The 249,173-nt window shown below is 38.0% G+C and overlaps 1 protein-coding gene and 1 long non-coding RNA gene across 2 annotated transcripts; one reads left to right on the forward strand and one right to left on the reverse strand.

The window, feature by feature from the left end:
* The first annotated feature begins 93,953 nt into the window (after positions 1–93,953).
* On the forward strand, positions 93,954–203,123 carry SLC12A2 (solute carrier family 12 member 2). The gene is made up of 27 exons (XM_079918583.1): positions 93,954–94,832; positions 121,750–121,869; positions 123,094–123,169; positions 123,476–123,571; positions 138,178–138,317; positions 140,011–140,121; positions 140,695–140,803; positions 151,770–151,897; positions 151,995–152,079; positions 154,555–154,706; positions 160,077–160,184; positions 161,269–161,392; positions 162,439–162,540; positions 164,374–164,529; positions 165,124–165,223; positions 169,789–169,900; positions 171,358–171,498; positions 182,033–182,139; positions 184,172–184,251; positions 186,551–186,676; positions 189,487–189,534; positions 190,989–191,111; positions 192,606–192,717; positions 194,388–194,474; positions 195,755–195,890; positions 198,737–198,804; positions 200,042–203,123. The coding sequence occupies exons 1-27, from the start codon at positions 94,092–94,094 to the stop codon at positions 200,175–200,177; spliced, it is 3,624 nt and encodes a 1,207-aa protein (XP_079774709.1). The 5' UTR covers positions 93,954–94,091; the 3' UTR covers positions 200,178–203,123.
* On the reverse strand, positions 173,370–211,387 carry LOC307184808. The gene is made up of 3 exons (XR_013827832.1): positions 211,109–211,387; positions 210,681–210,884; positions 173,370–173,814 (listed from the first exon to the last, which is right to left on the reverse strand). It is a non-coding gene; the product is annotated as an uncharacterized lncRNA (long non-coding RNA).
* Between the last annotated feature and the right edge of the window lie 37,786 nt (positions 211,388–249,173).

Raw genomic sequence — 249,173 nt, forward strand, 5'->3', positions numbered from 1 at the left:
TTGTAATTTACATTATTTTCCAAGTAATCAATTCACAGAACAGCCAAGCGAGAGCCAAGTTATCTTGGAAAGGAGCCCCAAAATCTCCCCCACGTAGCAAGCTTACAAAAAGATCATCCTTTGTGGAATGCAAACAAAATGGCCTCCACCATTTATTAATGTTCACAAGAGTTATTATTATAAATCCAGACATTTTTATACTCTGTTGAATCTACTTATGCCACTTGAACAGGGTATCTGCCCACAAGTTACTCAGAAGTAACCTGAGGTACAGCACTATCTTCCAGGGCCTATCAAATATAACAGGGAGCACTTTGTCTTCTGAGCTACAAGGTTAGGCAAGATTTCCTCAGAATTCAGCCATGATAACCAATGACTGGTGCTTAGGCTAAGCCAGGATGCACATTTTTCTGAGTTATCACATTATCCAGTTTTAAAGAGAATGAAATATTGGCGTATCCCCAAGCCAAACCATTCTTCCAACTGCTATTTGTATAAAAGGACATTTTAAATAATAATGAAAAGGAATTCACCACGGTATCAAACATAATTTCAATTTTAATGTTATCATCTAATTTAAGGATCAAGTGTAATTTCACAGAAGGAACAGCAGATTTAGAAAGCTGGCTTTTTTCTTCAAAAAAGCAGACAGGAACTACATCTATTCATATTCATATATAAATATAGAAGACTTAGCTATGGGACTTTGTGAAATTAGTATAATATCCACTTTTGTCTGAAGACAAATTTTGACTTTTCTGTCAAGGTTTAAATGTTCGAACACTGTTGTCCATTGTGTTAGAATGCCCACCACAGACTAAATTTATGTTTCCTTTTCTTCTCTAGTGAAAGAAGTTTATAGTGGTCAAACACCCTAGTTTCCCTTGTTTATGACCAGAGTCTTGGTGTAATTAACAGTGACCTTTCAAAAATGTCCCAGTTTAGGAAACGAGTTAAACTATATAGTAATCTAGAAAAATGCCATAAAATCGCCTTTATATCACTGGAGATTGTGCCTTGCAGACAATGATCCTCTTCCCAACTAAAAGAGGAGTAGCTGTGAACGCCTTGAGATCACTCTGAAACCTTTAGGATAAAACACCTTTGAGTTTCCAAGGTATCCTCTGTCAGAACAGGGGTTGAGCAAATTTTCTTAGAATGAGGGAAATCAAACTCTTTGAGCCCAACTGAGAGAGAGGAGAGATAGTTTTGGGTCTGTAAATGGACCAGACCAGACCAACTCCGCAAACCTGAGGCCTACTGATGTCCTGAGAGGTGCCTGTGTGTGAGCCAGGTTTAGTGTTAAAAGGGTGATACTGGACTCCCTCCAAGGACACCTGTGACCTAGAACCACAGAGTCATCACAGGTGTGACAAACACCACCTCTCTTGGGAGCCAACTCCAGTAGTGACATCATGTGACAGCCAGAGGAAATGGGAGCCGATCAGACTCATTTCCTCTCCTTGCTTGGATAGGAGAGCCAGGCTCTTACCTCTCCCTGATCCCCAGTGTTCCTGGAGACCCAAAAGAGGCATATAAAGCAGATGGGAGGACAAGAGATTGTTCAAAGGGAAAGAAAGAAAGGTGGCCTTAATTTAACACCAAGTTTGCAGGGAACTCACCCAAGACAGACAAAAGGAATAAGGCCAAAAGGACAACAAGCAATTTTAGCTAACATTGAGAAGAATGTCTTGAAGGTCCACAGAATGTTTGTACCTGGAGTTGTTCAAGACCCAGAGCGCCTTGCAGTCAAATGGGCTCATGATCTACTTGGGTCCCAAAGCCGGGCAAAGACTAGGATCTTCCAGTTCTAAACAGCTCACTATATGTCAACTCTGGGCTTGATAACAAGAACACAGCGTGTTCTTCTCTTTGTCCAGAAAGAAACCCAAGCTGATGAAAAACTATTGAAGCTTTGCATTTTCAGGACATGGTTAATAGAGGTTAGAACTGTTTTCGGCACTGTCTGACACTGAGCAGCTTTTTCTACACAGAGGTATTATCAGAATGGCTTCCAGAAAAACTAAGACTCTGAAAGCTGAAAGCCAAAACTAACAGTGCCATTGAGAAGAAGTACCTCTCTTTTTCACCAGTTTTCATTCCAACGAGACCTCTTTAGAGACACCATTAAAGTCAATGAAGCTGAGTACTGAGAATGGATAAAAACCAAGAGCACTGGAAAATCTATGGAAAAGACACCTGTAAAGAAAATTGATAAGGACCAAGAAAGAAATGCAAGATAAAATTACATAGAAGGACAAGGAACATGCGAAGAACCTAAAAGGTACCCCAAACATGGCACACGCTTTGAAAAGACTACTGATATTAAACTATGATTTAAGGGGAATACTACTCAAAACAAAAGGATGGCCAAGAAATGGAAATGTGTTTACACTAGAAGAAAATAACGAGTGAGACTCTAAGAATAAGACCCTAAATGTAGAGCTAATTTTCCTTTTTCCTTTTAAGTACAAAGCCAGTGTTTATATAGCCCGATGTTTACATTTATAGATGTATGAAGTGTGAGGTGGCACATCTGATCACCCATATAAGCAGTCAGAGATCTGGTCAGTACACATAATGAATTCTCTGATCCCTAATTCAACAGCTCCACAAGATGGCACGTGGGAATTTTCCACTGCTTATAGACGGGCCCAGCCCTTTATTTCCATGAGAAGTAAATTCATTTCTTTACAAAGAGCTTGAGGCTTCAAAGGGAAAACTACAGACTGAATCTCATCTCTCATCTCAATGAAAGTTGAAAAGGGTTAGTTGCTGCCAATTATGAAACACTTCTATTGTTGGCTATTTGGTGGTTAGGTGTCATTTTTAAAAACTGGTTTCACTGATAATTATGGAGCCTAAGGTTTGTATTCTAACTTCTCTGAGATTTGGTCAGCAGTTTCCCAGATTTGAAACAGAAGTAGGTTCTTTGCAAAGCCATATTCTCAAGTCCTTATTCACTGTATCAAGTTCTGATTTTGGAGATCAAAAACTCAGTGAGGACATCATGATTGATCTAGTGAGTGAAATGGATCCCTTTAAGAATTGTTTTGAGTAACATTTAATATAGAATGAATCATTTCATTAATAGCCAGGCAAAAGAGCTTGTAGAATTTCACTCTACTCATCACCAACCCCCAAGCCTATGAACTGATTGGGTTGTTAAATACAGTTGTGAAATGTATTTGCCAGAACTAAACAAAATTAAGCCCATAAGACATGCTAAGCATCTGGTCAGGTATGAAAAAGTAACCCTTGTTCCATAGAACAGAAGACGAAAAGAATAATTGTGAACTAATCCAAGTAAACAGGACATACTGACATAATATATTTAAAATCAAACACAAGGATCTGGCAATCTGAATCAGGAAAGAAAACAAGGAAAACTTCCATCAGCCAGTACTCAAGAAGAGCTCCAGCCCTGATGGATGCATGCCAAAGAAAGCTGGGGGGGCCTCACTGGTGCGCAAATCTTCATTTCTATCTCTCACCTTTTTAAGGCTTCACTCTGTGACATGGGCAAGACGTTCATTCACCATATACGTATTAATGCACACACTGTACCAGGTCCCTAGCACACTGTATTCAATGCCTTTTTTGCCTTTATATAAACTGAAGAGCAATAAATACCTTGATTTAGCAAAATGGGTAGAAAGAATGCTTAATGAGACAAAATGACCCAGTTCTAACTTATGTTTGATTACTTACTAAATACATGACTACAACAAGCTAGATTCCTGGTTTTCTCATTTGTAAAAAATGGCTTTTAAACAACTGCTCCATGTGTGGCCAAATATAAGCCCTTATAAAATTATAAAATGCTAAATATTAGGCAAGTTGCTACTTCCTTCATCCAGAGAGGAGTTTGGGCTCTTAAATCCCAGAATAACAGATGTCAGAGAAAGTTTTGTTATAGAAAGAGATGGTTGGTAAATCCATCCTCCCCTCTGCTCTGCTGCCCCAAACAGGGACACTTGTAATACCTCCCCTGTCCCTGACAGTGATGGGCTCACAGTGCAAGCCAGGCCTGTTGTATCACATAAGATTCTGAGTCTGGAGCTGTGGTAGCCAGATCCCTATATGTGGGGAAAGCTGATCTGGGAGAATGAAGCCAACACTCTGCTTCTCTAGCAGAGATGAGAGACAGAGAATTCTGATGGAATGTGAAATAGTTCTGAAGACTTCTCAAGGCTTGTTTCTCATGTCTTCCTTCAGTATGAATACATTCCATTTTTGTGTAAGCTAATTTGGATTGGTTTCCATCAACAATGCAATGGCAGAGACACTCACTCACATTTTCTTCACTCCCTGTATCAATGCTAGCTATACAAACGCTTGGGGCTGGGAAAGTGGCCAGAACTCTTTCCTAAAGGAGATTCAAAGCCACAGTCTCTGACTTTGGTGGAGAAAGGATGAATGCTTATTTGTTCACTGGGTAGTGGTGGCAAGAGGGGAACGAGCCAGGGGTCCTCTGCCCTAGGTCTGAGCTCAGGCCCCCAAAGCTATGCCACCCTGACCTTTAAGCCACAGTTAAGGTATTAGAGGCATAAACAGGATATTAATCCTGGCACTGCCACCTACCAAATTTTTTACTTTGGGCCATTCAAACAGCCTTTCCAGGGCTGGTTTTCATTTATAAAATAAGGGTCTCACATTGCAAAGTGCTGTAATTATTGAAGGTCCACGAAAATTTACTTTATACTTAACAAAAATAAAAGTAACTATGAGAAATGACATGTGAAGGGTGGATGGGGGGAGATTTAGATGCAAATAACTGATTGAGACAATGTTTGTTTTCAGTAATCATATTTATGATAACAATAACTAAAACGTGCAGCATTACTATATGACAAGCACTGTTCTAAAGGCATTACGCACATTAAATCATTTAATCCTCACATCAACTCTATGAGATAGATACTCTTCTTATCCGCATTTTACAGCTGAAAAAGCCAAGGCACAAAGAAGTCAAGTAACTTGGCCAAAGCTACACAATTAGCAAGTCCAAAATAGGAACCTAACTCATGCAATTAGCGTTCAAAATCCAAGCTCTTACCAACTATGCTACACATCTGTTGTTCAGTGCACCTACTTCTCTACCTGGCACCAAGTAGAATTCAGTAAGTGCTTATTAAATGTTAGCAGATGAATAAAGCGACCTTTGTGAAGGCCCTGATAACAACCAAGTGATACATTTTTTCAAAGTCATGGAGGCGGTCTTGGAGGTACCTATCCAGGGGACAAGACAACATTTCTTGGGGACATTTTGCAGCCATACGCCTAAAAGCACACTCCTTTCCATCATGCTTTGCCTAGAATTCCTGGAGCATTATGTGCAAGGGCCAAGTAAGTTTTGTTAAAAGTAGGACAGGGCTTCCCTGGTGGTGCAGTGGTTGAGAGTCCGTCTGCCGATGCAGGGGACACAGGTTCGTGCCCCGATCTGGGAAGATCCCACGTGCCGCGGAGCGGCTAGGCCCGTGAGCCACGGCCGCTGAGCCTGCGCGTCCGGAGCCTGTGCTCCGCAACGGAAGAGTGAGAGGCCCGCGTACACCCCGGCAAAAAAAAAAAAAAAAAAAAAAGTAGGACAATCTTTGCATAATTGCCTTAGAAACTGAATTCTACTCAGCAGACCGACTTTTGACAAGTAGTCCTATTCCTCATGCCAATGGGTAAAAATCATAGGAAATAAACTGCTGCAGACAAAGAAGAGCAGAGAAGAAGATAGTCACCCAAAATCTTCATTTGTTTTCTTTCCCATTTGTTAAATGAAGACACTATTTCCTCTCTCATCAGGTACCTACCTAAAAACAGACCTTTAAATCATGGCTTTCTTAGCAGCCAGAGAGTTGGCCGGAATGACCTCTGTAACTAGAGTCTATAATTTGAACAATGTGTTTATAATAAGATTTATTAAAGAATGTGTATTAAGTAAATTGGAATTTAGATCAAAGTAAAATTTTGATGAATAACCTCACTATCTCTTTTGCCAAGAATCAGATTTTCCTCTATTAATATTTACTGTAAAGATTATGTTGCTAGAATCAACCTCAGTAGTTTAATATATCCACTCCCTCATTGAAATGTTGAAATCAAGTTTATTACTCCTGCCAGCAGAGCTTATCTAAGAAATGGAAAAGACCATTGTAATTATTATCTACTATGTGGTTTTACAAAACAGCCAGAGTCTAGCAGCTTGCGCTTTTATTGTCTAATGGCTTCAGAGATCTAAGGAATAAAATGGCTTAAAGGTTAATTCAAACTCAAATCATGACAACTGCTAAGGTTTGGAAAATTTGGATTATAAGGACTACCGATAGCTCTCATGTCTCAGAACAATAGCTATGGAAAAAACTATTAGATCACTGCGTCTACCGATCCCCCTGCCGGTTCTAAAATAGCAATTAGAGCCTCCCTTGCTCTGTGTTGCTTTGCTGGTGCAGAGGGACAGCTTTAACTCCTTGTGGTGTAGCCAGGTCAGCTGTGGATCTCAAACAGGACATTCTGGGACTCTTATTTTGCTGATCCTTCCCCCGTGTGGAAACATAGCCACAGAAGCAACCTCACCAAGCACTGAGAAGACAGGAACACTCTACACAGAGGACAGTTTGCAGAGCTCAGCCCGCAGAAAAGCCCTGTCTCCGTGAGCCCACATGTCTCTCTCTCCCATCGCACCAGGACACAGGTGCATGTCCTCACTTGTCAGACAACTTTTAAATTATTGCATAAGTTGTGAGACTGTTATGGATGTAACACTCTCTAGACGGAAATACAGCTTTTTTTAGAGGCTGGACTGGAGGTTTGAGGAAGCCCCTTATTGTGAAGATAATCCTTATGTCAAAAAGAGGTTGTGCGAGCCAGAAAATGGGGGTGTGGAGTGATTAAAAGGATTTCCCCTCACTCCTGCCCAGAGAACCAACTAATAGAAGCTGAATTGAAAAGGTGACTCCTTTCCGCCCCTTCTGACAGTTTGCACAGATAGGACTGATCCAGAGATGCTAGACTGGAATCAGTTTCTGCTCTTGGGCCCCAAACTAGTTGGCTTTGGAAGCATTCCATTCCAAATACTATGGCAGAAACCTATGGAGGATCTTTGGATTTTACTTCGAACTTGTAGATAGCTTTCGTTTTTTTTAAATTATTCAAGTATTTCTATAGTCCAGAATAGACTATAAACTCCTTGGGGCTTAGGCCACTCTTTCCCCTATGGAGCGACACACTTTATGGAACCGTGCCCATAGCTAGTACTGTAGCCAGCCTCTCAGGTGGCCCCCAGGGATCCCCGCCTGCTGGTATTCATACACTGGAACTGTTCTCTCGCACACTTCTCAAGTTGGTTTGTGTGAACAACAGAATATGGCAGGAGTAATAGAATGTCACTTCTGAGATTAGGTTATAGAAGTTTGTCTCATTTCTTTTCCCCTCTCTCTCTGTCTCATCACTCATCCTGGGGGAAAACGGTATCCTGTGTTTGAGCAGCCTTAAAGAGACGTTCCCATGACCTTGTGGTCAATCTACCAACAGCCAGTGAGGACCTGAGGTCCACCAGCCACCACGTGAGTGGGCTTGGAAGCAGACTCACTAACCCCAGTCGGGCCTTGACATGACTGTAGTATCAGCCAACAGCTTGGCAGCATCCTTATAAAAGCCTCTGAGTCAGAACCACCCATTTAAGCTGTGTCTGGATTCCAAAATAAATTGCTACATTTCACGGTAACTTTGTAACTCAGCAACAGATAACTACGACAACCACAGAGCCTATACCCCTTCTCATAATAGATGGTCTACAAAACTCTCTCAATACAGGCATGGGGGAGACAACAGGGGACATAAACAGCTGATGAAGAGTCCAATTAAGTTACAAATTTTTCTCAGTGGCCCTGATTTAAACATTTCTCTTCTGCTACCCATGGATCAAAATCATCTTCCTTGCCTCCTGGGGAAGACTACATGACTCTTTTCTAGGCTGACAACTAATTTCAGTTGAAGCTGAGCTGTGCTCATCTAGTTTGCTTTATACTGGTTCTCCTCCTGCCCAAGTTGCATGAGATGTCCTCACTGCATGTCCCTTTATTCATTCATTCAACACATATTAATGAGCATCACCATTCTAGGTGCTGGAGCTACAGCAGTGAACAAAACAAATAAGGTCCTGGCCTTAGAAGTTTACATCAGCATATGCTCCTGACAGGCTCTATTTGCCAAACTACAGAACTGTCTTGACCTTTTCTACTAGCTTCCTGGGTTGTGAATCCCCACACTAAGCTCTTGTTTTTAAGGACCCGGCACTAGACAGCTTTTACAATGGAAGCCTAAAAGTCATACTTCTTCTATAAGAGGCAACACTTTTAACAGCTCTTAACAATTACTGGTAGTCATTTAGCCCATAATTAAGACAACAGCATAAAGCAGAGTTATGGACACATTCAATGGAGATAGGAATTTGCCACACATAGCCTTCTTCCATCCCTCTAATGTGTATGTTCCATGGCGTTAAACAGTGTTCCCCATACCACAGAGTTTTAATAAATCATATTTTATCAACTGCTAGACATTCTGATATGACATTTCCTGCTTAACATCCAACTGGAACTGGGCCATGCACATTAGTAGGATACAACCAGTTCACATAAATAAAACTTGGATAGTAAATAGTAACTAAAATGCATACTTCATCATATTTCCAAGCCTCAGATGCTTTTTCCACCCACTTTGGCTCATCTTTATTCTAGCACAGACTCAGAGTTGGAGGAAAATTCATATCTCCTAGGTCACTGCAGCCAGAAAAATAAATATGTTGTCAAAACAATTATCACAAAACAGTATTTTCTGACTCTGCCCCCGTCAGCCTCAGTTCCTCCCACAAAATATGAAAATTCTCAATAAATGCTTCCTCGGGCTTCCCTGGTGGCGCAGTGGTTGAGAGTCCGCCTGCCGATGCAGGGGGCCCGGGTTCGTGCCCTGGTCCGGGAGGATCCCATGTGCCGCAGAGCGGCTGGGCCCGTGGGTCATGGCCGCTGAGGCTATACTCCGCAACGGGAGAGGCCACAACAGTGAGAGGCCCGCGTACCGCAGACAAAAAAAAAAAAAGAAATGCTTCCTCTGTGTTGCACAAGCCAGTCTTCATGGTGGCCTCTGGCTGGTGCTCCACTTCTCCTGTACTAGATATAGGCTGACATTCACCCCCAAAAGCAGCGGCCATCACCAGTGCCCACTAAGGGTACAATTCTCCCTACTGAGCGTGCAAACTCTGAGGCAAGGCCTCCGTGTCCTGAAGCTGCTAGGGCCCCTTCTGGCAAAGTTGCTAAAACTGTTACATAGGAACCAGGGATTAATCTGGGTATTAGGGATTAATTTGAGTATTAGGGATTAATTTGAGAGGGCCGCCACAGTGTCACCCCTTTTCTCTACTAAATAGGTCACCCTTTCTTTCTGGCAATGAAACTGCTCAGGAGACTAGCTAACACAGCACATCTCTACCTCCTCTTTGCAAATTTTTCAGACACTTTCACACGTGCCTGAATGCTGGGTGAACTTGGCTTAAGGGCCCTGATTGAAGAGTGTCCTAGGAAAACTCGTTTGGCAGCCAAATTAATCTGTGTACTTCCAAAACAGCAGTTATTTGTGAAAGTCACCAGAAAGCCTGGGAAGCCAAAGTCGGAAAAATTATACAGACCAAAAATTGAATTCATTCATTCATCCCATTTGAATTTATCCACAAAAAGTTATTTCCTGTCTTCAGTGCTTTCATCTCAGTCAGTAAATTTCCAATCAGAACCAAAGAGGTTTGTCACTTTTTTCAGTAGTTTAATTTTTATTAAGCTTTTGATATACATGATGACAAGTTCAGCCCATTATAAAGAGGAAAGAGGAAAACTTTGGTTTAGAGAAACTAGACTTTTTTAGTTTCAAGGCATGAAACTAGTTGGTGTTATGTTTAGCTTGATTTTAAAACAACAAAAAACAGGCCCTTTTCTATAATTGAGAGAGTAAAGAGGGTTTTTACCCAAGGAGTTAAGATTTAGACCTTAAGCTGCATTCATAGTTTTTTCTTTTATCCTGCTTATTCATTATTTTGGTGTGTTCTATTTATTTCCTTAAGGTTATATTTTATAAGAAAAATTTGTTTTTCATAAACAGTAACTTTTGAATTAGATATTCTTGAAGATAAGATGAGTTCATTAAGACAATTAGTTAAAGTGTATAACCCAGAGCTATGAAAAAGAAAATTCTGGGAATACATTCAAAATGAAGATGAACATGTACTTCAACTTGCCTAATAAAAAACAAACAAACAGAAAAATCGGAGATATAGAGTGGTACTATGACATACCACCAATGGAATAGACAGTTCTGCATTTTCCTTTCCAGTAGCTCATCAAAGGACCATCTGTAACCTGAATGCTATACTGACTTAAAATTTGGCTTCTTGAAAACTAGTCCTCCTTTTGGAGGAAAACAAACAAACAAACTAGTCCTTATAGACTTGGAACATTTTCTGAGTGATGAACATATATATTCATTATAGATAATGAAATAAATATATCCAGAAGTATCAAAAAATAGAAATAATAAATCTTGAAAAAGAATGGATAAAAAAATTGCAAAGTACTTACATCGATTATTCCTGCATGGGGAAAGGGTGATTTTTGTTTTCTTCTGTACATTTTTATCACTACATAATCCTCTATAATGAACAGAGTTTGCATTAGAGGGAAGTTTAAGAAGGAGGAGGAGGAAATGCTATGTTTGCCACTTGGCAATTCTACCTTTCCTTTGGTAGAATGCTGCAGTAACTGGCTTACTCCAAACTGGTTCACTTAAACACTACGTATTCAGGTGTTGATACTCTATGTGCCATGGGAGCATCTGGAATGGTACACACCTAGAGGCCAGGAATGACCATGCAGGCGGTTCTCTTGGTTTTGTAAACAAGTGCCACAAGCAATGGTTGGTTAGTGTCCTTTTTCATTAACGGAAGCTGATGGTCACCTTTAGAATGCACTGAGTAAGTGTGGCTTTAAGCCTGCCTCTCTTTAAGGAGAGAGGGCCACCATGCCAGGACGGGCCATGGTAAGAGGAGAGCAATATTCAAAGGCAGCAAATATCTTCTCCAGAACTTTGGACTTGATGGTGGGCTGTTTTGTAAATACAGATCCATATATTGCTTTTCAGAACACTTCCATTTTTATATTATAGTCCCTCTATGAGATATGGGTTCAGAATACAGCCACATGGTTCACTAGCCTTATTTCTCTGCCACCAAACAGAAAGGAAAAAATGGAGCCATCAAATGCTTGTGGGAAGAAAAAAAATCTTTATGTACAGGCATGCTCTATGTACGTAAGTAGCAGGATATCAGAGCAGAGAAAGTGTTATGTTATTTCAGTTGTATCCAGACATTAATGAAAGCCAATTTGCAATTAACATAAGAACCAGTGGTAACAAGCAATAAGAACTACATGTTCTTATTCTAAACATTTTTGCTACAAATTGCTGTTAAAACCTTCTCCCTGCATTTTCTCTTTGTCTTTTGACTGCATGGTGATGATATAAGGTTAACTGTGAAGTATCTGCGGAATGCTGCATGTTGTTTCATGCAAGCCATTCAGTAACTATGTCAGGTAACCACACAGGAAACCCTTTTAATTACAAGATGCAACAGCTTGCACTGCCCAGCTGCAGTCTCTCTGGTTAACCTTGAACTAAAGGTTCATTCCTAAATCTACCTTTTGTCCCAGGTTGTGCTCTGCCAGCTGCCAGGGCTGCACTGACCCTGGTCGGGTGGTCCTGCAGCTTAGGGTGCACAGGGATGCCCCTTCATCTCTCTGCGCTAGTACCAAGGGCTTGGCCGCTCCTTGGATCCACCAGGTTTTGGTTAGCGACACCCGGAAATTCCTATGAATCTCTATAAGGAAAGGAAAAATATAATTGCTGATGACTGACCCCCCACTGAGGAATAAACTACATAGAACTTCCTTAACATCTAACTTAAGCAAATAGAGGCATACATACATATATTCACTGTAAGTGATTTATAGCTTGGAATTACTCCCTTTTAGCATTTATTCTTATTTTTCCTCATCAGAGAATGGTGACTCATTTATTTATGTGTGGCTAAATATACCTGCTGCATTTAGCTGTGTGTAGCTAAGGATAATACAGCAGTTATGGTCTTCCTCGTGTCCCCTTTTGTTTCATCGTCTTGGTGACGTTATCTGCTGATATTTCCCTGTTTTTGTGCTGTTTCACTTCCTACCTTGGTATGTGTCAGAGTTGCTGTTTCCGTTAGCAAGGTTGACTTGCTAATTTGCAGTGGATATTCAGTATCTTTGATGGTAATTGCTCAAAATTCAATTTCCAAATACATGTAATGAATTGTATTTATAGCTCTAGCTATCGCTCTTCCTAATTTCTATGGATTAGATACTAGAACTCCTTTCCCAGGCGCTCTACAAGAGTACCTGCTTCCACGAATGACACCGCTCTCAGGTGCTCTGGCTTTCGACAGTGTGAGAAGGACTGACTTTCAGCTGGATGCTACCGTGAGGGAGAAACCAGATTCTATTGTGCAGAAGTGGATCCCCTTATTGAGTGCTTTCTCCAGCTACAGCTACTGGAGGCCTGGTGCATAACTATTTCCTGACCACATACATGTGGGCTATCACTATTACGCCTAAAAGAAACTTTAAAAATTTTTTTTCCATGGGGCTTGGGGGTATGAGCAGTGACAAACTTTAAGTGGAACTTTTAGATCAACATTAGAAAAGTTTTATTTTAACTGAAAATGGCATTCGAAAAGTTTATCAGGTTAAAATATTTCACTTTGGATAGAGACAAATTCGGTTTTTCTGGACTCCCGAAGTTTCCTTTTTTTTTTTTTTTTTTTTGTGGTACGTGGGCCTCTCGCTGTTGTGGCCTCTCCCGTTGCGGAGCACAGGTTCCGGACGCGCAGGCTCAGCGGCCATGGCTCACGGGCCCAGCCGCTCCGCAGCACGTGGGATCTTCCCGGACCGGGGCATTAACCCATGTCCCCTGCATCGGCAGGCGGACTGTCAACCACTGCGCCACCAGGGAAGCCCTCAATATTTGTTTTTATAAGCACTGATTGGCAGTGATATCCTGCCTCAGGATCCTGAGTTAAAAAGACATCCCAACATGCCTGTCCTGATCCACATCAACTTAGCACCAGCTCCTCCAAATGGGGCCCTTCTCCAAACTTTCTGTCTTGATCGGTACTCTCCAGCTGCCTCCAAAACGCCAGACCTCAACCTAGAGAATGTTTCTTGACTCTTATTCATAGGCACCCACATACATTATCAGGCAGCAAAATCCTGTATTATTAGAAGCATAAAGAGAGGAAAGATATATTCAATTTTTCAAATGGCTAGTGTACATTACATATTTAGTCATAAAACCACATGGATTTCTTTGTTTTGGCTGGAATTATTTTACGTCAGTATGGTTAGTTATTATCTCAGGATTATGAAAACATTCCACTGGCTTTTGATGCCATCAGAAGAATTTCTGAAACATGAATGTAGATCAGACTTAAATTTTAAATGTTCGTTATGTGACTGACCTTGGATATGGGTACCATGACAAAGACCTGCAACTGAAAGCAGTAAAATATTTTTAAATGTCTGCTCACTCGTTCAGGCTTCGTGCTTATTCACAACTGGGACAGTACTGGAATTTTGAGCCCTTGATGATTATGGACTGTCAGTTACAATCTGGATGTGTTACGGTGGGAAAAATAATGATCTCAGATAGAACACATTTCTCTTTGTTAAGTTTGCATCATAAACCGAATCTTTCAAATCATGGAATCACAGTTGGTAGAAGGACTGGGGATCACCAGTATAGCCAATCTGCAAAGGAGCTCTTATCCCCATCCCCCCACCCCATTCCAACTGCAATTGCCCTAGTTTACTTGGGCTTTTTTTTTTTTTGCCATACCACACAGCTTGCGGGATCTTAGTTCCCGGACTAGGGATTGAACCCATGCCTTTGGCAGTGAAAGCGTGGAGTCCTAACCACTGGACCGCCAGGAAATTCCCTCCTTGGGCTATTATAAAAGCTTCTAACTAGGCTTCCATCCTTTTGCCTCTCTTGATTATATACATTACCGCTCAATTAATCCTGATCAAAAATTTTTAATACATCTCTATTAACATCCTAAGTGCCAGGGTAAGGAATTTTGTACTTAACCCCTCTGAAATATAACTGCAACCTGCATGCTAAGCCTTAACTCTCACTACTGCCTAAAAAAAAAAAAAAAAAAAGGCCTGTGTCAGTCAAGATGTACTGCTTTTAACTATTAATCACAGCAGTTAGACATAAAGTTCTGGGTTGCTGACTCCATGGGTTCAAATCCTGACTCGCTGCTTATTAGGTCTGTGACTTTAAGCAAGCTCTTTAACCTCTGTGAAACTTCATGTCCTCATTGGCAAAAATGAGATAACTTTAAAAAGCTAGGTATCAATCATCATTATTATTCAAAGTGCCCTTCAGTTTCTTGCCTCTCAAGTTTGCCAATTCTCTTTCTGTGGGTTAAACACCCTCTGTTCTTTTTCAGTCTCTCTAGAGCAATGGTTCTTCAAGTGCTATATCTGAATAAGCAGTATGGGAATCACTGGAGAACTTAGAAATACAAATTTTCACGCCCCACCCCCGACCTACTGAATCAAAAATGTTGAGTGTGGGCCCAGCAATTTGTGTTTAACAAGCCCTCCAGGTGATCCTGATGCACTTTCAACTCTACGAATCAAGATCCATCTCAAATGCTACCACCTGTTTTTTCCTTATCTCTTCTCGGGTACCCGATCTCTTTCCCCATTCAAACCCTCAGAGCCAGAGGCCTTGGTACTATTCCTTAGCCTTCATTTTCTTTGCATTGTCTTAAACCATACATGTCTATTCACCTTATTTCACACCCCTGTCCCGCATTTACCCTTGCCAAATTATGAACTTTTTGCAAGAAGGAACTTTGCTTACTAATCATCAAATAGGAAGCGGGGCTTAAAAACTTTTCTTTCAAATATTGGTTTGACTACATTAAATCAAATTATCTTAGTACTCAAAGTCTAAGAGATTGAATAAAGAACTAGAAATACAGGGAACACTTTCTTTTCAATATCTATTAAGAAGTTCCATGCTGGAAAATATAGCCACAACATGGATTGAATGTTTCAAGTTCTTAATTAGAAACAGAGTTTCAGGATAGAGGGGTTAAAGTTCCATCCTTACAATGATCTCTTCATTCCTTGCTTCTGTAGTGTGAGCCATTTTTTTTAAAACATAATTTTCTAAATGCGTGATGATGGGTGGGGGAATATAATATCAGGGTTGAGGCAAAATGAATGTGCAAGGCTAATGTTTCTGTGCAAGTACTTTCTATTTTATCTGCCCACAAAATGTACATACAATGTTATTTATGTTTCCCATTTTCCTTAAGTAACTTTGAACTTGGAAATGAAACCAAGCTTAGCTTATTGAATTGCAAGTCCAGTAAAAACACATAATCTCTATTCTTTCTGAGCACATGGAGTTTGTCATATACAAAAGTAAAGAAAGAGTACTATTTATTAAAACATCATTCACTAATTAGTACCAATAAGCAGTTTTTTAAAGGAAGAAAGGAGGAACTAGTAGTTACCCAAGCTTTTCCAAATCATGTGTACAGTTGTATATAATATATATAAATTATATATATAATGTATATATATTAATGAGATCACTATGAACAAAAATGAACAAAATCATTTTTGGATTGATTGCAGGCTTGATATCCAACCGATAGCTGGGCCGTAGTTGAGCACAAGCCTAATGTTCAAGCAGTTTATAAGTTAATGTGACTTTCAAACGATGGAAAAGGAATCCATGTTATTGGTGGAAACAATTTCTTTTGATCTAGTACTTTGGCCGTACTATTTACTTTCCTTGAAGGCACCCTTACTTTCTCCACAACTTTAACAAAGTGATACACAACCTGAACTCATATGTAATCAAAAGCCAAGATATCACCCTGTGCCAACCATATCTATCAGATAATTGGGGTTTTCCCCGCTTTGGCAGTGACTCATGTGCTGCCGCTCTGTCGGATGTAAAGCACCAGCCTGTGCAACAAAATACAGGTAAATGTGATTAAAAGACTCTCCTGTCCTTTAAACTTTTTCACAACCCCTACTGTCTACTTTCTTCATTCATTATTTGAGAAAAAAACAATAGTCATGTGAATGACAGGATGCTAAAGTTGCCTGGCAGATAAAGTCCAAGCAATACAACTTCCAACAGGTACTTTCATTCTTCCCTGTTTCCCTCAGTTTAAAGATGACTTCTAGAAGGATCTAGAAAGAGATCTTGGCAAAATTCTGAGAGACACCTAAAAGGTTTTGGGAAAATTCTACTTGCTGTGGCTGGTTATGGAACAAGATGATAGCAGAGATTTCAGTGACGCACTACACATGAGTCACGGGATGAATAATCAGCACACAAAACTCTATTCACCTGCTAGTAAAAGCCAAACAAAAGAAATGATTCTAGAATCCTTACTTTCATGATAGGGAGAGTCAGTTTTCAAAAGAAAAGTGGAGGGGGGAGGAGCAGGTGTGGTCATAAAAATAAAAAGAAGAGTTTTATTTTGGAAAAGAGTACTAGAGAAGTGCAAGCTTTGTTGCAGAGAACTAAGAAGAAATACAGATTATAAAAGCCAGCAGGGATGAATCTTGGAAACATTATAAGAAGTGAAACAAGCCAGCCACAAATATTGTAGGATTTCAGTACGAGGGACCTAAAACTGGCATATTCGTAAAGACAGAAAGTAGATACATGTTACCAGGGCCTGGGAGGAGAGGAGAATGAAAAGTTATTGTTTAATGGGCATAGAGTTTGTTCGGGATGATGAAAAAGTTCTGAGAATGGACAGTGGTCATGGTAGCACAATATTATAAATGTACGTAAGGCCACTTAATTGTACACCTTAAACTCGTTAAAAGGGTTGACCTTGTTGTGTCTATTTTAGCACAGTAAAAAATATATATATGATGAAAACAAACAAGCAACCAAGAAGAGCAAGCAGGGAGACACGACACAGAAAGTAACTTATACAAAAATATCATGAGCCTGGAGAAAAGAAAAAAGAACTTTCAGAACTAGAAAAAAAGAAGGAATTAAGCTGGATTCTCATCTGCAAGAATTATATCACGCTTTTCAGAGAGGAAAAAGTCATAGGCGATCAAATAATAGGACAGAAAATCGGGTAAGACTGAGTAGCACCATTTCCGAGAGGGGAGGTGACCCAAAGTAGTACTGATTATACCGATATCTTGTCTATTTACAACACTTTTATTAAAGTCAATGTGTTCCTTAAACTACCATCCTTACTTGTGACAAGGAAGAACAGGAAGAAAGAGCCTGTCACTGATAAACAACTGGCTAGAGAGGAAGACAGACGCTTTATCAGAAAATCCAGGGATACTGGGTTGGAGCACAAAGGGTAAAATTATACTTAAGCCCAATAAAGAAAGGGGGAAAAATAAGAAATTAGAAAATCCGGCCCCATAAGGTTTGTCGAACACCCGAGATCCAGTGATTTGGTGATTCAGAGAAGATCTTTAGAAACATTATAAACATTCAGCATCGAGTAGTAAAAAATGATTGGTAAGCAAGCTCCAGGATTACAGAAAAGGATTCACTTTGTTAATAAATCATTTACTATAAAAGTACCTCTGGGGTGTATATTAAACAGCAGTTCTTCAACGGTGGCCGCCAGACCAGCAGCAACAGCATCTCCAGGGGAGTTGTTGGGAAGGCCAGTTTCTGGGCTCCAGAGCAGACCGACTGCATCAGAAACAGGGGGAGCTCGGCCAACAAGCCGTGTTTTAACACGCGCTCCAGGTGATGCTGATGCTCAAGTGTGAGAGCCAGCACCTCATGGAGGAATGGGAATAGAGGCCTGCAGGTGGTTAATGAGGCTAAATTGGCCAGAGGGAGAGCCACCGGCAAGCCTCTTGCTGGAGGCCGCTGCTCTGGAAAATGGGAAAAAAAGCACTGAAGACCCCATGGGAGGATTTTCGGAGTGAACTCACAACAGCTTGTCTGTCGCTAGTGGTAGTAAATCAGAGAGAAATCTGAGCAATGATTCTGCTTCTGCTAGTGAGACAGCACAAGGACTCTTCCTGCTTTCAGAATACCTGCAGGAACGCTCTCCTTTTCCTCTGCATGTCTCCTTATTGGGGATGTAGCTGCAATTTATTATGTAGATTTCTTCAAATATTTCAGAATGTGTAGTCATATCCCAACATTGCCAAGAAGCTTTTTAAGTGAGGCCCATCTGTTATGACTATCCAAATATTTCCTTTTTTTTTTTAAGATGTATTTATTTATTTAGGCTGTGCCTGGGCTTGTTTTCTTTTCACTTTAACAAAACAGCTTTATTGAGACTTAATTCGCGTACTATACAATTCACCCATTTAAAGTGTACAGTGGTTTTGTTTTTTTTTAACATCTTTATTGGAGTATAACTGCTTTACAATGGTGTGTTAGTTTCTGCTGTGTAACAAAGTGAATCAGCTATACATATATCCCCATATTTCCTCCCTCTTGCGTCTCCCTCCCACCCTCCCTATCCCACTCCTCTAGGTCACGAAGCACCGAGATGATCTCCCTGTCCTATGCTGCGCCTGGTCTTAAGATGGCACACGGGATCTTCATTGCAGCATGCAGGGATCTTTTAGTTATGGCATGCATGTGGGATCTAGTTCCCCAACCAGGGATCGAACCTGGCTGGGCCCGCTGCATTGGGAGCGCAGAGTCTTACCTACTGGACCACCAGGGAAGTCCCTATCCAAGTATTTCTGCAACATAGTAGTTCAGTTGGTGATTTAAGGAGGCTCATTAGATGTGGGTTGTTTTTTTTTGTTATCTTTGCTCTTTTTTTCTGTCATGGAATATCTGGACACAAGGACCATATAAAGCTAATAGTAAACCCCTCTGTCCATATTAGACTAAGGTTATGAAACCTCCTTAACCTATGTATATTCCTTTTATATCATCTTCAAGTTTAATAAATATTAGCATATTTCCTTTGTGTCAAAAGCATTCTCATTTTTCTCAAACTGTCCTGAGGGTCCAACTTAATTCCACATCCTTAAGGCTGTGACCTGTTCATCACTCTTGCTGCCTGCCTGCCCCCATCCCAGGTGTCTAGGCAGCACTCAGAAAAAAAAAGATCCAGTACTCTGTCTTGGTTCAAGGCCAGCTTCCCAAACCATCTGTGTCCGACCTGACTTTCCAACCTTCTGACCTGTGGTCTGGTCACTTCTCTAGAGCATCACAATAATGATTAGTGTGATGGTATTGGTATTACCAATATTGGTATTACTTCTTTGGTATGTAGGGGAGGAAAAAGTCTCTTCTACTCTCTCAGGGTCTCTGGCTAGGCCTAAGAATTAAACTGACAAAAGATAAATTAACAGGAGAAAAACATGCAGGTTTTATTAGAATTTTACAGGTAAATGGCGACCTTCACAAGAGAATGAAGACCTGAAGAAGTGACCAGAGCAGAAAGCTTTTATACCTTTTAGACAAAGAAATGATAAATTATAAGAAATAAGACAAAGAGGTTTGAAATAGAGGCAGCACATGGTGGGAAGTGAGGAGGAGATACCTGGAGGGGCAAAACTAGGAAGATAAGGTTATTTTAGTAAGTTTCTACAGACCCATTTCAGCACTGTTTCCAGTCTCTGGTATTAAGGATCAGAGACTTCTCTTGCTTGTACAGGAAGGCATCTTTCTCACTTTATGGCCTGTTTTTAGGTAGAAAAAGGTAGGTCAGAGAGCCCTTCCTCCATCTGCTGCTTCTCAAGTGCCTTCAGCTCAAAATAGTCAATATGCCAAAACAGCATATTTTGGGGTGGCATGTCCTGAAGCCCTTCAGGTACTAACCTCTTGCCATGATTTGCACTGGCCCTGGTCTATTTCTGGAGGTTTTTGATAACAATCGCACAGGACCTAGGAAACAGCCCATTTCTACCAGTCTTCCCAAAGAGAGCTGGACACCTGGAACCATTTTTAGAGTTTCACTATTTAAAAAAAAAAAAGGTGGTAAATGGAAGTTTTCCACAAATTTTTTTTTTTTTTTTTGGCTATCCCAGGTCTTAGTTGCGGCATGTGGGATCTTTTAGTTGGGGCATGCGGGATCTTTTAGTTGGGGCATGCGGGATCTAGTTCCCTGACCAGGGATCAAACCTGGGCCCCCTGCTATGGGAGCGCAGAGTCTTAACCACTGGACCACCAGGGAAGTCCCTTCCATGTAGTTTAAGTGATAATTCCTCCAAAAATGAAAACACAGATATTCATTCTATGCTGGTGCCTGTTGCTGGCTAAATTCTGAATGTAACCTACCAGCTACCCATCTGTGAATCTGCGATTATGGAATTTATTCCTAATGCTGAAGGCAGTGCACAGCACTCTAATTAGAACTTTTATTAAGGAATGAAGGATTGCTGAGCCAATGAAACTTAAAAGGGAGGAAACATAATTTCTAAAACTTTGATAGAAAAGGATATTATTTTTTAATGTCATAAAAATATGCATGACTCTTAGAGTCGGCGTTTCATGAAAATAATGTAGCCTAAATAGAAAGGATTAGATATGGTGAGCCAAATGGAAATTTTAATGCACTTCTTTCTCTTTCCTATTTTATTTTAGTTTGACCTCCTTAGATCCAGTGTTTGTGGAAGAACTAGTGGTTTTATGTGCAACAGCAATATTTTTATGTCCCCATTACTGAGCACAGGAGCCAATGCACTAGGTAGCTTTATGTATCACTAAAATGCCAAAGTTCATGAGTAGTTCAGTTCAGTAATAATAATAACAATAATAATAATAATGACAATATAATGCTAGGCTAAACCATAGTAACAAAAAAACCCAAATCACAGTGGATTAACACAATCAACTCTTATTTCATGTTCACACAACGTCCAAATACAGTCCAGAAGCTCTCCTGTGACTTCTCCTTTGATAGTGACTCAGGGATCCAGGATCCATGCATAGTGTAGCTACACCATCACCAAGGTTGCTGCTGCAGAGGTACAAGGAGATGCAGGAAATACACTGGCTTTTAACTGTCTTGGCCCATAAATGCCACTTTCCTCTCACATTTTATTGGCCAGAGCTAGTCACAACCTAACTGCAAGGGAGGCTGGGAAGAAGAGCACGAGAATATTTGGTGAGTCTTTCCTACAAGTAGTGATAATTTATTGATCAATGCCATCTGTATTCCAAGTACTGTGCTGGTTAACTTACATGCATTATCTCAGATGCTCAAAACAACCTTTTAGGATATGTGCTATTAATTTCAATTTATAGATGAGTAAACCAAGGCTCACAAAAATTAATTTTCATGTATTATCTCAGATGCTAGCAAAAACATTTGAAGATATTATTAACTCCATTTTACGATTGAGACTCATAAACAAATCTTTCAAAAGCCAAATGGCAGAAGTGGGATTTGAACTTTAGAATAGGTTCATCTTCTTGCTTCTCCACATGGTATGTGCCAAGTATAATGCTAGGCTCTGGGAATACCAGAAACAAAAGGAAAGGTGGGGAAGGGAAAGAAAGAGGTCCACTGCTATTCCCTGACAGCAGAACTGCCATCAGCACCATGCCTGGCGCCGCAATGGGGTGTTCACCCCTGGACCAGAGATATAAAGAACATTATTTCCAAAGGCAAAAATCCCAGCACGTGGTCAGAGTCAGGTTTTCTGTGAAGTTAATAGCATTTATGGTTCAGAATCCTCACTTTCATAGGCACCTTCCAAGGCCCTGGGAGGGACCCCAGCAATGTACTCAGAGAATATTACATTTGTATAAAATATGGAAAAGGTCTTGTAACAACAATTAGTTAAGACCAAGGTCTCTTTCTACTCCTATGGCCTGACTGTCACTTAAGTTCTCATGTTAGTGGTGACCTGCCTGTAGGCATGTTTAAGATCCAGTTAAATAGAAATTGAATAGGGTATACATTTACTTTGGCTTGAATGAGATATATTCCTATGATTCACAATTACTCCATTATAAATAAGTTATTGCCAACCATCCTGGTGTAAGGAATGGCTTCCAGGAATATCCCTAATGCCTACTATGCTGACTCACCAGACATCACAACACAAATGTGCGGAGCTAGAGGTAGTATTGTGACTTGAACGTCCTCTATGGCCCCCAGGAACAAACGTATATGGGTGAAAAAGGAAACCTGAGTCTTTGGAAAATTCCTCCAATCATCAGACTTGTAAAATTGTGAATAGAGGCTGTAGTTCCCGTAAATATCTAGTCAAAGTAAAAGTTCTCTTTCTGTCATGAATATACTCAATAATGCAGCATATACAATTATAAACACACCATATTTTTTCTTTTGATGGCAATTGCATGAAATAAAATATATTTATTACATTTCTGTGTTTGGAGGAATACTACAGACAGTGCATATGTGAGTGAAACTTTTAGAGGTTTCCCAAATTTGACAACAATCAATAATTTTCATGACCAATAATGGGTTGTGGAAATAAAAGAAACATTTATAAACTATCAATAATAATAAAAAAATTTTCAACCAACCATGCTAGTGAAAAGATTAATTTATGCTATTTCATCTACAGAAAATGATATACAATTTCAAATTGTTGGTATATGAAGAGGTAATCAAAGTGCATATACCCAAAAATATTGGGGAAAGGGCAGTTTAGTTTCAGATATTTAATTTGTGATATTTATCAGCTCTTTTAAATTTATTTTTGTGTGTAATTTCTTTTTCTATGTATAAATTTACCATCATACCTACTTTGTGTTCTTTTTCTTAGAGACTTCTCCAATTATATAAGCTTTAGGCCCTTCTATAGACTGAACGTGTCTTACCCCTCCCCCACCCAATTCGTATGTTGAAACCTAATCCCCAATTTGATGGTATTAGGCAGTTGGGTCTTCGGGAGGTGATTAGGTCATGAGGGTGGAGCCCTCATGAATGGAATTAGCCCCTCATAAAGAGACCTCAGAGAGCTCCCTTGCCCCTCCCACCATGTGAGGACACAATGACAAGACAGTTATCTATGAACCAGGAAGCCAGCCCTCTGCTGACACCTTGATCTTGCAATTCCCAGCCTCCAGAACTGTGAGAAATAAATTTCTGTTGTTTATAAGCCACCTAGTCTATGGTATTCTGCTGCAGCAGCCCAAACAAACTCAGACAAGCCCCCCAAAAAACCTGGATCCACCCTCACACTGGCATACATTAGCAGGTAAAATGTCCATATTACTGACCCAGCAGACCATCAACTGTTGTAACATTTGAAAAACATGAAAAAATAAAATAATAAAGGATCTAGATGACAATAAAGTGGTTAGTCTACATGCCAGCCATTTCAAAGCAAGTAAGTTTTTGATGTTTTAAATTATTCAACCCAGGAGATAAGTATTTAATCTGTAAAGACATGTGGATTTGAAATTCCACTGCCAAAGATAAAGAACAGTCTCTAAATTGTTACTTGTTATATCTCCATGCAGATTATATTTATCAATCATCGGTACTATTCAACTTTAAAGGACGCCTGTGGCTAAATTAGGCCAGGAAATAAAGGTCCTTGGATAAAAGTGGCCTTCATAGAACTAAGAAAGACGTCCTTCTAATCCACTCTACACAATTTAAAGTCTCTAGGGAGAATTAGAGTTTCTATCTGGCACAAAGTGAAGCCACCCTCTTGTTAGTGGATATAGGATACTTTTAATCACCAAGATACGCAAAGAAATTAGATAGCACCCAGGAAAAAAAAAAGGGAGAACTTAATGCTGATGATTTGAAGCTTAATAAATAATGTGAATGCTCAAGGTTAATAAATATCTGATTTTTTTTTTTTACAGCATTGTTATTACCATGAACATTTTCAAAAGTTCTGCTTGGAAAGCAAAAATAGGATTTCTCATATTGAATGTTTTTAATAGCATGAAGGGGAAAATGAGACTAAAATAAGACATTGTCCTTATCACTCTTTATCGGAATATCTCAAAACACATTACAGAAATTAACTTGGTAACCCTTAAGTTCTAGATAATTCTGAAATAATACATTAGCTGTTCATTAGCTGGGCAATCTGTGGCCTAGAGAGATGAAGTGATTGTTGAAGGTTAAGTAGTAAATCAAGTGCAAAAATAAAGATGGGGAGGAGGGGACTGGAAGCTAAAATCCTGAGCACAAATTCCTGGACTAATCCATTCCAGGAAGTTTCTTCCTAAAATACATATTCTGTTTCTTCTTAAGAAGACACTAAGGCCCTGTTTTCAATAAACTAATAAAATTCCAGAGAGGATTTAATGGTCACTCTGAGAGTCATTCAAAGGATCTAATTATATTCCAATCTTTCTAAACATGTGAACCACAGGTAATTTTGAAAAATTTGATTCACAGAAAATCCACAGAACAACAAATCAATGAAGAAAGTGTTTATGGTAGAAAATCCTTATTGGATGAAAATAGTCCTGTTCACACTTTGTACTTCCTCCAAATTCTATTTCACTCAAATTCTGGGAAACCAAAAGAGAAGCAAACAAAAAATATTGAAAATTAGATGGATGTAATCCTAGAATTTTTTTTTAATCAGGAAGGGATTTTATAGATCATCCAGTTAGCCTTCAATGTTCATGTTCTACAGACCCAAAAGTTTAAATGACATGTCTGAAATAGTCATTTAGTTAGAGGCAAAGTTAGGACCAGAAAACAAGTCTCCATTCCTACTACCACAGGACCATGATATATCCCAAACCTCTACCTTACTCACCTCCAGAAAAAGATATAGAAAAAAAAAATTTACAGTGGATGATCACATTAAAAAAAATAATAGTCCTAGGTTACATGAGCAGAATTTCTAAGAGAGCTTAATTTCTTAAATTGTTTTTAATCAAAGTAAAACTCATCTTCCCAAGAGACAGGTGAGAATGCTATTTTGCTTTTAAGATTAGGGCTGGTGTTAGCACAGAGGTGAAAGAGAAAACTATGTGAAGGAGGAAACTACACAGAACTATACACTCAGCAACCCCATTAAAGCCATATGCTGGATACAGAGGAAAAGGAAATGAAAAGCTTTGAAATGCAGCTGTCCCACTCCCTGCTATTTCCACTCAATCCCAACTATTTTTCCATCAGGATCCAACACATGTGCAGTGACACATGGAAACAGGGTGAGCTCATGAACCCAGGGGAACAGAGAGTCCAGCATTCCCAGAGCAGCACCCTGGAAGCACATGGCCACTCCTAACCTCCACCCCTATAGATGGTGGTGGAAGACCTAGCGATGGAAAAACTCACTTCACAGCAGAAGAGGAAAGCCAAAAGATAATTCAGACACCTGGTTGCTATTTACTAGTTATGCCAGCAGACAAAATCATTAGATCTAAAACTAATCTAGTTGGACAATATCTCTGTTTATTAAAATCAGAGCAAGGATCTCCTTTGGGACATTGGAAGATAGCGGTACCAAAAACTAGTAATCAATGAAGGCTCTACAAACATAGTGGAGTAAGTTGTTCTGTCCATGTTCCTTAGGTAGGTCTTATTTAGAAAACCTCTCAGCTGAACACAGGGCATGACAAAGCTCAATGTGGAGAATGGAAGGAAGGCTTCTATTTTTCCATCTTTTCTTCGTGTTTGTATGTTTCTGACACTGCGGTATTAACATTTTAAATTGAATCTATAAATAAGCACTATGATGAGAAGCTTCCCTTATTGGGAAGGCCAGGCTCAGTAGATGACCTTAAGTAAGACGATCAGCTGCTTTGTTTCCAGTAATCTGGTTTCGTGATATATCCTTCTCCTAGGTATTAAGGTCTGGTTTGAATTAACTGTACACTCAGCAACCCCAGAACTGCTCAGAGCTGTAAGAGTAACTGAAAGGACTTATTTTTAACTGGTGGCCCAAGAAGGCTTCCTTGTGGTTTGTGGCATACAGTTTATTTATTTAACTACTTACTCATTTGATGGGCATTCACTGACATCCCCCACACATATGCCAAGCACTGTGCTAGGTGTACGTATAAAACATGACCTAGTTTCAAGCCCTGTTTCTGCCAGGTATTTACAGTGGGTCATGATATTTAACCCCTCTGAGCCTCTGTTTCCTCATAGGTTTATTGTAAGAAATGAAAGAGATAATATATGTAAAGCTTAATAAATAGTGGTTTTAAAAATACAGCCTCTGCCTTTGAGTAGCTCAGTCTGAAAGTATGACATGTACATAAACAACTAAAATGTAATTTGATATTTGCTACAACAGAAGGTGTACGTACCAAGTAATCTGAGAATACAGAGAAAGGAGTGGCCAATTCTTTCTAGAGTGGGGACGGGGGATGTCATCAATGAAGTGTCAAAGAGCAGGTGACCCTGAAGTATGAGTATAGCACGGGAGGGAGAGACATTCAGAAAAGTTAAAATTGAATTCCCCAGGTCCCTGGAAAGTGAGAAACCCCTCCAGGTAGCAGCAGACGGGTTTACCCCTAAGGCTTGCGATGCTCCTGTTCTTAGAAGCTGGAAGTTGCTAAGGTGTTGGCCTTTTCCAACTTCACACCACACTGCATGGCCCTGATGCCATTTCTTCTCACTCCCACAAGCACAAACTGAGGGGCCTGACTCTCCCAAGGCAGCAGTTTGGGAAAAGGCTAGGGTAGATGGATCCAATCAGTAGATGGATCATAGAGGAAGCAGGGAGGAACTACTGGATAAACCTAGAGTTAAAAAAAATAATTCAAGTACACAGTACACTCAGGGTATGTAGGACTTAGTAAGCGTTCTGTTAGTAGAAAACATTTCCAGTCCCAAAATACTGGAGTGGCTATTTCTTCTAACACGTAAGAACAGTAATGTACAGTCACAAACTAGTAATTTATCACTAATGAAGCAATGACCTAGTATGGAGACGGCAGATAGAAGGTACCATTTTCCCCTCCCCAGCCCTGGGCAGACATTATTTATCAATCTTGGCATGCTTTCTCATTGAGCCTAGACACAACCTCAGAATCTTGGCTCTTATTGTCATGCCTGAACTAGTAGCTCTGTGGAGAACATGCTAAAAACAAACGACCATGAAAAACATGACATAGTGCCTACAGAAAGATCAGGGTTGCAGTCTCATTCATCTGATTAAGAGAGTCATGCAAACCCAAAGTTCAGCTCTAGATATTTACTGTAAATGGGGCTGAAACACTGTGTTGGATAATTGTGGATTGACTTACTCAGCATTAAGGCCAACTCCCTTCTAGCATCTAGAAGCTGCAAAGCTAAGAAATGACATCTGGTCCCTTTAAATTTACGGTTTCCGATTTTGATTCAGAAACACTCATAAAGAGAAAGGCAGGTCTGTGACAGATGCAGCATTGTCCTGTGGTTAGCAGAAGTGATGGGCGTCCTGACCCAGAGCCTTCTCCCTCCCTGGTGGAGGGAGACTGAAGCATCTCACACCAATGCCCAGGTCTGGAATGAGATTTGAAGAGTCATTACTGGAAGTTCAACCTGGAAGCTGTTTCTTCAGCTCCCTCCTCCACAATGATTTCACAAACTTCTTAATAGCCAAATATCTTTCTGCTTAAACAGGCTAGATTCTGTTGCCTACAACTGAACTCTGACTGATAAAGGCACGAAAAAACCTACCTTAAACCATATTTTCTGGAGGAAATATATTTAGCAAAAATAATTCTAACAGCATGAATGTTTTAGTTAAAGCTCATATTTCTATAGCATCAGCTAATAGCTCTGTGAAAATGAATTCAAAATCTGTATTTCTAACTCCAGCTTCTGACCCTGTCTGCATTCTCTTATCTCAGATTGCTTCCTGGACTTCCACTCTTGGATTTCCTGTCAGCACCAGGAAGTCCTATGTCAATAATTTCATTTTTCATCTTCTCTTTCATTATCCCGGCCACCTGAACTCCAAATTCCAGCATAATCTGACTTCCCCCTTTCTCCCTCACCAAACCCTGAAAATTCTTCCGCATAATCTCTCTTTTCCACCTCTTTCACTATCATCAGTCTAGTTCAGGCCTTCTTCAGCTCATGCTTGCCCTATTATATTATTCTATCTGGTTTCCCTACTGTCAGTATCCCCCCAACCCCCTTAGCCCTCAAATTTACCCTAGCCATGGCAACCCAATTAATACTACTAAAAATCATTCTCATCTTGATACTTCCCATTCAAACATTTCCAGACTTCCAATACTTTTAATATAAAATTCAGGGACTTCCCTGGTGGCACAGTGGTTAAGAATCCGCCTGCAAATGCAGGGGACACGGGTTCGAGGCCTGGTCCAGGAAGATCTCACATGCCACAGAGCAACTAAGCCTGTGCGCCACAACTACTGAAGCCTATGCACCTAGAGCCCGTGCTCCATAACAAGAGAAGCCACCGCAATGAGAAGCCTGCGCACCTCAACAAAGAGTAGCCCCTGCTCGCCGCAACTAGAGAAAGCCCGCACACAGCAACAAAGACCCAATGCAACCAAAAAAAATTCAAACAACTTAAGTTGGCACTCAAGGCTTTCACAGTCTGACTGCCAACTATCTACCCAAGGTTATTTCCCACTACTTCCCTCATTGAATCAATACTCCAGCCAACTACAGCCAAACTGGCCTCTTCACTTCATCTTCTTCTTAACACACTATTTTGAAAAAACCTGCCTAGTACACACATTTTCCCTTCTTGCAGTGCCCTTACTCTCTTCTCTGCATTTCATGTAATATTGAATGGAAAATCAAAATTCCTCCTCCATTGAAAGGGAAAAGTAGCGGGGAGGTGGACACAGACTCCAAAAGGTATCTGAATGACAAACAGGAGAAAATGTACTAAATTGAGAAAATAACATTTTAGATTATTTTTATTGTTTTAGTCAACTGACTATCAGACATAAATTTTATTTAGATTCTGGAAGAGCTGCAGCCTGGTGTTAATCTTGTGGCTCTCTGGGATTGAAAATACTGTTTGAATGGGCTGAGGCCATTAGATTTTTATCCACGTTGGATGAGAAATAGTACAGCTGACTTACAGAAATGACTTTCTGGTGAATGTAATAGTCACTAAGGCCGGACAAAACTTGGTTACCTTCAGCCTAGTGAAACATCCAGGCAGATGACTGGCTAGCTGAAACCCTCCATCACCACCATATGTTTTCTCTGTGACAATTTTAGGATCTGCAGCAGGAGTGCATTGTTCATTATACCTATCTCACCAGATGGACTTTACTTGTAGAGCAAGGAAACGCTTTTCTCTTCCTTCATCCTCTCTCCTATTCTGCAGTTTGCTTGCAGGAGCAGGTAAAAGGATCCCCTCCCAGATATGTAGCTCCTTTTTTTTTTTTTTGCAGTACGCAGGCCTCTCACTGTTGTGGCCTCTCCCGCCGCGGAGCACAGGCTCCGGACGCACAGGCTCAGCGGCCATGGCTCACGGGCCCAGCCGCTCCGCGGCATGTGGGGTCCTCCCGGACTGGGGCACGAACCCGCGTCCCCTGCATCAGCAGGCGGACTCTCAACCACTGCACCACCAACTTCTTAACACATCATCTCTACCCTCTTTCCTGCTGCCACTGCCCTTTTCCACTGTGGGCTATGGCATAGTACACTGAGTGAGGCATCTAATTTCACACTTGTTGATTATGATCTTAGGCTCACTTTGTTCACCTTGTTTGCTATCTATACCCATATGACACAAGGGATGGATGTCTAAGGCTCCAAGGGTTATTTCTGGTGCCCTGCCAATTGTCACTTGTCAAAACCTGAGAAGCTCCCACAATCTTCTTTCCATGTCAACCGGTGTTTCCCTAGAGGGCTGGGTGTTTCTCTTCATCTTCTCCCCATCTCCTTCATATTTAGCTCTAAGAGCTCTAGACCAGGCAAACGCCTGCTTCTCTGTTCTAACAAGATGTGCCCCAGCCGTAGCCAAAAGTCTACCTTCCTATTATTTGTAGCTATGATTTAGAGATTTAAATCCCATCCTCAGATCCCATCTTGGTGACTAGTCCTTACCTTTTAAATTCTCATCAGTCATCTAAAGTCACAGAACTTAATTGGAAAAAGGGAATGACAATTTTCCTATGTCTAAAGTCCATCAATTTATTTTCTAGAAACTTCTTGACAAAATAAGCTTCCAAACCCATTCATTTTCCAATAAATGGGCTCAATAACTCTTTTTAGACTTTCCATACCAACTGTTGTACTGGGGAAAGACAAGCCACATCAAATCTGCAGATTTGATACAATACAAAATTTGATACATACAAGAAATCACAATGTCCATTTTTCACTCAAAAGGTTGATTTTCACCTAATAGTTAAGGCCCTCCTGGATGAATCACAATTCTTCCCAGGTTAGTATGCCATTCTTTGTCCCATATTCTTTCCTTTTTTTTTTCCTCTCGTCCAAGTCACATTCTTCTACTCTTCTTTCTCAAGAGCCAGGTATTGGTTCACCATTATTCTCAGCAGTATGCATACTCCTTCTTTTCTAAATGGTCCAGATTGTTATACAGTTTTTGATATGAAGAGGCTCACACGTATCATCCTTACCTCTCCTTCAGGTAGATTTTTATATCTTCTTCCTCTTCTTATATTTCTCTACTTTTTATTCTCCTTACTCAGGTTTCAATTCTCTTCCATCTTACTAGAATCATATGTTGTCTGTTTTTCTCAATTCTCTCCAAAAACTTTGCAGCCAATATTTTTTTCATTCGCAAATTTCTGTCACACTCTGCTCAAGCCAGATTGCATTTAGTTCCTGTATATCTGGTTCTTCCCTCTGACAAGAACATAAACACATTCTCTAGTTTACCCTGAGCTCCATTCCTAGGAGCTAAGGAGCTCTAAGAAGTTCCAGGGTTGGAATCTGAAATGGAATCCTCATTCTTTGTGACTCCTCTCCACAACTGATTTGGTTGACAAAATGTTTAATCATGTATCTCCCTACCAAAGGAGCTGATAATTGCTCTGGAAATTACCCATGTACTTCATTCAACTACTTAGCCACATTTAAAGCTCAGGAGAGGGTGTCTTGGGCCCCTTTGGAAATGTAAAGCACTCCCATCTTGAAAATAGAATGATAAAACTTGGAGTCCATCATTCAGCAGGCCTAGAGAGGTAACCCCTGTTATAAGATCTCAGGGGGTTCTGTACCTTTCTTCACAGTTATCATCAGTTAGTTCAGTGATTAATTGCTTAATATCTGAATTCTTAACATTGACACCTACTATTACCATCCAATTTGCTACTTGTTACCCAAAATATGAATCACAGGCAATGGTTTCACAATCATCACACTGAGTATTCAGCAGTTTATGGAGAGCTAACATTTCAACTTGCAGCAAAGCGAACAAGAAGGACGATGCACTTGTAGGCATGTGCTCTGAACGCAGATGGGTGACAGGCCACAGGCACTGCAGAAAGCAAATGAAGGACCTTCTGCTTGGGCTACAGAGTCACTGCTAAAGATTATAAACTCCCTTGCTCATACCAGAACTTCCTGGGCAAGAGCCACAGGAGACATCTCAGTGGGAAAGGCTGCTTGGCTTCAACTCTAATAACCTGAACAAGATGCAGGGCCATTAGTCCCAGGCTGTGCCCTCCAGGGCAAGCTTTTGGTCACCTTGCAACAGGCGTGCTTTCCTCTAGTGGTCCAGAACAACCTCACACTCATTCCACCCTCCGTGATCCTCCATCCTCCAGGAAGAATCTAGTTTCTTTTCTCCTGCACCAAACTATAACATATTAAACACTTTTTCTCCTGACCATTTAGCAACTTTTTGCTCTTAGGTCATGGAAATTGGAATTAGAACAAGTAATGAAATGCCCTAGGACAAAAGAGAACTGAGTTCTAATCTTAATTTTGCCTTGAGCAAGTCACAGTTCTGGACCTGTTTCTTCAGCTGTTAAATCAGGAGGCCATATGCTTCAAGGTTCAGTTTGGTTTTATTTTTACTTAGGGTAGACCCTCTAGGACTGAGTCTTTCAAGCTGGGGGTCAGAATTTACTAGTGGGTCATAAAATTCATTTTTGTGATAGAATGGAATATATCAGAGTCCATTGAACAGAATAAGAGTATTGTTTATGCAACTTTTGTTGTGTCTTTGTGTGCATCTATGAGTTGGATGTCGAACATATTTCTTCTTGTGGATAAGAGTGAAAAAATTTTTTAATCTCTGCCCTACAGATACAGACAGAAATTAGATTAGTGGTTGCCTAGGGCTGAGGGTAGGAATGGGGGGTGACTGTAAAGGGACTGAAGACTTCTTTTTAAGGCGATGGAAATGTTCTAAAGTTAAGTTGTGGTGGTGGTTGTAGAACTCTGTGAATACATTAAATTAAATTACATGCTGAAAATGGGTGAATGTTAGTATTTAAATTATATCTAAATAAAGTTATTCAAAAATAAAACAGAACACTGCTCTAGAGGTACATGGATTTGCTTCAGGACACCAAAATTATATCATGAATTTTATCTTTCTAAGGAGAAGAAATGTAGCTTTTATCAGACTATTAAGTGATCCTAGACTCACAGAACTATTTGAACCAGTTGATCAAACTGTCAATCTCCTTCTAGTGCTAAAATTCTATAATTCTAAATCCTTAAAGTTCATTTTAACTTTAGTTCATTAAAATTACAGCGATAGGGAATTCCCTGGTGGTCCAGTGGTTAGGACTCTGCAGTTCCACTGCAGGGGGTGTGGGTTTGATCCCTCGTTGAGGGAACTAAGACCCCGCATGCCCCTCAGTGCAGCAAAAACAAACAAAATTACAGTGATAAAGTTTTGCCTCCAAAGCATTTCCAAGAGTCTATCTGTCCAATAATCTGGGTGAATGGGATTATATGTATTAAAATACTTTTAAAAATAAATTATTGTGCAAATTTGAAATATTATTAACAGCCTATCAAGAATTAAGTATTTTATTTTTATTAAATATTATTTATTTTATTATTAAATATTTTATAATATTTACCTGCATTTGGTCTATATCCACAGTGTTTTGGGTTTTTTTTGCGGTACGCAGGCCTCTCACTGTTGTGGTCTCTCCCGTTGCGGAGCACCGGCTCCGGACGCGCAGGCTCAGTGGCCATGGCTCACGGGCCCAGCCGCTCTGCGGCATGTGGGATCTTCCCGGACCGGGGCACGAACCTGTGTCCCCTGCATCAGCAGGCAGACTCTCAACCACTGTGCCACCAGGGAAGCCCCACAGTGTTTTTAATCATAGCTATATCTGCAATTCATATGCTAATTGAATATTGCAATGGTATTTGTACCTCCAATTTTTTTCTCTAATTGATCTATAATACCAAGGATGGTGAAGCTCACAGATCCTCCACAATCCTTTCACTAGTGTGCAGGCTCCTTGGTCCTGAAGTAAACCAGAATATATCACCCCAAAGTATGCCACTTCGGCATATTGACTATTGTCAATAGTCAATATTGACTGTTGGCACTTAAGAAATAGCAGGTGTAAGAAAGATACTCTGGCTCTCCTTTTCCTTCCTAAAAACAGGAGATAAAGGTGCCCTCCCTGCACCAGGAGGAAAGAAGACATTTTTATCAGCCCAGAGATGGCACCAGAGGAATCTGCAAACAAACCTTACTGTATCCACATATTTACCTTCCCCCAGTCTGTGTCCTTGGCAGCCTGCAACTACTTTCCTCTATCCTGTCGTTACTTTACAAATCTCTTGTTCCTGGTTGAAGATGCTATATAAGCTGGAATTCTAGGCCACCATTTTGAGTTACTTTTGGTTTAGGTCTCGCTCCTACGATGTGGGCTGTACACATCAATAAACTGTTTTTCTCTTGGTAATCCGTCTTTTTGTTAAAGAATCCCAGCTGAAAATCTAAGACGGGTAGAGGTAAAGTTTTGCCTCTCCTAAAGTACCAAAGATGAAGAGTCAAGAGACAAAAAGGGAAAAAAAAAGGTGGGGGATGGTTCCTGTATCTATGTAAAGAGAAAGGCAGACTGGGGATTTTTAAACAAAGTGGCAATATCAAGACAGGAAAAAGTATTTCTGGGTGATGTTGGATTCTTATGTACAGGCCATGAACTGTCAGCCAACTACACTTACTAGGTTGTGAGTTCCTTGATGGCAAAAGAACACTTCTAATTTATCTAATAATGTTTGAAATAGGGCTTTATACAGAGTAAGTATTTAGTGTTTGTTAAATTGCAATGTTTGTTAAAACGCACAGTGGTTGATAAAACTAAGGACTGGATGCAACCTAAGTGTCCATCAAGAAGGGACTGGTTTGGGCTTCCCTGGTGGCGCAGTGGTTGAGAGTCCGCCTGCCGATGCAGGGGACACGGGTTCGTGCCCCGGTCCGGGAAGATCCCACATGCCGCGGAGCGGCTGGGCCTGTGACCCATAGCCGCTGAGCTTGTGCGTCCGGAGCCTGTGCTCCGCAACGGGAGAGACCACAACAGTGAGAGGCCCGCATACCGCAAAAAAAAAAAAAAAAGAAGGGACTGGTTAAATAAATGGATACTTTCAAACTGTTATAATAGTGAAGTATGTTTACATAGACTGTTATAAAATTATCTCCAGAGTACAGTATTAAGTGAAAAAAGCAATATGTAGAATATCCTTATGAAGTCCAAGAAAATTAATCTCATCATGCCACTTACATTAAGAAGTTCATAGGAAAAATACCAAATGGACATCCTCTGGCATACAATATTTTGTGCCATACCCTTTTTGCAGTAGGCTAAAAATTTCCCCTAAATCATAAAACTCTAGGTTCTAATCTGGAAGAGTTAAACCAATTTTTGTAAACAGTGAAAATCTTTTTGTACTGTATTAAAATTCATCAATAAAATGGTGTTTATTTACATTAATTATAGTGGTGATTGCTTACGGCTGTGCCGGATAATATAGTCCAGGCTCAGGCTCTATTTTTAGACAACTGCTCTGAGGATCATTAGACACCTGTCCTATTTAGCAGCTGGAATAGTTAAGCATCATAGTGCTTTTAAAATAGCAGACAAGCCAACCACAAAGACATATTTTAAACAAGGGAGTTTTAGTATTGAAGATCATGATTTGAATTCTTTCAATGCTATCTTAATAAAAGTATTTTAAGCTCTAAGATATGATCCAAGCAAAGTCAGATGGATAAAAAGGTGGATTTGCCTGAAATCAAATGAAAATAAAAATTTCTTCCCCACCTCTCCACTTCTATACCTTGGTTTTAGTACCTAGAATCAAGTAAGAATGAACTTGGGTCCCATAAAATTCACATTACAATGGAGAAGGGAAATTTTTAATAACTCTAATATGCCAAGGTGTCTTTTAGGCTGAAAAGAATCTTCAGAGATCTAGTCTAACTTCAATACCCTTGTTTTACAGAACAGGAAACTGGGGCTCAGAATGTTAATGTGACGGTCCCAATGTGGATTCTAAAGACTGTCCAAAGAATCATGGTAAAAATGAGATTCAACATGACTTGTAATACTATATATAAAATAGGTAAACAGCAAGGACCTCCTCTATAAAACAGGGAAATATACTCAATATCACGTAATAATCTATAATGGAAAAGAATCTGAAAAAGAATATATATATATATATTTGGTATATATATATACCAAATTATATATATACCAATATATATATATACCTATATATATATACCAAATTATATATATATACCTATATATATATCAATATATATATATACCAATATATATATATACCAAATTATATATATACCAATATATATCTATCCATCTATATATATATATATATATATATATATTTGGTATATATATATATATATATACCAAATTACTGTGCTGTACACTCGAATCTAACACAACATTGTAAATTAACTATATTTCAATATAAAAAAACCATAATGTGACTTGTATTTCTCACCCAGTCCCAGGGTAAGTGAGCATGGTAATCCATCCTCATTTGATGGAGACTGGGTTACAAGTAGGTATGTAGCCCAGCATCAGTCAAACAAATATAAGGGAAATTTTCTATGGGGGATGGTTTCTGGAAGAGATTTATCTGTAATAAGAAGAAAAACAATGATGAGGACTACATTTTCTTCTGGCTGTGAATGCAATAGTTTCAAGATGCAATTCCTGGAGCTACAATAGCCATACTGAAACCTTCTATGACAAGCATTAGAATGAAAAGTCAACCCATTGAGGTTGAAAGGAAAGATGCAAAGAACGGTGGCTACCAATAGCATTGTTGAACTGCTGCACCCAAGTAGGGGTACTTACCTTTAGACTTCTTATTATCTGACATCATTAAATGTCCTTAATATTGAAATATTGATAAGCTGATAAACAAGTATTGTGCGACTTACAATCAAATGCAGTCCTGTCTTCTACAGGGCCATAAAAACCAAGTCTAGGTAATTGATTTATTTGTACTTGACTGTGAACCCTTAGAAAGCAGGGACTGTGACTTTTCTTTGAAACCACAGAAACCAGCAGAGTCTAGGAAAAAAAATAGGTCTCAGAATGTTTGCTGTCATGGGATTACAAATGGCACAGCCACTTTGGAAAATAGTTCTGGTAGTTTCTTATAAAGTTAAGCATAAGCTTACCATGTGATCCAGGATTTTCACTCCTAAGAATCTACCCAAGAAAGTGAAAACATATATTCACACAAAGATTTGTACACAGATGTTCATAGCAGTGTTATTCACAATAGCCCCCAACTGGAAACAACACAAATGTTCTTCAGCTGGCGAATGATTAAACAAAACGGTATATCCATATATGGAAGAGTATTCAGCGATAAAAAGGAATAAAATACTGATAAATGTTACAGTATAGATGAACCTCAAAAACATTTTCTTAGTGAAAGAAATCAGGCACAAAGGACTCTATATTGTGTGATTCAATTTGCATAAAATGTCCAGAATAGGCAAATTTATAAAGTCAAAATTGATCAGTGATTACCTGGGGCTGGAAGTAGGAATAGGGGTTGACTGCAAATAAGCACAAAGGAATTCTTTTTGGAGGGGTAGGTGATCGAAATGTTTTAGAACTGGATTGTGGGAAGGGTTACACAACTCTATAAATTTACTAAAAATCATTGAATTGTATACTTTCAATGGGAAAAATTTATGGTGTGTAAATTATACCCCAACAAAGCTGTTAAAAATAAAAATGTGTTGCATTATTGAAATAAATAAAAAATTTTATTGTTATTGAAATACATAAAATCACTCAGTCAAGGATTTGATGCAGGCAACTGTTTACTTAGTAGTGCATAAAGTACCCAGTAGTGCAGAAGGCATGAAGGTGCAAAGATGTTGCCTTCCAGTGGGTTAAGAGACATTGATGTGGCTGAAAAATTATAACAGTTCAGCCCAAAGTGAATGAAGCAGATAAAAGAGTACTAAAAGTTCAAAGCAAGAAATAATCATTGACAGCTGGATTTTAAGGAAGATACTCTGAAGATGCAGAACTTCAACCAGGCTTGGAAGAAAAAGAAGTATCTGGGGCAGAACAGGAAGCTGTTTACCATACTCTGGCAGCAGAAAAACAAATTAGGGAAGGGAAAACATACAATGTTAAATGTTACGTCCGGTGTTTTAGTTTGTGTTCAAAACGGGCTATTTACAGTTATTTAGGTTTCAAAGTAATATTCAAAAAAATTTTAACAATGTTTTCTTAAGCCTTTGAGATCAACATCCAAATCTTCCACTTAAAATTCTAATTGTTATATAAAACAGGAAAAACCATTTTCATATATTCCTTTATTAATGTTCAACTAACTTCTGTTGAACAGATTAAAATCACGTAAGAAGTTCTGTTTAAATACTTAGTTAATTACATTTTGTCTCACATTTTAAATTATACATTTAATAAATCTGAGTTTTGGTAAGCATTTCAAATGCCTGAACAGACACATTTACAGCCCAACAAGAAAGATCTCCCTCAGCTCCTACGTAACTCTTACAAATATAATAAATTATATCTACAAAAAATATGAATCACAATTGTCCTAGTGTCCTTAAATAGTACAAAACTGATGTTTTAAATTATTCCAATTTTATTATATTTTCCACTTAAGTCACATGTCTAAACCAAATACATATTTCAAATGGAAGTCACATGTGTAATCTCTCAGATTAGGTAACAAATACACACATTTTCCTAATGATTGTGTAAAATGTTCTTATATAAAGGTAAATTACCATGGGCTTGATTTATTTCATTGTATTCATATTTAACTTTAAAATCTTCCTGAATATCAAGACATTTAATTAATGGCGATTTATCACCTTAGGTAGAATGAAGTGATTAATTCAAAGTTCTAGGACTTTGATACAGTTACTCATAGCTCAGAAATTTAAGCCTAGAAAGTGGGACTTGAGATCTACATATCCATTATTTTGCTGAAACCACAAGTGGACTTACCATTTTTATATAAACTGTGTTAACGAGCCCATGCCATTCATGAAGTCAATTTTAATCCCCGAACTGGGATATCTCAAATTCTGTACCCTCATCCTGGTTGCAATTAACTTCCTTCATGCTTTGATTCTATTAATCGCTTTACTGCATCATGAGATGCTGCAAACTTTTCTATTCATTTAGTCCTGATTGGATCTTGCCTGCCTCTCATACTTTGTTCTGGCTCTAGACATGACCTATAATCTTTTTAATGACACAACTGGCTTTGCAGAGGATCTGGCCCACAGTGTCCTATGTCTTTTACCAGAAATCTCTTACCAAGGAAGAGGTGCTAAAGAAGGTCTGATATAGATGGCCAACAGGCACATGAAAAGATGCTCAACATTGCTAATTATTAGAGAAATGCAAGTCAAAACTACAATGACATATTACCTCACACAGGTCAGAATGGCCATCATCAAAAAGTTTACAAATAATAAATGCTGGAGAGGTTGTAGGGAAAAGGGAACCCTCCTACACTGTTGGTGGGAATGTAAATTGGTATAGCCACTGTGGAAAACAACATGGAAGTTCCTTAAAAAACTAAAAATAGAGCTACCATATGATCCAGCAATCCCACTCCTGGGCATATATCCAGAAAAGATGAAAACTCTAATTCGAAAAGATAAATGCACCCCAATGTTCATAGCAGCAGTATTTACAATAGCCAAGACATGGAAACAACCTAAGTGTCCACTGAAAGGTGAATGGATAAAGAAGATGTGGTACATATATATACACACATATATATATATATATACAATGAATGGATAAAGAATGGATGAATGGATAAAGAAGATGTGGTGTGTATATATATATATATACACACACACACATATACAATGGAATATTACTCAGCCATAAAAATGAATGAAATAATGCCATTTGCAACAACATGGATGGACCTAGAGATTATCATACTAAGTGAAGTAAGTCAGACAGAGAAAGACAAATATCATATGATATCATTTATATGTAGAATCTAAAATATGATACAGGGACTTCCCTGGAGGTTCCATGGTTAAGACTCCGCCCTTCCACTGCAGGGTGCACAGGTTCAATCCCTGATCAGGGAACTAAGATCCCGCATGGGTGCGGCCCAAAATATAAAAAATAAATTAATTAATTAATAAAACTAAATATGATACAAATGAACTTATTTACAAAACAGAAATAGACTCACAGACACAGAAAACAAACATATAGTTACCAAAGGGGAAAGGGGGAAGGGATAAATTAGGAATTTGGGGTTAACAGATATACACTACTATGTATAAAAGAGATAAATAACAAGGACTTACTGTATAGCACAGGGAACTATATTCAATATCTTGTAATAACCTATAATATAAAAGAATCTGAAAAAGAATATATATATATATATATATATATATATATATATATATATATAACTGAATCACTTTGCTGTACACCTGAAACATTGTAAATCAACTATACTTCAATTTTTTTTAAAAAAGGAGAAGAAGGTCTGTAAGGTCATGAAATTGAGGTCCAGGTCATGGAAAGCTCAAGGTGGAAGGTAATCTACAGTGTTGGAACAGTCAGAATAGAAGTCAGGCAGAGAGCAAGGTCAAGGGGGCCAAGGAAGACTTCACTGAGAGAAATGATAATAGCTGCCTACAGAGGATGCAGAGCTATGAGAATGTGGTCCTAAAGGAGAAATGACTCTATTCAAAGTCTCTGGAAAATTCATGACAGAAAATCTAGGGTAACGCCATGCCCACTTGTGGAAACTATGCGGTGAAGATGAAGATGTACAAGGTTACAGAGACTCAGAGATTTAGAATGAGCCTAAGGTTTACTAATGAAGATGTAAAAAGCATTAGGGTTGATGGCAAAGGTAAAGTGAAGAAAGAAACTTGATCCCAGAGGTCCAGCAATGGAGCAGCGAGAGCCCCATGGCAAAAAGTCCCAAGTTAACTAACATTCTGTACAATCCAAGGATCTAAGCAACCAGTCAGTTATCCCTTTGTTTCAAGTGATATCTGAAACATCAAAAATCCCAACTATAACAAAAACTGAGAAAGTACAGCTACTTTAGAGCTGGTGGTGATGTGGGTATTTGATCTATGGCAAGTTTAAAACTGGTTTTGTTGAAAATAAAATTATGGGAATGTTATAAAATGATATCCCTGTTCTTTTCTGCATTTACTAATCTCATCCATATTTAAATTTATATTCCAAAATTGGTCTGCCCTGTCTTTTATAAACTTACAAATGCTTCTGAATTAGGTGGCCTGTGTTTCAAAATGAAAAACTAAAATGCAGAGGTTAGGAAGCTTCTCATTTTCCATAGAATTCCTAGCAGAAAAGAAGAGGAACAACTATTGACACTCAACTTGTTTCCCTAATCGTTATATGGCATTATCACCCCATCCTTAATTCGAGTATATTTGTTAGAAATTTATCAGGAACGAGCAAAGACAAACTTAACCTGACCTTTGTCGAAAAATCAACTATATTTTTGGTGCAAATTTTAGTTCCAAATAGAGTTTCCATATTTAGCAAGTACAACTATGAAATACTTAGTTAAATTTGAAACACAGATAAACAACTGTTCTTTTGGTCTCATGTCACAAACATTCCATGGGACATAGTTATACTAAAAAGTCATCCATTGTTTATTTAAAATTCAAATTTAATTGGGTGTGCTGAATTTTACCTGGCAACACTAGTTCTAAAGTGAGTGGTTTAGCGACTTGAAATCAATGGGCCATGAAACAGGAGTATTTGACAAATACCACTAATAAAGGTAATAACCTAATCCAAGCTACTAATCTCCTTCCCTTCTCTACCCTTCACTCCTATCCCTGTAATACAGGTTTTTAAAAATATTTATTTATTTGTTATTTATTTATCTGGCTGCATCCGGTCTTAGTTGTGGCCCTCAGGATTTTTGTTTTGGCTCATGGGCTTCTCTCTAGCTGTGGCATGCAGGCTCAGTAGTTGTGGCATGCGGGATCTTAGTTCCCCAGCCAGGGATGGAACCCACGTCCCCTGCATTGGAAGGCAGATTCTTAACCACTGGACCACCAAGGAAGTCCCATCCCTGTAATATAGTTTAAATTTAATCCATATTTTTATACAGCCAATCAGAGACTCAAGTGAGTAGTAACTCTGAAAAGCAGCTTGTCTCTAACAGAAAATCAATCCTTTAACCAGTCAGAGAAGGCATTCTAGATGAAAATTCCTCATTTATTTACATCAATATTTTAGCTTATAAAATAACAATAGTTTATACATAGTTGTTACAACCTACTAAATCAGCTAAAACTTTGCCTGTTGTTTTTTCATTTTTTTAGTTTTGTTTGGTTTGGTTTGGTTTGGCCACACCGTGCAGCTTATGGGATCTTAGTTTCCCAGACCAGGGATTGAACCCTGGCCCTCAGCAGTGAAAGCACAGAGTCCTAACCACTGCACCGCCAGGGAATTCCCAAATTTTGCCTGTTTAATAACTGATTTACATGTCATATAAATGAAAATAAGTAACAGTAGATTACTGACTTCAGATTAATTGAAATTAAAGCACAAAATACTGAATTCATTATGTGTCAGTAATAAAAAATCATCCCCATTAAACGTAAGGTGTCAAATGCTTGAGAGTAAATGAAATTCCTGAAAGAAGGGCATGAAGAGAAGACAGAATGTTCATGATTATCAGTACAGACAGGGAGAGGAGAGGAATAAAAGCATTAGCAAATGAATGTCTACCAAGGTATGGTAGGCAGAATAATGAACTCCCTCCCCCAAATATGTCCATGCCCTAGTCCCCAGAATCGGTGAATATATTTCCTTACTTGGCAAAAGGGACTCTGCAGATGGGATTAAATTTAAGGATCTTGAAATGGGGAAATTTTCCTGGATTATTAGGTGGACACAAACTAATCACATGAGTCTTTAAAACTAGAGAACCTTTCCTTGCTGCACAGAACCAGAGAGATGGCAGCATGAGAAGGACTCAACACAGTTGCTGGCTTTGAAGATGGTGGAAGGGGCCAGGAGCCAAGGAATGCATGTAGTCCTGAGAAGCTAGAAATAGCAAGGAAATGGATTCTTCCTTAGAGTTGCCAGAGAGAAACTCAGCACTGTCAACACCTTTATTTTAGCGCAGTGAGACCGGTGTCTGGCTTAATAAATAAACATAAATTTATATTGTTTTAAACTACTACATTTGTGGTAATTTGTTAAGGCAGCTATAATACAAATTTAACACATAAGGCTTGACTCTTTCCACTTAAAACACGTATAGAATTCGAGATTAGGCAGTTCACAGGGATGGTCTCAGTGTATGGAACTCAGTGAAAACATAAAAGAATTTTCTCTTGATATCTGGATGCGGATTTGCATGCTGTCTCCCACTGATGATCACACCTTCTCCACTAATTTACAGAGTTCCCAAGCGTTGTCAAAATACCCCACTTTTTTGCTTTGGAATCTACCCATGTGGCTATGGTGACATATATTATTTTTAAGTCACAAAATAAAATTCAAAAAAGAGGGGTATTCCAACTAATATTTAAGTTCTGAAAGCAGAAAATAGTTCAAAATTTTATTTCCTAGGAAGACTTGCATTCTGTTAAACATATACCAGAAACTCACAACTTTAAATGATGTTTTAAAGAAAAGATTTCTATGTGGGTGTGAATAATGTCATTTAATATGTGAATAATAAAATTCTTAAATTTCTATTTTTTAGAAAATATTAACATTCTATCATAGAATTTGTTACAAAGGACCTTAAAGATAAAATAATCCATTATCATTCATTTATTAAGCAAATGCCTTTTTACCCATTTTCATGTGACATAAAAACGAACTGCCTTAACAAAATGAAGACAGAATTCTTAATTGGATGACAGTAGTATGAATAATTCAATAGAAGCAAGGAATTTTAGTACGGATGCATTGATGCACTTCTAAAGCTAGGAAAACCTTGTCTGTTGTCTGTAAAATTTCTCAGTTAAATTGGAGAAAACCCACTCAGCAATAGAATGAACATTGAGAACTTTAATCCCAGATGATGAATTGGTTAAAGAATTTGGTGGCAGGTTATTAAATAATTTTTATTCACTAGCAGAACACAGCTGCACTATGGCAAAAATCTATCTGACTTAAAATTGATGTATTTGCTAACAAAGAGAATGTAATTTACAAGCAAGTCTAGAAATTAGCAGGTTAACACCATATCTTTTCAACATCTACATTCTCTTCTTTATGGATGGATTCAGCACCGTTTTTAAGAAAAGCCCTCAAAATTTGACTTCTCTCCAGCTTCCTTGCCAAGAACAGATGAATGTAACATGACACTGTTTCTAACTATGAATGAATGCCACACACAAAACATGATATTTACCAATGGAAAGTATATACTTTTCAAATACATCCGGGAATTATATAAACAAAACACAGCCAGTCAGTGTTGATTCAGAGGGCATGCTTTTGAATAACGTTTTGTCTGCACTTTTGGCTTTTCTTGGCTTTTCTGCTCACCTAACTTTCCTTTCTTGTCTTCCTTTCTCAACATTACAAAGATTTTTAGTTTATTCTAGAGTACTCATCGTTGCCCAGCTTATAATTTCAAGCTAAGCATGACTCAGAATGCCCTTGATTTTTAACCTTCCACAGCCTTTGGTTACCTAAAGGTTACCTCTTTCCGATGTCCTTATCAGTCCGCTAACGTCAGGAAACGAATCCTACATTTTAATGATTTTCCTCAGAAAAGTGAAGACAACTGTTAGGTATTCAGTCTGAAGCACTTGTAGTTTGAATATAAACCAGGTGCTTCTTATATTTCAGTTCTTTTTTTCCTTATCTGTATTCATTCAGCAGCTGATGAAACTACTATATCTTCCAAATTATTTGGCATTTCTCCGCAGCATTGTAAAGTCACTATAAACCAGCTGAGAATTTTTAAAAGTGGCAATAAAAGTCCTGAGGTAAATTCAGTGAATTATAAGCTTTCCCATGCATAATTCTGATTTAGGTTAGCTCTTATTTGAAGGTCAAGGGGGAATCCATGTGAACCGATGATTTCATTCATGTGAAATCTGTAATAATTTGAAACTGCAGATGCTAACTAAATTTATTATACAACATAAACAAACAGCAACACCTTCCAAAGACAAAGGATGAATGCTCTGTGGCTAAAAGCAACCAAGAAAGAAAAGGTGTGGAAGATAGACAGACTGCACTGATCCCATGAGCCCCGGGATTTTGCATTCCCTTGAGATGTCTCAGTGCCTGGTCCACAGCTGGGGGAGGAAAGGTCAAAGTGAGCTGCACCAGTAATCAATAGTATGGAGGCAGAGTAGGTGGCCGAGAAGGGGAGGGGAAGAAGAGATTTAATAGTGGGAATAAGAAGAGGAGGGCGTTCTAAGAATATAAATTAATGGGTTCGGGATGAGAAAAGTAACACTCTGGGCTATGGGAATGGCTAATGCACAAACTGAATTACGATGAAATCCGGTTCATCCTTGGAATGCTTTTATTTCTATAGTTTCTGATAGTCTGAATAAAGATTCCAACAATTCCAAATTTCTTCTCCAAAAGTTTAAGCATCAGTTAATTTAGAAAATATACACTTAGAGTTTGAAAAAACAAAAAACAAAACAAAAAATATGATTTTAATAATAAATTTGCAGACTTGCTCATTATTTCATTTACTCCAAGTATAACTTGCAGTTGGAGGTCCTATATTTAAATGCTCATGAAGTATAAAATAATCATATATAATCCACTCATTTCAGAGAGAAAACATGGATAGTTAGTATTTTTTTTAAAATATCAATAAAGGATCTACTTCAAATTCCCATTAAAATTGCCCCATAAGTGCTATTATGGCTAAAGTTTATAGTTTTTAAAGCAAAAACCAGGAAAATTTACTTAAGTTGAGTATACCAGGTAAATAAATAGGTATTTTTAAACTTTTGTTCAAATCATGACTTTAGCATATTGTAATTTAGAGAAAAAATTTAGGGACCTTTTAGTCTAATTCCCTTCATGGTAGAGGTGAAGTAATGATGCCCACTAACACCCTGGGTACCCAAGTTCACACTGCACATCAAGATCCAACGCAAAAAGTGAATCTAGTTCTCTTAATTCCTGGTCTACCTTACTTTCCATTGTATCACACTTTACCAGAAAAAAATAATTTTAAAAAATAAATAGATACCATAATGCTAAGATATGGGCAGAATGTTCCATTGATAATGTTATGTTTCATCCTGGTCAATGTTCAGTATAAGTAGACTATAGTCAAAATTAAAGAGAAGATAGAAAAGAGGAAACATATACTGGTATAGTTACCGTATCTTGACAATGTATTTGTAAAACTTAGGGAAAAACTCTAGATATAAGTTGTATTTAAAGAAATATGGCTATTCTGGGAGATTTTTCAGGCAAAAAGAGAAAAATTAGGATCAGTTTTGCTGTTATTGTAGGAGTAGTAGAAGTAGCATAAATTCATCAATTACTCTTTTTTTCTTTTAGGGAAAAGAGATGACCAAGGGCCAAGAATTTGCATAGACCACCAAAAGGAAGCACAGATTGTCTCACATTTGTTTCTTTTCTCATGTCCCAGAGAATGAAGAATTGTTTAGGCATTTTTGTCCCCAGGGCATATATGACCACTAATACAGTGATGGTTGCCCTGTGGGTTTCAGACTTGATTAAAATGACTGGTAGAATAAATGTGTGTTATGGTTGATAGCCTTCTAAATTTGATAAAGAAAACTATAATTACAGCCAATCTTACCTGATGCTCTAAACAAAATAGTTACAATATGCAATGAGGATATCTTTGTCCTATTTATGACATGTAAAATGGCTTAGAAATTATAGTTTAACTGAATGCTTTGATATGATTAAATATATATTTACCTGACTACCTAAGGTATCCATGACAAAAATAAAAATGTAAGCTAATGGGGTTTTGTTTGTTTGTTTTAGTTTCCCTAAGAATTATTCACATCTGCAGTCAAATGTAGATTTTTCCAAGTAATGCCTATTAGACAGAAAAAAAGAATAAAGGATAAACTATACCTTTTTCTGAAAAGGGCTTCTATAATTTTAAATAGATGCAATAGGACTTACCTGGCGGTCCAGTGGTTAAGACTCCACACTGCCACTGTAGGGGGCATGGGTTCGATCCCTGGTCAGGGAACTAAGAATCCACATGCCACACTACGTGGCAAAAAAAAAAAAAAAAAAAAAAAAAAAAAAGAGATGCAATACTTAGGGGAATCATATAAGTCTATAGCAAAAAGAGACTTGGAAAAACTAGAAAACAAAATGCAGCTCTTTATCCTATTTCAAATATAAACAGAATTAAGATCTTCTACTTAGGTTTTTTTCACTTTTCATTACCTTTAGTATCTTTAAATTCTTCTCTAAATTTTTTTTTTATGGTGCAAATCTCTCTTCCCATGATTTGAGCCCAATTCTCATTTTCCACCTTCAACAGAGGTAGAACTATTGGTGGGGACTATAATATGTGATAACCTCCAATAGAAAAGTAATTACCAGCTCACAAACAAATGTTTTGTATTGTTAAGGATGGCTTATAAATATGTTGTTTCTATTGAAACTGTATGCTGGTGAAGGCTCTGGTCTGTTATTCTGATTACAGCCTGAGGTATAGTTCCTTCTCAGGGTCATTTGTACCTAATGACAAAGAACTCTCTTTCTTGTCACCTCTCACTATCCCTTTATCCAATGAGAGCAGGTGGGTGGTGGGATGAGGGTAATAGTGGTGTATTTCTCGCTCACATGAATGTCTATAGGCAGTCATACATAACTGCCTCTTAGATCCCATTGTCCAGAACTGAATTACCTGGCCATAACCAGCTGCAAGGGAGGGTAAGAAATGCAGCCTTGATTTGGGGCAGCCATGTACGCAGATAAATACCAGGGGCTTTATTAATAGAGAATAAGTGGAAAATGGATTTGAGGGAACAACTAACAGTCTCTTCCACACTCCACACCACACATTTTAACTTTGTATTAATAATCAAATGAGTTGTGCCTAGTTTCTGCCATAGGAATTTCTTTAATATCGGTTGGACCCTCAACCAAACTAACATTATTCATAGTTTTCAAGATACTCAAATGTACTTCTGCAGAGAAAATATAAATTGGAATCAAGGACAATACAGAAGAACAAACTCTCTAATCATCATGTTACCTAGAATTTACAATGAGATAAGCTTATTGCATATTTTAGAAGTGAAGAAAATAATTACATAGATTTCGCTCTGGGGAAATCTCTTATAAAAATTGATTTATTTTATGTATTAAGGGCTTGGCTCTGATCTTTTTTTCTAGTGACTTGCTGCAGTTCTTAAAATAATATTAAGTGTTACATTAAAGGGACAGGACTCAGCCACAAAACTTAGCTTTGTTTGGGAATTCTAAAACACGGCCAGTTTATTGTCATGCCAGAACATTTCAAGGTGCTTCACAAAAGATGTACAATTACTTATGAACTGTAATGCAATCTGTGGTCCCAAGATAAGGATTGAAAACAGAAGGAAACAAGTGAGTCATTACAACTATTGGCTTCTATTTTTGATAAGATTATAAAAGAATTGCCTGCTTTCAGTCTTAGCTGCTTCCTATGTGAATATGCACGAAGAATGTAGGTGTGGCATATAAAACAGAAGAAGCTATTTTCATAACATCTTGCACATACTTTTAAACTGAGTTCATTGAATGCTATCTAATCTTCAAAAAATTATATTACATTAAAAATTAAAAGAAAAATAAAAATTAAAAGAAAAAAGCAGATAGCTCTTCCTATCTTTGCTAAAATAAGGTTCGGATTTGGTGTCCTCCGAATTCCTACCTACTTGCATTCTACATAGTATTATTAACATTATCTGTATTAAATCTTTCAATATTTAAATGTTTTTCTTTTTCCTTTTTGGCCAGAACTATTGGATATACAATCACTAACAGTTCTAGGTTTCTGGGCTTTATGTAGGAGTTGGGGGAAAACTGGATAAGAAAGAATGTATTTTCTTCAAAACTATATGATTTTCTGACTTACTATAGCCTCAAGCAGAGTCACTCTCTGATCCCCATCTTTCTGATGGGTTCACAGTTTCATCACTGCCATTTTGACCTTCCTGGACTTTGTATACTTTTGGCTTAACTCTTTGTGTCTTTAATAAACATGCACAGAAACTTGAAGGAAGGCCTTGAAAAGATGACTAATCGTCAGAATGGTAAACACAAATCTGGAATTTCCAGTGAGGATGCCCTGTGATGAGTTTAATTTAATTTCAAACTAGGGAACTCTAGCAGCACCTAGCAGATATACCTGACAATGAGGGTTATAGAAATCACAAGTGCTATGCTAATGAATTTTTATCCTCAGCATTCAACACTTTTTCTTTAGTGGTAATAACAGTATCAATAGCTAGTGTTTATCAAGCATATACTAGGTATGGACAGTGTTGTATATATAGTATGCATTCTCTAATTAAATTCTTCTTCTAATAATTTAGAAGGTAGGAATCATTTTCTTTCCAGTCTAACTTTTAAGGTAACTGGACCACAAAGAGGTCAAGAATTTGCCCAAGGTCACACAGTTATGATGTGGCAGATGGGAGATACCTACCCAGGCAGTCTAACTCTAGAACCCATCCTCTTGATCTCCACACTAACCCGTCTTCCTCCTTTGTTCATGACATAAGTCATACTTTCAAAAAGACATTTCTCTTAAAAACAAAATTGAAGATGTCTTGGAACAATTTATGTTTTGTGGCTCATTTAGATAACATTTGGGTTGTTGCTTCCTGATCTGATAACTACTGTCTATTCTCCTTCCATCCATATGGCTATAATGGGAACACCAATTGACTCTGTCTTCTAGACCAAAATTTACTGATCCATGGGTGAACACCTGACTCAAGATGAGCCCCTGAGATCTTTTCCAGGATATATAGCGTTGGTTGAGGTTCCAGTTGTAGCCTGGTTGTCTTCTTGAATAGTGAACACATAAATGAGAAAGCTGGTAGCAACGGTCATTTTCTACCACATGGACCAGGTAAAGGAAAAAAACTGGTGTGCGAATGAAAAATAAAGCAAACCTTCACAGAAAAGCAGAGCTGACTTCCTGGTTTTACTGTAGTGGGTAGATTGCAAACCTGATTCCAATTCTTCACTCCCCTTCCTATATGTCCCTCCCTTCACAATATGACTTTACAGCTCTTCCCATCAACAGGCAGAGCTTAGTATCTCATCTCTTGAATCTGGGCTGGCCTTGTGACTTGGTGAAAGTCAGAGAGTGCCAGTTTCAAGCATAGATTACAAAAAGCCTTGCATGTTTACCCTTTTTCTCTTTGATCCATCCACTCCCTGAGAACACGCTTGGCTCACTTGCTGGAAGGATAAGGAGCATGACTATAGTGCCCTAACCAAGGTCATTTTAAGAAGCCAGTCCCTAAAGGATACACAAGCTGACCAAAGAGACATGAAGAAACCCAGATGAGATCATGCAAACCCAGTCTACCCAACCAACCCACAGACTCATGAAAAATAATAAATGATTATTATTATAAACCACTAAGTTTTTTACTGTTATTATACACCACTGAGTCTTTGTTTGCTGTACAGCATTAGCTAACTGATAGTTACCTACAGTGCTTCCACCCATGGTTTTGGAGGCCTAGACACTTCCCAGCACTGAGGTTCTATGGCTCACACTTATAATAAATTTTCCAATTTGTCTTGTTTCCTCACTTGAGTTTCTGTCATTTACAACTCAAAGAATTTTAACTAACTAGGGTTTGATGGGATCTGAGACTAGCAGGGACGACATCTTACTCTTACCCAGGGTCCCACGAGAGGTAACCAGATCTTGTGATAGGATGCCTCAAGGATACTAGGTAGGGGAGATACAGGGTTTGTTAATCAGTATCTAGTCAAGAAACCAAAACCCAAGTTAGATATTCCAGTTAGAGGAAATTTAATCCAATTGCTTATAAAAGCACTAAAAGAGAGAAAACAGGGAAGGAGGGAGGTGGAGGATGACAAGCAAGAAGGATGATACCCAAAGACTAGAAACTGCCAGTGTTCCTAGGCTGCGGTTCACAAGCCTATACCTGCCACTCTGCTGATAGTGAGTTCTGGATGTGTTTGTAAGGTGCCATCCCAATTGGGGATGGAACTTTGGCAACCCTGTCACTGTAGTCACTACCATCATTGCTGCCTGAGATACTGTCAGAAACTGGAAGCCACAGAATGATTATCTTTTCCTTACTTCCTGACTTCCAGTACCCTGCTAGTGCCTCCCATTAGCAGCCCCAATCAGAACCCTGCTGGCAAGGGACCCTGGGAAATGTAACTTGCAGACTTTCAGCTCTCTAGAGTATTAAAAGAGCAAAGAATACCAGCAGGAACAGAGCAGAAAGCAAACAGACAAATGACTGGTATAGGAGAGGTAGCAATACATTTTAAGAGGATTATCTTGGAGGGTTGTTAAGGATCCTCATGGTCACACTAAGGGTAAAAGAAGCTGAGGTACTGCCACACAAGGCCTTGGAGAACTGGACAAGCAACATGTTCACACTGCTTAGTGTCGAAGACCAGGGGTTTACTCCTAGATGGGTGGGCTGCACAATGTACCTGGGACTCTGGCAGAATCCTATAGCAGGGGAAAAGAAGTCTGAAAAAACGATCGACATTGAATTTTCCCTCAACACGGTAAAAGAGAAATCAAGATTCAATTTTATTTGGGAAAGAAAAGAATGTGACATTTCTTACAACCAGAGCATTCAAGCCAGAGTCATACACCCTCTAGAATGGTGGAGTTCCAAGAGACATCAGCATTCCATAACAGGATGGATAAGGAAACTGAATGACATGCTCAAGGATCGCACAGTTGTTACAGGGCAAGGCGCACTGACTCCTGAGCTAATCTTTCCACCGGATCATGCTGCTGCCACCATTACACAACAGTGAGCTAGAAATAGATGTACCATGATATCCACGGTGAAGGCTTCAATGTATTTGTGGCCAGGTTTCTACTTTTATTTTGTTGGTTGTGATATTGGCAGTATTTTTTCTAAATTATATAACTAATATATGACTATATTCTCATTGCAACCATTTGAAAGTATACATATGCCTGAAGCGTGAATATGAAACCCCCTTTGCCACTCACACCCATAGTTAAGACCCTCCTCAGAGGAACTGGCGTACGAGCTGAGATTACTAATCAAGGAACAAGGACCTTGAACTCATATCTGTACTGAAACCTGGCCAACTGAAACCTGGATGGAGATGAAAACCTTACAAAACTGTCAATACAGTGAGCTGCTTTTTATGGTTTGTTTGTTTTGCAGTATTGAATCTACTTTTAGGGCAGATTGCTTCTTTGATCTGATAATCCTGAATAGGCCATTTAGTTATGTAAGTATTAAGCTGATCCCTCATTCGAATAGAAGGTGTTTGAGTTGGTGAGCCCCCCAACCTTGAATGTTTTAGAGGTTCACATAGGAGGCTGCCTACATGGGGAAGCTAAGTGTTCTTAGCTTACATGCATACAGTGCTAACTGTATGACAGGTACTATTGTTTGAGAGAACTGTTTTGTTTTATATATATGGTTTGAGATCTCACTCTCCTAAAAAATGTCACTTGTTCTTACAGATAAGGATAAATATGTGTATCTGTTTGTAGTCTTGCTGACAGGAAATTTAGAGCTGAGCCCTGAGAAGCTGAAAGAGCTGTTTTCTCCCAAGCCATGGACATGGCAATGCTGCTTTGAGGTCCATGAGCTAGTTGGCAGCCTTCTAAGCACTGTGAGACGGAAGGTCCCTTCAAACGGGCAGGGTGATGGTGAGGTTCCTTCAGGGCCGTTTTAGTCAGTGGACATGGACTCAGGGGAGCCAGAGCAGGGAGGAAAGATGGTGGTGGATACCTCCTGGAGATCATGACAGACTGACCGCACAACAATTAGAAACAATGTGAGTATTAGATATTAATGCAAGCCCAGTTTTCAATTTCAGACTGTCAAAGCTTTCAATATACCAGTTAAAATTTATATAAATATATGCTCCCCAAAATTTGTTTTTTTTTTTTTTTTTTTTTTTTTTTGCCGTAATCGGGCCTCTCACTGTTGTGGCCTCTCCCATTGCGGAACACAGGCTCCGGACGCGCAGGCCCAGCGGCCATGGCCCACGGGCCCAGCCGCTCCACAGCACGTGGGACCCTCCCGGACCAGGCACGAACCCATGTCCCCTGCCTTTGCAGGCGGACCCCCAACCACTGCGCCACCAGGGAAGCCCCCAAAATTTGTTTTTTGAAAGAATACACAGCAAACCAGCACAGACTATCTCTGGATAATAGGATTAAGGGTGCTTATGAATTCTTTTTTGTACTTTTGCTTTTGAGTATTTTCTATTTTCAGCAGAGTACGTGTACGAGTTGCATAATTTTTTCTAAATAACTAAAAATTATTCCAGAGGAGGGAAACAAAAGACTATATGCTACATTTCAGTTAAGATCAACACCTACTCTGTTTTATGCTTGTGTGACAACTTTTGAAGAGCATGTGAAAACATCTTTTACTTTTTGAAATATCCTTAGTTAAGACAATTTCCATTCATTAAGACCAGATTATCTGGAGCAACAGCATTTGGGTGTGTGCTGATAATTTGGTAAACATAGTCTTTTACAGTCACTTGGGACTTGGTCTGTTTATCTGTTCTTTGGGGGAAATAATAGAGCTGTGATTGGAGGACTTATCCTGGTAAACAGGTCTTCAGGTCACTGAGGTTACTTGTTTGGTCCTGTTTGCTATATATTTAACACCCCTCTAAGTCTCCAGAATTCTGCAGAGCAGTCACAGGAAGAATAAATAAGACATCTGTTCTTCAAGTTTGCTCTGGTAGAAGATCAGAAGGACCTTCTTATTTAAGTACATATAGAGTGGCCAAATATCTTTGACTGCTCAATTTTAGATATTGTCAGGCCATTTGTCTTGAAAAATACAGTTTAAAAGTAGGGGTCTTTGCGGAATTCCCTGGCAGTCCAGTGGTTAGGACTCTGAGCTTCCACTGCAGGGGGCATGGGTTTAATCCCTGGTTGGGGAAGTAAGATCCTGCAAGCCACGTGGCCAAAAAAAAATAGGGGACTTTATACTTTAAACGAGTGAATGGGATGATATGTGAAATATATCTCAATAAGCTGTTTTACAAGAGGAGGCTAGGGCTTCCCTGGTGGCGCAGTGGTTAAGAATCCACCTGCCAATGCAGGGGACACAGGTTCGATCCCTGGTCCGGGAAGATACCACATGCTGCGGAGCAACTAAGCCTGTTCACCACAACTACTGAGCCTGTGCTCTAGAGCCTGTGAGCCACAACTACTGGGCCCACGTGCCACAACTACTGAAGCCCACGCACCTAGAGCCCGTGCTCCGCAACCAGAGAAGCCACTGCAATGAGAAGCCCACAACAAAGAGTAGCCCTCGCTAGCCACAGCTAGAGAGGGCCCGCACACAGCAACAGAGACCCAACGCAGCCAAAAATGAATAAATAAAATAAATAAATTTATAAAAATAAATAAATAAAAGAGGAGGCTAGAACACAGGGTGATGTATCGGAAAACTTCAAAAAACACAATACACTGAACTCAATAATTATTGCTGAATAAATTAATAAATGAATAATAGCCTAAAAAGAGAGAAACATTTAACCAACCTATTTTTTAAATTAAGTATAATATGTATAATTCAGAATTTAGATCATTGGTAAAAATGTAAGAAACCCAAGCCCTAAACTTTTGACTACTGGAAGAAAGTCTCCACATACAAACCGTAAAATTACAATTAATTTGTAGCATTATAGTGAGTACCAAGAAAAAAGTAGAAGGGAATCAGATCTAGAGATGTAAATATAAATCAAGTTGTGAGGGCAATTTTTAAGATCTGAGAATGGTGTATGTGTTAGCCAGCCTACAAGATGATCCCCAGTGATTCCCACTTCCTGGTATTCACATAATCCCCCGCCCCCAAGCCCCTTAATGTTAAGAGTTGTTCTACATGACCAGTAGCATATGGCAGAAGTGATGGTTTGTCACATCCAAGGCTAAGTCATAAAAGACAGTGTAGCTTCTATGTCCCCCTCCCTACCAACTCTCTCAGGTAATTTGCTCTGGAGGAAATGAGCTGCTGTGTCATGAGCCCTACAGAGAGGACCTTGTAGTGAGGAAAGGAGGCCTCCTGCTAATGGCCACATGAGTGAGCTTACAAGCAGATCCCCCAGTTAAGGCAAGCCTTCAGATGACTGCAGCCCCAGCTGACAGCTTAACTGCAACTTCACGAGGGACCCTGAGCCACAACCGCCTGGCTAAGTTCCTCCTGGATTCCTGAGTGTCAGAAACTGTGTTGGATAATAAGTGCTTGTTGTTTTAAATAAACTAAATTTGGGGGTAATTTATTACTCAGCAATAGGTAAATAAAGTAGAGAATAAGAGAACTGAGAAACATGTAGAAATCCCAGACTTATATAACATTATAGCCTTTTCTAGATAACATAGAACTGGTGAAATTCTATTCACCTCATGCCTTCTATCCTATTATTTCCTTCTTCTCCAAAAGATTTCAACATGCTTGACTGGAAGATTTCACTCGCCTGTGGAAATGTTTTTCTAATTGCATAATGAAAGTCTGTAGAAAATTTAGATTTACTTTAAGTTGGTCATGGTTTTTCTTTATAAATATTAATGTTCTATTCTTAAATACTAGATGTACTTTTCTTATAATAACCATAAAATTCATTACGTAAGAAACATTATTTTATATTTAGGTCTAAAAGAGAAGAGTTGACAAATTTTAAGATTGTTTTTCCATCACAGAATTTTCTTTTTTTTTTCTAATTTTTTTTAAATTGAAGTATAGTTGATTTACAATGCTGTGTTAATTTCAGGTATACGGCAAAGTGATTCAGTTATACATGTACATATATGTAGTTACACATATATATGTAGGTTATTAGAAGATACTGAATATAGTTCCCTGTGCTATGTAGTAGGTGCTTGATGTTTATCTTTTTTATATATAGTAGTGTGTATTTGTTAATTCCAAACTAGAATTTTCTTATTCTTATTATGATTTTGACAATAGATAATTTTTCATTTGAGTCAAACTAGATTGTAGAGGATGGTATCTCCTTTGTAGAAGTATAAGCTGAAAAATATGTAAAGGTGTTGCTGTCCACTGTCAGATAAAATGAATTCAGTCTTGGAAAAAGCTATTCTTATTAAAGAAAGAAAAAAGAATTTACTTTCTTTTGCTGGTTTAACAATGCCAATTTATTACAATGAATATCTCAAAATAAAAATGTGTGTGATGAGTGACGGTATTTATAGCTCATCTCCCCAGTCCCTCTTTTCCTCCCCACCATTTATATGGTTATTGGGTGACTCTTGGCAACCAAGTTCACCAAACAACACCCTTTGGCCCAAGTTGATTGTGCCAACGTGAACATATGCTAATCCTGGAAATCTGGAATTGTGAATGGGGTGGGGAGATGAGAAAGGATTGGGATCGATTTAGTTTTTCTCAGGATGGCTGAATCTGTGACATATAAACTTGGCTGCTGTCTGTGGCCATGTAACATGAAGCAGCGGAAGACTGTTGGCTGAGAGAGAGGTAATGAATCAGAAGTACAGAGACGAGTATACATAGGAGTCGAGAGAATATTTCCAGCTCCATCCTCATCCTTAGGTTCCTCAAAATACCCCTGGTGTTCGTCTAATATATTCCTCTTTTTTGTTAACTCAGGTGGGTTTCTGTTACTTGAAAATAAAAGTTCTAATACAGAAATAATGCGATATATTCTAAGGATTAATTAAGGAAATCAGGAAAGATTTAACTACACAGCTGTTGATCACAGCATTGAAAACACTAAACACAGCAGAAACTAACACAACATTGTAATCAACTATACCCCAATAAAAGTTTTAAAAAAAGAAAAAGAGACCAGATTTGTGGTTATCAGAGGCAGGGTGTGGGGGGATAATTGGTTGAAGGTAGTCATATTCCAGTTATAAAATAAATAAGTACTAGGGATGTAATGTACAAGATGGTAAATATAATTAATGCTGCTGTATGTTACATATGAAAGTTGCTAAAAGAGTAAATCTGAAGACTTCTCATCACAAGGAAAAAAAGATTTTCCTATTTCATTAATGTTGTATATATATGAGATGATGGATGTTCACTAAACTTTCCGTGATAATCATTTCATGGTGTATGTAAGTCAAATCATTATGCTGTACACCTTAAACTTATACAGTGCTACATGTCAATTATGTCCCAATAAAACTAGAAGAAATTTTTTTAAAAAAACACTAAACATTTAACAGAAACAGATTAGTACCTCTATAATGTACCCAATATAAATCATGTTGTAGGGTAATATTAGGATAAGATTATGTGTTTATGATACATGCTAATGAAAAAAGTAAGTTTGGGAAGGTTATATCATATTTAATCACATTTTTGTTTCTATAGACATACGAGAAATTATGACATTGTATAAACTAAAATGTCAGTAGTGGTTCTCTCTGGTAGAATTGCAAAATTTTTATTTCCCCTCCTTTTTAAAAATCTCATTATCAAAAAGGAATTTGCGGACTTCCCTGGTGGCGCAGCGGTTGAGAGTCTGCCTGCAGATGCAGGGGACACGGGTTCGTGCCCCAGTCCGGGAAGATCCCACATGCCGCGGAGCGGCTGAGCCCGTGAGCCATGGCCACTGAGCCTGCGCGTCCAGAGCCTGTGCTCCACAACGGGAGTAGGCCACAACAGTGAGAGGCCCGCGTACCACAAGAAACAAAAACAAAAACAAAAAAAAGGAATTTGCATTTCTTGTGCATTGAGAAGAAAGTTTTACACCAAAAGAAGAATTAAAATAACATGTGGAATGTTTGTCAGTCCACAAGTTAAGCAAAACTAAAAGCTGTAAAAGTTTGAAAAGAGTGAGAGCTCAGCAGTAGTCTAATATCAATTGAAATAATACCATTGTCATAAGAATGTGAAACAAGAAAAACAAAAACAAAAAACCTCCTGCAAGTGCATTACAGTTTGATTGTCATAGTTATATTGTATAGATAAGCAAGAGGTTTATCACAACTAATTGGATAAACAATATGTGGTTTGTAAGGCTCACTTATTCTCTGTGGGCAACTAGCCACTGTCTGTAATCTCACTCATTCAATAACTATTTAATTCAAAGTATAATTCCGACAGATAATAAACATACCCTGGAGGGATGAAGTATGCTAAAATCTAAGCACACAGTGATATACTGTCATTTATATTTAAAGCAGATGGTTGAAAATCACGAAAAGAAAACATTCAATGGAAAAGTAGAAAATGATCAGATTGCATATTGAAAATATTTTTGCAGAAACAGATTAACTAAACCATGATTCATTCAAATATAAAACATCAAAGTCAAACTCTCTCTCTAAATACCTGCATGGCATCTCACCCTTTCTAACCTGTTTTATACCAGAGAACTTTAATCACAAGATGCAGTTGGCAGTATTTCAGAAATGCTGTTCAACAGTGCAAAAGCCTTTCTTTGGAAACTAGGATTAGCTTACGGCAAATATGGGTATGTAAAAGTAGGCACTGAGTTATGCAATATTTATGCAAGTGGAATTCTTCCAATATTTTCTGGAAGAGAGGTACTTTTCAATAATGCCATTCTGTAGACCAACATCTTAGAGAAAGTGCTTATGAGTATGCTTTTTTTTTTTAAATGAGTGTTCTTAAGAATAAAAAGGCAAGAAAGTGTGAGAGCAAGATAAATCTCAATTTTTAAGTAACTGATGACTAATTTCAATAAAGTTTATTTAGAAATAAAATAAGCTCAGGATATATTTTATATGTAAGTTCTCTCCACTACCTTTTATCCATTTATTAAATTCTGAAAAAAATTGCTCAGATTTACAAGCTTCTAGCCTCTCTCCTTCAGTTCACAATAGCAAGCTTGTGTGTCAGGAACGAACTATCTCCACCTACATCATGTGTGCAGTAAGCCCTCTCCATCACTGTCTCCATCTCTTCACTGTGTATTACCTATTTTCATCTTGAGCCTCTTCAGTCTGATCCCTGATCTGATGGTAGAATTGAACTATATGTCCCCTCCCACCATTATACATAGCCCTAAACTCCTATTTTCCTATGTTTCTTTTCTTTTTTTTTTTTTTTTCGATACGCGGGCCTCTCACTGTTGTGGCCTCTCCCGTTGCGGAGCACAGGCTCCGGATGCGCAGGCTCAGCGGCCATGGCTCACGGGCCCAGCCGCTCCGCGGCATGTGGGATCTTCCCGGATGGGGGCACGAACCCGTGTCCCCTGCATCGGCAGGCGGACTCTCAACCACTGTGCCACCAGGGAAGCCCCTATGTTTCTATTTTTTATTAGTTTTTTCTTTTTCCTCTTGACTCCTGAAATCTGATCATTATCTGAAATTCAGTCTATAGCCATTGGTTATCTCTTCAAAAGTCTTCTTTTGGAGAATTTATTCACTCTCAAGTTTTCAACTCTCAATTTGATTCCTAAATCCTAGTCCCAACTGCCAGCTGGGTATTACCACTAAATTATGACCTCATCTAGAATAGAACTCATCATCTCGCTCGCTAAGGTCACTATTCTCATTCTTCATTATTTTATTACTGAGTTCTAACAATTCTTTCATAGAGTCTCTGAAATCCATCTCTCGATTTCAGTTTACAATTACCTTTCTTAGGCCATGGCCTTATCATCACATTGATTTCTCCCTGCCTGGTGTCTGACATTGGGTCTCTCAAAAGAAAAGCTAAGATAGGCTTGCATGGTAGCAGTTTATGTGGGCAGTGATCCCAAGAAGCATGATTAAGAGGCTGAGGGAGTGGGACACAGAAGGAGGGAGAGCCAGTCCAAAGATGCCTTATTGAATTGGCCCCCACTGTGAGTAACTGATGCCAGGTCTCACCAGGATCTTCTAGTGAGCCTTATGAAATGCATCTCTGGAAATCCACTGGGAGATGAAAGGAGGAAATATTTATTTATAAGATCCTGTCCCCCATTGATTAAAGATGGCTCTGCTGGCAATAACTCCCCTGTACTTCCTGATTGTACATGCATGAGACTATGCATTTCTACTGGCCTTCGAGAAGCTCTGGGCAGGAAGTAGTAGGTAACCGGCAGGAGCTTACATGAGTTTTGTCCAGTTATAGGTCTTTTGTCCAAGACCTATAAGATGTGGCACAGAGGGAAATGAGTGGCTTATAAAAGGCATATGATGTATCTTATTATTTAATTTGCCATGTGTATGTCTCTTGTCTCTTCAACAGGACTCTAAATGTCTCGGTGGCATATACCCGATCAGTAGGGAATTTTACCAACAAATACTACTGCTACTTCCAGGCTCTTCCACCAATATTGATGCCAAAGTACCCCCTGCCACACACACACACACACACACACACACACACACACACACAAAGTTTTAAAGTTTGTATTTCGAATTGGTTTTTTCATGATATCACTGTGCTCCTATTATCTGGTTTCCTTAAGACCATAGAACATCTATGTAGGAAGTCTGGCTAATTTAGCAACATAGCCTCTGGCTAAAGAAATATACAAAGGGAGTGGGCTGTCTAAAGTTGGAATGCTGGACTCATTATCCTTCACATTCCAGCCAACTAGCCTAGTAACTTAAGTAACTAACCTAGTAACTTAAGGTTAGTTTTCATCACATTTTCTTATTTTTACATCCTACAGCTTAGACAGATATTTTTTGCATTCTCTAATCTAGTCCATCAAGATGGGTTGGAAGACTTTAGCTGTTATAATGATCTCAAACTATGTTTATGTCCTACATAAATAGAGTTTATTTCTAAAATGTTCTAAAAATGAAAAGTGAGAAGACAAATTCACCTTTTTAGCCTCTGGGTACAATATAACATCCATAGAATTTATCAAGCCCTTTACTTACTTGTCAGTGGTTTTCAAATGTTGAAGACAAGTTAGCAGAATACCTCTCCTAGAGGAAGTCTGAGGAGTTCTTCTGACCTGAAATAAATGTCCTTAACGTTTTTAAGGGAGAAAAATTCAAGAATTTGAAAAATGTATTCATTCACTTAACAAATATTCATCGAGGTTGTTGTGAAAAAGCACTACAGTAGTCCCCCCTTATCCACTTTTGCTTCTCACAGTTTCAGTTACCTGCAGGCAACCGTGGTCCAAAAATATTAAATGGAAAATTCCAGAAATATATAATGTATACATTTTAAATTGTGCGCCGTTCAGCGTAGCATGATGAAATCTCGTGCCATCCTTCTCCGTTGTGCCTGGGATGTGAACCACCCTTTTTCTGTACATCCCACCCATTAGTCATTTAGTAGCCCTCTGGGTAGCAGTATTGTGTCCTAGTAACCCTTATTTTACTTAATAATGACCCCAAAGAGCAAGACAATGCTGACAATTCAGATATTCTCTTACTGTGCCTAATTTAGAAATTAAACTTTATCATAGGTATGGATGTACAGGAAAAAAACCTAGTAGTATAGGTGGGGTGCAGCACTACCTGTGGTTTCAGGCATCCACTGGGGACGTATGGGCCATACCTGCCATGGATAAGGGGGACTACTTCACTTCAAAACCTAGTTTTAATGGCTTCAAAACCTAGTGTTTATTGTTCTACTTATAAAAAATTAACTATACTCTCTGCAAAATAAATAAACAAACAAAAAACTTAGAAACATAAAAGCACCTGTAATCATACCACTCAAAGAGAAACACTATTAATCTCTTATGGATGTCTAGTGCTTCTGTGGTGGAGTCCTCTAGAAAATGCTTTCGTGGGAACAAATAGAAGGTTAAAAAAATTCAAGAATCTCTATTCCAGTAGACTCCATGTTTTCCTGTCATCAGGATTATGTTTTACTCTCCATGGTATCTACCCCAAGGGCTGACACATATTATGGGTTAATAAAAATGTTTGGGGGGGCAGTTCCTGAGTCTCATTAAAAACTAAACCAAAAAAAAAAAATACATTAATAAGTCCAGTTCCCCAGAGTGTCCGCTGTTAAGTGAGACATTTAGAAGGTTTAGTCACATTAACTCTTTCTGATCATAAAGGGACATTCACCAACCGTAAACAGAGTTTCCATAGGTTCACCACAGATGATAAGTTTGGGTGTTTATTAGGAATGGAATTTGGTGGCACAGGGAAGAAAAATCCATACTTACCTGGTTGTTGAAAATCAGGAGTGTGGTATCATTTGAAGCACATACGGTGATGGTGTCAAGTTCTCAACATTCCTTCATATCACTTCAATCAGAGGAGTAAGACAAAGACTGATTTATCGTATCAGTGACTCATTTTCACATATGATAACAGGTGACTATATTGGGGGATCTTCAAGATGGCAGAGGAGTAAGACGTGGAGATCACCTTCCTCCCTACAAATACATCAAAAATACATCTACATGTAGAATAACTCCTACAGAATACCTACTGAACCCTGGCAGACTTCAGACCTCCTAAAAGATGCCTGAGGGAGACCTACACACAGAGGCGGGGCCAAAACCAAAGCTGAACCCCAGGAGCTATGTGAACAAAGAAGAGAAAGGGAAATTTCTTCATGCAGCCTCAGGAGCAGTGGATTAAATCCCCATAATCAAACTGATGTATCCCGCATCTGTGGAATACCTGAATAGACAATGAATCATCCCAAAATTGAGGTAGTGGACTTTGGGAGCAACTGTAGACTTGGCGTTTGCTGTCTGCAACTGATTTCTTTCTGATTTTTATGTTTATCTTAGTTTTGTTTTTAACGCTTGTTATCATTGGTGGCTTTGTTTATTGGTTTGGTTGCTCTCTTCCTTTTTTAAATAATAATTATTTATTTTAAAATTACTTTTTTCTTTCTTTTTTCTCCCTTTTCTTCTGAGCCTTGTGGCTGACAGGGTCTTGATGCTCCAGCCTGGTGTCAGGCCTGGGCCTCTGAGGTGGGAGAGCCAAGCTCAGGACATTGGACAACCAAAGTCCTCCCAGCCCCACGTAATATCAATCGGCGAGAGCTCTCCCAGAGATCTCCATCTCATTGCTACAACCCAGCTCCACCCAACGGCCAACAAGCTCCAGTGCTGGATGCCCCATGCCAAACAACTAGCAAGACAGGAACACAACCACACCCATTAGCAGAGAGGCTGCCTAAAATCATACTAAGTTCACAGATACCCCAAAACACATCATCAGACGTGGCCCTGCCCACCAGAAAGACAAGATCCAGCTCCACCCACAAGAAACAGGCACCAGTCCCCACCACCAGGAAACCTACACAACCCACTGAACCTACTTTATCCATTGGGGGCAGATACCAAAAACAATGGGAACTACGAACCTGTAGCCTGCAAAATGGAGACCCCAGGGGCTTCCCTGGTGGTGCAGTGGTTGAGAGTCTGCCTGCCGATGCAGGGCATGCGGGTTCGTGCCCCTGTCCAGGAGGATCCCAAATACTGTGGAGTGGCTGGGCTCATGATCCATGGCAGCTGAGCCTGTGCATCCGGAGCCTGTGCTCTGCAACCGGAGAGGCCACAACAGTGAGAGGCCTGTGTACCACAAAAAAAAAAAAAAAAAAAAGGAGACCCCAAACACAGTAGGTTAAACAAAATGAGAAGACAGAAAAATACAGAGCAGATAAAGGAGCAAGGTAAAATCCCACCATACCAAACAAATGAAGAGGAAATAGGCAGTCTACCTGAAAAAGAATTCAGAGTAATGATAGTAAAGATGATCCAAAATCTTGGACATAGAATGGAGAAAATACAAGAAACATTTAACAAGGACCTAGAAGAACTAAAGAGCAAACAAACAATGATGAACAGCACAATAAATGAAATTTAAAATTCTCTAGAAGGAATCAATAGCAGAATAACTGAGGCAGAAGAACAGATAAGACAGACAAAGTACTCTTTAAAATAAAGACTATTACAAGAGACAAAGAAGGACACTACATAATGATCAAGGGATCAATCCAAGAAGGAGATATGACAATTGTAAATACTTATGCACCCAACACAGGAGCACCTCACTACATAAGGCAAATACTAACAGCCATAAAGGGGAAATTGACAGTAGAACAATAATAGTAGGGGACTTTAACAACCCACTTTCACCAATGGACAGATCATCTAAAATGAAAATAAATAAGGAAACAAAGGCTTTAAATGACAACTTAGACCAAATGGGCTTAATTGATATTTATAGGTCTTTCCATCCAAAAACAACAGAATACACTTTCTTCTCAAGTGCTCATGGAACATTCTCAAGGATAGATCTTATCTTGGGGCACAAATCAAGCCTCGGTAAATTTAAGAAAATTGAAATCTTATCATGTATCTTTTCCGAGCACAATGCTATGGGACTAGATATCAGTTAAAAGAAAAAAATGTAAAACAAAATGAACACATGAAGGGTAAACAATATGCTACTAAATAAACCAAGAGATCACTGAAGAAATCAGAGAAGAAATTAAAAACTTCCTAGAAACAAATGACAATGAAAACACGAAGCGAAACCTATGGGATGCAGCAAAAGCAGTTCTAAGAGGGAAGTTTATAGCAATACAATCCTACCTCAAGAAACAAGAAACATCTCAAATAAACAACCTAAACTTACACCTAAAGCAATCAGAGAAAGAAGAACAAAAAAACCCCAAAGTTAGCAGAAGGAAAGAAATCATAAAGATCAGATCAGAAGTAAATGAAAAAGAAATTAAGGAATCAATAGCAAAGATCAATAAAACTAAAAGCTGGTTCTTTGAGAAGATAAACAAAGTTGATAAACCATTAGCCAGACTGATCAGGAAAAAAAGGGAGAAGACTCAAATCAATAGAATTAGAAATGAAAAAGGAGAAGTAACAACTGACAATGCAGAAATACAAAGTTTCATGAGAGATTACTACGAGCAACTGTATGCCAATAAAATGGATAACTTGGAAGAAATGGACAAATTCTTAGAGAAGCACAACTTTCTGAGACTGAACCAGGAAGAAATAGAAAATTGAACAGACCACTCACAAGCACTGAAATTAAAACCATGATTAAAAATTTTCCAATAAACAAAAGCCCAGGACCAGATGGCTTCACAGTCAAATTCTGTCAAATATTTAGAGAAGAGCTAATGCCTATCCTTCTCAAACTCTTCCAAAATATAGCAGAGGGAGGAACACTCCCCAACTCATTCTATGAGGCCACCATCACCCTGATACCAAAACCAGACAAAGATGTCACAAAAAAAGAACACTACAGGCCAGTATCACTGATGAGCATAGATGCAAAAATCCTCAACAAAATACTAGCAAACAGAATCCAATAGCACATTAAAAGGATCATACACGATGATCAAGTGGGTTTTATCCCAGGAATGCAAGGATTCTTCAATATATGCAAATCAATCAATGTGATACACCATATTAACAACTTGAAGGAGAAAAACCATATGATCATCTCAATAGATGCAGAAAAAGCTTTCAACAAAATTCAATACCTATTTATGATAAAAACTCTCCAGAAAGTTGGTATAGAGGGAAGCTACCTCAACATAATAAAGGCCATATATGACAAACCCACAGCCAACATCATCCTCAATGGTGAAAAACTGAAACCATTTCCTCTAATATCAGGAACAAAGCAAGGCTGCCGACTCTCATCACTGTTATTCAACATAGTTTTGGAAGTTTTAGCCACAGCAATCAGAGAAGAAAAAGAAATAAAAGGAATCCAAATTGGAAAAGAAGAAGTAAAGCTGTCACTGTTTGCAGATGACATGATACAATACATACAGAATCCTAAAGATGCTACCAGAAAACTATTAGAGCTAATCAATGAATTTGGTAAAGTAGCAGGATACAAAATTAATGCACAGAAATCTCTTGCTTTGCTATATACACTAATGATGAAAAATCTGAAAGAGAAATTAAGGAAACACTCTCACTTACCACTGCAACAAAAAGAATAAAATACCTAGGAATAAACCTGCCTAAGGTGACAAAAGACCTGTATGCACAAAACTATAAGACACTGATGAAAGAAATTAAAGACAAGACAAACAGATGGAGAGATATACCATGTTCTTGGATTGGAAGAATCAACATGGTGAAAAAGACTATACTACCCAAAGCAATCTACAGATTCAATGCAATCCCTATCAAACTACCAATGGCATTTTTCACAGAACTAGAACTAAAAATTTCACAATTTGTACGGAAACACAAAAGACCATGAATAGCCGAAGAACTCTTGAGAAAGAAAAAGGGATCTGGAAAAATCAGGCTCCCAGACTTCAGAATATACTACAAAGCTACAGGAATCAAGACAGTATGGTACTGGCACAAAAACAGAAATATAGATCAATGGAACAGGATAGAAAGCCCAGAGATAAACCCACGCAAATATAGTCACCTTATGTTTGATAAAGGAGGCAAGGGTATACAATGGAGAAAAGACAGCCTCTTCAATAAGTGGTACTGGGAAAACTGGACAGCCAAATGTAAAAGAATGAAATTAGAACACTGCCTAACACCATACACAAAAATAACTCAAAATGGATTAAAGAACTAAATATATGGCCAAACAATATAAAACTCTTAGAGGAAAACATAGGCAGAACACTCTATGACATAAATCACAGCAAGATCATTTTTGACCCATCTCCAAGAAAAATGGAAATAAAAACAAAAATAAACAAATGAGATGAAACAATGAAACTTAATGAATGAAACCTAATTAATTAATGAAACCTAATGAAACTCAAAGCTTTTGCACAGGAAATCCATAAACAAGACGAAAAGACAACCCTCAGAATGGGAGAAAATATTTGCAAATGAAGCAACAGGCAAAGGATTAATCTCCAAAATATACAAGCAGCTCATGTAGCTCAATATCAAGAAAACAAACAACCTTATCCAAAAATGGGCAGAAGACCTAAATAGACATTTCTCCAAAGAAGATATACAGATTGCCAACAAACACATGAAAGGATGCTCAACATCATTAATCATTACAGAAATGCAGCTCAAAACTACAATGAGGTATCACCTCACACCAGTCAGAATGGCCATCATCAAAATATCTACAAACAATAAATGCTGGAGAGGGTGTGGAGAAAAGGGAACCCTCTTGCACTGTTTGTGGGAATGTAAATTGATACAGCCACTATGGAGAACAGTATGGAGGTTCCTTAAAAAACTAAAAATAGAACTACCATATGACCCAGAAATCCCACCACTGGGCATATACCATGAGAAAACCATAATTCAAAAAGGGTCATGTACCACAATGTTCATTGCAGCATTATTTACAATAGCCAGGACATGGAAGCAGCCTAAGTGTTCATCGACAGATGAATGGATAAAGAAGATGTGGCACATATATACCATGGAATATTACTCAGCCATAAAAAGAAATGAAATTGAGTTATTTGTAGTGAGGGTGATGGACATAGAGTCTGTCATACAGAGTGAAGTAAGTCAGAAGGAGAAAAACAAATACCATATGCTAACACATATATGGAATCTAAGAAAAAAAAAAAAAAGAAGTGGTTCTGATGAACCTGGGAGCAGGATAGGTATAAAGACTCAGACATAGAGAATGGACTTGTGGACACGGGGAGGGGAAAGGGTAAGCTGGGACGCAGTGACAGAATAGCATTGACATATATACACTACCAAATGTAAAACAGATAGCTAGTGAGAAGCAGCTGCATAGCACAGGAAGATCAGCTCAGTGATTTGTGACCACCTATAGGGGTGGGATAGGGAGGGTGGGAGTGAGACTCAAGAGGGAATTTACATGGGGATATATATTTGCATATAGCTGATTCACTTTGTTATACAGCAGAAACTACCACAACATTTTAAAGCAATTATACTCCAATAAAGATGTTTAAAAAAGGTGATTATATTAGTAAAATTATCATTTTAATACTTGTGCCAGAAGATTGAAATCAAGCCCATTATTTTCCTTTTGTTTGGGAATTACATAGTACTTTCCTTCAGAAAAATTTGTTTTCCAGCAGTTATTCGTATTATGGATATGAACAATTAGCCTTTTTTAATATGGAATATTTTCCCTTCTACACTAGTATTCAAAGGAAGATTCTGATACATCTTTGGAGAAGAGAACCCATCTTTGTACCCTCAGGACATAAAACAAATATTTCCAATCTTCTTCAAAGAATGGAGATGAGTCCCATGTTTGTAAAACCAAGTTCTTTTTTTCCCTTAAGGAAATGAAACCAGCTTTTGTTTTTTGACAATAACTTTTGCTATAGTTTTACTATGCAGTCAAGCTTTTTATGAAAGGAAAGCGTAGATCCTTTGAGTTGAGAGATTAAAAAAAAAGTAATAGGTCTGACACAGGAGGCCTGGGGGCGATGGATGATGGTACCATTAGAATCAGTTATGTATGACTAGTTGATGCCTGTGATAACAGAATTCAACCTTGGTCCTAAGTCCCTAGCACTGGTTTGTTTAGCTGAATTTCTTCCTCGGTCCTGGTTCTCATTCTGCTCCAATATCGCAAGAGTAATAAGAATCCTGTCCAGCCTGTGTGAGGCTCCTTTACTGGGGCTTGGTATTAGCCTCTCCCCTTGAACGGCAGGTCAGTAAGGAGGACCATTATTTAGGGACAGGCCATGCAGGTGTTACTTCTGGTTTGTCTTCCAAGGCCAGCTAACTGTTTTACCTAGAATCCATGTTGAACAGTTTTTTTTATCAAACCGTCTGTACCAAGATCGCAGATCATCGGTCATTGAGAAGTCAGGCCTCTTCCTCACCTCTCCACCTTGTGAAAAATCAGCTTTATCCCAGTCAGTCCTGAGAGGGCCAAGTTGTTCAGTTAAGAGGACAGGTTTTCAGACTACCCATCTGTTAGCTAGAGAAAATAATATGCTATGGGATGAATGGTCAATAGCATAATATGAGAAACTAAGAATAATCAATGTCTTTAAGATCCCATCAAGAAGGAAAAATATATGCAAAATAGCTTCAATCACTAGTTTGTAGCAGTTTTCAATAAGGCACCTCTGTTTTAAGTTATGTATCTCAAAATGTGACAAATGCCACTTTTTCAAAATAAGGCTTAAAATTCTGAAGTATGGAGTTTGAATTATCAAGTCATCTGAATGGTATAGTAAAGGAAAATTCAGGCTAATTGACTGAAAAAGCCCTCAATTACCTTGGCAATTTAGAAAAATTAGTGTGTCCTATCCTGATTTACCCAAGTAATTACGGTTATAGACCTGAACTATTGCCTTTTTATTGTAAATAATGTCCTGATTTGAGTTGGCAATCTTTTAAGTGACGTTTTAGGGGTCAGCTTCTTTCTTAGGAGACAGAAAACTTAAGAAAGAGGTCCTTTAGAAGACCTTGCTTTGTAATAGTTGCTAGTAAACCAGGAATAAATTCCACAACCACAGAGACTGAGTCTGAAGTTGAGTCTATGCTGACATTTCATAGATGAAATTCTAATTTTCTAGTGTAAAAAGACATAATCAAATGCAAACATAACTGGTTTTAAAAGAAGTTAATGATTTATTTAATTGAAAATATTAAAATTGTTTGTTTCTAATCAAATTTCCCAAGGTTGCCAAACTAGCTCTCTCTTACGCATTTTGTCAGGCTATTGTAAATGGATCTTGACTTTATTTTATTCAAGTCTACTGTAGAATCACTGAGGGGTTCTTAGCTCTAGAATTCACTCCCCCTGGTGGTCCAACAAACTGTAAACTTACTAGCCTTCAGGGGATGGCATTCAATATTTTCATCTTGGCAACTTTGAATGCAAAATGATATAATGCTTTCATGTCAAATGACCAACTATAGTTTTTTTAAATGCATTTTCATAAACAAAATACAGTATATGTTTTTAGAAACTAGTAAATAATCCTATTAATATATTTATACCAATTGTTTAATATCATAATAATAAATAAAAGTTTTATTGACAAACAAAATAGCAATTACCAATTTAAAGTAGTCAGTTAATAAGCCTGTTTATACTCCATTGCATTTGTGTAGAGAGCACCTAACATATTTTTATATTGATAATGCTTTCCCAGGCAAAGTAAACCAAATATTTATCTGGTGAGTTGAGGCAGCAGAAGAGAACTTTGGCAATTTATGTGTTCAAGCCAATTTGAAGAGAAGTTACATACCTCCTGCAAGTAATATAACCTAATATCCAAATCTTCTGACCTATCCTAAACTTACTAGGATTTTGCTTACTCCAGCTCCTGAGACCTTCTATGAAAGTCTATAACATTATCAAATGGCAAAAAAGATGACGTCTATTAATAAGGTGTATTTTTCCCAGTAACTCATAGGGTGCTGTAAATGCTAAGCATTTATAAAACAACCGATGACATGAGAGGATTACCAAAGCAAAGATAACATTTTTCTGTTTCTCCTTTGAGGGCGAAAAAGCCAAATAAAATGAAGAAGATATAGGTAAAAAAAAAAAAAAAAAAAACCCTCAAAAAACCCCACCTCGAGTGACAACCCAGAACATCCATGGGAAGCCAGGTAGAAGGTACAAAAGGTAGGAACAGATCTTAGCAGATATTAATTTTCTTGAGTCACCCAAATTATTTAGGACAACTGCAATTAATTCTAAGGCAAGTTTAACACTCAAGAAGAAATTGATTTGGAAAAGTTAGGTTGCGAGTTTAATTGCATATGAGCAAAAAGGGATGAATCAGTAATTGAATAACTATATAAGAAATGCTGATTCAGGAATTAAGCAAACTGGCTGAGATCTATTAAACGGTTCAATCTTCCCATAGTTTCTCATCTGCTACTGGTGTCAAGGCAGAAAGACTAATTTTCAAATATCGATAGTAACCGCAAGTATATTTGGAGTGCTGTGCTAAGAGCTTCACCAGATTAACCTCAGTTATTCTCACAGCATCCTGTTGAGACCTACTCAGACCCCCAGAGTTGGTAAGAAGATAATTTTAAACTAAAGACAGTTGAGATTTATGTTTGAATTTTATTTTATTTTTTTATACAGCAGGTTCTTATTAGTTATCCATTTTATACATATTAGTGTATAAGACAGTCGATATTTAACAACAGATGCAGAAAGAAGCCTTTTCAGAGCTTCTCTTACCAAAATAAAGGGAGAACTTTCTGGGAGTAATGATGTCATAAATTCCCTCTCTAGGGGAGCTTTACTGGCCAGAAAGAAGATGGAGAAGACCACCGGCACCTGCATCAACAAACATTATCACAATCTTTCTTACTTCCCATTTGTTCCCCTAAAAACCCATTTGTTCCTCCCATAGAAGCCTTTTCTCCCCCTGCCCATTCCTATTAACTGTTTGGAGAGTCTCATTTTACCTTGTGCTCCCACGTAAATAGTTGATTAAAAGCTGTCTTTTCTCTTATCTTTTCTCTTTGTCAGCTTAATTCACACATCCTCAGTTATTGAACCCAAGAGGGTAGAAGAAAGGTTTTCCTCTGACAAATCCTGCAATGTAAGTAATTTCATCTTCATTGTAGACATGAGGAAACTTAAGACTCATAGAAATTAGGAAACTTGCCCGAGTTCACTGAACCAGAGGAATCAAGATCTAAATACAAGGTTATATTGCTCCAGAGTATATATGCTAGTTATCAATTCATTTAATTATTCATATTGGGTCTAAAGGTTCTACCATCCCAAGTGCTTAAACACAATTCTTCTAAGACCCTACCATTGATGTCTTCATTCTGAATGTATTGGTATTTACCAGGAGGGACATTATTCGGATGACTGCAAGGTTTACCCAAATTTTGGGGTAAAAACAAAGTAAACAAAGCATTTAACTTTATTTTACTTCCTTCACAAACTGGTTTCTAAGGTTGGTATGTTTAATTCACTGGAAGAAATTCTTTACATACAATTGGAAAACTGACTCAAGGTGAAAGAATCTAGCATGAGTAAGACTGCATTGGTCATATGTTACAATGAGGAAATTGAGCAGACAATACACAGGACCTAGAGCAGTCAGAGATCAATGTCTCTGAAGCCCTAGACATGCCCCAACTTTGCAAAGGTGAAGAAACTGCCCTAGAACAGCCATAAAGGAAGGCAGCTAGCCAGGTCACAGAGAATTAACTGCAGCTCAGAGGATGAAGATTAAAGGAGGAGTAATCTGGAGATGGGGGTCAAAGGGAAGTAGGATAGAGGTGCAATGGCAGAAAGAAACTTCTTGTGATAGACACAGAAAAACAAGTAGCCTGCAAAGCACTGGAGTAGGTAGCACCGCAGAGCTAACTGTGTTACAAGAAGCTGGAATAAATATTACTACCTTCCTCCAGTGGAAACAATTGGGATGAACATGGAGAGATTTCCAGGATATTTTTGAGAAAAAAATCAAATAACAAAACAATATGTACAATATGACACTATTTTCGTTTTTAAAAATCCATAAAGCATCCGAAGAAGACATACAGATGGCCAGTAGGCACATGAAAGATGCTCAAAATCACTAATTATTAGATAAATGCAAATTAAAACTACAATGAGGTACCACCTTACACCAGTCAGAATGGCCATTATTAAAAAGTCTACAAATAACAAATGCTGGAGAGAGTGTGGAGAAAGGGGAACCCGCCTACACTGTTGGTGGGAATGTAAGTTGGTGCAGCCACTATGGAAAACAGTATGGAGGTTCCTCAGAAAACTAAAAATAGAATAATCATATGCTCCAGCAATCCCACTCCTGGGCATATATGCAGAGAAAACTCTAATTTGAAATGATACATGCACCCCTATGTTCATAGCAACACTATTCACAAAAGCCAAAAACATGGACACAACCTAAATGTCCATTGACAGATGAATGGATAAAGAAGATGTGGTACAGATATACAATGGAATACTACTCAGCCATAAAAAGGAATGAAATAATGTCATTTGCAGCAACATGGATGCAACTAGAGATTATCATACTAGGTGAAGTAAGTCAGAAAGAGAAAGACAAGTGCCACATGATATACTGACATGCGGAATCTAAAATATGGCACAAATGAACCTATCTACAAGACAGAAACAGACTCACAGACATAGAGATCAGACTTATGGTTCCTAAGGGGAAGGGGGAAAGGGAGAGGGATGGACTGACTGGGAGTTTGGGTTGGTAGATGCAAACTATTACACTTAGAATGGATAAACAATAAGGTCCTACTGTATAGCACAGGGAACTGTATCCAGTCTCCTGGGATAAACCATAATGGAAAAGAATATAAAAAAACCAATGTGTGTGTGTATATATATATATATATATATATATATATATAGCTGAGTCACTTTGCTGTACAGCAGAGATTGGCACAGCATTGTAAATAAGCTATACTTCAATTTAAAAAAATCTATAAAGCAGTATATATTTCCCAAGGGTACATATGAATATCCATCTGTAAATGCATAATAAAAAGACTGGAAAGCTATTGTGGAAATAAACAAATGAGAATGATGGAAGGATATTTATACAGGGCTTGCTATAGCAAGGGAGTCAGCCACCAACACTGATATTTGGCAGAGGCTGAAAGACAGGCAGGGGAGTGGTAAAAAGAAGTATTATAGTGGGAAAAGGGAAGTCTTCAGGTATTCTGTGATCAGAAATTGTTGGCATGGAAAGCTAGAGGCTGGCTCACTTGAAGCAGGGGTATCTTATGTGATTGGTTTAGGGAACGTACTTTGCTCTCTCTAGTTGGTCCTGAGTTGGAAGCTGACAGTCATCGACCAAGCTCAGACACTGCTGGACCAATTGCTGCCGAACTTGTGGTTTGACTTACCAGTCTGGGTGCTAGAGAGAGTGTGTGTCAGAGTTCTATTGAAATACATGGTCTGGCTCTTGTTCATTTGTATATTCAGTCCCTCGTTATGCACTAAACTGATATTACTAGTTACCATTAGCAAGGTGGGAAGGGGTATGGGTCATCAAAGACTAAATTCCTTACCTGTAATGTTTTACTTTCTTATAAGGAGAATACACTTACTCATTTTTTAACTGTGCAATTTTTTAAAATTCTGAAGCAAAATGCAGAAAGACAGTAGTTGCCATTTCTAATTTTTACAACACTGCAAGATGGGTCCTATTGTTATTTACTCTTGAGAATACTAAGGCACTAGGAAGTTAACCTGCCCAAGATGACACAGTTGATAAATAGCAGGCAGAATTTAGTTCCAGGTATATCTGATCCTAAAAGCTACTTTTCATTATGCCATGCTGCTGCTTACAAAAGTATAGTTATTCCATCATTAAAAGAGAGAATGGTCAGTTATACCATTTACAAAGGGTAAGCATAAGACATTTTGGATTAGCACAATATTAGCATCTATTAGTACATTAGACTCTATCCACCAATATGATATTAGAACTCAGAAATGATTGCTGCCCTTTTCAAATTGAATTTATAAAGCTATCGTATAACAGTCCTGAATGAATTATTACAAGTCTGATCCTTCGTATTTCTGGAAGGGTAGCTTTGGCTTTTGAAAGAGATAGCATCTAAAATGCAGTTATAACTAGTGAGAAAACAGGATAGTATAGAACCTTTTTCTATCTTTCAAGAATTCCTTGCAGAGCACAATTTATCACCTATACTGCTGAGGAAATGGCATGTGCCAATTTCTCCTCTAGGAGATGCTAATGAATCCATTTCCTGTAGGTTTAAAGCACATGAACAAGTTGACTGTTTTTCATGTGTTAATGTAGCTAATCTAACTTCATCAAGTTGATTAAGAGCTTATAAATGTGTTATATTTACCTCTGGCTTAAGGAGTGCAAACCAACACTGAATTCTCCTCTTTCTTTAAATCTTTAATTGGGATCACAGGTTATGATGGCCTATGAACTTTTAAGTAATTTTCATAACAAGTAACTATAGTATTCACATGAGACAACAGATTAATTATCTATAAATATTCTTGTTATTTTTCTGTCTTGAATATTATCTCCGTGATTTACACAATAATCTAGTGGTTCCCCACTGAAAAGGCACATTAAAGTCATCTGAAGAGTTTAAAAAATAATATCACTGCTTCACCCCTCTCCACCACCAACTCTCACCCAAGAAATTCTGATTTAATTGGTCTAGGGTAGAGTCTCTGCATCTCTATTTTTAAAAAGCTCAGCAAGTGATTCTAACCTGCAGCATGAGTTGAAAAGCACTGCTATAGATAGACTGTGAAAATTAATAAACAGAAACCTTAATTAAAATAGAGTCAGGAGGCCAGAAGGGGGAGCTCTCATGCCCTAAGAGGATAGCAGAGACCAACAGGACTCCTTCTTCCTGCTTGGCAAGAGCTCAGCCAGTGAGAGACTGTCACAACTCAGCCAATGAAAAGTCACTATACTTCCAACTCTCAATTCTTCCAAAGGACTCTTTGTTCACTATAACTCTCCCAACTTCCTTTCCCCTCTTAAAAGAATTCTCCTCTCCTTGTGGTTGGGGACTTGCTCAGGGCACACGAAAGTGGTAGGCTCCAAATTGCAATTCTTTTGTTGATCCCAAATAAAACCATTCTCGCTGGAGAAATAACTAGCAGTTTATTTGTTTTAGGTCAGTTAAGACCAAGATAGTTGTAATGCAAAGGATTTCATGACGCAGTTGTTTAGTTTGTTTGCCAGCATCCATTCCTTTGGGGAATCATTGTCTCCTCTGCTATGAGGTCTTGGCAAGACTGACTTTACCCCTACCCATCCACAGCCAGTCCTAGTCTTACGCACACAACCCAGTTCAAGGTAGTCCAGAGCATGACGGGAGACCTCCCCCGAGAAGTTTCTGTCAGTTAATGGGAAGTGTGAATGACAAAAGATGTTTATCCTCTACCCATCTTAGGTTCAATGGCCGGGGTTTAAACTGACAAAAGAGAGATTAACAAGAGAAAAACATACAGAAGTTTATTAACACATGCATTGCACATACACACGGGAGAGTTCAGTGATGAATAAGTAACTCAGAGGTGTATTTAGAAGTGGGGCTTGTATATGCTCTTAACAAAAGAAAAAAATTTGTAGAGAAGTGACAAGACAAAGGAAAGGGTTTTAGACTTCTAAGGGTAGCAAACTGTGGGAAGGTAAATATATGGGGAAAACTAATGGAAGATAAGGGCTAGTTGGTAAGGTATAGTATGTAGATTCCTCTGGTGCCATCCCAGGGCTGATAAGAGTCTAGAGTTATCTCCAATGACTAAGGGTTGTTCTGCCCTTTGTGGTACAGATGGGGAGGCCAGAGAGTTTTTCTTGTCTCTGTTTTTTCTCAATTGCCTTCAGCTCAAAATAATCCATAGGCCAGAGTGGCATATTTTAGGGTGGTACACTCTGAACCCTTTCAGAAGTCCTCTTCTGTGACTGTAAGCTGTAAGGACAATGTCAGGAATGGCTTATGGCATCTTTATTACTGCATGGAGGAATCCTTCACCAATGGAAGAGAAGTAATGCTAACGTACGAAGAGAAAAAAAAATCTAGAGTTGGAGAAAGAGCTCTGATTTTCATTCAATAAATATTTATTTACTATGTGTGTTGGCTGGTGGTGAAACAGAGCAGGACCCTATGGTCCTTGCCCCTTACGTCCTCCACCTGCCTTTTGTCTGTGGAAAAACTTCAGCCAAAGAGTAAGTTTAATCAGAGATGTGAGAAAATGCAGAGACAAAGGAAAACAGTCTAACAAGACTAAAAATTAATAATTTAGTAATTAAGCATAGTTAAGGACCTTCAGTTCCTTCTCAATTGTTATAGGTAATATTCTGAGCCATACCCTGTGAGCTGCCTTGTAGATACTGAAGCCCTCACCAGATGGAAGAAGTTAACTACATGATTGACCAGAGTAGAGCCATGACATAAGCTGCCATAATTCTAAGAACTGGCCTCAAGGAAATGGGAACAAACTGACCCTGGAACTAAAGATGAATTGTACTTAAAACAATCAAGATGTCACTGGTCAGACTACCAATGACCAATTTCAAGATGACTGTCAGAGCTGACTGTGCTGTCTCTGCATGTAGCTCCCTCTCTCTGTCTATAAAACTCTTGCCCACTGATAGTCAGTAGTCAGTGGTGGGGGTGGGGGGAGTCGGCCTCAGGCGTCCCCTCCCCCACCCCTACCCCATTTGTTGTCATCCAAAATAAAGCAAACTTTCCTTTCCACCAGCCTTCTGGCCCCCACTTTCGGTTACAGTGGTAGATGACTGATAATGAGCCCCTGGATCCATCATTAGAGTTTCTATTAGATGGTTCTATAGAACTAGCTTAAGCTATTTCATGCCAGTTTGATTTGGGTTTCTAGCGCTTGCAACCAAAAGTGTCCCAAAAAATATAATACGTGTTTAACATTTTTGTAACATCAGAACCATTTTTTGAAGTCATGGAATAGCTTACTCCCCTCTCCTGTCTTCCAATCATGGTTTTAAAATCTTTCTGTGTGTGAAATAGAACAGCCTTATTGCCAGTTGGAGAAAGTTTTAGTGGTCTGGATAGAAGATCAGATAAGCCATAATAACATTCCCTTAAACCAAAGCCTAATCCAGAGCAAGGCCCTAACTCTCTTCAATTCCATAAAGGCTGAGAGAGGTGAGGAAGCTGCAGAAGAAAAGTTTGAAGCTAGCAGAGGTTGGTTCATGAGGTTTAAATTTAGAAGCTGTCTCTATAACATCAAAGTGCAAGGTGAAGCAGTAAGTGCTGATGTAGAAGCTGCAGCAAGTTAACCAGAAGACCTGGCTACACTACACAACAGATTTTCATTGTAGATGAAATAGCCTTATACTGGAAGAAGATGCCATCCAGGACTTTCATAGCCAGAGATGGGAAGTCAATGCCTGGCTTCAAAGCTTCAAAGGACAGGCTGACTGCCGTCAGGGGCTAATGCACTTGTGACTTTTAAGTGGAAGCCAGTGCTCATCGACCATTCTGAAAATCCTAGGGACCTTAAGAATTATGCTAACTCTACTGTGCCTGTGCTCTATAAATGGAGCAACAAAGCCTAGATGACAACACATCTGTTTACAATATGGTTTACTGACTATTTTAAGCCCACTTTTGAGAACTACTACTCAGAAAAAAAGATTTCTTTCAAAATATTGTTACCTAACTAAATTTGTGTCTGCTCATCTGCACGCAGCAAAGCCAATCTACTGACACCAGATTGGGGTGAAGGAAAGTGCAGCATTTATTGTAAGGCACCGTACAAGGAGTCCAGGACAGCTAATGCTCAAAAAGCCTGAACTCCCCATGGATTTCAACAAAGCATTTTTAAAGGCAAGTTGAGGGAGGGGAGTCTCAGGGTAAGTGATCAGCTCATGTACAATTCTCTGATTGGTTGATGGTGAGGTAACAGGGTGGTGTCACAAGGGTTAACAGCATCAATCCTTAGGCTCCAGTAAGCCTGAGGGCCTGGGGGTCATGAAGTAGTTAACACCTTCCATTTGGTGGGGGTTTTAGAATCTGTAAAACAACCCAGGAAATGTGCTTTAGATACTACTATCTAGGTACTTCAGAGAGGAGCTAAAGTAAAGGATATGGGGGAGAGGTCTGTCCCGGGAAGCCCTCATAGGATCCTGCTTGGTTACAATATTACTGCTCATAGACCATGCACCTGGTCACCCAAGAGATTTGATGAAGATGTACAATGAGATTCAAGTTGTTTTCATGTCTACTAACACAACATCCATGCTGCAGTCCATGGATCAAGGAGTTATTTCAACTTTCAAGACTTATTCTTTAAGAAATACATTTCATAAGGCTATAGCTGCCATAGATAGTGATTCATCTGATGGATCTGAGTAAATTAAAAAACCTCTGGAAAGGAGTCACCTTTCTAGACGTCATTTAGAACATTTATGATTCATGGGAGAGATCAAAATATCAATGTTAACAGGAGTTTGGAGGAAGTTGATTCCAACCCTCGTGGATGACATTGAGGGATTAAAGACTTCAGTGGAGGAAGTCACTGTAGATGTGGTAGAAATAGCAAGAGAATTAGAATTAGAAGTGGAGCCTGAAGATGTGACTGAATTGCTGCAATCTCATGATAAAACTTGCATGCATGAGGAATTGCTTCTTATGGATGAGCAAAGAAAATGGTTTCTTGAGATGGAATCTACTCCTGGTAAGGATACTGTGAAGACTGTTGAAATGACAACACAGAATTTAGAATATTACATAAACTTAGTAGATAAAACAGTGGCAGGGTTTGAAATTGACTCCAATTTTGAAAGAAGTTTTACTGTGCATAAAATCCTGTCAAAGAGCATTGTAAGCTACAGAGAACTCATTCATAAAAGGAAGATTCCATCAATGTGGCAAACTACATTGTTATTTTTAAGGAATTGTCACAGCACCCCAGCTTTCAGCAATCACCATCCTGATCAGTCAGCAGCTACCAACATTGAGAAAAGACCCTCCACCAGCAAGAAGATTACAACTCACTGAAGGTTCATATGATGGTTAGCATTTTTTAGCAATAAAATCTTTTAATTAAGGCATGTACATTTTTTAGACATAATGCTAGTGCACACTTAATAGGTTACAGCATAGTGTAAATATAACTTTTTATGTTTGTTTTTTTGCGGTACGCGGGCCTCTCACCGTTGTGGCCTCTCCCGTTGCGGAGCACAGGCTCCGGACGCGCAGGCTCAGCAGCCATGGCTCACGGGCCCAGCCGCTCAGCGCCATGTGGGATCTTCCCGAACCGGGGCACGAACCCGTGTCCCCTGCATCGACAGGCGGACTCTCAACCACTGCGCCACCAGGGAAGCCCTAAATATAACTTTTATATGCTCTGGGAAATGGAAAAAATTGTGTGACTTGCTTTATTGTGCTATTCACTTTATTGGGGTGGTCTGGAGCTGAAATTTAGCCGTCTTTATAAATTTACAAAACAAATGACAACATGTGAAATAGGCTTCTAAGCAATTTTCAAGTTATGTACAACCCCCAAACCATAAAAAAGATTAAAACTTAGTCCACAAAAGTTACAAAAATTAACTACAAAATAGGAAAATATTTGTTAACACATAATAGGCCAAAAGTTTATTTCTTTAATTTATAATGAGTTTTACAAATCACTAATGAAATTGAGCATGAACTTGCGGGGCCCTCCTGGACACAAAAGCCTTTCCTTGTCCCGTTTCTTGTTTGTAGGAAGAAGACTTCAGCCTCCTGGACCTTCCAAAGGTACCAAAGGGCAGATTCAAATAGCTGCTAATCAGAAAAGTGAGGGAATGCAGAAACAAAGGAGGAGCAATCAACAAACAATAGTGCAGCAGTAAAACAGAGTTCTAGCTCCTTTTCAAGGAATACACATAAAAATATATCTTTGAGTTCTTTGGTAGGAAATAAGGCCCCCACCCAGGTGGAGGATGGTAACTCCAGGCTGAGCACCGAAGTCCTAGAACATTGTCCTGTTACCTCACCACCAACCAATCAGAAGAAAGTCACACCTGTAGCCCTCACCCCTAATTTTGCCTATAAAAACTTCTTCCAGAAAACCATCTGGGAGTTTGGGGTTTTGAGCACAAGCCACACTTTCTCCTTGCTCGGCCCTGTAATAAACTTTTCTCTGCTCCAAACTCCAACGTTTCCATTTGTTTGGCCTCACTGTGCATCGGGCACATAAACTTGCATTCAGCAACACTAAGAGAAAAAAGTGCAACTACCCAATACAAAAATAGGTAAAGGATATTAACAGGCAGTTGAAAGAAAAAGAACAACAAATAGAATCATCCTTAACTTCACTCATAATTAAGTAAATGCACACCAATATTTTTCAATGATCAGAAAAGCAAGCATAAAGTATTCTGCTAATGCACAATGTTGGCAAAAGCAGGTGATGGAAATGTAAATTGATACAACTTTTTGGAGGGCAATTTTGCAACATCTATCAGAATTTAAAATGCTTGTACACTGTGAACTGTAAGTCTACAGCTAGGATTTCATCCAGTGAATAAACTCTCAACAGTTACCAGGCATATGTTCCAATGTATTTACTGATCCATCATCATTAATAACAAAAACCTGGACATGACCTAAATATCCATCAGTTAGTGTGCTTGGTTGAATAAATTATTATGTACCCAAACAATTCAACATTATTTAGTATTGCAAATTAAGAGTTATACATGCTGTTAAAAGAATGGAATCATACATGCTGTTACATAAAGTGAATATAAACAAAAAATACTGTAACAGGAAAGAACAAAATCTGACTCCATGTTGGATCTGTTTCTTTTACTTTAACCTCTGCTCTCAGTTGCTTTTTGTATGTTGTCTATAGCTACTGGTATACATAATGGCCTCCCTGGGGGAAGCCTGCCTCTCTGCCTAAATGTTAAACTACAAGTGCCTTTGCTGATCTCACAGAGAAACATTCTGACCCTGCCCACCTGTGAATGGCTGCAAGAAAGAAGAAATTAACACATCCTCTACCTGAGGCTGGCCAAACCAGCAGATGTTTTGTAAGACTTATGGCCTTTTTACTTTACTTTCACACCTCCTCCCCCTCTCTGTTCTATAAAAATAAAACTAGCATCAAGACCCCAATAAGATGGTACTCTAGGACATTAGTCTGCCATCTTCTTGGACTCCCGGCTTTCCGAATAAAGTCGGATTCCTTGCCTCAACACCTCATCTCCCGATTTTTTGGCCTGTCATGCAGCGAGCAGAGCGAGCTTAGACTCAGTAACAATACCATATGTATTCTCATCTGTTTATGTACATGGAGAAATATATAGAAACAATTTTCCAGGAATCATACAAAAGAAACTGTTAATTAGGCAGTCAGTTAAGGCAGAACTTTAGGGAGAGGAATTAGTAGAGACTTTACTTTGCATCTTATGACTTTTGCTTGATTTAAAATTTTATTTTACCATATATATTTATCTATATTATATATTTATGCTGTATTACATAGTATATTTGATATATATACATTATATGATTATATTATATGAATATATCATTGATAAATTATATATTATACTATATTTTATATATGAATACTGGATAATTTATAATATAATAAATATTTTATATAGTATATATTAATATATATCATCCATATTGAGATACCTTTTTAAATCATGACTGGGAAAGAATGGGTTTCCATCCTTTCTAGATGGTGTTTTAAAATTTATTTTATAGAAACTAACATAAAGCAACTATACTCCAATAAAAATTAATTTAAAAAAAGAACATCATCCAAAATAGCTTTAACATAATATCATTTTCCTGATTATTTTAATTATTATTTCCTTCTGGGTGCTTATGGTTTGTTCATTCTACAATCATCCATCTTTCTTAGCAGATAGGCAAAAGAGATGAAAATGTGTGGTGAATAAAATGTACTGTTGTTTCTATAAAATAAAATTTAAAAATAAAAACAAAATTTATTTTATAATAAAATACAATGCCATAGTATAACCAGTTTGTTTTCCTCTCTCAAGAAACGTTTAGTAAATATTTGAAGATATGGTAAAGAATCTTAAAAATAATACCATTCTTGGTACAACCACTTGGAAAAGTTTGCCATCTATGGTTTGTCACCTTCTATAGATGGTTTGTCACCATCTATAGAAGGTGAAGAACATACCCTACAAACCAGCAATAGCCTCCTAAATATAGACCCTACAAAAACACGCATATATTCACCATCACGTGTACTAAAATGTTCACGACAAAAATGTTCCCAATAGCAAAAACAAAAGCTAACGTGGAAACCACCAAAATATTAACAGTAGAATGGCTACATAAATTGTGATATAGCCATACAAGGCAAAGCTATAATGTTGTGAAAATAAATGCACTATGACACATCAGCGTGGACCAACTGTACAAACATACGCTGAAAAGAAGCAAGACACAAAGAAACATGCAGTATGAATCCATTTATATTATGTCTAGGGGTGTATATACAGATAGGAAAACCAAGGAAATGACTATCACAAACTAGCTGGGAGTGGGACAAAAGGGCTGTAAGGAGGAAAAGGCACACTTGGGGGCTTTTGGAGACCTGGCAATGTTATGTTTGGTTACCAAATCATGATTTATACAGATATTTGCTTTGTAATTTTCATCAAAATGTACATATATGTTTAAACACTTCCCTGTATCTGTTATATATCATGATTAAAAACTATAAAAATAAAACAAAGCACCTAATACCATTCTGCATCAAAACCATAGTTTACACAAAACCAATATTCTGTCTATGATACCAAAGAATATTTTATGTTAGTTTCCAAGGAGTCATCTTTTGGGCTTGCAGGATGAATTCTAAGGTTTGGGCATTTATAACCCCAAAATAAAGTACAGAGAAACTGAATATAAAACTGTGCCCAAACCATCACAATAAAAATCAGTCCCATTACTGAGTATATTTAGAATAGATGAGAAGACAGAACTTCAGATTATTCTTCATTATTAGATCTTTAATAGTTCTTCCTAAATCAGATATAAGCCATTCCTTTTCAAGAATATAGTATTTCTTGATGAATTTACTACATAAATTGCAAATCCTCTTAAATATTCATACTAATGTATTCTTCCTATCATCATTGCTTATATTTACCCACCCTGCAAAAAAGGAATCTGAGAGCTGAACAAAAGAAGTACGTGAGGTATGTCAAGAGGCTTAAAATCATCTAATTAAAAGAAAATCTCTTCTCAACTTAAGCTCCACATCCAAATACATATTGGTGGTGATGGTGAAGGAAGAGGAAGAGAAGCTTTGAATTGCTATGGTACACCTACACACACACACACACACACACACACCATTTTGTATGGGGAAGCCCCCACAAAATGTTAGCTATGTATAATTTTTACTTAATATTTCTAGGTACATTTTCAGTTCCATGTTCAACATAATTGCCATTTTAATAGAATGTTTTATAACCCTTCAAAATGCAGATTTCTACCCACTGGCAGGACTCATCATCAAAGGGAATTCCAATTCCATGGGTTTTGGCTGGCCACATGACTGCCCAGTAAAAGATGACATTTTCTAACCTGTTATGCATAGCCAAGTGCCTAAATTTTGGCCAGTAAGATGCAAGAATGCGAGTATGTGTGTGTGTTAGTATGTCTGTGTGTGTGTGTGTGCGCGTGTGTGTGCGCGCGCACGCACGTGTGTGTTGTTAAGGAAGTTGCTTGTTTTCTACTCTCTAGTTCCCCCTTCCCACTGACTAGAAAAAAGCAAGATAGGAAGCAACTGCCTCTGACCCAAAGATGAGAGCTCCTGATGAGAATGGCGGAGCTACCTGGCCAGCTTGAGACACAGTTCTGCACTACTGTCTGAGTAAAAGATAAATGTTTATCTTATTCCTGCACTGAAATTTGAGGATACTGTTAAAGTAGACTTTAATATAAAAGCCAAAATACTCAAATTATTTGAAGAAAATTATTAAATCATTGCCTTATACCAAAGCAAAAGTAAATGTTATAAGAATTAGGAGATTAAACATAAAATGTTAAACTGAAACATATATACATACTAATTTTATGCACATGGTCTTGTAATGGCGTGGTTCTCTCTAAGCATTATATAAAAGGTAAAAATCACAGAGGAAAAGATTGAGATACTGGATCGCAATCTGTTTTAAAAATAACTGCATGTCAACACTAGGATGAACAAAACTACAATGCAACTGATAAACTGAAGAGAACCAATTTAGTTTAAGGTTTATGTCTGTGATACCTAAAAACTCCTAAAATTGGTAAGTAAAAGACATTGGAAAAATGGCAAGGAACATTGATAACTATATATACAGAAAGATGTTCATGTTACTGGTATGTTTAAAAAATTACAAAACAAAATATATAATAAATCTTTTTGTAATATCAAAAAGCAAGCCATGGGAGCCAACTCTGGTTAACTTAAGAGTGAATCACTGGGAGAATATAGGAAAGCTAAAAGCAAAGAGAACTGGATGCAAAAAGGACAAGAGAAGTAGTTCCAGAGGGACTACTATACAGACTTTTCTGAGTGCTATCACTGAAATAAAAGGACAGTTCCATGGAAACAGTTTGAGGTGGAAGATGAAGTTTCGCTGGTGACTGCTTTCCGAAGATACTCCTGTAAGGAAATGAGGAGGCGAGACTGGGCAGAGGGAGAAGCCAACTAACGCTGCAGATGCAGCTGAAGCCTTAGCCAACCCCACAGGGCGCTCGTCAGAGTAGTCCCAAGGAGAGGCAAAGGCCTTTGTTTTGTCCCTTTCTCCAGTCCACCCTTCGGCTGCCCATAGGCAAGGCAGCTCTCTAGTTAGGGAGGCAGTGAAGTACGAGCAGCGAACAGACCCAGCAACCGGACTTACTTTCTGACTTTGCACCACACCCCGCAAAATTCAAAAGTCTTAGGAGAACCAGACTGGCACATTTGGTCATGTGCCCACAGTTAGGCTGGGGCAGTCAAGGTCCTCCAATGTTCTGTCCTTCCAAAACTGCACAGAGAGGCCATACCCAACACCCCACCAAAAAAACATTTGTACGCTATTACCAAAACAAGGCAGAATGGAAGCCAGACTTCTAGGATACAGAATATGTCTATTATAGATATCAACAGGCAATTCAGAAATAATGATATGTAAATGATGAATAAACTTTTAAAAGTTCAACCTCACTAGCAAGTGATGATCTGAAAATTAAACCTTGCTAATGAGACTGACAAAGATTAAGAAGGATCTTTCTCAGAATTTCTAAGGATGGTGGGAGACAGGCACTCAAATACAAAGCTAATAGAAGAATAAACCGATATAACCTTTCTGAAAATCAATTTTGCAATGTATGCCAAAAGTTTTAAAAATACACATACCCTGAAATTTCACGTCTAGGAACTTAGCCTAAGAAAATAATCAATTAAAAAAAAATTTATATGCACAAAGACATTCAATGCAACATTGCTTGTTATATTTACAAAGGAAGGAAATAAACTAAACATTAAAAAATAGGTGATAGATTCAGTAAATTATGGAAAATCCAAATACTGCAATATTATGAAGCCATTAGGACTCATGCATTTGCAAGATAATTATATATACAGAAAGATGTTCATGTTACTGGTAAGTTTTAAAAATTACAAAACAAAATATATAATAAATCTTTTTGTAATATCAAAAAGCAAAAGGTAAATGCTATTGTAGGGTGATGGCATTATAAGTACTATTTCCCTTTGATTTTTCCTATGACTTCTTTATTAAACATGTGTTACCTTTATAATTAGAAAAATATAAAAATCTAATTAATTGACCTCATAAATGTGGATTTTAAAATTTATATTCTGGAACTTTATGTCTTTAGAAATTGGTTGAAATAGTGGTGGACTTTCAGTTCAAAACTCTTAAAAAACAAAAAACATTTTTTGACTTATCGGAAGAGTTGTTACTCAGGGCCATCTTCGAAGTCAGACGTGGTAGCCCAGTTTCAAGAAAAAATAATTACTTGAATTGTAAAAGTCTGTCCTTAACTTTATGATCATCTGTTGTTTTTTCTGTTTTGTTTTGTTTTTTAAATTTTGGCTGTGCTGGGTCTCAGCTGCAGCATGCGGGATTTTCCTTGTGACATGTTTTAGTTGAGGCATGCGGGATCTTTTATTTGCAGCAGGCGGACTTCTTAGTTGCAGCACGCAGACTTCGTAGTTGCGGCATGCGAACTCTTAGTTGCGGCATGCATGTGGGATCTAGCTCCCCAACAGAGGATCAAACCCAGGCCCCCTGCGTTGGAAGCACAGAGTCTTACTCACTGGACCACCAGGGAAGTCCCTGTTGTTTTTTTAAGTGGAATATTGAATTTAATAGTTTTGGCCCACATATAAAGAAGATTAAATTACTTGGAAAGATCCCAGAGAAAAGTAATAAAAATAATTATGTACCTAGAAATTGGGCTCTATAATGACGTGCAAGAGGAAATCATTTAGAAAATAAAACCAAAAATAACCTTACATTTTATGGGTTTCCATAACCTCTGAAGGACATGAAGCAAAAAGTCTGAATTGTTAGAAGAATAATTTAGTTTAGCCATTAGGAAGAATATACTGTTCTTAAATAAGTATTTGAGCATTTATTACATGTCTAATACTATGGCTGTAAGGACTTGTAACCATGAGTATGTGTTACTAAAGGAAAAAAAAGTTTGTTTTTTTAAATGTCAAAGGCAGAACAAGTACTCTATTCCTCAATATAGGGGTTTACTATATAATCCTTTAAAATCCCTTCCATATTTATGACTTTGAATTTCAGGAATCTTACACAATTACAAAAACATATCTCAATTATACTTGTGGCTTTTTGAAAGCGAAAAACTGGAGTAATCATTAAGGAATATAATAGAGGATAAAAAGTTAGAGATTTTTCATTAAGAGTGCAGAAAATGTAGGGAATTCACTGGTGGTCCAGTGGTTAGGACTCTGCGCTTTCACTGCCAAGGGCACGGGTTCAATCCCTGGTCAGGGAACTAAGATCCCACAAGCTGTATGGTGTGGCCAAAAAAAGACAAAAAAAAAAAAAAAAAGTGAAGAAAATGAAGGTATGTAATTTAGTTATGGGGTACATTACAATATTTGACTCCATAAAGTAGGTGTAATTTAATTCTTAAGGCCTGTGTGTTTTGTTAAAGTGTTGGTGTGTGTATTTTTAATCTTTATTTTTGGGAAAGTATAGTGAAATACAGACAAAACATTCCTATAACATACTTTAGTATGTAACATACATTTAGTGCATAATGGTTTTAGTAACAAACCATTAGTTTTAAAGGGCACAGTAGGAGGAAAAAATGGATTTAAGGTGAATAAAAAAGAAATCCTCAGTCTGGGCTGCTGTTCTATCTTCCAAATTAAGTGGCAGTGCGACTAAGGAGCCCATGTGCCGCAACTAAGGAGCTGGCAAGCCGCAACTAAGGAGCCCATGTGCCGCAACTAAGGAGCCCACATGCTGCAACTGAGGAGCCTGTGAGCCACAACTAAGGAGCCCACCTGCTGCGACTAAGACCTCACGCAACCAAATAAATAAATATTAAAAAAAAGATTAAAAAAAACAAATTAAGTGGCAGCAAAATAATTATACTAACAACTGCTTAAAAAACCCCAAATCTGTAACAGAAAAAGACAGCTTACATGCTACTCAAAAATCATTTAAAAGCTTCTCAAAATCAAAATGAAAAGCAAAATTTAAAACTAAACAGGACACACTCCCCCAAAAAGATACAATTTAAATGTTTAGCCTTACAGCCATTTTTTTAAAGTTTCAATAAAACATTATAATGCTTCAAATAATTATTTAATGTTTATATATATTAGGGCTTACCATGTATCAGGCACTGTCCTAAGCACCTTATAGATAGTAATTAATGTAATCCTCATAACTCTATGAGTTAGCTACCATCATTATCTCTATTTTACAGATGAGGAAACTGAGGCACAGAGGTCACACTAGTCCACGTCACATGACTAGTAAGTAACCAGTGAAGCTGAGATTCAAATCCAGGTTGTTTAGCTATGGGGACCATGATTGTAATCACTTAGCTATTTTGTAAAAGTATTTATTTGACATATTAATATTTGATAACAATTTTGAACTTTATTGCAAATGTTCACAGCCTGCAGAATTAGAAGTAAATCAGTGCAGACACAAATAACTTTTCCAATACAAAATTTTAGTGATTTCCTTGATTAGCTTTTTTTTTTTTTTTTGCAGTACGCAGGCCACTGTTGTGGCCTCTCCCGCTGGGAAGCACAGGCTCCAGATGCGCAGGCTCAGTGGCCATGGCTCACAGGCCTAGCTGCTCCACGGCATGTGGGATCTTCCCAGACCTGGACATGAACCCGTGTCCCCTGCATCGGCAGGTGGACTCTCAACCACTGCGCCACCAGGGAAGCCCCAAATTTTGTTTCTTATAGTTAACTAGGAGTTAACAACATTTATCACTTAGAATATTTCTATTAATTAATAATGTTGGAAAAATATTGCATATCTATTCTTGATTAGCTTTATGACAAACACATGTGTAGGTGGAGGTAGGGAATGAGAAAAGAGATTGTGTTTACTTTAAACGTATTTGTCATGAATTTACTGCTTGGATAAACAAAACATAAAAGATTTCGATTCAGTAAAATCTTGGGCTATGTTTTCTGAAAGACATAATTTACAAATACTAACTTAAGTGTTATTTAGATAAAAAGCAAGTCAGATTTTGATTAATGTTTAATTCTATGACTGACTTTAAAATCTTTATATTTTTAATTTAAGAAGAATATGATCAGACTTAGATAAGAAAACAAAATTGTAACATTTATAGCATATACAAGCTTCTCTAGGGTAACTTATTTTTCCCATGATAATCAATTTCTCAAGGTCAATACCATTGACCTAACCTGTATGCTGATTGCTAGCTAGTAAAAATGGGAAACCATAACCAGATAGAATGTGAGCACAGCAAGCACATCTAGCTAAAACTCAGTGTAAAAAAAAGATAAGTAAAAACTGTGACTTTAAAGCTCCTCAAGGTTTTGTATCTCACATGCTCTAATGGTGCAAGATGTGAAGAGTTGCAGGTCAAACATAATTTTTATCTCCTTTTAGGACATTTTAGCATTTGTGAAATGAGAAGCTTGGAACAACATCCTAAGTCCCTTCTAGTCCTAAAATTCTGAGTACATTCGATACATAGTAAGGACATTGGTACATACATGGCCAGACCGACTTCCTGGCAAAAGGGGAAGATGAGCAAAATGCCTGGGTTACTCCTCCATCGTGGCCCTTACAACAAGTCTGTTCTCCTCAGAGTGTCTCTAAATTGACAACTGGTAAATCTGATAAATGTTTGGTAGCAGTGAACTACATGAGACTTCTCCTGACAGTGTTTCTACAAGTTTCACATGCATACTTTGATTCTATCTCCTGGAGCCCTTGCTCCCTCTCTCATTACCCTCTCATTATGTTGGCTAATATATGTTACTAAATTCAATATATATTCACCTCTCATCTTTTTCGACCTCTTGGCCCAATTTAACACAGCTGATCCTACTTTGAAAATGCCTTCATCTGGTTTTCTTCTCATATCTCAGGCCACTTCTCCTTTAATTTAGTCATCAAATGTTGGAATCACACAAGTCCGGGCCCTAGGCCTTCTTTTGAACTCTATACCTATGCTGTTTTATATGGAAGCCACTAGCCCATGGGGCTGCTTAATAAACTTAAGTTAACAGAATTTAAAAATTCAGTTCAATTGCCCTAGGCATTTCAAGGGCTCAAAAACCACAAGTGGCTCATGGCTATTGCATTGGGCCACACTGATACAGAATACTTCCAACATTCTATTGCACGGCGTTGCTCTATTCCATCTTACTGAGTGACCGTATTCATGCCCATGGTGTCAGTTACTATCATCTATTTGCAGAAAACCCTCACATTTGAACTCTCATACAAACTTCTTTTTGAGCACAAGACCCATGTAGCCAAATGCTGTCTTAATTTTCCACTTGGATGTCTCAAAGCCCAAAATGCCCCAGACCAGCTTTCTCATATTCATCTTCAAACCTAGCTTTAGAATGTCCTTCCTCACTAATGTCACTGCCAACTAACTCCAGGTGAACAAGTTTGAAAACTCGTTATCCTTCATTTTCCCTCATTCCTTCAATCTGTTTCCAAGTCCTCTGAGTTACATCTTAAGTACCATATCGCTCAAATTTTTCCCCTTCCTCATTTCCCTGCATCCTCCATAACCCAAACTCCTATAACTTGATTAGTGGAGAAATCTCCCTGGATTTAAATCTTGGTTTTGGCTGAGTGACCTCAGACAAGTTTCTTAAACTCTTTTCCTTAACCAAGCTTTTCATCTGTAAAATAGGAATAATACTATAATGTTCTTCATAGTGTTGCTGTAAGAATTAAATAAGACTATGAACGTAGAGTTTAGCACAGTATACAGGACATAAACTCCCTATAAATGTTAGCTACTATTATTACTATCAGCTCATGCCTAGATTACTGAAATTGTATCCCGACTTTCCATACTTATTCTTGCTCCTCTCCAATCTTCTGCCCACAATATAATAACTACAGAGAATTTTAGTAAATGTAAATCTGATCATTTGTGCTCCCCACCCCAAATCTTCCTGGAAACCCATTTTATAGGTTTTATAGGGCTTTTAGAATAGACTCATCTTTTATTACTCTTGTCCCTTAATCCCTATTCTTTAACCAAACTGACCAAGTTCATTCCAAGAGGCCTTTTGCTCACCGTATTTCCCTTTTCTCAAACCCCTATGAAAGTTATAGTTTAATCCTAGTCATCCTTCAGACCTCACTGAAGAGTCACTTCCTCCCTAAGTTTGGTCCCTCTCTTTTGCATTCTCATTGTACCATATTCCTCTCCTAGAACTTCTCGGTTTGCCATCACACGTTTATGAGTGACTCTTATTTGTTATTACTATACATTTCTTTGTTTCCTCCAACAGACATATCCGTTTGAGCTCATGATATTCCTCCAACCCAAGCCTGCTCCATTCACCATCTTCTACATCTCAGAAAATAGCAATACCATTCTTCCAGTTGCTCAGGCCAAAACTCTTGGATTCTCTACAATACTCCACATCCATCAGCAAATTCTATTGCCTCCACTTCAGAGCTTGACCACTTTCCTCCCATTTCCACTGCTACACACAGTGGTCAAAGCCACACCTTCACCTCCCGGATTGCAGCAATACCTCTTAACACATCCCCTTGCTTTTTTCTTTGTCACCACTGCTTACCCACTTGTGTATTTACAACAAGGCAGCTAGACTGATCCTTTATATATCATCAAATCATGTCATTCCTCTACTCAGACCCTCCAATAACTTGCCATTGCTAGGGACTGTACTGTGTCTCCCCAAAATCCTTATGTTGAAGTGCTAACCCATGTGACTGTATTGAAGATATTGCCTTTAATGAGGTGATTAATGTTAAATGAAGTCATAAGGGTGGAGCCCTGATCAGAGAGAAATAGTGCCCTATAGAAGAAGAGACATCACAGTTCTCTTTCTACCATGTGAGGACACAGTGAGAAGGCAGCCCAAGCTAACATACCATCCCACTCAGAGTAAAAGGCAAAGAGGTGCTATACATTCTGGACTGTCATGTCCCCAACCCCTAAACTCTCTGACCTTTGATTCTCCCCAACCCTTAAGCAGCTTCAGCCACACTGGCCTACGTGCAATTTCATCAACATTTCAGGCATGCTCTCACCTTCAGGCCTTTGCTTTTCCTCTGCTTGGAACACTCTTTTCCCAGGTATTTGCATCACTCATTTTCACACTCAAATGTCACCTTCTCACTGGGGCCATCCTATGAAAAATTTTACCACCTCCATCTTACACACATATCCCATTCCCCATTGCTTAGCACTCACTACTAGCATGCTACATATTTTACCTATTTATCTTGTTTATCGCCTCTCCTGCTAGACTATGAGCTCCACGAGAGAAGGAATTGTCTGTTTTGCTCATTGCTAGATCCCCATAACACAGAGCACCTCATAGTAGGTGCTTACTATTTGTTTAGACCAGTGAATGTTGAATACCCACAGCCACCAAATTAGCTCTGGAGCTAAAAGGTACCACATGCATCAACTACTAAGGCAGCAATCTTGTAGTAGAAACTGTACTGCCTAAAGGACCACCTGATTGTTCTGGCTTCTTCTAGTTTTCTAATATTACTACAGCTCATGAGGGACTTTAAAAACTGTGGCTCCATGATCCAAGAGCGGTTCCTTCCTCTCTCCATCTTTACAACAGAGATAATAAACTGAGATGAAAAGTTGTGAATGTCAAATAAAATCACGGATAGGACAATTTTTTGAAAATTGCCTGGTTGCATCTTTCTTGACGGTATTTCCAAACAGTTCGGCAAACTCTGCCTCTCTTTGATCATGCTTCCAGGATTCAGCAAAGGATGTGTTTATCCCCATAAATAAAATTTAAAATTACGTAAACATCAATACAAAACTAAAAGACAAGTGATGGAAGAAACCATTCATGGTTATCTGTTTATGTAGGGCTGTGGGTAGAATTTAGGTTAAAAATGGATTCTACCGCTAAGAAAGTTGCAAAGTAATTATATTCCCCTATTTTTTAAAGAAGAGAAAATAGGTCTGCACAGGAGAAGTACCTTTCTGTTTTACTTGAAATAGCGGAATTCTTCACAACTTAAACCACGTCGAAACTTCCCGGTTAGTGCTCCACGGTTAGTTATTGCTCTCAGTGTATTCATTTCTATGCTTTTTGGAAATGCCTCCAGTTAAAAATCGTCTTGAAACAATACGGTATCACAACTAGGCTCCCTTCTCACCTTCAAACATCACAGCTTTTAAAATGAAGGTGTCATAGGAAATGTGTATACACCCAATGCATCACGACTGGAATTAGTATCTGGTTATGGAAATCTAACGCTGCCAAGCAGGTAAACGCCTCAAAGGCAGCACAGAGGAAATCCTGCCTCCCTCTAGGCTCAGGCCTGGAGTGGGTGAGGGGAGTCGCGGCGGGCCGGAGCTCCGAGCAGGCCTCGCCGGGGGGCGCGCCTCCCCGGGAGGCGCACCTTGCCCGCAACTTCGGAAGCACCTGCGGTCCGGACGGGATAGCCCCCGGCATCACCCGCAGGAGCTCAGGGCCGCCCGCCGCTCCTGCATCGCCTCGGGTACCACGTGCCGCAGGGGAAGCGGCCCGGTAGCCCTGGCAGCATCTCGCGAGATCTCGCCGGCTCAGCTCCATATTGAGAGCTTAGAACGTAAAAAAAAAAAAAAAAAAAAAAGCGAGCGGGCGACTGCCTCCGGAGCCGCCGCCGGAGCATCAGCAGTCGGCGTGAGCCGAGGCAGGGCCCGCGCACCCTTTCTCTGGCCGGGTGGGCCGGACACCGTCCGCAGCCTGGTCTGCCGTGGCCTGTGCCGTCGGCCCACTGACGCGCTGACCCAGGGGCGGGGAGAGAGGGAGGAGGCCGGGGGGCCCCGCTCCTCTTCGCCGCAGAGCGGGGCGGGGGAAGGAGGTGGAGGGGTGGGAGGAGGGCGACGGAAGAGGAGGTAGCGGCGCAGAGATCTTCCCGGCTACGGCGGCGAGGCGGCGCTTGGCCGCTCCCGGATCGCGCTGCTCATGCTGCCCGAGGCCCGGCGTGGACGGGCCGGACGCGATCCCTGAGTGGAGTAGCGCAGGAGCCAGGACTGGCCGGGAGCCGAGGGAACCTCCGCCGCGCGCCACTGCGGGACCGCGGCTGGGCGGGCTGAGGGGCGGACGAGTCGCGGGCCCCGCCTCCCGCGTGCTGCAGCGGGAGACACCAACGCCACGGCCCCGCCGAGGCTTTAAACAGCGGGGCCCGCCCCGCGCCCGCCGCAGTCGCGCGCAGACTCCGCTGCCGGAGGCGTTCGTGCCGGCCTGGGCTAGCGGCGGCGCGTGCGCGGCTTGGAGAGTGTGACTCCCTCACCTGGCGTTGCGGCCGCAACCACCGCCGGCCGGGGGCGCGGAGGGCGTGCAGCCCGCCAGGTCCGCCAGGCTCTCCGGGTCCGCCGAGCGTCGGGCGACGATGGAGCCGGGGCCCACGGCGCCCTCCTCCGGCGCCGCGAGGCTGGCGGGGGTCGGGGAGACGCCTCCAGCCGCCGCGCTGGCCGCCGCCGGGATGGACCTGCCCAGCACGGCAGTGCCCTTGGTGCCGGAGGATGCTGCGACTGCGAGCCGGGGCGGCGGCGGGGTCCGCGGGGAGGGCGCCGCGGCGGCCAGTGACGGGCTGGGCAGACCCCTGGGGCCCACCCCGAGCCAGAGCCGCTTCCAGGTGGATCTGGTTTCCGAGAATGCCGGGCGAGCGGCTGCGGCTGCGGCGTCGGCTAACGCTGGGGCGAGGGCCAGGGAGACCCCCGTGGACGGGAAAGCTAGCGGCGAAAGCGGGCTAGCCAAGGGCAGCGAGGAAGCCAAGGGCCGCTTCCGCGTGAACTTCGTGGACCCAGCTGCCTCTTCGTCGGCAGACGAGAGCATGTCGGATGCAGCGGGGATCGGAGGCGACGGGCCCAACGTGAACTTCCAGAACGGCGGGGACACAGTGCTGAGCGAGGGGAGCAGCCTGCACTCGGGCGGCGGCGGCGGCAGCGGCAGTGGGCACCACCAGCACTACTACTATGACACCCACACCAACACCTACTACCTGCGCACCTTCGGCCACAACACTATGGACGCCGTGCCCAGGATCGACTACTACCGGCACACGGTAGCGCAGCTGGGCGAGAAGCTCCTCCGGCCCAGCCTGGCGGAGCTCCACGATGAGCTAGAAAAGGTGAGCTCTCCCGGCCCTCTCTGCAGCCCTCTCGCCAGCCCCCCCACCCCACCCCAGCCGCTGGTCCGCGCTGACCGCGGGATGTAGCTGCCGGCTCTCGTCTGCTGAGGCGGCGTGAATGGACGTGCACAACTCGCTGGCATCTCTGGATTCAGCTGTCAAGGGTGGAATTGCAGAGGAATGTAACTTAATCTCTTAAAAGTTGGCAGCGGGTTAGGCTAGTTACGTGATACCGGAGAGGCTGCATTTAACAATCTCCCCCATCCAGTTATATATCTTGTGTATGCTTTTTTTTCTCACCCACGCTTAACAATTACCATCCCTCTGAATGACAGTTGTACTTTTAGGCCCCGAGAAGGGAATGTGCAGGAGGTTTAGGTGGTGAGGACGTTTCTCAGGAGGGAGTGGAGAGCACCTACCATCCGTGTCTTTTTTTAAAGGTTGTGTTGTGTGGCTTATGTACACTCGTTAGGGGTCCCAAGAGTGGGAACATTAGTATTTGAAGGGAAAATCTTAGCAGGGTGTGTTTGTGGTGTATGAATTATTAAAGCTCAATTCCTGCAATCTTGATATAGAAATCTTAAGTCTTGGGACAAGCTCTTCCTGATAATGGCATAAATCCACTTTTATAATGTAAACCTTTTGGAAGAGGGTTACATCAAAAAGGCGGGGGGCAGAGTCTAAGAGAGAGGGAGAGAGAAATAGAATTGTTTTTTCTGTGGAAGATGTCCAGAAAGACCTTCTGGGGTCTTGTCTAAGTAGTTATACTTGGTGAACAGAAACCATCCCTATAAACTCTATTGATTTCTGTAATTCTTCTTTTATGGCCGCATACAACTTTTATTTTTTCAGGGTACAAAATCGTTCTTTTGAGATGACATTGATGCTTTTGAGATTTGATTAATAATTTTTTATGATTTAGGATTACTTGAAGACTGCCTTTATAAGTGTATAATGACTACATTGATGGAATTTTGTGAATGCAAAGAGTTAGCACCATATAGTTTGACACGATCGAAGTGTCGGAAAGTTTAAATACAGAAAGTATGTAATTTCTTTTGGATATGATTATTTGACTTCATACAGTCATTTCATACAAGACTGTACTTGTCCCAGTATTTGAAAATGTAACATTCATAACATTCATTGAAATAATTGCCGAGGTCCCAACACTTACAGCTTATTGATTGTTTAAAAGCCTGACATCATTTAGCTTTGGGTAATACTACTTCTTTCATTCTGTTACGGTATTTTGTCATATAAGAAGAAAAACGATTTTTAAAACACTTATTTTATCCATATTCCTGTAGTTTCTTTCAAATCTATTATATTTTCCTTTCAAAACTCAAAATTCTCATAAAGCAGATTATATAGCTGGTAATTTCCCTTTTAGAGCATTTTTATTATTGGAAATATTATATAGATAGTTTCAGATTTCACCAAAGCCCTGTAGTTTAGTAGTAAAACAGTCTGTATTTACCCATAAGTCTTAAAAGCTTTTTTAATTGAAGGATATTATATACCTTGATCTTGTATGCTTCCTCGGAATGTTTTTGTTATTTTAAACTAAATTCTGTCAATAACAAAGCCCTTCCAGTTCTCCAGATTTTCAGGTTTTTGTTTGTTTGGGGTTTTTGGTCAGTTCACAGTATATAAAAAAGAACACCTGTATTGTTTAGATGTATAGTAGTTGAAGAAGTCACCTAGCTTCTCAGCCTCAGCTTCCTCACCTTTCAGAGTTATTTTGAAGATTAGGGGGAAAAAATGTATGCAAAGGCCCACGTTCAGTGCCTGCAAAATAATGCCTAGTATAGTTACCATTTGAATCTTATATTGGCCCTTAAGAAAATACATCGTTAAACTTTAGGACTTCAGTTTTAGATTCTCCTAATTTCTGCATTTTTCAGTGAATGTAGTATCTAAAATGTTATGTTCAGAATTCATTTGTGCAGCATGTAGTGTAATGAGTTCTTTGTAGTTTTTTACCTTTTACCATTCGGGCCCTTTATGGACAGCAAAAAAGGTTTATTAGGTTAAATAAGCATAGAACCTCCTCTTGAAGATAATTTTGTTTAGAATTGAGTGAATGGATTAAAGAGATGTGTCATGTTAAGGAATACAAATCTGGCTATAGATAAACCACTGCTCAAGGAGGGCAGGGGAGGCCTGATAGTATAGGTTGGCTCGATTCCCAAAAGTTGTTCTTCACTTTTTAGATTGACTCTTACTCCTTAAAACCTTTTCTGATGCTTGTAGCTCTAGGTGAAATCATAATACTTAGAATTCTGTAACATTTAATCTTAGCTCTTGAGTGACTGTCATGTAGTCTGCTTGGGTCACTGAATGCTTAAATATCTACCATGGATCTAACTTTGTGCTAGGAACTATGGAAGAACAAAAGAGGTAAAAGAAATGCACTCCAGAAACTTGTTGGGGGAAAGGACTATAGTGTCTTCTACATGAATTCCTTTTTTTGCCCAGCATTGTGACTTTTTAAAGTATTTTGCCTAGAAATCCAACTGAAGGGGAATAGTTAAATAACCATGGTGCGTCTTGCTATATTATGCAGCCATTCTAGGGCCAGGACTTATGAGTTCTCCATTTATCAAATATTTATTGGGGAGAAGAGTTTCTTAGGTGTGGGCCACCTGGCTGTGGCACTGTGGGATGATGCCGTGATTAGCAGAACAGATACTGACTCTGTCATACTCAGGCATACATTAACCAAATGGTTGCACAAATAACCTAGTTACAAACTTTTTTTTTTTTTTCCCCAGTGCTATGAAAGAGAAGGGTTAGAATGCTGGTGAGGATATAATAGGACCTAATTTTAATTGGGGTTTGGGAAGCCTTTTTTTTTTTTTTAACTGTAATTAGGTATTACCAAATAAAGTAATAAACAACTCAACTTAGAGTGCAAAATGAAAGCACCTTATTATTTTAAAGGTGCAAAAGCAAGAAAATACAGTATAAACTTATCCATTTTTAAACAGTCGTCTGTGTGATGGGTATACAAAGTATGACATTGAAGCTGAAACCTGAAGGCTAAGTTGATGATAGGGCAGAACAATATTCCAGGCCAAAGGAACAAAATCTGTGAAGATAGTGAGGTGAGAGAGTGGTATGTCAAAAGAACTATGAGGAGGCCACTATAAGATTTTATTATAAAGGTAGTGCGATGTTATTGAGTTTTGTGTGAGGTAGCAACAAGATCTGTTTTGTTTTGACAGCTTTTGATTGCTGGATGGAGAAGGGTGAGAATGGAAGCAGCTTTTACTGTGGTCTCCTTACAGATAGTAAGGATTGGGGGCAGAATGAGTGGGATGTAGGTGGATTGGATGTGGGAGTGAACGAGAAGCTGATTCCCAGCTTTGGGACTTGAGCAGCTGAATAGATGGTTGGTACTTTGCCGGGAAAGGCTGGAGAAGGAATATAGATTGGGGAGGAAAGAAAGAATGCTTTTGAGTAGCCTGCAAGATATCTTAGTCCAAGAGTCATTTTGAGGGAGAAGGGGCAGAATATATTTTATATGTATATGAAATATATGTGTGCATGTGTATATACATATATATTTACATACATATGTACATGTATATATATTTATGTATTTATCATCTAAAGTCGTGCATGAAATTACTTGGGGAGAGTGGGTAAATAAGAGAACAGAAACAGGGTCTGGGATTGGGCCTGGGGAATGTCTAAAGGTCTACTAGAGATTGTGTCAACACTAGCAAAGGAAATTAAGAAGGAGCTGTAAGGCTGGTGAGAAATAGCCAGGAGAGCAGTGTCAGGGAAGCTGAGAGAAAAGTGTTTTAAAGAAGGCACAAAGTCTTCAGAGATATGCCAGTAATTGATTTTTTTTTTTTAAGTATTTCAAAGAATAAAACCGAAGTAGTGATTCCTGCCCCTACAAGAAGAAAGTAAAAAGTGGGGGGTAAACAAATAAGTATTTGATAGACAACTTCAACATGTATGATGGAAAGCATGATTATCAAATGTGGAAAAGTGTGTGGTGGAGAATCCATAATAGCTCCTACTGGATTTGAAGCAGTTTTAAAGTAGTTTGAAAAGAGTGCATTACCACTGCAGTTTTGTCCGTAGGCCAAGACTTGGAGCCTTTTGCTGGTGGTATGTCAAATCTTTGTACGTGGCCTCTCTATTTTAGCCTCTCTTATTAATAAAAAGGGAAAGGTCAAGGGAACAGCTGTATCAAGTGTCTTATGTTTCACTGAACTTGTTGGTTTTTTCATTTAATTCCTAAGAAATAAGTTCTTATACACATTTTACTCATGATAAAATGGGGTCATAAAAAGTGAAGAAATTGCTTAATGCCACTCTCACAGAATGTGGTACAGCTGGCATTCACACCCAGGTTTTTCTTATTAATGCCAGGACATAGTAGCTCCTCTTTATTGTTGTTTCTTCTTTCTCCCTATCCTGTGGACCTGCTCTGAGATGGCAGGGACGTTGAGGGGGACATGTTGGGGGTTGCCAACATCACTCTTCTATCTTGACCTCCTGAGAGTAGAATGGTTACATAACTGAGAGAAAAGAGGAGGAATTCTTGTGGCAATGTAATTACTGACTAATATGACTATCTCTTTCACTAGGATCTGAGCTGGTGTCTCATTCATCTCTAGACAGAGAATAGGTAGTTAATAAAGATTCGTTTATCGAATGTATCAGGGTGGGCAGTCCCTCCCACTTAACAGGGACTTTAAAACACTAAACAAGTGTAGCTGCTGCTCTAAATGCGCTGTGCTGAGCCGTGGACAAGAAATTCCACACACTACTAATCATGTCAGTACAGAGCTTGAGTCTTTGCAGGTCGCCCTGGGGGAACCAGAATGGGTCACATCCCTGGGGATAAGGAATAGAGTAGGTCTGGGAATGAGTAAAGGTGGGACCTTGATCAGAAATAGTTGTGCAGGGCACAAACTTGCACTGTTTCACAATTTTGCCAGGGGCCCCACCCTCTAAACCCATGCCACCAGAGCTGAAGTCTGGTTTACCTGTAAGACTGTACACATTCTCCAAGTATATACCAACTAACTGCCTGGGGAGAAGGAAAGATAAATTTGGGGATTTAAAATCTGGCAAAAAATCTATACACTGCTGTCGTAATCAGCGTCTTCTCTATGTGTGTTTGGGTTCATAGTCACATTCCCAATCTTGTTAGACCAGAATTTGAAGGACCAAAAGAGCATTTCTAGGTTCTTATGTATTTAGTGTGTTTGTTTTCACTAATTTTTAATTACATGTTTCATACGTGTTTGTAAAGTCTGTAGCACTAGTCACATTGGCTCCATGCTGAAGTGAAATGAATATGAATTTAGATATTCAACAAATCTTGATTGAGCATCAATAATAGCCCTGTTCTGAGTGCTGGGGTTACAGCAGTGAGCACAACAGACTTGTGGAGCTTTCATTCTAGCAGTAGGAGAGAGTAAACAGATAGGTCAGTGTAACTGCCGAGAAGAAACCGAAAGGTGGATAGATGCTGATAGCTGGGGTGGTGTTATTCTGGGGGAGTTAGAGAAGCCCCCTCTGGTACATGAGCAGACACTAGACGAGAGTGAAAGATCAGCCCGTGAAAACACCTGAGGGGAAGAACACTAGGCGGAGGACGGCAAACACCAAGACCTTGAGATGGCAGTGTGCCTGGGGTATGCTTGGCATGACTGAGAAACAAGAGGGCCAGCAAGACTGGAGTGACTAGCAGGAGAGTCATAGGGGAGGAGGTTAGAGCAATAGTGAAAAGCAAACAGTGTAGAACTTGGTATATTGTGATGAAGACTTGGGGTTTTACCCTGAGTGAGGTAGGGAGTCATGGAGAGCTCTGAGCACAGACTTGACATGACCTGACTTACATTTTTAAAACATCACTCTCATGCTGTGTGGAGAGTATCCTGTAAGGGGGTAAGAGTGGAAGCTGGGAAACAAGTTAGAAGCCTACTGCAGTGTTTTAGTTAAGATGATGATGACTTTTATGAAGGTGATAGTGTTTGATACAATGACAGCTGTTTAGATGCTGAATATGTTTAAAAGGTGGAATTGTTGGGATTTGGTGACTGTTTGGATGGGGGGTTTTCCCCTGTTGAGAATGGAGTCGATATTTATGAAGAGGTGGGAGACTGGGAAGAGCAAGTTTTGGAGGTGGACTCTAAGAGTTGGGTTTCATTTCTACAAATTAGTTCTACAATGGGGCAAACACTTATAAAATTGCAGCTACTGGTTTGTGAAATAATAGAACCTAAGAAAATGGGTTTTAATTTGTAGTATAAAAATGTGCTTTTATGCTGCAAATTTCAGGTAAAACCATGAGAACCGGTAGTTTTTCAAATAGAGTATAAAGGGATGGGGAACTAGTGGGTTGACTCCACAAAGTGAGAGAGTGAGGAATGGACGAGGAAAACTACTTAAATACTGAAGTTAAAAATATATCAATGGTTTCCCATTAAATATGAAATTTATCATCTGCCATTGGATTTATGATTCTTCCATTTTTCACTAGAACCTGTAGTAGTGCTTTCTTAAAGCTATTATGAAAAACTTGGAGCCCATGGAGGACTTGGGGATTTCTGATTAGAAGAAGGGGGAAGTCTGAAAGGCAAACATAGCTTAGTGGAATCTTGTCTCTCTGCAGAAGCTGATTGTGGCTGGTGTAGTCATAGTACCCTTGGGCTCAGAAATTTCTCTGCCTTAAATTTTCACTATGCTGTTCCTGAACACTGACAAATTAGCTATTCATCTAAAGTAAGAATACTAGAAACCTCTGGATGGTTCTTTGTTGGGTTGGTATGAATTGGTTCCTTCAATGATGTAGCTTCTAACAGAGTTTAGCCTGCGAGTCACTTTGGGGCTTTTTTGTGGGTAGGTGGCTTGGTAGAGCAGGCTTTATTATACTCCAGTGGAGGAAGACTTAAAGGACCTATGAGGACCCTGATATCTGCTGTAGCATGACTTTTACCCCATCGTTTCACCTAAATAGTTCTTTTTTAAAAAAATTTATTTATTTTTGGCTGCATTGGGTCTTCGTTGCTGCGCGCGGGCTTTCTCTAGTTGCAGAGATCGGGGGCTACTCTGTGGTGCGCGGGCTTCTCATCGCGGTGGCTTCTCTTGTTGTGGAGCACGGGCTCTAGAACGCAGGCTCAGTAGTTGTGGCACATGGGCTCAGTAGTTGTGGCTCACGGGCTCCAGAGCACAGGCTCAGTAGTTGTGGCGCACGGGCTTAGTTGCTCCGTGGCATGTGGGATCTTCCCGGACCAGGGCTTGAACCCATGTCCCCTGCATTGGCAGGCGGATTCTTAACCACTGCACCACCAGGGAAGCCCCTCACCTAAATAGTTCTTATTAAAGTCACCAGTGACCTTCTCCATCCTTATCACCAATTCCAGCAAACGTTTTTTCTCAGCAGCATTCAGCCTTCCAGCAGCATTTGATATTCTTTTGAAGTCCTCTTGATACTTCCTTGGCTTCTGTAACATCACTCTCTCCTTTAGTTTTACTTCTTTCTCTCTGGCTCTTTCAGCCCAATGTCTTCCGCATTTTCCTTCGTCTCTAAACTGGCCATCCTCTAGGCTTAATTCTGGCTTTCCTTCTTCCTCTGCCGTCTTCTCTCTCTGTATATCCCCTGTCTATATCACCTGTAGGCTAATTGCTCCCCAAATTTTGTCTCGTACTAATACTACCTTTGTGAGTTCTGGGCATCCAGAGCCTGCTGGACGTTTTTGCTTCCTGCCTAAAGGACACCCCACACTCACAAACTTATGATTTTTCTTCCTCTACCTCTGAAAACAAAACCACCCAGGCCCTCTTCCTGTGTCTCTGTGAATGGTACCACCATTCATCATATTGCACAAGTGAGAAAACTGAGTGATCCTTGACACTTTTTCTCACCTCTCTACATCCAGTTCATCACCGAGTTCTCTGTATCACCTTTATTTCCTAAATATTATTTTCATCCTCACTGCTACCATCCTAGAGCAGTCTGCAGCATATCTTTCTCCAGTAGCCTTCTATGGTTTCCTCTATTCACTATGCCCTCCTATTACTATTGAGCCTGGAGTGATCTTTCTAAAACAAAATTGATCATGTTATTCCTTGGCTTAAAACTAGCCCTGCATTGTCTAGTTCTGGCCTGCCTCTTCTTTAGTGTTTCAATTTCTCAATGGCACAGTACTTCCTCTGGCCATAGTGCCTTTGTATGTAATACTATCCATGAATTCTTCCTCCCTTCTCCTCCATACCACACTGATAACTTTTCAGTCTTAATATTTCACTTCAATCTTTATTTCCTGAGAGAGGAAGCCTTTATCCTCCAGTCTAGGACAAACCTCTTTTCTCTTCGAGCCCTTATTTCAGTTAGTGGGAGTATGTTTGTTAAGATGGTTATTTGAGTAAACTTGAGTTGACTTCAAGTTCCATGAGGAGCAGACTCATGTCTGTGACTGTTTATCATTATGTCCCTACTACATAGCAGACCCTCAATCAATACACGTTGAATAATAGAACTATTCTTTATAAATTATTGTAGTACAGAAGAATCTTAAACTCTTTTATGTACCTTATATTGTCATCTAGAATCTCTAAAGGACATTTGACAGGCAGATGGCCCCAGTTTGCACGTTTGGAATTTAAGACACAAAAGAACTAAGTAACCTGTCCAAAATCATAAGACCCGTAACTGGCAGAGCCACGGTTGGAACTTGCAACAACCATTTTGACTCCCAGTTGATGTTAATTCCAATGTCCTACAGTTTAATACTATGTAAGTTCTTGCTATTTTGGTTTTTTTGTTGGTTTGTTTTTTGTTTTTAAATTCCCATGTCAGTTGTGTTTTAGTTCATTGAAGATAAAGTAGAAAAGATTTGGACCCCTCAGTTTCACTGTATGGATAGATCTTTTCCCAATAAAAAAATATTTTTTAAAAAATTTAAGTATAAGAAAGTTTCTTATAAATGGAATCATAGTAAGTTTTGGTTTTTTTTAAAATTTCTTCTGCTTTTCTTATCTGTATCTCCCAAAAGTGTGATGTAAATGTTTAAATGTTCTAGTGTTGCACTTTTCAGTACTAGAACCACTAGTCACATTTGGCTGTTAAACTAAATTTTTTTATTTTTTTAATATTTATTTGTTTATTTATTTTTGGCTGTGTTGGGTGTTAGTTGCAGCACGCGGGATCTTTCATTGCAGCGTGCAGACTTCTCTCTAGTTGTGGTGCGTGGGCTCCAGAGCACCGGCTCAGTAGTTGCGGTGCACGGGCTCCAGAGTGTGTGGGCTCTGTAGTTGTGGCATGTGGGCTCTGTAGTTGTGGTGCGTGGGTTCCAGAGCGCGTGGGCTCTGTAGTTGAGGCACGCAGGCTCTCTAGTTGTGGTGCATGGGCCTAGTTGCCCTGCGGCATGTGGGATCTTAGTTCCCTGACCAGGGATTGAACCCGTGTTCCCTGCATTGGAAGGCGGATTCTTAACCACTGGACCGCCAGGGAAGTCCCTAAACTAAGTATAAATTAAAGTTAAAAATGTATTTACTTGAGCCAGATTTTAAGTGCTCGATACCCACATGTTGGCTAGTGGCTACCATTCTGGACAATGAAGATACAGAACATTTCCCTCATCACAGAGAAATCAGTTAGCCAGTGCTGTCAGGGGAAGTGATATTTAAAGGAACTTTTCCCTTCCCTCATTCCTCCTTTCTTGGATTTCTCCCTTCCTTTTCTTACATGTTAAATAGTCACCACTAGTTTAAAATTATTAAACAGTCAAATTTTCTCTAATTTTGCATGAGATCCTTCCTTAAATAAAGTTGTCTAAACATATTAGGCCCTCAATGAAATGTTTGTTGAATCAGTGGAATTTATCTCTTTCTGAGAATGGAGATCTGGGTCTTTAATATTGCAAAGGCTGTGAAGAATTTCTTAATGTTGTATAAAGTGTTAAGTTTCCAAAGCACTCTTAACTCATGTATCTGTATTTGATCTTCAAATCTATCTTTGGAGGAAATGGGTTTTCAGAAGGTCGTAGAGTAGCAGTCATATTTTGCAAGGTTGTGGTTTGCCTAAGCACTTAACTAATACTTGGTAAGGCTGCATCTCTTTGAAACTAGCTCTCTGTCTCCCTTTTCTTTTAGACTAGTGATTCCCAAATTTCTAAAAGAATTACCTGGAGAAAAATTACAGATTCCTCTCTCTCAAAGAATATACATGCCATTTTAAAAAAGCTTTCCTGGTGATTCCCAGAGAGCCAGGTTTGAGAACCAATGTCCTAGACAGACTTTGGTTATCATTATGACAGTAGTACATAGTTGTGGGTTTTTTTGTTGCTTTGTTTGTTTGTTTTGATATGCTGATTGTCAGTTTGAAACATCCTACTATAGGAACCTATCAAAGATCTGGATTTAATCCTTAGATAACTGTATAATGAATTGTATAATGTTACCAATTATTCAACATCTGTCATGTTTCAGGAGCAGTCTGTAGTCTGTGCACAGTAATCTTCCAAACCAGTTAGTTTACAGATAGACAAACTCAGAGGCTAATAGCAACTTGCCTAAGTCTCACAGCCAGTGAGTGGCAGATGCTGGATTTAAACATAGACACACGTTAGTGAAAGCTCACATGTGAGGTGCTAGGACAAATCCTGTAGGGAAGTCAGACACACAAGTACTAACTGGTAAGTCTGAATCCTGATGAGTTCACATGGAATAGTTGGAGTGAGATATTACCTCTCTTTTATAGAACCTAATGGTTTCAGACACAAATAATCAGGCTTTACTATTTTAGAAGTTAAGCTTTATGATAAATTATTCTTAGTACTGGCTTACCTGTAAGTTTCCAGAAATAATAGATTTGGCTTGTAGCACTTGAAAAATTATCGTCTCACCTATTTCAGTCCCGATTATTTGGCAGATTTGCTGATTAGAAACAAAGCTGATTCAGTAATTAAGCAAAGCAGCAACAATAACAACAAAAAGGCCTCATTTAAAAGGGTTCAGCACACCTGCACTTGGGGACTACATAGTTAAACTTTATACACAGTTATAACAAATATGGCCTTCTGGTTTTCAGAACGAGGGCAGATTAGAAGGGAAAATGAACACTGGCAGAGGTGGATTCAAAGATGACCAGCATGTTATACAGATAGAAAATAAGAAAATCATAAAAAGCAGAAAATAGCAGTCTTAGAATAGCTCTTGAGTAGACGCAGAGACAGGACCTGAGTTTTGGTTGTCACAGTATCTCCGTCTAGCATAGTGCTGGCACAGAGTAACCATGGTGTTTTAAATCTCAATACAAAAAGAGTCAGCCAACTACACATTTGGAAAATTTCAGTCTCATGTCATCCTAGAGTATCGCATTTTAAGAGGCTAAGTATTAGTCCTTTTCAGAACCAACACTTTAAAAATTTACTCCAAGGGTTTTGTTGTACTTTGTTTATTTAAAATGTTTGTTACCGTATCATTATGAAGAGAAGATAATATAGGAGGTTTGAAAAACAGAGAAAGTTAAAGACCTCAAATCCTTAACACTTTTACATTTTTATACATGTAAAAATTATGATTTTATATCCTACTCTTCCCACCTAGCATTAAATAACTAATCATAAGTAATCAGTTTCCTATGTCACCCATAGTAATCTTCTATTTAAGTGAATGTTTTTATGATAGTCTCATACGTGTACCGTATGATATGTGTACCATAACTTGCATTTTCTCTGCAGACTCTTTAGTTCATTTACATTTATTGTGATTTGGCTGTTATTAGGCATGGTATTTTGCTATTTGTTGGTTTTCACACCCGTTTTTGTTCCTCTAATCCTCTTTTCCTGCCATCTCCTATGCTAATCAGATATTTTTTAATATCCATTTTAATTCTATTTACTTTCTTGTTATATATCTCTTTGCATTATTTCAGTGGTTGTTCCACTTACAGAGAATATTGAATTTTTTCAGCTAAAATATAGGAACCTTAAAACAGAATACTTTTCTTAGTACTTTGGTCATCGTGTAAATTACAAACCCAGCAATACAGTTTGTACTTTTTGTTTTCAACAAAAGTCCTATGACTTTAAAAAAAAAAAGGAAAGAATGCTTATATGGTGTTTTATTTCCTTTTTTTTTTTTTTCCCCATTTCTTCTTGTAGATCTGTGTTGCCATCTGATACTATTTCCCTTCCTTGAGTAGTTGTTGTAAGGGAGGTCAACTGGCAACAAAATTCTTTGTTTTTATTATCTGAAGATATCTTTACTTCACTTTTGAAGGATAGTTTTGCTGGATGTCAGTTTCCTGGTTGCCAGAGTTTCTTCTTTCAGTGGTTTGAGTATGCACTTCCAGTGTCTTCTGCCCACCATTATTTCTGATAAGACAACCATTAATCATACCATTGCTCATCTGTATATGATACATTGGTTTTCTGTGGTTGCTTTCAAGATATATTCTTTACCTTTGGCTTTCAGGAATTTGTACATAGGGGCTTTTCTCTTTGTGTGGATCCTTTTTGGGTTTAAATTTCTTCTATCTGTAAGTTAATGGGTTTCACTGCTTCCTCCAGCCATTTCCACTCTGCTGTTGAATCCATCTAATGAATTTTTCACTTCAATTATTTTGATTTTCAGATTAAGAATCTCTAATTTTTAAAATATAGCTTCCATTTCTCTGTTGAGATTCCCTCTCTGTTACTCACTGATACCGTATTTACCTTTAATTTTTTAGTATGTTCATTATAGCTATTTTGAAGTCTTTGTCTCTCATATCTAACATCTGGGCCCACTTGGAGTTAATGTCTAATGACTTTTTTTCTTGATTATGGGTTATATTTTCCTGTTCAGTAATATTTTGGGGTAAAGACTAGACTTCTATGTAGATAACACATTGTAGCAACTTTGGGTAGTTGTTTTTTTCAGTATTCTGCTAAGGATTATTGTTTTTTGTTCTAACAGGTACTTAAGTTGCCTAGATTCAAACTGCACACTGAGTCCTCTATCCCCACTATGCAGTACCTGATATCTCTGTTGTGTCCTGTGTTTTCAGCTGCTGCTTTTTTAGCCTGTCTCTTTGGGTGTGGGTGTGTGTGTGTATGTGTGTATGTGTGTGGTGCAGATCCTCCCCTGTACCTGTGTGATTTAGTGGTCACCTGAGATTTGGGGCTTACCCTCGCTATCATTCTGTTTTTTTTTTCTAGAGATTCCCTCTTTTGGCTCTTGGGCTCTCTTTTCTAATATTTCAAGCTAGGAAGGCTTCACTTTAAGCCATCCAAGTTGCACACACTTGGGGAAGTGCTCTCAGTTGAAAAAGAAAGCAAACTCAGTGCAGCTGTATCTATCTAAGAGTATTTCCTTTCTGGTCTTTGCTTTTTTTCAATACATCCTAGTTTTTTTTCCATACATAGATAGTTTAGCTGTCAGTCAGGGGTTTAAATCTTGGCCTTTCCGCTTAATGCTTGTGTAACCTTCAGAAAAAGAACTTGTCACCTCAGATTCTCAGTTTCCTTATATAGAAAATGGGAAAGATGATAATTCATAGTGAGAAATAGCACATATTCATGTGAGAAATACATGAACTATCAAGTGCATACCACGTGCTAAATGTAGTTTTTGTTATCGCGTGGTTCTCCATGTATATTGCTTTTCTAATACTTTACCCATTTAAGATATTGCTAAGTCATATATTTATATCTTTGACAACTTTTGGTTCTCCTTATTTTAAAAATAAAACAATTTGAAATGTAAATGACACAGTTATACCTTCCAGTATCACTTAATAATATAAGTTTTCTGGTAAGTTGAATTAAAATGTTTTTAAGCTATTTGTTGACATTAGCAAGTTGTGTGGGATTTGAAATAATGTATAAATTATGCTATGCATAATGCATTTTGTTGTAACTCAGTCTTGAACACGATGGGCTAGGTAGAGGACTGAATTCTTTGACTGCAATCAGCAGTTCTGACTTGGTTCATTGTAAAGTCACATGGTCACAGCATCCACTTTTATCTGTGGCACTTGAGTTTTGAGCTTTGCATTAATGCCACTGGATATTAATAGACCATTGTTAACCAGAGCAGATTGGATTCCTGTAAAACAATACTTTGTTTTGAGAGCATAGTCTGTATGGGGAGCATTACACTGAATACACCAATCACCGACAGCACGGATAGGAAATGTTGGTAGCTTTGGGGTGATATAATTGGCTAGTACTTAAAGAAAAAAACGGTTAGAATAAGCCCAGCCACTTTGGCATCTAAATTTGCATATGTATGCGTCCATTTTTAGTTAGTGATTTGGCTTTGTTTCATAATATTAATTTAACACTTTAGCTTACTTTGGTATTAAGAAGATGCTATTAAACTATATGAGAAATTTTTATCTAAAGTATCTTGATGGATACTTTAGTTCAGAAGTTTGTTTTTAGGATTTAAATACCATTTTTTGGTGAACTTTAACTTTTTTGAAGTGTAATTTTGGTTTTTTTTTTTAAATCAATAATATGCTGCTTGTAAAGAAAGCAGTGAATTCTTTTATACTAACTGTGCCCTGAAATGAAGATTCCCCACTCCTCTGAGTGTCAGTAACAGTGATTTAATTTGCTTAAATAAAGCTAGGCCCACAAGTTATGCTTCTGTTCTCCTACTGTGCAATTTAATATTAACCCTAGCTAGTGTTGCTATGATGTGCTTATCAGTTGCCACCAAAGAAAACAGCACAGGGAGGAAGCTTTCATTTATTAAACACATTTTTAGCACTAGAGAAGTTACAAAAGATTTCTAGTAGTGTGATCATTGGTCCTCAAAGCCAGGTTCTTCACACTATATCCTATTGACCTCTTGATGGTGTAGGTAATAAATCTTTTACCACCATTCAGAATGGAGATGCCACATTTCTATATATAGGTCAGTGTTTTTGTTTATTCTTCTAGAGGTAATCTTAAACTGCCAGTATTATAGGAAGCAGTGTAGTAGAGTCTAGATTAATAATGTTTTGCAGTACTTATTTTTGTGTATTTGTTCAACATCCAGTTATTTAAACTCACCCCATGGGCAGTTGAAATAATCACTTATTTGTTGTTTATAATAATAGCCAAAATTTATCAACCACTTACCCTGTTAATGTCAGACAATGTACCAAGCAGTTAATACATTTTGTTTTTTAATCTTTTAAAAGTCTTTTTATTTTATTTTTTTAGACATTTTGCCCATTGCTTTATTTATTTATTTATTTTTAAATTTTTATTTTATTTTTGGCTGTGTTGGGTCTTTGTTACTGCGTGGGCTTTCTCCAGTTGCAGCGAGCGGGGGCTACTCTTTGTTGTGGTGCGCAGGCTTCTCATTGCAGTGGCGTTTCTTGTTGTGGAGCTTGGGCTCTAGGCACACGGCTTCAGTAGTTGTGGCTTGTGGGCTCCAGAGCACAGGCTCAGTAGTTGTGGCTCATGGGCTTAGTTGCTGTGCAGCATGTGGGATCGTCCTGGACCAGGGCTCGAACCCGTGTCCCCTGCAGTGGCAGGCATATTCTTAACCACTGCGCCACCAGGGAGGCCCTAAAGGTCTTTTTAGAATGGTGGTATATAGCAGAGAAAAAAAATGTAAAGACTAAATGCATAACTTAATCAAGTGATCACCACCCAGATCAAGGAATAGAACATTGCTGGCACTCCAGAAACCCTCTGTGCACCCCATACTGATCTCCCTGTGCCAAAAGTAGCCACTGTCCTGACTTAATGGTGATCATTTATTTGGGTCTGGGTCTTGGTATTTTGTTTGTTGGTTTTTGTCACCTTTATGTATTCTGGAAGACCATTAGTCTAGTTTTGCCTGCTTTAAAACTTTATGTGGAATCATACAGTGCTTTTTTATCTGTCATCTTTTGCTCACTGTTATGTTTGTGTGTATTTTTCATTCATTCATTTGTATTGCTAATTATCTTCCATTATATGAAATGCTACAATTCTGTAGTTGTGGATGCTTGCGACTGTTTCTGGTCCTTCGCAGTTTTTAGCAATGCTGATATGAACATTTTAATATAAGTGTCCTACTTCATTTAAGTGTTGTTTATCTATAGGGATATATCTAGGATTAGAATTGCTGGGTTAAAAGGTATGCATTTTTTTCAGCTTAAGAAGATAATGCCCAAACTTCTTTTCCAAAGTTGTGTACCAATTTATATTCCCACCAGCAGTGTATGAGAGTTTTTGTGTTCTATACAATCATATTTTCTCACTTTATCTTCTCAAACACTATGGGATAGGTAATATTATCTCCATTTTACAGATGTGGAAACTGAGGGCCAGAGGTGTTAAACAATTTGCCAGAGTTCACATAGCTAGTGATAGCAGAGCTAGATTTTGAACTTGGATCTGACTCAGGAGCAGACGCTTAAAATTTTACTTGTTACTATTTCAGGACATTATTTGGAAAACAAGGATTGCCCATAAAGACTCAATATTCATTCACTATGTCTTTGATTAAAAATGACAGGGAGAGGTCTGTACCCTTGTGGACCTTCCATTTTAATACACATTGAAGGAGTGGAGGTAGGTACATATATTACAAGAGCTGAGTAAATAAAAAAAATAATTACTGGGTGTGATATATGCTATGAAGAAGAAAAAAGGGGCACTGCTGAGAAGAAACTATATGTTGGGTGGTCTGGGAAGGAGGCTACACTTGAGCTAAGACCTAAAGTTTGAGAAGGAGCCAGCCATATTCAAAGTGTGTTAAAGACAGGGAATAGCAGGCAAAAAGTCCCCCAGGAGAAAATACTTTAAAATCAACATTTCAGCAATAAAACAGTATTATATCAAATTAAATATTTGATAGAACTCTCAGAAATTTTCTAACTTAAAGGATAGGATTTTGAAGGTGTATAAAAAACTTCAAGGAAAATTAATAGAAATAATAAAGTGGTGTATGACTGGAAAAATACAGAGACTTCTAAAACAGACTAATATTTACTTTTTCTTTAATCATGTCAAATCTTACTATGTGTGGTAATAAAACATTGATGACAAATCTCAAGGATTCTGTGTGGATAATTTTCTTTTTCAAGGCTTCCTGAAAGGGCATGGATGTGTAAGTGGACCCAGGGGTGAAGAGGTTGCAATGTTAAAGCATGTACGGGAAGAAGGAACCTAGTAAGACCAAGAGCATTTGATCAGAAGGAGTTGCTAGCTTGCGCTGCTAATGTCGGTTTTTAATTGGAAAAAGAAAATTCTAGGTAACATAGAAACTGAACGATTTATTGGTCTAACTACCCTGTCTACCACCATAGCCTCCAAATAAGCTCCTAAAGTTAAATAACTCGTATAACTCTATTTAGGACACAATTTCATATTAAACATTTTACGTGCCTTCCAGGTGGGTTATATCTGTACACTAGCAATTTTTTCTCCTCCGTAGGAGGTCTGATCCAGCTGTCTGTAACAGTCCTGTAGGGCAAAGAGTTTCGCACACACTGTAGACCCTGGGGGAATTTCTACAAAGAGCAAAGAAATTTTTAAAAATACCCTCTGGTGTCATACACAGCGCAGAACTTCTGCTGTCATTTTTATGAGAACTGTGTCAGAAATCCTTAGCTTCTGTAGGTTTGGAAGCAGAGGAAGGAGGGAAGGATGAAGCAAGGTAAAGAGCGAAAATAGCTGAGGAATTGGGAAGTTTGAGCAGGACAGTTTCTTAAGTTGGGCGCTTTGTCTAATGTCTCCTTGTCCAAAATAGGTAACTTTAAATAATTCACCTTGGCTCCCTGTAATATGTGGAATTCTACCATTTAGAAGATTCTCTGCATTGCCACATTAATAGCTACACGGTTTGGAGTAAGTTAACCTGTCAAAAGACTGTTCCCACATTTGTTAAGTGGAGATTAGATCTGTCTCTCAAAGATGTGCCAGTTCAGGGAAATAGGGTGTGAAAGCATTTAGGGAAGTGTCTGGAACACAGTAGTATTTCAGTAAATGTTGGCTGTAATTAAAGGAAGCCGGAGAGATTATGAGGGTCTCCTATACTACGAATTCTTATTTTACCCCATGAGTAATGGATAGCCAAACCTAGATTATGTACAACTGTATTTTGTATGAAACTTTTGTTTCTTGACAGTAGAAAAACTACTATTTTGATGTATCTTGCAATATTACTTAGAACAAAAAATCTGGTGTATATCACAATAAACTTGAATTGGGTTGGATTCTATGCCAGGGTTCACCTTACCCCAAATATGCAAAACCAAATTATTGCCTAACCTATAAATCAATTCTTATCCAGAGTCAAACTCTTTAAAAGTCATGGAGAAAAAAAGTCATCCTTTTCCCTGTTATATTTTCCAAGTGTGTTTGTAGTTATAGGAAATAGTAAGAGAATTGCTCAGAAAAAGATGGAAGAGGCAGATTGTTACACTGCTAAATACGCTTTTCCATCTTGTTTTTCATTTAGTACAAATATTAATTGGGGAGAATTTAAAACTTCTGGAATGGATTATTGTTTCAGTTCTATTTATGTGTGATCACCCTTCATGTTGAACTTCTGACCTTTTTGGTAGTTGTAATTAACAGAAGTTTTTAGCATTTAGATGATATGGTCTGCCAGAATAATTTGAAATCAGATAATTTGAATGAGGGTAGACAGTTCTGTATATTTAAAAATTTCTCTTATTTCTACCATAGCTACTACCCTGTACATAACATCTTCTAAATAAGTAGTTGTTAAATGCATGCAAAATTTTATAAGGTATATGTCTGCCCCCCACAATGTTGTTTTCCAGTTGAGGTAGTTTTTTTTTTTTCTGTTGCTTAAGATTATTTGGTAAGGTTGATTTACTGTGTAAAAAGTAACATCAGTTGTAATTGGGATCCAAATTTTATTTCATAGATCAAAATGCTAGGATGCAGTGTAGTTCCCTAGTCTTCATTTGGCAGGGTAAATGGTTGTTTGATGCATATTTTGTGGCAGCCAGAAAATGATTAGCCAATACATATAGTTTTGTTATATTGAAAAAATAAAGCCATCTCATATCCTATCTTTATTCCTTTGCAGCTTTCTTCATCTTCAATAATTTTAGCTTTTTTTTTTTATGTAAACGAATACCTTATCTTACCCAATCCTCACATTAACTATGTAAGTTAATGTATTAGTTTAATAACCACTTTCTAGTTGCAGAGATAATGCTAATAGAAAATTTTGTTTCCCTATGGACTTCCCCGGTGCCTGCCAATGCAGGGGACACAGGTTCAAGCCCTGGTCCGGGAAGATCCCACATGCCACGGAGCAGCTGAGCCCGTGCGCCACAACTACTGAGGCTGCACTCAAGAGCCCACGAGCCACAAGTACTGAGCCTGCGTGCCTAGAGCCCGTGCTCCGCAACAAGAGAAGTCACCACAGTGAGAAGCCAGTGCACCACAACGAAGAGTAGCCCCTGCCCGCCACAACTAGAGAAAGCTCACACGCAGCAACAAAGACTCAACACAGCCAAAAAGAAAAAAAAAGAAAATAAAAAAAGAAAATTTTGTTTCTCTAAATAAATGAACCTTAACACAGAAGCATGGATTCATAATGGATCCATAAAACATGATCAAGATTTAATGCAAGATATATTTCAGAGATGCAGTGTGGGGACAAAAGGAGGAGGACCCTTAGTTGCAAGAGGAGTTAAGGGGTGCTCACTGGCATGGGTTTTGGTCCTCCGTATTAACATGGAGGACCTTTTTATAACATTCATAAAAAATGAATATATTTGGGTTTGAGCTTCCCAGCAGGTGCCGCAGGAGCAACACTGACTGGGCGCTGAGAGCATGTACAGCCTCAGGGAAAAGAAAATGCTGCCTTTGCTCTGATAGGGTCAACTGAGTGTGTAATCTTGTTCTTGTTGAGAAGTGGCTGGGCATTGAAAAGCCAGGCCATCTAGGAATAATTTTCCTACTAAGCCTTTTGAAGTGTGTAACTGTGGGTCACACTTTTACATTTCTAACATGGCACTGAAACTTAAATTGCTGTATTATAATCAAGCTGTATCAGTTGGCTTGATAGTCAAGCCCAAGAAACCTCAGCTGCTTTATGTGGCTGTAACACATTGATCTTTATTTACAGTCTTGAGACTCCAAGGAAATGGTACAGGTGGTCAGGGATTATTATCTCCATTTTACAGATTAGGAGACTGTCACAGAGAGGCTGTGACTTGAAAAGAAGCATCAACCGTTTTTTGTTTTTTTTTTAACTGGATTAAACAATTAATAGAGGCTTCTTGGTATAGTAGAAAATGCCCTGGATAGAAGATAGAAAACCTACCCATGATCTTTAGCCTCTACTATAAAAATATCAACTCTGGGAGGGCTGAAAAGTCCCTAGTGTGGTTCTTGATAAAACTGATTAATAAATATTTGTTTAATGAATGAGTGAAAGGATGTAGTTGTGGTTTATGCTCAGAAACTGCTTTTTGCAACTGTAGAATCTTCAGGTAACCGAAAAATATCAGAAGTTACTTTAAGGGACTGGTACATTTCCCTCTTCAAAAAGTGTCCATATTTGAGCACCCTTAAGTCTACCTGGAAACAATATTGTAGCAGCCATAGACCTAAAGAGATAGTTTGGTACAGCTTTGCTCAGTTGTTCTTTGAAACACCAGTAAGACAAAATAAAAACCCAAACATTTTCCCCTCCTTCCAAATTTTAAAAAAATTATGTAGGTTACTGTCTTTTGCCTACTATGGCCTGAAATTGCTGAGCTAAGATACTTTTGCCAAGTCTTTACCAGTTTAACTATAAAAAAGAGAATAAATTTGTATAAAAATGAATATATTTGGTAATAGGCTTTGCCAGAAATGTGTTTTATTCTAACTGTATTCAAAAGTTGCACTGTCTAGACAGTCTTGATTTTTCTTTGTACAATGATAAGCACCTTTATTCAACTTTGGACAAAACATGATCATAAATCATTCTGAGCACTGCACAATCATCTTTCATGGGTATTAACATCCTTGTTCAGTGATGTCGCAGAGACCATCTACACTACCTTGTATACTTGAGATGAAAGTCTTGTGGACTTAGTAACTGGGATGTCTGAAGAAAGAAAATAACTGACACTTTAGTGTAATGTGTACCTAAAGCATTTATCAATGAAAAGTGTGTTGGTGTGCCCATGATGAGGATGTACACAGAAGACAATACTGCACTCGGTTACAGAGCCAGTGAAAGCAGTGTTAAGGTTTCTAATTGTAATTTTCTAAAAGCTTGGATAAGTATTTTTTCCTAAAGCTTTATTGTTCATCACTTTAAAAAATCTGCCTTCATCCTAGGTTGTCTCTAAAATACTGAAGAAAATTCTGGTGTTAGGGAAGAAACGATAGCTTGATTTTTTTTAAGAATTTTTTTACTGAGAAATCATCAGTAAGCCTAGCCTTTGTGTTCAGTTGTATTTTTTTTTTAGGTCAAGCAGAGTGTGAGTTATGACCTTTGATATGTAAAGGGTAATTTAAATTAGTGAATTCAAAACAAGTTAATTTTTGGATATTGGAAACTGAAAAACTAAAATTTTAAGATGTGTATTGCAGAATAAATCTAAAATCAATTTACATTATAAAGGATTTTAATTATTAAGAATTTCTTTGATGGAAAGTTTTTTTTTAATTTTATTTAAGAAATTTTTATATTGGAGCATAGTTGATTAACAATGTTGTGTTAGTTTCAGGCATATAGCACAGTGATCCAGTTATACATGTATCTATTCTTTTCAAATTCGTTTCCCATCTATGTTACTACAGAATATTGAGCTGTGTTCCTTGTGCTATACAGTAGGTCCTTGTTGGTTATCTGTTTTAAATATAGCAGGGTGTACAAGTCACTCCCACACTTCCAATCCATCCCTCCCCCCTCCCCTTCCCCCCCACCCCCATGGGTAACCATAAGTTCGTTCTCTAAATCTGTGAGTCTAGAACGTACTATCTTTCTGATCAGATACCTTTTTTGATATTTAAGTGTCCACTGAAACCTTTAAGAATTAAAAACTAATCCAAAAAAGAGAAACTGTTTCCCTCTCCTTTTCATTTAGAGGAAAGTTGTTTGTAGTACACTGACAATTTCTTTTTTCTTATTTGGTAAGAATTGGAGTAGTAAAAGTAATGAACTATAAAAGTGGCAACATCAGTATTTTACACACAGGGCTGATATTGAGAGGGGAGGTCTGATCTGGAAAAGTATGGGAGCCGTCACTTATTACTTATCACATACAGATGGTGTTTAAAGCTACAGGTCTGGTGAGATGACCATAGGAGAAACAGACTGAAAAAAAGAGATGGGTCTAAGACCAAGTATTGAAAGGACTCTTACCATTTAACTGCTGGGTGGAAGAGGCTAAGAGAGTGTGGTATTTCAAAAGAAGTTTGAAGAAAGAGGGAGTTGTCAACAGTATCATGAGCTGTTTCAAAAGTCCTTTGAGACAGGGACTAAAAACTGTACATTAGATTTATTAGATTTGGTACCAGAGAAGTCCTTGGATGTCTTAAAACTATTCCAGTGTTGTGGCATGGTGAAGCCAGGTTGGTGTGCATTGATGAACGTGGGGTAGTATTTCAGCACGTTTGGCTGGACATTTGGAGGTGGGGTGTGTGGTGTGCAGCAAAAAGATAACTATGGTTAGAGGACAAAGAATGATCAAGTTGAGGTAGAAATTTGAATATACAAGGGAGAGTATCCACAGTGCAGAAATTCTCCTTTTCTCTACTCCCTGCAAAGAAATAAATGACCATGGAAACCAGAGTTCCCTTTCATTCTTATGTTTTCTGTATTCTCAGAAAAATGCTCAGCTACTCAGGTTTTCTTTCCCAAAGTTTCTCTTTTCATTCTTTTTCCATAGCTTCACCCACTAGCTCTTTATCCCTGGCCCCTCTCCTAATTTCCAGTCATGAATTTTTTAACAGCCTGGTGGAACTCTGTGTTTCATGGCTCCTCAAATTAAGAAATCCTTCCAGTTACTGAGGGTCTACCTCTCTGTGTTTTCCATTGTTTCCTCTGTCTCTTCCTCTCTTCCCCACTCTTGTTCTCATGCCCAGTCTTTTTTTTTTTTTTTAATTTATTTTTGGCTGCTTTGGGTCTTTGTTGCTGTGCACGGGCTTTCTCTAGTTGCGGCGAGCGAGGGCTACTCTTCGTTGCAGTGCACGGGCTTCTCATTGTGGTGGCTTCTCTTGTTGCGGATCCCGGGCTCTATGCACGTGGGCTTCAGTAGTTGTGGCTCATGAGCCTTTAGAGTGCAGGCTAAGTAGTTGTGGTGCATGGGCTTAGTTGCTCCGCGGCATGTGGGATCTTCCCGTACCAGGGCTCGAACCCGTGTCCCCTGCATTGGCAGGCTGATTCTTAACTACTGCACCACCAGCGAAGTCCCTCATGCCCAGTCTTAATCCTTGCTTTGTAGACTCAGATTTACAGTGCTACTTTTTGAAAGATTATTTCCCCAAATAAATTTAAATTAGTTTGTTCCACCTCATTTAATACGGTGTTATCCAAAAAATCATGTTGTTATTTTTGACATTGTATTCATTATGTGAAAAACAGTAAAAAACACAAAGCCTTCATTTCTCTGAAAATGGTAGGTAGATTGAAGATTTTATTTATGTACTTTTCTATCAGTATAATTTATAGTTCATAATTGTATATGTGAAATTTTCCTGGTAATAAGATTTATATACAATATTTTGTGTGTGTGTGTGTAGATAAAACGCCATACTCAACAATTTCCTTATTTCTCTGAAACTAATGTATTTATAGAAACAAAATGTATTCTACCTTGGTTTCCTGTTATTTCAGGAAATAAATATAAACCCAATTTTATTTAACTTAAATCTGTTGATTGAAATATAAAAAATAACATACTCAATTCATTTTAATTTTTGAATTGTATTTTAAAGATTAATAACACTTTTTAAAATAGAGCTATTGGAACATGATAAGGAAGTTAAACTTAAATTTTATTTGGATTCATTTTTGTTTTAAAATATGTTATACATGCAGAAAAATCTTACGGTGTTTTTTGAATATAGTTGTTCATAGTATTGTGGAAACGGTATAATTATTGCTAGATCTTCAATTTTCAGGTGGAATTCTAATAAATACAGCAAAAATATTAAGACGCCTGCCTGCTTCTGAATTATTAAAAAGACATGCACATCAGAATTTAGCCTTGGAGAAAGTAACCTATTAAGTACACACATCTTTAGTTTTCTTTTAATAGAGATGGGAATAGAAATATCTCTCTGTGTATAATTATAGGCATTGTATTTTCTTGTGTATTATTATAGGCATTATATTTTCCTGTAATACTTGCAGGTTATATAATATTTTATGTTATTTTATAACTGAAGAGCACCAAATATCCTAGAGTGAAATCTAAGGAACTTCTGTCTACTTTAAAGTTGATTGAGTTAATAGGCAAACATTTTTGTTCTGGCTTTATTTGAATAATTGAACAGTTGAGCCATCAATTCTCTTTTTTTTCTTTTTTGGGGGCAGCGTTGGGGGAATTCATCAGTGATGTCCTACTGTATAGAACATAAACAACAGTGGACGTAAAGCCAAAGTGGGTTGCTGAGCTACACAGGCCCCGATTACATTTTTTCCTGTTTGTACGTATTTCTCACACGTTTACCTATTACTGGTTTCCATGTTTATACCAAATTCTAAGCACGAAAGAGGGATAAAAATAGACACATGGACTAAAATGAGGAGTGACAGTCTGCAGACTGATACAAAAGAAGAGGTGGGAAAGACAACCAGAAATAGTCATTGCAAAAAGTATTTCATGGCCCAGAAATTCTTCTAGGTATATACCCAAGGTAAATGAAGAACACATGTCTACACAAAAACTTGTGCACAGATATTCACGGCAGCATTATTCATAATAGCTAAAATGTAGAATAGGCCCAAATGTTCATCAGCTGATGAACAGATTTTAAAATGGGGTATATCCATACAACAGAATATTATTTGGCAATAAAAAAGAGTGATATGTACTATAACGTGGATGAACCTTGAAAACGTTATGCTAAGGAAAAGAAGCCGCACACAAAGGCCACATGTGTATGATTGCATTATTCCATTTATATGAAATATCAGAAGAGCAAATCCATAGAGATAGAAAGTCAGTAAGTAACTGCCAGGAGCTTCAGAAAAGGGGAAATGGAGAGTGACTGCTCACGGGTGTGGAGCTTCTTTTGGGATGATGGAAATGTTCTAAAATTGACTGTGGTGATAATTGTACAACTTTGTGAATATACTAAAAATCATTGAAATATGCACTTTAAATGGGTGAGTATGTGAATAAGAGCTCAGTAAGGCGGTTTAAAAAAGTATAGAAGATTGGGGTGATTACAGAATTTTTATGAAGTGTCTTATATGCCATAAGCCTGGGGCATCCTTTTTAAAGTACAATAATCATTTGATACAGTAGACAGTAGTTATGAAACTGTGCTGTAAGGGAAATTATGATGATTTATTTCTCTTAGGATCTGTTTTTAAAAGTTTGTGAGCTATCAGAATTAGTCAACATTAAAGTTCATTTTTAAGTTCTTAGTAATCTTAAAATGAGTTATTTTCCATGTATTTCATGTAGTTGAAGTTATAGCTATGTCTTTTAGCGTAAACGTGGAGATTAGTTTAAAATTTGATTATTTAAAAGAGCCTAGGTAAAATAATTTCAAAAAAAATATACTTAAAGAAATTACTGCATCTAACTTATTATACTGTTTCTTCTTTTGCTTAAAAATCTCAGAATTTGCAGTAGGTACATTATAAAAATATGGAATATAAGAGCTGATCTAGGTTGATAGCACTTTGAAAGGCCATATAGCAATAATGCATTAAGGGAATTAAATGAGTCTACTTGGTTAACAGAAGTCAAAGAAAAAAAGGAAGTTTGGATTATTACATAGTTTTTTCTCTGTTGTAACACAGAACTTGCTGCAGCTCATTTCTATGAAAAAAATTATATTCAGAATTCAGTAGAGGGTATAACCACTGAAAATGATTTCTTAAAAAAGTATTGTAGGAAATCTAGATCACAGTGTTCAGGATTAAATGATAATTAATTTAGTTGGCTCTTTTTCATTTAAAGACTGAATGTTTGAAATATAGCTGTACTTTGTTCCCTGCTGTTGAGATATGGGTAGAGGAAGAACTATGGGGCTAGTGTTAGGGACAGGATTCTAGATCTAGAACATTTTCTATTTCCCAACACCCTTCCACCCTTCATGATCTGTTTAAGGCACTGCCACTGGTTTGGAAGTTTGTCATGTGCCTTGGGTGTGTTGGGACTGAACAAAAGTTGAGAGCCATGGAGAGAAGGAAAGAGAGAATATAAAGAAGAAAAACTAAGAATTATAGAATCAGACATGAAACATAAAAGCCTTAGAAGGAAACACTAGTGAAAATGCATTGTGTCAACCAGTTCACGTCTGAATCTGAGAAAAATTAGAAAGGAGAGAATGAAGAGTGCTGAGTGACTGGACTCAGGAGTGAGTAAAGGCAGGAGTTAGGGGTGAATCTTGGGATCCACGGAGTCCCGCTGTCAGAGACTATAAAGGGAAAACTGTTCACTGGTGACGAAGAGGAGTTTTATACTGTTAACACTGAAAGTCCAGATAGGGGAAGGGTGACATCCAGGCAATATAAAGTTGTGGCTGGAGAGACAAGGTCTGAATTGACTGACCTGGTTAGCCTATACTTAGCAAATAGTATTCTTTGTGTTCTCCAGATACCACCAAAATGTAATTAAAAGTTTAAATTATTAAAATGGGTTTCATGATAATTAAATTTTTAAAACTCAGTCCTTAGGTAAAATATTCAGAAACCCTTGATTCTTGTAAATACACTAAGTGTATTTAGTGATGTTTGTTTTTATCAGGTGATTTTAAATTTTAAATAATTCTTAAGCATAATTCGCATTTCCTCTTATAACCAGGAACCTTTTGAGGATGGCTTTGCAAACGGGGAAGAAAGTACACCAACCCGAGAGGCTGTGGTCACATATACCGCGGAAAGTAAAGGAGTTGTGAAGTTTGGCTGGATCAAGGGTGTGCTAGTATGTACCTATAGACTTAATTTTAGAGTTACACATTTCTGTTTATTATACAATCTTCCTAATATCATCATTCTCGAGATAATGCTTTCTCTTTTTTAAACGGTTTTATCTGATTGTTATGGAGGACCAAATGAATACTTGCACCTCCTTTCCTTGTGGGTATTAAATTCAGTGAAGTAAATATATTTATTAATTTAATCAAATTATATTTGATTACTTCTAAGTTATATTTTATAACCTCTTCTGAATCTCACATATTGTCACTTTTCAAAAATTAAGTATGAAGCTATTAAATTGATGAGAGCAACGCAATCAAGAAAGCTGGGCAGGTAATATAGCTGAAATGTGCCTGCTTCCTTTCCTGCTACTGTATTGTCTTTTGAAGAGAAATGTATAGATGTTAACAAGCAACAGAATAAAGGAGACATAAGTGTTGAGATCACTTCAGTAGACAGGTTTAGGTGATTAAGGTTCAGATTTACTTTCTTTTTCTGTGTTTGAATAGGCACTAAGGATCTGACTGGAGTAGAGAGTCTCATTGGGACTTTGGAAGCACTAATATAGAGTTGTATTGACATTTAGGGGAGAAGTAGAGGGAAAAATACCAGTTCTAGTAGTGATTTTATTGTCTCATCAGTAGAGTGTATTTTAAGCTCTGAGTTGTGTTGTTTGCCTATTCTTAGATTTTACTATTTTGGAAGGCTGTATTCTATGTACGAGCATAATAAATAAAAGTAAAAATAAATTGAGGATGCTGTCTTACAAAGAGTAGGTTTTCGAAAGATGTGTGAACAGTTGGCATTTTGTGTTGACAGATATTACATAATACTTAAATCCGCTGTAGAAATCATGAAGTGAAGACGTTATAAAAGAATAAGTAAAAAACTGACTTGCATTGATAAGGGGGAACATAAGCTCCTTTTTTTAGGGCTGAAGTCTTAAAATATTCCTTGTGCCTTTCTTGTTCTTTTGCTTCTGCTGCTTCAGATAAATGTGTGTGTATAAAGTACATACATACACATATACTCGTATATTACATTATACTTTAATTAGCTCACATTTAAGCTCTCAATAAAGCTCTTTAAAAAAAACTGTTTAAGGGTGGGATAAGAGATTTGAAAGGACCTTCTATAGTTTAAAATGTATGTTATCCTACTATTGGCTAGTTTAGCATTTACTGTGTATTTAATTACTTTTCATCTGTGACTTGGCCTCTTTTTCTAGGTACGATGTATGTTAAACATTTGGGGAGTAATGCTCTTTATTAGATTGTCATGGATTGTGGGTCAAGCTGGAATAGGTAAGTGAAGTGACATACTGCTTGATTCATTTGAGAATGAATAGGGAAAGGGCTGTGTGCATGTGTAGTCTGAACCTCATAAAATTCAAGCAGTTGGAATCATTCTACAGTATGTTCTCCTTTGTATCAGACTGTTGTCTTAATGTCACTTTTTTCATAATTCTGATTTGATCTAATATGAGATAAAAGTAAGATAATTTATAGGTTGTAATGTAAATTCAGTATACTTAGACTAACCAGTTCTAGATGTGGCAGGTTTAAATGAGAGTGTAAGTATTCTCAAGTCTCTTTTCTTTTTCGCTAAAGGTCTGTCAGTCCTTGTAATAATAATGGCCACTGTTGTGACAACTATCACAGGATTGTCTACTTCGGCAATAGCTACTAATGGATTTGTACGAGGAGGTAAATTCAGTCTTTTTACATCATCAGCATTGGATTACTGACACTAAATAAATTGAGATTTTAAAATATCTCTAGTTATTTTTTACCTTAAAGAAGCAACATATCAGGTTCTATATAGGCAAGAAAGTTGCTGTCAAGTACTTTTTAACTAATATTTTGAATATAAAATTTTAAGTTGATCCATACACAAACATGTATGCTTCAGATTGGTCAGTGTGTTTGGTAACAAGAATGGAGCTTCTAACTGGCTTTCTTCTCCACCAAGGCACCCCTTGTTGCCTTCTCCCAGGCTTCAGCCCTTGGATCAGTGGTGTGCATCCTGCATTTGGTCAGTATTGTACAGGTGTAACCTCATTCCTCCCCACTGAAGGAAACTTAGGCAGAGTTCTGTCCTCATGGTCTAATAGCTTGTGTGAGTTACACCTGGGACGCTGAATCCATGCCCTCAACTCTAGCTCTCTTCTCTGGGTACCCTGAGGCCTATTTTATTGGAGCCCACAAGACCTGCCTTGTGAGGTTTTACTCTTCCCAGGGAGAACACCCAGGACACCAGGAGAATGGCCTTGGGACCCCTGAGAACAAGAAGAAAAGAAATCCATTTTCCAAACAAAAACTCATCATTCAGCTGGAGTGAGGGGAAGATCCTAAGGGAAAGAAGAGAAAATGTATACCAGCTTCTGTAAATTCATCATAGCAGATCAAGTGAGAAAAGAATCTACCTGTTCCATCTGCCTCAACTATTTTGCAGATCTGTATTTGACATTATATACATGCAATTTCTGCTTTTTCTGCGTTAGTACTTGGAGAAAGAGAGAACCGGATTGAGCTTTTCATTTTTCCCCAGTCTTCATATTTTTTTACATACCAGAGAATTCAGATCACTATGGCCCTAAGGGAAGCTGGTAGCTCACATCTGTAGTTATGACTGTGCTGAGCATGTATCACTGCTGGCTGAAGTTTTATATGTACGTGAATCCGGGTTGAGCAAATTGGGGTCCAAGATGTGGTTATGTCCAACGACTGATCAGACAGTGCTGAGAGATTCTTGGTTTCTTATGTAACTGGGTGCCCCATGCTTCATTTCATTCTGCTGCTATTGGGGAATGGACATAGGGGGAGAAATGGGATGCTGTGTTAGGTATTTGAGAGGATCAGCAAATCATCATAAAATTTCTCCTTGTCTTCAGCCCTTCAAATCTAGGTTGTAAGCCTCAAGGGGAGTGGGGCATGGACCCACTGTCAGCACAAACCCCATTCTGTTCTCTGTGTGAGTGCAAACTTAAGGAAAGTATAGATTTTCCTGCATTGTGACTAAAAAGCCATTTCATGTTTCAATACTACCAGTAGTTTTCATATATTTTTATGAATACCTCAGAGACTTGTATCTAGTTTTCTGTCCTGGACACCAAGGAAGTATGAGAATATGGAGTGCATGAAGATGTGTCCCAGCAAAGTACCATATGTTGTTGCAGTTTTGCCTGAGTTCCCTCAAAATGATAGTTCACAGAGAGTAACTAACTATAGAGAAAAAAAAATTGGATTATACAATTTGGAATTCTTCTGTTATCGTTTGTTCATAAATGACAAAGTAAATACATTTGCTGAAATATTGAAACCTATAGAAAAAGAGAAAGCCATTAATTTAAAGAAGTGACCAAATGCTTTGAAGCTTTGCTAGAAGGCATTCATTTTTCCCTTAGATCAGTTAGTGATGTTAGAAAGCTGGCTAATCCTTTATAGAATAATAAATGAGCTGCATCGTCTGCAGTGAAAGTTCCTGGAGATTCTTGCAATAAATGTAAACCCCTGTGTCTTCTCTCCATCTGCTTTGTAGACTTGGAGATCCCTAACAGGATTTATTTTGGTTTCTTGGAAAAACGGTATTTCCACAAGGGAGAAAGTAGATATAGGTATAAAACTGGTGAGATTACATTGTATTCTGTATTCATGGTTCTAAATTGAAAGTATCAGTATGACTCATACATTTTATCCCAAAAGTATATATTTCTTAGCTCTGTCCACAAATATCACCTGTAACAAATGACCAGCCCAGTATCAGTGAACACCCTGAGTGCCCACATTGTGTATTTCCATTCAAAGGAACCAGGGAACCTTGGAGAAAGCATTGATTCCAGATCTGGATAGGAAATGTACTAGAGAAGTCTAGACATCTTTCCACATCAAAAAGTAAAGAAGGTAACAAAGCCTACTTTGTTTCATGTCAAAAGGACCAAGGAGCCAACTTGAAGAAACTAACACTGACTTAAATTTGGATAGAACAGCAATACTACTACTAATAGTAACTGATTTAAATGAGAACATAAAATCCCTAGGTTCACAGACATCACACACACACAAAAATGTCATTTTCACCTTTGAAGAATGCTAGAGAACTAAAACTTATTTTGAAAATTGATAAAGAATCTAGTGTGAATCAAGTTTTCTGAGTGAAAACTCCTTACCTGAACTCACTGTAAGCAAAAAATTGATAAGAGATTTATCGTTTGGGTAATTTTTCTACAAAATAAGTGAAGAAGAAAAGGGAATATTTCAACTTTGTAAATGCTTTACTTAATAAGACTACCTGTGAAATATCGAATATGAATCACATCATGCCTATAGCTTCAGGAAGCATAGAGTATTCAGGGGAGAGAGGAACTTACTAAATGACACTGTAGGATGACGACAGCAAATGCCAGACTAGGAATCTCTCTGGAACAAGGAATCCTTGTTCAATAAAACTTTACAAGGAGCAAAAAACAGAGAGAGGGAATTATGGTTTAAAACAAACTTTAAGAGACTTAATGTATAGATGCAGTTTATTTGCTGTTCTTCACAATAAGCTTTTTATCTTTTAGTAATATGGGACCAAGGGTGCCTGCATTGGATGCCCTCTAGCCCAACCACTGAGGACTTTATTTGACTTCCTTCCTTGAAAGGGCTGCGTAAGAGGAGAGCAGTAGAGCTAGAGCTATCTGGAGGGTCAGGGTACAAAGACTTAGATAGGAGAAATGGAGGGATACTACGGGAACAGAGATGTCTGGAGACCCATCTTAATTTTCTGTGGACTGAAAGTTGACTATTAAGGGCATTAACAAGGAAGTATTTTACTCAAAATATTGCTGAGAGGTTGTGGCTGCTCTCTTTACTAATTTCTGTCTTAAGAGCCCTTTTGTAAACTTGAGTGCGTAGTTATTAATATAAAGAACTATTTTGAGGTAGTGCTTGACATTTTAATTTTATTTATCTTGACTCTTAACTGAATTATGACATGTATTTTTATATTAACACTGAATAATATTTTATTCTTGTTTTGTGAGGTATATGTACTTCCAACTCCATGTAAGTGTGTGAAATGTGTACTTTTCCTAGTGTTGTGTGATTTATGCCACAGCTAGTTAATGTTACTAAATAGCCTTAACGTTGGCTTTAACAGTACATTTTAGAGATTAAACAGGTACCAATCTAGAAAAGTGTAGTTTTTTTTGTTTTTTGTTTTTTTTTAAATTTTATTTATTTATGGTTGTGTTGGGTCTTCGTTTCTGTGCGAGGGCTTTCTCTAGTTGTGGCAAGTGGGGGCCACTCTTCATCGCTGTGCGCGGGCCTCTCACTATTGTGGCCTCTCTTGTTGCGGAGCACAGGCTCCAGATGCGCAGGCTCAGTAATTGTGGCTCACGGGCCCAGTTGCTCCGCGGCATATGGGATTTTCCCAGACCAGGGCTCAAACCCGTGTCCCCTGCATTGGTAGGCAGATTCTCAACCACTGCGCCACCAGGGAAGCCCAAAAAGTGTAGTTTTTTTAAAAATATAAATTAACTGTCAACTTGTGAACAAATGTAATAGTGTCCAATTATGAAGTCTAGGATAAAAATAATATGGAAATATTCAGGGTTTCTGGGAAAAAAAGTAAAAACTTAGAAAATACAAGATTCTGAGTTTCAGTCTTGATTAGACTATAGTAATATGGGAGGTTGCTATTTAAAGCTACTGGTGGCAGGTTAGAGAACCATCCCCTAGGCCCTCTGCCTCTACAGAATAAAACTAGCACCAGCAACTAGCTGATGGAGTCACTGGCATACTCCCTGCCCTAGCACACATATTCAGGCTCTACAGATTGTTGCACCTGGGAGCCCAGAGCTCTTTCCTGTTCTGCAAGTCCTCCCAGTGTCCTTGAGATCTTGGATTTTACAGAATTTCCTTGGACCGTGTGCAACAGGTTCTGCAACTTAGATGGCGCTGGCCAGCAGCCACTGTCACTCAGGTCTGCATTTCCTAGATTTCACAGACCAGAGTCTCTTCTGTTCTCAGATAATTAACCTCTGAATATCAACTCATCTGTGAAATAGAAGACAACCACAGGCAACCTTTTATAAGATGGAAATGTAAATTCTGCTTGTGGATTATAGTGTATTATGTGAACTGAGCAATAGAAGGGAACAGTTCTTCAACCACTTTCTGGTTTGGAGTATTAAAAGCAGAGGTCAGTACACTTTCACATAAAAGCCCAGGCTACATCAAATTTGTGATGGGCAGTTCTGAGAATCTAAAGTCAGTAGAAATCTGCATAAGTGACTAAGATCAAATTTTTATATTCCTTGTATTTCAGTCAATCAACAGATAATTGTTGAGCACTTTGTGTCAGGCACTGGGTTTGTAACAGTGCAAGCCAGACAAGACCCTATTTTCTTGGAGCTTATGTTCAGATAATAGTGACAGTTATTTTTTGAGATCTAACTGCTAGGCATGGTACCATGGTCTTTGAAATACATTGTCTGATGTCATACAACATTGATGTTGCATTATGCAAAAATGAAACAGCCTTTTTTTTAAACAAAATTAATTTTATGCAAACTCTACTGGTAAATCTTTTAAAAATGTCTGCGATATGTCAGAATTACCTTCACATACTGGTATCTTTTCCTTCTCTCTGAAATAATTGACCTCCTCACTTTTGTATATAGGTAAAACCAAACCATTGGAAGTGAGGAAACACTAACATTTTTCACATCTTGTAAGTGACAGAAAGTACTCTCTGTATTGGTAAAAAATCAGATTATCATTGATCGTCAGACTTTTTTGTTTAGCCCATTGTATAACTTTATCAGTTCCTATCATTACCAACCAAGGAGTTGTAAATTAGATTTCAGCTCTGTAGTTCTTTCCTTTTATTGCTAAATTATTTCAAATTGTAGTTTTTCAGATCAGTGAAATGTTTGAAGAAGCTGTAAAAAGCAGTTCTATAACAGTTGGGACTTCCCTGGCAGTCCACTGGTTAGGACTCCTTACTTCCACTGGTTCGATTCCTGGTTGGGGAAATTAAGATGCCGCATGGCCAAAAAAAAAAAAAAAAAAAAAAGAATAAAAGCAGTTCTATAACTTATGAGTTATTGGACTTAAACATAAACATTGTGTTTTCAGTTCAGTAAAGCACTACTTATGCACCACAAGTAACTCAAACGTGAATCTGGCAAGTAATTGTAAAATAATTTGGCTTGGGTTTTCTCTTTGACTCATTTGGTGACCTTTCAATTTTGCCAGTCTTTAATGATTAAAAATACTTTAACTTGGTTCCCAAATTGTCTGCTGCAGAATTAGAGCTACATGTCTTTGATTTTAAAGTTTAACGTATTCAAGTGATCAGTCACAATGATAACATAGTACCGAATTATGGTCTGAAGATTACATGTTTGTCACTTCGCCTTTTCCTGTATGGCTTCATAATGGCAACGGAATAGAGGAAATTTACTGAATGTTAACAGGCAGATTCCTTGTTGTGTATTTGTTAACCAGGGTATTAGGATATATTTCCTAGAACAATAACTAAAATGGATGTTGAATCTATTTGGATCCATCATCACCCTATAGCATTCCTAAAGTTGTTCCTCAGAATTTTATACAAGGTGTCTTTGAATAAACCGTTAAGTGAGTGTACAGAAGTAGGTAGCTTACTGCTCTGACAAATAAAGGATTCTGGAGTATTTGCTAATCATACCAGATGAACTCTGAAGAGTAATTGCTGAATAGTTTTCTTTCTATACTCAAATCTTTTGCCCAGTGTTTTGGAGGGTATTTATTGAGTTTATTTTATTGTGGTTTCCTACTATTGAGCTTTGAGTTCTTTATATATTTTGTATACAAGACCTTTTTTGGTATGATTTGCATTTTACCTTGTATCATGTATGTATTAGTCTGGGTTCTCCAGAGAAACAGAACCAATAGGAAGTGTACTAGGTAGAAAGAATAATTGGAAGGAGTTGAGTCATGTGATTGCAGAGGCTGGGAAGCCCAAAATATTCAAGAGTGAACCAGCAGTCTGAGGACTCAGGAATGAGGGGATGCTGCAGTTTAATCTGAAGGCCATCAGGCTGAATATCCAGGAATGGCCTGAGTTCACATGTGAAGGCTTATCTACTATAGAATTCTCTTTTGTTGGAGAGGGGATGTCTGTCTTCGTTCTATTTAGGCCTTCAGCTGATTGAATGAGGCTCACACAAATTATGGAGGGCAATCTGCTTTACTCATAGTCCATCAATTTATATGTAAATCTCAGCCCAGCACCCTCACAGAAACATCTAGAATAATGTTTGACCACATATCTGGGCTCTAGGGCCCAGCCAGATTGACACATAAAATTAACCATCACATTGTCACTTCACAAAACTGTTTAAAACTGGAGCTTATTACCTTTCAGACTTTATTAAATTTTAAATGTGTTTATTTTTCTACCTCGTAGTTGTAGTTTGTACTTTAAATTGAATGGCCTTCAAGCTACTCTTTGAAAGAAATTCATTTTGATAGAAAATGTGTGTCAAAGTTTGGTTTTGTTCAGAGATTGTTACCCACAACCTTGAGTCACTGAGGATGTCCTAGACCACATGCTTGCTGTGATTTTTCAGCATCACAATGGACAGTAAGATTTGTTGTCCAACTTTTGTCTAAGAGTGAGCATTAGTTACAATAAATGAAGATTAAATAGTCCAAAAGAAATTAACTTGGAGTTGAACAGGTTTGTTAGTGTTTCTAAAAATTCAAATATTTTTCACATTAATATGAAACATTTAGTCCACCTTAGCACATAGAGCCATATGGTGCTAATTGAGCCATGTGTGATTTATTTTTATTTTTATTGAGATATAATTGACATACAACACTGTACAAGTTTAATAGGGCATAAAATAACTTGACTTATATATATTTTAATAATTACCACATTGTTTAGTGAACATCCATCATCTGTTATAGATACCAAAGGGAAAAATTTTTTTTTCTTTGTGATGAGAACTTTTAAGAGCCACATGTGGTTTAAGAAATGTCTGTTTTGTGGCATAGTTATTAGACAAACATCCAGAGTGCCTGGTCAAAATTTAATAAATACTGCTCCTACCTTCCTGCGTATAGTTGTTTGGGTTTTTTATCTTTGTGCATATTACTTTAAAGGTTCTATGTAGTTTGAGTTGAAGTCAGTTGTTGTGAGTATTCGTGAAAGCTGTATCTGATAATGCCCCTTTCCAGAAATCTCCTTTGAAGTCTAACATATATGATTACTTCCTGCTATCTCATTTTGACTATGGTACAATTTAAAAAATGTTAGTTGTTGACAGTTGATTTATAGCTTATTAAATAAGCATTATTGAAGTAAAATTCACATGTAGTGAAATGCACAGATTTTAAGTTTACAGTTCTGTGAGTTTTCATAAGCATGTAAACCTGCGTAACATCTAGCTCAATCAAAACATGGAATATTTCCATCACACTGGAAAGTTTCTTGACAATCAGATCCTCACTGGTAGCCCAGGCTGGATTATACAGAAGGTACTCTTTTTATGTCTCATCTCTTTCACCTAACATAATGTCTTTGGAATATATCCATTTTAGTAGTTTGTTCATTTTTGTTACTGTGTAGTATTCCATTTTATCACTATAAAATTTGTAATAGTAAAAAATGTGTTTATTTAGTGCCTATTGATGGACATTTGGGCTATTTTTTAGTATGAGGTTATTATGAATAAGCTGACATGAACATTCTTGTACAAGTCTTTGTGGTTTTGTATGTTTTTGTTCATTTTGGGACACTACCTAGGAATGACTTCTTGATTCATGGGGTAGGTATACTTTTCATTTATAAGAAACTGCCAAGTGATTTTCTACAGTGGTCGTACCATTTTATACTCCCATCAGCAATATATGAGACTACCAGTTTTTCCACATTCTTGCCAACACTTGTTACAGCTTTCTAATTATAGCTGTGTTTATGGAGGTTTAATAGTGTCTTACCGCCACTGCATTTCCCTGATGATTAATGATGATGATGATAAGCATCTTTTCATGTGCTTGTGACCACTTGTATATCTTACCTTGTAATATTTTCATATCTTTGGCCAGTTTTTAAAGTGGGTTATCTTTTTGTTTCTGATTTGGAGGAATTTTTAAAAATATCTTCTGGATACAAGTCTTATGTCTAACATGTATTGTGTATATTTTTCCTAGTGTGTGACTTTTTTTATCGTTTTCTAAATCATGTCTTTTGAAGAGGAAACGTTTACCATTTTGAGGAAGCCCAGATTCTCAGATTTATTTATCTGTCTATTTAATTTATTGACTAGTGCTTTTATTGTTCTGTCTTGAAATCTTTGCTTATCCCAAGGTCATGATGATATTTCCCTATGTTTTCCCTTAGAATCTTTATGGTTTATTTTTAGATTCTTAACTATGAATAGCCTCACATTATGTGAGACAGAGATTGTTCTTCTCTCCCCTACTCTTATCCCCCCATATAGATAGCCACTTCTTCCAGCACCATTTGTCAACCAACTATCTATTCCATGTTGAATTAGTTTTGGTACTGTTGTTGAAAGATCAGTTTTCTGTGTATTGTCCGTATTGTATCCTGTTCCACTGATTTGTTTGTTTATTCTCTTATGCCAGTTATTCTAAGACTACCCTGTTTTGATTGCTTAGCTTTATATGTCCTAAGTCTTTCAACTCTGTTCTTTTTCAAAATTGTTTTGGCTCTTCTAGGTTCTTTGTATTTCCATATAAATTTTTGAATTAGCAATATCAATTTCTACAAAAACAAAAAACCTTGGTGGGGCTTTGGAATTTCACTCTTAAAAAATCTTTTTGGGAAGAATGGTCATGTTAACAATATTGAATCTTCCAATCTCTAAACATGCTATATCTGTCCATTTATTTAGGTCTTTGGTTCTCTCAGTAATGTTGTATATTTTCAGTATACAAGTCTTGCATGTTTTGTTAAATTTACCCATCAGTCATGTTTTTCATCTGGTAAATGGTATTTGTAAATTTCATTTTCCAATTTTTTTATGATTGTGTATAGAAATGCAATAGACTTTCATATCTTGGTTCTCTATTCTGTGACTTTGCTAAACATAAACAGTCATGTCATCTGTGAATAGAGATGGTTTATACTCTTTCTTTCCAATCTTTAGTATTTTCCTCTCTCCCTCTTTCTCTCCCTCTCTTTTTTCACACTGTTCAATTAGGTAGGACCTCCAATACCATGGTGAATAGAAGTGGTGAGAATAAACATCCTTGCCTGTTCCCAGTTTTAGAGGGATTGAGTTCAATATATCACTATTAAGATGTTAACTATGGAGTTTTGGAAGATGTCATTTGTCAGATTGAGACAGGTCTATTTCTGAATTGCTGACTGTTTATTATGAATGGATGTTGAATTTTGTCATGATTTTTTCTACATCTGTTGAAATGGTTATATGGGTTTCTTCTCTTATTCTGTTATTATCACAAATTATATGATATTTTGAATCTTAATAACCTAGCATTTGTGGCATAAACCCCACAAAGATCAAAGATATATTTGGTCAAAGATATTATGCTTTCTGCTACTTTTTACTTGCTAACATTTTGTTAAAGATTTTTTAATCTATGATCATGAGGAATATTTGTCTAAAATTTTCTTTTTTTTGTAATAAACTTTGTCAGGTTTTGGCGTTAGGATTATGCTAAACTCATAAGGGGTGTTGGCTAGTATTCCTTCATCCTCAGTTTTCTGAAACAGTTTTTGTAAAATTGATCTTATTTCTTCCTCAACAATGGAGCTACCTGTGCCTATGGTTGTGTGTGTGTGTGTGTGTGTGTGTGTGTGTGTGTGTGTATTACAAATTTAATTTCTTTGATAGCTATAGGATTATTTCAGTTTACTGTTCTTGTTATAGTTTTGGCAGGTTTTTCAAGGAGTTTGCCTATTTTGGCCTTATTGATTTTTCTTTATTGTTTTCTGCATCAGTGGTTTTAACCCTTTATTATTTTTTTATACTTTAGGTTTACTTACTTCTGCTTTCTTAACGTAGAAGCTTAGATCATTGATTTCACCTTATTTATTTATTTATTTTTAATTGAAGTATCATTTTTTAATATAAGAATTTAAAACTATAAATTTCCCTGTAATTCCTGTTTTAGATATATCCCACTAATTTTGATATGTTTTCTTTTCATTATCATTCAATTCAAAATGCTTTTTAATTTCCCTGTGGTTTATTCTTTTACTAGTGGGTTACTTAAAAGTGTGTTGCATAATTTAGAAATAGTTAGGGGAAGTCTATACATTTAATTTAACACTGTTGTGGTCAGTAATACTGTCTCATTTCAATTCTTTGAAATTTATAGTGACTTACTTTATGGCCAGTAATCATATGGCTCTTGATTAACCTAGTCAGTGTTTTGGTTGTTGATTTGAAATCTAGTGAGAGCTTCAGGGGCATGTGTCCCCAGATCAATGTGTAGTAATAATGGAACCCAGTGTATATAGTATTGTCATTACTTAAGTATCTCTCGTACCTGACTCATTGATGTCTTCTACACTCAGGAGACAAGGCATTTTATGGCCAAATTATGAGAGTCCATGAGGGTATTTTTTCCATATTGACTTCCCGTGTTTGCTTGAGCAGTAGATTTTTTGTAAATAAAATAGTTATTTTTTCTATTGTTGCCTCTTAATTCATCATAATTTTTTTCATACTCTTCAGCTTATTCAATGATAATAAAAAGGCTAATTTAATTATACCTACTGTACCAAGTAAGCACACAAGTCAGAGAGACCTGAGTTTAAGCCTACTTCTTCCCTTACTACTTGCATGACCTTGGTCAAGTTATTTAACTTCTCTAAGCTTTAATTTTCGTATATGTAAATGGGAATGGTAATAGTATAGTTGTCCCTTGAACAACACATAGGTTAGAGGTGCTGATGACCCCTGTTCAGTCGAAAATCCATGTATAACTTTGAAGTCCCCCAAAACTTAACTAATAGACTGTTGACCAGAAGTCTTGCACATAACATAAACCATCAATTAACACATATTTTGTATATATGTATTATATACTGCATTCTTACAATAAAGTAAGCTAGAGAAAATAAAATGTTATTAAGAAAATCCTAGGGAGGAAAAGGTACATTTACAGTACTGTACTGATCCCATATGTTTTATATCATCTGTTTGCAAGATGTATCATCTGTCACTGCCTACATCAATATTGTCTTATATAATACAAAACACTGTGTAGTGTATGTTACACATATTACTAACACTAGAGATAAATATGAAAAGATTCACTTTGCTGTACACCTGAAACTAACACAAGATTGTAAATCAGCTATCCTCCAACAAAAAATTTTTTTTAAATATGAGAAATTAAAAAAACATTAAAAAGAGGCTAATGTGGAAAAAGAAATTTGTATTTACTTACAGGTATAACAATTCATACATTGATAACAAAGAGGCAGCAATATGATTGCTTTATTGTAACCCAGTATAATGATACGATTGTGTCAGGATAGCCTAGCCTATACACTGAGTGAATCATTGTACAATTTTTATGGCATATAGCAGTACAGTCATATTCATAATACAGTATTGTTAACATTGTAACATTTTAAAAAAACATTTATCTGTGATGATAGTCAGTTTCTCTAATTAGAAGGGGTGAGGGGAAATACGGCACATACTGAACGGTAATTAATTCTCTGAGAGCAAAGTTACATAAAACACTAAGAAAATTAACACATTAATTTTATATTAAATATCACTCAACTCATACCTATGTAAGGATAGACTGGTATCCACATATATTTTATGCATTCATGACATACATAACCTTGTCTTAATCTTTTCAATATTTCTATGCTGTGTGATTCGTCTGTGAGTTTTTTCAAATTGTCGCAAATCTCCAAAAAGTTTTTCACTATATTTGTTGAAAAACATCCACGTATAAGTGGACCTGCACAGTGCAAACCTGTGTCATGCGAGAGTCAATTGTACTTGCTAGAATTAAGTTAAAAATTTAATAAAATTTAAATTTAATAAAAATTTTAATTTAAGATGCCACTCTATGCTGATTAGTAAATAGACCAGTTTTTCAGAGTAGTAGATCTTTTATGCTATCTATTTTGTTGCTAAGGAAAAAAAGGGGGAGAAAGCTGCTCTTAAAACTGGTTACCTCTAGGATGCAGGAATGGAAGTGAGAAGAAATAGGGCAGAGTACTTTTGCTTTTCATCAGGAATTTAAAGTATAGGACGATAAGCAGATGCTTTTATAGTCTTCATATGTAACTTTTTCTTAAAAAAAATAAAAATCTTTTAAAAAGTAATGAAACTGGGTCCTAGGTTTTAAGTTTAGGTATCCCAATTGGAAGAAGATTTTTAAATAGTTCTGAAATGTCAGAATTTGTTACTTATATTCATTTCCCTTCCGATTATCTTTATTCATATAAAGAATATTCATATTTCCCTTCCCATTATCTTTACCCATGTTAAATGCCCCTTAAGATAGATATTTTTGGGGGGCTTCCCTGGTGGTGCAGTGGTTAAGAATCCGCCTGCCAATGCAGGGGACATGGGTTTGAGCCCTGGTCCGGGAAGATCCCACATGCCGCAGAGCAGCTAAGCCCGTGCACCACAACTACTGAGCCCGCACTCTAGAGTCCACGAGCCACAACTACTGAGCCCGCGTGCCACAGCTACTGAAGCCTGCGTGCCTAGAGCCCATGCTCCGCAACAAGAGAAGCCACCACGATGAGAAGCCCCCGTACCACAATGAAGAGTAGCCCGTGCTCGCGGCAACTAGAGAAAAGCCTGTGCACGGCAACAAAGGCCCAATGCAGCCAAAATAAAATTAAATAAATAAATTTTAAAAAGAAGATATATATATTTTTAGTAATAGAAAGATTTGAAATTTCATAAAATCAAAACTTTAAACACATAACAAATGAATTCCATGATTTATAGGCTCTCTTGGTGATATTTCTCATTCTAAAGTTTGTATTGTCAACTACTGAAGCATGTGAATGGTTGACTGATTTCAATTAACCTTTTATTGTGACTTAATTTTCTTATCTATAAAATCGGGATAGGTAATACTTCTCTTAATTCATTATTGGTATTGGGATTAAATGAAATAATTTACATGAATTTTGAAAACATGTTTGTTAAATGCAGGCTGTGATTAATTATATTCCAGGGATTTTCCTTGTGATTAATTAAACTTGTCATTATATAAGTCCATTAGAATTTTTAGTGTTCAGAAAGATTTGGGGGAAATTTTTAAGTCATTTCATCTCATAAATAAAGTGAGACTAATACTAAATGGTCAGGTTGCAATTCTTTTTCTTCAGAATTTTCAAGATGATAAAAATTATTAATTAGTAAAGTGAATTACTAAGGTAGTTTTGTTGGACAGGTTTAAAGTATATAATATTTTGAGAAACTTGATAAAAATTAACTACAAAACCTATTACAGATATTTCCAAAATAAAGTTTGTACATTTAGTACTTTATTAAATTGTAGAATCTGTTGTTGCGTTTGTCTTCATTATACTGGGAAAGCAGTAGAAATAAATATTAAGCTGTTTAATGGCATTTCATTATATGGTCTTAAGAATAAATACTTCTTCAGTGTCCAACAAGGAGAGCTCTTAGTGACTTCAACTAAGACTAGACTGACTCAAAATCATCCTACTGATTTGTTTTTCAAGTTAGAAAAATACTTGCTTCATGACAGCTTATTTAATGTCTTTGTCTACTCTGCCATTTAGGCAGGATTTATTAGAATACAAACTATTAATATATCTGTTAAGGGTGCCAGTATGTGCTATCCTTTAAGTTTCTTCTGATACTTTCTTTTTTGCCTTAGTATTCACGTTACCAGCAAATTACCACACTAATTTAAGTAACTGGAATCATGTCGATTGTGAATTTAAATGTTACATTAAGATTAAAACTACTACTTAGAAAATCATTGGGAAATGATCTTGGTGTCTCTGAATATGAGGAAGAGGCTGTTACCCATTTTAATCTAAGTTTTAGAAGAGAAAGATATTTAAATAGCAGGATGATTTTATATTTAACATGAGGAGAATTCTCTGGATATTCAGAACTGTTATGAATGAAGTGGGTTGTAAAGAATTCTTTCTGGGTGTTTCTTCCTAAAAATATGCTCACCCACTTGCCTATGAGTTTAACTGCTGTGTTGACTGGTGGCATGTGCTTTGTGAAGTCTTGTATAATTAAAAGGATTGACATTTAAAATTCTAACATTAGTACTTTTGGCGTGTTTTTTTTCCTTTTCTTTAGGAGGAGCATATTATTTAATATCTAGAAGTCTAGGGCCAGAATTTGGCGGTGCGATTGGCCTGATCTTCGCTTTTGCCAATGCTGTTGCAGTTGCTATGTATGTGGTTGGATTTGCCGAAACTGTGGTGGAGTTGCTTAAGGTAATTCGCCTTTTTCCAGTCATTTGTTTCCCAAATCTTTATTGAGGGTTTATGTGCCACTTACCATATATGATACTAGGAAAGCAGCAAGGAACATGAAACTCGCCTTTCAAGACGTTTAGTATGGGAGATAGACAAAAAAATTTATTATAGAGTGTCAGAAATGGCTAACTGTAGGGGGCCGTGGCAACACGAGGGGGATCACTTAGTATACCATCCAGGAGTGGGGTGTCAGAGGAGTGTCAAGGCAGGGTTTTCCAAGGAAGGGAGTCTAGCCATTAGCAGGCAGATAGGAGAGGTAAAGTATGGTATGAGGGGAATAGGGAAGAAAAGGAAACAGATCTAGAAGGAGTAGAGTATGATATATTAAAAAAGAAAAACAGAATATTTCAGTATGGCTGGAGCACTAAGAGGCAAGAGATAGATGAGAGGGAGAAAAAAGAATCATGCCAGGAAGGGTTTTATTTGCTCTTAAATTTGAATCTTACCTTGACTGGAGTTGCGGATCCATGATAATCAGATTTGGGGCCTAAAGAAATATCTGACCACAGTATAAAGAATGTATTTGAGGGATCACATCTGGAGATGGAGACCATTTAAAAGGTTGTTGTAGCTGTCCTGAGAGGAGATGGTGGCTAATATTAAACCAGTGACCAGTGAGGCTGGAGAGATGTGGGTGTATTTGAGAGATTTTTAAAAAGTTGAGTAAGTGGACTTGATGAATGAGATGTGGGAAATTAGAGAAAGAGAAAGGAAGATTTAGACGGATGGTAATGCCATTTACTGTGAGAGAGGATGCAGAACATTTTCGTTTTGGATGTCTAATTTGGTATATCTAAGTAGTATATCTAAATAGAGCTGGCCAGAAAGTGGTTGATAATATTGCTCTGGAGTTGAGAACTTGTTTGAAAAGAGTAATTAGTATGTGTGTAGTTAAAGCAGTACAAGTGAAATAGGATTCAGTATTATTAAATGAGAGGAACCTTGAGTGACACATATAGTTGTCATGTTAGGTTGTAACTGTTCATCTACTGTAGTACATGGTATGTTAGGAAGTGTGACATCTGAAAGGACTGACTCTTGCATTGGCATTGACCTTAGTTGTGTAGGCCAAAGAGACAAAGCAAAGGAAGTGAGAAAGCGGTGTAATCATTAAGAATTCATATTCATTCATTGTTTAATTTAGTATATGTTTTTGATGTCATTGATATTTAGCCACAAGTAATTTTGCTCTTAGAACGGATTGGTGTGATTTGGACAGCAGCATGATAGTGTGTTCATCTCTTTTCCTTATGCAACATAAGAGACCATTAAAAGAATGAGCTCACTAACCACAATGAATGCAAAATATATTTCTGCTTTGTAACTTTAAAAAATCCTATTAGTACTACCTAGTCATATTAGGATTTTTTTCCTTACTTGTTAGCAATTCTTTTTCATATTTGAGTCTGTATAAAATACAGCAGCGTTAATAATTTGATCATACTTTTGATGTCTTCAGCTGCTTGAATGACACCTTAATAGTAAACAGTAATTCATTCCTTTTCCCTAGGTCTCTCTATTCATTCCTTAAGTAGGCATTTATTCAACTTCTGCATGTGAGGCACTGTGATAGTTCTAAAACTTTCAAAGAGAATTGAAGAATTTATCTGAACTAACTAATACTGCTCATCCTATTATTTTCTTTTTGTAGGAACATTCCATACTTATGATAGATGAAATCAATGATATCCGAATTATTGGAGCCATTACAGTGGTAATCCTTTTAGGTATCTCAGTAGCTGGAATGGAGTGGGAGGCAAAAGTAAGTAGTGATATCATTGGAACATTTGTAAATGTTGAATGTACAAACTTTTAGACCTTGTGTTTTAGGAATGTTCTAAGGTGTAGTAATATTTTCAGATTTTGAAGGTTCCTAAGTGGCCATTTTCAAAGAAGTTCACGTATAAGATCATTTTCTATTTGGCGACGTAGTGAGGATTTGGAGATAACAGTCATTTTAAGAGGTAATCAGAGTATGTAGGAAAAAAAAGAATTATGGGGTATGTCAGAGGGATTTAGTAAAGGTAATATAAGTACTGTGATTTTTTTCCTATATTTTTAAAGTTTCTGTTATTTGTTAACAGGACATGCACATCTTTAATTCATTTCAGAAATATATGGCCTGATCCTACTTTTGCTATTCATTTTGGATAGTTCTTTAAAGATTGTTCATTTAACAAAAATTTATTAAGCACCTGCTTTGTGCTTGGCATTGTGTGAGGCACCAGGGAAATAAGACAGAAGCTTTCCCTCATGGAAGTTATATTCTAGTCGAACTGAATTAATGTATAGACATGATATATTTGATTTTGATTTTTCACGTTTAAAATTTCAGGCTCAGATTGTGCTTTTGGTGATTCTACTACTTGCTATTGCTGATTTCATCATAGGAACATTTATCCCATTGGAGAGCAAGAAACCCAAAGGTTTCTTTGGTTATAAGTGTAAGTAAGAAAGATAGAATTTTTTTTAAAGGTGCATATTACAGCATTCCAGTGTTAAATAAATTTAGTACATTTTACATAGTTTGTAATGTAATTGAGTTTGGTGTAGTGACTAACAGTAATTGACTTTCCAGTTTAGTTTGGTTCCTCTATGTTTGTTGTGTAATTGGAGTAAAAAAAATCACTTTTATTTACATCTTTCATTTCTGATTACTAGCAACAAAAGGTGATAGAATGTAGAGAAATCAGTGCTATTGAGGAAAAGTGCTTTTGTTCTCTTCTCATTTGGAGAATTTGTTACTGAAATTGTAAGTTTTGTTCTAACATCACTTTTTCATTCTTTTAGTTGTATTTAAACACAATAATCTAAAAGTGCCTAAGACTGTGAAAGCAACTAGAAATATTAGTTTCTTGGTATAATTGCAACCTAAGTTTTTCTACAGTTTACATTATTAATTGTGTGAGAATTTTCCAGTTTTTATCTTCCATACCCTCTTTCAGTCTGCATCTAATTTTCACTACAGGTGAAATTTACTTGTCACTTATTGTTTCCTAAAGTGTCTTTCTGCATCTCCTCTTCTCCCCACTCCCTCCACTGAGCAGCCGTTCTGAACCTATCTCTGCAAGGTAGAATGAAAGCCAGAAAGAATAGTTGCAGTAGCATCAGAGGTGCTTATCACTTAGGGTAATAGGTGTGTCTGTCTTAAATTGACAAAAACTCCTTGTTTTGAAGCCTTAGAAGGAAAAGCCTAGCTTCACTTCTCCTGAGTTGTTTAGCCCAGAGCTATGCATACAGATTTGTGAAAAGATGCAGAATGTACAATAAATCAATGCACTTCTTCCTTCAGAAAGTCTTACTGGAAAAAAATTAGTTGACTAAATTTTGGATCCTAGAGACCTAGTTGATTTACCTTCTGGTGTAAGCTCCTTAATCTAATTGCCACCTGGTAACACCACACCATCCTTGGAACATATATGAGTCGCGCTTGTTTGGCCTATGTCTGACACTGACTTGGTTGGGCAGTTTTCACATAAGAGTTGTTTCAAGGTGCTTACCTTAAGCAAGAACACCTGCCTGCAATAATTTTACCTACTCATCCTGAGTTGATAGATAGTGTGATGTCTGTTCTGGTTACTAGCGCTTATGCCTACTTCTGAAACCAGGCACTAAATGTCTAATCATGATTTCCTGAATTAGGGGAAGAGGTGTCTTTTAGGCATGCCAGAAGTGAAGGTTAGTATTATTAGTTAGATAATTTTCTGTATTTCGTTCTCTCATAAATTGTATTTGTGACATTTCTTCTAATTATGAATGTGTTTTTTACTTAAATTTTTTTTACATTATAGACTTTTGAACATTCGTTTTTGCCACCTTTATTTCTAAAATTATAGTAGATGGTTACTTCTAAAAAGATTCCTAATATGTATTTTCTGTTTATGGCTTTAATTGATTTAAAAATATCTGTAAATATCTGCTAGGCCATATTTTTCATTTCCTTTTTTTCAGATCCATCCTTATCTAGTATAGTAATAATTTATATTGTATTCAAATAGCACATCTGGGCTTATCTCAATCTGAGGTAAATAAATTTAAATATACTTTGGAATATGACTTTTCCTTTTTAGCAGTTGATACTGCTTGGCCTTCCTTTTATTAAGGTAGTGTCTGCAGTGAACAGGTTATGTTAATAAACTTGTCAGTTCAAATGACTACCTAATAGGGATATTCATTTTCTCCTTTTTCCTTTTTGATATGAGAAATATCTCCCTTTTGCCAAAGACTGGTGCCTCTGCTGTGATCTAGATCCCATTTCATTTACTTTCTCAAAGGCATTTATCCTTTGGTAATTTACTTGCTTCCCTGCATCAAAACTGTCAGCTCTGTATAACCTTACATACTTGCTCTAGTAATTCCCATTCTTGAAAATACTACCTCTGGTCTTTTATTCTCCTCCAGTTACCACCTTACTTTCCAGGCCCCTTTCACAGACAAATTTCTCAAATCCTTACCTCCCATTTATTGCTTGTTATTTCAAAAAAAATTGAAACTCACAGACAACTTGAAAAATTAATACAATAAATTCCTTGGAGGCTTCCCTGGTGGTTCAGTGGTTAAGAGTCTGCCTGACAATCTCTGGGCACAGGGTTCGATCCCTGGTCCAGGAAGATCCCACATGCCGAGGAGCAACTAAACCTGTGCGCCACAACTACTGAGCCAGCGCTCTAGAGCCCGCGAGCCACAACTACTGAAGCCTGTGTGCCTAGAGCCCGTGCTCCACAACAAAAAGAAGCCAATGAGAAACCCGCGCACCGCAATAAAGAGTAGTCCCTCTTGCCGCAACTAGAGAGAGCCCACGTGCAGCAACGAAGACCCAACGCAGCCAAAAAACAAATAAATAAAAATAAATAAATTTATAAAAAAATAAATGAATTCCTTGCACCCTTTACCTACATTCACAAAAAAATTTACACTTTTATGTTCTTTTTTGCCACATTTATTTTATCACTCATATATCTAATTGTTATTACTATGATTGCTAAACCTTTTGAGAGAAGTTGCAGAAATCATGACTTCTTACCTATAAATACTTAAGTGTGCATCTACTAAGGAAAAGGACAGTTCAGGAGGTTTAACTTTGGCATAATGTTATATATAACATTTTTCATGTACAAATTTTTCCAACTCTTTCTTTCTTCCTTTCTTTCTTTTTTTCTTATTTGGTTGTGCCGGGTCTTAGTTGCGGCAGGCAGGCTCCTTAGTTGTGGCATGTGAACTCTTAGTTGCGGCATGCATGTGGGATCTACCTCCCTGACCAGGGATCGAAACCTGGCCCTCTGCATTGGAAGCACAGTCTTAACCACTGCACCACCAGGGAAGTCCCTCCAACTGTTTGTACAAAGATTATGTACAGACTTTTTATTCCCTGTTCCAGGATCCAGTCCATGATCCTGTATTGCATTCACTTGTCATGCCTCTTCAATCTCCTTTTTTTAAAACTAGTTCTTTACATAATCTTCAGTCCCCTTTAATCTGAAACAGTGCCTTAGCCTTTTATTTTTTATTTATTTTTTTAACAGCTTTTTTGGAGTATAATTGCTTTACAATGTTATGTTAGTTTCTGCTGTATAACAAAGTGAATCAGCTATATGCATACATATATCCCCATATCCCCTCCCTCTTGTGCCTCCCTCCCCACCTCCTAATCCCACCCTTCTAGGTGGTCACAAAGCACCGAGCTGATCTCCCTGTGCTATGCAGCTGCTTTACACTAGCTATCTATTTTACATTTGGTAGTGTGTATATGTCCATGCTACTCTCTCACTTCGTCCCAGCTTACCCATCCCCCTCCCTGTGTCCTCAAGTCCATTCTCTACGTCTTCATCTTTATTCCTGTCCTGCCACTAGGTTCATCAGAACCATTTTTTTTTTTTTTTTTTAGATTCCATATATATGTGTTAGCATACGGTACTTGTTTTTCTCATTCTGACTTACTTCACTCTGTGTGACAGATTCTAGGTCCATCCACCTCACTACAAATATCTCAATTTCGTTTCTTTTTATGGCTGAGTAATATTCCGTTGTATATATGTGCCACATCTTCTTTATCCATTCATCTATCGATGGACACTTAGGTTGCTTCCATGTCCTGGCTATTGTAAATAGAGCTGCAATGAACATTGTGGTACATGACTCTTTCTGAATTATGGTTTTCTCAGGGTATATGCCCAGTAGTGGGATTGCTGGGTCATATGGTAGTTCTATTTTTAGTTTTTTAAGGAACCTCCATACTGTTCTCCATGGTGGCTGTATCAATTTATATTCCCACCAACAGTGCAAGAGGGTTCCATTTTCTCCACACTCTCTCCAGCATATATTGTTTGTAGATTTTTAGATGATGGCCATTCTGACTAGTGTGACGTGATATCTCATTGTAGTTTTGATTTACATTTCTGTAATGATTAGTGATATTGAGTCTCCTTTCATGTGTTTGTTGGCAATCTGTATATCTTCTTTGGAGAAATGTCTATTTAGGTCTTCTGCCCATTTTTGGATTGGGTTGTTTGTTTTTTTGATATGGAGCTGCATGAGCTGCTTGTAAATTTTGGAGATTAATCCTTTGTCAGTTGCTTCATTTGCAAATATTTTCTCCCATTCTGAGGGTTGTCTTTTAGTGTTGTTTACGGTTTCCTTTGCTGTGCAAAAGCTTTTAAGTTTCTAGGTCCCATTTGTTTATTTTTGTTTTTATTTCCATTTCTCTAGGAGATAGATGAAAAAGGATCTTGTTGTGATTTATGTCATAGAGTGTTCTGCCTATGTTTTCCTCTAAGAGTCTGATAGTGTCTGGCCTTACATTTAGGTCTTTAATCCATTTTTTTTTTTTTTGCGGTATGCGGGCCTCTCACTGCTGTGGCCTCTCCCGCTGCGGAGCACAGGCTCCGGACCCACAGGCCCAGCGGCCATGGCTCACGGACCCAGTCGCTCCGCAGCATGTGGGATCCTCCCGGACCGGGGCACGAACCTGCGTCCCGCGCATTGGCAGGCGGACTCTCAACCACTGCGCCACCAGGGAAGCCCCTTAATCCATTTTGAGTTTATTTTTGTGTATGGTATTAGGGAGTATTCTAATTTCATTATTTTACATGTAGCTGTCCAGTTTTCCCTGCACCACTTATTGAAGAGGCTGTCTTTTCTCCATTGAATATTCTTGCCTCCTTTTTCAAATATAAGGTGACCATATGTGCATGGGTTTATCTCTGGGCTTTCTATCCTGTTCCATTGATCTATATTTCTCTTTTTATGCCAGTACCATACTGTCTTGATTACTGTAGTTTTGTAGTATATTCTGAAGTCAGTTTTGTAGTGTATTCTGAAGTCAGGGAGCCTGATTCCTCCAGCTCCATTTTTCTTTCTCAAGATTGCTTTGGCTGTTCTGGGTCTTCTGTGTTTCCATACAAATTGTGAAGTTTTTTGTTCTAGTACTGTGAAAAATGCTATTGTTAGTTTGATAGGGATTGCATTGAATCTGTAGATTGCTTTGGGTAGTAGAGTCATTTTCACAATGTTGATTCTTCCAATCCAAGAACATGGTATACCTCTCTATCTGTTTGTATTATCTTTAATTTCTTTCATCAGTGTCTTATTGTTTTATGCATACATGTCTTTTTTCTCCCTAGGTAGATTTATTCCTAGGTATTTTATTCTTTTGGTTGCAATGGTAACTGGGAGTGTTTCCTTAATTTCTCTTTCAGATTCTTCATCATTAGTGTATAGGAATGCAAGAGATTTCTGTACATTAATTTTGTATCCTGCTACTCTACAAATTCATTGATTAGATCTGGTGCTTTTCTGGTAGCATCTTTACAATTCTCTAGGTATAGTATCATGTCATCTGCGAGCAGTCACACTTTTCCTTCTTCTTTTCCAATTTGGATTCCGTTTATTTCTTTTTTGTCTCTGATTGCTGTGGCTAAAATTATTATCAGGAACAAGATTACTCAACATAGATTTGGAAAATCTATGTTGAATAATAGTGGTGAGAGTCGGCAGCCTTGTCTTGTTCCTGATCTTAGAGGAAATGGTTTCAATTTTTCACCATTGAGAACGATGTTGGCTGTGGGTTTGTCATGTGTAGCCTTTATTATGTTGAGATAAGTTCCCTCTGTGCTTACATTCTGCAGAGTTTTTATCATAAATAGGTGTTGAATTTGTCGAAAGCTTTTTCTGCATCTATTTAGATGATCATATGGTTTTTATCCTTCAATTTGTTAATATGGTATATCACATTGATTGATTTGCATATATTGAAGAATCCTTGCATTCCTGGGAGAAACCCTACTTGATCATGGTGTATGATCCTTTTAATGTGCTGTTGGATTCTGTTTGCTAGTATTTTTTTGAGGATTTTTGCATCTATGTTCATCAGTGATATTGGCCTGTAGATCTTTTTCTTTGTGACATCTTTGTCTGGTTTTGGTATCAGGGTGATGGTGGCCTTGTAGAATGAGCTTGGGAGTGTTCTTCTGCTGTATTTTGGAAGAGTTTGAGAAGGATAGGTGTTAGCTCTTCTTTTAACGTTTGATAGAATTCACCTGTGAAGCCATCTGGTCCTGGGCCTTTGTTTGTTGGAAGATTTTTAATCACAGTCTTAATTTCAGTGCTTGTGATTGGTCTGTTCATATTTTCTTTCTTCCAGGTTCAGTCTTGGCAGGTTGTGCATTTCTAAGAATTTATCCATTTCTTTCAGGTTGTCCATTTTATTGGCATATAGTTGCTTGTAGTAATCTCTCATGATCCGTTGTATTTCTGCAGTGTCAGTTGTTACTTTTCCATTTTCATTTCTAGTTCTGTTGATTTGAGTCTTCTCCCTTTTTTTCCTGATGAGTCTGGCTAATGGTTTATCAATTTTGTTTATCTTCTCGAAGAACCAGCTTTTAGTTTTATTGATCTTTGCTATTGTGTCCTTCATTTCTTTTTCATTTATTTCTGATCTGATCTTTATGATTTCTTTCCGTCTGCTACCTTTGGGATTTTTTTGTTCTTCTTTCTCTAACTGCTTTAAATGTGAGGTTAGGTTGTTTGAGATGTGTCTTGTTTCCTGAGGTAGGATTGTATTGCTATAAACTTCCCTCTTAGAACTGCTTTTGCTGCATCTCATACATTTTGCATTGTCATGTTTTCATTGTCATTTGTTTTTAGGTAGTTTTTTGGTTTTCTCTTTGATTTCTTCAGTGATCTCTTGGTAGTGTACTGTTTAGCCTCCATGTGTTTGTATTTTTAACAGTTTTTTTTTTCCTGCAGTTGATATCTCGTCTTATAGCGTTGTGGTCAGAAAAGATACTTGATATGATTTCAATTTTATTAAATTTACCAAGGCTTGATTTATGACCCAAGATATGGTCTATCCTGGAGAATGTTTCATGAGCTCTTGAGAAGAAAGTGTATTCTGTTGTTTTGGGATGGAATGTCCTATAAATATCAATTAAGTCCATCTTGTTTAATGTCTCATTTAAAACTTGTGTTTGCTTTTTTATTTTCATTTTGGATGATCAGCCCACTGGTGAAAGTGGGGTGTGTTAAAGTGCCCTACTAGGATTGTGTTACTGTCAATTTCCCCTTTTATGGCTGTTGGCATTTGCCTTACGTATTGAGGTGCTCCTATATCGGGTGCATAAATATTTACAATTGTTATATCTTCTTCTTGGATTGATCCCTTGATCATTATGTAGTGTCCTTCTTTGTCTCTTGTAATAGGCTTTATTTTAAAGTCTATTTTGTCTGATATGAGAATTACTACTCTAGCTTTCTTTTGATTTCCATTTGCATGGAATATCTTTTTCTATCCCCTCACTTTCAGTCTGTATGTTTCCCCAGGTCTGAAGTGGGTCTCTTGTAGACAGCATATATATGGGTCTTGTTTTTGTATCCATTCAGCCAGTCTGTGTCTTTTGGTTGGAGCATTCAATCCTTTTACATTTAAGGTAATTATCAATATGTAGGTTCCTATTACCATTTCTTAATTGCTTTGGTTTTGTTTTTGTAGGTCCTTTCCTTCTCTTGTGTTTCCTGCCTAGAAAAGTTCCTTTAGCATTTGTTGTAAATCTGGTTTGGTGGTGCTGAATTCTGTTAACTTTTGCTTGTCTGTAAAGGTTTTAATTTCTTCATCGAATCTGAATGAGATCCTTGCTGGGTAGAGTATTCTTGTTTGTAGGTTTTTCCCTTTCATCACTTTAAATATGTCCTGCCAGTCCCTTCTGGCTTGCAGAGTTTCTGCTGAAAGATCAGCTGTTAACCTTATGTGGATTCCCTTGTGTGTTATTTGTTGCTTTCCCTTGATGCTTTTAATATATTTTCTTTGTAGTTAATTTTTGATAGTTTGATTAATATGTGTCTTGGCATGTTTCTCTTTGGGTTTATCCTGTATGGGACTCTCTGTGCTTCCTGGACTTGATTGACTATTTCCTTTCCCATGTTAGGGAAGTTTTCGACTATAATCTCTTCAAATATTTTCTCAGACCCTTTCTTTTTCTCTTCTTCTTCTGGGACCCCTATAATTTGAATGTTGCTGTGTTTAATGTTGTCCCAGAGGCCTCTGAGACTGTCCTTAATTCTTTTCATTCTTTTTTCTGCTCCCTGGCAGTTATTTCCACCATTTTATCTTCCAGCTCACTTATCTGTTCTTCTGCCTCAGTTATTCTATTGATTCCTTCTAGAGTACTTTGTATTGTACTTTTAATTTCAGTTATTGTGTTGTTCATCATTGTTTGTTTGCTCTTTAGTTCTTCTAGATCCTTGTTAAGTGTTTCTTGTATTTTCTCCATTCTGTTTCCGAGATTTGGGGTCATCTTTACTATCATTACTCTGAATTCTTTTTTCAGGTAGGTTGCCTATTTCGTCTTCATTTATTTGGTTTTGTAGGTTTTTACCTTGCTCCTTCATATGTAACATATTTTTTTGTCGTTTCTTTCTTTTTTTTTTTTTTTTTGATGGGTGGGGCTGTATTCTTGTCTTACTGGTTGTTTGGCCTAAGGCATCCAGCACTGGAGTTTGCAGACAGTTGGATGGAGCTGGGTCTTGGTGCTGAGATTAGGACCTCTGGGAAGCCTCACTCTAATTAATATTGCCTGGGATCGTAGGTTCTCTGTTAGTCCAGTGGTTTGGACTCAGAGCTCCCACCACAGGAGCTCAGGCCTGACCTCCAGCCTGGGAACCAAGATCCCGCAAGCCGGTCACTGGGGGTTCCTCCCATCCCCTTTTGTGTCCATGGTCCCCCACTGGTGCCTGGTAGGTCCCCTAGTTGTGCGGATACATGATTTCCACATCCTCTTGGTCCGCCCCACAGCCTTTTATTTTTCTTTCCCTACATTGACATTCTTCAAGAGTACAGACCATTTGTTTTTTTAGAAAGTCCCTCCAGTTGGTTTTGTTTGATTTCCATAGATTCACTTGTTTACTTTTGCCAAGAACACTACATGAAGAGTGTGTCTTCAGAGTCTCACATCAGGAGACTCACATGATGTCAGTTTTCCCCATCACTGATGGTGTTAAATTTAATGACTTGGTGAAAGTGCTACCTGAGAGTTTTATCTGTTGTTAGGTTGCCACTTTCTTCTTTGTAATTAATAAGTAGTTTGTGGAGAGATACTTTGAGACTGTGTGTAACTTATTCCCCATGTTACTTTCACCAAATGGTCTTATTTCATTCATTCTCAACCCCTATTAACTGGCTTCTGTCTGTCATGGTCACAATAACATGTTGCTAGGTACAGCGTGCAGTTTTTTAGTCTTCTGACTCTCAGCAACATTATATTTAGTTGTCCCATTCTCCTTGAAACACTTTTCTTGTTTTATTTGATGTCAGTCACTGTGTTCTAGTGAGTTCTTTTCTACCTAATTCACTGGTCACTATATCTATTACTCCTGTTACCCCTTCTCTTCTTTCCATCCTCTAAATGTCAGAGTTGCACAGAGTGTTGTCCTGCATCTTCTAACTGTATTCTTTCCTTTGGCAATATCTTTTCTCATGGCTCAAAATGCTCTCAAGAGATTCACATATTTCTATTCCTGCATCTCTCCTTTAAACTCCAGATATAGGTACACATTCAATTGTTTATTTGATGTCCCTCCTACCTAACCGTTCTCAGACCTCTCCATCCTAGTAAGTGAAAGAAACCAGGATTTCAGTGTTTTCTACTTGCCCTCTTACTTACTAATCCTTCTCTAATCAGTACATTATTCTCCCATCACTAGATTGAACCACTGCAGTACCTCCTAATTGGTCTCCCTGCTTCAGATGCTGATGCTTTCAGTCCACTGTCCATGCAGCATCCACATAAGCATCATGTCAGTTGTGTGGTTCTACGCCCACCTTGGCGTAGGACAAAATCTAAACTCCTATAAAATTAAAATTTTGCATAATCTCACCCCTGCTGATCCCTTCCATCTCATTTCATCTCCCCCTTACTGTGAGGGCTTTGCATCTTTAGTTCTCCAAAAGAGGTAAACTTTTTTCCTGCCTCAGCGCCTTTCTACATGTTGTTGGTTATTCCTGGTGTACTCTTTCTCCTGGAACATCACATGGCTGATTCCTGCTCATTAAAGTCTCAGCTTAAGTGTTAGCTCCTTAGTTGTATCTCTTTAGCCTTCTGTAACCACATTGAATTAGTTTGTCTCTCTTTCATTATTTATCACAACACCCTGTTTCCATCCGTACATTTACTGCTATTTGCAGTGACCTTTTTAACTTGTTTTGTAGCTCCTCATTGATACTCTTAAGTTCCATGAAGGTAGCTTGTTGCTGTTGGATCTCTCAGTACTTTGAGATACTGGATGGTTCCAGTACAGGACCTGGCACGTGGTGTATATGCAAATATTGGATGGATGGATGGATGACCGTTAATTGGTTGTTTCAGTGTCAGGGCCTGTCAGAATAGATGGAAACAGCAGGACTAGTTGAAGCTTTCATTATTGTTGAAATGGAAAGGACCTTTACCTGGTTTGTCTTAGCTACAAATTATCTGGATGCCAGATGAATAGCCTCAAAAGTCAAACAAGTCACCACTAGGAAATAGAGAAAGCTGTACAGATAGATAGAATATAAGCTGGATGTAAGGAAAAATGTGGTTCCAGGTTTGTTTTATGTCCCTTTTGTTCTTCTGCCTGCTTTCTTGCTTCTTTGACCTCTTGGAGAGATAACAATCAAGTTAGAGGTGCTTGAAACATAATTAGTAAGGTATAAAAAATAGCGGGGCATGAACCAGGTCAAATCATTTTGAATGTAAACCATTTCCCTCATATAAGAAAAGAGAAACACCAATACATACTTGAATTAGGAAATAATTCAAGAATTTACCAGTTACTTGAGCTGAAGAAAAGTCAGGGGTCTTAGATAAACACTTATTCTTAACCTAAATTATCATGGTCTAATCTGCTATCCATTAATTGCCAAAAATATTTTGTTCTCTACAGCTGAAATATTTAATGAGAACTTTGGGCCAGATTTTCGAGAGGAAGAGAACTTTTTTTCTGTGTTTGCCATCTTTTTTCCTGCCGCAACTGGTATTCTGGCTGGAGCAAATATCTCAGGTGATCTCGCAGTAAGTATTTTAATAATGCTGTATCAATTTTATACAAAAAGTGATATACCTATATTTATTTTTAAAGGTAGACTTAAAAAATGTTCTTGTCTTCTAGGATCCTCAGTCAGCCATACCCAAAGGAACACTCTTAGCCATTTTAATTACTACGGTGGTTTACATAGGAATTGCAGTATCTGTAGGTAAATAACCTTACATTTGTTATGTGTTTCAGAAATTTAATGATGTACATACTATAAAGATTCATTTTCATGACATTATATTTCTAACTTTTAAATTAAGAAATAGTTCAATAAAAAGATTCTAAGTTTTGTATTTTCAAAAATACTTAAGTAAACTAGCGGTGATTCTGTAGACATTATCTAAGTCACTAAATGCTCTAAGGTTTTTCCTTTAGGATTTCTATTAATTAGTAAGCTAGAAAGTTATGTAAAATCTTATCTGCAGATTCTTAAATTTCACTGAGATATATTTACAGAAAATGTAATTCATATGTAGAAGTAAATGCATTTTACTTTCTGAGCGTTACAAATTTTGGAATATTTTTGTTTATGATGGTTATTTTATATTTTTATGTAATCTTGTTGTATGAAGATTGTTTCAAGGCTATTAAGAAATACCTGGCATTTTTTACCATAAAACCTAATTTCAATGCACAGGAATTGAATGAAAAGTGTTATTAAATTAATGAAAATGGTTTTAAGCCACTTTAATACATTCATGGAATCATAACATTTTAGAACTTGAAGAAAGGACTTAAGTGATCAGCCAGTCTCTAAATCTTTATAGATAAGGAAGTCAAAGGTCAGAGATTTTGTTACCAACCATATGATAATGGCACTTCCTTTAAAAAACTGTTTTCATGGCAAAGAGGGTTTTGGTGTTTTATTTATTTATAAGCAAATAAATAAATAATTTTAAAAGGCTATTTGTAATAGGAGGTTCTTAACTGAAACAGAGTACAGAAAAAAATTTAGTAACTACTGATTTTACATATAATTTGCATACATTGACTGTAGATACTGTCTTGTCTTGAATTTAGTACACATTCATGAAAGTACATAGTTTACCTGGAAAACATGTTTTTAAAATGTAAGCATTGTCTTTAATATCTAAATTCTAAAATTCAGGTTTTACAGTAAAAATTTTAAGCATACTACAAGAATAAATCTTAGTCTAGTACTAATCAGAAGAATTACAAACTCCAAATTCATTGACTACAGAATATAAATTTTCCATGTATTTGAGTAAGAAAATTTTTATTTTTGCCATATATTCAGTCATGTGTTGGGAAGTAATGACAGAACTGTTTTTACAAACTGAGCTGCTAATTTGCATAAATGTAATTTTGAAATTTTATTAAACAAGAGTTAGAAATGCTAATAATATTATCATGGTGGGCTATGTTAACATTTGAAAAAGTAACTCGATTACATTTATCATTGCAATGCATACAGAAATTCCTGAAATTCATTTTGAAAAAAGAAAATGAATTACATTTATAAGCTTATTAGCAAAATATTTTTGTATTCCCCTAAAAGTTTCTAGCATGCTTGTATACAGGGATCCCCAGCCCCCGGGTTGCAGACCGGTACTGGTCCGCGGCCCATTAGGAACCAGGCTGCTCAGCAGGAGGGGAGTGGCATGTGAATGAGCGAAGCTTCATCTTCCACTCCCCATCGCACGCATTACTGCCTGAACCATCCACCACCACCCCACCCCACCCCCCACCATCCCCACCCCATCCATGGAAAAATTGTCTGACACGAACCCAGTCCCTGGTGCCAAAAAAATTGGGGACTGCTGTTTATATACATTATACATAAGCTAGAAAATTTACTTTTAATTAAAAAAATGATATAACTGATTATGTTTCATGGGAAATAATTTGTTATTGCAGGAAAACATTTCTGTTTTTACCTGACGCTCCAATAATGCTTGCCCTTGTACTCATTTCATTCTGTTTACACTAGGGCAACAGGAGTAGCCCTTTCTCCCTGATATTCAGTAGCGGAGTCAGTAAAGATCACCTATACACTAGTAATTGTGTAACTAGCTCAAGCAGTGGAACCTTTTTTCCCCAGACAATTCTGATGGAGAACATCAAAATATGAACTATAAAAGTATAGCTGCTTTAAGGTTAGATAGGGCTCTCTCTGTTCTGCCCTCAACCTCCAGTGGTTTCAGGAGTACCTTTAAGGAGATGGTTTTGCAAACACTGCTCTGAAAGTCCAAAGAAGAAATTTAAGTATGAAGAACTGTATACAGACTGTCTAGTCATTAAAAAAACTCTTCCTTTCAAAACTTAATTTTTGTTTTATTGTTTAGTTTTTGTTGTAATGCCTGTGATTTTTACATCATATATGATGAGAAAGCATTGTTAAAGTGCTTCAAAAGTAAGAATATATGAACTCTAAGGAATGGTCATTACTGTTAGTTGTACATCGTACGTTATTCCAAATAATTCTTAATACTGAGGACCATGATGCTTTCCAAATTCTGTTCCAGGTAAACCTTCCTTAATTGTAAATACAATGTATGCTGTAATAAGCAAGTATATACAGTCAGCACTGTAATTTCTTTATGGGTGTATATAATTTTGAAATGAATGTAAGCATTAGTTTGATTTTTTGTCCTCATTGTCACTTGTGCTTCAGGTTCTTGTGTTGTTCGGGATGCTACGGGGAACGTTAATGACACTATTGTAACAGAGCTAACAAACTGTACTTCTGCAGCCTGCAAATTTAACTTTGACTTTTCATCTTGTGAAAGCTATCCTTGTTCCTATGGCCTAATGAACAACTTCCAGGTGAGCATCAAATTTATATTATACAGACATTCTGTGTTCATCTAGAGGTCAGACTGCTATCAACTCTGACCATTCAGAGTATAGCAAAAACTTAGAAGGGAGGATTGTTGTTACTTTATACCCAGATATCGATAAAGACTGTACGCAACTAATTGTGAAAACAGAAAAATATGAAAGAATGAAATCTGAGCCTGTTCAGAGGCAAAAGGGCCCCAGAGGGCAACACTTTTATCATAGGGTATAATATATAGTACATATATACAGTATACTGTTTCAGAAAGCAAGAAAACATCTCACACATGGTCATATGTGCTGGATCTATTTTTGGATTCTCTGTTGTGTTCCATTGATCTTTGTGTCTATCCCTCCACCAATGCCATACTTTCTTGATTACTATAGTTGGTTTTAAGTCTTAAAATCGGGTAGCTTGATTCCTCCTACTTTATTCTTTTTCAAAATTGTTTTAGCTATTTTAGTCCCTTTGCTTTTCCAAATAAATTTTAGAATAATCTATGTTTATCTACAAAAAAGTCTTGTTGGAATTTTGATAGGAACTGCATTAAACTTGTACATGAATTTGGGGAGGATTGATAGATTTACTATGTTGAGTGTTCCAACCCATGAACACTTACGTTTCTCCATTTATTTAGATCTTCTTTAACTTCTTTCATAAGTATTATGTAGTTTTCAGAATATCAATCCTGTACATATTTTGTTAGACTTACATCTAAGTATTTCATTTTTATTTTGAGCAATTTAAACCCATACTAATTGAAATGAGTTCAGTTTTCCAATTTGAGGTTTCTCCATAATTGCTTTATATATGAATGCCCTTTTAAAAAAGTATTGATTAGTATCAGTAGTTTTATTTCATTAGATCTGGCTATCATATAGTGATGCTGTGTTAAACCACTATTGAACAACAGATTAATAAAATTATTAATGGATGCTTGAAAGTTTGTGAACTATTAAACGTATGAACTGTGTGAAGATTAGTATTACTGCTCAAGTATTTGGAGAATATCAGTTTTATTATTACCTCTGTAAGATACTGAAAGCAAAATGAAATTTTTATAAAATTTATGGGTTTTAGATAGAAGAGGAAAAGGAATCACTAAAATTTGGAGGATATTTTGAGAGTTGCTTGATAAGCCTCAGGATGCTAGAAACAAAAGAACATAAAGGTGTAAATTCAGGAGATTAAAACAAAATATTCTGTGGTAAATTTATAGAATAGATGGTACTGCTAATTCAAAGTGGAAAATAAAAATTTCGCTTCCTAGTGTTTCTCCAGTAATGTGTAAACATAATAAACAGAATAGTTGAGGATTTAATGTATTGTAGAACATTATATAGACATTTTATGTAGAATCTATGTATTTTACATTAAAATTTTATAACTTAAATATTTAATGCCATTATTTGTATTTTCTTTTGTATAGTTTCAAGCAATTTACTGCACTTTCAGTGGTTAAAAATATTGAACGCAATTATGTAATAGAAGTTTGTTTTTTCTAGTCATAAGACTAGGCAAAATCGTAGGAATGAAAGAAAGTATTCATGTCCAGCTAATTATTCAGGCCAATTCGGACATTGATACTGTGTATGAAAGGCACAGATGTTGGTCTCTGCCCAGTGACTGAAAATGCCAATCAGATTTCTGTGTTGTTGCCTTGAAATACAGAAGTGTGTTGTCTTTATCAAGTCTAAGTATGGACTCATTCAAGCAAAGTGTGAGAATTTGGTGTACATAAAGTTGCTTTTCCAATTTAAGTAAATTAAAAAAAAATACTTTGTAAAGCGATACAGAATGGAAAGAAAATCCTGTAAAATTATCAATTGCTTGTCACTTGGAAAATGAAGAATGGTGAATAGAACGTAACTGAGGAGCATGTAAGTGGAGACTCCATCATGAAATCTATACAAAGGCACACTATATAATACTGTTTTGCATATAGTTGATAAATATATGCATATATAATAGGGTCACTTTATTTTTCTTAAATGTTTAATTTTCTTTAGTTTTATGTTTCTTATATTTCTACATTTTAATGTCCTCTGAAACCTTTGACTCACCACTGCTTAATAAACAAAATGTGAGCTTCTTTGCTCCTTCAGAGCCTTTCATACCCAAACTTAAGTCCCACTGCTTCTATCCAGACTGAACTCCAGTCATTACGTGTTTGTATATGTATACATGCACACGCTTACCCTACTCTGTTGCTTTATTTGTTGCTTCACTCTGCTTGGAATGCACTGGCTTTTTCTTTTTATATGTCCAAATCTGTCTGCTCTTCAAACCCAGTTCCATGAACATTTTTTTGGACCCTAAATCGTCAACACACACACATTCCCCACACAAAATGTCACCATTCGTTTTATTGCCACTTTTTTTTTTTTACTTTTTATTAGACGTTTGTCTTTTCCCCCCCCTTATTAAAGACCAGACCATCTTTTGTTTTTCATCTTTGTTCCCACTATGTATTTTTGATAACACTGATGTTACTATTATTTGAATAATTTCATTTACTTGCTACTCATATTTTACCATAAAATGGTGGGAAACACAAAGGTTATTGGATAAATGTATAACTAGAAAACAGGAAACTTGGCAAATCATGGAAGCATAGTTTCTAGATGCTAAGCATGGAGCATTATTTATCTTAATTCAGAGATGATGGAAGAAAAGAAAATGAATCTTTTCCTCAAAACATGAAAGGTGAAATGTTATGGTTATATGTAATGTTGCTGGTGTCAGTTTTGGCTTAATCTATCAATGTATCATATTCTTTTTTCTCCCCTTTTTTCTTCATTTACCTCCTGCCTTTGTACTTACTTAACTTTGAAGGCATTACAGACAGACATGGAATTTTGTATTATCTGAGAAGTATATATAACAGAAATCAAGTCTGCTTATTTTTATCTTGGTCCACCTTATCTATCCTTTATAATCTCCTTCCCTAAGGACAGATTTGGCAATGCTAGATAATCTAGCATTAAATAATAACTGTGTAAAAATAGTGATTATGAAAAATGTATCATGTGTATGTAACTACTAAATTGGTATTAAAAGGCTGAATAGAAAATCATCTTTTTTCTTTTCTCAGAGAAGTCAGAGAAGTCAATGCTAATGTTTCTTAAAACTCTTAAATATGTTCTTCAGGTTTAAACCTAAATCTTCTGAAAGATGCAGGGAGAGACATTTAAGTGAAACAAGGTGGTTTATGTATACATGAAACCAGACTTAGGTATTATGGCCAGGGATTGTGCCCAGAGCTAGTTTTACATCAGACTTAATATTAAATTATAGGCAAGTGTATAGTAAACAGCCTAAAACCTGATTTCCTTATCTCCTTGGTCTCAGTTGGCATGTTCTTGGTCAATATAAATGAAAGGTAAATCTCCACTAATGAAGTAATGAATCTAGATGTTGATCATCATTCACTACTGGTAAAATTTATAATGCATAGATCAAGTTGACAGTACCTGAATCCATTAAACAACTCTTAGGAATCAATTTAATACTTTGACAGATTTCAAAGGTTCACAAGGAACAGTGCAATGAAAACCTGTGTACCTACCCTTCATTTGTATTTACTAGTAGTTTATATTTTGCCCCATTTGCCTTATCTTTATATATATATATATATGTATAGTATTTTTCTCCTCAAACATAATGAGAATAAATTATAGACATCACATGACAATCAGATTGAAATATTTAAAACATTCTGTACAAGCACGGTAAAATTTCCCACCCAAGTAATTCAGTGTTGATGAAATACTGTTGTCTAAATATATATTCCATATTCATACTTCCTCTCTTCTTCCAGTAATGTCCCAGATCAATTTTTCTCAGATCCAGGATTCAATCTGGTGTCACACATGGCCTTTAGTTACTTTAAAATTCTTTAATCTAGAGGAGTTTCCAGCCTGCCTGTTTTAACCTTTCAGGATGTTGACATTTTGAAGAGTCCAGGCAATTTATTTTGTATTGTGCTCCTCTGTTTGGATTTATTTGATTGCCTTCTCATTGTCTAAGTTAGTGATCCATTTTTTTTAAACTTCATCATAGGGAAATGTTTGAACATGTACAAAGATAGAGAAAGCAATATAATGTACCTAACATACACATTTTCCAAGTTCATCAGTTATCAGCGCATGGCTAATTTTGTTTTATTTATGACTCCCCACTTCCTAGATTATTTAGAGGCAAATCCTGGAGTTAGATCCTTTCAGCTGGATATTTCTACTTTTGGCTTTAATAAGTACTCTTTAAAGACAAACAAAAAACATAACCACAATACCAATCTACTATCTTAACATTAAAAAAAGGAAACAACCTTCCTGACAGAAGTATATCAAACCACCTTGGAATATTCTTGCCAGAAAACTTGTACCTCAGTCTGATCAACTTGTCTAGATCTACCTACCTACCAGTTGACTAGAAATAGAGGTGAGAGGAACAAGTTAAACAAGGCAGTGGAGCTTGTCGGCAAAATCCAGAGCGTGGGGTTTCTCTAGGAGAAATGACATAAAAATCATAAAATGTAAAGGAAAGGGTGAGCCTGTAGATTGAAAAAGACTTAAGAGACATATCAACCAAATGTAAATGTAATCCTTTTGTGGATCCTGATTTGAACAAACTTTTAAAAAGCAAGAAAAGAGGAATAATTTGGGGATTTTGAATGTGATTGGGTATTTGATGCTGTTAAGGAATTACCCAGTTTATAAGCTGTGACAGTGACTTTGTAGTTACAGTTTTTGTTTGTTTTTTGTTTTTGCGGTATGCGGGCCCCTCACTGCTGTGGCCTCTCCCGTTGCGGAGCACAGGCTCCGGACGCGCAGGCTCAGCAGCCATGGCTCACGGGCCCAGCCGCTCCGCAGCATGTGGGATCCTACCGAACCGGGGCACAAACCCGTGTCCCCTGCATTGGCAGGCGGACTCTCAACCACTGCGCCACCAGGGAAGCCCTGGAGTTACAGTTTTTAAAGGTTTTTACGCATTAGAGGTACACACAAAAACTTATGCATGAAATGAGATCTGGGGTTTAATTCACAATAATGAAAAGATTGGCCCTGTTGAAACTGAGCGATGGATACTTTGTAGTTTAGTATGTTCTTCTGCCATTGTGTGTGCCTTTGACATTTTACAAAATAAAAAGTTTTTTTACATTTAGGGCTGGTGGTAAATCAGTTTCAGAAGTTTGTACGCACGTAACCATTATTACTGTTTACTATTGTTATTTTTATCAGATTTCTCCCAGAATTACTATTAGTGTTCTTCATAGGAATAATAAAGATGAAGTGTTGTGTTCTTTTTTGAATTTTATGTAAGACTTATTTTTCCATTTTTGTCACTTTTTTAAGGTAATGAGCATGGTGTCAGGCTTTGCACCACTAATTTCTGCAGGTATCTTTTCAGCCACTCTTTCTTCTGCATTAGCATCCCTTGTGAGTGCGCCCAAAATATTTCAGGTAAGTATTTTCATGTTACAAATTTTATTAAAGGGGCAGTTAAGGTAATATATTTAAATATGGGATTTTTAATATTTTTAAATTATTTGTTTACTTCTATCAAGCCCATGTATTGATATTTATATGACATATACAAACACATATATCCAGAGTAGCATATTTAATTTTATGCATATGAATGTGGATGTGTATATATAAACACTTGGCCTATATCTACTCTCAGGGTGTAAGTTTTGAGTTGTCTTTCTGGAAGTGGTGATGAATTTTTGCTTTATGGACATACTGTTAGCATAAATTTTCATAATGTCTTACCAAGGATAAAAAGTATAGTCCAAGACCATAAATCAAAAGAATTAAAGTATCTTATTCCTATTAGCATAATGCCAACATTAATGTTTAATTTTATGAATATCTGAATGTCTAATACGTGCTATGCATTATGTTAGGTACTCAGGATATAAATAATAAGTATGATAGACATTGTTTCCCTTTAATGAGCATTAAATAAATGGCTGATACTGGATAGAAAATACTTTTTATTACTAAAACAAATGAGATATCGATTCTGCAGCTTTGTTAATTTCCTTTGTTCTTTTTGTTTGTTCTTAATTTTTTATTGTAGCTAGTTAGTACAGTAGAGGTGTAGAATATTTACTAAAATTATTTTCAGTATTGTTTTAAGAAAGGTGATTATGTTTTATAATTAGGATTTTCATTTGTTTTGAGTCTAGGATTTGGACTTGGTTTTCTTAAAATAGGTCACACGTCTGTCATACTTCTCAAGGTTCCACATTTCTTCTATGTGTATGCCTGCTCCTTTGGCTCTTTATTCATATAAGAATTTCAACCTGGGGTGGAATAAAATGGATAAAAACTTCAGTGTATTCTAAACCTCCTGTCTTTCTGATGCTAGAAATGTTTGAATCTCCTTTACAGTTTGTAGGTGAAGCAGCGTGAGGGGAAAGAAAGAGGACCAAGAATTAGAAACTTGGGTTCCATTCCTGATTAACCTATTGTAACTGTAAGCAGATCTGTATGTCTTATTTCGATATATTTCATTTTAATGTTTACATTTCTTCATTAGGCCTTATGTAAGGACAACATCTACCCAGCTTTCCAGATGTTTGCTAAAGGTTATGGGAAAAATAATGAACCTCTTCGTGGCTACATCTTAACATTCTTAATCGCACTTGGATTCATCTTAATTGGTTAGTCTATAAATGTACACTAATGTAGATGTTGGTGCATTTATAGTATCAGCTGTCAACACTGAATTGTTAAATTATAAACAAACTGTTACTTTGCCTGCAATACTAAGTTAGTTTCTTTTTGATCAAAGGAAAGAGTGTTTAGAAAATAATGCAAATAATAGTGCTTGTTAAATATTTGCTAAAATTCTTACCATCACTAATTCTCCATTAGGGCTAGAGGGAACTCTTAGGTTCTTGTCCCTAAAACAAATATGATAATAGCGTAAGGAAAAGGATTCCAGTGTCTTTCATGAAGGTAGAACCTCCGCCGATCTACTTTTTGGTACTGTTGCCTCTGATCGTAAGGAAGCTAATGGGTCTTTCACTGCTCAAGAAGACTTTGGACTTTTATTAAAAGTCTGATTATACTACTGGAAACTAACTCTCATGTGATATTTAAGAATGTATTTGGTTAAGTGTCCTGTGACCCAACAGTTCTTTTTAGGGGTTTTTACCCTATAGAAATGCACATATATAAGAATATTCTTAGTGTCATTAATTATAATAGTGATAAATGGAAGCAACCTGAGTACCTATCAACAGAAGAGTGAAACTGCAGAATAATATTCAGCAGTAAAAAAATGAATAAACTTGGTTTTCATATATTAATATGGATGAATCTCAAATATAATAAATGTAAAAATAACAAATTACAGAATGATAATATAGTATGATATAATTTACGTTAACTTTTAAAACACCCAGAAGAGTGCTACACAATGCTTATGGACCATGTATGTGTGTAGTAAAACGAAATGTCATTGGAAAGAATATTCCAACTTTGATGAGTTGAGGTATAAAGGGGACTTCTACTGTGTACATAAGGTATGATTTCTGAAAATTAAAGTATATGAAGTATATATGGCAAAATTCATTAAATCTGGTTTGTGGATGTAGGAGTATTCATTATGCTGTTATCTACAGGTTTGAAATAATTCATAGTTTTGAAGAGTTAAAAAAAGGTCTAATATGTCAGTTAAATATGCTTCATGTTTCTTTTGCAGCTGAACTGAATGTTATTGCTCCAATTATCTCTAACTTCTTCCTTGCATCATATGCGTTGATCAATTTTTCAGTATTTCATGCATCACTTGCAAAATCTCCAGGTGACTTTATGTTTTTTTAAAAGTTCTGTAAATGTGGTAATGTCTAATTTTAGAGAAAATGAAACTTTTTTTATATATAAATTTATTTATTTTATTTATTTATTTTTGGCTGTGTTGGGTCTTTGTTGCTTTCTCTAGTTGCAGCGAGCAGGGCCTACTCTTCATTGGGGTACATGAGCTTCTCATTGCAGTGGCTTCTCTTGTTCCGGAGCATGGGCTCTAGGCACGCAGGCTTCAGCAGTTGTAGCACGTGGGCTCAGTAGTTGTAGCTCGCTTGCTCTAGAGCGCAGGCTCAGTAGTGGTGGCGCACAGGCTTAGTTGCTCCACAGCATATGAGATCTTCCTGGACCAGGGCTCGAACCCGTGTCCCCTGCATTGGCAGGCGGATTCTTAACCACTGCGCCACTAGGGAAGCCCAAGAAAACAAAACTTTAACACATTTTAAAAGATGGCATGTGGAGAATTAGCTCACGAGTGCTTCACTCTGCCTTTATAGTTGAGTCAAACTGAGTCTTCAAAGATCTCTTTATCATGAAGTTTATTGGTAAATAATGCCTGTTTCTTGTCTTCAAAGAATTTAAAATAGCATTAATTTTAAATTCTGACACTGTGAAAGAATTACTTTGCTTTTTTCTGCTTTTATTATTTTATTCAGCTGATTGCTATTTCAGTTCCAAGAACATTATTATGATATAGTTAACCTATCCAGGAATATTTTTAACACAATGAGTTCTGTGGAGTTCTAATATAAGGGGTCTTTATCAACTGAAAAATTACTCCATATACATTTTTTATGGGTTTTGTTATAAACCATGATAGCAGTTGGACATCAGAGAAGGAAATAAGGAACAAAAGCACTGTTCCTTCTAAGGGTCTAAAAGTTTCTCAGAAAAGGAAAGATAACGTATGGGAACTTAGGACACAAACACCTTAGCTTCAGTTTTTACTTTAAGAATATAAATTTTAGAGGTGGGTACGGGTGTGGCTATAAAAGGGCAACACAAGGGATCCTTGTGTTGGACTTTTCCTTATCTTGACTGTATTAATATTTTAGTTGTGATATCGTGATATCATTTTGCAAGATGTTATCATTGGGAGTAACTAGGTAAAGGGTGTCCGGAATCTCTGTGTATTATTTCTTACAACTTTGTGTGAATCTGCAGTTATCTCAAAATTTAAAAGTTTAATTTTAGAAAAGAATATAAGTTTTATTGAAATGATTTAAAAATAGTATTTTGGGCTCTGGAATTACCTATGAATGAAAATTTTAAAACACGGTCTTCAACAGTTTTTCGAGTGAGCTTATTAATTCATAAATACTTCCCCAAATGGGAAGGTATGATTCTATAGTCAACTCACAGTTTTTCTAGCAAGTAGATTACTTTTTTAATGATTCTGAAGAACAGTTTGAATTGTTTTATACATTCATTAGGATATAGATGTGTCTCCTGCTAAAACACAGAAAATAAAACCGCACTATTAAGGACTCAATTTGAAACCTAATGTTTTAATCTTCTCTAGTTTTTAGCATTCGCTGGGGTAGGCCGATTTATACTTTTTTGGTAGGGAATTTTTTGAATACAGAAACTAGTAAGATAGGGTAATGTGGACATAAATAGATGTGCCCACTTCATGGCTGTCAGGAATCATGATGTTGTGATCAGTAATGGTCTATGACTTCACTGTTATAATTAGCCTTATAGTTCACATTTAAAGACCTTTTAGTGTAGCAGCCGCAGAGAAATTTATTTTGTGCATACGTATGTACCACTGTCTAAAGCAGATGAGGTATCCAAGTGACTTTTATTTATCTATTTTGTTTGTTATTGTTAGGATGGCGCCCTGCCTTCAAATACTACAACATGTGGATATCACTACTTGGAGCAATTCTTTGTTGCATTGTGATGTTTGTCATTAACTGGTGGGCTGCACTGCTAACATATGTGATAGTTCTTGGACTTTACATTTATGTTACCTACAAAAAACCAGGTAATTACATTTTGTAATCCAAGTATGAGAGAATGAAGTTTTGGATTAGAATGGTGGCTTTAGAAATGAAATGGACAAAGAAGATACTGTTTTAATCATCTCAGAAACAATTATTTCTCTAATATGCGTATTAAGTCTCTAAAGTAACAGATGTCTAAAATCATCATTTGTGTCCAGACTGTTTGTTTATTCAGTAAGAGGTAAAATTTGCCTGTTCAAATAACTTAAACTGTTCAGTACTATAAATAGTACTTTATAACAATCATAGATCTGCCTCTTTCCTTTTAGACCTTTGGCTATATAAGCAGTAATTTTTAAATGTTTTCTTTATTTGTAAAAGGCTCATTTTGAGTTGCATGCACAGCATGTCTGCAGCCCTATCATCCCAGTCTTTTCTAAGTTGTACTTTTTTTTTAAATGTAATTGTAGTTCAGATTGGCATTGTCTTAATTTCATGCCATGAACTTGAACTATTGAAAGTCCTGAGTACAATAGTTTATTTTAGCAATTGACTTTTTAAATGTGAAAGTACTTGTTATTGATGACTTGTTACAACCGGTATTAAGCTGCTGCATGAATACTGTCTTCCCACAGATGTGAACTGGGGATCCTCCACACAAGCCCTGACTTACCTGAATGCACTGCAGCATTCGATACGTCTTTCTGGAGTGGAAGATCATGTGAAAAACTTCAGGTAAGTCATAAGGTAACAGAAACATTTTGTCTTAGGTGGCAATCAGTTCTTCCTTTATTGTTCAGTAACATTTTCATATGCTGATATTTCATGGAAATTTCTCTAAAAGCATAGGGTATTATTTCTTGTTTTGGTTTGATTTGAGCAGTTTATTCAAAAACAAGATTGAGGTTTCTTGTTATCAAAATTTTACAAAGAGATAAATTATCATCTACCCTGCAAAAATGTTGTGAAAGTTTTGGAGGTCTCTCATTTGAAAACTTTTAAATAGTAGGTATCATAAAGTAAACTTTTTTTCCCCCTCTGTGGCCTCAGTAGTTATATAACTACTGAGGATGAAATTCATAAAAATTCCCTTTTTGCAATTTTACTAAGTCAGTAAATATTTTCATGTTAGTGGCTTCATTCTCATTGTGGTACTGGAAACCAGTTTTAGTGATAAAGAATCAATGCCTTAGAGTGAAGAGTATTTCTTACTTTCTTCAATAAATTACTTTATTTTTTATCTTATAATAGTTTATCAGTTATCATTTTAAAAACTATTCCTTAATTTAACATGCTTCTAATAATTGATGAGATTCAGTTACTAAAGCACTGTTGTAAATCCAGGAGTATTGTTTATTTATATAGATTCTTAGAAATTGTAGATTATTACTTATACCAAGCTATAAGTAGGCTTGTCATTTTTAGACAATAGATCATTAGACAGCCATTCTCATACTGTTCATGTAAGCCTGGTTCTGAACAGGTGACTTTCCACAGTCATGAGTAATCACTTCTCACTGGCTTCTGCACAGTAATCACAGAAATAAATTCCTTGTTTCAGTAAATCAAAAGGCAAACTCTTTTTTAAAGAAAACTTCCAGAGTGGATATGTGCCAGAAAAGAAGTGCTCTACCAAATTTCCCCCAGGAAGAAACATCTTTGTATATCTTTTTGTTAACTCTTTGGGTTCTTCCCCCCGCCCTGCCCGCAACTTTCTTCTAGAATGAAAGTTTTCCAGAGACCACAGATCTTCAGCTTAGGAGTAGAGAGAAACTGGAAAAAGAAAAAGAAATGAGAGCCCTGGGAGGAAAACTTTAAATGCAGTACATTTTGAACATTTTGACTAGTCGATGCCAAATATGGCAGAAAATAGAAATCATTCCTTTACGTAAAAAGTTGTATTCCAGAACTGAGAGTATGACCAAGAGTCAGAGTTAATTTGCCATTAATAAAAAACTGTTGCTTTGGCTTATTACAGTAATGGGGAAATTTTAAAAAAATTTTATTCTAAAGTGTTTTAAAATTTTTATCAGAATTATACATGAACATAGTTTAAAGAGGAAAAACTTAGGTTTGTCATGAAAATTAGCAATTGCCCCACTTCTCAAATCCCTGTTTCTCTCATGCCACAGGCAACCACTTTTAACTGAATCGTGTAATATTTACTTCATATTCCCAAAAAGAGGGTTTGTCTTGTTGTATTGTTTGAGTTTTAACTTAAGGCGTTATCTGCTGATTTCTTTCATCCATGTATGCCCACCACACATGTGCACCCTTCCCTTTACCCCACCATCCCAGGGTATTTTTTATGTCATTATTTTGATTATATTAGACTTGATATTTATATTCTGACATTTTAAGCATGATTCAAGAGCCCAGCCATGTAGTAAATTATGATTGCTTTTTTTTCCCTGTACAGGCTTTTTGTTTTCTGTGTAGGCAATAAATTTTTTTTCCTGTTTAAATTTCTATTTATCAGTATCTCAGCGTTCACCAAATTTGCCAGAAGATTTTGTTTTCTTCGCTTCACAGTTTCTATTTCCTTGAATAGTGAGAAATAGTCTTTCTCACTATTTCCTGCCTCTTTAATTTGGGTTCTTAGATTTAGCATTGTCTGAAGTATCTGTGATCCTGGGCCAGGGAAGTTCTGCATTGGTGGCTGGGGCTTGTCAGTGAAGCCCTTGATGTAGATTAATGTGGCTTTGCTGGTTCTTTAAGAAATTTAAGTCATCTTAAAGGTTTTCTATTTTGATCTGATTAGATTTCTCAGAAAAGAATCTTTTAATCTTCTGCTTGTTGATAAAGTTCTGGCTACCAGAGTTCTGAGAGCCAAGTGGGAAGGCAGCTCAGAGATCTCAGGGTTCAGCATATAGTAAATGTTCTCCTAACTCCCCTACTTAAAGTAGCTGCTTATGCCCTCAGACCAGAGATCTGGGACATATGCTTATGCTCCCAGACCAGAGGTCTCTCTAGCAAATAAGCCCTAGCCTAACAGGATTGGAGAGGGACAGGGACAGTTGCCCATCATAGTGATGGAAATGATTTGGGTTCATCTAGGTGCTTCTTATGCAAACTTTAAATCAGTCCTTCTTATTTTAGTTTCTTTAACATATTGCCCCTGCCATTTCCAAAGACATCTATTGCCTCTAAGTCCTAGGCATTTTGATGGTTCTTAGGTGTAAAATCAGATGGCTTCATAGTTTTCTCTTATGCTCATTTGTAATTTAGCCTTTTCCTGATTTGTCAAATCCTTTATTTTTCTTCCATCTGCTTTCTGGCTTTCAAAATTCAATGCTATTGTGTCCTGTCCTGTTCTCCATATTTTTGGTGACTTAAAAAATCCCATCATACTATGGAGATTTTTAAGGAGGGAGTAAAGATGAAGGCAGATGTTCATACTCTGTCATTGTTACTAGAAATAATCCCTAATATATTTTGTTCTATACCTTTCTTTAGAATGATAAAATTACACCCAAATTATGCCTTTGTGTGGTGTGTTTACTATCTATTGATAGTAAAGATAGGGACTACAAGTTCATTTCCCTCAGTAATAGGTTATATTAGTAATAGGTTAAACTACTATAACAAAAAGCTGAAAAACTAAAGTGGCTAAACAAGATAGATATCAGTGTTATGTGATAGTCCAGAGGGAGCTGGATATTCATGGCTGGTAAGTAGATTGGCTGCACTTGGTTATTCAAGTTCCACATTCCTTTTATCTGTCAGTCTGCCATTCCCTAGGATGTGTTTTTCTGTCCATGTGGTCAAAGACATCACCCCCCCTCCACCACGGCCTAGCTTACAGGAAAGGGGAAAAAAGTATGGAGGGTGGCCAGCTTCATTTTTAAAGGACAGGACAAGGAATTAGGGACATCATACGGGCTGGAAATCAGTCATAGGGCCACTTTTAGCTGCTAGGAAGGCTAGGAAATGCAGTGTTTAGCTGGGGAGCCATGTAGCCTGCTGAAGCTCAGGTGGAGAGACTGGACTACTAGCAGTCTGGGCCTTAGAGGAGGACTTCATATTTGATTGCCCCAAAGCAATTCCCCCAAGCAGAACTGGCTTTTCACATAGCTTGCTAAAATTCTGAATGAGTTAGTACCATTTTTAGGTCTTTATTCAGGTTTTCCTGCTTATTTTATAAGTATAGTTAGGAACTACCCTAACAATTTAGTAGGTAAGTCAGAATTTTTAGTCTATTTGCTTTTTGTTAAAGTTTGTTTTAATTATACACATTGTTGTGATTCATTTTGCTGTGCAGTAGAAGCTAACAACATTGTGAAGCAACTATACTCCAATAAAACTTAATTTAAAAAAAAATAATCAAAATTTTTTTAAAAAAAATTTTTTCTGAATCTGTTTGAATTCATAACATGGATACCTGAATTTTTTTTCCTCAAACAAGGTTGATTTTTATTTCTCGTCAACAAAAATCAAGAGTTAAAAATACATGAAAGGGCTTCCCTGGTGGCGCAGTGGTTGAGAGTCCGCCTGCCGATGCAGGGGACGTGGGTTCGTGCCCCGGTCCGGGAAGATCCCACATGCCGCGGAGCAGCTGGGCCCTTGAGCCATGGCCGCTGAGCCTGTGCATCTGGAGCCTGTGCTCCACGACGGGAGAGGCCACAACAGTGAGAGGCCCGCGTACTGCAAAAAAAAAAAAAAAAAAAAAACCCATGAAAGTCTTGCCACTGTCTTGTGTTTGCAAAGGCAACTGAATTCAATTTTGGCTTTCATCATAATTAATTAGTATTAAAACTTTTAGTTCAAATAGAAACCTTTTCTTCACCACAGGTGGTTTTACTCATATGACGTCATTAAAATTAAACTAGATTAGGGAGGGCTGATATTACAAAGTAGAAGTAAGTATGATGTGATCAAGCTAAGAAGGAAAGTGACCTGTTTTTTACATGAAGGCAAGGCCATGCTCTCAGGAAGTTTTGTGGACTCTGTGAAAGAACTGGAATATTTATTTCCTTTGTAAGATGAAAAGTTGTTACATGTTTTTAACCAGCATGGTCATTTCTTTCTGTAGTGCCTCCCAGAATCTTGATGTATAATATTACCTATTAATTTAGGACATTTGGTATGATGGTTGTTCAAAGAAGGTTTTGTTTTTCTGCATTTCTCATGTACCAAGGAACCCTAGTTATGTCATCTTCTGTGAGAATCTTGTGGCCTGTCTTGAGGACAGTTGCATAAAGGAGTGGCTAGTGTAGTAATATATTCTTAGAGAAGTGACTTAAAATCATGTCCATGTTATCAAAACCCTAAACTTCTCTTTCTTTTTAATCTTAAATTAGGCCACAGTGTCTTGTTATGACAGGTGCTCCAAACTCACGCCCAGCTTTACTTCATCTTGTTCATGATTTCACAAAAAATGTTGGTTTGATGATCTGTGGTCATGTACATGTGGTAAGTACTAGTTTTGTTTTCTATATTAAAACATTTTTCACTCTGTGTATGTAATTTGTGGAGCTTTCTAGATTTGAAATAATTTGAGTAGGTCTTAGCAACTATATTGCTTTGCTAAGAAAAATTACTTCCCAATAACTAAGGAACCTAAATGGAATTCAGTATGTGTTTTTGCTTGCTGATAAATCTCATAAAGTCCTGAGAATACTGGGAACATATACTTACCAGGAAAAAAAAGAGGCTGGAGGAGGTGGACAAATCATGGTAGATATCTAGTATCTGATATGTAAGAAGAGTAGAGTGAATGCTGAATTTCCAAATTCAAGCACTTTAATTGCTCATTCATTTTAGTTTTATTCATGAGCAAGGAAATTATTTAAAATAGGGGTAGACGGTCATCCAAAAGTAGTTTTTTGTTTTTGGCATCCTGGCTATTGAAAACAATTACTAGATGATGGATCACCTTTTCAGCATAAGAAATTGGAGTATTTGCCAGATTAACTTATCTCCCAGGCTCTACTGTTCATTTTATTTTGGTGCTAGAAATGTGTGTTATATGCCCTACGTCCCAGCCCCTGCTAGAGTTGATCTTCTACTTGTATAGTAGCAAAGTGAGTGTGCATGCACGTGCGTGTGAGTGTGCATGTGCGTGCATGTGGGGGGGGGGTAGTGGAAGAACACACTGAGACACTGACTCCACTCAGGACCTGTGGAGTTTCACAGTTTATCTTAGATCAATTCAGGTTGGGGTCTTGAGCATAAGAAATTACAAAGGGGAAATTCTTCTACTAGGAAAGATAAATTGTACTTTTCCTTGTCTTATTCATGTATAATTAGGGTATACTTTTAATCTTATTTTTAGATTTTTTAAAAATACATTTTAGGTAAAACGTGTAACACATTTTATGTGTTGCTTACAAGGATCAAAATAGAATGGCAAGTTAAAAAAGCCTTTCTTGTGTCATTTCATCGTTTAACAAGTACAAAGAAAAAACGTATTTATATAGCTCACTTTGACTTGTAATGATACTTCTAGGTTTCTGAGAATTAACAACTCAGACATTTGAGACAAACAAAAAATAAGATGGGAAACTTTCCATAGAAAAACAGAAGGCTCTTATTTTTCTCTGTGTAATCTCTTCTCCATTTTCAATAATTTATAATTTCTTTCATTTAATAGTATCAAAACATTTAGTTTTCCAAGTCTGTGTTTATTCCTCTCCTCTTCTTCCTTCTACTGGCACCCTCTGTGTCTTTGTTCCATCAACACTGTTTTTTCATAATCTTTATTGGAAAGAATTCACTGACAGGAAAATGAAAAGCTATCATTATACTTCCCTTCTCCCCCACCGCCATGTTTAGACACCTTGTTTAAACCAAGATAACAGGAGGATTTTTATAAAGGGGGAATAGATTACCTTTCAGTTAAAGACATTATTAATATTTTTACCTTAAAGGGCCCTCGAAGACAAGCTATGAAAGAGATGTCCATTGATCAAGCCAAATATCAGCGATGGCTTATTAAAAACAAAACGAAGGCTTTTTATGCTCCAGTACATGCAGATGATTTGAGAGAGGGTGCACAACATTTGATGCAGGTAAATTTGTTACATCTTTCAAATGACAGTATTTTAGTTTTGTGTAAGCTTTCAAAAACTTGTTTATTCCAGGTTTCATTATTCACATTAATAAAAATCATAAATCTTTAAAATATCTTTACTGAAGTAGAATATTACAGTTTGTATAATTTGAGAGTTACAGAAATACTGTGCTGTTGGCTGACAGTGAAGAACCTCTTTGTGAATTATCTTAGCCTATTTCTGTCCTTTTCCTAAGATAGTTCCCATTCACTCCCTGTTGTTTTAAGTAATGGCAGTCCTTATTTAATTTTTTAAAAATTCTAATTCCCTACTATATTTCTCACTATTATTTTACTGGTGCTAAACTTAGACTTCTCTTTCGGTTTTGTGTGTGTCCTAGTAACCAGAATGTGGGATTTGGAATCAGTCCTAGGTTTAAATGCTAGCACTGCTACTTCCTTATTATGGATTTCGGACCAATCAAGTTATTTAACTTCTCAGAAACTCAGTTTCTTCAACCCTTAAAGGTTGTAGGGAGACAGTGTTTGCCAACTTATTTTTATAGGAACCTCTTTCTTCAAAAGAAAGCTTAAGCAAAAGCGCATTGACTGTGTCGATTGTGGAGCTGCTTTGTTAGAGGTGGGGGACTCAGTGCTGTCACTGGGCCCTTTCTGTTTTGTGTTTTTTAAAACTTGACAAGCACTTGGTTAAGAATAGCATAGGCTATCCTCAGGAATAATAAGGGGTGGGAGTGGGATTGCTTTGCCAGATATAAAGGCTTATTAGCATAAAACTATTGTGATTAAGACATTGTGGTATTGAAGTAGAGACAGACAATTCAACTGAGTAGAAATAGAGCCACTCATATAGGAAATTTAATACATGACAGAGGTGACATTGAAAAGATGAGCTGGGATAATTGATAATTTATGTGAAAAATATATATAACACATCCTTATAAACCAAACAACAAAACATTTCCAGATAGATTAAAGACGTAAACATGAAAGGCAAAATTTGTAAGCTTTTAGAAGAAAATAGAGAATAATTTTATGATCTTGGACTAGGGAAGAAGTTTTTAAATGAGACACAAAAAGTTGAATTATGAAGAAGAAACCAATTATTTTTTAGTTAACATTTATAAAACTGTGCTTCTAAAGAAAGCATGAAAACAAAAAATGAAGCCACAGACCTAAAGAAGATAATGTTACCAGCAAAAGAATGTGGTGCACAATATATAAAGAAATACTAAATCTATAAGAGAAAAAAAGAATAGCAATAGACATGCAAAGAAGAGGAAACCTAAATGACAGAAGTAAAAATTAAAACCGCAGTACAGCTTTATTCCATACCCGTCAGATTGATCAGAATCAGGTCTGCCAATACCAAGTGTTAGAAATGGTGTAGAGCACTTGGAAATCTTTGCACTGCTGTAGTAAATGTAGACTGGACAATCACTTGGAACAGCAACCTGGCAGTATTCTGCGTCTTTGAAAAGTGCAGATATCCTGAGACATTCCATTCTTAAGTGTATACCACAGAGAAATTTTACACATGTGAAGAAGGCTATGTGAAGTTTCATAGCACTATCATTTCTTACAGTGAAAAGGAAATTAAAGTAACTTCAGCAGCCATTAATCACATTATTGAAAATTGTGGCATAATCATGCAGTGGAATTCCATATAGTGGTGAAAAGGTACTATACATATCAATGAGGATAAACCTCAGACAGAAATGTTAAGGAAAATAGCAAGTTAAAATAAGAACATGAGTAATATGAAGATGATGTAAATTTTTAAAAATATGTAACTTAAAAATTCATACGTATATATGCCTAGATAATGGAATATATAGTAAAAATACAAGATCTTGAAAAGGATACGTTGGGTACTTGATATTTGTGAAATTTGTTTTCTTAAGCTGAGTGGTGGATACATGATTATTTATTACTTTATTCGCTTTTGTATGTGAAATATATAAATATTTCAAACGGAATTCCACCCCTGGTCATAAGGTTGTTTCTAGTGGGTAAATCTTGCTTGCTTTTGTGCAGTTTATAGGAATACTTTGATAACTACTCTATGTATTTAATAAATGTTATGAAGGAAATGAAAATATTTACTTACAGCAATGGTTCTTAACTTCAGCCTGCATCAGAATCACGTGGTGGACTTGCTAAAACACAGACTGCTGGGCCGCATCTTTACAGTGATTCAGTAGGTCTAGGGTGAGGCCCAAGAATTTGCATTTCTAACAAGTTTCCCGGTGATCACGCTGCTGCTGCTGGTCCAGTCCAGGCACTACACTTTGAGAGCCACTGCCCTCGAGGGTTTCTGTGGTATAAATGATGATATCGTAAATTGGCCAAGAGTTAGGAACCATCCTCCTTATCATTCTGCTCTACCTAACATACTCACCCCTGTGGGTCATGACAGTTTCACCAGTGTGGGGCAAAGGGAGCATACATAGAACAGTGTCATTTTGAGACTGCCCTATAAACCTGGCAAGTGCTATTCCCTTTACAAAGATGCCCAGGAGATGGTTTATTCCAGTGGCAGAGCTGTCTGAGGAACTGTTTAAAATATCCTTACAGATAGGTGAATTGCCTCTTTAGAACTAATCACTGAAATTTTAGTGTAAGTTGCCACTGAGTGTACTTCTCTTTCCTTCGAACCTTCTCGAAACCTGTTACATAAAGTGGAAAATGCCTTTATGTCTGTTAGAGGTTTATAATCTTTGTCAAAATAGTTTTTTGTACATTGATTTCTTTATACAGTGACTTATTTTATAGTTCTAGCGGTGCTGTTTTAGATGGGTTTGTTTTACTATACATTCTGACTTTTCATTTCTTTGTCCCTTCATTTGTCTAGTTATTAGTTATAAGCATTTATTTAGAGATTCACTGTTTTAAGGAGAGGTAGTCTTGTCAATAACTTGCTTATGGAGCCCTTTGGCAGTAAGACATTAACACTGCTAACTTCTTTGTTTAAATGGATTTTTCTTTTCTTTTGTTTTCTTTTTCTTTTTTTTTTTTTAAGGCAGGAGCCACTTGATTGTCAATCCAATTTTAAACATTCATTTTAAATTAGAAAAAACTCTTGTTTTTACAAAAAGTTCAGATTACATCATGATGCCTTTTAAATCAAGCAGATCTCATTTAGTCTTAGTGTAGCTAAAACTACCTTTTTTCCTGAGCAAAGCTAGTCTAGAATTATCCTGTAATATATGCTGAGTGTTTCTGAAACCTTTCCTCTTCTTCATTAGCCACATTTTGAGGTAAACAGCAATTTTTTTTTAATTTTCTAAAAAAAATGTAGACCGAAATAACATTGCCAATAATATTTAAAATATAAATTATACCCAAGTCCTGTAGCCCCTTTCCAAATATATATACACACATATATTTAATGCCATGATATTAACTAAGGATAATTTAAAGCCATCACTATTAGCTCAACCTTTAAAAACTAACCATCTAGAATATGAAGCCAAAACTCTGCATTTTTGTTCAGTGATGCTTTTTTTCAGCCAATATTTTATTATACATTTCCATTGTCAACAACATTCTTTAATTAATGAAACATTTAATGACTATTTTTAATGGATTTAGCATAATATGCTAAAGCAATTTCTTTTTTTTTAACATCTTTATTGGAGTATAATTGCTTTACAATGGTGTGTTAGTTTCTGCTTTATAACAAAGTGAATTAGTTACACATATACATATATCCCCATATCTCCTCCCTCTTGCGTCTCCCTCCCACCCTCCCTATCCCACCCCTCTAGGTGGTCACAAAGCACCAAGCTGATCTCCCTGTGCTATGCGGCTGCTTCCCACTAGCTATCTCTTTTACATTTGGTAGTGTATATATGTCCATGCCACTCTCTCACTTCACCCCAGCTTACCCTTCCCCCTCCCTGTGTCATCAGGTCCATTCTCTACATCTGTGTCTTTATTTCTGTCCTGCCCCTAGGTTCTTTAGAACCATTTTTTTTTGATTCCATATATATGTGTTAGCATATGGTATTTGTTTTTCTCTTTCTGACATACTTCACTCTATATGACAGTCTCTAGGTCCATCCACCTCACTACAAATAACTCAATTTCGTTTCTTTTTATGGCTGAGTAATATTCCATTGTATATATGTGCCACATCTTTATCCATTCATCTGTCGATGGACACTTAGGTAGCTTCCACATCCTGGCTATTGGAATTAGAGCTGCAATGAATATTGTGGTACTTGACTCTTTCTGAATTATGGTTTTCTCAGGGTATGTGCCTAGTAGTGGGATTGCTGGGACATATGGTAGTTCTATTTTTAGTTTTTTAAGGAACCTCCATACTGTTCTCCATAGTGGCTGTATCTGTATCAATTTACATTCCCACTAACAGTGCAGGAGGGTTCCCTTTTCTCCACACCCTCTCCAGCATTTATTGTTTCTAGATTTTTTGATGATAGCCATTCTGACCGGTGTGAGATGATATCTCATTGTAGTTTTGATTTGCATTTCTCTAATGGTTAGTGATGTTGAGCATCCTTTCATGTGTTTGTTGGCGATCTGTATATCTTCTTTGGAGAAATGTCTATTTAGGTCTTCTGCCCGTTTTTGGATTGGGTATTTTGTTTTTTTGATATGGAGCTGCATGAGCTGCTTGTAAATTTTGGAGATTAATCCTTTGTCAGTTGCTTCATTTGCAAATATTTTCTCCCATTCTGAGGGTTGTCTTTCCGTCTTGTTTATGGTTTCCTTTGCTGTGCAAAAGCTTTTAAGTTTCATTAGATCCCATTTGTTTATTTTTGTTTTTATTTCCATTTCTCTAGGAGGTTGGTCGAAAAGGATCCTGTTGTGATTTATGTCATAGAGTGTTCTGCCTATGTTTTCCTCTAAGAGTTTGATAGTGTCTGGCCTTACATTTAGGTCTTTAATCCATTTTGAGTTTATTTTTGTGTATGGTGTTAGGGAGTGTTCTAATTTCATTCTTTTACATGAGGCTGTACAGTTTCCCCAACAGCACTTACTGAAGAGGCTGTCTTTTCTCCACTGTATGTTCTTGCCTCCTTTATCAAAAATAAGGTGACCGTATGTGCGTGGGTTTTTCTCTGGGCTTTCTATCCTGTTCCATTGACCTGTATTTCTGTTTTTGTGCCAGTACCATACTGCCTTGATTACTGTAGCTTTGTAGTATATTCTGAAGTCAGGGAGCCTGATTCCTCCAGCTCCATTTTTCTTTCTCAAGATTGCTTTGGCTATTCGGGGTCTTTTCTGTTTCCATACAAATTGTGCAGTTTTTTTGTTCTAGTCTGTGAAAAATGCCAGTGGTAGCTTGATAGGGATTGCATTGAATCTGTAGATTGCTTTGGGTAGTAGAGTCATTTTCACAATGTTGATTCTTCCAATCCAAAAACATGGTATATCTCTCCATCTGTTTGTCTTGTCTTTAATTTCTTTCATCAGTGTCTTATAGTTTTCTGCATATAGGTCTTTTGTCTTCTTAGGTAAGTTTATTCCTAGGTATTTTATTCTTTTTGTTGCAGTGGTAAATGGGAGTGTTTCCTTAATTTCTCTTTCAGATTTTTCATCATTAGTGTATAGGAATGCTAGAGATTTCTGTGCATTAATTTTGTATTCTGCTACTTTACCAAATTCATTGATTAGTTCTAGTAGTTTCTGGTAGCATCTTTAGGATTCTCTATGTATAGTATCATGTCCTTTGCAAACACTGACAGTTTACTACTTCTTTTTCGATTTGGATTCCTTTTATTTCTTTTTCTTTTCTGATTGCTGTGGCTAAAACTTCCAAAGCTGTGTTGAATAATAGTGGTAAGAGTGGACAACCTTGTCTTGTTCCTGATCTTAGAGGAAATGGTTTCAGTTTTTCACCATTGAGAACAGTGTTAGCTGAGGGTTTGTCATATATGGCCTTTATTATGTTGAGGTAAGTTCCCTCTATGCTTACTTTCTGGAGGGTTTTTATCATAAATGGGTGTTGAATTTTGTTGAAAGCTTTTTCTCCATCTATTGAGATGATTATAGGGTTTTTATCCTTCAATTTGTTAATATGGTGTATCACATCGATTTGCATATATTGAAGAATCCTTGCATTCCTGGGATAAATCCCACTTGATCATGGTGTATGATCCTTTTATTGTGCTGTCAGATTCTGTTTGCTAGTATTTTGTTGAGGATTTTTACATCTATGTTCATCCGTGATATTGGCCTGTAGTTTTCTTTCTTTGTGACATCTTTGTCTGGTTTTGTTATCAGGGTGATGGTGGCCTCGTAGAATGAGTTTGGGAGTGTTTCTCCCTCTGCTATATTTTGCAAGAGTTTGAGAAGGAGAGGTTTTAGCTTTCTCTAAATATTTGATAGAATTCGCCTGTGTAGCTATCTGGTCCTGGGCTTTTGTTTGTTGGAAGATTTTTTTTTTTTTCGGTACGCGGACCTCTCACTGTTGCGGCCTCTCCCATTGCGGAGCACAGGCTCCGGACGCGCAGGCCCAGCAGCCATGGCTTACAGGCCCAGCCACTCCGCGGCATGTGGGATCTTCCCGGACCGGGGCATGAACCTGTGTCCCCTGCATCGCCAGGCGGACTCTCAACCACTGCGCTACCAGGGAAGCCCTGTTGGAAGATTTTTAATCACAGTTTCAATTTCAGTGCTTGTGATTGGTCTGTTCATATTTTCTGTTTCTTCCTGGTTCAGTCTTGGAAGGTTGTACCTTTCTAAGAATTTGTCCATTTCTTCCAGGTTGTCCATTTTATTGGCATATAGTTGCTTGTAGTAATCTCTCATGATCCTTTGTATTTCTGCAGTGTCAGTTGTTATTTTCCTTTTTCATTTCTAGTTCTATTGAGTCTTCTCCCTGTTTTTCTTGATGAGTCTGGCTAATGGTTTATCAATTTCGTTTATCTTCTCAAACAACCAGCTTTTAGTTTTATTGATCTTTGCTGTTGTTTCCTTCATTTTTTGTTAGTAATTCTTAAATATGAATCTCATGGCAGTACTTAACTAAATTAGATAACCATGATGTTTGGAAATGTTTTTACTTAATAGTCATGACAGAAATAAAAAGCCACATACTATTGGGGAAAGAGTTGTTCTTTCTGCTACAGTAAAAATGGTTATGATGATACACAGAAAAATATTGTAACAAACTAAATGCCTTTCTTGTCAGCAAGTTCTGGTGGAAGATTCACAGAAAACATTGCTAACGATTCAAAAAAACAACACGGTGAGAATGTTTTGATTGAAACCGAAGCTATTTGTAATAAGCTTCAGATGACTGCATTTTGCTATATCAGTTTCAATTATGGAAGTCCATGAAGAACTGATTTTCTGTGAGCCAAAAGGAATATGTTCCAGAGAAGACATATTTTCAGTAATGTTATTTCTTTAAAACACATGATGTTTTATGGAAACTGAAAACATTACTTCTAACTGAATAGGTACTTCGATTAGAATTTACAAAGGATTTAGGATGACTGATAGATGTGAAATTTCTTTACTCATTCAAGGGAAAGTTATTACGATAATGAAGTTGAAAACAGAAGTGCACAGAGTACCTCTGAATGTTACTGTCAATTTTATAAAAATAAAACCTTTTAATTATAATAAGGTTGTAACCAAAGTTTGTGATGAGAAACAGAGTAACTCTCACAGTATTTTGTACCATCAAGAAGTTGCTGGTCATCTTGTAGCTTACTTCATTAAAAAACAATAAAACTTGAAGATATTTCTTGGTTTTCTTTTACCAAAAAACCCCAAAAATATCAAAATTATGTTGTGTGGTTAGTGGCTACCTTGCTATATGACAGTTTTTTAAATAAAAAATATTCTTTATCTGTCTCCTGAGGGCAAAGCATTGTTTATAGTAGAGTGGAAAAAAAATTCTTATTTCTTGAAAGAAACTTGTGCATGGATAGAACATTTTGAAAATGAATGTAAACTTTACATGGTTAGGCTTATTTCTTTTGTTCCCTAATTATGCAGTCTTTACAACAGTGTCTGGCACATGGTCAGCACTTGGTAAGTTTAACAAAAAATGATTTAAGTATATCACTTATAAAAACTTAAGTGTGACCTCATGGCACATAAAATATTAATTCAAAATGGATCTAAGATCTAAATATAAGGGCTAAAACCATAAAGCTCTTTAAAGAAAACATAGAAGTAGATCTTCATGACCTTGAATTTGGCAATGGATTCTTAGATATGGCACCAAAAGCACAAGCAACAAAACAAATAAGTAAACAAATTCAACTTCACAATTAAAAACTTCTGTGCATCTAAGGACATTATCAAGAAAATGAAAAGACAATCTACAGAATGGAAGAAAATCTTTTTACATCATATATCTGATAAGGTTTAATATCCAAAATATACATAGAATTCCTAAAGCAGCAACAAAAAGACAGACAACCCAATTAAAAAATTTGCTAATAACTTGAATAAACATTTCTCCAAAGAAATAAAGATAACTAATAAGCACATGAAAAAATGTTCAGTATCATTAGTCACTAGAGCAATGCAAATCAAAGCTACAGTGAGATACCATTTTACACTACTAGCATGTGTGTAATTAAGTAAACAAACAAACAGGAACTAACAAGTGTTGCTGAGGATGTGGAGAAATTGGAACCTTTGCATTGCTGGTGGGAGTGTGAAATGATGCAGCTGCTGTGGGAGACAGCTTAGTAGTTCCTCAAAAGTCTAAACAAGGAATTACTGTATATCCAGCAAGTCTACTCCTAGGCATATACCCAAAGAAATTAAAAGCTGGGAGTCACACAGATATTTGTAGGCCAGTGTTTGTTGCAGCATTATTCACAGTAGCCAAAAGATAGAAACAACCTAAGCATGTGTCAACAGATGAATGGATAGACAAAATGTAGTATACACATAGAATGAAATATTATTCAGCCATAAAAAGGAAAGAAGTTCTAATAGATGCTGTAACATGGATGAACCTGGAAGACATTATGCTAAATGAAATAAGCCAGACACAAGGGACAAATATTGTGTGATTCCATTTATAGGAAATATCTAGGATAAGCAAACTCGTAGAGACAAAAGTAGATTAGGTGTTACCAGGGCCTGGAGGGAGGAAAGAACGGGTAGTTATTACTTAGTGTTTACAGAATTTCTGTTTAAGGTGATGAGAAACTTTTGGAAACAGATAGTGGGGTTGGTTGTACAACATTGTGAATGTAATTAATGCCATTGAATTGTACATGTTAAAATGGCTAAAATGGCAAACTGTTTTATTTACCTTTTACCATAAAAAAAAATCTTATGTGAGTAGCCAACCTTGGGAATAGAATTTTTAGTGTGTTTTAAAATATTATGAAAGAGGACTTCCCTGGTGGCGCACTGGTTAAGAATCCACCTGCCAGTGCAGGAGACGTAGGTTCAAGCCCTGGTCCGGGAAGATTACACATGCCGCAGAGCAACTAAGCCCATGTGCCACAACTACTGAGCCTGTGCTCTAGATCCCGCAAGCCACAACTACTTAGCCCGCGTGCCACAACTACTGAAGCCCGCGCGCCTAGAGCCCACACTCCGCAACAAGAGAAGCCACTGCAGTGAGAAGCCTGCGCACCACAATGAAGAGTAGCCCCCACTCGCTGCAACTAAAGCCCATGTGAGCAACAAAGATACAATGCAGACAAAAATTAATTAATTTTTAAAAAATTACAAAGGAAATTAATTGGATCTGGGAGCATATTTGTATAAGCATATTGAATTGCAACTCTACATGAAGTTGCAAGAAAAACTGATGGAATTCTGAACTGTAGCCAACAACGCATGTATTCAATTTGGACTTCTGCTTCTAGGTTTTAATGGCAAAATATGTAACTGGGAATACCACTGTATTGTTATGATTTTTATGAAAGGTTAAGTATATTCCATCATCTTTCCCTTCCTAAAAATGAAAATTCTGATAAATCATAAAAGTACAAAATATACATTTAGAACTTTTCAGGTGTTTATCTTCTATTTTTGTGTATGTTTAATCATAAGTAATATAATTAATGTATGTATAATTTATAAACATGCATTGGATGCTCAACTATTTTTGCTGATAAGGGTACACAATTTTATGTTTAGGGACTTCCCTGGTGGCACAGTGGTTAAGAATCCACCTGCTAATGCAGGGGACACTGGTTTGATCCCTGGTCTGGGGAGATCCTACATGCCGTGGAGCAACTAAACCCATGCGCCACAACTACTGAGCCTACGCTCTAGAGCCCACGAGCCACAACTACGAAAACCCACGCGCCTAGAGCCCATGCTCCGCAACAAGAGAAGCCACAGCAGTGAGAAGCCCCCGCACCCCAATGAAGAGTAGCCCCCGCTCACTGCAACTAGAGAAAGCCCATGCGTAGCAACGAAGACTCAACACAGCCAAAAATAAATAAAATAAATAAATTTATAAAAACACGTTAAAAATAAAAATGTTTAGAGGCTGTCCATTAGGAGGATATTGTCATTTAAAAAGCATTTTGTGAGTGGCATATCTTTAAAGTTGTATTTTTTCTGTGTTTTAGGCTGCTGGTCTTGGGCGTATGAAACCAAACACACTTGTCCTTGGATTTAAGAAAGACTGGTTGCAAGCAGATATGAGGGATATGGATATGTATATAAACTTATTTCAGTAAGTATCCTTTTTTTTTTTTAAGTAAGTATCCTTTTAATTCAGTAACTTAGTTGATTCAGAAAATATTAATTTTGAAAGCTTGCACTGGTTTTTGAAGTCTGTTTCTCATATAGTCTCTTCTAGTAGAAGCATAGAATGAAAATAATCATTTGGAAGTTATTTACATTTCTTTTTTTAAAATGCACTTACATGTTTGCTTTTCCACCCCCTTGAAGTATTAAGTTCTGCGTTTACTATTCACTTTTCAGTGGTATTTCCAATGATGTTTATAAGACAGCATAGTTTTGATTTACTTCACTTTAATTTCCTTCTTACAGGTTGTCTAATGAGTTCTTACCCTTTGGTTACTTTGTCTTTCTGATTTGAATCTATCCATGTTATTTTTGGATACGTATCTGTTTAATCTATTACAAAGGTGTTTTGGGAGTGAGTTATTTAATAAAAAGAATAAAATTTCTATTTTGTCATATTTTGTTTTTAATCTTGAAAAGTACCTTTTCTAGTATTCCTAGTATTTATTTAGCAAATCTCTTTATCTCATTCACACTGTTTTATAGAGGATAAGGATTCCCTCTTAGTACATCATACTTGAAGAGTAGTCTTTTTCTTGTCACAGATGCTGCTGAAATAGAACTGTTCACTCATTATAAAGTATTTCTTTATAAAAATTGTCATTTAAAAAAAATTTATATTTGGCAAAATAACTCTAGTACCAGATTCAAATCCTACTTCTCTGTGAATTTTTATCTGTTTATCCTTAACTCACTGGAGTTATTTCCCTTCCTGGAGCTCCTGTTGTATCTATTGGTAGAACCATATAATTATTTGCCTGTATCACATATAATGCTTTTGTTTTCATAGCTACCTTGAAACATCTTTGTGGAAGTAACCAGATCTCATACTTTACTTTCATAAATCTCTTTATATTCATTAGTAAAATATACGATACTTAAGATTTCCCAAGTAATTGTTAAATGGTTTTTAGTAAAATTCAAGCTCTGCTGGTTTGTCAGAGGTTGTGACTGGTCTTTGGCTTTGGGTTTGTTAACTTTTTCGTAAACAGCACTTCACTCTCCCTTTCTAATTCTGTAGTCTGTACTTTGTACGCATGGGGATTAGGGAAAGAAGGAGACTGTGAAAGAAAGACTACATCATGTGGGCTTTGAGCCAAAGAGCATGCTTTTTTTCTTTGAAGACGTAAGACCAGTGAGATGGAGTAATTATCCTAGAAAATAGAAAAAGTGACATTTTTGCAAATAATTCATTCATTATTAGTTGTAGTTTGTCATAATGGGAGCGCTGAAAGAAAGGAGTCTTTTCTGACACTGATCTTTTAGGAACTGAAGTGAATGTTTGCTCTGAGAGTCAAGTATTAATCCAAGTATTATATGTCAAGCAGCAGTTTAAAGATAGGTAAAATATTGCTCTCTGGTTTCTGGAACCATAGACATTGATGGCTATTTTAAAGCAGTGATACTGCTTACTCTTTTATCTTGTGACACTTATGTTCTGGTTGTGATTTTAAATACCTTGAACAGTTGAGGTATACTTTATTTACTATGTATATATTAACAGTATGGAGGGTCTGAAACTGCAAATCAACTTCTATAGCTTAAAGAAATTATATACATTATAGAAATTTCTATACCTTATAGCAAAAACATTTAGCTATTTTAGTCTGAAGTAGACTAAGAGCTATATTCACTGGATTTTCTTTAAGGAAATTGATTTTGATTCAATTACTTCATTAACTATTTTTTAAAATACTTGTAGTTATTTCTTCTCTAATAGTTAATTAGATCTTTCACAGTACAGCAGAGGAAGGTTAACATGTCTATTAATTTTTTCTCCAGTGAATCTGGAGAAAATATGGATGTCACTGTAATTTTTAAAGCATATTATAAGAATCAGATACTTAAAGCTGAAAGTAAATTTAGAGATCATCTACTATTGCCTTCATTTTATAGAGGAGAGAGACAGAAATTTTTGTGATTTAAAAGAATTTTTTTTTGTTTTTTTCTTGTTACAGTGACGCCTTTGATATACAATATGGAGTAGTAGTTATCCGCCTAAAAGAGGGTCTGGATATATCTCATCTTCAAGGACAAGGTAAATCTTGTTTGAAATACATTTTTTATCTTAAAAATATAAATTACTTTGTTAGAAAATTATATGTAATTCTACAAATTCTTTAATAATTTTAATATTTACCATCTAATATGTGTCATATACTTATTGTATGGCATTTTAAGATCAGATCTGATTGGCTCTACCAAAGTTTGGATTTTCTCTTTGTACCAACCTGAATGGTGGCTAGTAATTATTAATAGAATAAAATTCAATTCAAATCATAAGTTTAAGAGAAACAAACATTAGTTATGATTGTAGTTTGGCCAAAGTTATAAAACTACATGATAAATAAAATAATCAGAGGAAAACATTTTAGACATTTTCATGTTTATGGAAGATATACTTTGTACATAGAGGCATATTAATAATGAAAAACTAAACTTTGTTATATCATTTACTCTTTCTTCAGAAAAGACTATATTTTGTAACTTTCTCATTTTGAAGTAATTATAGATTCACAAAAATTTGTGTACCCTCCCTCCAGTTTCCCCCACTGGTAACATCTTATCTATAGTTCTGTATCAAAACCAGGAAATTGACATTGGGACAATTTACATAACTTATTCAGGTTTCACCGGTTTTACATACACTTGTATGTACAAATGTGCACACAAGCACATGTGTGTGGTTCTGTTTCACTTGTCACATATGTTGTTTCATGTAAGATACAGAGTTGTTCCATCACCACAGAGATCTCCCTTGTGCTACTGCATTATAGCTTCCATTCATACCCTTTCCCTGTTCTCTAACCCCTGACACCCACTGATCTCCTCTCAAACTATATAATTTTTTAAGCTTTTAAAACTTTTTTTTCATTAAGCTTAAAACCTGTTAAAGTATACTTAGCACTTTGGGCAACTTTATAAAAAGTATGGAAAATTCCATACCCTGTAATGATTTCCTTGTAGCTTAAAAAATACTGTAAGTTTAAGAAAATTTGTGTACCTAATATTTTATCCTTATCAATTAATTAACCAGGTCATCAAAATTAGCTAAGGCTAAATAGCTGAGAGGCATATAATGAACTTTCCTCATCTGTTCATGTATTTAAGCTGTTCTAATCCTCCCACTCCCCCCACCACTTTAAGGGTATTGTGCATTTCTGAAAGGAATGCTTTGAGGTCTTTATCCATGTAACACAAAAGTATGGCCTGCTGAAAATGCATTTTCTTACTCTGGAGTAGGCCTTGCAAAATACTATTTATTATGCTTGTTATGCTCTAACAGTAATTTTGGTTTAGGATACCTGTTAATAACTCTGCGTAATTATTAGTAGTGTTCCCTTTCACTCTCAAAAACATCAGAGTTTGGCTAATAAATGATATACTCTGTAATTTGCTGAGATTTAAATGTGATTGGAAGTTCAAGAAAATATTTTCACGTGTTTATAATCATAAGAATTGTTTTGAAAGTCTCCTTATTCATCATTAAGATTTGGAGACAGGAATTTGCTTTAGCACAGGGCTTAAGAGCATAGGCTGTAGAGTCAGATATGCTTTGCAAATTCCAGCTTTTTCTCTTAGTAGTTTTGTAGCTGGGGCAAATTTGTTGACTTCCAAGCCTCAGTTTCCTCATCTTTATTCATAAGGCTATTGTGAAGATACTGTCTGTGAAGCTCTTAGCATAGTGCTGGCACTGAGGCTTACATACTTTCTATTGTTATTTCTCTTAATATACACATATCAGTGATGAGGATTATGGACAGAAGATCAATTTCATATTATGTTTGTCTTTATGATAAATCTTTTTTATTGTGGAAGCTAAACGTTTACTAACTCCTTCCCAAAAAACAAAAAATGAAGAAAGTGCTTTAAAAATAGAGACGGCACTTTCACCATGAGCTTAGGAAAGAACTCTATCCCCTAGTTTTGGCTTTATAGTCATGGGCATAATTTTTCACTGTTGTCTGTCATCTTATATGTATATGAACATTTGTCACATCCTAAATTTTTTCATGTGTAAATGACTTTTAGAGTAGAGTTGGTTCACATTTTATACATCATTCTTTTGTGTACCAGATTCTTATGTTCTGTACATCTCACTCATTACTGATTCCCCATCACCTAATTCAAATGTCTGACAGTTAGTTGTGGCTAAAGATATTTAGTTGAATAGTCATTTCAAAATTGATTGTCACATTTGTTTATAATAAGAAATTATTCATTATAAACTTACCATTATCAACTTTGCTTAAAATTGTCATTTAATTGCTATTATACCATGATGCCCTCTTTTGTTAAAAGATTCAGATAACATTTTGAATACTTTATGTCTACAGAAGAATTACTGTCATCACAAGAGAAGTCTCCTGGTGTTAAGGATGTGGTACTAAGTGTGGAGTATAGTAAAAAATCAGATTTAGATACTTCTAAACCATCTAGCGAAAAATCCATTACACATAAAGGTAATTTTTATTCAAACAAGAAGTTTTATTAATGGTAATGTTTTAATTTTGGAAGAAATAGTTTTTATTATATGGTATGTCTTACAAAGTAACCAGTTCTCAAACGTGTATTGTTCATTTCTAGTTGCTCAGGTAAAATTTATGCCTTTCCAAAATGGCTACAAATGATTATTTTTAAGGTATTAAGTAGATCATAGAACAGAAACCATGCCAGTTTATTAAACATGCTCTTGTATGTTTTTATTTATACTTAATTTTAATTTGAAGCATAGATTAATCTGAACTTGGAAAGAAACATGGTAGTTTTGGAGTAATGTGTATATAGCATATGATAACACTGAAAGGAATGATGTTTATAAAATTAGTTTACATAATTTTTTTTGTAAATCAAGATACTTCAATACCAGGGGTTTTGTTTATGTGCTGAGATACTCAGAATATTTTTACATCTACTGTACCTGGTATTGTTCAGGTAAAACAATGTAGTAAAATATCAAGTGTAATTTTATTGCTCAATGTAGTCTCCTCCCAAGAAATGAGCAATTTACGTTTGTCTGCTGAACTGTTGGGCCATAATTACAGAAATAAATACTCCTGGTGGCTAATGTGGTTTAAGCCAAAAAAAGATTTCCAAATCTCCTGAGACTTCGGGATAATTTCATCCACAAATCTCTATGTCATGTTTATGAGAAGGAAAGAGGAATGACTTCCAAATCTTACTCTCCCACCCTCACTCTCCTACCTCTGTTCAGCCTAGTATCTCCATCTGTCCTACTCCCAGCTGACATGCAACAAGAAAAATCTGCACTGTAAATCATCAAACCGTATCATACTTTTGCTTCCTGTAAAATAATTACCATTCTTTTTCTGAAATTGATAACCTTGGACAACTCCTACCTCTGAAATCTCTTCTAGATTATTTAGAAGCATTAATGTTGCTTTTTTCTTTCCTCCTTATTTACCTTGTTTGCTTAGAGTAGTGGTAGTTGAGAGTTTAGTTGAGACCCATTTTCCATATCAATTCTTTGCTGGCTTGATTATAATCTTTTTTTTTCTATTTCACCTCAAAATTCTATAAACTGGTTCTGATAACTCTTCTTATGTTCCTGCATTTATTTTTAGTTTGTGGTATACATTCTTTCATTTCCTCTTGTTTGTTGTTGTTGTCATTTTCTCTTGCCTAAAACAGATCCTTTCTTTACGGAATCTGTTAGGAATTAACAGGTAAAACTATGATAGGAGGAGAAGTAATATATTTATCAGGCATCTACTGTTCCTCTCACATTGTAGTAGATGTTATCCATTCATTAGCTCATTAATGTATGTCACAATCTTATGAAGTCTATTTTTATAGAGTAGGGAACTGGGTCAGTACATTTCTACTCATCTTTTTATTATAAAAATGTAAACGCCTTTAACTTAGTTTAAATCATTTTTCAGTGTCAAGATTTCCTTGACATTTCTGAGCTCTTTGAAATGAATACAGAATGTCCATAGTTATATTTATGTTTTTTATCATCATTAAAAATAGATAATATCAAATATCTACTTTATATGAACAGTAATATTTAATACTATTAAATTAAATGTAATAATTGAAATGTTTCTTGTTCCATAACAGGCATAAAAATTAGCATTCAAAAATAGCATTTATTTTGTGCTTATTTTCTATTTAGCCAATTATTTTCAAAATTAGTACAGAAAATATAGGAAAGTTTATATAATTTTAAACGTCTTCAGAATTATAAACATTCTGGTATAGTTATTATATTTCGTACGTCTGTCTTATTGAGGCATGCAGTATGCAGAGGGACAGAAAGAGTACCCTTTGAATATATGTTTTGTGCTAGGCACTGAGCTGAGTGCATTAATGCTTGCAATATGACAACCTTAAGAGGTAGGTATTGTTCACCCTTTTAACAAATGAGGAAAGTGAGGAGTTAAGTAAAGTAACTAGCTTAAGGTCACACAGCTAGAAGAAGGGTTAGAGGTAATCTTGGAATACTGGGAGTCTGACTCAAGAGCCCACTGCAGTGTACTCTTTCCTGTCCAAGTTGGGAGTTTTATGTGCCTTAAACAAATAGTACAGCTTAGAATAGGAAAAAAATTTCAGATTAGGAAAACTATTAACCCTAGGAAATATTTATAGGTATGTAAATGGACCAACATATGCTATATACATGCATGTACACACACACGTGTATATATGTGTATGTGTATATATATATATATATACACACATATACATATATGTATATATATAAATTTATGTATTTGAAAAATCACTCCTGTATAACCTGGCATTTTATATAAACCAAAAGACTCTTGTCTCTGATCAAATTCCTAAATATTTCAAGTGGTGATTAATTTTTACAAATATCAAATATATCTATTAAGTGCTTCTAAAATTCCTTGTCAGTCATTTGCACAGTGATGCAGTGGCATGTTTGAAATTTATGTATTACTTGCAACATCAGTTTTATAATATCATATTTCTACTTTATAAGCCAGAGCAACTAATTTCAAGTATGAAAGTTTAAAAGTTTAAAAATTCTAAAGTTTTTGTCCGTTTTACAGGAATGAAATTTAGGGGTGGGTGTTACTCAGTAGCCCTGTTGGAGGAGTCTAAAATATGTTTGCTTTTTCAAATCCTGAACACTCAGTGTAGAAAATATCTTCAGTCTTAATTATTTTTCACACTGTTTCTTCATACTGTGTTTTATTTATAAATGTGTTCTAGTTACATTTTCATTATTTTATTAATAAGAAGGCAATTAACTTATATTTTGTGTTTTTTAAACATAATCTAGATGAGGAAGAGGATGGCAAGACTCCAACTCAACCACTGTTGAAAAAAGGCAGGCATTTTTCATCATTTTATTTTAATCCTTTTTCTCATACTGTTAATTCTTTAACTCCAATCTTATTATTTTCTTCCTTTACCTTGGTTTTTATTTCCATGGTGAGGTGATGTTACAGTTTTTTATTAAATGCAGATTAGAAAAATTATCATTAGGCCAACTAAAGCATTAAATTACCCCAGGAAAAGGTGATATATCAAAGACAAATTCCTTTAAATCAAAGACAAATTCTTTTAAGTCATGGTAGTATTTCAGAAATATTCAAATCCTGAAAGTCAGTATTTTAATTTTTAAATTTAAACTGCATGGTTTAGATGATAAGTAGAGACACTGAAATAGGTTTATTTACAGTGTCACTTGCATTCTTTACCATCAGTTGTACCCAGCCAAGTCCTTAATTTTGATACTAATATATTTCTCATTTCAAAAATTACAATATTTCTCACAGTCCTGCTGCGTTTGGGAGATACAGTCATGTCAACGTACATGAATTTTATGAGAAGGAGATAGAGGTGAGAGTTATGGAGCAGTGTGGTTTGGTAGCCATATTATTTCATCATGCAAAATCATTCGTCATGTTTTGCGTACATCATGGCAGCATGAAAAGTGAATGACAGACATTCTACAAAAGTGATCAGACTTCCTTCTGTGGATTTATGCTTTTAAAATTTGGTGTAGGGATTTCATTATAGTCATTTGCTTGCTCACAGAGTCGGTGCTGATTTTTTTTTTCTTCCTTTTTAATTCCTGGGGATACATAATGGGAACTCCCTTGATAAATTGTTCTTTAGACCTACAGTAGATGGGTGCCCTTCCTAGGAGTTCCCACAGTCTTTCTGTGATTCAAAGAAAGATGTGGTGGTTATATGGCTTTAGAATTGGGCCTCACATATTGAGGGGACAAAAGTTAGGTATAGATGAGGGAGTTTTTCCTTAGACTGAGAGGTTTCATTGTGATAACTGCATGACTGTATTGATATGTCTCCCATTTCTTTCTGTCTTTTATATTACAGATAACGTTACATTTAAAATTTTTTTTGAGCTTTGAATTATTGAGAAACCAGATTACAAAAGAAATTATGTTCATGGAACGGGCATAAGCTTAATTTGCCCAGTTAGCCTGAAACAGCTTTTCAAAAATCAAAATCTAGCGATCATAATTTTCTTTAGTAGTTTTTATGATTCTCTTTCATTCAGAATGCTTCAAAATATTAGAAATTAGGCAAGATAATTTGGATGAGTTTCGGTATTATAGAGATATTCTTTATCTGTAACCCTTTTAAAAGTATATTTAAATTGTAAACAACTATAACCTTATGATTGATGTCATATATACAACTACATTATAAACATTTGAATATACAAAAGTTAGGGAACTATGGGAATTTAGCAAAATATACTTTAATATTTACCTTCTCCCTAATATCTTATTTTTCTGCTTGATCCTTCAGAACCCAAAGGCCCTGCTGTGCCTTTAAATGTAGCTGACCAAAAGCTTCTTGAAGCCAGTACACAGTTTCAGAAAAAACAGGGAAAGAACACTATTGATGTCTGGTGGCTTTTTGATGATGGAGGTAAGGTTGCTAATATATGTTTTTAAGAAGTTTAAATTTTCTGAAGTTTTGGGGGTAGTACTAGGAAGTGGTATATACTCTTCATTGACCCCATTCCCGTTAAGCCAGGTCCCCCAAAGCAACAGGATTAGTTCCAGAATCAGGCATCACACTTTGTTGTCCTGTCCCTTCAGTATCCTTCAAATTGAAAGTTGCTCAGTCCTTCCTTGAGCTTCATGACTTTAACATTATTTTTAGATATTACAGACCATTTTGTACCAATGTCATTTGATTTGGAGTGCTTTTTAATGATTCATCATAATTAGTTTCTGTGGGTAGAAATATCACAGAAGTGATGCTGTGCCCTTCTGTCTGCGTCTTATCAGGTGGCATAGTGTTGATTTGTCTCATCACTGGTGAAGGTAGCTTTGACCATTGAGTAAGGTGGTTTTCCCAAGGTTTATATACCGAAAACTTATCGTTACCCCCTTTCATGATTATGATATTTGGGGCATGGGGAGTTACTTTGAGACTATGCACATATACCATCATTACTGCTATTTTTGGCACCATCTTTAGCATCCATTGATATTTCTGCCTGAATTTATTCTTGCTGTTACGATTGTTGTGGTGTGTTTGTGGTGTCCAAATGGTGATTTTTCCAATCCTGTCATTTCTTCATTTATTAGTTGGTGTTTAACTATAAAGAGGAGCTTTCTCTTTACTTCTGTGTGGACTTATGGATTCCTGTTTTATTCAGTGGATTATGATTTTTTCATTCTCATAGTTTGTTTTGATGTTGTCCCAGATTTGGCCAGCAGTATTCTCTTTAGGATAACTTCTGTGTCCATTTGTCATGTCCAAATCATTCTGTATTTTCTGATAAAATAAGACATTCCAGGCTCAGTTTTGTACTTTACCTACACGAACACTTGAATCACCCTTTATCCAAAGAGGCTTGATTCCTTTTAGTGGAGAATGGTATTTAGAAACAAAGGTCAGGGCATTAGAAATGCCCGTTTCTACTAGGGTGTGACTGCTCCCAGGCCCTCTTAGTGGATAGATGTAGGAAACACACCCCCCCACCCCCCCACACACACACCTATTTGTATATACAGGTATAGATTGAAACCACTTCCATTGCAACACTGCAGGGTTCGCTCCAGCTTCTCCCTTTTTATGTTTCTCATTCCATTGAGAAACATGGCTCCCGTTAGCTTCAGTGAATACTCTCTTTTCCTCAGTCCTGATATAACCAGTCTCCCTACCCTGCCAGGCCACTATCTCATTTCTTTGACTTCCTCGCATGGGCCCTGACTCCACTGGGCCTCTCTCCTTATTCAGGCCAAGTGGCTTTTTGACTGAATTATTAAGGAAGGACTAAAAGAACAAAAGAACAATTTTCTTTCATATTGAGTTATAATAAAGGTGTTTTTAGCAACTAACTTGAATTAAAAGTTCTTAATTGAGAAATTAGTGTTTTAATAAGTGATTTGTTATATTTTTATGATTCAGGTTTGACCTTATTGATACCTTATCTTCTGACTACCAAGAAAAAGTGGAAAGACTGTAAGATCAGAGTATTCATTGGTGGAAAAATAAACAGAATAGACCATGACCGGAGAGCGTAAGTCTGTTTTAAATTGATGGGCATTTATCTAGTAGTACTTCATTATTTCAATATAGATTTGATAGGGATAACAATTAGACAACACAGAAAATGTCAGTCATGTTGCTCTGTTCTGTAGTGAAGCTGAAAAGTCTAGTTAAACAAGTAAAACCTCATTCTCTTTTAGTCTTAACGTTTAAGTTTAGATTCTTGGTTTTACTTATATGTAATATTTTTTAACATATTGACATTTTAGAAAATCTTTATTAAATACTTGCAGCATCAAAGTGTTAAGCAGCCTTTTTTAAAAAGAAAAATCAGGGTAAAAAATACACAAAAGTGATATTTTTATATGCATTATATTTTGTAGACTTCTAGACAACAGAAATGCAGGATGGCATTGTCCATTTTCTTATTTCTGTCTGTCCTGTCACAATTCTAGTTCTGGTTTCATTGCTTCTCTAAGTACACTGTGTCTCATCTCTGATCATTTCGTAATATATCATGCATATTGCTCCCAGTTTCACGTTTCTAAAGCAAAGCTTTGATCATGTGATGCCTCTGCCCCAAATATTTTTAACTTCTTCTCTGTTACACACCACAGAGAGTCTAGGCGATAGGGCCCTTTACAATCTGTCCTCCTGTTTCCTTTCTGTCTATATCTCCTATTCCCCCAAATACGCCTTGTACTTCAGTTTACATTTCTACATCTGCTCTAAACAAACATATGATTTCAGACTTTCACTTCTTTGCCTGCTCTCATCTGTCTACTACAAATAGTTCTTCACTTGCCTCCTCCCTTCTCTGTTAAAATAACTCCATTCTTTAAAACCCCAGTACTTATTGTCACCTTCCTTATAACGCCTTCCCTGTTTCTTTGTAGTTGTTACATTCCCTTCCTGAAACACGATATACTTGATACCAATCATTACATTCTGAGGCTTGAATTATTTTCTTATCTTAGATTTGAGTTTTGTGGGTCCTATAACACATATTAGGCACTTAGTAGATTTACACTGGAGTTGAGCTAAGTGTTTATACATTTCAAATCATGAATTATGCAAGAAATACTAGTAATTTAAAAGTTAAACCTATAGCTTGTTTGTTTTCTGTTACCTTAATTTAGAAAACTCATTTTATTAAAAATAAAATCCTGTTTTGTTAATTGTTTCAACTTTTTTATTGTTACCACCAAAGTTTAATTGCCAACTCTGCCTCCAAAAAGGTATTTATTTACTGAAAAATTAGAGGCTTATTGGAGCTCCTTTTCACGTTTGTCCCAGTTTTAAAAAAAAAAAAAAAAAAAAAGCTGTGAACTTAATCTGCCATCAGTTATAGCTTCAGTTTTGCCCGAAAAGTCAGAGTTGGACTAATTTTAAAATAACTGTTTACTAGTTTTTACTGAAATACATATACTTACCAATATAATTTGACTAAAATTAACTTTAAAAAAACTAGTTGCCATTCAGATTTCATTATTAATGTCTTGCTCTGTCCATTCATTATTGGATACTAAGGAGAGATTCAGAGAAAGTAAAAGAATACAACACAAGTTTCTACTCAGAATTTAGATGTCTACTTTGTAAGTTAATTCAGATGGACTCTGTTTAGTACCTATCGATTCAGCCATAAATAGAATAAGAATACTTCTATATACACCCTTCATGTGTCTCAATGCTTTGTTCTAGGATGGCTACTTTGCTTAGCAAGTTCCGGATAGACTTCTCTGATATCATGGTCTTAGGAGATATTAATACTAAACCAAAGAAAGAAAAGTAAGTTATTGGATTAATTACTTTGTATAAATTTCTGATTCTTTTATGGATGACCTACTCAGACATGCTAACAGATCATTTAACTTAAACTAATTACCTGGGGACTTTGCCTGCTGTTAGTTACATGTGAAGTCAACTTGTTTTTAATCTAGCAGATAGTTGGCATGCCTATTGCAGATATTGAAGTAAGTCTAAAGGGTTTTTGATATTTAGAGAAGAATTCAATTACTGATTTACCAGTAGTTTTTGAAAATCATTAGTGCCACAGAAATTCCACATGGTTCTTTAAATTTCCATTGTTCATTATGACCACTCAGTCCTTACTCCACATGTGTAACACTTTCCACTATTTTGTTTTTTTACTGAAATAGGGAAAAAAATAAATCTAAGAATTTGCCTATAGTAATTGCATTCAGAATTCTCAAGAGTCAAAGAAAAGTAGACTTGTGGACTATTCTACCTGGAAATGGTATATGGAAGTTGTTATAATTATATGTATTTATATTACTGTACATAATTTTAATTACTTTCAGATATATGTTGAATATCTGATGAAGCTGGTATAAAGAATTCATTTTAAGTAGAGAACAGTAAGGTATACCTTGTAAGGTTGTAGTCAGGGAGACATTTTTTTCTCTTATAGAAGAATATATACTAGGAGATTTGTATGAGACTGGTTCTGAAAAATATGTTTTTCACATTCATAGAGGTTTAGAATGCTGTTCATGTTCTTCCACTATCTTTTTTGTCCTTTTTAGTATCTTTGGACCTACAGCTTAATTCTGGATCTTAAATGTTTAATATCTGCCCTTTCCTCCCTTCAAAATGTTCTAGTACCTCTTCTTACACTACTTCTCTTCAGTGGTACTTGAACTGGGAAAGCAATTGAGTGTTTTGAGTAAAGGAGTAACACAATTAGACTTAATGTTTAACAGGATCATTTTGGCTAATGTGATGAAATTTATTTAGGTTGGTGGGCTGGGGTATAGGAGTAGGGGCACATACAAGGAAACCTGCACTAGCAGTTAAAATTGCAGTTCTTTTATTATGAATATGATTCTAAATTTCTAACCAGTTAGAGAAACTAGTGATTGCTATTTTCAAAATAAATTGCCAGAGTGATTGTTATAGTCAGAGTATGGAAGGGAGCACGATGGTTGGAAAACACTAACTTCTATAGTTATAATTACACTAACTTTTCAAGTTATAATTTAGTGTTTAAGATCTTACTGTTAAGTAATTCAGCATAAGGTTAATTATCTGTATTCTGTTTTTCTAAGTATTGTAGCTTTTGATGAAATGATTGAGCCATACAGACTTCATGAAGATGATAAAGAACAAGATATTGCAGATAAAATGAAAGAAGATGAACCATGGCGAATAACAGATAATGAGCTTGAACTTTATAAGACCAAGGTATTCTTTCTCTCCTGCTTCCTTTTCATTAATCTTCCATGTGATTTTTTTAAAAAATAACTTAAGACATATGTATCAAGAACTGCAGTGGGACATTAAAAGGATCATACACCATAATCAAGTGGGGTTTCTCCCAGGAATGCAAGGATTCTTCAGTATTTGCAAATCAATCAGTGTGATACACCATATTAACAAATTGAAGGAGAAAAAGCATATGATCATCTCAATAGATGCAGAAAAAGTTTTCGACAAAATTCAACACCCATTTATGATAAAAACCCTCCAGAAAGTAGGCATAGAAGGAACGTTCCTCAACATAATAAAGGCCATATATGACAAACCCACAGCCAACATCGTCCTCAATGGTGAAAAACTGAAACCATTTCCTCTAAGATCACGAACAAGACAAGGTTGCCCGCTCTCACCACTATTATTCAACATAGTTTTGGAAGTTTTAGCCACAGCAGTCAGAGAAGAAAAAGAAATAAAAGGAATCCAAATCGGAAAAGAAGAAGTAAAGCTGTCACTGTTTGCAGATGACATGATACTATACATAGAGAATCCTAAAGATGCTACCAGAAAACTACTAGAGCTAATCAATGAATTTGGTAAAGTAACGGTACAAAATTAATGCACAGAAATCTCTAGCATTCCTATACACTAATGATGAAAAATCTGAACGTGAAATTAAGGAAACACTCCCATTTACCACTGCAACAAAAAGAATAAAATATCTAGGAATAAACCTACCTAAGGAGACGAAAGACCTGTATGCAGAAAATTATGACACTGATGAAAGAAATTAAAGATGATACAAATAGATGGAGAGATATACCATATTCTTGGATTGGAAGAATCAACATTGTGAAAATGACTCTACTACCCAAAGCAATCTACAGATTCAATGCAATCCCTATCAAACTAACAATAGCATTTTTCACAGTACTAGAACAAAAAATTTCACAATTTGTATGGAAACACAGAAGACCCAGAACAGCCAAAGCAATCTTGAGAAAGAAAAACGGAGCTGGAGGAATCAGGCTCCCTGACTTCAGACTATACTACAAAGCTACAGTAATCAAGGCAGTATGGTACTGGCACAAAAACAGAAATATAGATCAATGGAACACGATAGAAAGCCCAGAGATAAACCCATGCACATATGGTCACCTTATCATTGATAAAGGAGGCAAGAATATACAGTGGAGAAAAGACAGCCTCTTCAATAAGTGGTGCTGGGAAAACTGGACAGGTACATGTAAAAGTATGAAATGGGAACACTCCCTAACACCATATACAAAAATAAACTCAAAATGGATTAAAGACCTAAATGTAAGGTCAGACACTATCAAACTCTTAGAGGAAAACATAGGCAGAACACTCTATGACATAAATTACAGCAAGATCCTTTTGAACCCACCTCCTAGAGAAATGGAAATAAAAACAAAAATAAACAAACGGGACCTAATGAAACTTAAAAGCTTTTGCACAGCAAAGGAAACCATAAACAAGATGAAAAGACCACCCTCAGAATGGGAGAAAATATTTGCAGATGAAGCAACTGACAAAGGATTAATCGCCAAAATTTACAAGCAGTTCATGCAGCTCAATATCAAAAAAAACAAACAACCCAATCCAAAAATGGGCAGAAGACCTAAATAGACATTTCTCCAAAGAAGATATACAGATTGCCAACAAACACATGAAAGGATGCTCAACATCATTAATCATTAGAGAAATGCAAATCAAAACTACAATGGGATATCATGTCACACCGGTCAGAATGGCCATCATCAAAAAATCTACAAACAATAAATGCTGGAGAGGGTGTGGAGAAAAGGGAACACTCTTGCACTGTTGGTGGGAATGTAAATTGATACAGCCACTATGGAGAACAGTATGGAGGTTCCTTAAAAAACTGAACATAGAACTACCATATGACCCAGCAATCCCACTACTGGGCATATACCCTGAGAAAACTGTAATTCAAAATCATGTACCAAAATGTTCATTGCAGCTCTATTTACAATAGCCAGGACATGGAAGCAACCTAAGTGTCCCATCAACAGATGAATGGATAAAGATGTGGCACATATATAAGATGGACTATTACTCAGCCCTAAAAAGAAACGAAATTGAGTTATTTGTAGTGAGGTGGATGGACCTAGAGTCTGTCATACAGAGTGAAGTAAGTCAGAAAGAGAAAAACAAATACCGTATGCTAACACATATATATGGAATCTAAGAAAAAAAAAATAGTTCATGAAGAACCTAGGGGCAAGACAGGAATAAAGACACAGACCTACTAGAGAATGGACTTGAGGATATGGGGAGGGGAAAGGGTAAGCTGTGACAAAGTGAGAGAGTGGCATGGACATATATACACTACCAAACGTAAAACAGATGGCTAGTGGGAAGCAGCCGCATAGCACAGGGAGATCAGCTCGGTGCTTTGTGACCACCTAGAGGGGTGGGATAGGGAGGGTGGGAGGGAGGGAGACGCAAGAGGGAAGAGATATGGGAACATATGTATATGTATAACTGATTCATTTTGTTATAAAGCAGATACACACCATTGTAAAGCAATTATACTCCAATAAAGATGTTAAAAAAAAAAAAACTGCAGTTGGTTATGAGAGGAACCAGTGGTGTAAACTAAATCTACTTTAAGTTGTAACTATATTTGGATAGTGCAAAGCATTAATTTTTTTTAAAATTCTGGAAAGATATTTTTATTATACCAAAATTGATTTTGGTTTCTTTTTGTCTACTTAATAGCTTTATGAACCAGGGTAAATTCCAGTTTTCAAAAGGTCTAGTAATGACGTTGTTCTGTTTTATTTCAGACATACCGGCAGATCAGGTTAAATGAATTATTAAAGGAACATTCAAACACAGCTAATATCATTGTCATGTAAGTAATACCTATACAAAGATTTCCTTGGGTATTCACTTTATGATAATTCAATTAGGATTCATTTCTATTACCAAGTATATATAACATCCATAATGACTTTGTGGTTATGAGGAAAAATACTTATTAAATATACTTTGCTTTAAGCATATGAAAAAATCATTTAAGATAGGAGGAAAGAAAAACAAAAACATTAAGCTTGCATGAATCTAAGTACTTCTTTATCATAATAGTTTAATCTGCAATTTTTCCTTTATCCTTTTTCCCACTTTTAAAAAATCCTTTAGCTTTGGAAACACCACAGCATAGCCATCAACATTTGTGGGGTATGAGGGCTGCAAATTAAAACGTCGATCCCAGGCAGCTTCTTCATAGAAATAACTCCATCAAGTTACGTGGAGGATTAAATTTAAAAAGTAGTTCCTATCTCAATTCCCACCAAGTTCCCACACACAAAATTTACATCTGAACGCACTGTCTTCACATTGCATCGGTGCTTATGCTTACTCTGGCTTTTCCTCCACTAAACCAGGTTAGCTAGATCTTTCTTGAACCCAAATTTTCTCAGTCCTGGAGCCTGGGCCCTTATATAGGTGAAGAAGGCTCAGATCTCTGAAACATGCCAAATGATGAAATAAAGTAATACCAAAGGATTGTTAGTTTGATTAACAACAAATATTTAATACACCAGAAAATTTCAGATTTTGCTGATGATAATTAAGTATCTGTAATGGAAGTCACTAAAACATAGAAAGCTGGAGAGAGACACTCTGTGGAGCAACTGGACATACTATCACTATGTACAAATGGAAATGAGAGTCCAGAGAGAGATAAAGGAAATTGAACATTAATATGTAGAATTATGTTTGAATTTCATTTGTCCATGTATAGATACCACCATTGAAATTCAGATAGAAGACTTTCTATCTAAAAGAATTCTAAGGGGAAATTTGAGGTTTAATGTTAGATACCAAATGTGTTAGGGTTTATAGAAATATTTATATGCTATTCTTATTTTTGAGAAATATTTTGTTCAAACTTGAAAAAAATAGGAATAATTATATGTGAGTATAGTAGTTACTACACTATATTCAGAATTTCCCTGCACTCAAAAATATTCTGTAACTATAGTAATTTTTAGTTACTATTACTGTGACTTAATTTGTAATTCTTACTACATTTTATTCTTCTCAACGTAAATGCATTGTCTAATTTCCTTTCTTTTTTTGATAACCAGGAGTCTCCCAGTTGCACGAAAAGGTGCTGTGTCTAGTGCTCTCTACATGGCATGGTTAGAAGCTCTATCCAAGGACCTACCACCAATTCTCCTAGTCCGTGGGAATCATCAGAGTGTCCTTACCTTCTATTCTTAAATGTTCTGTCTGCACAGTGGACAGCCCTCCAGACGGTACTTCAGTGCCTAGTGAAGTAACTGCTATCACTGAAATCTTCAATGACACGTTAACATCACAATGGCAAACTGACTTATTTTCACTATTTCATTAATTTGAAAGCACACAGAGAAGTTGCTCCATTGCTATGTGTATGGAGACTTCAGTTTTAGTCAATTCCTTATCTCTATCTTAGTGAATGATGATTCCTTGTTGTTGGACTGAAGCTTGTGAGAGTAAAGTTTTCCTTTGCTACTTGAATAGCAATAAAAGTGTGTTAGTTTTTGATTGATGAAAGGAGTACAAAAAGCCTTTAGCCTTGAGGTGCCTTCTGAAATTAACCAAATTTCATCACTATATCCTCTTTTATAAATTTGTAGAATGTCAAACTTTGCCTTCAGCTATTTTTATTTCTAGTCTCTTTCACCTTAAAATAAAATGGACACTGCTTTTCTTTTTCAATTGACCAATTAGTGTTGAGTACTGTATGTTTTCTATTACTTTTGTAAAGGTGTCTGTCAGATATTAAAGGTGAGAATTAGGGCGAGTTAATGAAAATGCAAGAAAAAAAATGGGAACCAAAAAGTGACCCCAAGTTTAGGTTTTCATGAATCTGTATCAATGTAGATCTAGGGGAAAAAAGGCCAAATAGACTTCTTTTTTTTAAACCTCTAATTGGCTGTTATTTATATCTTATTTGATTACTATTTCTTGAAACCTTAGGGAAGGTTGAAGATTTATCCAGTACTTCTATATACCATGCTGAAAAATCACATATTGTCATTCTTTAGACAAAAATCTTTAAGATCGTTAGACAAAAGTCTTTAAGATCGTTTGTATTTATTAGAAGAAAGATCTGTCCTAATTTAGAGTTTTCCTCAAATCTGAGGAACTTTTACGAAATGCTAGAAGACTTTTCTGGAGGAAAATTAGACAAAGCATTGTTGTTTAATAGAATATTTCAATAAACACATGGAATATCACTATATCATCCTTTTTATAAATAATTAAAATATTTAGTGTTTCATTGAATGGTTAAATGGACCACTGGTTTCTTAGTGAAATGTTTTTAGGCTCAATTCATTCAATTGTCAAGCTCATAGTCTTAATTAATATACTCAGGTTTGAACAGATTATTCTGAACATTTAAATTTAATCCATTCTTAATACTTTAAAACTTTTGTGTTAAGAAAAACTGCCAGTTTGTGCTTTTGAAATGTCTGTTTTGACATCATAGTCTACTAGTACCGTTTTGACAGTGCATTATGTACTGTTACTAAAAGCTTTATATGCAATTATTAATGTGAAGTTTTCCATTTTTTATTCAAGGAAGGATTTCCTAGAAACATTTCAAGGGATAATATGTCTACATATCTGTATGTGTGTGTGTATATGTATATGCATACACAGATGCATATGTGTATTTATAATGACATGTTGCTGGTTTTTTGCATTTTAAAGTGATCAAGATTCATCAGATTATATTTTTTTGTTTCAGTAAACATGAGTTCACAGATTGAAAGACAGGTTTCATGGAGAAGAAAGGTGATCATTTGAAGGGCATATAACTTCACACAGTTATCATTCAGTTAGAAAATGGAGAACATTTCATCTAAAGTACTGTTCAGTGTGTTCATTGGTATAAGTTTCACTGGTGCAGAGTTTATGTAGGTTTTCATGAATCTTGATAGAAATCTATAAAATTACTACTGTTGTTCAGTAGTGCAATATTTTTGCTGCATGAGTATGAACTAAGTTAACACCATAAAAGAGATCTGATAATAATTTTAAATTCAGAATGTTAAGAGAATGAGGTAATTGTTTTTCTAACAGTTTTTTCCAATGTTATAACTCATAGCATTGTACCATTTATTGGAGGTTTTGTAGTGTTTGGAGGGAAAGACAGTAGAAATGTCATATTATTCAGTAAACAATATGTTTGAACTTTTAAAATGGTTAATAGGGCATAACTGAGTGCTGCTATCTTGAAATGTGCACAGGTACACATACTTTTTTTTTTTTTAAGTTTTTCCCATTCAGGAAAACATCATTGTGATCTATACTGCAGGAACCAAATGTCGTGCATCATACATATGTGTATAAAGTACATAAAATATATCTAAATATGCATAATGGGGGAGGGTAATATTGTCTGTGAAATAATGTTAAGAAGCTTTTCACTTTAAAAAATAATGCATTACTTTCACTTAACACTAGATACCAGGTCAAAATTTTCAAGGTTGTTGTAGTGCTCTAATAAATTTCAGCAATTAATTCTTAGAGATGCTAGCTAGTGTTGAGGCTATTCTACTCTATTTTATTTATGCTGAATTTCATTATTTTAATGCCAAAATTTTTTAAGTTCTAATCATTGGTGATAACTTGGAAATAAATAATTATGTAATGGCATATGACACGTCATTATTTCTATAGGTAAAAATTCAGTGGGTTTAGAGAATGGTGGTGTTAAGGTGATTATTAACAGTTAATTAAATCAAATATTTATTTGTTACATTATTTCATTTGTATTTTAGGTTTCCTTTTACATTCTTTTTTTATGCTTTCTGACATTACATATTTTTAAAGACTATGGAAAAATAATTTAAAGATTTGAGCTCTGGTGGATGTTTATCTACTAAGTTTGAAAATGTAATATTTTGATAATACTGTACTATAACTGTCACAGAAATGCTTTTCTAATGTTTTACTGTTGAGTATTGCAGTTGCTGCTTTGTACAGAGGTTACTGCAATAAAGGAAGTGGATTCATTAAAACAATTTAATGTCTACTCTTATATTTTATAAATCTATGTCAACTTTGTGATTTAACCACATTTATACAATTTACTTCATGGATGTCTGAGTTTTTAAAATGGCTTTAATACTTTAAAGTATTAAAATACTTTACTTTAATATTCACGCCTTGGAAAAGTTGTTTGAAATTTTTCACTATCCTTAAGCCTTTGGAATAATCACTAGTTATATTGACAGTGAGACTGAGCCATATCAGATGCAGCTCATTTTGATATTTTGTAAATGATTTAACTTTTCTAATTCTGCTTTGTCTTTTGGTTAAATCACATGGTTATGAATGAGGAAACTAGAAGATTAAAATGGATTCATAGCCCCTGAGTATAATCTGATTCTTTTCTAAGATTTTTGGCAAAGCTAATTTACAGTTTTACAAAGCATTTTCACTTTATCATTTGAACATTACAGTAGGTGTGTTATACATTCAGGATAGCTATTTCTCTCTCTTCTACTATTTAGCTTGGAGCATTGTAGCAAATTCCCAAGGTCATGTCAACAAAGGATGTTGGCCTAGAGCACAGATCTTTCATCTTCAGGGATGTCGCCATTATACATTCACTGCTGCCTGATCCATAACTTAATGGCTGGAATAGATTGGTCATCTCCAAACTACTCATATTTATCTGCCCAGCAAGTGTGTGCTCAGGTAATGCAAATTACAGTTACAAGTATAGATTGGCCACAGGCTACCTAATAGATCTGAAACAAATGTAAGTGTCCATTGTATGATCTTTGCTTTTTGCTTATTCTCCAATAAGCTGCTGTTCGGGCCAGTTTGCTCACTTCTTTGTTTATGTGTATGGGGTGTTTATGAGAATTCAAAGGCAGCTATGAATGTGGCATTTACCATCAGAGCATCCAGTGGTTTTCAAAACAGGAATGTAATTACATATTTGAGCCAGCAGGGTTTTTTTGTTCTTTCACTGGGAATAAAAGATAAATGCTTTGATACACTTCTGTCTTTGTTTATGTATCAACAGGATGGCTGTAGGATCAGAGGAAATAGATGGTAGTTTAACTATCTGAGTAAAGACAGCAGAAGTCCTAGGATGCACTCATCAGAAAGTACTTTTTAGCTAGTTCAGATAGTAGATACATAAAAGGTATTGGTGGGTTAATCAGTTAGAAATACATTTTTTTGTAGACTACTAAAATACCTGAAGAACTCAGTCTTATAGAGTCTGGAGACAATGGTTATAGACCTGTTTTACGTGTGGCACAGGAGTTTCAGGTAGGCTATTAAATGGTAGCATTAAGAACTTCAGCCCATTTTTTCCCCTTGAAGCTACAACTGAATTTTGTGTTACACAACGTTAAGAGTTTGAAACTACTGTTTTAGAGGAAAATGTGAAGACTTCTGAATATGTCTCCTCCTGCAGCCTTACTTGTGGCTGCTGTCCTCACAGATCAGGAACTCATTCGCAAAAATGATGGTGTCTTGTTAACACATATCCTTTGTTCCACTTTTCTGGGATATGAATGCCAATTAGCAAGATACTCTGCCCACAGCTACAAATGAAATTTACTTGTTTAATCCACAGAATAGAATCAGTGATCCATGGATACTGAATGCAAAAACAGACCTCCCAGACTCGGTACTTGTCAAAATTTCATTAGAATACTGCTAATTAAGCTTTGGGGGTAGAGAATTGTGGAGATTTTATTCTGGAAGTGTTAACTTAGTCTGAAAAAGGGAAGTAGTTTACAGGATGATTTCATATCCAGCTCATATCTCTAATAACAGAGCAAAAACTTTTAAAAGTAAGGAGGCAGTGTGTTTTTGATTTACATATAGTACACAGAAGACATATAACAACTACTGCTGTAAGATATGATTGCATATGCTCTTTTAAAATTAAGTCCCAGGTAACCCATTTTTAAAAGGAGGTCATCACAGTTTGAAAAGGAGTGAGCTTTAAGAGTTTATCTGTATGAACAATATAACACAGGTTATTTTTATTTCAAGCACACAACATTTTTGCTTAAGCCATGAAAACTCCTTTGAGGTTCCTAGAAGTGTTAACTAGTCAAGACATTTAAAAGATGACACGAACTATTTGGGAATTGAGGTGGGGGTAGTAGGATGGAAAGTTATACTCCAAGAAAGGTTCATGGATTGTGAAAGACTGCTTTTATGGCTAAAAGTCTTGCATTCATTCTTCCTTCTGGGAAACAGTGAATTGTGAAGAATGGAAGTTAGTTTTTTTGTTGTTTCTTTTTTTTTGTTCTTTTTCCTGAATTTTAAAATCTGTTGATTTTAATCAGCATCTCCTCTTAGCTACGTGGTACTAATCTCAGAGGTATGACCTAACTCTTTCAGGTAGTCTTTCTCTATGGCTGTTCCATCAGTAAAGATAATCCTTTGTTTACTATCCATGCACCTGTGAGTTTAGCATTCTTGACCGTAAATTTCACAGTTGGTGTTTTTCAGAAAATTGAAGATAGGGAAGCACAGATGTATTATGTATTGAAACACTCACTAGAAGAGTGGTTCTCAAACTTTAGTGCATCAGAATCACCTGGAGAGTTTGTTAAAATCTAATTGCTCCTGCCAAACAATCTCTGTTTTGAGTGAAAGTCCTCCCCTTCACAAATGCAGCTTCCCAGTATAACCCTCTCTTTACGGTGGCCTTTGTCCTTTACTCATGCCTTATCTATTGAGTTTCTTCCACAGGGTACACTTATTTCCATGTCCTCAGCTGTGAATTCAGATAATGACCTCCCTTCCACATTCCTCAGTGTTTTCCTTTTATGTTAGATCTTCTTCAGTGGTAGGAATAGAACCTAAAGCACACTAACAGAAAAAGAAGTCCAGGAAGACAGCTCAGTTCAGGGACTCAAGTTTGTGTAAAAGCAGAGACTCTAAGGTTCTGTCTCTACCTTTCCTTCTCTCTCCTTTGCCTCTCTTGGCTTGACTTGATTCTTCAGGTAAGACTGTCACTGCATAATGTGCTCTATGGCTTCTGAAAAATACAACTCAATCCCAGTAGTTCAACAACAACTGTAGTAAAAAGGTGGTATGTTGATGGCTACAATAACCTCATTAGTTTTCAGAAGCCATGCCCTCTTCTTTGGGTTTGCCCTGGAGTCTGGGGTTTATGTAGCCCAGGAAATTAGGGAAGGGCCTCAGCTCTTTGGTCTACACCAGTGGCTGGTTCCTTCTCCAAGTGCTGGCTTGCCCAGGTTCCAGAGGTTGATTCAAAGGTGAACAGCTCGCAGGCCAAACCCAAGCCACTGACAGCTTTACTAGGTTTCCAAGCTCTGCAGCCAAATGCTTCAAATCCACTCCCCTCCCTGTCTTCCAACCCAGCCATCCCTGACTCAAAGTTTCTGTTCACAGGGTTATTTGGCAGTGGATTCCTGATTCCCTAGTCTGCAGCAACTCCATTTGCACACCCATCTTGTCCTTTCTCCTTAGGGAAGTATCTCTCCAGAACTCCCTCCCACCCCAGTCCCTGCCCACACTGGGGGGGTCAGCCTCCCCCAACCCCAGAACAAGAACCAGCCTTTCCCTTCCCCTTTCCCTGACAATGGTCCTCATGAGAAAATTCAGAAAAGCTCAGTTAGTAGGCTCCAGATCACAGAAGATTCTGCTTTTCCTACAGTATCTAGAAATGCAATAGCCATTTAGAAATGCATTTAGAATGGTAATAGCAGAGTCTTCCCTCACCAAAATAGGCAGAGTACTGTACTTTTTCTAAAGAAATTGAAAGCAGTTTGGTTGATTTTTCCTACTATGTTGCACTAAATTCTCAGCAGCTCACCCTGTTACCCTTGAACCATGCCCATGCAATGGTAAGCCCCAAAAAGATTTTAAAAGTGTAGTGCAGGATTAACTTCTCTGGAGAAGACATACATTACCCACAGCTTACAGTAGAGGGAGCCAGTGGCACTGGTGGCATGGGTATCAGATGGAAGGTCATTACAATAGTTCTAGAGAGAGATGTCAGGGGAGTGGAGGGTATTGAACCAAGTGAGTAGCAGGAAGAATTGAAAGAGTTTAGATTCAGAAAACATACTGGGAAAGAGTTTTTAAAGGCAATAGAATGTAGTGTGGTTAGGAGGAGAGACTAGGGGATGAGGTGAGGATGACATCGAGGTTTCTGGCTTGGGCCACAGGTGGATGGTGAAATTGAAACAGGAAGCCGAGCAAGTCCGGGGAAAGGTGTGCATGTGGGAGGAAGATAAAGGAGCTGTTTAGAACATGAGTTAAAGATAAGTTTCAGGGTCTGGAACCCAACACGACAATTAGCTATTGAACACCGAAATAATTTACCAACACAATTGGGACTAGAGCCTTCTTTAGAAGCAATACTTAAATTATGCTGATTTTGTTCCACAGTTACTGTTTACTTAGGTTTTCTATTTCTTGCTGTGTCAGTTTTAATAATCCTTCATTAAATGTTTATTCCTATGTATTGAAATTTCTAGCAATTCGAGCATGATTTGATAATCTCAAACTTTATACACTTGATATATTCATTTTCTTTTTTACATTTTTTTTCTCCTTTCTCAATTGGATTTGTTTCTGATCCTTAGAAGAGACACTTTTGGATTTATCACTTCCATTAATTTTCTCAGGTGTCACGGCTAAAGAAACAAAAATAGGGAAGCAATGCTCTACATTTAATTCTCCCCTTCCTAAATCACATGGAATATGAGTTTTTTTCCTCTTAATCCCAGAAAAGTACACTCTAAGATACAAATCTATGGAAATAATCGTTAGTTTCCAAAAGGTATCACTATCTTGCAAATAGCAGGATGTAGATAAAGGAAAAGTCATGCTCCTATCTCCAACAGGCTTAAGTATTCCAAAATATCAAAGATACTCTTCTATTTCACGACACAACATTAGCTCCTTGGCAGAACGCTGCACATGAGCTCAGGTTGCACAGAGAGCTGACATGTTCTGTTGGATGAACTTGTTGTACTGGAATAGCTGATAAACAAGAGCTATCTCTTGAACTTAAAAAAATGATGAAGAAGAAAGTCACCAGTATAGTACAGTGAAAGGAATATTATTTTCTGCTCACTGCAGGAGACCATATTTTTTCAGGGAAGTTGAGTATAAATATACTGGAAGGTCCTCTTGTGAGAGGAAATAGAAGTGTAGACGTGGCTTTCCAGAGAGACTGACCCAGGTTCCTGTCCTGACTCTGCTATTTACTGTGATCACAGCCCCTCTAAGCCTTACTCCTCAACTCTACTATGAGGATAATACTATTCACTTCAGAGAGGGGTTGTGAAATTTAAATAAGTTAAAATATGTAAACAGGTGACATATGGACAGTGTTCAGTTGATGTGAGCTCTTTCTCCCCCATCTCTTCTGAATTAGAAATAAGAAAATACTCAACCACTCAGGGCACCGTGAGTGACGCCATCTTCTTGCTCACCCCTCAGGATAATCCATCACCCAATCTTATTGATGTCTTCCTCCTAAGCAACTCAAATTTCTACCTCTCTCCAACCAATAGATTAGCTATGCCATCAGTTCCAATTTCCAACACTGTGAGACTGACCACGTCAGGCCTGCTCTAATCCTAACGTGATGGTAAGAAAGAGTTCGGGATTATAAAGTCAGGGCAGAGGAATGATTCCCGCACCTGGAGGAGGTGGACCCTTCCTTGGGTACTGATGTGGGCCACGCTTTTGGGCTCCTCTCTCCCGAAGGCTCTCTCCCTCCATATCCCCTGAACGTGGTGGGTGCATTCCTGAGGAACTAGAGGGCCACCTCAGAGCTACATCCACTGACTTGTATCCTTTGCACTGTTTCTTTGCTAAATTCTTCAGCACACCCAAGCGAAGGCCACTTAAAACTAAGTCCAAATCTTTATTCTCTTCTAGTCCTCTAACTCAGACCCGGACTTTGTGGATTAGCCAAAATGATCATATAGTTCACATTATTACAACAGGTTTCTCATTTGTCTCTTTGCCTCTCATATTAATTACGTCATTCTGAAAATGAACTTCTTTAGGTTCATTTTCAGCTCTCACTGTCCTGTGTCTTTAACTCTCTACTCCAGCCAGATTAACCATCTGCACAGAGCTTTTGCTTCCAAGCAGTTGAACATCTCAGTTTCATAGGCTGGTCTGTCCTTGACCTTGCTCTTCAAGAGGAAGCTCAGAATCAACTGCTCTGGGAAGTTTTCTCTGGTGCCACCAGGCTGCATTAGGGGTCCCTCCTCTCTGCTGTGCCCCTCTGTGCTCACCCACTTGCCCCTGCCATAGCCTCACCACCGACACTGGAGTTACTTGCTTTGTTCTGTGTTTTCCACCATTCTGGGAGCACCCTAGGAGCAGTGACTTTAAGCAGGGCTTACAACATAGTGGGCACTTAATGTTGCTGAATGTCTGAATAAGTGAAATGAATGATGAACAAAAGAACTGGTTTTTTTATCGTATGCACCCTACGGACCATGTAGTTTATTTTGTTTTCCATTTAACCTTGACTGATAGGTGAAGTATTAATACTATTAGGAGTATATGGCACATATTCAAATTATTAGGGCTACCCCTGGATTTTCACATCCTTTCTCTTTTCCACTCCACTCCAGCTTCTTCACCGATACTGTAGTATCAGTACATTTTTGGAACTAAGTGGGAGTGGTGAAATATTTAAAAACTGAACGAATTTGTTTTATCATTGTGAAAAAGCATCTGCCATCAATGCCTTGTCTTGCCAAGTATCTGAGGACCAACTGCCTCCCAAACCCATGCTCTTATACATACTTTATGAATGAGAAAATGTTACGTAAATATTACTCATGACTTTTCCCAACTGGCAAAATCCTGCTCTTTCTTTATGACACATCTCAAAAGTCAACTTCTCTGACACCCGTTGCCAAACTCCTTCTGCAGCCCTCTCATCTTTTTTCTTGGGCCACTGGCATTGTTATATATTTGATTTCCCTATTAATTTAACTGACATACTCATTTTCGTATCTCCAGTGGCTTATCTCAGTTGTGAACAGCTAGGAGTTTTCAATATAGGATTTTGGAATTAATTAATTAGTGAAAAAATTAATTATATAGAGAGGAAGGCTGATGATAACAGGAGAATGGATGAATGAAATTACAGGAACAGGAGCCTTATTAGGACTGGAGCTTTCTGAAATGGGTGATTTGATTTAGTGCTCTAGTGGTAACAACTACACAGTAATGATATGCATAAGATGTATGCTTGAATTCTTGAGACCTAACCTGCCACAACTACTATTTCAATTCAAGAATTTATTTTGTTTCCTTCATGCTAATCACTAGGCTATCATTATTTGCAGAAGGGGTCATTTAATAAGTGGTTATTGGTGGCTGTATCCCTAATACTTAGCACAGTGGCTGGGACATAATAGGTCCTCAGTAAATATAAAGGAGTAGAATCGTGTTGAGGGGAGGGAGTGGAGGAGAAGAACGCGAGATGACACCCAAGGACACCGGGGGCTGAGCAGCTGGGCGAGGGCGCCCTCCTTTAAGGCATTTTTAAAAGGTCGATTCCAGGCGATCTGACCCCCAAACTCGGCGCGAGAAGCAAGTTGGGGGAAGGCGTGTCAGGAGCAGCCCTGGGGCTCCAGCCCACCCTTGACAGAGGGCGATAGGGCTGGGGGTGAAATGCTCAAGTCGAAGAGGAAAAGGAGCCAGTGTTTAGTTAGGTGTCAAAGTACTTAAGAAATTACTCACCCGCGTGGCCAAGTCCAGGCACCGGCTGTTATCTCAACTGCCCTTTAAACGCTTTTCTCGGTGGCTTTCGTTCTTTGAGGATTATTGAACAATTCGGACCCACAGGTGCCCGCTGTTCTGAGAAAACTTTGTGTCAAAAAATACACAAAGTGAAGCAAATCCTCATTTGTTGTTAAACCTCCAGTCTTTTGAGAGGTCCTTTTCCTGAAACAGAAGACTGAAGGTTGACATACGCCTCCATTTAGAGGTCCTAAATGGAGCGGGGGATTCTCCTGCTTAACCCGGGTCACGCCCAACTCTGGTGCAGACCAACTGAAGAAACCTTGATAGTTCCGCCCGCCCGCCCTCCTCTCCTCGTTCCCTTCTCTCTCCTTGTCTGCGCCCTCTTCTTACAGTTAGTACAAGTGTAATTATGACTTAGATCGTACCCTTCGGTCTTCTTTTTGGCAGTTCTCAAATTTCACCATTTAATTGGAGGGGGAGGGTCTTGAAAATAACGCAACTTTAACACCTTTTATAGTTTTAAAAACATCTTTCTTCCATATTTTGACTTCAGTTTTATCAAATGCCAGTCAGAGCGGAGTGAAGACTGGCTAGGGGGAACCTCGTCAGCTCTTTGCGGTTTAGAGGAGAGGCAAGACAGATCTCGCCCGCACGTGGAGACCCGGCCCCACGAGGCAGCGTGGGCCTCGCCCTCACGTGGAAACCCCGCCCCCACAAGGCAGCGCGCGCCTCGCCCTCACGTGGACACCGCACCTCGCTGAGCAGCGCGCGCCTCGCCCTCACGTGGAGACCCCGCCCCACGAGACAGCGTGGGCCTCACCCTCACGTGGAACCCCCGCCCCACAAGGCAGCGCTCGCCTCGCCCTCACGTGGAGCCCCCCCCCCTCACTGAGCAGCGCGCGCCTCGCCCTCACGTGGAGACCCCACCTCACTGAGCAGCACGCGCCAAGCACTCCCGGGGAGACCCCGCCCCACAGGGCAGCGTGCGCCTTACCCTGACATGGAGGCCCCGCCCCACAAGGCAGCGTTCGCCTGTCCTCACGTGGAGACCGCACCTCACTGAGCAGCGCTCGCCTCGCCCTCACGTGGAGACCGCACCTCACTGAGCAGCGCGCGCCTCGCCCTCACGTGGAGACCCCGCCCCACGGGGCAGCGTGCGCCTTAACCTCACGTGGAGGCCCCGCCCCACAAGGCAGCGCTCGCCTCGCCCTTACGTGAAGACCCCACCTCACTGAGCAGCGCGCGCCTCGCCCTCACGTGAAGTCCCCGCCCCACGGGGCAGCGTGCGCCTTACCCTCACGTGGAGGCCCCGCCCCATAAGGCGGTGCGCGCCTTACCCTCACCTGGAGACTCCACCTCACTGAGCAGCGCGCGTCTCGCGCTCACGGGGAGACCCCGCCCCACGGGGCAGCCTCACGTGGAGACTGCGCCTCACTGAGCAGCGCGCGCCTAGCCCGCAGAGGAGCGCTTGGGGCCGCGGAATCCGTGTTTATCCTGACAGGGGCTCCCCCGTGTGGCTCCTGTGGACTGTGAAGTCTGTGACTTGAATGTTTATACTTCAGTTCTCTTTTGAGGATGGAAGAAGTTCAGGGTCTTGCCCTCCGGAGCAGAGGAGATACTCTTGTTTTCTTTTTAGCACATTTTTGTCTCTCTCAGAGTAGAAAAAGTTTCCAGGTTTTCTCAGACTAACATGGACTCTGGCAGAGGAATTCAGTAACATCCAGTTTCGAGTAACTGAACTGCCTGGGAAAGCATTTGGGGTAGAATTACCGCAGGAAACCCCAAGGCTGCTGTCACGCGGATGAGGGAAAGGGGAGGTTAAGACCTCGATTAACTGAATACCCACTAGGTGCCAGGCATTTTACGTCATTATTTAATCTTAGAATATCTTAAGTAGGAATTATCCCCATTTTTTAAATTGAAGTATAGTTGATTTACAATTTTAGTTTCAGGTGTACAGCATTGTGATTTGGTATTTTTACAGATTATACACCATTAAAAGTTATTACAAGATAATGGCTATAATTCCCTGTGCTGTACAATATATCCTTGTTGTTTATACATTAAAAAAATACGGCGTTTTCCTGACATCCTTGCACAGGGGCCATGCTAATCTTCTCTGTATCCGTCCAATCTCAGTATATGTGCTGCCAAAGTGAACACTGCCATCCCCATTTTATAGACAAGGAAGAGGATCCTCAGAGGCACAAGGTCTCAAAATGAGGTAGCGAGGCTCCAAACTGTGACCTAAGTCCAGAGCTTTGCACTAATCAGACCACTTACAAGAAGGCAGCATTTCCTGCTCAACAACTTCTCCTTAGAGATGTCACATTCCAGAGAAATTTCCTTATGTTGCAACTCCAATATCCTTATATCTGTATGGCTCATCTGAGTTATATGTGAGTGTGTCACTTCTGCCTCTGCATTTGTAAAGTGTGTTGCGTTTGCAGATTTCATCTCAAGAATAGTTTTTATGAGTTTTTTTATTTCAGTTTTACTGATGTATAATTGACAACTAAAATTGCAAGATATCTCAAACGTACACAGTGATGATAAACATTGTGAAGGGATTCTCCCCAACTAGTTAATACATCCATTATTATTATTATTATGAGTTAATTCATAAAATAAAGTGAGGCCAAGGGAGATGAAGTGACATGCTTAAAATTATTACAACTAGCAAATGGATTTCGTTAAGTCTAGTGATGTGAAAGCCATTTTGATTCTCATATCAGGCTGTCTTACATCTGATTTATAGAGTAGATTTTTAAACATTTGTCAAGTGAGAGCATCACTAAGTTTCCTCCTAACCCTCCAGTTCTGGGAGTTCTGATTTTCTGATTCTTAAGGACTTTCACGTCTTGTCTCCCCTTATCGTCAATGCTCTCGTCAGGGGATGCTAAGGCCATAGAGAGGTTTAAGACTTGCCCTTGGTCACACAGACGGCCTCTGCCCCACCCAAGCCTGGCATACAGACTCTCTGACTTGTAGCCTTGCGCTGTGGGGTAGGCATTAGGATTTATTTGGCCTCAGTTTGCCTCTTTTCTTTGATGAGTGCTTATAATTTCCTTCTTTTCTTGTCTTGTTTTAGAGGGGCTAACCCCATCCTGGCTTTTGGGGTAGACACCTGACTCTGGCCTGGCTACTCAAAGTGATTGTTACAAAAACAAGCTTATGATCCAAACTGAGCCAATAGCAGGCAGCTGTAGGTTTCACTAGCACCTTTGGGTGAAAAGTGTGTCTTTCACCTGGGCTTGCAAAAGGGGTTTTTATGGACTGAATGCCTGTGCCTCCCCCAAAATTCATATGATGGAGCCCTAACTTCCAGTGTATTTGGAGATTGGGCCTTTAGGGAAGTAACTAAGTTTAAAAACGAGGTCATAAAGGTGGACATCAAATCCTATAGGATTAGGGTCCTTGTGAGAAGAAGAGACACCAAAATGTGTTATTCCCCCCAGCCCCCAACACATGCACATACTGAGGAAAGGCCATGGGAGGACACAGAGAGGAAGTGACCATCTGTAAGCCAGGGAGAGAGTCCTTACCTGAACTGAATCCTGCTGAAGCGTTTCTCTGTGACTTCCCAACCTCCAGAACCATGAGAAATAAATCTCTGTTGTTTAAGCCACTCAGCCTATGGTGTTTTGTTATGGCAGCCTGAACTGGGTAACATAGTGGTAAAAGACCATCGGGGAGCCACTGGTCATCATCTCTGCCGCCAAGTGAGAAGGCCAACAGAGGGAGGAAGAGCTGTGAACGGGAGAGAGACTGGGTCTGGACCCTAGACTGTTCAGTATGTGAGCCACTATCTTTGTTTAAACAGCTGTATTGAGGCATAATTCAGATACCATACAATTCACCCATTTAGAGCATGTAATTCAGTGGATTTTTGTACACTGAGAGATATGTGCAACCATCACCAGAGTCAATTTTAGAATATTTTCATCACTTCAAAAAGAAACCCCATCCCCTTTAGTTATCACACCCCTTCTCCCCAGTCCTAAGAAACCATGAATCCTTTCTGTCTCTGTAGAATTGCCCATTATGATCATTTCATATAAATGGAATCATACAATATATGGTATTTTGTGTCTTCTCACTTAGCATAATGTTTCCAAGGTTAATTCATGTTATGGCATGTATAATTTCTTTCCATGGTGAAATAATATTCTGTTGTACACATATACCACATTTTGTTAACCCACTCATCAGTTGATGGATATTTGCGTTATCAGCTTTTGCTTATTATAAATTATGTTTCTATAAACATTCATGTGCAAGTTTTGGGGTAGACTTATGTTTTCATTTATTTTGAGTATATATACCTAGGAGTGGAACAGCTGGGTTATATGATAACACTGTTTAATTGTTTGAGGAACTGCCAAACTGTTTTCCAAAGTGGCCACACTGTTTTACATTCTATCAGCAGTGAGTGTTCTCATTTCTTTGCCAACACTTATTATCATCTGACTTTTAAATTCTAGCCATACGAGTGGGTGTGTGAAGTAATATCTCATTGTGGTTTTGATTTGCATTTCTCTGGTGAATAATGATTTGCATTTCTCTGGTGAATAATGATGTGAAGCATCTTTCCTTGTGTTTATTGGCCACTATATATCTTTCTAGGAGAAATATCTACTTGGATCCTTTGCCCATTTTTAAATTGAAGTATTTGCCTTTTTATGTTTGAGTTGTAAGAGTGTTTATATATCTTAGATACAAGTCCCTTATCAGATATAATAATACTGAAAAAGTTTGAAATATTGCAAGTTACTGAAATATGACACAGAGACACAAAGTGAGCAAATGCTGTTGGAAAAATAGCACCAATAGACTTGTTTAACTCAGTGTTGCCACAAACCTTCAATTTGTAAAAAGTGCAGTACGTGCAAAGTGCAATAAGGTGAAGCATGATAAGACAAGGTATGCCAGTATTTGAAATTCAGTTCATTTTTGCATATTGAACCAATATATTTTTGTTAACCTTAATCCTGCTTAAATTGTACTTTTAGTACTTGGAACTGGAAGAACGCTAACCAGTATTTTTCTCTAGACTTCACCATAACTGGCTTCCCCAAAGGTTGGGATTTAGAAATATATTTAAGCTTTTACATGACCTTATTTGATCCCTGCTCACCTTGGGAGGTGTGCATAGTGGATACTTTCATCTGCATTTCAGAGGTAAGGAAACTGAGGCTTGAAAGGCTAAATGACTAATCCAGACTTCAGCTTAGTAAAGGGGCATATCTGGAACCAGGAGATGATTAAATTCTAGTGCCCACCCTAAGGAAAAGTGATTACTTGTCAACCACAGAAACTTTTTTTTAAAGTCATAATTCTAAAAAGTATGGAAAATAAAATCTCAGCCCCCCCCCAAATGGTTTGGAACATTTGTGGTAGATAATTTACTATCTTAGGAACTATACAAACTCTTTAAACTGCAAGGCCAACATCTAAGGAGGCCAATTTGGCATTCCATTTGTAAAAGAAACATAATTATAATGGAAGTTGAAGCAAAGGAAATTAAGTAGAGTGTGTGCTGTACTTGGCATGTATCTAAACACCAAGTTAGGGCCAGTGAGGAAGGTCCATTACTTGGCTTGAGTGTTGAAAAATTTCTTTGTAATTGCTCTCCACTGTAGGTCATTATTTTTTTACTTAAAAACTGTTTCAACCACGTTTTCACACGTCAGTAGGGTGCCGACAAACATATACATTAATAATGTCAACTTAAAAGGAATTATTTCAAAATTCTCCATCTTACTCTAAACTGAGTCAAAATCAAATAGCTCCACTTAAAAGATAAATGCATTTTCTTTTCATCTTTATTCATCTGTGCATTCATCTGTGCATGTTGGATAGTGATGGAAAGTGAGTAGGCAGTGCCAACAGTACTGTTTTGGTCGTCAAATCTCCTATTAAGGGCATGGTTCACAACTGGCATGCAGTCCACTTGTGGCTCACCCAAAGGAGTGGTAGTGATGGAGGTGGAGAGCTGTAATCTGTTTTATAATAATTTGTAGTAGGAAGGGGTTAGGAAATTCCTCATTCATTAGAGTCCTCCCCTATTACAACTAAAAGTATTTTCTAATGACTCCATCTCTATTTGAGAACTAAAAATCCTGTTTATGAGTACGGATTATTGCATATGAAGATTACAAAGAAGAAAGTTTTTTGTATTATTTAGAAATATGTGTAGATACATGTTCATCTATGAACCATTTAGGATGATGGCAGAGAAGGCAGAGATAAAAATGTTAAACCCAAGTTGAAGGCCAAGCTGGCATTCAGAGGGACGATCTACTAAGTGAAGAGGTCCAGCATTCAAAGCAGAAAGGGGAAGTAGGAAAAATAGCCCATGCTCAGTCCACAGGATGGCAAATACAATATATACTCCTTACCGTCACTATCCCATGTCACAGTGACACTCAACGAAATGGGTAAAAAGCTTCCAGGAAGGCCCCCAAACTGGAGTGCTTTCCCAGCTTGCTGTCATCTGAGAGTTCTGTGGAGGACAGAGCTACTGCTGGGTGTGGGTCAGAACAGCTCAGACACCAGTTACCACCACTGGGGAACTCCCTTCTTCACTGGTGCTAGGGGAGGTAGCCAGCCCCTAGTTGGTCTCCTCCTTTTCCCTTTCTATCACGCTTCTATCTTATGGGGCTGGGAAAGGAACCAGAAAAAAATATTTGTCTCTATTTTCCTTAGGTCATCCTCCTCTTTCTCCTGCCATACACCAAAGAGTGTAAGCTCCTACTTCCCCCTTGCCTTAGGACAGACAGTTCCTGCCCAAAATGGATTCTCAATGGATTTTGTTAAAATGAATTGAATCTGCAATCCATTTTACTGAAATTGTGGCTCTGTTTACCTCAACGGTAGTGACAATGCAGGGTGGTTTTGTGGTCGTTTTTTCTACTGGAGTGTCCACCTCTCTGTTTCTGCTTTTGAAGATCCAGAAGAAATTTTTTTTGCCTGCTCTAGCTGAGGCCTTGAGTGTGGATTAAGTGTCTATTTGGCCATTGAAATATGTTCAGTTCAAGTAGCAGTGGCCATTTTCTTGAAAGATCACAAAAGTCTAAGCCAATATAAAGATCTCTCAAAAATTTTTAAATGCCCGTTTATAACAAGAAAGGAAATGCAAATATTTATCCAGGAAAAATGGTCTCTCCAGTGCAAATTCAAAGAAATACAAATTAAAGCAAATTTGAGGTGCCATTTACAACTACTAAATAGGAAATATCTGAACATGATAATCAAATAAGCTAATGTGAATCAGATTTATTTTTACAGCTACCCTGGGAAGCAATATGACAATATTAATCAATGTCTACCAATAGGATTTTAGTGAGCACAACTCTACAATGGAAATGGTGGCCCTGAACATAAAAATGTTTATCTTGTAGTCTTTGCTCCTGGGTTTTTTTTTTTTTCCTGAAAGCATAATGGGAAAGAAATTAAAAACTGTATTTGAAGATGTTGAGAACTTCTAGTGCTGGAAGTGTTACAGACTTGGTTACCTAAAAATCTTCCCATTATAAACATCTTGAAATGATAGGTAAAATATAATAAATATAAGTTAAAATACATGGATTAGAGTTACATGTGTCAACATTAAATTTCAAAAATGTGATATTAACAAAAAAAGTTTTACATACAATAGGATGAATTTATGAAAATTTTTAAATGCTAACTAATATTGCATATTATTTTTTGACACACACATCTTTTTTTTTTTTTTTTTTTTTTTTTTTTGCGGTACACGGGCCTTTCACTGCCGTGGCCTCTCCCGTTGCGGAGCACAGGCTCCGGACGCGCAGGCTCAGCGGCCATGGCTCACGGGCCCAGCCGCTCCGCGGCATGTGGGATCCTCCCGGAACGGGACACGAAGCCGTGTCCCCTGCATCGGCAGGCGGACTCTCAACCACTGCTCCATCAGGGAAGCCCACACACATCTATTTTTAAAAGTATAAATTCAACCCAGGAATAATACCAAATTCACATTACTGATTACCTCTTGGAAGGAACTGGGAGTATTTTGTCAGGAATGGGCCTTCTACCATATAATTAAATTTTCTTTTTCTTAAAAACAAAAGATCTAAAACAATATGTCAAAAAAATGTTAAGATTTGACAAAAGAACATTCATGCTAGAAGTATTTTTTAATAAAAAAGATATTCATTCCAATATTTTAACAACAATTAGTCCCTGGTGGCGCAGCGGTTGAGAGTCCGCCTGCTGATGCAGGGGACACGGTCCGGGAAAATCCCACATGCCGCGGAGCAGCTGGGCCCGTGAGCCACGGCCGCTGAGCCTGCGCGTCCGGAGCCTGTGCTCCGCAAAGGGAGTGGCCATAACAGTGAGAGGCCCGCGTACCGCAAAAAAAAAAAAAGAAACATTCTAAATGTTCAATAAATTTTGGAATTATTAGATAAGTCATGCCATTTAAATTTTATACCACATTATTTGGTTGTTAAAAATAAACATTTGTAAGGCACATGATGTAATCAGAATAAAGCTAGGCAGTTCTGTAAACATAAATGCCATGGAGAGAGTCATTCAAAGAAATATCACTCTGAAATCTAACAAATTATTAGAGAATCAATCTAATTCTCTTCTGAGAGCTCTCAAAACGTTATTAAGAGCTCCTTCATTCTTTTTTTTTTTAAACAGTTTTCTAATATCTTTATTTACATTTGGCTACATCGGGTCTTAGTTGCGGCATGCAGGCTTCTCTCTAGTTGTGGCATGAGGGCTCCATAGTTGTGGTGCACAGGCTACAGAACATGTGGGCTCTGTAGTTGCGGCACGTGGGCTTAGTTGCACTGTCGCATGTGGAATCTTAGTTCCCTGACCAGGGATTGAGCCTGAGTCCCCTGCACTGGAAGGTAACCACTGGACCACCAGGGAAGTCCCAAGAGCTCCTTCATTCTTAAAGCACAGTAAAAGCTCTTAGGGTTATCTTTCTGTATATCTTATTCTTACTGTCTCAGAGGATGGTTGGCTACCTGGGAAGCCTCTATTCCCCCTTCCTCCACATGTTTAACTTGACTCCAAGACCAGTCCCACAGACTATCTTTTCATCCCTTCTTTCTCACATTCTTAATTTTCTTTTTCTATTGCCAGTAACTCTAAGCCCTTTCCAATATAAACAACTCAAGCATGTTCCAAAGCCTTTTCATTCTTCCTCCTCATTCACTGTCTCAATTCTGCAAATTAAAGGTCCTGGAACTGAACTGGCAAAGAAGGAATTCTTAACCAGTGGAGGAAAGGGAGTGGTCTTGAATACACTGCATTAATAATTTATTTTCCTGCTAGTAAAAACAAGTGAAACGTTTATACCTATCTTCTAGGTAAAGAAAGTTACACTATAAAATTCATGTTTACTATGACAACTATTGATTCAAACTAAAATGGTCCCTATTTCAACTAATAAGGTGGGCTAGGTATTTGGACCTGCCTTCCCAGCCAAAAAAAAAAGCAAAATTCCATGATAAAATATTAAAAAGTATTCTTTAAAAGCAGCAGAATACTGAATAGTAAGGAATTATTGGGCCATTGAAGGTGGGAACCACAGTAACCACAATAACCACAATATTATTGAAGGTGGGAACCAAAAAAGTTGAAACCACAGTGCCCAGAAGGCATTTTCCATATCTGCTCAACATGAGTTTCAGCTCTAGGACCTCAAGAGGCACATCAGACAGCAGACAAAGTTCATGGCCCACTCAGGGTTGGAGTCTAGCAGAAGATCTACTCAGAAAATGTTGAGAACCTCAGAGAGCATCACACTATCAAGTAAATTTCATCTGGAAATTGATGTGTCCAAACTCCTGACTTTAGGGCAGTGGTCCCCAACCTTTTTGGCACCAGGGACCAGTTTTGTGGAAGACAATTGTTCCACGGACCGGTGGGTGGTGGGTGTGGGTTCACGGGGTAACGCGAGCGATGAAGAACGGCAGATGAAGCTTCGCTTGCTTGCCGGATGCTCACCTCCTGCTGTACAGTCCGGTTCCTAACAGGCCATGGACCGGTACTGGTCAGCAGCCCGGGGGCTGGGGACCCCTTCTCTGGGGGGTATAATGACAATCGCTTCAGTAGAGTAAAGGAAAACAAACAAGCATAAAACAACCTATAACCAGGATTTGCAACACAAATTACAATGTGATCTAAAAAACTCTATGAGCCTAATTTATAACTGTCCCGGGATAGCAATATGTAGAGTCTAAAAAAATAATACCAAACCAAAACAAAAAAACAGGCTCATAGATACAGAGAATAGATCATTTATTAGTGTAGGGTGGGGTGAAGGGTGGGAGAAGTAGGTGAAGGGAGTCAAAAGGTAAGGAAAAAACCCAAAACTAATTAGTATATATAATTACAGTTGAACCAGAATCAGAGGAGCTGAGGTGAGGTTTCTGTGGCTTCGTGTCTTGAGGGATTATAGAAACTGAAGTTACCTAATCTGTTCCTAAACAGCTCAGAGTCTGTGAGTGATTATGAACAGCAGGGGCGGGGCCGGGGTGTGTGTGCAGGTGGGTTTCCAACCCTTCCCTCTCCTGCTTTTCCCAATAACTTTAGTTTTGGAAAGCCCCTTGTCTGCACTAAAGTAAACCAAAGCCTCCTCTTCCGGGGTGTATACCCTGGCCAGGCCATGGGCTTTGTCCACTTTGATCGCAATTTCAGGAGGGAAATGACTCCAAAAAGAGCTGGAATCTAAGGGCTAGAATCCAGTCCAGTGGTAGAGATGAACACACTTCCAAAAACGTGAAAAACTCCACTTGTTCTAAATCATTTTGCTTCCTGTCCAGGATTTGAACAGGGGTCCTTGTTCTCTGTGAGGAGCGGGGGTCCTTGTTCTCTGTGAGGGGTGTGCAGTTTATCCCGGTAGGAGTTAAAGACACTTTACATTATTTTATTGTTTGTGGAAAATGAACTGTTACCGTCCAGATTATTACACAGGAATCTTACAGTCTTGGTGTCTGAGGAACACACCCAGGGGCAGAAACAATTCACCAGAGACTGAATTAACACCGAAGTGTGGAAGAGAGCCATTTGAAGATGAAAGGTGTTTCCCGGGGCCAAGTGAGGTGATGGAAAAACAAAACGCCAGACATGTACATAAATGTGGAAAGGGTACCTTTTCTCCAGCTTCATGAAGTACTTAGGACTTGATTTTGCAAAGTGCCTTTCATACAAGCTGTTTCCAAAACCACTTTACAGTTAACAAAAAGCTCTGCATTAGCCATTTGTTGGTACGCAGTAATAAATCATGGTAGAGGCAGAGGCAAAAGTTACATCCAGGAGACGACATGGCTTTCAACTGTCTGTGGGGCGGGGCAGGTTGAGGATCTGGTGCTAGGGCACCACAGAGCTGATCTAGATAGCTGACTCCACTCTTCCCAGGTCTTATGCGGATCTGTCAAGCAAGTATAACTACTTTTTGAGCAGTAACCACCGATTGGCTTCTCAATATTTCTCAGGTTTCTCCCACCTCCCAGTACTCCCTGCCTGTACAATTTTCAAGGCAGAGGTACCAAACCACACACAATTTGCCACCCATTAGTCAGTTTTAAGTATAACTAAATCGAGGGTGAAGGCTTGAGGACAGATACACATGGTACAAAATTTGGGAAAAGAAATTTAACTAAATTTATCCAAGACCCATTCTCAACATCGAGCCACCTTCAGGCCCCAACAAGAGATTTTCAAACAGTGAAACTCGGTAAAACGGAGTTTATTCTGGAAGCTGAAATAGAGACTGCATTATTAGTTGTAGAAGGAAAAAGACTTTTCCGAGCTTTACATTGTTAAGACCAAGCAGTTTCTTTTCAGTGATTATGAAATGGAAACAGTAGATGGCGACGTTGCCCTTATTTTGAGGGGAAATAGCTGCTTGTTAGAAGCTGGTGAACTGAGGCAAACACATTTAAAATCTAGGTTTAAAGTGTCGTTTCAGTTGTGTTAGAAATGCACACATTGTACCCACTAGAAGCTAGAGAGTTTCCCTCAACTTTTATTAGCTTTTTATATCTTTCTGTTGTTTTGAGGTTGTGCTTTTATATCCCAAGCTGTGGCCAGAGTAGTAGGTGTAGGGAAGGAATTTACCCTAACCCCAGGCCATTTGCTCTGACCTCCAAAATGCTTATCAAAGGAAGAAGTCAGGAGATGATGAAAATCTATCAAATTATCAGTTTTGAAAAAAGTACTCCAGATATTTGTTTGGAAGAAATGGTAGACAAATTGTAGAGCTGATACACTTCTATGATAGCAAATTTCAGGAACAAATAAAAAAAGAAATGGTAATTACAAATAGATCCACCATTTATTGAGTTTTTGCTATGAGCCAGGCAGCGTGTCAAGTATTTTACATCTGCCATTATGTAATTCTCAGACAAATTATATATAAGGTAGGTATCATTACTCCCATTTTACAGAGGAGGCTTTCAGAAAGTTTCAGGATTTTTCCCGAGGTTTTGCAGTTAGTCACTGGATTGGTCAGAATTCAATTATAAGCTTGTCTGACTTTTTACTAACGTCCCTGGACTATGAAAAGAATTTATCTCACTTTTTCTAAAGCCAATCAAGATAAAGACAAGTTTGCTGTTTTCAGAATGAACCTTCAAAATTTATATATGAGATATATAAATATGTAAATCTCAAGAATGGGGAATAAAGAAGCTTGTGGGGTTAGAGGAAATACTTTTTTCTTAATTGTTAGAACTTTGTGTATCCTACCCAAAACAATCAGATCAAGTTTGTGTGTGGGTGTAGGTGTGAGCGAGTACACACGTATATATAGCATTATGGACTAAAAAGGCTGCCTGCTTATTTTTTAATGATATTGTTGCCAATTCAAAAGAGCTATGTGGTGCAAAAATAAGTTTTCACAAACCGCCCATCTCATAAATCAGTAAAAATGTTTCTTAATCATTCTACTCTTAAGTGTAAATTCACGTCAAGGAAACGCTTTTCCCACAGTGACACTAAGCAATAACCTTCCACTGTGGGGTTAAGGGTAACAATGGATAAGCTCACAACCAGTACAGGGAAGCTCATGCAGAGTCTCCACAGTACAGAATACATGTACCTCCTTTGTGAAGTTAGAACTAATCAAATCCTTCTGAAATGTCAACATGATAGTACAAAGTTCCTTGAGTATGTACTTGTGAAGTTAGTTACAATTCAGATAAGCACAATGAACAAAGTATTTTAAAAAGCCCTTTAAAAATGGCCTTTGGAATATCTTGACTTTGGAAAGATTGGAGAGGCAGAAAAAATGTGCCAATCTAATTCCCTAGTTGGGGTTTGCTCGTGCCTTTTAACGTGCAGTCAAGGCCAACCAAACCACTCCACGTATTCTTCAATTTACTTCAAGACAGTTTATGAGTCTTTATAGGAAAGGAGACAAACCTGGATGGATACAAACCCCACACCTGATACAAGAGTACCGGCCCACCCCTCATGTTTACAAGGTCGGGGGGAAGAGTACAAATGGAAGCCCTGTACCGCATTATCTCATTTTAACGTTATAAATCAAGCTAAAAGCTGTTGAATAAAATATGTTCTACCATCCAAAGTTGACAAGTATACCTTCCTAATGTCATGGAAGGAGTCTGGATTCTCATTGCCCTCAAGGTCCTGCCCTAGAACACACAGGGAGAGCCAACTCCTGGGCTGCTTAAGAGACCTTATGTGCATAGGTGTGCACACCTCATTCCACGTGTCCATATTCTGTCCGTTCTTCTCACAAACACCTTCCCCTTGCCCTCCACCCCTAGGGCCTTATGAACATTGGAGGAAGGACCCAGAGAAGAAGCAGATGTGGGTTCTAGAAGCTGGCAGGGGCCAATGAGGTGGGAAATTTGGGGACCATGTTTGAGTTGTGGGTGGCTTGAGGGCTCTGAGTCATCATGCTCCCTTGACCCTACAGACTTTCCACCACATGGAGAGGAGCACAGCAGAGGACGGTCAGGGCAGGGCACACGAAGCACAGGGCCTGGCTGGGGCTCTCTTGCATGGATCTCAATGCACTGAGTGTAAGATACTCCATAATTGGTCAAAAGTATATGTGAAGGTCAGCTTTCTCTGTAGGAAAGGAGATCGCAAGAGGAGACAAAAGACCAAGAGTAGGAAAAATGGCAGGAAGAAGAGTCAAGAGAACATCTCTCAGCAGAGGCAGGAGGCAGGGTAAGGTAATGACTTTGCATGCTCAAGCAGAGGAGTTCAGAGATGAGCCAGGTGAAGTGGTTTGAGGAACAGTATCGACCCCTGAACTGCGGAAACAGCATTTGAGAACTCATCTCCAGCGGTCTCTTTTGGGGGTGTACAATTCCGTGACTTGATTCCACGCCCTGGGCTGCAGTTTTGTCTTATGGAGGTGAACGCTGAGCGTTCACTGATGCTGTTGTAGCACCATTCCCACGCAGTAACAGCCTGCTCTGCTTTCATAACCCCCTTGGAGCGAGGCGTCACCTCCCTGTCCTCTTTCCTCTAAGAACTCAGTTGTTTGCCAGACCTCAGGAGGTCATTTTCAAAATCCACATCTCAGAAAAAACACAGGCCTTTGGTGACCACAGTGTTGAGGGAGCCTGGCAGAGGCTTTGCCAGGAGCCAGGCTGTTGATCCTGGCAGGGTTTCTGCCCTGATGTGGACAGAGCACAGGAGACCAGCCTCCCCTCGCTCTCACTCTCCCTTCCTGCTCCCCTGCTGTGCAGTAGGCTTGGGTTTCTGAGACTCCCAGTGGGAGCCAAGCAGCTTGTCTCAGGCCAGGGGTTTGTGGTCTGTGCCCATGGCCTCCCTAGCTAGCCTTAATGTGCTCAGATGAGCTTCACCGCAGACCCACGGCTAGAAGATGACTCGGGGCCAGAAGCAATCAGACTCTGGGCCAGCCAGGTCTTAATGAAAACTGGAATATCGCAGATCACACCTAAGGTGTATGTCATATAAAATGAATGTGGTAAGAGGAGGTGAAGTATTAACTGGGGTTCTCCACCTCTTTCCACCACAATGCTCTTGCCAGTTGGCCTGAGACCAGAACCTGGCATTGTCCCCCAGACTGGGGAGGAGTGTCAGGAACGAGCTGGAGAACAAAGACAGCAAGGTCTCAGCTCTTAATTTCAAAAGCCTTGGGTTCGGGTATTATAGGAGCTTGAGAAAATCAGCCAGAACTAGTACCACCTCATCTCCCACCCCCACTAGACAGAGGTGCCCTAGGCTGGGGGAAGGAGTTGTTGATGAGAGAAAGGAAACAAGAGTTTGAACTGACTGTGCACATGATGGTTGTTGAGGAGAGGGAGGACTCTGAACCCAAGCCTATCCTTGTATTTCCTGGGCCAGACCTGGAGAGGAGACACCAATATCCCCAGTAGGTTTGGTGGCCCCAGAGCAAAGTGACCCTGTGAGTTGATTCCCAGAGTTCGGCCTTGGAAGAAACTCCATGTCCAGTGTGTGCTCTTTGAGGCCAGTAGACCAGGGGAAGTTCACGGAGCCTCCAGCAGGCCCGGTGTCATCCCTCAAAGTACTGTGAGACAGCACCCAGAAGTTTCAGTGGCTCTCTGACTGGGTGATGGAAGAGAGCAGAAAGACAGCCTGCAACCCCTGGGGGCCATGGCTGGCAGGTAAGGCAGGCACAGAGTAACCTGCATAGATCTGACAGATGGAGGCCAGAGGTCCCCGGAGATGCCCACAGGGCTGTGTGGAGGGCTGGGGGCCGTCAAGGGCAATGATAGGAGGACTGTAGGTATCAATGGGACAGTCAGTCAGGTGGGCTATTTTCCTCTCTGCCTGCCATGGCCTTAGGTACACTCCCCAGCTCTTCCCTCTCTCAGTGCCAGGGTTTTAGCAGTGAGTTTGTATGGGTAATCTTCTATTTATATGTGTGTAATCTTGTACTTTGTTTGTTTTGAAAATTACACTTTAGTATCCTAGACTCCCTCTCCTAGACTTAATAACGCACTTGGCATAAACAAATAAGCAAACTTATCTGGATCTATCTAGCCTCTCTTATTAGAATGTGTGTGGGGGGGGTACTTGTTGCCCTTTGTCCTTGGTTGCAGTTCCATGAGAAAAATATCCCGTTTAATATCCTGTTTCAAGTCGGTGTTATTACTACCATATTACACACAAAGAAAGTGAGGTTCAGAGAAGTAAGGTACCTTGCCCAAGGCCACTCAGTTAGTGGTAGCAAAGGTGGGATTCATACTTCATACCGGCATGTTTCCCGTCTTTGCTTTTCCATCACACCACACAAACTTCTCTACTACTAGCCTGAGTCAAACATCAATTTGTATATTAAGAAACAGTCCAACATAAAGTAACCTTTTAGTGCACCTGTGCACACGTGCGCACACACACACACACACACACACACACACACATAAAATGAAAAGAGTGAATAGAAAGACAAATCTCCACCCAATCCAAACCAAAACAAAACAGACTCTAACCCCATAAAATAATAACTGCTTCTTTCCATGCTTTTATCCAAAGGCATAATCCACATTGAGCTCTTATCCTCTCTCCCACCCCTGTCTGCTCTACCTCCTGTATTTCTGAGCGTGGTTGGTGGCAATACCATCAACCACACAACATCCCCCTCAAGTTAGAACCAGGTTGTCATTTTTTCTTTTTTTTACTTCTTTCTCTCTAACTTTCCTCTCTGCTAGTGTCAAATTATTAGCCTTCAGAGTTGAAATACTCTTCAGTAAAACGCTTTTTCTCTATTTCTTCTGTCAATACTTGAGAGGTCTTCAGAACTTTTCTTTTTTTGCCTGAATATTCCCCAAAATAATTTTGGAAAACTATGTAGCCCCCATATATTATCAAGCTTCCCTCTAAAATGTTTGTTATACATAAGACACGATACCATAAAACTCCTAGAAGAGAACACAGGCAAAACATTCTCTGCCATAAATTGTACCAATGTTTTCTTAGGTCAGTCTCCCAAGGCAATGAAAATAAACAAATGGGACCTAATCAAACTTACAAGCTTCTGCACAGCAAAGGAGACCATAAACAAAACGAAAAGACAACCTACGGAATGGGAGAAAATATTTGCAAATGATGCGACCGACAAGGGCTTAATTTCCAAAATATACAAACAGTTCTTACAACTCAACAACAAAAAAACAAAAAACCCAATCAAAAAATGGGCAGAAGACCTAAAGAGACATTTCTCCAAAGAAGAGATACAGGCCAATAAGCACATGAAGAGATGCTCAACATCACTAATTATTAGAGAAATGCAAATCAAAACTACAATGAGGTATCACCTCACACCAGTCAGAATGGCCATCATTAAAACGTCTACAAATATGGGCTTCTCTGGTGGCTCAGTGGTTGAGAATCTGCCTGCCAATGCAGGGGACACGGGTTCGAGCCCTGGTCTGGGAAGATCCCACAGGCTGTGGAGCAACTAGGCCTGTGAGCCACAACTACTGAGCCTGCGCGTCTGGAGCCTGTGTTTCCGCAACAAGAGAGGCTGCAACAGTGAGAGGCCCGCGCACTGCAATGAAGAGTGGCCCCTGCTTGCCGCAACTAGAGAAAGCCCTCGCACAGAAATAAAGACCCAACACAGTCAAAAATAAATAAATAAATTTTTAAAAAGTTATTTAGAAAATGTTAAATTAAAAAAAAAAGTCTACAAATAACAAATGCTGGAACGGATGTGGAGAAAAGGGAACCCTCCTACACTGTTGGTGGGAATGTAAGTCGGTGTAGCCACTGTGGAAAAAAGTATGCAGGTTCCTCAGAAAACTGAAAATAGAATTACCATATGATCCAGCAATCCCACTCCTGGGCATATACCCAGACAAAACTGTAATTCAAAAAGATACATGCCGGGCTTCCCTGGTGGCACAGTGGTTGAGAGTCCACCTGCCGAAGCAGGGGACATGGGTTCGTGCCCTGGTCCGGGAACATCCCACATGCTGCGGAGTGGCTGGGCCTGTGAGCCATGGCCGCTGAGCCTGTGCGTCCGGAGCCTGTGTGTCCGGAGCCTGTGCTCCGCAACGGGAGAGGCCATAACAGTGAGAGGCCTGCGTACAGCAAAACAAAACAAAACAACAACAAAAAAAGATATATGCCCTCCTATATTCATAGCAGCACTGTTCACAATAGCCAAGTCATGGAAACAACCTAAATGTCCAACAACAGATGAATGGATAAAGAAGATGTGGTACATATATACAATGGAATACTACTCATCCATAAAAAAGAACAAAATAATGCCATTTGCAGCAACATGGATGCAACTAGAGATTATCATACGAAGTGAAGTAAGTCAGAAAGACAAAGACAAATACCTTATGATATCGCTTATATGTGGAATCTAAAATATAACACAAGTGAACCTATCTATGAAACAGAAACAAAATCAGGATATAGAGAATAGATTGGTGGTTGCCAAGGGGGAGGAAGGTGGTAGAGGGTAGGAGTGGGAGTTTGGGATTAGCAGATGCAAATTGGTATATATAGAATGGATAAACAACAAGGTCCTACTGTACAGCAGAGGGAACTATATTCAATATCCTGTGATAAAACCATAATGGAAAAGAATATGAAAAAGAATGTGTGTATATATATATATATTTATATATAAATATATATTTGTATATATATATAAATGTATACATTTATATATAAATAACTGAATCACTTTACTGTAGAGCAGTAATTAACACAACACTGTAATTCAACTATACTTCAATAAAAAATAACTTAAAAATAAAGTGTTTTCTATAATTTCAAATATTTGCAAAGAATCTAACCCAGCATATTACGAATACTGACACATGAAAAGAAAAACGTTTCATTCCTCATTATTACTCTTTAAAGGTATCCAGTAAAGTCTAAATACTAATGATCGATACCCACCATCTTTCATGTTAAATAATACATGTTTCAACAAATGATGTTGGTACAGTTGAATGTCCATAGTAAAAAATCTGAAGCTCAACCCATACCCCCTCATATTTTACACAAGAATTAACTCAAAATTATCATAGACCTAAATTTAAAACCTAAAACCACAAAACTTCTAGGAGAAAACATAGGAACATTCTAACATTGTAAACCTGGGTTACTAAAGTGATTTCAGATGTAACACCAAAAGCATAATGCATAAAAGAAAAAAATTGATAAAGTAGACCTTACCAAATTAAAACATTTTGCTCTGTGAAAGGCACTCCAAAGAGGATAAAAAGACAAGCCACGGGCTTCCCTGGTGGCGCGGTGGTTGAGAGTCCGCCTGCCGATGCAGGGGACGCGGGTTCGTGTCCCGGTCCAGGAAGATCCCACGTGCGGCGGAGCGGCTGGGCCCGTGAGCCATGGCCGCTGAGCCTGCGCGTCCGGAGCCTGTGCTCCGCAAAGAGAAAGGCCACGGCAGTGAGAGGCCCGCATACCGCAAAAAAAAAAATAAAAAAAGACAAGCCACTGACTGGGAAAAAATATTTGCAAATCATATGTCTGGCAAAGGACTTGTATCTCTCAAAATCTAATAATAATAATAATAATAATAAACCAACCCAATAAAATTGTGGCAAAACTATTTGGACACCATTAAAAAAGATATAGGGATGGCAAATAAGCACATGAAAAGATGCTCTATGTCTTTAAGAAAATGCAAATTAAAACTATAACGTGATACCACTAAATACCTATTAGAACGGCTGAAACTAAAAAACAAAACACAGAAAATAATACCAAGTGCTGGTGAGGATGTGAAGCAAGTGGAACTCTTATGCATTGTTGGTGGGAATGGAAAATGGTACAGCCAACAGTTTGGCAGTTTCTTTAAAGTTAAACACGTACTTGCTGCATGACTCAATAAACCCACTTCTAAGTATTTACCCATATGAGATGAAAATCTATGCTCACACAAAGACCTGTATGCAAATGTTTATAGAACCTTTATTCTAATGGCCAGAAACTGGAGAAAAACTCAAATATCCTTCAACTGGTGATGGATAAACTGTGACCTAGCCACACAATGGAATACTACTGAGCAACGAAAAGGAATGAACTATTGGTAAACACAGTAAAATGGTTGAAGTCAGACCCCCAAAGTTTGCATGATTCCATTTATAAGAAATTTTGGAAAAGATGACACTACAATACTGTATCAAATATTGATACAGTGGTTACCGATGACTGAAACGGAGGGAAGGATAGACTCCAAAGGGGCAGCATGTGAGAATTTTGGGGGGTGAGGCAGCTGTTCTGAATCTTTTTTTTTTTAATTTTTTTTTACGTGGACCAGTCCCGAAGTCTTTATTGAATTTGTCACAACATTGCTTCTGTTCTATGTCCTGGTCCCTTGGCCACAAGGCATGTGGGATCCCAGCTCCCCGACCAGGGATTGAACCTGCACCCCCTGCATTGTAAGGTGAAGTCCCAACCACTGGACTGCCAGGGAGTCCCTGTTCTGCATCTTGATTGTGATGGTGAATACATTTGCCAAAAATCCGTACAACAGCAACTCCAAAGAGGGACTTTTACTGTATGTAAATTTTAAAAATTTAGGGCTTCCCTGATGGCTCAGTGGTTGAGAGTCCACCTGCCGATGCAGGGGACACGGGCTCGTGCTCCGGTCCAGGAAGATCCCACATGCCGCGGAGCGGCTGAGACCATGAGCCATGGCTGCTGAGTCTGCGCTTCCGGAACCTGTGCTCCGCAACGGGAGAGGCCGCAACAGTGAGAGGCCCGCGTACCGCAAAAAAAAAAAAAAAAAGGTTTGTACCTTAGTTTGGGGGCTTCCCTGGTGGCGCAGTGGTTGAGAGTCCGCCTGCCGATGCTGGGGACGGGGGTTCTTTCCCCGGTCCGGGGGTTCTTTCCCCGGTCCGGGAGGATCCCACGTGCCGCGGAGTGGCTGGGCCCATGAGCCATGGGAGCTGGGCCTGCGCGGCCGGAGCCTGTGCTCCTCAACGGGAGAGGCCACAGCAGTGAGAGGCCCACGTACCGCAAAAAAAAGAAAAATTTATATATACATATATATGAACTACATCTTCTTTAATAATTGTAGATTTTTACACCATTTCTTTTTTTTTTTTTGCGATACGAGGGCCTCTCACTGCTGTGACCTCTCCCATTGCGAAGCACAGGCTCCGGACGCGCAGGCTCAGCGGCCATGGCTTACGGGCCCAGCCGTTCTGCGGCATGTGGGATCCTCCCAGACCAGGGCACGAGACCGTGTCCCTGCATCGGCTAGGCGGACTCTCAACCACTGCGCCACCAGGGAAGCCCACACCATTCCTTTTTCTTTTTAAATTTGCATTTCCATTTTACCCCTCCAAGAATTTTATCCTAATGTAATATATTTTTATACTTGAAAGTCTATTATTGATAACCCCAATATACTTCTCGTTTACAAAGTATATATAAATTCAAAATTAAGACATTAAAAAAATTCCTTTTGATCATAAGTGTATATGCAATTTAAAAATGCTGGTTACACTTATTTCCATCATTTATAGTAGTTCAAAATGGACCAAAACAGCAGAAATATATTTTTAATTTTGGTAATTAATGAATATAAATTTATATAAAAAGACATTTATGTAAAAAGTAAAATTGGGGGGAAAATGTGTCTGTTCATAAGATGGATGTTTATATTTTGAATTGTCCCCTTGTTTTCAACCTCTCTGTCCCCACCCCAAGTCTTTTTACTCTGACACATTACACTATAGTAAGATTCTTGGTGGTGAGAGGTGCCTCTCTTTCATTATGTGGGAAAAGGGTGAGTTGTGGAAGGAGAACCAGTCCAGCCACTGCAGGCATGTTCTCAGGACGACCAGTTTGAAGAAAGAAAGCCTATGAAGATGAAAGCTCTGCCTGGGTAGCACTTACACTTGGATACCTGCTGCCTTTGAGTTCAGCCTTCCCTCTGCCTTGGCCATTTCAGCAGCTTGAATCCCCCGTCTCCCTTCTGATCTGTTCCCCACCCAGCCATCAGGCTTATCTTTCTGAAGGACAAACTTGACCTTTTTCCTCCTTGGCTCACAAAGTTCACTGCCCAAACCTTCCCTCTCCCCTCCCACCCTCCATAAATAGTACCCTCTTTATCTACTATACCCAAACTCCTGAGCTGCTTCTTTCATGATCTGGGTCATGAACACCCCCATTATATCCTTATCTGGCCCCACCTGCTCTTATCACCCTCTCTCCCTTCCAGTCTGAGCATTCTGAGAGCATGTTCCATACAGTCCTCAGCTCTGAGCTCCTGAGCCTTGCAGAGTGCCTGTTGTGTAACAGGCTTTGGGGGAGTTGCAGAACACTGAAGTCAGAGAAAGGGAAAGAAGAATACTGGTATTTCTTTCCAAATCACCATAAAATGTTTCAGTGTGGAATAGAAAGACACAGAGAGAACTTACACCTATCAAACATTAAGGTTTATAGGCCCATTTAAAAATGATTGGTTCATGCCTGTGTGGCATTTTAATATTTTTATGGAAAGGATATGCCAGATGTGAGCCTTGCCTTTTTGGGCTGTAAAGTCTGATTGGGAAGGGCCACGTGTGTGTTCTCCCCATTTCTTCACACAGGGTGGGCTCTAAGTATATATTAAATGACAGTGAATTGCCAGAGGGTTAGGCTGGTTTGTTAATCTTGGCACTGGGGTTAACCATGGTGATGTTAATAATGAAATTCCCTTTTTTTAACCCAGCCCCTTTTCATCCACACTATGACATAATGTGGCTTTGAAGTAATTTTATGAAGAGGAGAACAAAAAGAATGTTAGTGTTATAAAGTTCCAATACTGTGTTTCCCCTTAATGCATCTTTTAGCTGCACTTCCATTAAAAATGCTTGGTTTTGCAGCAGATAGGGACCTCTCCTGTTCTTCCAAGAAGGAAACCGAGAGGAGGGGGAAACTGCCAAGTCACTTGCAGCCTGTTGATTTGTACAACAGATTCAGCCTGCGTGGGAAGGCTGGACTGGGAATCAAGTTTGTGCCACCAGAAGGGGCCAGAGGAGTCTCAGAGGGAGGGCAATGTCATGTAGTCAAGTGACAGCATCAGTCACCAGCCCTCATGGTGGGACCAAGGTCCAACCACAGAATGCCAGTGAGCTCCCTTGAGAGGCTGACTGGCATCCTTACAATATTTCAGTTCCACTTATTGTAAAAACCCGTAAATTTTTATTCAATTTGGCATCTCCATGGCCTTTCCAGATAATGTGTCATGGGCACATTTGAGGCTTTTGGAAGCCCTGGGGCTTCCTGGCAAGGTGAGTAAAGAAAGCCATTAGCAGAAGCAGCAATAGGTCTGCGAGTTACTTGCCATCCATTGTCAGCCTGTCTTTTCCTGTGGGCCCAGACCCATAATTGCTCTATGACACACAGCTTTGTCAGACCTCCCAAATTACTGAGATTCCCAGCAGCCTTAAAGGGCTCAGTGCATAAGAGTATAAATTCTGTTGATGGAATGGCTCTGAAAATTCAACACCGCCCCCATTTGTTTGACTTCATCAAGACTCATTACTTGAATGAGCAGGTGCAACCCATCAAAGAATTGGGTGACCTCATAACCATCTGTGCAAGACGGTGGCCCCCGATTCTGGCATGGCAGAGTATCTCTGTGACAAACACACCAGGGAGATGGTGATAACCAGAGCTAAGTCTTAGGCTGGCTTCCATAGCCATGGGGGTGATTTCCCTGGTCACCAGAGCATGCATGTTGGGGTTAACTTTATCTTGTGTATAAGATGTATCAAAACATCTACTTAGATACTTTCTTTGTACCCTTCCTTCAAATAATGTGATTTGGTCACCCCACTCTCCCACCCCCCAAAAAGTAGATAAACTTGCTGAATTTTTAGCTGAAAGAAGACAGTGCTATATACAGATGGGTGGAATCGGGGGAAGTGGTAGGAGGGTCACAGAGAAATAGATGAGTGCTCAGCAATGGAAAAAAAAAAGACTGCTTCCCTCTCTCCTGTAGCCAGCTGGATATGGTGCAACTCTTAATTATTAAATGCCCTTAGAAGAAAGTGAAGGAAACATAGAGACTTTCTAGCATCCTACTTCGACCTGGTGGTAGTGGCAGTTGGTAAGAAAGAGGTAGATTTGGAGAATGGGGGTTGCGGTGGGGAAGGGAGAAGGTTTTCAGAGGGTGGAGTTTCTGATGCCTTAGCCATTCAGGGCCCGGGTTCCTGGAAGTAGGGAGGACACTGCTTTTCTGGGAGAGAAACTGTGCTAAAGGGGACAGACGGGCCTAAATGTATGCCCAGTGGCCTAGGGGCATGTGGCCCATTGCCATGGAGAAGAGGGAGTGAAGTATTTATTCTAGGGAGCTGTGATAGGAAGATAACTCTGGCCTGGGTCATACCTGTGCCTTCTCTACAATTTCCATCTCTGACCAGCAGGGGTTCCTTGAAAAAGAATTGTGGCCCCTTGAAGAATCACAGCACCATATGTATTGTATGTATTTCTTTAAACTTTCTCCCTTATTCACTCTGAATATCATAGTAAGACCTGGTTTGGTGAAGGAAGCTCCAAGAAGTTGTAAGCTTTTGAATTAAGGAATAGAAGGCAAAAAATGAGCTGGGACAAGAAATAAACTCAGGTCAAGTTGGGAGGGACCACAGGAATGATCTGGATACAGCACTATCACTGTATGAGTGAGGAAAACAACACTGAAAAGTTTCTAGCCTGGGACACACAGCAGCCAAAGTAGTAGGAAAATCAGAACAAGAATCCATGCTTAGTGACTGACAATGCAGCATAGTTTCTTCTTCACCAGGCTGTTTTAGCAAAGGGTCCATATTAACCTCTATATGTGTGTGTGTGTATGTGTATGAGAGAAAGGGAGAAAGAGGTAGAGATCACTACCTGTGGGCCCACAGCATACGCACACACATATTTCTATGCTGAACTATATTAATCCTTAGCAATGACACACTTGGCCATTGGTGGGTTCTCTGATCTCATAACATACACATACCCCTATCCTGGCTCTGGTGATGGACAAATATAGCTACACCTGCTCTTTTGGCTCCTTTGGTGAGGCTGACTCACTGAGTTCACAAGCTGCTGGCTAGCTTAGGGAATGGTTTACTTCCCCAGGAAGAAGTCACTGACTCTTCATACATTTATGGCCCCTTGACTGTTGATAGGAGAGACCCAGGCTTGTCCCCATTCTGGGGCTATGTGTTACATGGTCTTGAGGGTGGGCACCAATGCAAATTCCTGCTCTGAGTAGGACTGTACTTTTCTGAAGCCCTGTTGACCATCTGACCTGCTCTGGCCCTACCAAATTTGTTGCAGCAACGGATCTCATTTGGCACCATTTTTAGGGTCCCCTTGTCCTCCATAGACACCATAAAGAAAGATGTGAAATTAGCTTATTAAACAAAAATCACCTATACTATTTAAAAAGATAATTTTAAAAAATCTCCTATGAATATTTATTAGAGATATTAATGCCAACCCAGGTACAATTAACACGTGCAGGACCTCACCACACTGCATCTATTTTTTTTTGAATTTTATTTACTGTTTTATACAGCAGGTTCTTATTAGTTATCCTTTTTTTTTTTTTGCGGTACGAGGGCCTCTCACTGCTGTGGCCTCTCCCATTGCGGAGCACGGGCTCCGGATGCGCAGGCTCAGTGGCCACGGCTCACGGGCCCAGCTGCTCGGCGGCATGTGGGATCTTCCCGGACTGGGGCACAAACCCGTGTCCCCTGCATCAGCAGGCGGACTCTCAACCACTGCGCCACCAGGGAAGCCCCTAGTTATCCATTTTATACACATCAGTGTATACATGTCAATCCTAATCTCCCAATTCATCCTCCCCCCCCACCCCCCCCCCACCACTTTTCCCCCTTGGTGTCCATACATTTGTTCTCTACATCTGCGTCTCTATTTCTTCCCTGCAAACTGGTTACCACACTGCATCTTAATTGTGCTTCTTTTGTGCCAAGGAATTGAGATTTGATTCTTTCTAAACTCTACTATTGGCCGACCTTGCTGGGATTAGGTCATTAAACACCAGTAATTCTCACCTAGATTCTCTGCAGATGCTACACATTAGAGCACTCATTTGTTTTACTGTCCCTCTTTGCTAAAGCATCTGTTGTAGGTGGCGTTGTTCCAATCCCACTACTCAACAAATTAAACTTTCCCAGGAGCAAAGAGTAGTCCTTAAAATTTCCTGAACATCCTTGGCTTCCTCTGGGCAAGCTTACTTGGAAACACATCCTGGTAAAAGCTGAAGGGTGACTAATGCTACCAAAAATGGGTGTTCTGAATCTTGCATGGTGGTCTCCCTGGTTTGCACTGAGCGCAGCAACCCACATACCACAAAGAATGTGATATACAGATGGGGATGCAAGCATGTCATGGCAAGGGCCAACTTGTGGGCACTGTTAGATAATGCAAGAAACGCTAGGAAATTGTAACTATTTGAACCTCACATTGTCCCACTGTTAATTGCTGGAGTCCCATAGCAAGCACTTCTTCTATTCCCCACAAGAAACATCATCATTGTTCTCAATATTAATGAGTCAGCCACGATGTCTTTATAAAATGTGCTTTTAAAAGTTAACCTCCCATGGGCTTCCCTGGTGGCGCAGTGGTTGAGAGTCCGCCTGCCGATGCAGGGGACACGGGTTCGTGCCCCGGTCCGGGAAGATCCCACATGCCACGGAGCGGCTGGGCCCGTGAGCCATGGCTGCTGAGCCTGCGCGTCCGGAGCCTGTGCTCCGCAATGGGAGAGGCTACAACAGTGAGAGGCCTGCGTACCACAAAAAAAAAAAAAAAAAAAGTTAACCTCCCTTAGCCAAAGTCTCCCCCACTCCTTTTTTTTTTTTTTAACCAAGAGTGTTTTCTGACTCCAGCTCATACGTTAATATGACTGGCTTCATTCAGTGACACCTCACTTTCTAAGCTGATTATGCTGCTCAGGTATTGTACTTGGGCTTATTATTGCATGTGACTTCCCCCCCTCCACTGTATTAAGAGTGACAGGGAGAAAAATAACTCACAATTCTGAAAAGTTACCGAAAATGAACTTTTGGAGAAGAAAGCCCAAACCAATCCTGGATCAGGGTAAAGCCCACAGGTTCCCAAGACTTATATTTTGCTTTCCTTTGATCAAGGTATATTCTGGGTGTGTTCCTGAGAACTTTACTTTTTCTAGAAGGTTTAGGGAGGGAGGGGCTGGTGTGACTAGTAATAAAGAGCTGGCATTTCTGGGCTGGCAGAGGGATTAAGTGCTGTTTGGCGGCTATCTGATGATGGAGGTGTAGAAAAAAATCAGCCAAATCACTGAATAAATTAAGTTTGATGCATAACACTAAAGATAGTTGGAGGTCACACCAAAAGAATTTGTTCCACCTCTTCTAACCTAGACTTTCTCCATATGGAGAGAAGAAGGAGAGACAATCGATCATTTGAGGATCTTGACCTGAATATGGGAGAGTCTTACCTGCAGGAAAACCAGCGTCGAGCAGGGAATGGAGGTAGACAGATGCTGAGCACCTTCTCTGTGCCTGACTTTGTGCCCAGAGATCTAAATGCCTTACTTCAGTTGACCCTGCAGCAGTTTTGGGTACGTCAATAGTAATCCCTACTTAGTCACTGAAGTGAGGTAATTTGCCAGAGTCATGGAGAGAGTACACATCAGAGCAGGACCTCAAACCCTTGTCTATTTCTGAAGCCCATTGTCTTTGTTCTTTCTTACACTGACTGGCGTTAGCCCAGATATGAAACGAGAAAGGTCTTTTCACATCCACTTGATAGCAACTTCTTCACTCAGGGATGAAGAACATTTAGAACTCATTTTGTTTTTTCTAGAATGCCCAGAATTTACCCTCATGAAAACCACAAATCCAAATCAATGCCCCCCCCCACCAAATTTAAATAAACCCTGTAAAATAAATAATTTCAAAAGCAGTTTTTATACTGAGAAATGATGATGAAATATTACCCCTTCCTCAAAGGCACTACTATAGACTGAATGTTTGTGTCCATCTAATCCCTCCATCTGATGGCATTTGGAAGTGGGGCCTTTGGGAAGTGATTAGTGCCCTTATAAAAAAGACCTCAGAGAGCTCCCTTGCCTCTTCGACCATGTGAGGACACAGCAGCAAGATAGCCATCTATGAACCAGAAAGTGGATCCTCTGCTGCTGCCTTGATTTTGACCTTCTCAGCCTTCAGAACTGTGAGGAATAAATTTCTGCTGTTGATAGGTCACCCAGTCTATGATATTTTCTGTTTGTTTTTTATTTTTATTGGAGTATAGTTGATTTACAATGTTGTGTTAGTTTCAGGCATACAGCAAAATGAATCAGTTATACATACACACATATCCACTCTTTTAGATTCTTTTCCCATATAGGTCATTACAGAGTATTGAGTAGAGTTCCCTGTGCTGTACAGTAGGTTCTTATTAGTTATCTATTTTATATATAGTAGTGTGTATATATCAATCCCAATCTCCCAATTTATCCTTCCCCCTCTCCCCCTCTGGTAACCACAAGTTTGTTTTCTATATCTGTGGCTCAACTTCTGTTTTGTAAATAACTTCATTTGTACCCTTTTTTGTTTTTCAGATTCCACATATAAGCGATAATCATATGATATTTGTCTTTGTCTGGCTTACTTCACTCAGCATAACAATCTCTAGGTCCATCCATTTTATGGTATTTTTGTTGTAGCTACCCTGACAGACTAAGACAGGCACATAAAATAACTTTTACCTTCCTCTGCCAATCAGGAGAGAACATTCTTCTAGACCTTGTGATGGGCTAAAGGGGAGCTATATTTTATTTCAGTCTTACAGTGACTTCTCCCTAGAGTTGCTAAGGAGTTAATATCTTTGTGCACATTTTTTTTTTTTTTTTGCGGTACGCGGGCCTCTCACTGTTGTGGCCTCTCCCGTTGCAGAGCACAGGCTCCGGACGCGCAGGCTCAGTGGCCATGGCTCACGGGCCCAGCCGCTCCGCGGCATGTGGGATCTTCCCAGACCGGGGCACGAACCCATGTCCCCTGCATCGGCAGGCGGACTCTCAACCACTGCGCCACCAGGGAAGCCCTGTGCACAATTTTTTAACGGTTGACTCTGGCAGAAGAAAAGAAAACAATAAAACCATCCAGGAGTCTTGTGACAGGTGTTCCACTACCTTATTTAAGGATTATAATTTCCAAAGCTGATATCTAATCAAGCCTTGACAGAAGGGCCTCCCTCTGGCTGTCTCCCAGAGTGCCTTCCCATGCCTTTGGGGGAAATCCTTCATCGATGAGCTCGGGATGCACTCAGACTGCTAAGTCTTTTATAACATATCAGCCAAATGTTTCTTTCAGAGTTTGACAAATGATTTCTACTCTTTTTTGCACAGGTAGAATGCCCACGGAAGTGTTCAGAGCCCCCATGAAAAAATCTTTCGGAACACCAAAACTCAAAAAAAAAAAGAAAGAAAGAAAAAAGCAACACTTCAGTGGAAAATATCATTGTCATCTGTTTCTTGTTATTTTCTTATCTATGTCTCATCCTTCATTTTGATAGGTTGGGTTTTATTTTTAGACGCTTGTCTTTCTGACTTGAGTGCTCCTGCTGTTGTTTTCTATACGTTTTCACCACCATTCTTGTCAGTACGCTTTTAATCGGGGATTGTTTGGGTTATGAACCTGGCTGCTTAAGTTTAAGTGCAGCTGGCATACATAGTGCTGGGTCTGTGCTTAAAGTACGTGTGTGGAGAGTGTTACGTTTGAAGTGGAGTTTGGGGATTTGGTTGTTCCAGTTACCATTTCCCACGGGGAATGTTTTTGAACACTGTTGTTTTTTGAACCATCCTTGTGGCAGGTCTGATTCATGACTATCAGAACCGGATTGAATTTCTCATCTCCTCTTTTGGAAGAAGTGCCTTTTTATTTGGGAGCAGGTTGGAGGAGGGGTTCATTTTGCTGCTGGTTCCAGAACCAGGATTGGAGAAGAGACACAGAAGGCTATCAGGATGTCTACTAATTGCTTTCCAATGCATGTCCTTTCTTTCTCCTGAAGTTACCAGTACTGTTTCCTATAACTTATCTTATTCTGTGTATTGCTAGATCTTTCTATTAGCCCTTTTGCTTTCCTTCTGTGAAAGGATAACCACATGGTGGTGATGTTTTACTGATCCAAATTTCTTGAATGTTTTTTTCTCCTTGTACATATTTATAGGAGGATATGGGGAACCAGATAAGTTGTGGCACTTTGTTTCTAAGAGCCTGGTTCACATTCTGCACGTGGAATGGATGTGCAGAGCAGAGGAGGACTCTGAAAGCAAAGTGACCGTTGGGGAAATCTTATGTTTGGGTTACATCTTCTTTGCTCGATAAAGCCCACATGACTTCTAAATATTATGCATCTTCGTTGGAGATGGCAATTAGGAGAAAATATTTTTTCTATCCATTTATCAGATAATTTTGATGCCAAACCAAGCCATACTTTGGGGCAACAGCTTCCTGATGGGCAAACATGTCCCAACGGGACTCATATCAACCTGGAGGAAAAGACAATTTAAGTCTCTAGCTTGGAAGAAATGCATGGTGGTTTAAAGAAATTAATTCCAACAAACTCTATCTTTTGTGGGGCTCCTACCTGGGCAACTAAAAAGGGACACATTGAAATTGTCTGGTATTTTCATGATGTCATTGGTTCAATGACAGCAAAGGCTGTTGCCATGGGGCCAGCCTGTTCTGGCACAGAGGACAACAGTGGCAGTCTTTGTCAGGCTCGGTCATCATTCAGGGATGCTCCTTATTCCAACGTGATCCTTTACTCCTTTACTTTTCCTTTAATATTCCATGCTTATCTCATCAATAAACTGTGTGGGCTCTACCTCAGACGTATCTCCTTCCCACCACCTCCACCATATCTCCCCTGGATTACTGCTGTGACTTCCTCCAAAAAGGTGGTCTTTTTGCTTGTCCTCATATGGAGGAAGGAACAAGAAAGCTCTCTAGGGTTTCTTTTATAATGGCACTAATCCCATTCAGGAGGGCTTCACTCTCATGACCCCATTACCTCTCAAAATCCCCACCTCCAAATACCATCACCTTGGGGGTTAGGATTTCAACAAATGAATTTGGTGGATCGGGGCAAACACACAAACATTCAGTTTATAGCAGATTTTCTGCTTTTAAGGACTCAAATGATTACATTGGGCCCACCTGGATAATTCAGGCTATTTTCCCCATCTGAAGGTCCTTAGCTTTAATTACAGCTGCAAAGTCCTTTTTGCCATGTAAAGTAACATATTCACAGTTTCTGGGGATTAGAGTGGGGACATTTTGGGGGTGCCATCATAATTTATATTTTCTAAATATTCTATAGTGAATTTTAAAAATAATTTTTTAATTTGGAAATTTAAAAAAGCTATTTAAAAAATAAAAGATTCTCAGACTGAGTTAAAATAATGAGCCAAAAAACCCTCTTTCCATGAAACATATAATATTAATAAGCACCAACCATGAAATTACTGTTTCTTTGTTGACTGGTTAATGTATATGAACATTAATTTTAATTACAGTTTACTTATTCATGCATAGAAATGTTAAGTTTATGATAGATAGTTACTATATTTGGCCAAGCATATACTGCAGGTTGTTGTTGTGCTAATTTTATAAATTTTCCTTATTTGATGGGCTGTACATCCAATAACTTCATTATGAATAAAGTACAGGTTTGGAGAAGTTACATTATCCTGAAATGACTTCAATCAATGATAACTTTGGTTTTTATAAAGGTCACCTGATAGAGGTATAGTGATTTTTTAAGGAAAATAAATTTAATAGGTTAAGTAATTATTCCTGCAGTATATCATAATTGCAAGTTTCTTACTATCTTTTAAAGATGATTTTTAATAACCATTAAAAAAGCAACATGATGAGTGATTTCTCTGTTAAGATCATGAATATACATCAAAGGATGAATGAAAATAATCAATTGTCCTAATACCATGCAAATGAGCACTTGTAGCTTGAGAAAAAAATTGCAGTACAGCCTCACTGGAAAAGTGCCATATCTCAAAAGTTTAGGTGACCTATATGAGAAAAGAATCTAAAAAAGAATGATTATATGTATAACTGAATCCCTTTGCTGTACACTTGAAACTAACACAACATTGTAAATCAACTATACTCCAATAAAACTAAAATTAAAAAAAAAAAAAGCCCCCAAACAAACAAACAAACAGTTTAGGTGACACTGGAGATAGCATACTTTGGAAATCTGTGTTAAATGATTTAAAAAGTGCAGCACATATATAGGGCAAATATGCATGCAAGGAATGTAAATAAAAATAGTTTATAGGGCTTCCCTGGTGGCGCAGTGGTTGAGAGTCCGCCTGCCGATGCAGGGGACACGGGTTCGTGCTCTGGTCTGGGAGGATCCCACATGCCGCGGAGCGGCTGGGCCCGTGAGCCATGGCCGCTGAGCCTGCGTGTCCGGAGCCTGTGCTCTGCAGCGGGAGAGGCCACAGCAGTGAGAGGCCTGCATACCGCAAAAAAAAAAAAGTTTGTAAAATGTGACTGTAGAGAAATAAAATGTTAAATCAATATATCATTTTAGATATTATACCATATTTAAATAGGTGATTAACTAAATTGGAAACAGAAAGTAAACGTTATTAATTTATACAGTTCCTAACATTTATAGATTCAATTTGGCCCTGCACTCTCTCTCTCCCTTTTTAATAGTCTCAGTTGGGAAAACGGGAGCTTGCTTACACTTAGGATTGCCTCATATTCAAGCTTGTATGTTACATAGGAGGCATGATTTGTTTGAGGATTTGTCAGGGGACAGCTATTGGATGGAGTCAGGGCCAGGGGCTCAGCAACACAACTCCTCATCTTGGCTTTTTCTGATTCCAACATGACTTCATTTTCCTCTTTTGAAGAGGATCAAGCAATCAGGCAATTAGATTCCTTGCGGCAGAAATGGCTGCTATTAAGAGCACCCTGGAGAGATACCCACGTGTCACTGGCTTTCCCTTCCTTCATCAGCCCTCAAAAGAGACTTGAAGAAATGAGGGAAGTGGATGTTTATAGTTTGCGGACAAGATCTATGCTATAAAACAGAATTGCTTTTACTATCAACAGCAAAAGGGAACATACAGATATATAAACCTTTGGGGCCTGGTTGATATCATTCCTCTATTTTGTTTTTGCTCTAAACAAATATGAGGAAAAGGTAGAAACATCAAGTAGATAGAAACAAATTTAGAACAGACACCAGAAAGCTTTTTTTTTTTTTTTCTATTCTGAAAACCATTTGTGTGTAGCAGGACCAAGCAGACAAGGGTGAAGAATTAAATCGCTAGGTTGCTGGAGAAAGAGTTAGCTGACATAACTGGCATTTGGAGAAGCTGGCTTTTTAAGATGTGAATTAGTTTTGTTAGGCTAAATGCATTTATTCCTTCAAAAACATCTTGTGTAATGATTTATTCGTCACAACATTTTACGTGCATGTCCTCAATCAGCCCATGAAACAGTTTAGCAGAATATTGCAGGAAAAGCAAAGGATGACAGCATGGAAAGAAACAATTAAAGTGGCTGACAGCATTTAATTTATCTCTTTTACTTAGCTGGGCTACATCCAGGCTTCTTGGGGCCGTTGGGCATAATCCTCGGGGATCATGAATGGTTCTTACTACAGTTTTCCTTGGTCCTTTGTGAAATGTAAAAGTTTACCTCCTGGGCAGAGCAGACGCCAACATGTGCTTCAGAAACAAAGAGGCCTGGCTGTGGTTTCCCTCTCCTGGGATGGGGTCCAGTGTGCCCAACCCAACTCCATCCTGCCTAAACGAGAAAGATGGGGAGTATGTAAGACATAATGAATCAAAGTGGCAAAGCTCTTGTGAACGGCAGACCTAAATTGGCTTAGATATTCATGGTAATAGAGGGCACCAGAGGTGGGACTGAGAAAAACTCAGTTCCTTCTTCTTGACATCATTAAAGCAGTTGTATTCTAGGTCCTATGCTTGGAGAGTTCCACAGTTCTAATCCTCATAATAATCCTAGGAGTACGGTAGATATTAGCATTCTTAAGATGAAAGCAACAACTTGTTCTAACAATTAAAGTAACTGATTGAAAGGAGAGCTCAGAGAATTTTGGGGAAACTGAAGAATCAGGCTTAGAGAGAAGATAGAAGGGAATAGTTCCTGGGATCTAGATTGCTGGAACTGACCCACACTGTCATTGGGGTACTGTTTGGATGAATGCAAGAGCTATTATCTGCTCTTGCATTATTCTGGTCAAGTCTCAAGTTTCGTGGAGAGAGAATCTAATGGGGGCAAGTGGAAATCCTTGAAGTCCTAATATGACTGTATGCGATGGTGGCTGGGTAGTTACCCAAAGTAAAGTTGGTATGTTGTCACAAAGCACCGGGAAAGGATGCTGGAAAGGCAAAAAATGCAGATGTGCCACAAACGGAAACTTAGAAAACTTAACATAACTTGACTAATACCACCCAGTGAATGAGTGGCAGCCAGGATCAGTTCTTTTTTTGCCTCAAAGGCTACCCTTTTCCCACTCTGCCATGCTACGTCTCAGATATACAGGTGGGACAAGGATCATGCAAACCATTTATTTTGTCATTGTTTGCAACAAGGTGACCCAAGTGAAGGAAGAGATGAAGATTGGAGGGTGTGGTGAGTAGATATGGGTGGCAAAGGAGAAGATTTGATTTTCTTTTTAACATCTTTATTGGAGTATAACTGCTTTACAATGGTGTGTTAGTTTCTGCTTTATAACAAAGTGAATCAGCTATACGTATACATATATCCCCATATCTCCTCCCTCTTGCGTCTCCTTCCCACCCTTCCTATCCCTGGGACAAAGTGAGAGAGTGGCATGGACTTATAAATACAAGATCTATGCTATAAAACAGAATTGCTTTTACTATCAACAGCAAAAGGGAACATACAGATATATAAACCTTTGGGGCCTGGTTGATATCATTCCTCTATTTTGTTTTTGCTCTAAACAAATATGAGGACTTATAAATACTACCAAATGTAAAACGGATAGCTAGCAGGAAGCAGCCGCATAGAAGATTTGATTTTGTTAGCAAAAGATTTTCACGATACTTTTCTTAAATACCTTCCTATCTAGGTATCTTTGATACTCCTCTCTTCTGGTCTTTATCACTTCTCCTTTCTCTTTCTCCCAGATGCTCTGACAAGCTCCTCATATTCTATTTCCCAGGGCTTGGTCCTAGGTACTCTCTTCTCCATCAACTCTCATCCATACACCAATGACCATCACTAGCTCTTGACTAAAGGATAAAGTCCAAATGGCTCAGCAAGTCCTTCAGGGTTCCTCATGTCTAAGCCCCATACTACCTAATAATCTTCTCTTTTGTTCTTTATGGTACCCTGTCTTTTCTTTGTGTTCCAATAGGCCATCCACACTATCACTTCCAAGGTTTGTTCATCTTATTCTATACTCAAGGAAATCCTTCCAACTTTCTACCTTGTATCCAAATCTGCCTCATTCTACAAGGTCCAGCTCAATTCTCACCATCTCTAAAAGACCATCTCCAGTAGCTCTACATTTCAATGGCCACTTACTTTTTCAAGGCAAAGTCTGGGGGACTTTCCAGGCGGTCCAGTGGTTGAGACTTCGCCTTCCAGTGCCGGGGGTGCAGGTTCAATCCCTGGTCTGGGAGCTAAGATCCCACCCACATGCCTCACAGCCAAAAAACCAAAACATAAAACAGAAGCAATATTGTAACAAATTCAATAAAGAATTAAAAAAAAAAAAAGTCTGGGGCATTTGTCTGGGCCCTTAACCACATACCACTTCATAATCTTATGTGGTTATCTTGTTTCCCTGAATTGACTGTAGGCTTTTGGAGGGAAAATCTTTTTAGGACTGGGTAATAACTACCCAACAAATATTCACACAATCAGTTTGTTTCAAAAACAAGAGGTGTGTAATCTGTGTCTTACGAAAAGCAGTTATTGGGCCTCTTCTCCCACCCACGACACTACAGAAGCAACAGTAGCTTCAGTTCAGGTTAGGACGGGGGTGTCCCCTCATGTGACAAATCCAAATTATAGTCAGCCTTCCCAAAGAGCTTTCAATCTACTATCATCTTGGGTAAGATCTATGAGGCTCCCTAGGAAAGTGCAGAAAAGCAGCATAAATCAAGAAAGTCCTCCAGAGAGAAGGGAAGATACCTCCAGAGTGATCCCCAGAAATCAGTCCAGATGATGTCCAGTGAAATCATTACTGTGAAACCACCCATTCCTTGGACGAGGCCCAGCTCCCCAGGTGGTCCGTGGTGTTCTGTGGCCATCCACTACTACCCAAGGCGGTAGATCCTATGGAGTCTTAGAATCCTCTCCCTCCTTTCATTTACTCATTGACTATTTTCTGGCCTTGGCTCTGTGAATTACCAGAACGACTAAGGTACAGATTCATCTCACACTGAGTTCCTAGGTGCTGATACATGACCGTGGGTCTTAGACTCTGTCTCAGGCCTTACATTCATGAATGCACAAGCCCGAGGCTCTAATTTCATCCCTGCATGAATGGGTTCCCTCAGTACAGGGGTGCTGGGGTGTGGAAGGAAGGCGGTAAACCCAGGAGCAGAAACCTAGGCAGCTTGAGCAGGCCAAGGGGCTGCTTTTTTGACATGTTTCTCAGGAATTGGCCATTCACAGCCTTCACTGCTATTTCATTAATGGAACTCACACATGTAGCAGTAGTTGTCTGGGGAAGGCTAGTAGTGCTAACTTTCCCTACGGTTTGCTCTCAAAATCGTGTAAAGCGTTTTCCTGTTTTCCTTTGGAAAATGTCTACACTACATCCTGACATTTCATCTGCAGCCCTAACGGGGGTGACTAATATGAGCTGTTGGTTCTTGGCTCTTTCAAAAGTAAGCCAGCTTAATCTAGTAATATCTTTCTTAGGCTCACAGGAAAAGGAAAAACATGACAATTAAGCAACACAAGCAACTAGTGTGCTTTCCTTAAGTGTTCTTACTGGAACAAAAGTGTATGTGGTTTTTTTGGGTTTTTTTTTAATGTTTTGAAGGTCTGGTTTAAATAAAATATTTAACCCTTTGAAAGTCAGAGCTCTAGCGTGCTTTGAAAGCAGCGTGTGATTTAGGTGGGGTCTACTCTGTGGTAGCTAGTATCTTGGCATTCTAGTGTGTATACAAATCTCTGGTCTACAGGAGGTTGAGTGCAGTTACACAGAGGGTGGGGTGGACAAAACAAAAAGCAGTGCTTGAATCGTGCTTGGAAAACATTTTTGGATTCAATGTGAGCCAAAACCATGGGAACTGGCCTATATCCTCAGGGTTTAAAAGAGATCCAAGTAGGCTGACCATGTAGTGGGAAGTATGAATAATACCAGACTACAACCGTGCAGCCAGGGTTCTGGTCTCACCTAGGTGGAAACTAGCAGTACAATTAGCTCGGTTACGACTCTGGGCCTCAGTTTCCTCACATGTACATATGGGTAGGTTTCCAAAGGCCTCTGTAGCTCTGACTTTCCATGGCACTACATCATTCTAAAAACGATTATTAGAGGTCTGTGTTCTCCTTCAGGTTTGGTTTCCTAGGCATCTGTAGATAGGAGGGCTCTGGCTGTGTTGGTGGCCTGAACTTCCAGGGCTGTAGCTGGTGACTCCAGTAAGTGAAGAACACAGTGGAGATTGTAAACTCTCATGACCACACCAGGACTTCGCCCTAGAGGTACAGACCACTTAGGAGACACGTCCTGGGTGCTAGTTATCCCATACAGTTCAGTGGGAAGGTTGTAATTTCAGGGCCACACTTGGGAAAGAGTTTTGTGGGACTATGGGGGTGCATTCTACCCCATATTGTGGCTGTAGGCACGGTGGGAGGAGGAAGAGGAAGAAGAACAGCTGACAGTTACTGCGTGCTTGCTGTGTGCTCAGCCCTCCGCTGACTGCGCTGCCCGGACCATCTCACTCTATTTTCTCAGTCACACTGCAGGGAAGCATCATCTAGGAAAGAGACCAAGGCTCAGGGACATTGTGTAGCTTGTTGAATTGAGTCCTTCCTTTTAACTTCTCTTTCGTTTACAACTAATTGGACATGAATAAAGTGCCTTGCACATCACACCAGGACACCCAGGAGGCTTCTACCCACCTGTCCATCCAAAAGTAGGGCAGATAGGATCTCAGAGCGGGCAGCATACCCAAGGGAGTCGGTGAGCTTGTCCTATCCTCCACTTGCTAAACTCAGGCCGGCCTGATCTGAAGATCTCTTTCTTTTACCTGCAAAGTGATACCGTCTCAGTGGCTAAAATGCCGAATTTAGTGAGCTGCTCATTGTGTTTCAGGACTCTCGCTCTGTACATCAAATGGATCTTCAAAGAGAACGAAGGTCAGGAACACGTACTTCTTATTAAGCAAGAAAACCATGGCTTTGTATTTATTTGAGAAAGCTATCATGCTAAAAAAAAATAAAATAAAATAGAACCATAAGCTAGATATCAAAGGCAGGCTTGGCTGAGATTGCAAAACAGCTG

This window comes from Stenella coeruleoalba (assembly GCF_951394435.1).
Source record: "Stenella coeruleoalba genome assembly, chromosome: 3".
Lineage (NCBI taxonomy): Eukaryota > Metazoa > Chordata > Mammalia > Artiodactyla > Delphinidae > Stenella > Stenella coeruleoalba.

Excerpts from the sequence above, each read along its gene's own strand:
- SLC12A2 (XM_079918583.1), top strand. The coding sequence starts at position 94,092 with ATGGAGCCGGGGCCCACGGCGCCCTCCTCCGGCGCCGCGAGGCTGGCG. Across the intron at positions 164,530-165,123 it reads TGTTACCTACAAAAAACCAG|ATGTGAACTGGGGATCCTCC; the intron begins GTAATTACATTT and ends GTCTTCCCACAG. Across the intron at positions 182,140-184,171 it reads ATGTATATAAACTTATTTCA|TGACGCCTTTGATATACAAT; the intron begins GTAAGTATCCTT and ends TTCTTGTTACAG.